This window comes from Homo sapiens, chromosome 11, assembly GCF_000001405.40.
Source record: "Homo sapiens chromosome 11, GRCh38.p14 Primary Assembly".
NCBI lineage: Eukaryota > Metazoa > Chordata > Mammalia > Primates > Hominidae > Homo > Homo sapiens.
The window spans coordinates 58,468,872-58,708,516 of record NC_000011.10 but is presented as its reverse complement, the minus strand read 5'-3'; the positions used below and the strand labels follow the sequence as shown (position 1 = coordinate 58,708,516).

General features: G+C 38.9%; 4 protein-coding genes and 2 long non-coding RNA genes across 20 annotated transcripts, besides 14 other annotated features; 3 read left to right on the top strand and 3 right to left on the bottom strand.

Annotated features, from left to right (window-relative positions):
- Positions 55,131–55,685: an enhancer, noted in NCBI's record as "NANOG hESC enhancer chr11:58420305-58420859 (GRCh37/hg19 assembly coordinates)". NCBI's record gives its function as "activates a minimal SCP1, AML or CMV promoter by ChIP-STARR-seq in primed H9 embryonic stem cells {active_cell/tissue: H9 hESC(primed)}" and the evidence as "EXISTENCE:reporter gene assay evidence [ECO:0000049][PMID:30033119]".
- Positions 56,317–56,818: an enhancer, noted in NCBI's record as "NANOG hESC enhancer chr11:58419172-58419673 (GRCh37/hg19 assembly coordinates)". NCBI's record gives its function as "activates a minimal SCP1, AML or CMV promoter by ChIP-STARR-seq in primed H9 embryonic stem cells {active_cell/tissue: H9 hESC(primed)}" and the evidence as "EXISTENCE:reporter gene assay evidence [ECO:0000049][PMID:30033119]".
- CNTF (ciliary neurotrophic factor) lies at positions 82,784–85,852 on the bottom strand. The gene is made up of 2 exons (NM_000614.4): positions 85,651–85,852; positions 82,784–84,483 (listed from the first exon to the last, which is right to left on the bottom strand). Exons 1-2 carry the CDS (start codon positions 85,762–85,764, stop codon positions 83,995–83,997), a joined length of 603 nt encoding a protein of 200 aa, NP_000605.1. The 5' UTR covers positions 85,765–85,852; the 3' UTR covers positions 82,784–83,994.
- On the bottom strand, positions 82,784–129,403 carry ZFP91-CNTF (ZFP91-CNTF readthrough (NMD candidate)). Its single transcript, NR_024091.1, has 13 exons — positions 128,895–129,403; positions 123,633–123,661; positions 98,478–98,687; positions 98,183–98,219; positions 97,463–97,567; positions 96,779–96,913; positions 96,189–96,239; positions 95,677–95,755; positions 94,174–94,288; positions 91,702–91,801; positions 90,949–91,321; positions 85,651–85,751; positions 82,784–84,483 (listed from the first exon to the last, which is right to left on the bottom strand). It is a non-coding gene; the product is annotated as a ZFP91-CNTF readthrough (NMD candidate) (long non-coding RNA).
- Positions 86,967–129,454, bottom strand: ZFP91 (ZFP91 zinc finger protein, atypical E3 ubiquitin ligase). 2 transcript variants are annotated; one of them, NM_053023.5, is made up of 11 exons: positions 128,895–129,454; positions 123,633–123,661; positions 98,478–98,687; positions 98,183–98,219; positions 97,463–97,567; positions 96,779–96,913; positions 96,189–96,239; positions 95,677–95,755; positions 94,174–94,288; positions 91,702–91,801; positions 86,967–91,321 (listed from the first exon to the last, which is right to left on the bottom strand). In NM_053023.5, exons 1-11 carry the CDS (start codon positions 129,233–129,235, stop codon positions 90,811–90,813), a joined length of 1,713 nt encoding a protein of 570 aa, NP_444251.1. In that variant the 5' UTR covers positions 129,236–129,454; the 3' UTR covers positions 86,967–90,810. The 2 variants fall into 2 exon arrangements, with proteins under 2 accessions (NP_444251.1, NP_001183980.1); NM_001197051.2 differs by having other exon boundaries at positions 97,463–97,564.
- Positions 128,385–129,076: an enhancer, noted in NCBI's record as "H3K27ac hESC enhancer chr11:58346914-58347605 (GRCh37/hg19 assembly coordinates)". NCBI's record gives its function as "activates a minimal SCP1, AML or CMV promoter by ChIP-STARR-seq in naive and primed H9 embryonic stem cells {active_cell/tissue: H9 hESC(naive and primed)}" and the evidence as "EXISTENCE:reporter gene assay evidence [ECO:0000049][PMID:30033119]".
- Positions 128,385–129,400: a biological region, named in NCBI's record as "H3K27ac hESC enhancer GRCh37_chr11:58346914-58347605".
- Positions 128,981–129,400: a silencer, noted in NCBI's record as "silent region_3358". NCBI's record gives its function as "represses an Ori minimal core promoter by ATAC-STARR-seq in GM12878 lymphoblastoid cells {active_cell/tissue: GM12878}" and the evidence as "EXISTENCE:reporter gene assay evidence [ECO:0000049][PMID:35858748]".
- On the top strand, positions 129,626–181,646 carry LPXN (leupaxin). 11 transcript variants are annotated; one of them, NM_001143995.3, is made up of 9 exons: positions 130,384–130,498; positions 137,804–137,961; positions 144,316–144,362; positions 153,577–153,676; positions 157,285–157,452; positions 158,371–158,544; positions 158,650–158,731; positions 180,326–180,474; positions 180,794–181,646. In NM_001143995.3, exons 1-9 carry the CDS (start codon positions 130,471–130,473, stop codon positions 181,061–181,063), a joined length of 1,176 nt encoding a protein of 391 aa, NP_001137467.1. In that variant the 5' UTR covers positions 130,384–130,470; the 3' UTR covers positions 181,064–181,646. The 11 variants fall into 11 exon arrangements, with proteins under 11 accessions (XP_047283838.1, NP_001137467.1, NP_001294880.1 ...); NM_004811.3 differs by lacking the exon at positions 130,384–130,498 and adding an exon at positions 132,661–132,757; XM_047427882.1 differs by lacking the exons at positions 130,384–130,498; positions 144,316–144,362 and adding an exon at positions 129,626–130,217.
- Positions 129,770–130,462: an enhancer, noted in NCBI's record as "NANOG-H3K27ac-H3K4me1 hESC enhancer chr11:58345528-58346220 (GRCh37/hg19 assembly coordinates)". NCBI's record gives its function as "activates a minimal SCP1, AML or CMV promoter by ChIP-STARR-seq in naive H9 embryonic stem cells {active_cell/tissue: H9 hESC(naive)}" and the evidence as "EXISTENCE:reporter gene assay evidence [ECO:0000049][PMID:30033119]".
- Positions 129,770–130,600: a biological region, named in NCBI's record as "NANOG-H3K27ac-H3K4me1 hESC enhancer GRCh37_chr11:58345528-58346220".
- Positions 129,821–130,050: an enhancer, noted in NCBI's record as "active region_4739". NCBI's record gives its function as "activates an Ori minimal core promoter by ATAC-STARR-seq in GM12878 lymphoblastoid cells {active_cell/tissue: GM12878}" and the evidence as "EXISTENCE:reporter gene assay evidence [ECO:0000049][PMID:35858748]".
- Positions 130,081–130,600: an enhancer, noted in NCBI's record as "active region_4738". NCBI's record gives its function as "activates an Ori minimal core promoter by ATAC-STARR-seq in GM12878 lymphoblastoid cells {active_cell/tissue: GM12878}" and the evidence as "EXISTENCE:reporter gene assay evidence [ECO:0000049][PMID:35858748]".
- Positions 130,621–130,700: an enhancer, noted in NCBI's record as "active region_4737". NCBI's record gives its function as "activates an Ori minimal core promoter by ATAC-STARR-seq in GM12878 lymphoblastoid cells {active_cell/tissue: GM12878}" and the evidence as "EXISTENCE:reporter gene assay evidence [ECO:0000049][PMID:35858748]".
- Positions 130,931–130,980: an enhancer, noted in NCBI's record as "active region_4736". NCBI's record gives its function as "activates an Ori minimal core promoter by ATAC-STARR-seq in GM12878 lymphoblastoid cells {active_cell/tissue: GM12878}" and the evidence as "EXISTENCE:reporter gene assay evidence [ECO:0000049][PMID:35858748]".
- Positions 132,669–132,718: an enhancer, noted in NCBI's record as "active region_4735". NCBI's record gives its function as "activates an Ori minimal core promoter by ATAC-STARR-seq in GM12878 lymphoblastoid cells {active_cell/tissue: GM12878}" and the evidence as "EXISTENCE:reporter gene assay evidence [ECO:0000049][PMID:35858748]".
- Positions 132,729–132,788: an enhancer, noted in NCBI's record as "active region_4734". NCBI's record gives its function as "activates an Ori minimal core promoter by ATAC-STARR-seq in GM12878 lymphoblastoid cells {active_cell/tissue: GM12878}" and the evidence as "EXISTENCE:reporter gene assay evidence [ECO:0000049][PMID:35858748]".
- Positions 183,627–183,921: a silencer, noted in NCBI's record as "tiled region #15251; HepG2 Repressive DNase unmatched - State 12:CtcfO". NCBI's record gives its function as "represses a minimal TATA promoter and a strong SV40 promoter by Sharpr-MPRA in HepG2 cells {active_cell/tissue: HepG2}" and the evidence as "EXISTENCE:reporter gene assay evidence [ECO:0000049][PMID:27701403]".
- Positions 193,792–214,581, top strand: LOC105369313 (uncharacterized). Of its 4 annotated transcripts, XR_007062673.1 has the most exons (5): positions 193,792–193,966; positions 196,662–196,724; positions 202,975–203,048; positions 210,127–210,344; positions 210,513–214,581. It is a non-coding gene; the product is annotated as an uncharacterized LOC105369313 (long non-coding RNA). The 4 variants fall into 4 exon arrangements; XR_007062675.1 differs by lacking the exons at positions 193,792–193,966; positions 196,662–196,724; positions 202,975–203,048 and adding exons at positions 204,834–205,620; positions 205,840–205,957; XR_007062676.1 differs by lacking the exons at positions 193,792–193,966; positions 196,662–196,724; positions 202,975–203,048 and adding an exon at positions 204,834–205,620.
- Positions 200,412–201,710, top strand: OR5B21 (olfactory receptor family 5 subfamily B member 21). Its single transcript, NM_001005218.3, has one exon. The coding sequence runs from the start codon at positions 200,412–200,414 to the stop codon at positions 201,339–201,341; it is 930 nt and encodes a 309-aa protein (NP_001005218.1). The 3' UTR covers positions 201,342–201,710.
- Positions 214,582–239,645: the final 25,064 nt, after the last annotated feature.

Sequence of the window (239,645 nt, the reverse complement as noted above, 5' to 3'; positions counted from 1 at the left end):
TTAAAGACTATCTCTTAATACTGTTACATTGAGGATTAAGTTTCAACATGAATTTTGGAGGAAACACAAACATTCCAATTATAGCATTACTTCAGAATGCCTGAACTCTATTAAAAGTTTAGATAATTGTCTCAAACAAGAGTCAGTTGAGGGGGAACAAGAGAGATAATCTTTCAGGTTGCAACAGGTTAGGACAGCTTTCTATTTTTTTTTTCTTTTTTTGAGACAGAGTTTCGTGCTGTCACCCAGTCTGGAGTGCAGTGGCATGATTTTGGCTCACTGCAGCTTCCACCTCTCAGGTTCCAGCGATTCTCCTGTTTCAGCCTCCAGGGTAGCTGGGATTACAGGCATGTGCTATTGTACCGAGCTATTTTTTGTATTTTTAGTAGAGATGGGGTTTAACCATGTTGGCCAGTCTGGTCTAGAACTCCTGTGAAAGGGGAACAATAAATGTTAATCACCTACAGATTGTGTTTGCTCCAGGCTTTCGGCATTGTGCTTGTGCTGAATAAAAGCAAGCAGCTCCAGCTTCTCAGGGCTGCATTCTGGCCACTTGAGCCAGGCAGTTACCTAGCTGCTCTTACACTGCATATCTGTGTCTGAGTACTCATTTCATCCATCAGTTGTCTGTCCCACAGACCCAGCATTGAATGTTTAACCTATTCCCAGACATCTTGGAGGCTTTGTTCATTGTTAAAAATTCTTTGTTCTTTGCCTTTGACATATTGGGTTATTCGAAAGCCTTGTCTTCAAGCTCTGAAATTCTTTCTTCTGCTTGTTCAATTCTATTGCTGAGATTTTCCAGTGCATTTTGCACTTCTCTAAGTGTGTCCCTGATTTCCAGAAGTTGTGATTGTTTTTTATTTATGCTATCTATTTCACTGAAGAATTTTCCTTTCATATTATGTATCGTGTTTTTTATTTCTTTCTCTGGTGTCTCCTTGATTAGCTTAATTATTGACCTCTGAATTCTTTTTCTGGAAATTCGGGGATTTTGCCTTTGTTTGGATCCATTGCTGGTGAGCTGGTATAATCTTTTGGGGGTGTTAAAGAACCCTGTTTTGTCATATTACCAGAATTGTTTTTCTGGTTCCTTCTCATTTGGGTAGACTATGTCAGAGGGAAGATCTGGGATTCAAGAGCTGCTGTTCATATTCTTTCGTCCCATGGGGTGCTCCTTTGATGTAGCATTCTCCCCCTTCCCCTGGGAATGGGGTTTCCTGAGAGCCAAACTGTAGTGATTGTTTTTGCTCTTCTGAGTCTAGCCACCCAGTGGAGCTACCAGGCTCCAGCCTGGTACTGAGGAGTGTCTGCAAAGAGTCCTCTGGTGTGAACTGTCTTCCAGTCTTGCAGCTATAGATACCAGCACCTGCTTCAGTGGAGGTGGCAGGGTAGTGAAGTGGACTCTGTGAGGGTCGTTGGTTGTTTTTGTTTAGTGCACTCATTTTGTGTTGGTTGGCCTCCAGCCAGGAGGTGGCACTTTCAAGAGCACATTAGCTGCAGTTCTATAGGGAGGATGCAAACTTGCCCTAGGGACACCTGGTTAAGTATTCAGGTTTCTCAGGTGGTGGTCAAGGCCATAGAGCTCTCAAGAGATTATGAGAGCTCTCATAATCTTGTCTTTGGCTACCAGTGTGGTTAGAGAAAGACCACCAGGTGGAGGCAGGGATAGGCATGTCTGAGCTCAGCCTCCCCTTGGGCAGGGCTTGCTGTAACTGCTACTAGGGATGAAGGTGTAGTTCTCAGTCCAATGGAGTTATATTACCAAGAGGATTATGGCTGCCTCTGTTGAATCATACAGGTCACCAGGGAAGAAGCCAGCAGTCATAGGCCTCACCCCACTCTCTGCAACCCACAGTCCCAAAGGCTGGTCTCACTCCCACCATGCCCCCCAACAGCACCAAGTCTATTTCCAGGTAGCCAGTTACCAGGACTCAGAGCTTGCCCCAGACCACAAGCCTCCCCATTGAGAAAGCAAACAGACTCACTGTTTTTCAGTGTCTCAGGGAGCCTGCAGAGGTAATCCAGTTTCTTCAAATGGTCTGTGGATTCTCTCAGCTTTCCTGGTATGTACCCACGGTAGTTCTTGGAGCAGAATTTCAGGATGTGAGTCTTCATACACGGCTCTGTCCATCCGAGTGGGAGCTGCAAGCTAGTCCTGCCCCCTATCTGCCATCTTAATCTCAATTCCTAGGTTGTTAATTTGAGATCTTGCTAACTTTTTGCTGTAGGCAGTCAGTGCTATAAACTTTCCTCTTAACACTGCTTTGGCTGTATCCCAGAGGTTTTGGTATGTTTTGTCTCTATTTTCATTAGTTTCAAAGAATATTTTGATTTCTGCCTTAATTTTATTGTTTATCCAAAATTCTTTAGGAACAACTTCTTTCATTTCTATGTATTTGTGTGGTTTGAGAATTCCTCTTGGTATTGATTTGTATTTATATTCCAGTGTGGTCCAAGAAGATGCTTGGTATGACTTTCAGTTTTTTTAAATTCACTTTATGACTAAACATGTGGTCAATCTTAGAGTACATTCCATGTGCAGATAAAAATAATGTATATTCTGTGGTTGTTGGGTGGAGTATTCTGTAGCTGTGTATTAGGTCCATTTGGTCAAGTGTTCAATTTAAGTCCAGAATTTGTTAGTTTTCTGCCTCGATGGTCTGTCTAATGCTGTCAGTGGGGTATTGAAGTCCCCTCACTATTATTGTATGGTTTTCTCACTTTTTTGTAGGCCTAATGGTATTTGTTTTATAAAACTGGATGCACTGGTGTTGGGTGCATATATATATATATACACATATTTACATATGTATATATTTAATTTTTATCTTAAGTTCAGGGGTACATGTGCAGGATGTTGTTAAATCTTGCTGAAGTGAACCTTTTATCATTATGTCCTTTTTAATTATTATCATCCATTTTTATTGTTATTGGTTTAAATTCTCTTTATATGTTACAAGAATAGTGACCCCAGCTCTTTTGTGTTTTCCATTTGTGTAACAGATCATTCTCCATCCCTATACTTTGAGCCCATGGGTGTCATTACATATGAGATGAGTTTCTTGAAACAGGAGAATGTTGGGTCTTGTTTTTTATCCAACTTGCCATTCTGTATCTCTTAAGTGAGTGTTTAGGCTGTTTATGTTCAAGATTAATATTGATATGTTAGGTTTTTTTCTTGCCGTGTGGTTATTAGGTATCTGTGTTGCATTTCTTGATTGTATAGTTGCTTTATTGAGTTTGTAAGTTTTGTACTTATGTGTGCTTTCCTGGTAGCAAGTATTGTTCATTCATTTCCATGTTTACAACTCCTTTGAGCATTTCTTTGTAAGTCCAGTCTGATAGTGACAAATTCCCTTAACATGTGCTGGTCTTGGAATAGCTTTATTTCTCTTTCCTTTATGAGGCTTGGTTTGGTGGAAAATGAAAATGAAATTCTTATCTGGCATGTTTTTTTCTTTAAGAAGACTAAAAATAGGCTCCCAATCTCTTCTGGCTCTATTGACCTTGGATAGCTTTATGACTATATTCCTTGGGGATGATTGTCTTGTATAGTATCTTACAGGAGTTCTCTGAACTTCTTGTATCTGCATATAGACCTGTCCAGCAAGATTGGGGAAATTTTCCTGAATTAAACCCTCATATATGTTTTCCAGGTTGCTTGTTTTCTTCTCTTAGGAATGTCAGTAAGTCATAGGTTTGGTCACTTTACATAATATCATAGATCTTGAAGGCTTTTTCATTTTTATTTTTTATTTTTTGTCTGACTGGATTACTTGAGAACCCTTGTCTTCAAGCTCTGAAATTCTTTCTTCTGCTTGGTCTACATTATGGTTAAAGTATACAACTGTATTTGGAAATTTCTGTAGTAAATTTTTCTATTCCAGAAGTTCTGTGTGGTTCTTTCCTAATATATAGCTATGTTGTCTTTCATGCTCTGAATCTTTCTTCTGTCTTCTCTGTATTTGATTTCAACTTTCTCTGGCAGATTGTTGAGTTTCCTTGCCATCCATATTCTGAGTTCTATATCTGTCATCTCAGCCGTTTCAATCTGGTTAGGATCCAGTGCTAGGAAGTGAGTGCAGTCCATTGGAGGTGATGGAACACTCTTGTCTCCTGTACCACTGGGGTTCTTATGCTGCCTTCCTAACCAAGGAAGCTGATGCTTCTTTTATTGAATTTGCTTCATTTGGATGGGGATTTTTTTTTATTTTTTCCCTTGAGGATATGACTCTGGTGTGTGTTGTATATAATCAATTGGCTTTGTTTCTGGGGGCTTTCAGAGGGCCAATATTCTGTACATGTTCCTCAGTGGCAAATAAATTCATGAGGTGACTATCACAGATGTTGTTTGTAATAGCAATTTTTTTTGTTTGTTTATGCAATTCAGGCTACACTCTTTAATAGTAAGAGCCAGCAGGTAGCCTGGTGCCCAGTGTATGCACCAGCACTGCTGAGGGTAGCAGGAAGAAATTGTGATGGGCAAGTGCTGAAGTCTCAGGGGAAGGGGAAGGGAGTGGTCACCCTCTCCTTATCCTAAGCCATCAGGATTGTGCTCCATTTCCTTATTACACCCCTGTCTTGGGTCTCATGACCTTCTGTTTATAAAGGTCATGAGACTTTTGTAAGTCTCATGTGTAGCCGTTGGTCATAGATCTGTCTCTCCGATGGCTACCACTAGGATGGGGGCTGGGGCAGAGCTTCTTCCCACAGTCCAGGTGAGGCAACTCCATAGACTTCCCTCCATTGCCAGCGTGCTGCTGCTCTGTACAGGGAGAGGAAGCTGGATCCTACCCTTCAAGAATGCTTGAGTAGGCACAGGCTCACTTTCAGTGGGAGTAGATCTGCCAGAAAATGGTGTTCTTCCTGCAAACGCTGACCAGGCCCCAATGAGAAGAACTGTCGCTGCATCCACAAGAGTGCACTTGGGTACAGGGACAGGGGCAGAGAGATGACTCCTCTCTCCACATCTGTTTCTGGCTTTGGCAGTGGCTCCATCAGCAGTTGGCACCATGCCTATGTTTTCTTTATCCCAAGTGGAGGCCATGCTCCGCCCTCCCTTAGGGGAGATCTGGGCTGAAGGTTACATTTCCAGGGTACCACAATTCCCAGGGGACCCACCAGTCCCCTGTGCTTGCCAAAGTCAGAGTGGGTTGTAGAGAATGTCTGCAGGTCATCTGGTGGTGCAGAGGCTCAAAGGCAAAGGATCCCCAGGCAGGGGGTGGTACCACAAATGCACAACTCATATGGTACCCACTGTCTCAGCCTGTGTCTGAGTGGGGTGTGGTATGGCTCTGTGAGCTGGCCACCCTGTTCTCTATTCCCACGCAATTCACCAATCACCAGTGATATTGTTGTCCTGTATTGGGAGGTGAGAGAAGCTCCCTGACCATTTAGCATTTAGCAGATTGTCAGAGGGGTTTGGGGAGCAGAAAAGCCCTCCCATCTATACTTTCCACTGGGCTCTGAGTTCCTTTGGGTTGATCTCATCCAGACGTTTGCTGCTTTTCTTCTGTGCACCCCAGCTTCTTCCTGACTGGTCCTGGCTCTCTTTTTCTCTGTTTTCCATTCAAATCTTAATGATTCAGTGGTAACTTTATCTTCCTTCTGAGGAAAACTTGCTTGTGATATCCCTAGACAGCCAACTTGAAGGAAAAAAAAAGTGGCTAATTAAGAATAATTTTTTTGTAGAGACAAGGTCTGGCTACATTGCTCAGGCTGGTGTCAAACTCCTGTCCTCAAAAAATCCTCCCACCTCAGTCTCCCAAAGTAGTGGGATTATAGACATGAGCCACTGTACCTGCCTTATGAATGAATTTATACCTGCTGAAAAGAAGAGAGCAATCAGAAGATTTTCAATATGTATAACTGTGATATCCTGTATTACTTGAATAAAAATGAATCAAACAGAGATTCTAAAAACTAAATATTAGAACTCTGAATTAAAATCTTAATATATGAACTGAATAGCCAGGTGGACACAGCTCATAGATAATTAGAAAGCTAGAGGCAGAGTGCCATGGCTCACACCTGTAATCCCAGCACTTTGGGAGGCCGAGGCAGGAAGATCACAAGGTCAATCCTGGCCGACATGGTGAAACCCCATCTCTACTAAAATACAAAAAATTAGCCGGGTGTGGTGGCACATGACTGTAGTCCTAGCTACTCGGGAGGCTGAGGTAGGGGAATTGCTTGAACGCAGGAGGCGGAGGTTGCAGTGAGCCGAGATTGTGCCACTGCACTCCAGCCTGGTGTTAGAGCAAGACTGCAAGACTCCGTCTCAAAAAAAGAAAAAAAGAAAAGAAAGCTAGAAGATCTAGCAGAAAGTATGCTGTGAACACCACACAAAATGAAGAAAGGTGGGAAAATATGACGGAAAAGATAAGATAAATGAGTAACAGATTGACAAGTTTGAATGCCCATTTAAATGGCATTCCAAAAATAGGAGAACAGGGCAAACAGAGAGATGAAAACAATTTAAAGGGAGGAAAAGAAAAAAGAGGTGAAGGAAACAGTAGATCTGAAGAGTGACTTATGCTTCAAAAAACCAACTTAAGACTGAATGGAGGAATCACTCATTCAATATTTCATGTTGATTTTAGACCACCAATGGTGAAGACAAGCATTTACAAGGTTTCAGAGTCACTGGTTTTGATCAGAAAACTAAGAACCACATTGATTCAGGCTTCTCATTAGCAACCTCACATACTTAGCAGACAGAGAAGTAATGTACTAGAGGTGCGAGAAGTGTTCTTGGATCTAGAATAACAAGCATAGTAAAATAGCCTTTAATTAGAAGGACAAATTAAATAAATTTGTGGACATCCAATAACTCAAAAGTTTCATAGAGAATCTTTCTTTTTCTTTTCTTTCTTTCTTTTTTTTTTTTTTCTTTTTTGAGAGAGTTTCACTCTTGTTGCCCAGGCTGGAGTGCAATGGTGCAATCTCAGCTCACTGCGACCTCTGCCTCCCAGGTTCAAGCAATTCTCCTGCCTCAACCTCCCAAGTAGCTGGAATTACAGGTGCTCGTTACCACGCCTGGCTAATTTTTTTGTATTTTTAGTAGAGATGGGGTTTCACCATGGTGGCCAGGCTCGTCTTGAACTCCTGGGCTCAAGTGATCGCCCGCCTCAGCCTCCCAAAGGGCTGGGATTACAAGTGTGAGCCAACGTGTCTGGCGAGAATCTTTCTTATTCTTTCTCTCTTTAATGAGATATATTTTATACACACAGAGATCTTAATTTACAGTTCCATGGGATTAAAACAAGTTTGCATTTATGTAATTTGCATTACTTTAAAAATTACAACAACATAATCTCTGAAACTTACTTCAATCAATTCACATCCCTACAACTGTTAAGATTTATTTTGTGATTAGCATCTTATAGTGGGTATTCTTTTTAGTGTCTGATATTTCTATTCATTAAAATACCTGTGAAACACATCCATGCTGTTCAATATATCAGTATTTCATTCAATTTTTTTCTGAGTCTTATGCCATTATATGAATACACCTGTGATCTGCTCACCAGCAGGCCCACATCACAAGTGACAGCTCCACCAATGCTGGATTCCAACATCTTATAATCTGATGTAGATAAATATTTTAAAAGACTAACCCACTGCACTCTATTATTTTTCATTAAGTACAGCCTGTCTTGTCCCATCAGACAGAGGATTAGTTCCCACATAACCTAAAAGTAGGTAATTCTAGGAAAGAAATCTGAGACAGATTGCTCAGGAACCATGCTGGAAAGGATCCTACCAGGTACTCCTCACTGCCAGAACAGGTGTAAACTTGTAGACTTATCCCTAGAAGACAAGATACCCATAAAAAAACTTAAAAGGTGGATCTGTCAGCAGAAACTCTACAAGACAGAAGAGAGTGGGGACCAATATTCAACATTCTTCAAGAAAAGAATTTTCAATCCAGAATTTCATATCCAGCCAAACTAAGCTTCATAAGTGAAGGAGAAATAAAATACTTTACAGACAAATAAATGCTGAGAGATTTTGTCACCACCAGGCCTACCCTAAAAGAGCTCCTGAAGGAAGCACTAAACATGGAAAGGAACAACCGGTACCAGCCACTGCAAAATCATGCCAAAATATAAAGACCATCGAGACTAGGAAGAAACTGCATCAACTAACGAGCAAAATAACCAGCTAACATCATAACGGCAGGATCAAATTCACACAGAACAATATTAACTTTAAATGTAAATGGACTAAATGCTCCAATTAAAAGACACAGACTGGCAAATTGGATAAAAAGTCAAGTCCCATCAGTGTGCTGTATTCAGGAAACCCATCTCACGTGCAGAGACACACATAGGCTCAAAATAAAAGGATGGAGGAAGATCTACCAAGCAAATGGAAAACAAAAAAAGGCAGGGGTTGAAATCCCAGTCTCTGACAAAACAGACTTTAAACCAACAAAGATAAAAAGAGATAAAGAAGGCCATTACATAATGGTAAAGGGATCAATTCACAAGAAGAGCTAACTATCCTAAATATATATGCAACCAATACAGGAGCACCCAGATTCATAAAGCAAGTCCTGAGTGACCTACAAAGAGACTTAGACTCCCACACAATAATAATGGGAGACTTTAACACAACCACTGTCAACATTAGGCAGATCCACGAGACAGAAAGTTAACAAGGATACCCAGGAATTCAACTCAGCTCTGCACCAAGCAGACCTAATAGACATCTACAGAACTCTCCACCTCAGATCAGCAGAATATACATTTTTTCAACACCACACCACACCTATTCCAAAATTGACCACATAATTGGAAGTAAAGCTCGCCTCAGCAAATGTAAAAGAACAGAAATTATAACAAACTATCTCTCAGACCACAGTGCAATCAAACTAGAACTCAGGATTAAGAAACTCACTCAAAACTGCTCAACTACACAGAAACTGAACAACCTGCTCCTGAATGACTACCGGGTACATAACGAAATGAAGGCAGAAATAAAGATGTTCTTTGAAACCAATGAGAACAAAGACACAACATACCAGAATCTCTGGGACACATTCAAAGCAGTGTGTAGAGGGAAATTTATAGCACTAAATGCCCACAAGAGAAAGCAGGAAAGATCCAAAATTGACACCCTAACATCACAATTAAAAGAACTAGAAAAGCAAGAGCAAACACATTCAAAAGCTAGCAGAAGGCAAGGAATAACTAAAATCAGAGCAGAACTGAAGGAGATAGAGACACAAAAAACTCTTCAAAAAATTAATGAATCCAGGAGCTGGTTTTTTGAAAGGTTCAACAAAATTGATAGACCGCTAGCAAGACTAATAAAGAAACAAGGAGAGAAGAATCAAAGAGACGCAATAAAAAATGATAAAGGGGGTATCACCACCAATCCCACAGAAATACAAACTACCATCAGAGAATACTACAAACACCTCTACGCAAATAAACTAGAAAATCTAGAAGAAATGGATAAATTCCTCGACACGTACACCCTCCCAAGACTAAACCAGGAAGAAGTTGATTCTCTGAATTGACCAATAACAGGCTCTGAAATTGTGCCAATAATCAATAGCTTACCAACCAAAAAGAGTCCAGGACCAGATGGATTCACAGCCGAATTCTACTAGAGGTACAAGGAGGAACTGGTACCATTCCTTCTGAAACTATTCCAATCAATAGAAAAAGAGGGAATCCTCCCTAACTCATTTTGTGAGGCCAGCATCATCCCGATACCAAAGCCTGGCAGAGACACAACCAAAAAAGAGAATTTTAGACCAATATCTTTGATGAACATTGATGCAAAAATCCTCAATAAAATACTGGCAAACCGAATCCAGCAGCACATCAAAAAGCTTATCCACCATGATCAAGTGGGCTTCATCCCTGGGATGCAAGGCTGGTTCAATATACACAAATCAATAAATGTAATCCAGCATATAAACAGAACCAAAGACAAAAAACCACATGGTTATCTCAATAGATGCAGAAAAGGCTTTGACAAAATTCAACAATGCTTCATGCTAAAAACTCTCAATAAATTAGGTATTGATGGGATGTATCTCAAAATAATAAGAGCTATCTATGACAAACCCACATCCAATATCATACTGAATGGGCAAAAACTGGAAGCATTCCCTTTGAAAACTGGCACAAGACAGGGATGCCCTCTCTCACCACTCCTATTCAACTTAGTGTTGGAAGTTCTGGCCAGGGCAATTAGGCAGGAGAAGGAAATAATGGGTATTCAATTAGGAAAAGAGGAAGTCAAATTGTCCCTGTTTACAGATGACATGATTGTATATCTAGAAAACCCCATTGTCTCAGCCCAAAATCTCCTTAAGCTGATAAGCAACTTCAGCAAAGTCTCAGGATACAAAATCAATGTACAAAAATCACAAGCATTCTTATACACCAATAACAGACAAACAGAGAGCCAAATCATGAGTGAACTCCCATTCACAATTGCTTCAAAGAGAATAAAATACCTAGGAATCCAACTTACAAGGGACTTGAAGGACTTCTTCAAGGAGAACTACCAACCACCGCTCAAGGAAATAAAAGAGGATACAAAAAATGGAAGAACATTCCATGCTCATGGGTAGGAAGAATCAATATCGTGAAAATGGCCATACTGCCCAAGGTAATTTATAGATTCAATGCCATCCCCATCAAGCTACCAATGACTTTCTTAACAGAATTGGAAAAAACTACTTGAAAGTTCATATGGAACCAAAAAAGAGCCCGCATCGCCAAGTCAATCCTAAGCCAAAAGAACAAAGCTGGAGGCATCACGCTACCTGACTTCAAACTATACTACAAGGCTACAGTAACCAAAACAGCATGGTACTGGTACCAAAACAGAGATATAGATCAATGGAACAGAACAGAGCCCTCAGAAATAATGATGCATATCTACAACTATCTGATCTTTGACAAACCTGAGAAAAACAAGCAATGGGGAAAGGATTCCCTATTTAATAAATGGTGCTGGGAAAACTGGCTAGCCAGATGTAGAAAGCTGAAACTGGATCCCTTCCTTACACCTTATACAAAAATTAATTCAAGATGGATTAAAGACTTAAACGTTAGACCTAAAATCATAAAAACCCTAGAAGAAAACCTAGGCATTACCATTCAGGACATAGGCATGGGCAAGGACTTCATGTCTAAAACACCAAAAGCAATGGCAACAAAAGCCAAAATTGACAAATGGGATCTAATTAAACTAAAGAGCTTCTGCACAGCAAAAGAAACTACCATCAGAGTGAACAGGCAACCTACAAAATGGGAGAAAATTTTTGCAACCTACTCATCTGACAAAGGGCTAATATCCAGAATCTACAATGAACTCAAACAAATTTACAAGAAAAAAACAAACAACCACATCAAAAAGTGGGCGAAGGACATGAACAGACACTTCTCAAAAGAAGACATTTATGCAGCCAAAAAACACATGAAAAAATGCTCACCATCACTGGCCATCAGAGAAATGCAAATCAAAACCACAATGAGATACCATCTCACACCAGTTAGAATGGCAATCATTAAAAAGTCAGGAAAAAAAAAAGGTGCTCAGGTGCAGGAGAGGATGTGGAGAAATAGGAACACGTTTACACTGTTGGTGGGACTGTAAACTAGTTCAACCATTGTGGAAGTCAGTGTGGCGATTCCTCAAGGATCTAGAACTAGATATACCATTTGACCCAGCCATCCCATTACTGGGTATATATCCAAAGGACTATAAATCATGCTGCTATAAAGACACATGCACACGTATGTTTATTGCAGCACTATTCACAATAGCAAAGACTTGGAACTAACCCACATGTCCAACAATGATAGACTGGATTAAGAAAACGTGGCACATATACACCATGGAATACTATGCAGCCATAAAAAATGGTGAGTTCATGTCCTTTGTAGGGACATGGATGAAATTGGAAATCATCATTCTCAGTAAACTATCGCAAGGACAAAAAACCAAACACCGCATGTTCTCACTCATAGGTGGGAATTGAACTATGAGAACACATGGACACAGGAAGGGGAACATCACACTCTGGGGACAGTTGTGGGGTGGGGGGAGGGGGGAGGGATAGCATTAGGAGATATACCTAATGCTAAATGACGAGTTAAGGGGTGCAGCACACCAGCATGGCACATGTATACATAGGTAACTAACCTGCACATTGTGCACATGTACCCTAAAACTTAAAGTATAATAATAATAAAATTAAAAAAAAGAAAAAAATTCATAATGAGTTTAATATACTGATCTTTTTAATTCAAGTTTCATATTATATAACTTTTACTTAATTTCTTTGTTTTTTACTTATAATTTTTCTATTTTACAGTAAAAATCTTGGTTCCTAATGACATAAATACAATTGTTTAAATTATTAACATTTTTGCTTAATTACCTAATCATGTGTATAAATACATAGTATTATACACATAGTATTTCCAAACAACAATAACAATCTTATTATTAACAGTGTTATTACTGACAATAATATTTTAGTTTTCTTTTTATTTATTTTTATCTTTAAGATATATCACACTAGGGACATATATTAAATTTTTGTGCTTTAAATTCAATTGTAATAATTTATTTCTGTATCATTCAATCATCAACTTAAAACACAATTTTTTTAATCCTGCTCCTTCTGTATTAAGACACAATTTCTTTATGTTTCATTTTGTTTTAGACTTGAAGAGATTGATTTTTAATTTATTATTCTTAATTTTTAATTATAATGGAAACCTGATAGTTGTATATATTTACAGGGTACATGTGATATTCTGATACAAGCGTACAATATGTAATGATCATATTAGGGTAATTGGGATATCCATCACCTCAACCATTTATCATTTCTTTGTGTTAGGAACATCCGAGTTCTACTTTTCTTATGTGTTTTAAAATATACAATGAATTGTTGTTAACTATAGTTACCCTATTGTGCCTCTGAACACTAGATCTTCTTCTTTCTAATGGTATTTTTATACCCATTAATATCTCATCTAATTTTATTTTATATTTAAGAAAAACATTTATATTGTTTCAAAGTCAAATCTATAAGACAAGTTATAGCCAAAGAAATCTAGCACTTATACCTATCGCTTTTATCCTTATTCTCCCTCCCCCTATATTAAGCATTTTTATGAGTTTTGGTTTATCCTTCCACTTTTTAATATGCTGCTAAGATGAAGCAAAATATACACACTGCTCTGTACTTGTTTTTTTTTTTTTTTTTTTTGAGACGGAGTCTCGCTCTGTCGCCCAGGCCGGACTGCGGACTGCAGTGGCGCAATCTCGGCTCACTGCAAGCTCCGCTTCCCGGGTTCACGCCATTCTCCTGCCTCAGCCTCCCGAGTAGCTGGGACTACAGGCGCCCGCCACCGCGCCCGGCTAATTTTTTGTATTTTTAGTAGAGACGGGGTTTCACCTTGTTAGCCAGGATGGTCTCGATCTCCTGACCTCATGATCCACCCGCCTCGGCCTCCCAAAGTGCTGGGATTACAGGCGTGAGCCACCGTGCCCGGCCTCTGTACTTGTTTTGTTCCTGAAACATATATCCCTGAAATATGTCTTAACAGTAAACATATTTCTCATTTCCTTTTCTTTTTATATCCCATCATAAGTATGTGCCAGAATTTATTCAACCAGTTATCTATTGCATTAGGATTCCCCAAAGGAAAAAAAGCAATAGAAGAAAGATAATTCTTTATTATAAATCTATACATACCTACATCTATGTCTTTATTTATATCATCATAAAGATATAGATGTAGGTATGTATAGATTCATAATAAAGAATTGGCTCATGTAACTATGGAAGCCGAAAATTTCCAAGATCTGCAGTTAGCAAGCTGGAAACAGGAAAGCCAAACAAGGAAAGCCAATGGTGTAAGTTCCAATCCAAGGTCCTGAGAAGACTGATGTCCCAGCTCAAGCTGTGAGGCAGGAGAAGTTTCCCTCTTATTTAGCCTTTTTGCTCTATTCAGATGTTCAGTTGACTGAAAGAGGTCCACCCACATTCGGGAGAGCAATCCGCTTTACTCAGTCTGCTGATTAAAATGTCAATCTCATCCAGAAGCACCTTCACAGACACATCCAGAATGTTTCGCTGAACATCTAGGCACCCTGTGATCCAGTCAGGTTGACATATAAAATTAACTCACTCCACTACTGATGGGCATTTTGGTTGTTTCCAGGTGTTCAACTCCACTTTATATGCCCTTTAAGCTTGCTCATTCCTTGTGCCTTTATTCATGCTAGTCCCTGCTCCAAATATCTTTTTTTACTCTGCAGTATCATACCCTTTCCCACTTTTCAAGGTTTATCTAAGAGCTGTCCCTTTAAAAAAATTAAAAAAAAAAAAAAACTTCTTAGATTTAGATGTCCCCAGCTGGACATTGAAAGCACCAGTTCCTGAATAGAAACATCCACCTCCCTCTGACCTCCTGCAATGAAGAGCATCCCGTTGATTCATGTCTTTTATGATCATGGCCTCTTTCAGTAAGACTTAGATAGGGAGAATACCTATAAAGTAGTCAGAAGAATTTGAGATGTAGCATTACCAGTAGGTTAAATATTTATTTCTTTATTTTTGAGACAGAGTGTCACTCTGTCGTCCAGGCTGGAGTGCAGTCGCGCAATCTCAGCTCACTGCAACCTCTGCCTCTTGGGTTCAAGCAAGTCTCACACCTCAGCCTCCTGAGTAGCTAGGACTACAAGCGAGCACCAACACGGCCAGCTAATTTTGTATTTTTAGTAGAGATGGGGTTCACCATGTTGGTGAGGCTGGTCTTGAACTCCTGACTTCAAGTGATACAACCACCTTGGCCTCCCAAAGTGCTGGGATTACAGGCATGAGCCACTGCTCCCAGATGCCAGTAGATTAAATATTCTGCCTACAGAAGTGAAAACTGTTGTTGTTGAAGGGAACTTTAACTTTTAGTTTCTAAAATTACACAGCTTGACGTTTTCTGGGAGTTTACATTAAAAAGACTGGCATGACGAGGGTATATGAAGATGTAACTACAAAGGAAAATGTATGAATAAAAGAGTTTTTCAACATCCTTGGTTTATGTTGCCACTTTTGACAAAGTTGTCACTCCTATGAAAATGCTTTCTGCCTGGTTCTCTGGAAGTGAAAATAAAATTAAAAGTTCCCCTGGTTAGGAGACAGTCTTCTTTTAAGAAATGAGCAGAGCTCCTTTTTGTGTTTCTTTACCCTCTAGGTGGTAAGAGATACCCATCTGTTGCACTATCTATTCTGGAATGTCTGAGTGACATACACAGAGAAATATTCCTAGATTGGCTGTTGGTAAGAATGACTGTGTTTGGCTTTTACATAATATGTAAAGTGTACAGGTTTGCTTTTACTTGCTTAGATGGTCTCCTGGTATGTTACGGCCACCATTTTTGCAACTGAGGCTGCTGTCTCTCTTCAATTCCTGCTTACACCAGCCACATATATGCATCTTTCTAAGAGTTGTCTGCTCAATAAATGGCGTTAACTTAATTCTGAGGAAGTGGCAGGAAAGTGACAAACTCATTCATTGAGCAGAATCCATGTGGAGGGCACTTAGGCCATATGGACTGAGAGCCATAGTGATGTTCATACACCCCTGGCAACGCAGAGAGCCTAGGTCTTGGAACCCAGTACAAGAAATTATTTGAAGAGAAAAAATCTCCACTTAGAAAAAATTTAGAGCAGTACTAATTTGTAACAGGAAAGAGCTATAAAATAACATCTAAGATTAGAGAATGGCTAAGATTAGAGAATGGCTAAGAACACTACAGTGTCTTCTGTAATTAACCCTGCACATTGTTTTATACATCTTCAGATGCATTGTGAAGTGATTGTAGCATGGGTTGAGAAAGAAGAAGAACACAGAATCTGTGATATATTTTAACTTCAGCAACATGACATAAGCAGTTAAAAAGGGTTTGTCTTCCTGGGTAGTAGCCCAGTTCTAAGCCAGGGACTTTGAGATCCTCATAGAATGATGGCCCCAGGACTTGCCTGCTTACCCAGTGGTAAATGGATTCTGCCTAGATCCAGAAAATCCAGATTCAGTGACTTCAAATCTCAGAGACGTACAGCCACAACGATTTATTTTTCTTGCTCACCGGTCTGTGGGTTCACTCTGCTTCAGGCTGTGAGCTGAGTCTATATCTATTCCACAGTCTCCTCATTCTGACATGTATCCACATTCCTCACATAGTGGATGGTGGAAGCACAGGAGTAGTAGGTAGCCTCTGCTTAGAGCTGGCATGCTGTCACTTCTGCCCATATTTCCATTGGCAAAAACAAATGCCCAATATGAAGAAGGTAGGAAGTGGAGTCTTCCTGCTCAAATGGAAGGCACAGAGAAGTCACATGGCAGAGAGCATGAATGTATAATTTCATTACAGGGAAGAAATGAGAAATCGGGTCATAAAACCTCAATCTACCACACAACTTAAGATCTTGAAAGAATAAATAAATAAACCTATGAACATATCACTTTAAAGTTTTTACCCAAGAAAATCAAGGTGCTTAGCACTCTCCAGACTAAGCTTATCTGCCCCAATTTCCTCCTGTCCCTACAAGTAGCTACAACCCCAACGACATACTTACCATCTCAGAGGAAGCATCTGTTGGCTCACAGTTCCGTTGGTTCCAGGTGGGGAGTATGTGCACATAGTTCATGCGCAACACAGTCTTTACCATGATTTGATTAGTTTTTTCCACATGGAGGTACAGGGGCACGTTGAAATTTTCTATATTATGAGTGTGTGTATAAAAGACATAGTTCGTTAGTCCCTTCCCCCAGTACTTGGGTACAATACCTGCCATTCTTGATTCTCCTCTTTGGTCCATCAAGACCCAGGACACAGGCCTCCTCTCTTGGGCCCAGCAGACAAGTGTTAGAAAAGTTCTAGATACAACGGTGGATGAATTTCAGGCTCCTCTCCGTCCCACCAAATGTCCAACTCTGAGTCACCAATTCAGCATGGCTTATGTCCAGGGAAGATTCTTTAAACATTTCTTTGTTGCTGTAGGGAACAAGGAAAAGGCAAAGTGAACCAAATGGCATTGAGTTGCTTTCAATGGGAAGTTAACACTATGTTATTTGATCTTTAAAAACAAAACAAACAAACAACAACAACAACAACAACAACAAACCTTGAAAAGATCTTGTCATTCACAATGATGCTGGCAGTCATTATGCTAAGTGAAATAAGCCAGGTACAGAAAGACGAATAAATACTGCATCATCTATCTTATATGTGAAATCTTAAAAAGTTAAACTCACAGAAGTAGAGAGTAGAATGGTGGTTACTGTGAGTTGGGGAGCAGCTTTGGGAGGGACTGGGGAGATGTTGGCTAAAGGATACAATGTTTAATTAGGCAGGAGGAATAAACTTAAGAGATTTATTGTATAACATGGTGACTGTAGTTAATAACAATGTATTGTGTACTTGAAACTTGCTAAGAGAGTAGATTTTAAGTGTTTGTGCCACAAAAAAATGATAAGTGTGGGAGGTAATGGGTATGTTAATTAGCTGGATGTAACCATTACACAGTGTACACATATTTCAAAACATAATCTTATATACAATAAATGTATATAATTCTTGTCGATTAAACAAATTTAAAAATAAAAATGAATCTTAAAATTCTAAAAAAAAAACCCTCTGAGGTAGGTAGGACAGAAATTTTGTACCAAGTTTTATAAATAAGGAAGCCAAGAATATAGCTTGCATCTATTGAAGAGCATAGTTGGAACTTTGGAGTCCATCTTTTAGAGCTCAAAATAGGCCTTGAGATAACCCAAGCCAATGGATTCTTTTTACCTGGGGAAGCTGAAGTCCACAGAAGTCAAATGACTTGGAAATCCTTGGTAGCTTGAAGCACAGGCGAAATTAGTGCACACTTCTCCATACCCCATACTAGTTCTCTGCCTTTTGTCCTCTGATTTTCATAAATACACTAACATTTTCTAGTTAAACCAAATATGGTCAAGGGGGTCTCATAAATAGAGCTGTCATTATTTATCTTAAACATAAGATCCAGAATATTTTTTGTAATGAATGAGAATGTGATCCCAAGTTTTAACAGAAGAAAAGGTTCAGTGCATACAAAGGACCTTGCTGAAGTGCTGGCTGTATGTAATTTTTAAAGCCTGGAGCTAACCTGATGTATGAAAAGGGGTTTGAGTAATGAGACAGTACAGAAGAATCCCAGCATGTCTAGTTAGAATCATGAGCTTACAGGCAGGCTGACTTGAATTTCCACCCAAAGCTCTATCCTTTACCCACTGAGTAACTTTTGCCAGGTTAATTACTAGATCTGAGCTTCTATTTCTGACTCTATAAAGTTAATGGGTATGAAATGCTTTGGAATTTGTAGCATTTTGGACAAATAACTATGACATACAAAAGGATAAAAGCACTTTCAGTTATATAAACCAAAAACAGTCCCTGGAGTGACAGACACCCGTGAAAATTACCTAGAAATAAATAAAATGGAGCTTAAATTCGAGAGCCCTAGAAGCAGATGAACATGACCTCAACTCTAGCCCTACTTTGTGCTTGCTTTGTAACCTCATGCAAGTTCCTCTTGCTCTCTGAGGCCCATTCTGCTCACCTGAGTAATCCTCAGAAAGTTTGTGAGGATAGACAAAGATTATCTGCTTAATCAAAATTTAGTCATGCTCCTGAACCTTCTGCTAGGCCCATCTGTGTGCTTCCTCATAAAATCCAGTTTTATCAAACAACCTTGCTAAGTCAGTTTAGCAATAATCTACCACCCTCAATATTTCATCCTCCACCATCCCCCAGGTGATGTCTCATCAGCTCGGCCTGTCTTCAGCAAGAATTCTGTTAGGTCAGTTTAGCCAAAATTCCCCTTACTCCTGATATTTCTTCTGAGTGATTTTCCATCCACTGACTTCCACCCTGCTCTTGGCTGTAAAAATTTCTACTTGCCCACGCAGTATTCAGAGTTAACCCCAGTCTCTCTCCCCTATGGCAAAGTCCCATTGCAGTGGTCCCTATACCATTGCAATAGTCCTGAATGAAGTCTTCCTTACCAAGCTTTGCAAATATCATTGAATATTTTTTTCTTTGACAGGATGAAAAGAGATAATGTATGCACAGTACAGGAACAAAGTGTGTCATCAGTAAATAATTACGTTCACTATGATTAACCAGTTGGATGAGGATCTTCTCATATGATTAATTGAACCAGCAGGCAAATGGAATTATCTTTACAGTGACTCTCTTGACTGCCAACTCCACTGGGACACATCTGATGTTTAAAATGCAGAATGTGTGTGTGTGTATGTGCACATGCCCGTTTGAGGTAGCTTTTATGTCACTCACATGTCACCGGGTTTAGCAACATGTGATGCCATTTTCTTTTCATTAAGCAGAGAAGGAAGAAGTTTCTTCAGTTTCCAGACATAAAGGTGAGTCGTTCCAATCATGAGACAGTGAGAGACTTGGCAGCTGCCACATTCTTAATCACTTCATTTAAGCTGGACTGAGTCACTATAAGGGAAACAAAAGAGAATGTGTATGTCCAGAGAGAACTCAGGGGAAGTCTGTAGGTAGAATGCACACATTCCACAAACATTTGCTGAGTACAGTGTTAGGCACTATGCTCCTTGATATACAAGGGTGTACAAACCAGGCAATCCCTGACCTTACAGATCTAATAAATAAATAGTCTAATAAGAGAGACAGATATCACATGTGCAACCACATAAATAAATGCATACTTAGAAATTGTGGGCTGGGCACAGTGGCTCACGCTGTAATTCCAGCACTTTGGGAGGCTGAGGCAGGTGGATCACTTGAAGGCATGAGTTTGAGACCAGCCTGGTCAACATGGTGAAACCCCTTTTCTACTAAAAATACAAAAATTAGCCAGGCATAGTGGTGTGCACCTGTAATCCCAGCTACTCAAGAGGCTGAGGCAGGAGAATCGCTTGAACCTGGGAGGCAGAAGTTGCAGTGAGCTGAGACTATCCCACTGTACTCCAGCTTGGGCAACAGAGCAAGACTCCATCTCAAAAAAAAAAAATTGTGGTGCTTTAAAGGGAAAAGTGAAAGTAGCTACAAATCAATATAAAATAGAGTCTCAATTCACTTGAGGGAGTTGCAGGAGGTCCCTCTTAGAAAGGTAGGTGAGATGTTCTAGGCAGTGGCATGAAAAATAGATGGGATTCAGAGGTACGGACAGGTTTAGAGGTCCAGTTTTACCCTGAAATAACTTCGACTCATTCAGGTGATCACTTGACCACCTGAACTACTGTCCTGCTTATTCACAGAGCTGTATTCAAAAGCAAATGAGATGCTTTCTGTCAAAGTGTTACATAATCTATAAGTGCTTTTAATCTTATTCTTTAAAATAAATGCCAAAAAGAAAACTTTGATCCCATTCTACAACTACAAGGTTTCTAGGGGATCACAGCAAATCTGAAAATGACATTACCAACCCTATGTCAAATTGAGTAAGTTTCTTCCTCAATTCCTCACCCTCCCACCCACTCCCATTCCCACCCTTCTCTTTCTACTGCTCTATATTCAAAAGCACAAATTCCTCAAAGACACCTTCCAGTGTTCCACCTATCATAGAGCCTTCCTTAATACACTAGATTGGAAAATGATTTATCTCTCCTCTGAAACTCTCCAGCACTTTACCCATACCTTTCTGGGAACTTCCTAGTCTACCTTGTTTCAAATTGTTTTCTGCACAGTTGGTGGCACAGGCAGGTAGCTGACTTCAAGGGAAAGATTGCCTTGCTCCTGGATGACTAAAAGCCAGTGCTGAGAAGTAAAGCACTGATGGGGACCTTGAACTCGGATTAAGCAGCTGAGAAGAACTCTAATGAGGACATTTTCTTTCTTAATGCTACAGGTAAATAAGCCCATTTATTTTTACCTGTTTTGTATTATAATCTGGTAAAGAGAAAAAGGAGCTTTCCAGGAAGAAAAGAATCTAGAAAAGAGGGATTAAAAATGGGATGAAGGCTGGGCACACTGGCTCACGCCTGTAATCCCAGCACTTTGGGAGGTCAAGGTGAGAGGATCACTTGAGGCCAGTTCAAGATTAGCCTGGGCAACATAGTGAGACCCTGGTCCCTATGAAAGAAAAATGTTTTTAATTTAGCCAGGCAAGATGGCATGGGCTTGTAGTTCCAGTTACTTGGGAGGCTGAGGTGGGAGGATCACTTGAGCCCAGGATTTTGAGGTGGCAATTAGCCATGATCATGCTACTGCACTCCAGCCTGGGTAACAGAGCAAGACTCTGTTTCTAAAATAAAATTAAAAGTAAACAAATAAAAGTAGGTGCAAAAAGGTCATGAAAAAATTTCTCCAGAAGGCTGGGCATGGTGGCTCATGCCTGTAATTCCAACACTTTGGGAGGGTGAGTTGGGAGAATCACTTGACACCAGCAGTTCTTACCTGCCTGGACAACATAGTGAGACTCTGTCTCTATTTTAAAAAAAATAAATACATAATAAAAAATATAAAAAATTTCTCCAGAGACCTCTGTGGTTTTTCAGGGATGGCATAAATGACATTAGAGGGTGACATCAGTGGGAATGATGGAATAAGGACCTCTAAAAATCCTCTCCTTCATCAAAGTGACAAGAACACTGAAAAAAGCCAAAATAAACATTTTCCAAAACTCCAAAAATTAACCAAAAATTTGCAACAATCTGAAGATTTATTCCAGAGAAACAGCTGAATCTGTTTGTTTTTTTGTCCATGACCTGTTGAAAAAGCAGCTGAAACTTTCTGAGAATAGTGAGCTTTGTGGTATTGTGACTTGCCCTATCCGTAGTGGCCTCTCCGCAGCTCCGTGGTATAAACCAACAGTCCTACAATCATGGTGAAAGCCAGGAGCCTAGCAACTATTGGACAGGCAGTATGGGTTTGGAGCTCCCTGAAAGCAATATTCTCAGAGGTTTGTTGCTATTTGACATGTCTGGCAGTTCCCTGTGAACCCCAACGCTCACAGCTTTTTTCAGATGATCTTAGTCAGGGCTTGCTTACTGTGCAAAGCCATTTCCCCCAGTCATCTGCTGAAAACAGTCAGCATCGATTAATACATCATAGCTGCCTGACATGGCAACGATATTTAGGGCAAACAAAAACCTAAACAAAACATTTAAAAGGATCAGCTGGGGGATGAGATGTCCATAGACAGCTTTGAAAGCTCTGACAAATTTCTAAGAATCTAGAAGGCTACATGTTTGCATATAGCTGTGGACATGCCCAGGGAAGTACGAGAAGACTCTAACAAGATCTCCGATCCAATTGACCTTGAGGCTGCACACACACAGGAAATGAAGGTTAAGGCAGAGTTGTAAACTACCTGCCTAAAAACTGAAAGCATGACCTAATACAAACACAAAGCCCCTCAGCAAAGGCTAGGAGGTGAATGGTTCCAGACATTTAAGGATCGCTAAGCTAATTGATCAGAGACTTCAGTGGTCACTTTATGAGTATGCTTAAAACAACTTAACTGTACACTTTACAAGGGTAAATTTTATGGGTGTATTATATTGCAATAAAAAAACTATTCATAATTAATGCACAAAAGATAAGCTAAAACAATAATTGGCAAAGGTATGATAGGCAATGCATAGGAGGAATATGAGTGGTCAACAAACATATGCAAACTTATGTTAATCATCAATCTTAAGAGAAATCATTAATTTTCTATTAAATGAGATTTTAAAAGAAAGAAAGAATTATAGAGCCTGCTCTCTGACACTGACCCTTGAACTAAGTAGGCAGTATTACCTCTCCCTGCTCGGAGGAAGGCAATACCTAAAACCTTTGGCCTTCATCTTGTCCAAAGACTCCCCCACTGATACCCACAAATTTATAAATTTGTATAAACCTCTTTGCCCCTATCATTGGTTGACTAGAATAAATACCACACACAAGCCAGCCTGGTACCAAATTTTATGCCCCCACCTTGGTTCCCAAAGGTTGTGCCCACACAAGGCCTATCTCTTTCCCACAAATGGCACCCAATGTTCCTGCAACTTGAGTCTACAAATGTTGCTTCCAGTTATGATGCCTGGCTGGCCAAGGACCTCTGGTAAATTCTCTGCATTCTTGGAATAGATTTGGTACGTGTTGGTGTAGTGATCAAGGTCATTTGTCATCTCCTGGATGGCTCCAAAAAGAAAAAGAACAGACTTTGAAACACTAGAGAACTTATGCAGATAGAAAAGTTGTTCATCCCAACTCTGACAAAAATATCACCAAAAAATGGGCTCATGTCCCAGTTAGAGAACAGTCACTCCTACCTGGTCTTGTGGCCAGATGAGGACTGTGTTGAAATTAGGCACCTGTCCACTCGCACCTGAAGCTTGAATGCGTTCCTCTGCTTTATATGGAAAACAGTACATAATCTGTAGCATAAATCTGTAGCAGCTCAAAGAATAGGAAGAGTCAAGACCCTGGAAAAAGCAACAAAGCATTCTTCAATAAATTCACAGACTCTTATGGCTGCCAGTGTTGGAGTCTGTACAGCATATTCACCAACTGGTATCTGCTCGAAGAGCTTGAGTTACAGGGAATTTGTTACTTTCAAAGGCAACCAAATATGCCCTTGTTCAGCTCTAACAATTTTTAAAAACATTTGTCATTTGTAACTGGTATTCTACCTCTTTCATTTTTCTTTTTAATCACAGTCTGGGGCCATGGAAAATCATCATTCATTTTCACCCTATGGAACTTGACGTGGCTGAAAGCCACTGCCTTAGTAATAATTATGATTCTTCAGTAAGCAAACCTTATATTCCAGCCACAGTCCTAGGCACTTTACTTGCATTATCTAATTTAATTCTTTTTTAATATACTTTAAGTTCTGGGATACATGTACAGAACGTGCAGGTTTGTTACGCAGGTATACATGTGCCACGGTGGTTTGCTGTACCCATCAACAAGTCATCTACATTAGGTATTTCTCCTAATGATATCCTTCCCCTAGCCCCCCACTCCCCGACAGGCCACAGTGTGTGGTGTTCCCCTCCCTGTTTCCATGTGTTCTCATTGTTCAACTCCAACTTATGATTGAGAACATGCAGTGTTTGGTTTTCTGTTCCTGTGTTAGTTTGCTGAGAATGATGGCTTCCAGCTTCATCCATGTCCCTGCTTATCCTTTTTTATAGCCGCATAGTATTCCATGATGTATATGTGCCTCATTTTCTTTATCCAGTCTACCACTGATGGGCATTTGGGTTGGTTCCAAGTCTTTGCTATTGTGAATAGTGCTGCAAAGGGATTGCTGGGTCAAATGGTATTTCTGGTTCTAGATACTTGAGGAATCACCACACTGTCTTCCACAATGGTTGAACTAATTTACACTCCCACCAACAGTGTAGAAGCATTCCTATTTCTCCACATCCTCTCCAGCATCTGTTGTTTCCTGGCTTTTTAATGATTGCCATTCTAACTGGCATGAGATGGTATCTCATTGTGGTTTTGATTTGCATTTCTCTAATGACCAGTGATGATAAGCTTGTTTTCAGATGTTTGTTGGCCGCATAAATGTCTTCTTTTGAGAAGTGTCTGTTCATAACCTTTGCCCAATTTTGATGGGGTTGTTTGTTTTTTTCTTGTAAATCTGTTTAAGTTCTTTGTAGATTCTGGATATTAGCCCTTTGTCAGATGCATAGATTGCAAAAATTTTCTCCCATTCTGTAGGTTGCCTCTTCACTCTGATGATAGTTTCTTTTGCTGTGCAGAAGCTCTTTAGTTTAATTAGATCCCTTTTGACAATTTTGGCTTTTGTTGCCATTGCTTTTGGTGTTTTAGTCATAAGGTCTTTGCCCATGCCTAGATCCTGAATGGTATTTCCTAGGTTTTTTTCTAGGGTTTTTTTTTTTTATGGTTTTAGGCCTTATGTTTAAGTCGTTAATCCATCTTGAGTTAATTTTTGCATAAGGTGTAAGGAAGGGGTCCAGTTTCAATTTTCTATATAAGGATAGCCAGTTTTTCCAATATCATTTATTAAATAGGGAATCCTTTCCCCATTTCCTGTTTTTGTCAGGTTTTCAAAGATCAGATGGTTGTAGATGTGACATTATTTCTGAGGCCTCTGTTCTGTTCCATTGGTCTATGTATCTGTTTTGGTGCCAGTACCATGCTGTTTTGGTTACTGTAGCCTTGTAGTATAGTTTAAAGTAAGGTAGTATGATACCTCCAGCCTTGTTCTTTTTGCTTAGGATTGTCTTGGCTATACAGGCTCTTTTTTGGTTTCATATGAAATTTAAAGTAGTTTTTTCCAGTTCTGTGAAGAAAGTCAATGGTAGCTTGATGGAGACAGCGTTGAATCTATAAATTACTTTGGGCAGTATGGCCATTTTCACAGTATTGATTCTATCCATGAGCACAGAATGCTTTTCCATTTGTTTGTGTCCTCTCTTATTTTGTTCAGCAGTGGTTTGTAGTTCTCCTTGAAGAGGTCCGTCACATCCCTTGTAAGTTGTATTCCTAGGTATTTTATTCTCTTTGTAGCAACTGTGAATGGGAGTTCACTCGTGATTTGGCTCTCTATTTGTCTATTATTGGTGTATAGAAATGCTTGTGATTTTTGCACATTGATTTTGTATTCTGAGACTTTGCTGACATTGCTTATTAGCTTAATGAGATTTTGTGCTGAGACGATGGAGTTTTCTAAGTGTACAATCATGTCATCTGAAAACAGAGACAATTTGACTTCCTCTCTTCCTAATTGAATACCCTTTATTTCTTTCTCTTGTCTGATTGCCCTGGCCAGAACTTCCAATACTATGTTGAATAGGAGTGGTGAGAGAGGGCATCATTGTCTAGTGCCAGTTTTCAAAGGGAATGCTTCCATCTTTTTCCCATTCAGTATGATATTGGCTGTGGGTTTGTCATAAATAGGTCTTATTATTTTGACATACATTCCATCAATACCTAGTTTATTGAGAGTTTTTAACATGAATGGGTGTTGAATTTTATCAAAGGCCTTTTCTGCATCTGTTGAGATAATCATGCGATTTTTGTCATTGGTTCTGTTTGTGTGCTGGATTACGTTTATTGATTTGCATATGTTGAACCAGCCTTGCATCCCAGGGATGAAGCCAACTTGATCGCGGTGGATAAGCTTTTTGATGTGCTGCTGAATTCAGTTTGGCAGGATTTTATTGAGGATTTTTGCATTGAGGTTCTCTCTGCCAGGTTTTGGTATCATGATGATGCTGGCCTCATAAAATGAGTTAGGGAGGAATACCTCCTTTTGTATTGTTTGGAATAGTTTCAGAAGGAAATGTACCAGCTCCTCTTTGTACCTCTGGTAGAATTCATCTGTGAATCTATCTGGTCCTGGGCTTTTTAGGGCTGGTAGGCTATTAATTACTGCCTCAACTTCAGAACTTGTAATTTGTCTATTCAGGGATTTGACTGTTTTCTGATTTCATCTTGGGAAGGTGTATGTGTCCAGGAATTTCTCAATTTCTTCTAGATTTTCTAGTTTATTTTGCATAGAGGTGTTTATAGCATTTTCTGATGGTAGTTTGTATTTCTGTGGGATCGATGGTGATATCCCCTTTATCATTTTTTGTTGTGTCTATTTGATTCTTGTATCTTTCCTTCTTTATTAGTCTGGCTAGCAGTCTATCTATTTTGTTAATCTTTTCAGAAAACCAGCTCCTGGATTCATTGATTTTTTTAAGGGTTTTTCACATTTCTACCTCCCTCAGTTCTGTTCTGATCTTAGTTATTTCTTGTCTTCTGCTAGCTTTTGAATTTGTTTGCTCTTGCTTCTGTAGTTCTTTTAATTGTGATGTTAGGGTGTCGATTTTAGATCTTTCTCATTTTCTCCTGTGGGCATTTAATGCTATAAATTTCCTTCTAAACACTGCCTTAGCTGTGTCCCAGAGAATCTAGTACCGTGTGTCTTTATTCTCATTGGTTTCAAAGAACTTATTTATTTTTGCCTTAATTTCATTATTTACCCAGTAGTCATTCAGGGGCCGGTTGTTCAGTTTCCATGTAGTTGTGTGGTTTTGAGTGAGTTTCTTAATCCTGAGTTCTAATTTGATTGCACTGTGGTCTGAGAGACTGTTTGTTATGATTTCCATCCTTTTTCATTTGCTAAGAAGTGTTTTACTTCCAATTATGTGGTCAATTTTAGAATAAGTGTGATGTGGTGCTGAGAAGAGTGTATATTCTGTTGATTTGGGGTGGAAAGTTCTGTAGATGTCCATTAGGTCTGCTTGGTCCAGAGCTGAGTTCAAGTCCTGAATATCCTTGTTAATTTTCTGTCACGTTGATCTGTCTAACATATACAGCGGGGTGTTAAAGTCTCGCAATATTATTGTGTGGGAGTGTAAGCCTCTTTGCAGGTCTCCAAGAACTTGCTTTTTGTATGTGGGTGCTCCTGCATTGGGGGCACATATATTTAGGACAATTAACTCTTCTTGTTGCATTGATCCCTTTACCATTATGTAATGTCCTTCTTTGTCCTTTTTAATTTTTGTTGGTTGAAGTCTGTTTTATAGAGACTAGAATTGCAACCCCTGCTTCTTTTTTTTTCTTTCCATTTGCTTAGTAAACCTTCCTCCATCCCTGTATTTTGAGCTTATGTGTGTTTTTGCACATGACCACTGTTCTGTGTAGTGACTGCATTGTGCTGGGGGTCCACACAAGACCCCCTTGCCCTTTTACTCTCCAGAGCCTGGAGGCAGCAAAGGCAAAGACTGCAAAACAGCAAAGATGGCAGCCTGCCCCTCTCTCTGGGGGCTCTGTCTCAGGCAGCTATAGAGCCCTTGCTGGCCCAAAAACCCTGGTGGCCCAAAAGTCCATGGTTGGGAGGTCCTGCTCAGTAAGGAGAAATGGGACCAGGAAACTGTGTAAAACAGTCTGGCTGTTTTTCCACAGGGCAGCTGCACTGTGCTAGAGATCTGCTCCAGTCCCTAGTCTCCTCAGACTCCCCAAAGCCCAAAGGCAGCAGCTGCAAAGGATGCAAAACAGCAAAGATGGCCGGCTGTTTCTCCCTCTGGGAGCTCCATCTCAGGGAGGTGTGGAGCCCTTGCTGGCCCAAAAACCCTGGTGGAGATGGCTGGAGTCCCTGGTTGGGAGGTCCTTCCCAGTGAGGGGAAACAGGGTTGGTGACCCATATAAAGAGCAGTCTGACTGCTTTTCCAAAGGGCAGCTAGGCTGTGCTGGGAATCTCCTCCAGTCTGCTCCAGTCTCTAGTTACCTTGGACTCCCCAGAGCCTGAGGGCAGCAGCAGTGATGGCTGCAAGGCAGCAAAGATGGTGGCCTTCCTGTCTCTCTGGGAGCTCTGTTTCATGGAGGTGTGGAACTGCTACTGACTGAGAACACCACTGGGGGTTGGCTGAAGTCCTTGTTCAGGAGGACTCACACAGTGAGGAGAAACAGGATCCAAGACCCATGCAAACCATAATCTCGCCACTTCTCCACAGGGCGGCCATGCTGTGCTAGCCTCAGTCACCTCAGACACTTCAGAGCCCAAAGGCAGCAGCAGCCAACTCCAGGAAATGGCAAAGACGGCAGCCTGTCCCTCCCTCTGTCTCAAATTAAAAAAAAAAAAAGAAAGAAATATGGGATTATGTAATGTGACCAAATGAATGAATTATTGACATTTCTAAGAAAGAAGAAGTAAACAACCTGGAAAGCGTATTTGAGCAAAAAAATTAAGATTTCTCTATTCTTGGTAGAGGTAGACATCCAGTTACAAGAAATCCAGAGAACACCTGTGAGATACTATACAAAATAAACATCATCAAGGCATATAGTCCTTAGACCGTCCAAGGTTAATGCTAAAGAAAAAAAATCTTAAAGGCTGCTAGAGAAAAAGGTCAAATCACATACAAAGGGAACCCCATCAGGATAACAGTAGACTTCTCAGCAGAAACTTTACAAGCCAGGAGAGATTGGGGGTATATTTTCAGCATTCTTAAAGAAAAGAAATTTCAACCAAGAATTTCATATCCTGCCAAACTAAGCCGCATAAACTAAGGAAAAATAAAATTTTTCCATTTAATCAAGCATTAAGGGAGTTAGTTACCACTAGACCAGCCTTACAAGAGATCCTTAAGAGGGTTGTAAACATGGAAATGAAAAAACAATACCTGCTACCACAGAAACACACTTAAGTACATAGCCCAGAGACCCTATAAAGCAACCATAGAATCAAAACTACAAAGCAACCAGCTAACAACTTCACGATATGATCAAAACTTCACATATCAAAATTAATATTGAATATCAATGGTCTAAACGCCCCCACTTTAAAAAGCACACTATTGCCAGTTGAATAAAAACAAAAACCAAGACTTATCCATCTGCTGCCTTGGAGAGACCCATCTCACACACAATGACACCCACAGGCTCAAAGCAAAGGATTGGAGAAAGATCTGTCACACACATGGAAAACAAAAAAGAGCAGCGTTCACTATTCTCATATCAGATAAAACAGACTTTAAACCAGCAACAGTAAAAAAGGACAAAGAAGGTCATTACATTGTGATCGAGAGTTCAATTCTACAAGAAAGCTTAACTTTTCTAAGTACATATGCATCTGACAGCAGAGCACCCAGATTCATAAAACTACTACTTCTAGACCCACAAAAACACTTATACAGACCCACAATAATAATGGGGGACTTCAACATCCCATTGACAGCATTAGATAGATCATTGAGGCAGAAAACTAACAAAAAAATCTGGACTTAAATTCAGCACTTGACCAGTTGGAAGTAATAGACATCTACAGAACAGTCCATTCATCCATTGTAAAATATACTTTCCTCTTACCTGAACATGGAATATATTCCAAGATCAACCACATGCTCAGCCATCATGCAAGTCTTAATAAATTTTTTAAAAAAAGCTCAAATCATACCAACTATACTCTCAGACTACAGTGGGATAAAAATAGAAACTGATACCAAGAAGATCTCCCAAAACCACACAATTACAAGGAAATTAAACAGCTTGCTCCAGAATGACTTTTGGGTAAAAATAAAATTAAGGCAGAAATTACAGTAGAAACTGGGTATCCACCCAAGCAAAAAGAAATTGTTATATCAAAAAGCCACTTGCAGTATGTTTATAGCAGCAGTATTCACAATAGCAAAGTCATGGAATCAACCTAGGTGCCCATCAGTGGTGGATCGGATAAAGAAAATGTGGTACATATTCACCATGGAATACTATGCAGCCACAAAAAGAGCAAAAGCATGCCCTTTGCAGCAAAATGGATAGAGCTAGAGGCCACTTTCCTGAGTGAATTAATGCAAAAACAGAAAATCAAATACCACATTTCCACTTATAAGTGGGAGCTAAACAATGGGTATACACGGACATAAAGATGGAAACAATAGACACTGGGGACTCCAAAATGGGGGAGGGAGGGGAGTAGGGGTTGAAAAACTACCTATTGGGTCTGATGTTCGCTATTTGGGTGATGGGTTCAATGGAAGCTCAAACTTCAGCAATATACAGTTTATCTATGTAACAAAGCTGCACATGTACGCCCTGATTATATTTTTTAAAAAGTCAGGAGTGGTGGAATTTGCCTGTAGTCCTAGCTACTTGAGAGGCAGGCAGGAGGATCACTTGAGCCCAGAAGCTGCAGTGAGCTGTGATCGTTCCACTGCACTCCAGCTGGGTGACAGAATGAGATTCTGTGTCTAAAAACAGAAAAGAATAGAGATAGATAGATGATAGATAGATAGATAGATAGATAGATAGATAGATAGATAGATGATAGATAGATAGATAGATAATAGGTAAAAGATAGATAGATAATAGATGATAGATGATAGATAGATAGATGATAGATAGATAGATAGATAGATAGATAGATAGATAGATAGATAGATTCATTGGTTGAATTTGATTCCCCTCTTTCCTGGTAAAATATTTGGTGATTCCTGATTTCCTTTTTATCTTTGAGTTTGGAAATTCCTATTCATACTTAAGAAAATGACTGTTGCATGCCCCTGGTATTCTGGGGAATGGAATAGAGTATGTTCCAAATTGTGGCAATTATTTGCCATTGCTGTGTGAGTCCCTCCCCTCATCCAAGGGTCAGTAGTACTTGTTATTTCTTCAACTGCCTAATAGTTCAGCTGGCAGTGCTCCTACTTGAAAAATGCTTAGCAAAAATCAAAATGGAGTCAAGGGTCAACCCGCCAAGTTATGCATAAACTAGCTCTGATAAATAACAGCCCTGAGTGAAATTTGTTCCAACTTGTACATCTGTTGATTTTGAGCTGGTCCTTCTCTTCTTGCCTTTCAAACACAACTTTCACTCGTGTATTACAGGTGTTGATGGGTTTGATGGAAGCCCAAACCTCAGCAATACACAATATATCTATGTAACAAAGCTGCACATGTACCCCCTGTTATAAAAAAGAAGTCAGGAGAGGTGGCATTTGCCTGTAGTCCTAGCTACATGGGAGGTAGGCAGGAGGATCACTTGAGCCCAGAAGCTGCAGTGAGCTGTGATCTTTCCACTGCACTCCAGCTGGGTGACAGAGTGAGACCCTGTGTCTAAAAACACAGAATAGATAGATAGATAGATGATAGATGATAGATAGATAGATAGATAGATAAGATAGGTAAATAGAAGATAGAGATATAGATGATAGATAGGTAGATAGATAGGAGATAGATGATAGATAGATAGAGATAGGTAAATAGAAGATATAGATAGATAGATAATAGATAGATGATAGATAGATAGATAGATAGATAGATAGATAGATAGATAGATAGATAGATTCATGGGTGTTGAAAACAGAGCAAGCAGTAAGGAGGCCAGTGTGGGAAAGGGAAGAGTTGAGGGAGATAAGGGCAAAAAGATACAAGGGGTAATCACGTGTAGGGTCTTGTGGGCCATGGTGAAGACTGTGGCTATTTTTCTGAGCAGGGCTTTGAGCAAGAGACAGACATCCATGACTGAGGGGCTGTATTGAGATGAGATTGTGGAAAGGCAAAGGTGGAAGCAAGGAGACAGTGAAGGGTTGGACCAGAGTGGGAATGGTGGAAATGTTGAGAAGTGGTAGGACACTTTAAAGGTAATGCCAAAAGGATTTGCTGACTGATTGAACGTGCGGTGTGGAGGCCACGAAAATTCACGCCTCAGACCTCCTTCTGTCAGTAATATCATTGACCAGTGACCCTAGTAGCTGGCTTTGAAATCCACCCTTCTTACTTCTGATTTCATGCTTCTCACGGGCTTCTCCTGCCTGTAACAGCACAGCAGGAAGACAGGGGACTCTTCTGATGGGGCAATTTTCACCCAAGAACCCCGTGGGCCTAATACCTCCTCTTTTTTTCTCTCCACGAGGGAGACTTAAAGTAGACTTAGATTGCAGACTGACAGCTCTCCCAGCCTCCCCCAGCTCCCTTTCTTTTTGCTTCACAGTCTCCTAATAAATCTCCTGCACATCTAATCCAGTCCAGGAGTTTCAGAAGACCTGGACTAAGGGAGAGAAAGTAGTTCAAGAATGACAACAAGGTCTAGGAAATTGGAATGATGGAGATGACATTTCCTGAATGTATGCCTGCGTGAATAACACTTCCATAGCCTCATAGGTATCCTGGCACTGGTTTGCTGGATGATTTGAATTTGTATTACCTATATGGCTTTGGAGAAAGCCCTTGACAACGTTCAGGACAAAGTGTGCCTGGAGATCCCAGGGCAGTCCCTTGCTCTGGACTTTGCGGACTCCGCTCCGCCAGCAGAGGGCAGCAGAGGTAGCCAAGGCTGCAGAACCAGGATCCCTCCCTGAGAACGCTGAAAGATGATGAGTGCCTCTGAGTTTAAGTTGTTGAGATTTCAGGTGATTTTAGCCTCATGCATAGTATGTATCTATTCACAAAGATTGTGAAATTCACGGATGAAGGAAAAGAGGAGACTTTATTTGCAGAAGGCAAAACAATCCACGGATCTAGGAAACGCTGCCCTGGGGAGAGGGAAAGTGCACTTTGCGCAGAACGGAGGAGGGCTGCTATTTGGTATCTGGGTCGCACACTCAGCCTTACATACATACTAGCAGGGTGGGGAAAAAATGCAAATATGCATGAGGGAAGTCAGGCATTGCACAGTGGAAAACATATATGGAACATACATCCCATATTCACATTTTGGTAGGATTTAACATTAAAATGAAGTGGAATTCGGCCCTTTACATCAAAAGGTAAACTACAGGACATACAGACAATTTTTGAACAATGTCCACAAGCTGACTGAAACTGGCTTAAGGTCTGCAGCTATTGATCAATAAGGAATGTTTATAAGACCCGTCCTCTGTCCAATCTGACTTATGGCAGGACAGCATGGTAGAGGACGGAGCCAGGCAAGGTAGGGAAGAGTGTTGTAGTGTTGTAGGACTTTCTCCTTAGTTCGGCTAAAAGCCAGGTTCTTCTCGCACAACCATGAAAAGTTAGGCTTGCGGACACTCTGCAGGGTGAGAAGGACAGGGTTTATTGGGTGAAAAGGAAAAATGGGGAAACAGGGACTCTCAGCAAAGCGAGAGTCCTGCCAGTGGGCTTCCCACCTCATAGACTGGAATCACCGGGTTACCACCCGGAACAGGAGAAGCCAGGCTCCTCCTCACTGCAAACCAACAGGAAATTCCTCAAGGCTTCACCCGAGTGCGCACTCCTCCCAGTGCGCAGGCCAGTCGGAAGTCCTGCCGGGGAACCCTTTTTACTTGGCTGTCTCAGTAGGCTGGCAACCGGCACTCTGTCAGGGTCAGCTGGGAAATCTTCCAACTGTAGTGTTTTTTGGCAATGCTTTTCAGGTGATAGTTTCTGCGTAATTACCGGGAAAAAAAACCTATGGCAATTAATAACACCGGGATGTGTTACAGATCCCTCATCCTCCTAGCTATGAAATTTTTTGGGTTTATCTCATTTTAGCTACAGGGAGTCCATCTCGTCTTCTGTTGGGGTATATTTTAACTTAGCTAATAAGTGTTGCTTTTTATTAAAACTCAACTACTGGGAAACTGTGACCTCAGGACACTGTGGCCAGAACACTTGTGAATGAGAGAATGACAAGTGGGAGGTCCAACCTGTTCAAGGAAGAGTTCTCAAAGTGGGCACTGCAACAAAAACCAAGTCCATTCCTTAAAGGTGACTTCCTTGTTCCACAGGCATCTCTAATTGTAATAGATTTAAATGTTAAGTCTCCACCCCAAGGTGAACGTGGGACACGTGTATCATGAATGTGTGCTTATCATGCATACATGCAACCCTCCCTTTGCAAGGATTGCAAACACACAGAGAATGATAATGAGGTTTTTGATACTGAATTACTCAAGTGGGGAGGGGAAAGTGCCTGAAAATTATAGTTTGGGGTCACTATTCCCATCTTGTGCCTACTAAGGTTTCCGGTATATAATTACTCAATATTTATTAAGTGAAGAAATGAATTAGTCAAAATGCAGTGAAAAGTAAAATTATTTTAGTTTCATGAATTTTTTAAATTTTTCTATACAATTTATATATTTTGCAGATATGACAGTTACCTAGGGAATGTGGGAACTTTCTATAATATGCATGTTATATAAAGATTTTCTGGCCAGGTGCAGTGGCTCATGGACGTAATCCCAACACTTTGGGAGGCTAAGGTGGGTGGATCACTTGAGGTCAGGAGTTTGAGACCAGCTGGCCAATGTGGTGAAACCCTGTCTCTACTAAAAAATACAAAATTTAGCTGGGCATGGTGGTGCACTCCTGTGATCCCAGGTACTCAGGAAGCTAAGGCAAGAAAATCGCTTGAACCCGGAAGGTAGAGGTTGCAGTGAGCCAAGATTGTGCCACTGCACTCCAGCCTGGGCAACAGAGCTAGACTCCATCTAAAAAAAAAAAAATCTGTAATTAAAAAGAAATTAGAAACCAAAGCTGAATGAAAATCTTGAAATTATGAAAAAGCAAAATAAAACTACAATGCAATTACCTTTTTTTTCTCTCTTTTTAGATTGGTAAAGTGTGAATACATTTGAGGGCATCTGCTATAAAGGAGAGTATGGAGAAATGGGCACTCCTCTAGGTTATTGCCAGGAATGCATGTTTGTACAGCCTTTGAGGGAAGGCAGTTTTAGAAGCCCTGTTTTCATGGGGAGAACTTTCGCTGAAGAGAAATGAAGCTTTTTAGATCAAGGACATTTCATCTGTGTCCACAGACTGCCTGGGCATTCGTTTAAATTCAAGGGCTCTCTAAAGTTGAAGAGAAGAAAAATCGTATCTTTATTTTTATTAACTTCCAACCATAATTTAGGATTTTCTTCAATTATAAATGTATGTACCAAACTACCAGAGATTTCCATTATCCCTGACTTCATCAAGATGGTAGTGAGAAAATTTCATATCTGATTATAGCTGAGAATAACTGAACTACCATTTACTCTTATAATATTGAAAGTATTTAATTTATGATTGTATAATGAACTCATTAAATATGAGACTTTGCAGCTAGATGCAGCTAGATATGATGTAATTAATTTAAGATATTCAGATAACTATATGTCAATATAATTTTGTTTCCTTCATATTCCTTGTGTTTTATTTCCCCCATTCATGACTCGTGATCCTGAGAATGGGGTAATAGGCCTCCCCAGACTGTCAAGCGGCCCACTGCACAAAAGCATTTAAAAGTTATGCTTTAGATGAAGAGGGGCTCAGTGGGCTACTGATGACCAGAGTTTAATTATACAGAGAAAGTCTAAGGAAGGAAAAATCTTAGCCATGGCGGGAGGTGAAGAGAAGAAAACCCAATGCAATCCTCCCACTAGATTTTTTTGTTTTTTAAGTAATTTGGAAGTCACAAATTTTGTTTTGAATTTAATTAGCACTGTTAGCTTAAAAATCACAAGTTTAGAAACTTAGAAAGGAGAGCTTTATTTCTTAAGGAATTTACAACCTGCAGGCAGGGAGCACAGCCTCTGGCTGAAATACCAAAAGCAAGCACTTCCAGGGAGAGAGGGATAAGACAGGAATCAATGCTGACTGGGTAGGCCGAGTATACATATTCAACAGGATACAGGGGGAGCTATAAATATTAACGAAAGTGAGTTGCATGCATACAAGGTAAGCAAACGTACATGATACATGCATCCCATGTTCACCTCGGGGTGGAGACTTAACATTTAAATCTATTACAATTAGGCCCTATTATTCAGAAGGTGAAGCAGGGACTGGAAGGTGCTAAAATGCACAGCCTCTGCAAGACCAGCCAGAACCAGCCTACGGGGTCAGTGGTGTCTTATCAGAAAAAAGCTATGGAAATCAGTCACTTGTTCAATCAAAGCTGTGGTTATGCAGGGTCAGTTTGTCGGCTTCTGGCATGAAGGAGCTACAATTGTTTCCATATTGCTTATCTTGAGGCCAGTGCTTGTTCAGCTGCTAGAGAAAAGGAAAAACCTTGTGACAGTTAGAACATAGATTTTTGTTTGTTTGGTTTTTTGTTTTTGTTTTGTTTTGTTTTGTTTTGTTTTGTTTTTAAGACGGAGTCTTACTCTGTTGCCCAGGCTGGAGTGCAGTGGCGCAATCTCGGCTCACTGCAACCTCTACGTCCCCAGTTCGAGCAATTCTCCTGCCTCAGCTTCCCAGTAGCTGGGATTACAGGCGCCCGCCACCACAACCAGCTAATTTTTGTATTTTTAGTAGAAACGGGGTTTCACTATGTTGGCCAGACTGGTGTTGAACTCCTGACCTCAGGTGATCTGCCTGCCTCGGCCTCCCAGAGTGCTGGGATTACAGGCATGAGCCACTATGCCTGGCCCATAGTTTATTCTTTAAGTGTAGGAGTGCTTGACTTCACCTTTGCCTGATATGTCCTTAGGTCCTGTTTATAATTTTGTATCTAATTGCCACAAAGAGTTTGTTTTGTCAGTCTTATGATCTCTATTTTAACATAAATGTTGATGGTTATTGTGTCTAAACCAGAAAAGGGAGCCCATAGAATGAGGTGTGCCTGACCTCTTGTCCCTGTCATGGCCAGGAACTCAAGTTTTTTTAAGGTTTCTCTGGGGTCCCCTTGCCAAGAAGGGGTCCATTCAGTTGGGTGGGGGGCTTAGCATTATATTTTTAATTCTTAGCTAATTTTTCAGCAATATGCTTATGGCTGTATTTCTCTAATTAACAAAAGAAAATAAGAGTATCTATGCACACTCCCACATGTAAAATAACAAACCCAGCAAAGTTTAGACCAATTTAATGTCAATCATTTTTTCCAATAACTGCAGTATGAGATTTTTGAACCCAGATTATTCCTGAAATTTTACTTTTACGTATCATTTTTGTCAATAATTACTTTTTGTCTTTCATTCTATTTTATCATATTTGAAACACGAAATTAAGCTTAATTCTCTATTTTATTGGTTTTAATATTTATCTCCTTAATAGTTTACCAACTCTTGATTTCTTTATTTTGATTCACTTCTCATTACACTGGAACATAACATTACTCAATTTTTCAGTTAGGGTGCACGGGTGATACACTTCCTGAATGTATACACCTGTAGGAAAGTCTTTGTGCAGACATCACACACGAACAGCAGCTTGGCTTGTAGCAATATTTTATATTGCATCCTTTTGAGGCAGGAGAATAGGGTCTGGAGGTAGGTAACCTAAGGCCGTTTCACGCTGACTTCCTAGAGCTAAATTGAAAGGAAAATCCTACCTGTCCACACCTAAGAAACAAAAGCACCAGAGGCTACTCCCTTTGCAAACCGCCACATTTTCTGCACTGCAAATTGGAAATTGAAAGTACCTCTGACTGGTTGCAAAAAGCAGAGAGGGGAAGGGGGGTGATATTACTCCCCATATCGCTGGGGGTGTCCAACCCCCCGTGATATGGTTCGTAATATCCAGGGGGTAGAGGGAGGTGATATTACTCCCCATATCGCGGGGGATGTCCACCTGCCTGTGATATGGTTCATAATATCCAGGGGGGACAGGGGGGTGATATTACTCCCCATATCGCGAGCGGTGTCTAACCCCCTGTGATATGGTTCGTAATATCCAGTGGGGGAGAGAGGAGGGTGATACTACTCCCCATATCGTGGGGGATGTCCACCCCCCTGTGATATGATTCATAATATCCAGCAGGGGAGAGGAGGGTGACATTACTCCCCATATTGCGGGCGGTGTCCACCTCCCTGTGATATGGTTCGTAATATCCAAGGGAGATATTACTCCAAATATCACATTGGATATACACCCTGTGATAATATTTGTAATATTTAGGGAGATATTACTTCTAATATCACTGTGGGTGTACACCTTGTGTGTACACACTGTGATATTGTTTGTAATGTACTAGGAAGATATTACTCTTAATATCACTGTGGGTGTACACCCTGTGATATTAGAAGTAATAGTCTAGAGAGATATTACTCCTAATGTCACAGTAAGTGTACACTTTGTGATATTATTCATAATTCCCTAGGGGAATGTTACAGCTAATGTCACAGTGGGTGTACATACTGTGATATTATTTGCAATATCCTAGGGAATGTTACTTCTAATGTCACAGGGGGTGGTCACCCTGTGATATTAGTCGTAATATCCTAGGTGTATGTTACTCCTATCGCAGGGGGTGTACAATCTGTGATATTTGTCATAATATTTTAGGAGGATGTTACTCCTACTGTCACAGGTGGTGTACACCTGTGATCTTTTTTGTAATATGCTGGGGGAATGTTAATCCTAATGTCACTGGGAGTGCACACCTGTGATATTATTCGTAATATCCTAAGGGGATGTTACTCCTAATGTCAAAATGGGTGTACACTCTGTGATATTATTCGTAATATCCTAAAGAGATGTTACTCCTGATTTTACAAGGGGTGTGCACCCTGTGATATTATTCTTAATATCCTAGGGAGATTTTACTCATAATGTCACATGGGGAGTACACCCTGTGATATTATTCATAATATCCTAGGGGGATGTTACTTTTAATGTCACGGTTGGTGTACACCCTGTGATATTATTCATAATATCTTAGGGGGATGTTACTCCTAATGTCACAGTGAATGTACACCCTCTGTAATATTATTCGTAATATCCTGGAAAGATAGTACTCCTAATTTCACAGAGGGTGTACACCCTGTGATATTATTCATAGTATTCTAGGGAGATAATACTTTTAATGTCACAATAGGTGTACACCCTGTGATATTTTTTGTAATATCCCAGGGGGACGTTACTGCTAATATCACAGTGGGTGTACACTCTGTGATATTATTTGTAATATCCTAGGGAGATATGACTCCTAATATTACTGTGGGTTTATGCCCAGTTATATTATTCATAATATACTAGGAAGATGTTACTCCTAATATCACAGTGGGTGTACACCATGAGGGTACACTTTGTGGTATTATTCATGATATCCTAGGTAAATATTTTTTATACTATCACACTGGATGTACACACTGATAATATTCATAATATCCTAGGGAGCTATTACTTCTAATTTTACAGTGTGTGTACAAACACTGTGATATTTTTTGTAATATCTTAGGGAGATATTAATTTCAATATTATAGTAAGTGTACGCCCTGTGATATTATTTGTAATATCTTTGGGAGATAATACTTTTAATGTCATAGTGGGTGTGCACCCTGTGATATTATTCATAATATCCTAGAGCAATGTTACACCTAATGTCCCAGTGGGAGTACACAATGTGACATTATTTGTAATATCCTAGCCTGATGTTACTTTTAATGTCACAGGCTGTGTTCACCCTGTGATATTATTATTATTTTTTTTTAATTTTTGAGACAGTCTTGCTCTGTCGCCCAGGCTGGCGTGATCTCGGCTCACTGCAAGCTCAGCCTCCCGGGTTCACGCCATTCTCCTGCCTCAGCCTCCCGAGTAGCTAGGACTACAGGTGCCCACCACCACGCCCGCCTAATTTTTTGTATTTTAGTAGAGATGGGGTTTCACTGTGTTAGCCAGGATGGTCTCGATATCCTGACCTCGTGATCCACCCGCCTCGGCCTCCCAAAGTGCTGGGATTACAGGCGTGACCCACCGCACCTGGCCCAATATTATTCTTAATATTCTAAGGATATGTTACTCCTAATGTCACAGTGGGTGTACCCCCTGAGATATTATTTGTAATATCCTAGGGAAATATAACTCCTAATATCACAGTGGGTGTACAACATGTGTATACTCCCTTGATAATATTTGTAATATCCAGGGTAAATATTGTCTCTAGTATCACAGAGGGTGTACACCCTGTGATATTTTTTATAATATTTTAGAGAGGTATTGAGACTAATATCACAGTGGGAGTACACCATAGGTGTACACTTTGTGATATTCTTCCTTATATCTTAGGGAGATATTACTCCTAATATCACAGTGGGGGTATATCCTGTGATATTATAAGTAATGTCCTAGGAAGGTATTACTCCTAATATCCCAGTGGGTGTACATCCTTTGATATTATTCCTAATATCCTAGGGGGATGTTAATCCTAATGTCACAGGGGGTGTACACCCTGTTACATTATTCATAATATTCTAGGGGGATGTCACTTTTAAAGTCACACGGGGTGTGATACATCCCCCTAGGATATTACAAATAATATCACAGTGGGGGTGTACCCTGTGATATTATTCGTAATATCCTAGGGAGATGTTACTCCTAATGTCACAGAGGTGTTCTCCCTGTAATTTTTTTGTAATATACTAGGAAGATGTTACTCCTAATGTCAAAGGGGGTGTGCACAATATACTAGTGGGCTATTACTACTAATGTCACAATGCGTGTACACCTTGTGATATTATTCGTAATATCCTAAGGGGATGTTGCTCCTATTGTCACAGGGGGTTTACTCTCTGTGATATGATTCACAATATCCTAGGGGTATGCTACTCCTACCTCACAAAGTGTGTACACTTTGTTATATTATTCACAATATCCTAGAAAGATGTTACTCCTCGTGTCACAGGGGGTGTACACCCTGTGATATTATTTGTAATATTCTAGGAAGATGTTACTCCTAACGTCACAGAGAGTGTACACCCTGTGAATTTATTCATCATAGCTTTGGGGGATGTTACTCCTAATGTCACACATGTTGTACAAACAGTGATATTATTCATCATATTTTATGGAACTGTTACTCCTAATACCACAGGGGCTGTACACCCTGTAATATTATTTGTAATATCCTAAAGAAATGTTACCACTGATATCACAGGGGGTGTACACCATGTGATATTATTTCCAATATTGTAGAGGGATGTTACTCCTAGTGTCACTCTGTGATATTGTAGCTTATATCTTAAGGAGATATTACTCCTAATATCACAGTGTTTGTACCCCCTGTGATATTATTCATAATATCCTAGAAATATGATACTCTTAATATTACAGAGGATGTATACCCAGTGATATTATTAGTAATACCCTAGGGGGATGTTACTCCTACTGTCACAGGGGTGTACACCCTGTGATATTGTACATGTCACACATGTTGTACAAACAGTGATATTATTCATAATATTTTATGGAAATGCTACTCCTAATATCCTAAAGAAATGTTATCACTAATGTCACAGGGGTTGTACAACCTGTGATATTATTCCCAATATTGTTACTCCTAATGTCACAGGTATACACACTGTGATAATATTGGTAATATCCTAAATGGATGTTACTTCTAATGTCACAGTGTGTGTACATCCTCTGATATTATTCGTCATATCCTGGGGGAATGTTACTCCTAATGTCACACAGGGTGTTCTCCCTTGATATTATTCATAATATTTTAGGCAGATGTTACTCCTCATGTCACAGGCAATGTACGCCCTGTGATATTATTTGGAATATCCTAGGGGACATTACTCCAAATGTCACAGGAGGTGTACACTCTGTGATATTACTCATAATATTTCAGGAAAATGTTACTCCTAATGTCACCGGGCATGTACACCATGTGCGTACACCCCCTGTGATATTTCTTGTAATATTCTACCCAGATGTTAATCCTAATATTACTATGCTGTTCACCATGTGTGCACATCCCAGGGCTATAATTTGTAATATCCTAGAAGGATGTTACTCCTAACATCACAAGGGGTATACACCATGTGTGTACACACCCTGTGATATTATTCATAATATCTTAGGGAGATTCTACTCCTAATTTTACAGGGTGTATACACCTTAAAGTCATATTTTTGAACTCCACACTTTTAAAGTCACATATTATTCCTAATATCTTAGAGGGATGTTGCTCCCAATGTCACATGGAGTGTACACCATGTGTGTACACCTTCTGTGATATTATTCCTATATCCCAGAAAAATATTATGTCTAATGTAACAGGAAGTGTACACCATGTGCATAAACCACATTTGATATTATTCATAATATACTAGGGGGATATTACTTTTAATGTCACAAAGGGTGTACAAAATGTCACAGGGGGTGTATGCCTTGTGGTATTATTCGTAATATTCAGAAAGATGTTACTCCTAAGGTCACAGGGGTTGTACACTCTTCGATATTATTTGTAATCTTATAGGGAGATATTACTTTAAATATCACAGTGGGTGTACACACATGATGTACACCCACGGTGATATTATTTGTAATATCTTAGAGAGATATAACTTCTAATATCACAGTGGGTGTACCCCATGTGTGTACACCCTGTGATATTATTTGTAATAACCTAGCTTCGAAGATATGACTCCTAATATTACAGTGGGTGTACACTCTATGATATTATTCATAATGTCCTAGGAAGATGTTACTCCTAATATCACAGTAATAATTCGTAATATCACAGAGAGAGATTTCTCCTAATATCACAGTGGGTGTACACTCTGTGATACTACTCATAATATCCTAGAGGGATATTGCTCCCAATATCACAGTGGGTGTATACCCTGTGATAATATTGTCCTAATAACCCATAATACCCTAGGGAGATATTACTCCTAATATATGGTGAGTGTACACCATGTGTGAACACCCTGTGATGTTATTCGTAATATTCTAGGGAGATATTACTCCTAATGTCATAGTGGGTGCACACCACGTGTGTATATTCTGTAATGCTATTCATAATATCTTAGAAAGTTACTATTCCTAATGTCACAGTGGGTGTATACCATGTGTGTACACTCTGTGATGTTATTCATAATATCCTAGGGAGATATTTCTCCTAATATCACAGTGGGTGTACATTGTATGTGTACACCCTGTCCTATTATTCGTTATATCCTAGATAGATATTACTCCTAATATCACAGTGAGTACACACCATGGGTGTACATTCTGTGATGTTATTCGTAATATCCTAAGGAGATATTACTCCTAATGTCATAGTGGGTGTACAGCCTGTGATATTATTCATAATATCCTAGGGAGGTATTACTCCTATTATCACAGTGGGTGTACTCCCTATGATATTATTTGTAATATCCTAGGGAGATATTACTCCTAATATCAGAGTGGGTGTATAGCCTGTAATATCATTTTTAATATTCTAAGGAGATATTACTGTATAACCTGTGATATTATTTGTAACATTTTAGGGACATATTTTTCCTAAAGTCACAGTGGGTGTACACCCTGCAATATTCTTCCTAATATCACAGTGGGTGTACACCATGTGTGATATTGTTCCTAACATCCAGGAGGGGAGAGGATGATATTACTTCCAATAGCACAGAAGGTGCACACCCTCCCCATGATATTGTTCCTAATTTCCAGGGAAGATGATGACATTATTCCCAATATCACTGGGGGTGTACACCCTCCCCATGGTATTGTTCCTAATTTCCAGGGAAGATGATGACATTATTCCCAATATCACTGGGGATGTACACCCTTCCTGTGATATTCTTCTTAATATCCAGGGGTGAAGAGAATGATATTATTCCCAATATCACAGGGGGTGTACACCCCCTCCTGTGATATTGTTGCTAATATTCTGGGGGGTAGAGAATGATATTACTCCCAGTATCGCAGGGGGTGTTCACCCCCCCCATGGTATTGTTTCTAATATCCGGGCAAGAAGAGTATGATATTACTCCCAATATCACGGGGGGTGTACATCTTTTTGTGATATTGTTTCTAATATCCAGGGAAATAGTGGATGATATTACCCCCAATATCGCAGAAAGTGGACACCCCCCTGGGATATTGTTCCTAATATCCAAACGGGGAGAGGATGATATTACTCCCAATATCGGAGGAAATGTAAACCACCCCTGTGATATTGTTCCTAATATCCAGAGAGGAAAAGAATGATATTACTCCCAACAGCATAGGAAATGTACACCCACGCTATGATATTTTTCCTAATATCCAGGGGGAGAGAGGATCTTATTACTTCCAATATCGCAGGGTGTGTACACCCCCTCTGTGATCTTGTTGCTAATATCCAGGTTGGGGGAGGATGATATTGCTCCCATAATCACAGGGGTGTGCACCAGCCCTGTGATCTTGTTCGTAATTCCCTGGGTTGAGAGGATGATATTACTCCCAATATCACAGAAATGTATATCCCCTGTGATATTTTTCCTAATATTCAGGGCGGGAGAGGATAATATTACTCCCAATATCGCAGAAGGTATGCATCCCTCCTGTGATATTGTTAATATTATCCAGGGAAGAAGAGGATGATACTACTCCCTATATCACAGGAAGAGTACGTCCCTTCTGTGATATTGTTCCTAATATCGCAGGGGTTGTACACACCCCTTGCGATATTGTTGCTCATATCAAGGAGAAAAGAGAATAATATTACTTCCAATATCGCTGGTGGTATATACCCCACCTGTGATATTGATCCTAATATCCAAAGGGAGAGAGGATAATATGACTCCCTATATATGACAGCAAGTGTACACCCACCCTGTGATCTTGTTCCTAAATTCCAGAGAAGAAGAAGATGATATTACTCACAATATCGCAGGGAGTGTACGCCCTTTCTGTGATTTAGTTCCTAATACGCTGGTGCGAGGGAATGATATCACTTTCAATACGGCAGAGGGTGTACACACTTCCTGTGATATTGTTTCTAATATCCATTGCAAGAGAGGATGATATTACTCCCAATATCGCTGGCGGATACACCCCCTCTGTGATATTGATTCTAATATCCAAAGGGGAAGGGGCTGATATTACTCCCAAGGTCGCAGAAAGTGTACACCTACCCTGTGATATTGTTCCTAATATCCAGGGGGAGAGTTGAAGATATTACTCCCAATATCACAGCAGGTGTACAAACCCCTGTGATTTTGTTCCTAATATTAAAGGAGGGGTAGGATGATATTACTCCCAATATCTCAGCGGGTATACACCACCTTTGTGATATTGTTCCTAATATCCAGAGGACAAGAACATGATATTACTCTCAATATCGCAAAAAGTGTACACCCACCCTGTGATATTGTTCGTAATATCCTGGGCAGGGGAGAGAATGATATAACTCCCAATATCACAGGGGGTGAACATTCACCCTGTGATATTGTTCCTAATATACAGGGTGGGGAAGAATGATATCACTCCCAATATTCCATGGAATGTACAAGTCCCCTGTGATATAGTTTCTCATGTCCATGGGGCGAGGGATGATATTACTCCAAATATGGCAGGGGTTGTACACACCCTCTGTGTTATTGTTTGCTAATATCAAGGAAAAAAGAGAATAATATTACTTCCAATATCACTGGTGGTGTATACCCCACCTGTGATGTTGATCCTAATATCCAAAGCTGGAGAAGATAATATGACCTTCAATACTGCATGTGTTGTACACCCCTCCGTGATATTGTTCTTAATATCCAAATGGGGAGAGGATGATATTACTTCAAATATCGCAGGGATTGTACACACCCCCTGTGATATTGTTGCTAACATCCAGGAGGGGAGAAAATAATATTACTTCCAATATTGCAGGTGGTGTATACCCAACCTGTAATATTGTACCTAATATCCAAAGAGGGAGGGGATGATATTACTCCCAATATCAAAGGGTGTGTACACCACCCCCTGTGATATTGTTTTTAATATTCTGGGGGTAAGAGGATGATATTAGTCCCGAAATTGCAGAGGGTGTACACCACCCTTGTGATATTGTTCCTAATATCCAGGGGGGAGAGGATGATATTACTCCCGATATCGCAGAAGTTGTACACCCCCTGTGATATTTTTCGTAATATTCAGGGAGGGAGAGGATGACATTACATTCAATATCGCGAGGGGTGTACACCCCCACTATTATATTGTTACTAATATCCAAGAAGGGAGAGGATGGTATTACTCCCAATATCGCAATGGGTGTACATTACCCCTGTGGTATTGTTTCTAATATCCAGGGGGGGAGACAATAATACTACCTTCAATATCGCAGGAAATGTACATCCGCCTGTGATATTGTTGCTAATATCCAGGGGTAGAGAGAATGATATTACTCCCAATATCGTAAAAGTGTACGCCTCCCCTGTGATATTGTTCTTAATATCCGGGAAATGAGTATGATATTTCTTCCAATATCAAAGGGAGAGTACACGCCCCTGTGATATTGTTCCCAGTATCCAGTGGGGGAGAGGATGATATTACTCCCGATATGGCAGGAGGTGTACACTCTTCTGTCATATTGATCATAATTTTCAACAGGAAAGATAATATTACTCGAAATATCGTGAATACCCAGTGTGTCCACCCCCCTGTGATATCGTTCGTGATATCCGGGGGTGGGAGAGGGGTTGATATTACTCCCCATATCACGGGGAGTGTCCACTGTCCTGTGATATGGTTCATAATATCCATTCGTAATACTGCAGTGCTTTCTGCAACCAATCAGATGTTTGCATAGGAGTGTGATCTTTGTAACTTTACTTCAATGTGTGATTGGTTGCTTTCCACAACCAATTAGCCTGATTCCAGGCCACCACTTCATTTACATGAGGTGAGCACCAAGTGGCCAATGGGAGACCTCTAGGGGGTATTTGAACCCAAGAAGATTCTGTATCCCGGGCACTTGAGCTGCTCCTTGGGCCCTTTCCCACACTGTGGAGAGTACTTTCATTTTCAATAAATTCCTGCTTTTGTTCTTTCATTGCTTCATTCTTTCCTTACTTTGCTGTGTGTTTTGTCCAATTCTTTGTTCAAAACACCAAGAACCTGGACAACTTGCAGTCAGGACCCTTTATTGGTAACACTTTCCCCTCAAAATGTTGCAGATAGCTTCCTTCACTTCTAATGGTGCCGAGGAAGAAACATCCAAAGACGCCTGATGCTTTTGCCCTTTTGTAGCTAATCTGCCTGGATACTTTGAGAATAGTTTTATCCTTAAAACTCAAAATGTCCAGTAGGAAATAACTAGATGTCGGTCACTTTTGTTAATTTTGCCAGTTATACAGAAGGATGTCTCTGCTTGCACACCTGTATCCTTCGGTCAATCTTCTTTCAAAGCATCAGTTATTCTTCTTCTTATTTTTTTTTTTTTTTTGTCTGAGATGGAGTCTCGCTCTGTCGCCCAGACTGGAGTGCAGTGGCACGATCTCAGCTTACTGCAAACTCCGCCCCCTGGGTTCACGCCATTCTCCTGCCTCAGCCTCCCGAGTAGCTGGGAATACAGGCGCCCGCCACTATGCCCGGCTAATTTTCTGTATATTTAGTAGAGAGGGGGTTTCACCGTGTTAGCCAGGATGGTCTGGATCTCCTGACCTCGTGATCCACCCGCCTCGGCCTCCCAAAGTGCTGGGATTACAGGCGTGAGCCACCGCGCCCAGCCCAAAGCATCAATTACTCTTAAGTTAAATATCTGCCCTTGGTCTGCTAAACCTATCTTTTTATGCTTCACACACATTCTTCAGGCATAAGTTTCAGTTTGTTTATAAAATATTCAATCTGAAATTAAACAAAGGTGATCAGGAGAGACTCCCCTACTCCTTGTCGGCCTCCTTATGTGATAACAAGATGTCATTGAGATGGATCTGAATGTCCGATGAATGACCTGATTAAATGTCAGGCCAAAGGTGGAATGAGGATTCAAGTCACATTCCTTGCCTGGTTAGAATCTGACCCTCTCGCATTCTTCTCTTCCACTGTCATCTATACTTTATCTAAGGGCTGGACTCTGTTTTCAATCTTTGCCCAGTTGAGGACAAAGATCCCAATCTACTTCTTAGTCTAGTTCCCTCTAATTGCTCAGCTACTCCTTATATATGGCTGATTCTCCAGTTGAGCCATCCCCTCTGCAGACTTGGTTCAGAAGTGCTGCAGATTCTCCTGCTGTAAGTGCCCCAGCAGCCTCACTGTGCAGTGGGTGGGACCTACTCTATAGATGCTGCTGGGGAAGCTATAGCTGATTCTGCCCCGTAGAACTCCCTGCAGGAAAATACATATAATCAGAGCATGAGATGAAGAGCCTGGCAAACCACAGGGTATTTCACAGCTCTCTGCCAAGCCCTGCTTCAGGAAGAAAGACAGCTTGTTGCTTCAGCAGGAAACCTTACTCTAAGGAATTTCTCAGTAAACGCCTTACAGACTTCAAGTCTGATTAATAATTGGCTGCAATTTCTTTTTTTCTTTCAATCATTTTTGGGTGATTTTAACCTTAGTGGCCTTACACTTTTGCCTTTTCATTTTATATATTTTACTTTCATCTTAAACACACCTGGGAGCAAGCATAACTCAGCAGGCCTGGGCTGCTCAAATCCTGCATTTTTCTAAGAAAAGACTGGCCTGTGATAAACAACTCTCGTAAATAACCTGTGAGCCTTTGGAATACACCTGTTTTCATTCCATTCACCTGGGGCCTTGGGCCTCACTGTATTCAATTTGACCTCTGGGGTGGGGTATAGGGCTGGTGACTAAGTAGCTAAGGTCAATATATGACTCCATGCCTCGATGAGTCACCCCCAATAAAAACTAGACACCAAGTCTCAGGTGAGCTTTCCTTATGAGGAATAATAACTATTATTATGAATAAATATTCTTTTTATTTTCCTGATGTTATGTTTTTTCAAACAATCTTATTTTTAGTGAATTACTTTTAAACTTTGCTCTTATGAAAATTGTTTTTCTCCTCTTGTGTTCAGATGCTTCTGCTTTGAATATCATCTATTTAATCTATTCTCTTTTTTGCACCAGTTCCTAGTTTTAATCCTGCCGTACCTTGTATAACTAGTCTCTTGTGTTCTCTTGTTTGTTGATCCTTTTATTCCTTTTTGTTACTAACATCTATGATGGTTGGCAGAATATAAATGTAAAGAAGTGTGAAGAGTAGAGAATTTACAGAAATGTTGGAGAGACAAAGAGAAGGAAGGATGCTTGCTTATACCCCACTATCTCTGAGTGTAGATGTCTACACCAAATTTCACAGCCTATTTAAACACAGGTTATCAAAGAACCCCCATTTCAGGAGACAGAAGATGAGAGCATCATTAGCCTACTCCTGACTTCCTGCTCACAGTACGTTTGATCATGCAATCCAGACAGCATATTTGGTCACCTGGGAAAAAGATGCCTGCAATGCTTTTTCTAATAATTCATACTGTCTGGTGCTTGTCCAGTGGCTGGATTTCAGGCAAAAGATGACAAAACGCAATGCTACCAACCACAAGGGGCAACACAGGGTGGAGTTACATATACCAAGCCTGACCCTGCATGAGATTAACCTCCTGAGAGGCAGGCCTGAAGGATTATCCCAGAGCATATTCTGTGGCTAGGCACATGACATCGTACTCCAGCTCATTTTCAACATGTCATGGCAAGTTTCTTGCACTCTGGTAGGGTCAGAGGTGGATGCTCTGGGAGATGGCTCTGATGAGCTACCCTCTCTCCTCCTGCACCTGCAGAGTAATTGTGAACAGCAAGAGGGTTTATGTGCAGTTTGCAGCTCTTCAAGCCTTCAGGTCCTCTACCAGGCAACTGAGACCTGAGAAGAAAGGCAAATCACATGGTAAACAAACAAGCTGGCTCCCTATGTTAAGATAATAGGCCATGGCTCCCCTTTCCATCCCAAAGGGACACATCAGAAGCTGAACTCCCAAGACAGTTTGCCAGCCTGCCCAAGTGAAGAGTGTGCTTGACAGGCATACTATCAAATTTCATGTATCGGCACATTTGTCAAGACACTGTTGTAAGACCCCCTCCTCCCAAATATCACGCGTAGGCTTCTGTGAGGCTCTTACAGAGAGGGAAATCTCTTCTATTTAAGTTTATTTGCTCCACTACCAAATAGCCTGACAAGATTACATATCTGCTGTCACAAAATGAGATCCACAACTGCCCATTGCGGATTGGAAGCCACCAAGAGGTAAATCAATATTTAGGAACAATCTATCCTTGCCATAGTGTATGGCCATAATTCAGTCTATCTCTTCTGAGTTCTTTAAACACTATGTGCCCAAAGTGTTTCTTGCTCTTTCTGGGTCTCCTCTTGGACAAGAATCCAGCTGTGCTGCTCATTATCCCACTTTCACGTACTGCCGACTCTGGAGAAGACCCAGGAGTTGAACACCTTTTTGAGTCTACCCGGAGTATAATCTGAAGCTACCATGAATGTGTGTGTGCAAGGGGGGCCTGTATTTCTGGATACTTTCAGCTTGATTTCAATTTGCAGATTTAAGAGGCTCCCAAAACTCGTGTATGATATTGAAACAACTTTGAATATTGGACTACAGGCCCAGGTCCACCATTGATTAATAATCCTAAACAATAACTCTGCCCAACGCTTTTCCCCTGGGTATTTTTTAGTAACTCTCACTTAGGTTCCTTGGGTCTCTGTTTCATCATTCATGAACTGATTGTTGCTTTGAAGTTTAAATAATCCAATGTGGGTAAAAGCACTTTGCAACCTGTCAAGGGTTTCTGAAGCTTAAGTTGTTGTTTCTCATGCCCAATGGAACCTACCTCCACATTTGAGGATAAAAACACTAGACTCAGTTCATGCCATTAAATTTGGTGATGATTTCTTGGAAATGATAGTTGAAGCACAGGCAACATCAACAACAAAACAAAACAAATTGGACTATATCAAAAATTTTAAGTTCTATGCATCAACAGACACAATCGATAGTGAAAAGACAACCCACAAAATGGGAGAAAATATTTTCAAATCACGTATCTAATAATGGGTTAATATTCAGAATATTTAAACGCTTACTACCAAAAAACAAAACAACCTGACTTTAAAAATAGACAAAGAACCCATTTTTTTATGTACTTATTGGTTATTTGTATATCTTCTTTGTTCTCAAACGACCAATAAGCACACGAAAAGATGCTTAACATCACTAATCATCAGGGAAATGCAGATCAAAACTACAATGAGATACCATCTCACACCCAATAAGATGGTTACTATTGAAAAACAAAACAACAGAAAAGAAGTATTGGTGAGAATGTAGAGAAATGGAAACCCTTGTGCACTGTTAATGGGAATGTGAAATGATGCAGCCACTAAGGAAAACAGTACAGAGGCTCCTCAAGAAATTAAAAATAGAACTACCACATGGCCCAGCAACTCCACTTCTGGGTATAAACCCCCAAGAATAAAAAGCAGAGTATCAAGAAGATACTTATACACTCATATTCATGGCAGCATTATTCTCAGTAGCCAAAACTGGAAGCAATCCAAGTGTCCATAGATGGATGAATGGCTAAACAAAATGTAGTATCTACATACAAAAATGATTTAGCCTTGAAATGGAAGCAAATTCTGACCTATGCTTCAGCATGGATGAACCTTGAGGCCACTATGCTAACTGAAATAAGTCAATCACAAAAAGACAAGTACTGTGTGATTCCACTTATATGAGCTACCTAGAGTAGTCAAATCCATAGGGACAGAAAGTAGAATATTTGTTGCCGGGGGCTGGAGGGAGGGAATGCGGTGTTGTTGCTTAACAGGTATGGAATTTCAGTTTTGCAAAATGGAAAGTGCTCTGGAGATTGCACAACAATGTGAACATGCTTAACACTATAGCAAGGTACCCTTAAAACTGGTTAAGATGCTAACTTCTCTGTGTTTTTTAACCACAATTAAATGCTTTTCAAAATATCAGAATATGGCAGCTGAAACAAACAATACTTTGTGCAATGTATCTATTTGCCTACCAAAGATAGAGAAGAAAAAAGGCCAGGTGCTGTGGCTCACACCTGTAATCCCAGCACTTTGGGAGGCCAAGGCAGGGGGATCACTTGAGGTCAGGAGTTCGAGACCAGCCTGTCCAACATGGTGAAACCCTGTCTCTACTAAAAATACAAAAATTAGCCAGACATGGTGGCGGGAGGTAATCCTAGCTACTAGGGAGGCTGAAGCAAGAGAATCACTTGAACCCAGGAAGTGGAGGTTGCAGTGAGCCAAGATTGTGCCACTGCAATCCAGCCAGGGCAATAGAGTGAGACTCAGTCTCTAAATAAATAAATAAATAAATAGCACTGAATTAGAGTTTCCAAACCTACCTTGCTTTGCCACTAACTTGGGGCAGAAACAATAATAATTGCTGGCATTTATGGTACACTTACCATGTGCCAGATATCATTTTAAATGTTTTATCTCATTTAATGCTTACAACAGGAAGTACTATCACGTTCCCATTTTAAAGATTAGGGAATTGAAGCAAAATAAAATTAAACAAGCTGCCCAAGGACTTATGGTTAATAAGTGAGTAGCAAAGCCAGGATTCAAACCCCACAGTCTGACTCCAGGGCTGCACTTGTAACCATTGTGCTACCTGCAGAATGGCCAGGAGCGCAGGTCCCACATGGCAATGAACCACTTCCTGTACCACCCACTTCCAAATCCAGTAGCTTCTTCATCCTAGACCTAAAGAAAGTCAAGTTCAGCTATAAACAATACAATCATTTCTTTTAAAACATCACATTCTCTCCAACATACGAAACATCTTAGGATGTATGTTTTCCTTTCACCAATCTTTTCCCTCCACACCCCTTTCTCAGCTCTTTAATCATCTTAGATTGTAAATGTGAAGCATGAGAGTAGAGAACATGAGGGCTGAAGTGGCACCAGTCTGGATGGGACCCCAACTCTATGACTTACTAGCAAGTTACTTATTGCCTCTCAGCCTCAGTTTCATCAACTCTAAAATGAGAATAGGACCTGCATCAACAGGTGGTTTTAAAGATTAAACTGTATAATATCTTAAATGTCTAGCACAGTATTTGACATAGAATGGGCTGTTTGAAGTATAATAACAATTATTGTATAGCAATAATTGGTTGAATATTACTCAACAACTTGAAGCTCTGTCAGGTGAAAATAAAAGGTAGAATTGTTCACTATGGCCAAAACTGAGAATGAAACATGAGATCACCAGGGAGATCCATTTCTACTAAGCAGAAAGCAAACCTTTCTATTAGTCAGAGAAGATCAAGGGCAGACTGGGTTGCCTTTGAAGGTGGTGAGTTCTCTGTAACTATAGCTGTTCAAGCAGATACCACTTAGTGAACATGCTGTATACAGACCCCAACCCTGCCATCCCTGAGAGCCTATGAATTTATGTCAAGATTTATCCGCACCCATACAATGATCTGGTGCCCTCTCCCAGTGTTCTGACTTTCCCTATTCGAGCTGCTATAGGTTTCTCTTCCACATAAACCAGAGGAAGCATTCTAGCTCCAGGTGCTGGTGGACAGGTTGCTTAATTTTAACACAACTGTCATCTGGCCACAAGAATGTGTGGAAGTGACTGCTCTCTTTTGGGACCTGAGTTCATTCCCCAGTGATATTTATGCCAAAATAGAGGAACAGGTTTTCTGTCCACGTAGGTTCTCCAGTGTTCAAAGTCCAACACTTTTTTTTCCCCAACCCCTCCAGAAGACGACAGATGACTTTGATCACGACACCAACACTTACCTGGGTAAGAACCCAGAGGATTTACAGGGCCCATCAACCAGAAGCAGCATTTTCAGATTCAAGGTGAGGTCACATTTAGGACCATTCGTGGAAAGGAGGTGGATCCGCTAGGAGCACAGTTCCTTGGTAACCAAGGGAGAGGAGTGACATTCTGCTTGTAGTCTGGCTTATGAATAATTCCTTTGCTAGAACATTTTGCTATCTCTCTTAGTCTGTGTAAGTTCTGTTCATTCTTCAAGTTTTAGCTGCAAGATCTTTCTAAGAAAGACCCCTTCAGTCCCCTAGAGGAAGCATGGGGAGAGTACAGACTTGGCCCAAGTGCCATCCCACGTGGGCAGCCCCTGGGCGCTGCCAGCAAATTACACTCCTCACAGCGTTTCTCACTTGCAGGGAGATGTGTGCCTCTGCATCTGCACCGCCCTCTGCTGGTCGGTGATGCTGACACAGCGAGGAGTTCCAGGCTTCCAGAATAAAATCAACTGCTCATCACTAAAGAAGACTTGTATTTTATTGGCTTTTAAAACAGGCAGAAAGTATGGTCATGGGTAACAATTTAGTGAAAAGCCTGCACTATAAACCAAGAAGTTCGAATGTCATGTCCTCTGTATCAGTCCATTCTCACACTGCTATAAAGATACTACATGAGACCAGGTAATTGATGAAGAAAAGAGATTTAATTGACTCACACTTCTGCATGGCTGAGGAGGCCTCAGGAAACTTACACTCATGGCGAAAGGTAAAGGGGAAGCAAGGCACATCTTACATGGTGTCGGGAGAGAGACAGAAGAGTGTGGGGGAAACTGCTAAACACTTTTTAGAACCACCAGATGTAAGAATTCACTCACTATCATGAGAACAGCATGGGGGAAACCGCCCCCATAGTCCAATCACTTCCCACTAGGTGCCTCCCTCAACACCTGAGGATTACAATTTGAGATGAGATTTGGGTGGGGACACAGAGCCAAACCATATCATCTCCCTCCACGTTTTTCTTTATACATGCTCTTGGGGTTATACCTCTATATTTCCTTAATATGGTAGTTATCCCTGTCTCTAGTAGATAAGCTGTAAACTGGCTAACTTTCAAAATCAAAAGCTATGATCCCCTCTCTGGATAGTAGTTTTATCTCTGTAGGAAGCACATTTGATCTGCTGGGGGTAATTGTATACCACAAATTTTTCTACCCCTTAACAGTTTTTCCTAAATTGCTGGTCTCACCTAAAAAGGCCCACTGATTATAAAACATGCTGAATTTATGAAATACACTTTAGGGAGGCAAAGACAAGTTGGAAGGCTCCACTCAGGAAGCTAAATATCTTCTGTTTGACTACACTATGGAACTATGTGATTCCCACTTCCAGCTGTGGAATGGGACAGTAGTGGGATAGTGACACGCCTACTAAAGGAGTGGCTTTTGAGAAAGGCCTTGAAAGTGGTGTTTGGTTTTCTATTGCTACATAACAAACCACCACAAAACCGGGTGGTCTAAAACAACAGTCCTTTTTCCCTCACTATTCTGTGGTTTCAATGGGCTCAGCAGGACACCACTTGTGTTCCCTGGTATGCTGGCCAGGAGCTCAGTTAGGCCTGACTGTCCAACATGGTTCAGCTACATATCTAGCACTTACATGAAAATAGCATAAAGGCTGAGCCAGGATGCTGACAGAGCTAGAATAGCTGGTTGGCTTGGGTTCCTAGATATGAAAGCACCCAGGCCTTCTAGGTGTAGGGACAGCTTCATGTCTGCAATATTTAATTAAAGTGAGTCACAGGGCCAGCACAGATTCACTGTAGAACAGGACTTCCAAGTGGGATGAATCCTGGGGTGGGTGGTTAATTTGGAACTGCCTTTGGAGACCAGTTACAACACAGGTAAGAAAAAGATGCTGAGATGTAGGAGGATTAGCACAGCCTAAAGCATGAATAAAAGCATGAAGCTGATAAAATACAAGAATACAGGCTAGTGAAAAGTGTAGAGTTTGTAACTTCTGGTTCCAAAATGGTGGCATAGAAGCAAGTTAGTTTTACCTCCCATTGTCCTAGAAAACCAGAAAAAAAAATACAGCACCAAGATTATCACCAGTAATGTCCCAGAACTCAAATATGAGGAGAAGATAGTTCCCAGAGCCACAGAGAGATGCTCAGAAAAAGCTCTGAGCAGACAGTAAGAGAATCAGATATCCATATCAGCAATGTTGCTCCCTGAAATCTGCTCAACACCAAGTATGTGAAAAGTTTCTCCTCAAATCACAGTTTCTGCACTGTAAAAGTGAGATCAAGGTTGACAAACAGCTTCCCCATCATCTTGGGTTTCCTGATAGGAAACAGGTCTCTGCCTCAACCCAAGAGAATCATTGGAAATGCCTAAAGGAAAACATATCTCAGAGGACAGCCAGAGACAAATGGGGGAGGTGAGACTATCATCTCCGGCCCTGGAAACTCTGTTCTGTAAGTCAGCCAAAGGAGATGCCAAATCAGAGTGGCTGCTCAGCAGCACCATGCTATAGGAGGTTTGTTCCACAGGTCTTCTGGGCACAAACGCCTATCTGGCCTTCCCCCATTATCCCCTTTGAGGCCACCGCATTCCAGACAGGAGGCACTCTGATTGTTTAGAGGCAGACCTAGGCTTAAGCTGTCATCTAGAGCTGAAAAGGAGACAACAACCTAGCAGAAAAGAAAGAAAGAGAGAGAAAGAAAACAAAAGAATGAAAGAAAGAAGAAAAGAAAAGACAATCAACAGGTAAATTACAAAGAATCTCTAAACATACATATATAGTAAAAGACAAAACAAGCCAAACAGAGAAGACTGAAATAAATAAATAATCTTTTAATGCAAAGACATAGATATACATCCACAAGAAACAACATCTAACAGAACTATGACCTCCCCAAACAGACAAAGCAAAACACAAGTGACTAACCCTAATGAGATGAGGATATGTGAACTCTGATGAACAATTCAAAATAGCAGTTTCAAGGAAACTCAGAGATCTCCAAGATAACACAAAAAATAATTTAGAAATTTATCAGAGAAATTTAACAAGATCAAAATAATTTTAAAAGACCAAATCTAAGAATTATTGGAGTTTAAAAGGGAATTCAATAAGAGGTAGAAAGCATATTCAAAGAAATAATAACAAAAAGATGATGTTCTAAAACTTAAAAAAAAGATATAAATATCCAGGTATAAGAAGATCAGAGAAACAAACAGATTCAATCCAAGTAAGACTACACCAAGACATATAATAGTAAAACTCTCAAAGATCAAAGAGAGAGGGGATCCTAAAAGCAGCAAGAGAAAAGATCCAAATGTCATACAAAAGAACTCCAATTCATCTGGCAACAGATTTCTCAAAGAAAAGAAGGACTAAAGAGAGTAGTATATTTTCAAAGTCTTGAAAGAAAAAAACCTATAATCCAAGAATACTGTATCCAAAATAGCTATCTTTCAAATATGAAGACATGAAGTTTTCCCTGGACAAACAAAAGCTGAGATAATTCACCACCACCAGACCTGTCTTGCAAGAAATCCCAACTGGAGGTCTTCAATCAGAAATAGAAAAAGAAAAAACACTAACATACAAAAAGAAAATATTTGAAGGTATAGAACCCATTGCTGGCCAGGCATGGTGGCTCATGCCTGTATTCCCAGCACTTTGGAAGGCTAAAGGGGGTGAATTGCTTGAGAAGAGGAGTTTGAGACCAGTCTGGTCAACATGGCAAAACCCTGTCTCTACTAAAACACAAAAATTAGCTGAGCATGGTGGCAGGTGACTGTAATCCCAGCTACTTGGGAGGCTGAGGCAGCAGAATCACTTGAACCGAGGAGGTGGAGGTTGCAGTGAGCTGGGATTGCACCACTACACTCCAGCCTGGGTGACAGAGCAAGTCTCTATCTCAAAAAAAGAAAAAAAAAAAAAAAGAACTCACAGCTAAAAATAAGTATGTAAACAAACCCAGAATACTCTCCTACTGTAACTGTGGTGTGTAATACACTCATAAGTCTAATATGAAGCCAAAAGACAAATCTATCAAAAACAGTAATAGTTATTGATATAGCTAACATTGTTAACCAGTTAAGAGATGGAAAACAAAAAAAAACATGTAAACTGAGACAACACAAAGTCAAAATGTGGTGGCAATGGAGTTAAAGTGTAAAGGTTTTCTTTCACTTTTTATTTGTTTTTTTTTTCCTGGTAATCTAAAATAAGTTGTCATCTCTTCAAAATACTTTTTTAAAAAAGGGAGTCTTGCTCTGTCACCCAGGCTGGATTGCAATGGCATAATCATAGCTCACCACAGTCTTAACCTCTTGGGCTCAAGCAATTCTCCTGCCTCACACTCCCAAATAGCTGGGACTACATGCACATGCCACCATGCCTGGCTAATTAAAAAAAATTACAGAGACAATGTCTCACAGGGGTCACTTTGCTGGCCAGGCTGGTCTTAAACTCCTGGCTTCAAGCAGTCCTCTTGTTTTGGCCTCCCAAAGTGCTGGGATTACAGGTGTGAGTGACTATGTCCAGCCCAAAATAACTTGTTATATCTATCTATAAGACATTCTTTGTGAGCCTCATGTAACCACATGCAAATACCTATAATAAATTTACTAAAAATAGAAAGCAACAAATTAAAACATACAACCAGAGAAAATCACTTACTCACAAAGGAAAGCAATAAAGAAAGAAAACAGGAAGAGAGGAGTCTCAAAACAACCAGAAAAGAAACCTGAAAAAAGGCCATAGAAAGTCCTTACTTATCAATAATAACATTAAATGTAAATGGGCTCAATTCTCCAATTAAAAGGCAGACTGTAGCTAAATGAATAAAGAAATAGAACCAACTATATGCTGCCTACAAGAAACCCACATCACCTATAAAGACTCACATAGACTAAAAGTGAAGGAGTGGAAAAAGATATTTCATGCATCTGGAAACCAAAAAAGAATATGAGTAGCTATATGTATGTCAGATAAAATAGACTGCAAGTCAAAGACTAATAAGAGACAAAGAAGACCACTATATAATGATAAACAGGTCAACCCAGCAAGAGAATATAACAATTATAAATATGTATGCACTCAACATAGGCACTCATGACTATTTAAATCAAACACTAATAATTCTAAAATAAGAGATAAGTGGCAATACAATAATAGTAGTGGAGTTTAACACCCCACTCTCAGTAATGTACAGATCACCCAAAGAGAAAATCAACAAATAATCAATGAAGTTAAAGTGCATACTAGACCAAATAGGTAGGCCTGATATTTACAGAACATTTCACCCAAATGCTGCAAAATGCACATTATTATCATCAGCACATGCAGCATTCTCTAGGATAGGCCATATCTGAAGCCACAAAATAAGTATCAACAAATTAAAAAATGTAGAAATCATACAAAATATCTTTTCTGACCACAATGAGATAACACTAGAATCAATAACAAGAGAAACCTTGAAGAATTCACAAACACATGGAAATTAAACATATTCCTGAATAACAAATAGGTCAATAAAAACATTAAGAAAGAAATTTTAAAATATCTTTAAACAAATGAAAATAGAAACACAACATACCCAAATCTATGGGATACAGCAAAAGCAGTACTAAGAGGGAATTTTATAGCAACAAATATCTACAACAAAAAATAGAAAGAATTCAAATAAACAATCTAATAATGAACCTCAAGAAACTAGAAAAGCAAGAACAAATGAAACCCAAAATTAGCAGAAGGAAAGAAATAATAAAAATCGGAGTAGAAATAAATAAAATTGAAACTAAATAAATCCAGATGATTAATGAAACAGAGAGTAGGTTTTTTGAAAAGGTAAACAAAATAAACAAACCTTTAGCTATACTAACCAAGAAAAAAGAAAGAAGACCCCCAATAAAGAAAATCAAACATAAAAAGGAGACATAACCACTGAGACCACAGAAATACAAAAAAAAAATCATTACAGACTATTATGAACAAATACACATCAAAACTTTGGCACACCTAAAATAAATGGATAGATTCATGGATGCATACACCTACCAAGACTGAATCATGAAGAAATGGAAAACCTAAACTTACCAACAAGTAACAAGCAACAAGGTCAAAGCCATAATAAAAAGTCTCCCATCAAAGAAAAGTCCAGGACCTAGTATCTTCACTGCTGCATTCTACCAAACATTTAAAGAAAGGTAATACCCATTTCACTCAAACTATTCAAAAAATTACAGATAAAAGAATACTTCCGAACTCATTCTATGAGACCAGCATTACCTTGATACCAAAATCAGACAAGAACACAACAAAAAGACCACTGCAGGCCAACATCTCTCATGAATTTAGATATGAAAAAATACCAGCAAACCAAATTCAACAACACATTTAAAAGACCATTCCCAACTCAAATTGGAAAAAAAAAATGGCAGATAGGAGGCAGGAATAACTTGTAGCTCCCACTTAGACAGACAGAACAGCATGTGGAAACTCACATTGTGAACAGTTGCTTCAAGAACTACCACAGAAGCATAGTAGAAAAACCAAAAGAATTCACTGACCCTTTGAAAGAAGAAGCTTGCTGCTGCAAACACCATGAGACAGCTGAAAAATTGTGAATGCCCAGAGTGTGAGAGGGGGAGAGTCTACCTCTGAACACATATCCTCACTGGGGAACCTGAAAATCCAGATCGTGGAAGAAGAGTTTAACTTTATCTAGTGCTGAAACAAATTTAGAGAGCCAAGTGAAATATCAAAGTAGAAGAAGCAGCGGAAAGAGCTGTATACACACTCCTGACCCCCAAGGAAACCCAGGGAAGCCATTTCTGACTTTATCTTACAGGGGTCCTTGGGGACGGCTGCCAGTGGAATTGGGGAAGAACCACAGTGAGAAGGAAACTTCCAGCTGAACTTTGAAATAATTTCAGCCGAACATGAATTTTCCTGGGCAGAATCTAGGGGATAGGGGGTGAATAGGAAGTGCAGATATGAGTACAGAAGCCACAGCAGGTGGGAAGGGGTAAAGCATGAAAGCCACATCTGCTTTCTCAGTGGGGAGGCTTGTAGCCTGGGGCAAGATCTCAGCCATGCTCACCGGCTGCCTGGATATAAACTTGGTGCTCTTGGTAGGGCATGGTGGGAGTGAGACTGGCCTTTTTGGCTGCATGTAAGCAGTGTGAGGCCTGTCACTGCTGGCTTTCCCCCATTTCCCTGGTGACCTGTATGATGCAGCAGAGGCAGCCATAATCCCCCTGGGAACATAACCCCATTGGCCTGAGAACCACACCTTCATCCCCCACAGCAGCTGCAGCAATCCCCAGCCAAAGAGAGTCTGAGCTCAGACAGGCCTAACACTGCCCCCACCTGATGGTCTTTCACTAACCACTATGGTAGCTAAAGACAAAAGTCATAATCTTTTGGGAGCTCTGTGGCCCCACCCATCACCCAAGAAATCTGAATACCTTAGGGCAAGCTTGTATTCTCTCTATACCACTGCAGCTGAAGCTCTCTTGAAAGCACCACCTCCTGGTTGGAGGCCAACAAACTCAAGCCATTACAGAAACTCAAAAAAGAACAACCCTGCTCTAAGAAAGGAGAAAACAACAGCTAATTCTATCACCTGTAACATCCTGGCTAACCAGAGGTCCTGAGTCTGTCCATGTGACAACTTCACTGCTACATTAACTAGCATTTCAAACAAACAGTGCACTAAATAAAACTATAATCAAGGTCCCACACAGAGTCCACCTCGCTCCCCAGCTACCTCCACCAGAGCAGGTGCTGGTATCCACAGCTGAGAGACCTGAAGACAGATCACATCACAGGACAAGTTGCAGACACTCCCCAGTACCAGCATGAAGCCCAGTAGCTCTTCTAGGTGGCTAGGTCCAGAATAACAATAACAATCACTGCAGTCCACCTCTCAGGAAGCCCCATCCCTAGTGGAAGGGCTTCAAGGGATCACCCCCTTGGGACAAAAGAATCTGAAGAGTATCCTTGAGCCCCATAGCATTCCTCTGACACAGTCTACCAAAATAAGAAGGAATCAGAAAAACAATTCTGGTAATATGAAAAAGCAAAGTACTTTAACACCCCCAAAATATAACACTAGCACACCAGCAATGGATCCAAACCAAGAAGAAATCTCTGAATTGCCAGAAAAAGAAATCAGAACATTGATTATTAAGCTAATCAAGGAGGCACCAGAGAAAGAAGAAATTTCTAAGCAGCAAAGCATTCAAGAGGTGACTTGGGTATTCTTAAAAGCATTGAGTTTTATTCATTCACAGAGACATGGTTTGAAATTGAAACTTGTGTCTTAAAGGGAAGCTGAGCATAAAAGTTTGGGAAATTTACAGCCTGACAATGTGATAGAAAAGAAAAACTCATTTTCTGAGGAGAAATTCAAGCTGGCTGCAGAAATTTGCAAATTTGCATAAGTATCAAGGATCCAAATGTTAATTGCCAAGACAATGGGGAAAATGCCTCCAGGGTATGTCAGAAGTCTTCATGGCAGCCCCTCCCATCACAGGCCTGGAGAGCTAGGAGGAAAAAATGGTCTTGTGTGCTAAGCCCTGGGCCTTTCTGCTTTGTACAGTCTCAGGACTTGGTGCTCTGTGTCCCATCTGTGGCTAAAAAAACCAATGTACAGCTCTGGCCATTGCTTCAGAGGGTGCAAGCCCCAAGCCTTGGTAGCTTACATATGGTGTTGGCCCTGTGGGTGCACAGAAGTTAAAAACTGAGGTTTGGGAACCTCTCCCTAGATTTCAGAGGATGTATGAAAATGCCTGGATGTCCAGGCAGAGGTGTGCTACAGGGGCAGAGCCCTCATGGAGAACCTCTACTGGGGCAGTGCAGAATGTAAATGTGGGGTTGGAGGCCCCACACAGAGTCTCTACTGGAGTACTGCCTAGTAGACCTGTGAGAAGAGGACCACCATCCTTCTCCAGATCCCAGAATGGTAGATCCACTAACAGCTTGCGCTGTGCACCTGGAAAAGCTGCAGACACTCCATGCCAGCCTGTAAAAGCAGCCAGGATCAGGGGCTATACCCTGCAAAACCACAGAGGTGGAGCTGCCCAAGACCATGGGAGCCTATTTCTTACATCAGTGCAACCTGGATGTGAGACATGTAGTCAAAGGAGATCATTTTGGAACTTCAATGACTCTCCTATTGGATTTCAAAATTGCATGAGGCCTGTGGCCCCTTTGTTTTGTCCAGTTTCTCCCATTTGGAATGGGTGTATTTACCCAATGCCTGTACCCCACTGTATCTGGAAAGTAACTGACTTGCTTTTGATTTTACAGGCTCATAAGTGGAAGGGACTTGCCTTGTCTCAGATGAGACTGGATTGTGGACTTTTGAGTCAATGCTGAAATGAGTTAAGACTTCGGGGGACTGTTGAGAAGGCATGATTGGTTTTGAAATGTGAGGACATGAGATTTGGAAGGGGTCAGCAGTGGAATGATATGGTTTGGCTGTGTCCCCACCCAAGTCTCATCTTGAATTGTAGTTCCCATAATCCCCATGTGTCATGGGAGGGACCCAGTGAGAAGTAACTAAATTATGGGGTCAGGTTTTTCCTGTGCTGTTCTCATGATAGTGAATAAGTCTCATGATAGTGAATAAGCCAGCTTGAATTTCTCCCCAGCCACATGGAACTGTGAGTCTATTAAGCCCCTTTTTCTTTATAAATTACCCAGTCTCTGGTATTTCTTCATAGCAGTATGAAAATGGACTAATACAGTAAATTGGTACTGGTAAAGTGGAGTACTGCTATTAAGATACCCAAAAATGTGAAAGCAACTTTGGAACTGGGTAACAGGAAGAGATTGAAACAGTTTGGAGAGCTCAGAAGAAGATAGGAAGATGTGGGAAAGTTTGGAACTTCCTAGAGGCTTGTTGAATGATTTTGACCAAAATGCTGATAGTGATATAAACAACAAAGTCCAGGCTGAGACGGTCTCAGATGGAAATGAGGAACTTACTGGGAATTGGAACAAAGGTGATTCTTGCTGTGCTTTAGCAAAGAGACTGGCAGCATTTTGCTCCTGCCCTAGAGATCCGTGCTATTCACAATAGCAAAAATATGGAATCAACCTAAGTTCCCATCAATGGATGAATGGATAAAGAAAATGTGGTATATATATATATATATATATATATATATATATATATATATATATAGAATGGAATATTATTCATCTATGAAAAAGAATAAAATTCTGTCATTTGCAGCCACACGAATGGAACTAGAGGTCATTATGTTAAGTGAAATAAGTCAAACATAGAAAGATAAATACCACATATTCTTATTCATATGTGGGAGCTAAAAAAAGTGGATCTCATGATGATAGGGAGTGGATTGGTGTTTAGCAGATGTTGGGAAGACAAGCAGGGAGGGAAAATGAAGAGAGGTTGATTAATGGGTACAAATATACAGTTTGATAGAAGAAATAAGACCCAGTGCTTGATACATCAGAGAGGTGACTATACAATAATATATTCTTTATTTCAAAATAGTGAGAAAAGAATAATTCAAATGTTTCTAGCATAAATAAATGTTTAAGGTAATGGATATCCCAATTGCACCAATTTGATCTTCAAAGCTTATTTGAATATATGAAGTTATCACACACACAAAGCATCAGTAAAAAATAAGATTAGAAAACAAAAAATAAATATAGTGTAGGTTTTGAAAGCATAAAGTGTAATAAAGAGAGGGAAAAGAGATTAATTGGACATTTGATTTGAAACCAAGGCAACAGTCAGACTGCTGGCGACCTTGAACATTAAACTCAAGAATTAGGACTTAATTTTGTCAAGGAATTCTCAAATCTAACTGTGCTACAAAATTTTCTAGGGACTGTCAAATGCCATTTCCGCAAATATCATCAATACAAACTGTTGATGAGATAGGGAAAACACCATTTCAGCAGAGATTTGGCAGTATCTCAGAAAGCAAGGTTAGAATTTATTGAGAATTTAAGTTTCATTTAAGCCACTTCCCTCCGTGGAGAGAGTGGGGAGGTCTTGATTTGAAAAGGGCAAAAATCACAACATGGAAGTTTAAGATTGGTGGGAAAAGCAAGGCAAGGCAAGAGATTCAAAGGTAAAAACTGTTGATACTTTTCATTGAAGAGTTGATGGATATTTTGGGAAATTCCTATAATGAATAATCGAGCCATTTTTCCATGTAACGGTCACTGGAATGGTAAAGTTATGCTAGTGAAGACAGTGTTATAGTAATGTCACGTTGATGTAGAAGCTCTGTAGGGCGTAGATAGTTTTAGTTCTCAGAACTCGTCTTCTAAAGTTCCATACATTGAAACCCAAAACCTCTATTTTTAACAGGCTTAATTGGGAGCCAATGCTATAAACAACGAGCCACTGCAGGTTTTTGTCTCAGAGTTTGCCATGATCCCAGCTGTCCTTCAGGAGATGGGAATACTTGTTGGAAGGTTGCAGAAATTACCTAGAGAACATATAACGATGGTATGAATTATGAGTCTCGAGGACATGGTTAATTTAGTGATGCTAGTCATGGCTTTTCTCTGTCTCTGTCTCTGTCTCTCCCTGCTAGTTCTCTGCATCTCTTTCATGAGTCTGGGTCTTCTCCACGCTAAATACTGAGAGTATATATATCCATTGTCAAGTGAGGCAGACCCATGAGAAATCCTTAAGAAAAAGTATCTCAAGAAAGACAGGAAGACTGCAGGAAGCAAGGGATTGCCAGGTGCCTAGTAGTTTCTTTAAACCTACAAGTTTATTGTTCAGGTGATCTTCTCCTGTGTATGTTGGGGTAGAGATGAGGTGCACAAGGAGAGAATAGAAGTTATTTGGAGATTTAACTCAGAATTGCCCTCAGATTGAATCGAGGATGAGAAAGGTCTCAAGACCCTATATGGGATTGAGAACTAAAATTTAAACCTTAAGCACCCACCCCAACCAATTGAACAGACTCTCTCTTGGCCAAGGAGACCTCAGAGAAACCTTAAAAATGGAGTTCCTGGCCATAAGGAGACAAGAGATCACACAAGCCTCGTTATATCCTCTCCCTTTTGTATACAGACACACCAACTGACCAGCATGAATGTTAAAATAGAGATCATATGACTGACAGAACAGACTCTTTGTGGCAGTAAGATATCCAATTATAAACAGGACCTACGCCCATGTCAGGCAAAGGTTAAGTCACGCACCCCTACACTTAAAGAATAAACTTTGTTTTAACTGCCACAAGGTTTTTCTTTCTTAAGCAGCTCAACAAGCACTGGCCTCAAGGAAAGCAATATTAAAATAACTGCAGCTCATTCACCACCATGTGCTGACTAACCGACCTCCTGTTCCACAAGCCATAACTACAGCTTTGATTAGACAAGAAAGAGATTTCAGTAACTTTCCTGGTAAAAGACCACCGACTATGGACTGGTTCTGGTCGGTTTTATAGAGGCTTTGCACTTGAGAACATTTATGTCCCTGTTTTATCTTCTGAAATATAGACAGCCTCATTGTAATAAATTTAAATGTTAAGTACCCTCTCCAATATGAACATAGATCATTTGTAGCATGCATGTTTATTCAGTATGCATGCATCAGAAACCACTTGGTGAATATTCATAGCTTCTCCTGTAACCTGTTGAATATGTATATTTAGCCAACCTATGTAGCATAAAGCTCCTGCCTCAACCCCTCCTTCTTCAAAGTACTGCCTTTCGGTCTCTGTTGAAGGTACACTTCTCAGCCTGTCAGGATGACCATTGGCAGGCTATAACCCTTTATGAGAAATAAAGTCCTGTGTCCAAATCTGCATAGATCTCATGATTTTTCTGTTGGCAAAATTCAGGATCCCTGGGCTACCCCTGACATTAAATTATAAGCCCACTAGACTAAAAGTCCCTCAGACCCCTCAGCCTATCTGTCCCTTAATTAGTATAATCATGGTTAAGTTACTTTTTGTGCCTCTCCTCCTCACATTCACAGATGTTTACAGGAAAAAAAAAAAAAAAGTCAAGGAGATTAAGTCACTTGCCCAGGGTCTGAGAGCCACTAAGCGCAGAGCCATATCTCGAGTCCAGTTCTGTTGAACTCCAATAAACATCTCCTTTCTATTTCCTTCATTTTCTATTATTGCCTCTTCTCCTTTCACAGGGCTCTGATTGTAAAAATATATAGGCAGATAACACTGCAGTTGATAACATTACACTTCTATTGAAAGAAGTTTTTCTTCCTTTGCGATATTATTTCAGATCACTTTGCATCCTCATTTATTCATTCATGGATTCCTTCCCAGCCATCCGTGGAGAGATATGTAGGGTGTGAAATGAGACTCCTACATGCAGGGCCAATATTTAGCCAGTAACCTCAGGAAGGTCATTTGCAGCCAATGTTAGTTCTGATTGGCTGGGGCTGCAACTTGCAGAGTAGTAAATATTTTGACTATTGCCCTTGACTATCTGCCAGAATAATTGTCTGCATTTGTATCCCCTATGGTGCTCAATTAGAATGCACACAGCCCAAGAGAGTGAGGCAGGGTAGGAGGCGGTCTGAGTCTGGAAATACAGGCAAGAGACACAGGGTCAGGGCCATCTCTGCTCCAATCTGTCTTTGTGTGACCTTGTGCACATCACTTCTTTTCTCTGGGAATCAGCTTCTCCATAGGCAAAAGTATATATGGCCTGGCACTATTATATTTTTGTAAAAGAAAGTAGTATGTGCCTATGTGCCTGGGTCCATGTGTGCACACATAGAAACATGTCTGGAAGGTGACACACCTCCTATTTACAGTGGTTATCTCTGGGAAGCACAGCTGGATGAAGAAGGTATTTTTTACCTTATATAACCTCTTTACACTTTTAATTTTCCATAACAAGCATGTGTTGTAATTTTTTTAAGTTAACAGCTAAAAAGTCCTGTTTGTTCCTGTTTTACAGGAAGTCACACTTCTTTTCTAAGGTCACATGAGGACTTGGCATCTGACTCTGAAGACTGTCTTGCCTGCATCGTCCTTACACTGCCTCTGAACAATTGGGGGATGTGAGTACTGGGCACCAAATGATGCCTCCTAATCTCCCAGCTCAGCAAATGCTGCCCAGGGCTGAAAACAAAACATCCTCAGAGAGTTTTCCTTGCCCTCCTCCTGTTGGTATCTTGTCCTTGTCAGCAAATGATTCACCACCATTCAGCCAAAGCATGATTATTTTCACTTGTATCTACAGCTATGAAATGCCCACAGACTGGTGCCAGGTTCTGGGAAAGAGATATAACCAAACATGCTGAATTCCCAGACTCCTTTGAATTTATAATGCCATGAAGCACTTGTTCCCAGGTCAGGAGGCTAGGGGACTGAGCAGCATGATTACTTATCCCTGTCCTGGGAAGAAACAAGAGGGAAAAAAGATTTGTTTCCCAGAAGACAGCCATCTCTCCAGCAAATAATCCAGTCCCAGGTTCCCTTATGATAAATCAATCACACTTTTTAATAAAAGAATGCAAACATAGAGATTGGAAAGAAGCATTACATTGAAAGAGCACTAGGCTTTGGATTCAGACAAACCTGGATGCAAACCCAGACCTTGAACAAGCCATTTAACCCACTTCCCTAAAAGAACACCTTATTTTGTGCCAGGCACTCTGCTGGGCATTTTATATCCAACAGCTCAAGCTTGAAGAGGTTATTATTGTTCTCATTCTGTAACAGATGAAGGAAGTGGGACTCAGGGAAGAAAGCCGTGAGAGTGGGAGGGCTCAGCTGATGAAATGACAAAACCCAGATTTCAATTCAGGTCTTGAGAAGCACCCATTCCTCTGGCCAGTGCTGCCTCTCCCCATACAGGGTGGAGAGAAAAGACTTCTGCTCCAAGCACACTGTTAGAACCAGCTGGAACCAGGAGCAATCCCATGCTCCTTTCCGTGAGCCTTCTTTAATTGCAAATGCCCTAAGAGGGATAAAAAATCAAGACACTGATACTGAATAGAAAGGAGAAACACCACACATAGATCAGTGAATGGAAATTGTGCTTTGGCATCAAAGAACCTGGATTCAGATGCTAGCTCTGTTGTGTACTGTGACCTTAGGCATTTTACCTGACTTCTGTGGGTCTTAGTTTGCAAATGTGCAAAAGTAGAATGGTGAGAGGGTAAATGAGATTATAAAGCACATATTTCAGAGGCTCATTTAGAGCAGTAGCTAGTCTCAGAAAAAGGAGGAGCCCCTAGAGGGTTCCAATGATGAGGCCTGCGAGGATGCTGGGGTTTCAAGGCTGCAAGCAGGCACTGAACATGTCCGTGCAGGGGGAACTGCTGGACAGCGGCTAGAAAAACCTAAGTAATGCAGAGCTCGGGCTGGCATTGCAGCAAGTAACCACCTCTTTCCAGACCATGTGCACATGGTGCCAGGAGGGATAGGGTCATAGAAACCCAGGCAGAGCTTGTTGACCACTGGCTCAACTACACCAAAGCCTGGGCGGCTCCATCAGTGCTAAGCTCCGCTTCCTCCCCAGCCTTAATGGTAAGTTCTCAGCCAAGTGCCAGAACGTCAAGGCGTACAACCCGGGGTTCCATCAGGTTGTAGGTCACAGCCAGAGTGCAGGTCCACCACAGCATCTACTCTCTGAAGGTCCCAGAAACCCCTGATATTCAGCCCTGCTTCTCGCAGCATGTGCGGACCCTCAGCAACCACCTGGAGAACCACCCAGACCCAGGAGGCCAAGTACCTGGCAGAGATGCTTGTGCTCAGGTATGGCAAGCATGTCCTCACCCACGTGGAGGCAAATACTCGTCACTGGCAAGTTTTTTGTGCCTCAGCTTGGTCCTCTTTAAAATGGAGTTAGTGTGTCAAATTCCTAGGTTACTTGAGAGGATTAAATGAGCTAATGGAAGCAAAGCACTTTGGAACACTCTCTGGCCTTTCTAAATGTGAAAGTTCATATCTATGACGATTTGCTGCTGCTTTAGGATTGAGATCCCAGAGTCAGATCACACAGACCGAGGCTCAAGTCCCAGCACTGCTGCTTACTGGCTCAGTGACCCTGGGCAAATTGTCCCACCACTCTGGGAATTAATCTCTTCTCTAAAGTTGGGATAATATTAAAATTGATGTCATAAAATTACTGTGATGATTAAATGAGATACTGCAAGGAAACCCTTCCCCATAGTACCTGGCCTGTCACCTTGAGCTGTCATGATGTGGAATTGACCATGATGATCATTCTGATGGTGATGTGAGGACGTGAGTGGCAGAGTTCTATGTACCATGAAGAACATAAAGATGTCCAACCAGGGCTCATGGTTGAGTGGGGCAGATACACCTAATATATAAATTACTCATTGTGAAATGTGATACAGCTTCAAACATTTTCTATGGGAAAATGAAGGAGGGATACAAATTCTGAGAGATGTCTGATAAGGCTTCTGGAAGAGGATGGAATTTCTGCTGCATCTTGAAGATTAGATGTGAGAAAGAAAAGAAGGACTTCCCAGAAAGAAACAGAGTTTGATCCAGGGCTGGGAGCAGGAGCACCAGACTCCTTCTGGCCTCAGCCAGACACACATAGATTTGTTCAATTCTGCTGGCCTGGGAGAATCCTTTCAACAGCAACTGGAAGCTCCATTATGATGGCCTCAGTTCATTTCTTTGAAAATATCCCCAGGCTCCGGAAACTGAGCTCCCTGACTGAGAAAGGTGAGGTGGGGGCCAAGGCAGAATAGGTTTTGGCCTGAGGTTTAAAAAGAAAGGTGGGAGAGAAGAGAGAATGGATTATCTTATAAGTAGAGTAGTCATATAATTTATCATCCAAATCTGAACTCCGGTTGAAACCAAAAAAAAAAAAAGGTGTTTTAATTATATGGGACAATGCTCATAAACTGGAACGTATGACATCCACCTTGATATGACTGTTTGTCATTGGGCCCTGACCTCCCTTGTCATCCTGATCTCTAGCTAGCCTTCAGATTCCCCCTCCCATGACACACTCCCAATATGTTCCACACACTGATCCCCTGATGTGTCATGGTGATTCCTGGCTGTGCCTTTGCCTGATGAAGTCTAACTCATTAATCAAGACTGGGTTCAGATGTCAGCTCCCTTGAGAATATGTCTTTACCTGCCCCTCCTTCTCACACACACATACTCCTTCAATCTCCCAGGAAGAAAGCATCTCTTACTCCTCTTGACGACCACCCAACCTTAGCAGTATGTTTATATGAGCATGTCACTTGGCATGAGTTCTTTTTCCAATTTGACTAAGAGCTCTTTTAGTGTGGGGAGGGTTGGTGTTGTCCTTATTGTAGTTACTGCCAGGGCTCAGCCTCAGAGCATCAGACAGAACTCTGAGATAGGTGCTGTAAATTTTAGAGGTATGTGCTCTAAAAGTTAGCTGAATGAATGAGAGAAAACCAGAAAGAGGTCTTATGAAGCCTCAGGTGATAGGAACCAGCTATTGGATTCTTTTAAATGACCTGCCCCTCTTGGATTCTTAAGTGTATTATTATTTCATTCATAAACCCGTTTTGAGCCCCATTTTTGTCCATTGTAAGTGCTATCATAAATACAAAGATGAATAAAACTTAGTTTTCACTGCCTCAAAATATTCTAGGCAAGTTGACCAAAAAATAGTAAACAACAGAGAAGGCAAAGGGGGAGGTGGTAGCATGTGTAACCATATGGTCTCCAAGTTCCTTTTAGAACCCTGGGTCACCGGGTGGAGGGGCTGCAGTAATTCCACCCCAGCTGATGATAGCATGGTGACTGCTGGGCTACTGGCCCAGAGTTGTTCCTTGGACGTTACACATTGTCTTCTCCGGAGCAAGCTCCTCTTGGACAATTAGGTTGTTGCCCCCTATTGGATACTGTAAGTTATGTAAAATGAAGAGGTCTTCTGCCTTATTTTGACTTCTAGAAAGCTTAGAACCAAATTCTGGTCATTTCCACAACATTTCTGTTGCTAAACTCAATCTTAGTTCCAACTTTTCTTTTTTGTCCTCATATTCCCTCTTGAATAACTCATTTTTCAAATTTGTATATGATATGTATTTACAAAAAAAACTATATGTTCTTTTTTAAAAATAAAAAGAAATGAGTACAGAGCTGAGTAGCTGTGGAGGAAGACCTAGTAAACCTCTGAAACCCACCTTCTAGGCCCACTCCTCATTTCAGCCCCAGTCTCACTCCTTTAGCCTTGCTCTTGGTCCAAATTCCATCCTGCCTGGTGATAGTTCTCGTTACCTCATAGAGATGGGCTGTCATAAACCAGATATTCTTCAGTTCCTAAAAAATTTGACAATGAAAAATAAATTTAAACTTAATTTCAAAACTATGTTGAGACTAATTTTTTTAAACCAAGTGTGTGTGTGTGGAGGTGTGCAAGTAAAAGTGGGGTGTGTATGTTGTAAAAAGAATATGTTGCAGCATTGAAAGGCTGGGAATCACTAAGTTGTAGGTAAACAGATCGGCAAGGTTAGGGGCTCAAAAATCAGACGGAGTTCAAGGAGTATCTGCTGAGCTTCATGGTTTGGGAGTCTGGGGTTGGGAAAGTATGAAGTAGGGAAGAAAGAAAGATCTTCTTTCCTTTCATTTAACTTATTTATTCATTCATTCATTCTTAAGAAGGATTGTGCTGTGAATAAAATGCACTGAAGGAGAAAATATAGGGGAAAAAAAGTCTTTGTGACCTTGGGTTAGGCAAAGATTTTTAAACATGACATCAAACGCACAACTGTAAAAGAACAAACTAATAAATTGGACATCATCCACATTTTAAAAATCAGACTAAGAGGAGGAGAACCCAAAGGCTCTGAAGCACAATATTCATCTAAAACTGAGGTCAGCAAACAAGACCCACAGGACAGGCACGTGTTTTTGTAAATAAAGTTGTTTTTGGAATACACCCACACTCATTTGTTTATGTATTATCTATTGCCTATGAACAGCTGTGACAGAGACCTTATACCTCACAAGACTAAAACATTTACTTTCTAGCCCTTTAAGAAATAGCTTACTAACGCCTAATATAAAGCACAGAATGCCCAACAGATGCCCAGGATATATTGATCCCTTCAACACTACAGTAACCCAAGTGGTTAACTGAACTTGCTACAGATACTATACCTATGATGGTCCGTTTTCTCCAGCCTAGAGCAGCTTTCTCCTAGAATCTAGATCCCCCAATTTGTCCCAGTGTGCCATAAAAACATCATCATTTCTATGAAAAAGGTTGATAGGCATTGGTATGAAACAGTAATTCTCCCATTGCACACCACCTTGCATTCTTTCCCTCACTATCTCTACCTGCCTTCCTCCTCTTAATCAGGTAACATTTGGTGAGCACTTATCATATGCCAGAGAATACATAGCCTCTGCCTTCAAAGAGCCCATACTCCACCAGGAGAGAGCTATATACACAAATAATTAATATGCAATGTGTTATGTAATATAATAGTTATACAAAGAAAAAGTATTCCCAAATACATAAATTTTAATCGCAGCTCTGCAACTTTGTGATTTAACCTTTCTAAGCTTCAGTTCTCTCATCTATAAAGTGAGAATGATATCAGCTATCAGGAAGTGCAATGGGTTGTGTTAAGGATTAATAGAGCTGCTGTGTGCAAAGCACCTTTTTCCATGTCAGAGCTCAATGTCCTTGTCTGTAGCAGTGGTAGTGACAGTAATCAGCAGTAGAAGCTGTACTGATGGAAGATAATGTACAAGGTAAAGTTGCAGCAAAGAGGAGACAGCAGTGATAGCAGGGTACTAGTCAGGGACATTTTCAAAAAGATGACATGGATCTTGAAGCATGAACAGGAGTTAGTTATGTGGAGATGGAGGAGGGAGCATGGATAGAGTAAAATAAATAACATGAAACTTTCCTTAGGAGATGCAAATTTGCCCAAGATGAGAAATAGAAAGTGGGTGGTTTACCAATATGCTTTAGGTCTACTAAAGTTCTAGTGACCCAGAATCAGAGGAGACTCTGTGCTTGGATTTGAACAAGAGGACCCTTTTAGCTCCCTTTAGAACTAAGGCAGAGGAAACAAAACAAAAAAAACAAAAAATAAACAAACAACAACAAAAAGAACTAAGGCAGAGGATGTGACATGACTCCGGAGATTTTTCCTTGTCTTTCCTATCCTTTCTTCTTGTCTTGGTCTCTTTAATATTGATTTTTTTTTATTTTTTATTTTTTTATTCAGACAGAGTCTTGCTGTGTTGCCAGGCTGGAGTGCAATGGCGTGATCTTGGCTCACTGCAACCTCCGCCTCCCGGGTTCAAGCGATTCTCCTGCCTCAGCCTCCCGAGCAGCTGGGACTACAGGCGGGCGCTACCACGCCCAGCTAATTTTTGTATTTTTAGTAGACATGGGGTTTCACCATGTTGGCCAGGATGGTCTCGATCTCTTGACCTCGTGATCCACCCGCCTCGCCTCCCAAAGTGCTGGGATTACAGGCATGAGCCACCGCACCCGGCCTAATGTTGACTAAGAGGGTCACTATCTATATCTACAGAATGAAATCTAAATTCCTCAGCATGATGTTAAGGCCCTTCAGGACCGAGCCCCAATCTTCCTAACCAGCTTCATTCTGTCACTCATCTCTTCACTCCTTTCCCCATGCTTCCTATTCTCCATAATCAACTCAACATACTTAAAATCTAGGCTGGCAATTTTCTATGCTATGCCTAATATCTACTCCCCTTTCCTTGTTTCCTGCCTAATTTATTCTCTATCCTCCTAGTTGGGGAGGGAGTGCTCTTTGGTTCTTCTCTCTTCCTAAAACTCACCATCCTTCTCCATGGCTTTCCAGGCCAAATCCTCTGTCATGTTTTTCAGGGCTGTCCTCTTTTGCTCATCATTTTAATTTGGCTTTTCATCATTCGGATTTTTTTCTCCCACACTCTTGCCCCTATAAGCCCATCTGCCCATAGCAGCTTGAGTACTCATTTAAATAAATATATACCCCATCATGTCACTTTCCTGCGTAAAACTTTCCAGTAGTTTCTCTTTGCAGTGTTGATGCCCTTTAGCCCAAACCACTGGGACAATGTCCACAGTTAGACAAAATTGGGTTTATTGGCTTGTTGCAATGAGGAGAGAGGGCACACGATGGGAGACTTTGGAGCACCCCAGTGAGAAAGTGTTTGTTAGGAGGGATTTGCTGTAGGATTTGGAGTTGGGTTAGTGAATTCTGGTAAGGAATTAATGACGTGTGGCTTTGCTCTGGATTGAGTACTGTCGGAAGAGCAGGGGCAATTCTAAGACTGCATATCTTGGTTTTGTTTTTTAAATCTGAGAGCTGTTCTTTGTTATCCAGGTGGCAATGCTAATCACACACTGACCTGTTGTCTGTGCTCAGCAGTTAGAATAAAATCCAGATCTCTTTCTATACATAATCTTGTCACTAACGAGGAGAAAAAAATGTACTCCTGATGTCCAAAATTGATCTGATGTTTACAGCTCGGTTGCAATATTATTAGAAGCTAGTCTGAGGCTCATAGCCCAGTGAGCCTAAAAAATCTAAACAGTATGATAGAATAACAACCTCAGACAAAGTTACTCGGAGACCATGATAAAATGAAACAAAACAAGGTCACTTCATAATTTTGTCTTGTCTAAGCATGGATAAAAACAAGGTCACGCATGCACAACTCACAAAATACCCATAGAATTGTCCCCACTTTCTGACAGCATCCAATCCAGAGCAAACCTCTGCTTCCTTAGAGCTACCCCCAAATCACCGGAACAAAGCCTAAATCCCATAATAGGTTCTAACACACTCTTACTGAGGCATCTCAGTGTTCCCCAAGGTGTACATTTCTCCTCTTTGCAACAAGTAATAAACCCAACTGTTTAACAGCTGGTGTGTTTTTCAATCTTTGGCTCAAGGGCCTTGGCACAGGCATTGTTCCCCTGCTCACCTGACTAACCTGGCTTCAACCAACTTGGCCTTCCTTCAGTTCCTTGAAGATAGGAAGTTCATTCCTGCCTTGGGGCTCTGCACTTAACATTATCTTTCTCCTACTAAGGCCCACTCATGCCTAGCTCCTTCTCATCAGGGAAATGTAAACTCTTAAGAATTAAAGGAAAGGAAAATGGTAAAGCTTTCTTAAAAATGGCAGAGTAATAATGTAAGGCATACACCAACAATGCCTACAGAACAGGCTATGCTTGTGTTCCAGTCTCTCACACTGGCTGTTGCTAAGGCTTTACTAATGAGAAAACCATAAAAATTAATCTCCCAGTCCAAGTTTTGCTCCCCTTTTGCTTAGATCTTTACTAGCTGAGACATTGCTGGGAAGTTCCTGAGCAGCTCATGATTTGGGTGTAGAGCCATGAGGCCCTAGATAACTGTCCCTGTGGGCTTTCCACTCTTTGCCTTAATGGCCACTACTTTCAGTAATTCTGTATCACCTTTTCCATTTCCTACATAATTCTTATCACCTTCTAAATTATACTATTGTGTGTCGCTGGTCTTCCTCTACCAGAATGCACATTTTAAGAAGTCAGGGACTATGTGTGCTCATCTTTGTCTCCTAGTGCCTCTACCATTTCCACGAATAACTAAAACATATCTTACCTTGAGCATTACAGCATCTTAATGGGTTCCTCTACCTCCAGTCACTCTCACCTCCAATACAGACATAACTGAATTACTTTTCTGAAACAAAGTGTAGATGCTGGCACTCCCCATTCAAAAACCTTTCAAAGATTCTCTCCTCAAGGTGTTGTCACTTCACTCATCTCAACTTGTCTTCTACTGTAGCTCTCAGAGAGCTCTGAACTTCAGTCATGCTGAATGGTCCCAGACGTGCCACATGCTTTTCAGCAGCCAAGCCTTGACAAGTGCAGTGCTGCTTCTTTTATCTAAAATGTTCTTGCCCACTCCTCTCTTGTTTTTTCCTGAGGGCAAAGTCCTAGTCACCCTTCAAGTTCTACTCCCAAATTGCCCCTTTTGAGAGGTCCCCTCTTTGATATTTCCTTCTGTCCTTCCACAGCTTTTTGTTGTCCACATGACACTATTGACTGCACAGACTTCTCTCGCAGTTGATTGCACACCTGCTGTCTTTCCCAAGACCGTATTTCAAGGGCAGAGACCTATCTGCTCTCTGGGCCTTGGTTTCTTCATTTGTAAACCAAAGATCTTTGTACCTACCTCACAGGGTTCTTGTGAGGCGTAAATGAATTAATGCATGCAATTGGAACAATTACTGGAACATAGTAAACACCATATAAATATTTGCTCCTATTATTATTAATTTCTGTACTCTTAGTACTGGCCTAAAGCAGATGTCAATATGTATTGCTGAATTTGGTTGGAGTAGGGCAGGAAACTTTCAAAAGACTGAGCTTTAGAGATTAGAACCAGGTTGGGAATATTGGCCTTTTTTGTTTTTTCAGTGTCTTTTCAAGTTATTTGTTGTACTAGTCTGTTCTCACACTGCTAAAAAGACATACCAGAGACTGGGTAATTTATAAAGAAGTTTAATTGACTCACAGTTCCGTATGGCTGGGGAGGTCTCAGGAAACTTACAATCATGGTGGAAGGTGAAAGAGAAGCAGGCACCTTCTTTACAAGGTAGCAGGAAGGAGAATGAACGCAGGAGGAACTGCCAAACACTTATAAAACCATCAGATCTCGTGAGAACTCACTATCACGAGAACATCATGAGTGGGTATGATTCAATTACCTCCAACTGGCCTCTCCCTTGAAATGTGGAGATTATGGGTATTACAATTCTTTTTTTTTTGTTTATACTTTAAGTTTTAGGGTACATGTGCACAACGTGCAGGTTAGTTACAAACAATTCAAGATGAGATTTTGGGTAGGGACACAGCCAAACCGTATCATTTGTGTAACCTCCAACGCTACCACCATCCCAAGCTTTGGAGACAGGAGTCAGGGATTAAGAGAAGAGAAATTAGTCCTAAACCTTTACCTTACCTGTGGAATAAGGGTTGATCTGACATGAAGACACCTGCTTCAGAATATTATTTATTTAATTTAATTTATCTATCTATTTTTGAGATTGAATCTTGCTCTGTCGCCCAGGCTGGAGTGCAGTGGCACGATCTTGGCTCACTGCAACCTCCACCTCCCGGGTTCAAGCGATTCTCCTGCCTCAGCTTCCTGAGTACCTGGGATTACAGGCGCGCGCCACCACGCCCAGCTAATTTTTGTATTTTTAGTAGAGACGGGGTTTCACCATGTTGGTCAGGCTGGTCTCAAACTCCTGACCTCGTGATCCACCCACCTTGGCCTCCCAAAGTGCTGGGATTACAGGTGTGAGCCACCATGCCCGGCCCAGAATATTATTTTTAAAAAGCTTCCCTGAGTGCCTTGTTCAAACGACACTTACCCTGAAATGAGTAACATATTTAGCCATTACTCAGAATGCATTCCTCAGAATGGGCCACATCTTTCCCCCATCATATCAGGGGAAGGATGAAATATAGCACCCTCAAATTATAGTAGAGGTGGGGGTTGGAGTGGCAAAAGAAGTCTGGATGAGGTGCTGTTCCTAGAGCTTCTAAAGGATTATTAGAGTTGAGGGAGCTAGAGGGCGCTGCATACAAGAGAGCAAGAAAGACCAGATGTTTCCTAAAATGAGGTTGGTTTGATGGAGAAGCAGGAAAGTGCAGCCAGGGGATCCATGGACTGTAGGTCTCATTCTGCCACTTTTTAGCTGGGATGTCAGGGCAAATTGCTGAACCTCTTTGGCTTCTTCATGTTATGTTTAACGAAGGGATTGAACTAAATGAAGTTTGAGTTCCTTCTGGTATTAACAGGAGGGTGTAGGCGTACGGTGGGATGATTCTAAGTCTAAACGCATGCTTTAATGTATCCTGGGCAGCTCCTTAGACGGCATGTTTCCTTGGCTCCCTCTGGAGCCTACCAGGCTTCTCCAGGACTTGTCTGACCATGCCTACCGTGAAAGCTGCCTCCTGGGTGAATGGCCTGGGTTGTAACTCTCCAGGGAAGTGGATGATTCCTGGAGGCTGTGAGTGAGACTGCTGGGTCAACCTCCAGTGGCCAAAGGCCAATAGGCACAATAGGGTGAAGTTGAGGCTGTGGCCAGATCATTCCTGGTAAGCAGGTGGTATTCTCTGAGATACTTAGGAGCTTGCTCCTCAATCAACTCTGAATCCAAGCTACCTGAGGCATTAAATATACCTGATGATGTCTGCATGTCAGTTACAAGTAATTTCAGATACTCAATTTGTCTATAACAACTGTGTAGTTAGCTATTTTTCATCATTTTCATTTCACAAATGAGGAAGCTCAGAAAAAAGAGTGACTTGTCTGAAAGTTTAGAAACTTATATAGACTTCGTTACAAAGCAAAATTCTGTACAAGCCTGTATTGGCTTTAGCCAAGGAGAGTGGATTAGAGACAGAGAATGGATTTCAGAATAAGAGAATTTTGATTACCAGATGTCCTATGGCACAAGATGTAGTGAAGTGAGCTTTAGAGCCAGAATTAAGACTCCAGCCCTGTCAGGTGCTAGAGGAGGAAATTTGGGCAAGTTAATGCTCATTCTCATTTTCCTCATCTAAGAGATATGTCAGAGGATTAAATAATATAAAATAATGCAGAGCTGCCTGACATGTTACATTATTCCCTTTCATACTACCTTAAATATGTGGATAGAAATACAGAATCTCTCAGTAACTGTTTCATATTTTCCTCTATGTGATTTTCAACAATTTGGTTTCTACCTCCAACCTGACTAAAAATGGGCTAGTCAGGGTTCTTCTCTTGAAGTCAAAGGCTTAATGGGGGGGGGGGGGTGGTCAGCTACTTGCAATTAAGCCATATAAAAGGAAATCATTCTCATCTGCAGTCTAGCTGATAGGACTACGTATTCAGAGGGCAAAGCATTGGCCTGGTGATATAGGGGCAATCTACCTTTTCTAGGCTGACTGGCCCTGGGAGTTTTGCCCAGTGTGAGTGGCCTGGCACCATGGAGATTTACTCAGCACGCTTGATTGGGCCTGGCCCTGGCTAGGAGGATTATGCTTCATCCAATGCTGAAGTCACTTGAAATTCCCCTCATTCATCCAAAGATACAGAAAAGAAGTAACTTATGGTATTGCTGAGAAAAGAACTTTATTGTTAGCTATTCTTGCATCTTTTGTTTTCTATGTGTTCAAACCAGATTGATCGAAATAATCTTTTATATTAAGAATCATAAGCACATAGATTTTATCTCACACCCAGACACTTCATCAAACCATCAAATTATCTTATTCTGTCTTTATCTGTAGTTCTCAGAGGGCTACAGAAGCCAAGAAATGAAGTTTTTATCATTTTTCGCTTTTGAATGCACCCACATTCAGAGAGCTCATTCTTGGGTGGGTCTGACGCTTGCAGTGGAGGTGGGATGAGGCAGGAGGCCAAAGCATTCCTTTTAAGAAATGTCCTGACCTAAACAGTACATTAACAGTACATTAGTCACACACGCGCGCGCGCGCACACACACACACACACACACACACACACACACACACACAGAATCAACTGAAGTGAAATCAAAATTCTACTCCCCCCTACCCCCTTCCTCTTTACCAATCCCCTTTACATCCTGGTGGAGGTCTCTCTGCTTCCCGTGTCTCTATTTCACCCCTTAACAGAGATGCTCAGGTACCTCATGAGGAGCTGAGGATTCACAAACAAAATTCAATCTAAATAACTTTTCAGATATGTCTTCCTGAAATATTTACTAGTCCTCTCCCTGTCTGACAAGTGATCACAACAATGAGTCATCCTTTGGGCATTGATCCATAGCAGCTTGAAATAACAGCAATACCAGAGCTATGACTTTACATTTTCCATTTTTATTAAAACTCTCCCTTCACTTAAACCTGATTATCTTAAGGCTAATTTTATTCCATGCTTGGCTTTCAAGTTTGTGCTGATTTGCGAGCCTTTTCCAAATCACCCTCTTACATGAATGCAAGAAAAACTCTCATCCATGCAATTCCTTGACTCAGGAAAACAAGATCTCTTTACCCACAGAGGACTTTTCAGAAGGTACTCTCTGAAAAGGAGGCAGAAGAAATTGTTTTTACAAAATGAGTTAGGGCTAGAAACTAAATCTATGTACCTTAAACTATAATTCAATCTATATAGTTATACCATATATGATTTCCCAGAGATCTTATCCATATCAGATCAACAGAATAAAACCTAATGAACAAAATCTTCTTGGGGTTCTATATTCCTAAAAAAACGTAATTCCATAGTGTCATCGTTATCCTCTTCTTTACTATAAGGCACACATCTAGAATACTAATCCATTCAGTCCCTTTTTCTATTTATCCATTTCAAATAAACATGATGCAATGTCTACACATTCAGATCTCATACATGTTGATTTTTGTTGCATGGTCTACTGCTCATTTCCCCTTTATCTTTTTCTAAGATTAGCTTTCCCCACACTTCTTTTGGGTGCATATTGTATGCTTCCTGAAAGACAAGTACACAGCGTTTTGCAAAGTGCTGACAATGCACTTGGTAAAGACTTGGTGATTCTGTGACTTAATTGTGACTTACACATTTTTCTATCTCCTCCCATTCAGTGGTTAGTACTTGTGCCTTTTGTGGACCCTCTGCCACTTCAAATCCGCCTCTTATACATACATATTCCTTTACATGCAACTCATGAGAGCTTAAGCCAAGCTCCACTGAGTTCTGAAACTTCTGCAGATGTCTGCTGCTGTACCTGCTGAACATAAAAACACTTGGAGAGGGGACACTCATTTTTTAAAAACATTTTTGATGGAGGGAGTATGGGGGCAACATCTTTTAATTTTTTATTTAAAAAATTTCAAAAATTTATTTTTACATGTATAATTGATGGGGTCATTTTAGATGCAGCAAATTCATAGTCAGTTATTCCCCATTAAGAAATTGTAGACATATTTCTCCATTGAACAGAAGTATTATCCAGATAGCTCTAAGAGCTTCATATTAATAAGCAGAAATTTTATTATTTGAGAATGCTGCTGTTAAGCAGAATTAAGAGAAAGCTTGAATGGAATAAGACTATACATTCAGTGCCAAAATTACAAATGATCACCTCTTCCCTTCTCTCATGACTTCTCTTTTGTACTCAACCAGTACAGAGTATTTTGTAGTTTTGTACTGAGACACAACTCCTACCTCCTCCGGGAAACTACTTTGGGCCCCTCTCCTTCCTTTAGCTTCCTAACAAACCTGGGACTTATAATTTCGACTATGTGTGTGTGTGTGTGTGTGTGTGTGTGTTTGTGTGTTTACAGAATCTCTGGTATCTCCAGTGAGAACAGAGTAGGCCTCACCCTCTCCTCATGACTAAGTCCAGAGAATGTGAGGTGAAGGAGTTCTGTGACTTTTTAACTTGAGTAGTATTCCACTCACTGTCCACAAAGGCTTGGGTTACACTGTCTGCATCACTGATCACAGTAATGTACGTGTGTGTGTATACACACTCACAACCATATTGCCACAAATGCATATTAGAAAGCAGGGCCTTACTTTCCCTGAACTGTTACAATGCCTAGCCCAGAGTACTCTGGTAATAGTGACTTCATGGAGTTTTGTACACACACCCATGTGAGAAAGGATACAAGCTAAGCTACTCATCCACACCTCATGAAACCTATGGGAGTTAGCCCTGACTCATGGTTCATTTACGAATACAGAAGCCCCAGTTAATTAAATTAACTTGGTCTCCCAATCCATGATCTTGAGTTTTAATTGATAAGTATAAAATAAATGACACACTTGAAAATTTCTGGATTCACATCACACCACCAGTACATGGCCTTTTCCATTAATGTCCGCATTGACCAACCTTTCATACTATGTTGGTTCTTACAAGAAATAAAAGCAGAGCCTGCCCCTTTGTTGTGCAGCACAGAGGCTTTATTCTATAGTTTCAGAGTCTCTGGTATCTCCAGTAGGAACAGAGTGGGCCTCACCCTCTCCTCATGACTAAGTCCAGAAAATCTGAGGTGAAAGTTTGACTTTTTAACTTTAGTATTCCACTCATTGTCCACAAATGCTTGGGTTACACTGCCTGCATCACTAATTAAAAGTGAGGTAACCTGGTATAAGCCGTGCCCAACCCAATATTTGAGAACTTTTAGTGAGTACTTAAAAACCAGGCTGTATTACTAAACATCCCCAGCTTCCAAAGTTCAGAAGTTTGGCGGGCCTAATCATTTTCCAAAATGGAATCTTAAGATCTCCAGCTGCCCTCCTCACCGCCAAGTATGAACAATAAATCCTGACTTTAACGCTAAAATTTGCAACTGACTTCTGAGGACATCTAACAGCAGCTGTTTTCCAGCGATGGGAATAGATTACATGGATGCATCTTCCAACACCCTGTGACAAAGAGGTGCAGTGATTCATGATCAAGCCTCTAAAGTGAAAGGCACATAGGCTTTTACAAGGAGAATGATCTGTGTTCAAACTCAGTGTGCTACTTGTTAGCTGTGTGAGCTTAACCAAATCTCTGTGAGCCTGTTTTCTCATCTACCTAATGGGAGTAACACCACCTTGCTCACAAGGTTGTAAACGCTGTACATAATATACATAAAGACCCTTGGCATACTGCCTTAATATAGAAGATAATAAAAGTTAGCCATTATTATTCTTATTCTCTAAGAGTTTAAATCAACTAAAGAGTCTGATTTTAAATTGAATCTTCTCAGACCGAGTCATCCAGGACTAGAATTAACATATGTATATTCTGTCTGTAAGGCAGTTAAATGCCTGTAGAGGTTACTTAGTGGGTTAGAAAGGTTAGAACCCTGAAGTGGAAGGACGTTGTCCCTGCTCCCACTCTCTTACACCTGCAGCACATGCAAGCACGCACACAAATCACACCCCCCAGGCTAAACTTGTATGCCCATTTGTGTATGTCTCCAACGCTACTTGATGAAAATACCTGTAGTCCTTCAACAGGCTGCAGGTGGTCAGAGAAAAAAGAAAGAAAATGCCTGTTGTCTTAACTGTTTTTAGAAATTTAAGATGGGAAAGCGAGGCCCCAGGGAACTACGCATATTCCATTAGAAGAGAAAGCAAGGAAGAGAGAAGGGACTAACTGCTACATTTTCTTGTTGTTAGCAATATAATGGCTCCCACGTGCTGGGATCCCAGTCTGATGAGAAGAAATGAAACGAAGGTCATGGATGGACCTTACTGTCCACTGTGAAAGCTCCTGCAGCACCTTTAGGCCCCACAGCTTCTTCTCAAAGAGACCACCATCTCCAACATTAATAGGCATCCCATCAGCCTCATTGCGGGGGATCTTGTATTCCAGGAGTATCATTAACTCCTCTATCTGGTATGCAAAGGCAGCGACTTGGAGAAGAAGGGTATGTATAGCTTGATGGAAGTCACCTTCGGTTGGGGTAAAATGCACCTGCTGGTCTTCTAAGAGCCTGGCCAACAAAACATGGAAGGTACGATAAGCTTGAAGGTTCTCTTGGAGTCGCTCTGCCTCGGTCAGCTCACTCCACTGATCAGTGCTTGCCACTGGCATCCCATCCGCAGAGTCCAGGTTGATGTTCTTGTTCAGGCCCTGATGCTTCACCTGGCCGAGGATACAGGAAAACACCACATCTTCTGTCATCACCCCAGTGTCCTTAAATCACCCCTAAATTTCATACAAAATCTCACTCATCTCTCTGGCCAAGGATCCAAGTTGTAAAGTAAATAATATGTCTACAGTAGGAACTCTTAATTTGGGCTCTATGACTGGACTTTAGAAAGACCCAATACTGCCTGAAATTGACTACCTATGGATTTTTCTTAGAAGAATGTTCAGATTTTATTGAGTTCTAAAGGTTGAAAACTGATTTAGAAGAATTTTTCCTTCTCACTTCAAACTCTCTCATTAACTGGAATATTTTAATCATATTAAAGTATTTTTAAACATACTTGTAAAAGACACTGGCCACAACTAGGAAAACTTGGAATATAGCCATTGTAGAATTTCTCTAACTTCCCTCTCCCCATTGAGCACTCCCAAAGAGTCTGATTTCTGTCTGGTGAGGCTGTACAAAGATAAATCAGTTCTCAGCCTAAATTCAAAACTCTCCACAGGGGTTGGAGTATTTCCACAGCATATCTCAGGTGGAAATTGATGGGGATCCCCTTACTGTTAGAAGACAAATCTGGAACTCCAGAATTAGCTCAAGAATTTGACACTTCCACAAGTTTCCAATGAATCTTCTAGGAGATCCTTTTGATAGCTTACCTTTCTCTTTAGACACAATCTACTTTTGATGCAGAATACTAAAAGGTGGGTGGCTAATGCTATATAGGAGAAATTGGTAGGATTTACAAATTCCTCCCACGTTCATAGTACTCTTCCTATCCCATAAACCTTTCATTTACATAGCTAAAAAATTCAGAACAATGGCTATGAAGAACCCAGAGGGCCCATGGCTAATCTGTTCTAGTAGTATTCAGAATATATGCCAATAAATTTGGAATAGCCTCCAAGACATATAAACCAATCCTTTCTAGAACTCCATATATATTTTCTCATTCAAGTAACTTCATCTCCTAAACAGCCCAGAGGAAGAAAATAAAGTCACATGGGTTTCCTCAAGGGAAGGGCCCATGTCAAATAACCTATATGAATGACTATATGATTAGAGCTTTCACAATTGGTAATGGAGCTGATGCGTGATGGTAAGTTGCTGGATCAAAAAAGATGAAGGGAAAACAGATAACAGCAAAATAGGCAACTTACATAGGATTCCGTAAGAGCAGTCAGGTCTGAACGAATCTTCCTTGCTAGCCAGATAGAGCGGCTACAGAGGTCCCGACGGTGAGGGGTCAGCGGTGAATGCTCTGTGAAAGCCATCCCTTAACTCAACTGTCCCAGGAAACAAGTCAGCTGGGTTTACTTCTGTCTATACTGGTCCAAATAAGAGATGTGACTCTCAAAGACTAAACCCACTGGGCATTCTCTACTAATGGGATTGTGCACCCCACCCCCACGCCCTGCCTGACTCAGAGGAGGTAGCAAATTCCTGGCTGTGGATTTTTGTGCCTGTGGAATCAAAGGGCCCTTTTTAATCAGATTTTTTTTCCCCTGCAGCGTCTGCCTCCATCTCTCTCCTCCACTCAGTACTTAGCACACTTGTTTCTATGTCATTGTTTTGCTTTTGCACTTAGCAACAAGGTCACTATCATACCAATCCTCATGGCACCCCTGCCTAATGTAATCTATCTCACACACTTAGAATTAGTTCATTTTATTATCATTCTCCCTTATGCTTCCCATGTCTTTTTTCTCATAGGCTGGCGAAATGTTCATTCAATAAAATTGTTATTGACACAGCTGCCATTTATTAAGTATCTACCATGGGTCAGTCAGTAAGCTAAATACTTTAAAGCAATTCCATTTGATCTTCAGAATATTTCTGAGGTAAATGTTATTTCTCCATATAAGAAACTGAAACTTCAAGAAATAACATGCACAAAATCAAGTAACGAGGCTTGAATTTAAATAGAAGTCTGATTCTATAGTTGTCTCTCCCACTGACTTTCCAATTTCATTTTCTGTTTAGGTAGTTCACATCTTGTTCAAGAAACAAAGGGTGTGTGAAGTCCTTTAAAAACAGGATTTTTTTCACTCCTAACCTTACGTACTTTTTAAAGGTAATTTAATTTATACTTAAAAATCAAGCAAGGAAGCATCTCTAATTTCAATCACGGTGCCTTCCTGGTAGCTACATAGGAGGAGGAAGGTACTGTTTAGGCCTGTTCTCTTCCAAAGAACAGGAAACACCCAACGCTAACTTGGTAACATTTCTAAAGCAGTCTCACTCAAGTGACAACATGCTTTCCTTTTTTCTCCCCTACCCAGTCATACCACATGCTTCTTAAAATAAGAGAATGAGCTGGGCTTTGAAATGACAGTATAAAAGTTAAAAGGTACTTGGAGGGTTGTCATTCTATTGCATTTAACTTAGAAAATGATGCTTATTGGGTAAGGGCTAAATGAAATAATTAGCTTTCATTATTTATATCATAGATATTGCCAATAAGCTGAAACACATACCATCTTAGAAGCAAATTTATAAAAGTAAACAATAAATGGGAGATGTAACAGAGCAGCCTGGGCAGCTATCACAGCATGGCTTTTGGAAGGCAGAAGGATTATAGTTTTTTCTTTTTTAAAATAAAAATCAGTACTTGATATAAACATTCAATTTTGAGAAGAAGTATTAATATTAAATGCTATCAAGGTTTTGTCATTATCAGGGTAAAATTAACCTCACATAATCCTTAATTTTCCATCTACTAGGTTAATTAACATATGGCCAGTTTTCCTAGGAGGCAGTTGTCAAAACATCAAGATTTCCAAGTTTGCTGAATAACAGAATCATGTCATTTCAGCATTAGAAATCAAGAACAGTCAAAAATTAACCACCTGATTCTCAACAAAAGCAAACAATAGTATGCCCCACATAACACCTGTTCTGAGGGCATTTGGTTTGCTTAGCAGCATCACATGTTTCACCCCTAGGATAACTGTAACTCAGTACAACCAAGGAAGACAAGTTGCTTCCATGAAGACAACTTTTATTTTTCTTCTTTACATATTTATTTTTAATATGCCTTACCTAGAATAAGAGAAAACAAAGATTTGAAAAGCAAAGTATCCCTTTTATTATAATTTCTTTTTACATAACCTTTTCAACCTATATTCAGGTAACTACCTGTCTCTCCCATGAAAGGAGAAGGGTCCTGCACATTACAACAGGCAAAAAAGGCTTTTAAGAAATAAAATATTTTAAATTGATCCATTACATTTGTTCAATTTTCTTGAGTACATTGGAAAGTGGGAAAAACACAAAAGGAGAAAAAAATGGTATTTCAAACAACCAGACTATAATAATCTTAGTTAGATTGGTAGTACACTCATTATACTTTTTCCCCAAACAGGTACAAAGGAGGTTCAAGTGCTCTATGTGGATGCTAGTCTATACCTCGATATTTTTATTTTACTCCCAGTACTCCCACGGCCATGGCCAGTGTTTGCCTAAATTCTCTGAAGCATATCAAGGAGTCTCAGTTACGCAAAACAACCTTGGGCAACCACAAAGAAGAGGGATGCACATCTCCCAGAAATATTAAATAGCTGTATCTCAACTACAGTTTCAGAATTTAGAACCACCAATTCAAGATGGAAATATGCAGTGGGAAGAGTTATTAAAAAGGTAACAGAATTTGACTAAGAGCATGAAATGTAGAACTTTAAGATTAAAAGAGCTCCCTGGAAGGACAATGAGGCATATGGAGCAGAAGGGAAAGCAGGGAAACGGCTGAGATAGTTTAATTACACCAACTCTACTATGCAGCATCCCTTTATCAAAAGGAAAAATATAAAGTCTATAAAAAATATTTTAGTATTGCAAACTGCTGCAATAATTTATTGTAGGCAAATGGTAGCTATAAAGAGGGTCCTTGACCCCTAAAAGAAAAGAAAAAGTACAGCAAGTTTCTAATTAGTAGAACTAACTAGTTGTTTTTTTGTTGGGAGAGCGGTATAGGAAAGGAGAATACATTTTCTCCCATCTCAGAAAGATTTTTAAAAATGCAGTTTGCTTTTGTGTAGGTGGCTAAAATATCTGATGACTAACCACTGCAAATGAAATTTACGGAGACAAAGGATAAGTGTGACAAAAAAGCTAAGTGTGGAATATAGATGCTAGTTAGTCAAAAAGTGTAAAAGGGACCTGAGAGGAGGACAACTTTTTTGTAGATTCATCTAATCAATCTTGTATTTTCAAATCTAGTCAATATACCAAAGTCGACTCCAAACCATGTTGGCAGGAAAGCATATTCTACATCCCTTCTATCTTTATTCCATTTTCTATCCCCATATTATGGAGAAATGGCAAATCTGCAACACTCTGAAAAGAAACAATAGCGCATTTGAGACTGGTGATTGTAGGTGTCTCACTCTCTGTTCCCTGGCATCCCAAATGCTGACACTAGTTGGTATAAAGTAAGCCTCTTTCAGAAATGACATTTTGTTACTCCTCTTTTTGGGAAAAAAGAATTCTTTGAAAAAATTGATAAGCCATGTTTGTGAAACACAAACTGTTCTTTTTTTTTTTTCCAGCAAAACGTCATTCTTTCCAAGAGCCATCATGCATTTCTGACAATAAACAATGAATAGGGTAAGCCTTCGATTCTAGCTTCTGAGGCACACAGGATAGGAATTACTCTTTACCTGAAGATGAGCCAAAATAGGATTTGGGGCTTCTGGCGGTATGACCTTGTACAAAAACACTACCTTTTCTCTCCAGTGAACAGCAATAAGCAATCTATTCCCCAACACAACCTCTATCCCAAGGAAATTGTGATGCCCAGAATTTTAGGTGAAAGCCAAAGCAATTATTATATAGGATTATTAACTTTGGCTATTGAAGTTTTTCCTCTTCAGAAGTGTTACTAAAGGGGAAACAGAGCAGTTTTCTTTGACTTAAAATTTTAGGACTCATAGACTTTGTTCCTTCACTAACAGCAGTGTCCTTCACTAACAGGGAGCTGGAATGAACTGATAAAGCAAAGCAAGAAACAAAAAGCAAGGAGCCAGAGATGGGCCCCAAGGGAAATGTAAGGAAATGGTAGGGACAAAAAAAAAGGAAAAGAAACAAATTCACAAGAAACAATCATCTATCTGTAATTTAGATTCTGAACAACCCTCCTCACCCTCTCAAAATTCTTAAGTTTCAACACTGTAAAAATCTCAAAGAGCATACTAGTTACCATGAACCTAACATTCTTCCCTAAAAAGGCTTCCAAAAAAGCACTAGGCTATTGTAGTGATTTTGTTAGTGCTGAGGACCAGCTTTCTTTAAAAGCCACTGGAGAGCTATGATTTCAGAGGCTGGCTGTGCTTCTTCAACCCTATGTCTTGCCTTCAAAGTACCTGTTATGGAAGGGATCCCATGTCAAAATAATCTAATCTCTCTCTCCCAGCCCCACAAAATATAGCAACAAAGACTCCAAAAAAAAAAAATCAGACTTCCTGTTAATAAATAAGGAATCTCAGGTTCCACAACACAAAAACACACATGTTCAAAGTGCAAATTTCTGCCATTAGCCTGGGACTTTTCTCATCGTCTCACTGATACAGAGCCCTGTCTTACAGTCAAAGAGACTGTAGAGGGCAGCCCCCTCCCTATTGGGAGCCTGCTTCCAAGCAAGTGAGCACCATTGAGAGCCATATGGAGGGTTGGGAGGGGGACTGAGATGCTGGGATCAAAGAAGGGGGAGGTGGTCCCCATATATCCTTCCTTTCTGAAACCCAGGGGGGAATAAAGGAAGAGGGGATGAGAGATGTGTGCTGTTTTAACAGCTCACCCTGCTAAGGGGCCCTAAAGTGCCAAGTCAAGCTGCCAGCCTCCAGAGATTAGAATTCTATGGTATTTGAAGATAAGTGTGCCGCAGGGGGTAGGAGCCAGAACCATAGGGCAGCAGTAGAGGAGGAGAAGGGATTTAGAAGACAGTAATATATGATTAAAAGTTAAAAGCTGATCCAGAGCACATCAGAGTTACAGGTTGGAAAGGGGGATCTGCCGATGAGCAGGAAGTCTGCTGATGGCTGGAACCGAGTATGAGAATAACCCTCACTTTAAGAGCTGCTGCTGCTTCTTTTTTGTCTACCTTTCTGGTAAAGACAACATCAATTTTATAAGGGGAGCAACAGAGGGAGAACAGGGGATGGGGAGGTGGAGGGTGTATGTATGTGTGTGCTGTGATCCACAATGGAAAGAGCAGGCCCTTCAGTTATTTCACTAGATTTTAAATGCTTTAGATTTTTTTTTTGTCCTTTTTAACTTTTAAATACAAAGTCTGAGCTGTCCCATGCCCCAAGTCTTCCTGTCCACTAAGGTCCGGCAGAGTCTGAATCTTCAATCAGAACCTCTGTGGTAGCACCGAGTATATCTGAGTTCATAACCAGCCCTTCAGTGCCTCCACTGCTGCCGCTTCCCACAAAGATCTTCCCATCAGCCATCAGGCTCACCCGTTCCGTCCCACTGCAGTATGACTTTGACATCCCTTCAGCTTCTAACAGTAGGCACTCTCCAGAGGTTGAGTTTCCCAAGGGCTCAGGAAGAAGAGGAAGACCCTGACCATCTGAAGGCTGCGTCAGGGACTCTGGGTTAGTGCCCAAGATATCTGTGCTGGTGATGAGGGCGCCTGCATTGGCAGCCAGAGCTTCTGCAATCAGCACCTCAGGGTGGCTTTTTGCCTTGTGTGCCACTACGCTGTCCTTCTTCTCAAATTTTTTGCCACAGATATTGCAAGAAAACTGGTAGAAGGAGTCTGCATCATGTTTCTTCATGTGCCAATTAAGAGATGCCTTTTGTCGACAAGTAAATCCACAGATCTCACATCTAAGGAGAGGAGAAAAGGAAATGGCTGATCCAACAGAGAAATAAAGAGTGCTCTTATTCAGGATCAGGGTTAGAGTTTAGAGCATATATATACATACACACACACACACACACACACACACACAATAATCAGTAACATACTTCTTTTGAAGGATTGGGAAATGTTACTAGATGGAAAACTAATCTGATCTTCTTCTGTTTGCCTGAAAAACAGAGGGAAACTAAGAAAAAGGCTACTAACTAATGCCCCCAATCAATATCCACTCATTTATTTGATGAAAGTAAACAGCAGTGGCAACTAATATGTTTGTAAAGCGGCAAACCTTCAAGTAGGGCATATATCCTTCTCACCCAGATGTTCACCAGTAAATAATACTCACTGTAATGGCTTCTCGCCAGTGTGAATCATCCGGTGCACTGCCAGATTGTGGGAACTCTTGAAGGCCCGAGCACAATATTCACAGATATAATCCCTTTGATCTATGAAGAAAATACTGTGGTTAGTGTTCTATTTAGATACCCTGTAAATATTTTCCCTTACAGTAAGTAAGCAGATGATGGGGCAGGCAATTTAGAGTAAAAGCAATGCTGTTTTCAATGTATAAACACTTTGGGTAAACAAAATTTAAAAAAGAAAAGTATTGCTTTAAAAAAAATCCAACATTCAGTAGCATAAGGACCTGTTTAAAAAAAAACAAAAACAAACAGAAAAACTAGATAAAAATATAAGAAATGGAATCCTAATCTCAATTTTACCACTAATCCAGGTCTTGGATACCAAGTGGTTAGCAAGTAAACAACTATATTTTCCATATATTTTACTCCTTTAAGGAGTAAACAATTTTTTTCACAGACAATGAAAACTGAATGATTACACAGAAAGAATCTGGCATTCAAACAAAACAAAAACAAAAAACAAGAACTTGGCACTGTATAGAAGAAAACTGATCTAAAGGTAATCATACCCTGTTTCAGGTTTAAAAAATGTTACTCAAGATAAACTTTTCTCAAAAGACTGGAGTTGCTGCTATCAAATATATGTAAATAACACCTGTACTACTTTACCTTATTCTCCTACCCATCTTCTGCACCTTTCAACTACCTCCCTTTGTCACTCACAACACCCTCAACCCCATTATGCAGGATTTCTGATGAATGTGGTAACACGGTGTGGAATCTATGAGGAGGAAAAAGGAGCATTGTACTTATTCATTTCTTTACCGTGTTTGGGAAGCCCGTGCACAAAGAGATGCTCTCTATATATATTTGTTGAATTAATGACCACTACATTTTCTACTCCTTTTGCTTCAAATTACCAGAATTAATGAGAATGAAAACATGAATTTAAGTTAAAAGGTGAACAATATCCAATTTAATCTTATACTCCTTTCCAAACAGCTTAGAGATCACCTGGATAGCTTATTAAATGTATATGCTGATTCAGCAGGTCTGAAGCAGGGCCTGAGATTCTGTATCTCTAATAAGAACCCAAATGATGTCAATGCTGGTTGGTCTGTATTCCATACTTTATATAGCAAGGTCTAAAAACGCACAGTTCTAACTTAGGAAACTCTTAGCATCTCCCAGGTCATGTCCACATTTCCAGTTCCATAGCAGGACAAACCTGTGTGGGGCATCTATTTGCTAAATAAATGACATTTGCAAAAAAAAGTCTGTATATACTAATTTGCAAAAGTAAAACATCATAAATTGTATTAACCAAATATAAATATTTGAAATGGACTGAATTTATAAAAGTTTTTCATACGCTTTTGATATTTAACTAAAACAATCTAAAGTGGCTGTCAGAAACAACTTTTCTATGGCATAAAACAGTATTAACAGGGAGCAGAAGGAACAGAGAAATTGCAGTACCTATCAAGAAACAGAAATAACTGTTACTTGTGGAAATAACTCTGAAGAAACATGGTATAAGAAAACTGTAGACTTTGGAGTGATTAAGATTCAAGTTCAATCCTGGTATTGTGCCAGGCTCTGTGTAGTCAATAGCATTTTATGTTATCTCATTTCATCCCTACAATAACTGATATTGGTATCCTTAATACACAGAGAAGGAAAAGTGAAAAGAGAAGTTAAGTAACTTTCCTACAGTAAATGAAGGAGTTATTTCATTTATCAGTATGACCTTGGGCAGGAGACATATTTCTACAACTAGAATTCCTAGACTTACTCTCTAAGACTGTTGAGAAGGTAATGTGTAATTATCAAGTGTCTGGGACATACTCAGTGGTATGCACCCAATTTGTTCCTATTAGGTACACTGCACTGAGATGGTCAGTGGTTACAAATAAATTGAATTTGAGTCTATTCTATAATACATATTGCAGACACTCAGCAACTCTTTTTGACAGTTCCTATGGGAGTTTACATGCAAATTCAACAGCTAGACTTCACAGTTTCAATAGCAGCAGAGTATTATGCTTCTCCTAAAAACTAGCTATGTGACCATGGGCAGGTTACTTAATCCTGCCAAGCTTCTAGTTTCTTAGCTGTAAAATAAGATCAATATAAACAAATTTAGTGGTGTTGAATAGACTAATTAGCAATAATATACATAACGTATTTAGTCCACAGTTGATACAGAATAAATGCTCAATAGAAGATCATTATCCCGGTCATAGAAGTTCAAGAAGTCAAAGGATAAAAATTCAAAAGTCCTAGTCTGCCCATCCCTTGTAAAATTTGTCTTACTACATTTTATTTTCACACCTTTTCCCCGCACTTGACTATAGAATCTTTTAAGACTTATGTTAGAAAAACGTTATCATTACCAACATGCAAAACTAAAGCACAGTGCAATTACCTACTTGATAAACACATTTTAAAAGTACCTGTATGATGTTTGGCATGTCGCAGAAGTTGCTTCTGAAGCCTGAAGAGTCGTCCACAGGAGGGATGGGGACATACATATTTCTTCTTCAGCAAATGCTGGTATTTAATGTGGTGCTAAAACAGAGAAAGTGAAAGGGGCGAAAAAAAAAAAATTAAGGCTTCCTGAAAGTACTTGTCTTTGCTAAGTCAAAAGTACTGAAGGAAAACCAAATACTTAGATTTCACACATGGATAGTGAGGGAGTATAATAAAGTGGCTAAGAACATAGGTGGAAATACACAGACCTGGTTTCCAATCTGGGTCTGTCATTCACTAGCCTTTGTAATCTTAGGAGACAAATATTTCAAGCTCCAGTTCTCATTTGTAAAATGGAGGTAACAATAACCATCTCAAAGTGTTGTTATGGGGATAAGAGATTATGTATTGTACTGTGCTTTAGAGCAGCAAATGGCACACAGCAGAGGAGGAGCGGCTATTGTTATAACTGAACCACGATCCAGAAGAAGGCCTTCGTGTCATGTTATATTTGTTGCTGAAGATCAAACAGGTATTTCCTAAGCAGTATTTCACTTTCACGTTTCCTGCCAGACCTAAATATAAGTGGTACGTTTACTCATCAAAAATAATAATAATAATCTACTCAAGAAAAATAAAAACAAAACCTCAACTAAAAGTCTTTTATTCATTCTACACAGTACCCAAGAAATCACAGGTTTGAGTTCTAATTTTACTTTTTTTCTAAATCACTTTAAAATAAAATGTTACTCTGTATTTACACCACATTGGGAATTACTGTAATATTGAAAGATTCCAACGAAAGTTCTCTATGTGGGTTCAGATTCTTAGTCACCTCTTTTTAAACAGGAGGTGCTATGAATTTGGATGTGTTCACCACAGTTCATGTGTTGGAAACTTAATCCCCAATGTGATAGTGTTGGAAGGCGGGACCTAATGGGAGGTGCTTAGGTCTTAAAGGCTCTACCCTTATATAAATGGGTTGATATTATCATTGGAGTAGATTTGTTACAAAAGCAAGTTCAACCCATTCTTGCCCTTCCACCATGGGCTGACACAGTTAAAAGGCTCTTGTGAGATGTGGGCACCATGCTTTTGGACTTTCCAGTCTCCAGAACCACAAGCTAATAAATAAATATATGTTCTTTGTAAATTACCCAGTCTCAGGTACTCTATTATAGCAGCACAAATGGACTAATCATGATTAACCCATTTATGCTGGAGGTTGCAAATGTATTTTTGTGAAAAATCAGACCTTGGTGATGACCTTGAACAGTAGGATATAAATAACTTGCCCAAGCTTAGCATTCTAATAATGGAACACTAGGCATAAATGGGTTAAAGTCATTTTATGTTTAAAGAAAGACTTTTCTTGACATTACATGTCAATGATAAAGCCTACACAAGCCAACAAATTAAAGTCTCGTGGTGCAAGAACAAGTAATGGAACACAACCTGAAAGGCTCTTATATAACAACTTCACTGACCTGCAAATAGCGAGGATGGGCAAGGACAGTTCCACATCCTTCCATCTCACAACGGACATACTGGATTGGAGGCTTTTTTCTATTATCAAAATGCAGAAGAAAAGTTAGCAAAAAAAAAAAAGTGGTACTCTGCACAGTGGCCTCTGACTTAAACTGTGCTATTGGGAATAGCTATTTTATAGTAGGAAGAATTAAAATCTCTTTACTACTATACAGATTACACAGAATTTGTATTAGAAGTAACCAAGAATTAGCAAATATTTGACAGAATTAAAAAGTAACACAAATAAACTAATGACCCCCCAAAGGTAAAGTATTAAGATTGTTAGAAATTTCAAGCTCTTACAATGAAAATAAGATCATAACACCTGTGCATCTAGGACATTAGTGAAGTTGCTTTTGTGAAATTTTTAAATAGCCATTCCTGCAGGATTATCATGAAGTCTAAATTTGTGAGTAAAGTGCCTGGTACTGGAATAAGGTGTAAAACAGTAGGGGTAAAAATTCCTCACCTCCTTTTGGGTAAACGTGGACTTTTGTCATCTTTTCGTCTTCTTCCTCTCCTGTAATTGAAGACAGGGTAACAGTAGACATATTCTGAATCAAAACTACACAGTGAAGGCTGGCTGAAGACACACACACACACACACGGCCAAAGAACAAGTGGCAAAGGATAACCAAGAATACATAAAGTCAAAGATATATCTGGCAAATCAAGCAAGTAATTTTACCCTGAAGTAATTTCACTTTCAAATCAGTCTGTAAGACAGATTAAATATATACCTTCCATAAACTATGCAATACTATGAAAGACTTAGAAGAATCTCAATGTATTACTTTTAGAGTTGCTACCATGTATCATCTAAAAACACTAAGATTAAAAAATACCTTCTCCTTGCAATAGAACTGAAAAACCTAAACATTTTTTTACTAAGAGTCTCTCCAGTGAAATTGTCAGCTGCTTGAGGCCAAATTTTTTTAAGTTAAAAAATACATATTTTGAAGCATGTATACGTCAACATCCTTCCTCACACTCCCACTCTTTTTTCCACTAGTCGTTCAAAATCTGTTAGATTTTCATTTTTAATAATTGCCTACTCACTTCCTTGGAGGTTCCTCATCCTCTCTAATTTCATTCTCCTCTTCTTTCACCTCCACCTCTACTTCCACTTTAATTTCCTTCTTCTCCTTCTCTTCTTTTACCTTCCCTGATTTTCTCCGTGGCTTTGGGGTTTCCCTGAAAACACAAATGCATTTCAATACTAGACAAAAGATCTTTTCAAGGAAGACTATGACAACAAATTAAAGCTTAGAGTTATCACTGATTTGTTATAAAACTACCTTCCTCAGTTCATGAAATGTGATTTCCTACCAATCATCCTCACATGCATAGTAATGATCCAAATATATGTATATGTTGCTCATGGAATGAACCCTCCCCAGACTAAAGATGCCTGTAAATCAAATTTCACTATAATTGTAAAGAGAAACGAGACAATTAGTTAAAAAATTCTAAGTATTCAGGCAATTCATGATACCTTGTTGAAATAAAACATGCAGACTCATAAAAACTTGTATATAATCAAAATAAAGTTCTACAAATGGGAAAGAGGATTATTATCAGGGTATATTAAGGTGTTAGACTTACAAAAGAAGTGCATAATTAATTACTCATTTAAAATTAATTCTATACCCATTAGCTTGGCAACAGATAAAATAAAAGCATGCAACAGTGCTTTCCTACTTATATTTCATTAACATGTCTGCAGTAAAATCTGAGACATGCCTTTCTAAGTGGGGTTTGTAGGTCTCATCTCTTGGATCATCTTTGAATGGTATCTCCTCTTCACTGATTAACATCTCTTCTTCCTCCTCCTCTTCCTCTTCACTACTAAAAATAAGTAAATAGAAATGAGACATTCTGGTTGTAGCGAACATGTCTGAGGGGATTTTATTTGGTAATTTTTTAAGAGGTAGCCAAACACTGATAAAGTCATCTAGCATTTTCATCCTAATGACCTAATTGGACTGAAATCTAGCTGTTTTATCACAAAGAATAATAATTGAAACTAAAAAGACATAAATCCTAGATAAAGACAGGGTGATGACAACTCAATGGCATTAAAAGTTAAGAAACAACTGACTTTGTAATACTGTCTGGTGATCTGCTATATTAAAAGACCTACTAACAGATAAATCACAACACAAAAGATTCCAATAAAATCTCAAAACCTTGGCCAAAACACCCATATTTCACATTAGTGCCTACCATGGAATAAGTCCAAACACAGAAGATACTCAAGACATGATTTCTAAGCTATGTAAGTAGATTACATGGTTTAAGTTCTAATCAAGCTCAACATGGAATCTAAATGCAGTATCAAAACTGAAGTTAATTTCTCTTACAGCTCAAAATAATTTCAAATGGAAGCAACTTCTGAATCATTTACTGTGACTATGCTATGTCCCCAAAGGTTTAAAAATGAAATATTAATGTTTTTTTTACCTAATGCCACCTGGAGACTGATGCTCTTCTCCAACATCTAGAAAAACAAAGCCAAAAACAAAATTTTATTAGTGTAGATATAAGATATTTTCTCTCTGCAGTCAAGAAATGCAAATCAAATTACTGCATGGGGTAATTATACAAAAGCAGAATATCTGCAAACTGTTCAAAGAAATACCACCTACACCATCAAACCTGCCCCTGACAGTTAAGCTGTTAACACAAATGTTCAACATTACATTTAAAATGTAACAGCAACTAGTTAGTAAACAGCCATATTCTAGTTGCACTGTACCATAATCAAGTTGGTCTGTATTTGGTTCTGACTTGCAAATGAGCTGCAATGAACCGGTCTTGGACCGAGAGCTTCGGGTGTTCTCTGTATCACGATGGCGAGAAACAGATGTCCTACTACTACGCCAGCCCCGGCTAGGTCTAGATGCAGCAATGGAAACTTCCTGAGGGAGGGCAGAATCGTCTTCTTCCTCTTTTTCTTCCTTGGGATCTAAATAAAAAGACATACCATTCTCTTTAAGTTTACAGTTAACCAATAACCATCCCTGTATATCTACTAATTGTAAATACAGTTGAAGATAAATTAAATATTTTCAAAGGAAAAAAAACTGAAGACTTTAATTGAAATAATAAAAAAAGGAAAATGAGATAAAACTTATCCTTAATGTCATCATGCTAAAGAAATTACTTCATGTTGCAAAGTAGTAATTTTATACTGCCTTATCTTCTAAAAAATGCAATGCTAACTATGCAAAATACACTTAAGTAACTGGATTCATGAAATTCTACCTTTTAGATCTAAGTTAAAAGAAACTAAATTAATTAGTCCCAAAAAGATGACCAGAACTACAGAGGCACCAAAAAGAAAGAACCATAGATCTAGATGTTATTTACAACCAAACAAGTCTATAACAAATTACTAAAGAGGAATTCCTAACAGGAGTACTTTTCACTCTAATCAAGAGTTTTTCTTGGAACCACACCATAAATTTGAACTAATCTATAGAGCAATTGAATGGTAAAGTCCAGCTCTGGTGCTATTCTGTTTCAGTTGTCCTATAAGACATTGTGTACAGGAGCACACACAAATCTGTTATTGTTATCCTATATTTTGTCATGTTTTAAGGGTGAAGTACGGTAGGTCATCCTCTCTTGAGTAGTAAGTAATAAAAAGTTAATCTCAGAAACTGGCTTTCATACCTGGCGTAGCTAAATACTTAGACCTATATAAAAAAAAAGTACATTAGAATTGAGCCCATTTTAACAATAGAAGATTCTTTAATAAACTCAGAACGGGAAAGGCCCAATAATAAAACAAAATTTCAGGTCATAAGATACACATAAAAACAATTTTCCTCATGGCAAAAATCAACCATAAACAAAGTCTAATAACCCAATAGAAAAATAGGAACTAACAGGCCGGGCTCAGTGGCTCACACCTGTAATCCCAGCACTTTGAGTGGCCAAGGCGGGCAGATCAAAAGGTCAGGCGTTTGTGACCAGCCTGGCCAACGTGGTGAAACCCCGTCTCTACCAAAAATACAAAAGGTAGCCAGGCGTCGTGGTGCCTAACTGCAATCCCAGCTACTGGGGAGGCTGAGGCAGGAGAATCACTTGAACCCGGGAGGTGGAGGTTGCAGTGAGCTGAGACTGCGCCACTGCACTCCAGCCTCGGCGAAAGAGCAAGACTCCATTCCAAAAAAAGAAAAAACAAAAAACAAAAGCTCAAAGCTCAATCCACTCAGAACAAGAGACTCAAATGAAAACGATAGCATGACACCATTTTTCATGTATCATATTGGGGATGATCATATTTGACAACATAATGTATTGTCAAGACTGTGGGAAAACAGGTCCTCTAACACACATATGATAATGTATTAGCAAAACCTCCATGCAGACCAATTTGACAATATACATCAAAATTATAAATGTATATACCTTTCCACATGATGTTCAACTACTAGAAATTTATCCTACAAAATTACAATCATATTTATAAATGATTAACATATAGCACTGTTTTTAAGTAGTAGAAGAGTAGAAAACAACATTCAAAGAGGGATTGGTTTCACAAATAATTGTGTACATATGTAAGAGAGAGATATATATGTAAGATATATATACACACAAATATATAACTTATGAAACCAATCCCCCTTTGAATGTTTAGTTGTCTACTCTTCTACTACTTAAAAACAGTGCTACACATTAGTCATTACAGTATGTGTGTGTGTGTGTATATATATATATCTTACATACTATAATAACATTTCTGGAAGAAGTACAAGAAATTCTTAAGTACTGGTTACTTCCAAGGTAGGTCCAAAAATATGTGTAGTAATTTCACCTTTAAGTATATGCCCTAGAAATATAAACTACCACATGGAGGTTAACTGTATTATGTTTATAATAGCAAAGAACAGAAACAACCTAACCCTCTGTCAAAGATAAAGTGCTTAAATAAACCATGATACCTTAGTATGATTGAATACTATATAGAGGTAGGTTTATGTTAAAAATGACATGGAATTATCAGCAAAAATATTGTTAAATGTATAAAAAAGACACAAAACTATATATACAGTATGGCAACATTTTTGCTTAACATTAAAAAATAGTTTACTATGGAGCAATGTGGTGACTATAGGCTATTTTAGCTTTAATTACACTGAAAGTTTTATGACAATATACTGAAGTAATGAAATTAGTTTGAAACACAGAGATAAATAGCAGTGCGAACAGTTCTAAACAACCATCAAAATCAGTTGTGCATTTCCTTTCAGCTGTCTTTTTCCATTCATTATTGCATCACCCTCCTATCTGAGCTATTTTAATAGAAAAAATAAAAAATAAAACATTAATATAGGTGAAAATACCTCAAAGGCCATTCAGTCTAAGCACAATCCATTACGTTTTACCCATAAAGTATCTGGAAGCCCAAAAAAGAAGCTTATTCAAAATCACAAGGTTAGCTAAGGACACCTAGATTTAGAAATCATATTTTGAGATTAATAATGAAGGACTTTTACATATAGGTCATGACTACTTTTAAAACAATTTCATCAAAAAGAACAATTCAACACCACCTATGAAGTATTACAACATTTAATAATAGACACATCTTTTTTTTCCTTAACCCAACTGTACCGAGTTGGACTTTGAACTCACTCCATAACCTCCTGTCCTCAACAAAGCTCCTTTCTTCTTCATGATGAAAGGATGGTATGCCCACAACCTCCTATACTGTAGATTTTACTCACTGGATAAATGATGCCAATTTGATAACAATAGTTTACCATTATGAATAAGGCATAATAGCCTATCTTATTGAATACTACTGCTCCCGTCCCCTAAAAATCTAGTCTTAAAAAAAAACCACTCTGTCAGAGATGACAGCAAAAATGTCCCTCCACAGAAATAAACACATATCATGAACAAACACTGTCAGAATCAACTTTGTGGAAACTCTTAACAATAGTTAAAGGTTATAAAAGCCAAGTGAGCACTGAATCAAGAAAAAGGTGAGTAAAGATGTTTAAGGAAATCTGTCAAATCACTTGATGAATATAAGCGAAAGGACCAGAACCTTTAGAGACCACAGAGACCAAAGTAGGAGCTAAACATTAGGTACTCATGGACATAAAGATGGCAACAACAGAAACTGGAGATTATTGGGGGGAGGTTGAAAAACTATTGGGTACTATGCTCAGTACCTGCATGATGGGATCATTTGTATCCTAAATTTCATATCATACAATATGCCCCAGTAACAAACCTGCACATGTACCCCCGAATCTAAAATAAAAGTTGTAAAAAACAATGTTTAAAGAACTAAAGACAATCAGAGCTAAAGAAAATCACTGACAAAGTACTAAAGGAAATCAGAAGAAATATGTCTCGACAAATACAGAATACCAATAAAAAGATAACTATAAAAAGGAACCAAGAGAGGCCGGGTACAGTGGCTCACACCTGTAATCCCAGCACTCTGGAGGGCCAAGGTGGGCGGATCACCTGAGGTCAGGAGTTCGAGACCAGCCTGGCCAACATGGCAAAACCCCGTCTCTACTAAAAATACAAAAATTAGCTGGGCTGCTTGTAGCAGCGCATCCCTGTATTCTCAGCTACTTGGGAGGCTGAGGTAGGAGAATCACTTGAACCCAGGAGGTGGAGGGTGCAGTGAGCCGAGATAACACCATTGCACTCCAGCATAGGCGACAAGAGTGAAACCACACCCCCCCCACAAAAAAGGAACTAAGAGAAAAAAATTCTAGAGCTGAGAAGTATAATAACTGAAATTAAAAATTCACCGCAGACTTGAAAAACAAGAATCAGTGAACTTTAAGCTAGGCCAACAGAGATGATCCAGTATGAAGAATATAAAGAAAAAAAGAATAAAGGAAAATAAAGCCTAAGAGATCGTTTAGACAACCATTAAGCATGCCAACAGATGCATAATAAGATTTGCAGAAGGAGAGGAGAAAATGAACAGAAAGAATATTTGAAAAACTATTGGGGAATATAGTCTGTACAAACAAGAACTTTACCTAACTCCTAGTAGGATAAATGAAAGAGATCCCCACCTAGACACATTATTATCAATCGGTAGAAAGACAAATACAAAGAACCATAAAAACAGCAAGAAGTGACTCATAAGCAACAAGGAATACTCAACAAGATTAACAGCCGCTCATCAGAAACCATGGAAGTCAGAAGGCAGTGTGATAACAAAGTGATGAAAGGAAAAAAAAAAATCGTCAAGCAAGAATTCTATAGCTGCCGAAACTATTCTTTAAAAACGAAGATGAAATTAAGACATTACCAGAAAATCAAAAACAGATTATCACTAGTAGATCTGCCCTATAAAAAATGCTATCAGGAATCCTCTAAGATGAAATTAAAGGACACTAGAGAGCACTTAAAGCCATAAATTAAAACACTGGCATATTTTACAGAGGCAAAAATATGATATTGTACTTTTGATTTCTAACTCCTTTTTCTCCCTACATGATTTGAAAGACAAATGTACAAAATAGCAACTGTAAATTTATGTTAATGGGCATTTGACATCAAAACATACACTTTGCAACAATAACATAAATGGTGAGGCACAGAATAGTACAGAGCAGAGATATGTTTACTACTGAAGCTAAACTGGCATTAAACTAGATAAAGTTTAAAGTACTAAATGCAATCCCCAGGTAACCCCTAAGAAAATAAAAATATACAGAAAATGAAAAGAGAAGATGGTACACTGCTATATATCTGCAACACAAGGAAATACAAAGAAAATAAAGATCAAAATAAAAGATATTAAGACAGGTAGAAAACACAAAGCAAAATGGCAGGCCATTCTTATCGGTAGTTTACACATACATATAGTGTGGAATTAAAAGGTACATATTAGCAGAATGGATTAACAAAAAATACAACCAATCTACAATCTGTCTACAAGAAACTCACGTTAGACCTGGTTGTCCAATCTTTTGGCTTCCCTGGGCCACACTGGAAGGAGATGACATGTCTTGGGCCACACATAAAATACACTAATGATAGCTGATAAGATAAAAAAATTTAAAAAAGAACTCATAATGTGTTAAGAAAGTTTACGATTTTGTGTTGGGACACATTCAAAGCCGTTCTGAGCCGCATTCAGACTGCAGGCCATAGTGGACAAGTTTGCTTTAGATCCAAAGACACAAACAGGTTCAAAGTAAAAGAATGGATTAAGATATTACATGCGAATAGTAAGCAAGAGAGAGCTGAAATAATGTATTAGTCTACCAGGGCTGCTCTACCAATCACAACAAACTGGGATGTCTTAAAACAACAGAAATCTATTCTCCCATACTTCTGGAGGATAAAAGTCCAAAATCAACACAATAACAGACCACACTCCCTCTCAGACTCTGAGAAGAATCATTCCTTGCCTCTTCCTAGCTTTTGGTGGTGGTCAACAACTTGGCTTATAGCTGCTAACTTCAATTCTATCTCCATCATCACACGGTGTTTCCTCCTGTCCCATGTGTGATGTCCTTATTCTTATAAGGACATCAGTCATAGTGGATTAGGGCCCATTGTAATACAGAATAACTCCATTATAACTTGATTACATCTGCAAAGATCCTATTTCCAAATAAGTTCATATTTACAGGTATTAAGGGCTAGGACTCAACACATTTTTGGAGGGATAAAATTCAACCCGTAGTAGTCTGTACCTTCTGGTTCCCTAAAATTTATGTCCTTCCAATGTGCAAAATACATTCACCTAATCCCAACCTCCCAGAGTCTTAACCCATTCCAGTATCAAGTCTAAATCCAAACAATACCTAAAAATCATCAACTCAAAAGGGATCAAATCTCATCATCTAGATCAGTTATGAATGAGACTGGGGGTATGGTCCACTCTAGAGCAAAATTCTTCTCCATCTGTGGAGCTGATTCCAAAAAACAATGGTGGGACACTTATAGATTACACATCTCCATATCAAAAGGAAGAAAATAGAAGGGGGGAAAAAGGGTCAGGGGTCCCAAGTTAGTCCAAAACCTAGCGAAAAGCATTAGACTTTAAGCCCTAAGAATAAGCTTTTGTGGATAATGGTTTGTACTCTGAGTCCACTGGGGAAATAGCCCTGCCATCGTGGCCCCAGGAAGTCTAATACACCCAGGACCCAGCATTTGCAGCTCTACCCTCAGCATCATTCTTCTTTAATTCCATTCTGTCTCTGTCCCATTCAGGCCAGCCTGGCAGTGTTTCTGCTGTCACAACATTCTCAAAAACTTTGTCAGTCTTTCATGAAATTCAGGGGGTCGAAGCCACCAAATGAGAGTCCTCCACAGATCTTTCCTGAAAAATTGCATGTCTATTCTGGGAAGTGCTGAGATGGCTGATTCGATCCACAAGTTATATACCAAGTCTCTTTAGAGAATAGCTGTCCAGTCACAGCCTTGGTCCTGTACCACAATACACTATTTGGACAGACTAAAAAATTTTCAAATTATCAAGTGCTGGCTCCTTTTTGCTAAACAATTCATTCCTCAATTTATATCTTTCCTCTCACACATTAGTATATAAGCAAGAAGAAACAAGGCTATACCTTCTACACGTTGTTTGTAAATCTACTCAGATAAATATCCAAGTTCATTGCTTACCCAATGATAGAACACAATTCAGTCAAGTTCTCTGCAACTTTATAACAAGGATCACCTTTTCTCCACTGTCCAATAACATGTTCATCATTTCCTTCTAAGGCCTCATCAGACTGCCTTTAACACTCATATTTCTGTTGACCATCTCTTCAAGGCAATCTACGCTGTTTTTTCTTTTCTTTTTTTTTGAGACAGAGTTTCACTCTTGTTGCCCAGGCTGGAGTGCAACGGCGCAATCTTGGCTCACCGCAATCATCGCCTCCTAGGTTCAAGCAATTCTCCTGCCTCAGCCTCCCGAGTATAGCTGGGATTAGAGGCATGCACCATACCTCAAAATACTCAAAGCCAATATCCATTACCCAATCCCAAAGCTATGCCAACATTTTTAGGTACTTTTTCATAGCCCACTTCCAATACCAAAATGTATTAGTTTCCTAGGGCTGCCATAACAAATTACCACAAAAGCCTATTTACTACAAAGCCCCTATTTCTCAATGTTCCATTCACAGGTACCTGAGTTAAGACTTCAACATCTTTTGAGGAAAGCAATTCAACTCGTAAAGGTGGCCCTACTAATATCAGGCAAAATGCACTTCAACAACTGTTACAAAACACAAAGAACATTATACGTTAATGAGAGGGTCAATCAATCTAGAAAATATAATAAATATAAACCTATACATAGCTAACACAGGCCCCCTCTCCCTCTCCCCCCATCTCTCTCTCGAGATATATCAACATATAACATACATAGCAAAGATTTACAGAACTGAAGAGAAACAGGTAATACCACAATCACAAAAATGGAGACATCTGTATCCCACTTTCAATAACAGAACCAAACACCAGTCAGAAGTTTGATAAGGAAATACAGAACTCAAGCAAAATTAAAAAATTAGACATATTAGACAAAATTAGACATAATGTTAAAAAACAGACATATTGGGCCAGGCGCAGTGGCTCACACCTGTAATCCCAACACTTTGGGAGGCTGAGGCAGGCAGATCACCTGAGGTCAGGAGTTTGAGATCAGCCTGGCCAACATGGCGAAACCCTGTCTCTACTAAGAATACAAAAATTAGCCGGGCATGGTGGCGTGTGTCTGTAGTCCCAGCTACTCGAGGACGCTGAGGCAGGAGAACTGCTTGAACCCAGGAGGTGGAGGTTGCATTGAGCCAAGATCACACCACTGCACTCCAGCCTGGGCGATAGAACGAGACTCCATCTTGGGGGAAAAAAAAAATTCACAGACATATTGAAAAGTCTCAATAAATTTCAAATGGCTGCAGTCATATAAAGTACGTTCTCTCTGACCACAATTGAATGAAACTAGAAATCAATATCAGAAGGAAAACTAGAAAACTCACAAATACATGAAAATTAACACACTGTTAAACCAATGGATCAAAGAATAAATCACAAGGAAAATTACAAAATACTTAGAGATGACTGAAAATGAAAACAAAATATCCCAAAACCTAGGGGATGCAGTGAAAGCAGTTCTCAGAGTAAAATTTCTAGATATAAATGCCTACATTAAAATAGAAAAAAAAAAAAATCACATGCCTGAATCAATAACCTAACATCATACCCATAAGAGCTAGGAAAAAAGGAGCAGAGTAAACCCAAAGCTAGCAGAATAAAGTAAATAAGTTGGTTCTTTGACAAGATAACAAAATCAACAAACTTTTGGTTAATAAGAGAAGACCCAAATTACTAAAACCAGAAATGAAAATGGGACACTACCACTGAAATAAACATAAGAAAACACAATGAACAACTGTTTGCCAACAAATAACATAGATGAAATCAACAACTTCTTAGGCACACACAAATTACCAAAAACAATTCAACAAGAAATGGAAAAGATGAACATATCTTTAACAAGTAGACAACTGAGTCAGTAAACAAAAAGCTCCCAATAAAAAGGCCAGAAGCCTCTAGATGGTTTCATTGGTTGATTCTACCACACATTTAAAGAATTAACTCCAGTCTTCCTCAAACTCTCTTAAAAAATAGAAGATGGAACACTTCCCAACACATCCTATAAACACAGCATTATTCTGACACCAAAGCCAGACAAAGACACCACAAAAAACCATAAGCCAATATCCCTTGCAAACCAAATATAGCATCATATTAAGAAGATTAAACACTATAATCAATTGAGACAGGTCCCAGGATTATGAGGGTGGTTCGATATACAAAAACATATGTAATATCCCACATTAATAAAGAGAGGAAAAAACACACCATTATCTCAATTGATGTAGAAAAAAGAAAAAGAACCTGACAAAATTAAACTTTCATGATAAGAACACACAAAAAACTGGGAATAGAATTGAACTTCCTCAACTTGACAAAGAACACCTTTAAAAACCCCAGAGCTCACATCATACGCAGTGGTAAAAGACAAAGCTCTCCTGCTAAGGTCAGGAACAAGACAAGGATGCCCTCATTCTTCACTTCCATTCAACACTGTACTGGAAGTTCTAGCCAAGTAATTACTCAAGTAAAAAAAGAGGCACCCAAAGTGAAAAGGAAGAAGTAAAACTGTATCTCTATTTGCAGGTGAAAAGACCTTACATATAGAAAATTCTAAAGAATTTTCACAAAAGAAAACTGTTAAAGGTCATATACAAATTCGAAGGGCCAGAATATAATACCAACACGTAACATTCATTGTTTTAAGCATATTAGCAATGAACAAAAAGGAAATTAAGAAAATAATTATTACCTTTATTCAAAGTGCCAGAATATATGACCAACATATAACATTCATTGTTTTAAGTATATTAGCAATGAACAAAAAGGAAATTAAGAAAATGATTACCTTTACAATAGAATAAAAAGGAATAAAATATTGAAAAATTGTTAAGATGACAATACTCTGAAAATAAACCCACAGATTAACTGTAATTCTTATCAAAACCCCAGCTTCCTTTTTGGTAGAAATTGACAACCCAATCCTAAAGTTCACAGGAAAATGCAAGGGATCTACACTAGTCACAGCCATCTTGAAAACAAACAGAATTAAAGACGCACTTTTTTCTTCTCAATTTCAACACTTACTATAAAGCTTCAGTAATCAATACAATGTATTACCGGCATAAAACTAATAATAATTGAATCAACTAACTGAATTAAAGGTCCAGATATAAATCTATACATCTGTGGTCAACTGATTTTTAAGAAGGTGGCTAAGACCATTCAGTAGGTGAAAACAGTCTCTTCAAGAAATGGTGCTAAGACAAATGGATATCCACATGCAAAAAATGACGTTGTATTCCTACCTTATACCATATATAAAAATTAACTCAAAATGGATCAAAGACCTAAACACAGGAGCTAGCACTAAAAAATGCATAGAAGTGAAGATAACCCTACAGAATGGGAGAATATATTTGCAAGTCATATATCTGGTAAAAGTCTAATATCCAAAATATATAAAGTCTTTGGATTTAACAACAAAAAGAGAAACAACCCAATTAAAACATGGGCAAAGAACCTAAACAGATTATTTCTCCAGAGATATACAAAAGGCCAAAAAAGTACTTGAAAAGATACGGAACATCAGTCATTAACGAAATGCAAATCAAAATCACATGAGATTACCATTTCCCACATACTACAATGGCTAACTAAAAATAATAAAAAAAGAAAATAAGAAGTGTTGGTGAGAATGCAGAGAAATTGGAACCATTGTTTATTGCTGGTGGACATGTAAAATGAGGCAGCTAATGAGGAAAACAGTGTTATGGAAAACCTAAGAAAACAGTGTTAAGAAAAATGTTAAGAAAAACTTAGACACAGAATTACCATATGATCCAGCAATTCCACTTCTAGGTACATACACCAAAAATTGAAAACAGCTATTCAAAGAAATACTTATTACATATGAATATTCATAGAAGCACAATTCTCAATACCCAAATTGTGGAAACAACCCAAATATCCATTAACCAGTGAATGGATAAACAAAATGTCATATATACATACAACGAAAATTTTTATCCAGCCATAAAAAGGAATGCAATCTTAACATGTTACAATGTGAACCTTAAAAATATGCTATATGATAGATGCTAGAAACAAAAGTCACATATTGCACATATTGTATGATTCCAATTACATATAATATCCAGAATAGGTAAATCCATAGAGACAAAGCAGATTAATGTTTGTTGCAGCTGAACAGGAGGGAAGGGGGAATAACTGCTTTTAATGGGTACAGGGGTCTCCTTTGTTGGTGGTGATGAAAATGTTTGGAACTAGATAGAAGTGATGGTTGTACAACACTGTAAATGTACCAAATGTCACTGAATTGTATGCTTTCAAGTATTTTTTACTATTTTTTTGTTATGTGAATTTCACCTCAAAACACACACACACACACACACACACACACACACACACACGTGCACAAAAGTATTGCCAGGTTTCTGGAATAGAAATTGACAACTGAAGGACAATCCATACATTAGCATAAACAATCATAAACAGATAGGAAACAAGCCAAGTTTCTTCTGTGTGGTACTTCAAAGACAATTTCCAGTTGTTTCTTATAATAGCAGCTAACCTTGAGGAGGTTCCTTGATACATAAATAATAAGAGAAAAAAGCCATACTAGCTTGGGTAAAGGAAGACATCATACTAGTCACTGCATGAGCAACATGCAGGCACAGTGAATATAACTACAGTTAGTTAACCCTTGAACAACAAAGCTTTGAACTGCATGGATCCATTCATACGCCAGTTTTTTAAAATATGTAAGAAAATTTTTTGGAGATTTGTGACAATTTGAAAAAACTTGCAGACAAACTGTGTAGCCTAGAAATATTGAAAAATTAAGTTATGTCATGAATGCATAAACTATAGATACCACTCTATTTGATGACATTACTGTAAAATATACACAAATATAAAAAGTTAAAATTCAACAAAACTTACACACACAAAGTCTTAGACTATATATGGTATCATCCAAAGTCCAGAGAAATGTAAAGAAACGTAAAGATGTACTAATGAATAACTGCATAAAATTAACTCCGTACATAATAATTTCATAGCTATCTCCTGTTGCTATTGCAGCAAGCTCAGCTGTTTCAAGTATCTGCTTAAAATGTCATGAGGATAATCATCACCACCTGAGTGAATTTACTGTCACAGTAGAAGTGGTATCTCTCAGTTAACTCATTTTTCACTATGTTTAGAGCAATACCTGAAACCTTGACTAACACTACGGGACCCATAAGAGTTGCCACTAGTGATACTGGAAGTGCTTCCAAGAAGCAGAGAAAAGTCACGGTATTACAAGAAAAAGTTGAATTGCTTAATAAGCATAGAAGGTTGAGGTGTGTAGCTGCAGTTGCTCACCATTTTAAGATAAATGAATCCAACATAAAAAGTATTGAAGAAAAGGAAATTTGTGAAGCCACTGCTGCACCTACAGTAGCAGGTGCAAAAATCTTGCAGTTTTTGCAAAATACTTTTATCTCACATTCAAGATGCAGCTTTTATGTGGGTACAGAATTGCTATAAGAAAGGCATACCTACAGACTCTAAGTAAACTCATTATATGACAACTTAAAGCAAAAGAAAGGTGAAGAAAGAATTTAATGTCAGCAAAGAATGGTTTGATAATTTCAGAAAGAGATTTGGCTTTAAAAATGTCAAGATAATAGGAGAAACAGCTTCTACTGACCAAGAGGCAGCAGACAAGTTCCCAGGCACTGTTAAGAAAACAGCTGAGGAAGGATATCTGCCTAAGTTTTTAATGCAACTACCCCAGTCCAGAAAAAAATGCCACAAGAGACATTTATTATATTAGTAAGGTGGGGAAGTAAGCAACAAGATTTAAAGCAGGAAAGGATAGGCTAACTCCACTGTTTTGTGTAAAAGCAGTTAGGTTTATGATCAGGGCTGCCCTTATCTATAAAGCTACTAACTCCTGAGCCTCGAAGAGAAAAACTAACAATCTTTTGGTGGTACAACAAAAAGGTCAGGAAAACAAGAACTAATTTTCTAGACTGGTTCCATTGATGCTTTGCCCCTGAAGTAAAAAAGTACCTTGCCAGTTAGGGACTGCCTTTTATGGTTCTTTTGATATTGGACAATGCCCCTGGTTACCTCATGAATTTAACATCAAAGGTGTTGAAGTGGTCTACTTGCCCCCCAAACACAATGTCTCTAATTCACCTTCCCAATCAGCGGGTCATAAGAATCTTTAAGTCTCATTACACGATATTCTATGGAAAAGGACTGTTAACTCCATGTAAGAAAATCCCAATAGAGAGAACATCATGAAAGTCAGGAAGGATTACACCACTGAAGATGCCATCGTTATAGAAAATTCCTGCTGGAGAAAATTGTGTCCAGATGTTGTGCATGACTTCACAGGATTTATGGCAGAGCCAATCAAGGAAATCATGAAAGAGATTGTGAATATGGCAAAAAAAAAAAAAAGGTGGTGGTGGGGTGGTGATGGTGAAGCCTTTAAAAATAAGCATCTTGGATAAATTCAGGTGCAAACAGACACCACACAAGAGGAAGTAACAAGATGACATGATGAAGATGAGTGCTTTTGAACAGGGGCCAGACGATCAGAAAGACAACATATAAGCAGCAATGCCAGAAAACAAACTAACATTAAAAACTTAGAAATTCTGGCAGAAAGGTTCCAATTATTCAAGACTGCTTTTGACTTCCTTTTATGACAGGAACCCTTCTATGATATCTGCCCTGAAACTAAAGCAAATGGTTAAAGTGTAGAAACATTTGTAGAGAAACGAAAAAGCAAAAAAGAAGTCAGGCAGAAATTGTATTTCTGTAAAGCTACGCCAAATGTTCCTGCCACTCCTTCTACCTCTGTCACCCCCTGAGATAAGAGTAACGATTCTTCTTCTTCCTCCTCCTTAGCCTACTCAATGTGAAGAAGAGGACAAAGACCTTATAACGATCCACTTACACTTAATGAATAGTAAATATATTCTCTTCCTTATGGTTTTTTTAAATAAATTTTCTTCTCTCCAGATTATTTTACTGTAAGAATACAGGATATAATACACATATAAAATATGAATTAGTTGACTTTATGTTATTGATAAAGCTTCTGGTCAACAGCAGGCTATTAGTAAAGTTTCTGGGAAGTTAAATGCAGGTTTTTGTTTGTGAGGGGGAGGTGGTGCCCCTAACCCTACCATGTTGTTCAAGGGCCAACTGTACATTCTTGAAAGAAGGTATGAAGTAAGAGTGGTTTATACTATGAGTTGAGACAATAAGAGATTAATGCTAGGCCAGGCGTGCTGGCTCAAGCCTATACCCAGCACTTTGGGAGGTGGAGATGGGTAGGTCACTTGAGGTCAGGAGTTCCAGACCAGCCTCGCCAACATGATGAAACCCTGTCTCTACTAAAAATACAAAAATTAGCCAGGCCGGTGGTGGCGCACACCAGTCCCAGCTACTCAGGAGGTCAAGACAAGAGAACTGCTTGAACCCAGGAGGCAGAGGTTGCAGTGAGTTGAGATCGCACCACTGCATTCCAGCCTGGGCAACAAAGTACGACCCCGTCTCAAAACCAAAAAAAAAAAAAAAAAGATTGATACTACTGGCAGGAATGTTTTCTTCTAATTCTTCTAGATAGCAGACAATGAAATATGATTTATCTCAATCCTACAGCCAGAGATAATTATTATAACAAGTCAAACCATCAAATTCCAAAAGATGAGAGCCACTTGGTCATGATAAAATACTTTAAGTTAGAAGGGCCATTCTAACATAATCAATGCTATTATTTTATTGTAGGGTGAAACAGGGTGTGGTTAGTTGATAAGCTGGGAAGATACTAAAGGTAAAGGTCTTCAAATCTCTCTTTAAGTATTTAAATTTCTTCTGGGCAATTAACAAATCTTAAGTATTAACTGCTAGGTAATATATATTTTTTTCATTTCTCAAAAATCAGTTATAACCCTATCAAGTATTTATTATTCTTATCTTCATAGATGAAGAAACCAAGTAACTGACTTTCCCAAGTGCACATATTAAAAGCTGCTGAGGGAACTGAACACGGGTATATCTAAGTCCAGTCTATATTCTTTCTACTATACCACACCTAACCATATAAACGAGAAATGGAAAGCACCACGGCAAGGGCTCAATCCAGATTTGGCTCATTTCCACCCAGCCTTGGATTCAAGTGCCAAGAGGGCCCCATTTATATAATATACTAACCTGAAACACCTGTAAGAATTATTCCATGAGTGAATTTTTAACCTAAAGCCACATGCTGTATTTCCTTATGTTTCAAAACAGAACTAGAGAAATTTTATTGTGATTAAAAACCGGAAAATAAATGAGATTTTAAAATTGTATTTAAGAAATTTAGAATGTTTACATTCCAAAACAGTTTACTCATTTTTAAATCAACACTGTGTATTAATGCCTAGATTTTTCTTTCTTATTCTAGTCATCTCTGTTTACTCCATCTACATATGTTTTTTCCTGGCTTACTGATTTCAAAGCAGACATCAGCCACTGGTGCACTGACAGAAAGGATAAAAAATATTAGGCTTTCACAGAATTTCTGCAGATATTAAAATTTTGGAGCAAAACAAAAATAGAATCACAAAGTAATGTCATCAAAGTTCAAAGTATAGGCATTAGGTGAATTAGTTCTGCTTCTTAAAAACATTAAGACTTTGCTCAGACATAAGTTTGAGAAGGTGAAAGGATGGTTTCTCTGAAAACACAGCTCTTAAAACTAGTGCTTATTAACTTAATGATCTCTATAGCTAAGAATTAGCTCAACATTTAAGTTTAAATAAATATGGTGAACTCTGAAGAATAAATAAGTGGTAGCTAGCTGATAAAGAAGGGGCAGGAGAAACGAGTACATGTACATGTCTTGAGAATTGAAAGAAAGAAGATAAACATGACTGCAGCAGAGAAAACATGACAAAACCCATCATTTATCATGCCGAGGAGGCATAAAAAAGTCTAACAAGGTCCTTCCAGGATTTTGAATCTTATCCTAATAGCCACAGACAGAGTTTAAACAGAACGGTGACATGATCAGATTTGCATTTTTAATGTTCATGTTGGCTGCAGGCTAGACAATGAGCTAGGTAGGGGCAAGAGTAGATGCTAGGTAACCAGCTAAAAACCTACTCCAATATGCCAGGCAACAGATAATAATGGCTTTAAAGAGGGTAATACCACTGAATATGGAAAGAATTAGAGATATAAGAAATACTTAGGAAACAGACGAGACAGGACTAGAGAATAACTTAACAGGGATAGAGGGAGATGCCAAGGATTTGGGATTCTAGATTTCTGACTTGAACAATTGGACTGATGATGAAAACAAAGAAAAAGATCAGGGTTTTTTGTTTCTTGAAGAGACACTAGAGAGAATATGTGTTCTGCTTTGACCAAGTCTGAGATTACTGCTGAGTAAAACATCAACAGGCCTAAAGTTCAAAGGACAGGGCGGGCTACAAACATAAAATTGGGAATTGTCAGCACATAAAAACAAACTATTATTGTCTAGATTTAGCTTGGTTCATATAAAATGGATCATTTTCAATATTTATGAAATGTGTTGTTTTTGGCTATCCCCAACATCTGGCTTATTCATTGATTTCTCTCTTCCAGCAGCAGTTTTGCATTAAAAAATATATTAAAAACAACCACAGTACAATCTTGTTCTGTTCATATCACTTTTTCTGGGGCATGAAAGACATATACAAGCGTAGCACTAATATTGAGAACACGTTTAAGAAAAGGAAAGAGCAGAGAAAAATATTTGTGTATAAATTTATTGTAGCCTAAGTATACAGTGTTGATAAGGGGACCCATGCAGTTTCATCACCTGCTGGTGCTCTCTGAGCATCTGGTGGCTGCTGGGGACAGACAGATAAACTTAGAGTTTCATTCAAAACAATAGAACACACACCAACTTAGCAACTGTGAAATATGTAATACATTATTATTAACTGTGGTCACCGTGCAGTGTGATATAGTTTGGATGTTTGTCCTCTTCAAATCTCATGTTGAAATGTGATCCCTAATATTGGATGTGGGAGGTGTTTGTGTAATGGGGGTGGATCCCTCATGAATGGCTTGGTGCCATCCCTGTGGTAATAGGTGAGTTCTCTATTGCTTCATGTGAGACCTGGTTGTTTAAGAGCCTAGCCCCTCCTCCCCTCTCTCTCGCTCTCACTCTGTGACACACCTGCTCCACCTCCACCTTCCACCACAAGCGAAAGCTTCCAGGGGCCTCACCAGAAGTCTAGCTGATGCTGGTGCCATGCTTGTACAGCCTGCAGAACCATGAGTCAGAAAAAACTCTTTTCTTTACAAATCATTCAGTCTCACATATTCCTTTCTAGCAACTCAAAAGGGACTAATACACAGTGCAATAGATCATTAAAACCTACTCTCCCAATTTAACTGAAAGTCTGTATGTACCTTTTCATCTCCATCTCCCCTTTTCTCATTCCACCTCCTAACCCCCCAGCGTTCGGTAACTACATTTCTATGAGACAGTTATTTAGATTACACACAAGCGAGATCATACAGTGTTATCCTTCTGTGCTTGGCGCATTTTACTTAGCATAATGTCCTCTGGTTCCACCCACGTTGTCACGAATGACAGAATTTCCTTCATTTTAAAGATCATCTGTTTGATACCTTAGAACATTCTGGTCAAAGTAATGATATAATGAAATTAGCTGGTTGCTCTTAACTAGAAAACATGAAGTGGATAAAGAAAAGGATGTGCAGACTGGACACGGTGGATCATGCCTATAATCCCAGCACTTTGGGAGGCTGAGGCAGGGAGATCATCTGAGGTCAGGAGTTTGAGACCAGGCTGGCCAACATGGTGAAACTCCATCTCTACTAAAAAAATACAAAAAATTAGGCAGATGTGGTGGTACACCACCTCTAATCCCAGCTAATCAGGAGGCTGAGGCAGGAGGATCACTTGAACCCAGGAGGCAGAGGCTGCAGTGAGCCGATATCACGTCACTGCACTCCAGCCTGGGCAAGAGTGAAATTCAGTCTCCAAAAAAAAAAAAAAAAAAAAAAGATGTGCTCAGGGGTTCAAATTCCCAGCTCGAGCATCACAAAAATTACCTCAAAGTTTCTGTGTCTTTCCTGAAAACAATACTTACCTACTACAGCTGCAAAACTGAGATTGCTGAAAACCAAACCCAGGCTGACCTGGCTACAGCCACTGCTAATTGCCTAATATGCCAGCAGCAGAGACCAACACCGAGTCCCTGATATGGCACCATTCCCTGGGGTGATCATCCAGCTCACCTGGTGCAAGGTTCGCTACATTGGACCACTTCCATCATGGAAGTGGCAGTGCTTTGTTGTTACTGGAATAGACTCTAGATACAAATTTGTCTTGCCTGCATAATGCTTCCTACATACATTGCATAATGCTTCCTATATACAAACACAAATTGTATGTCTGAGTCCATTTACACAAAATGTCCAGAAAAAAAACAAATCTATACAGACAGAAAGTAGATTAATGGTTGCCTAGGGTTGGGGGTGAGAATACGGATTAACTATAAACAGGCATGAAGGACATTATTAGGGTGAAGAAAAAGTTCTAAAACTGTATTGTGATAGGTGTGCAATTCATACAATGTACCAAGATCCCTAAATTGTACATTTGAAATGGGTGAATTTTATGATGTATAAATTACATCCCAATAACACTATATTTCAAAAATATACATCACAGTACTAGTCATAAAGACTAATAACTGAAAACTGCCCAAACATCCATCAACAGTAAAACAGTTAAACTGTGGTTATATTCCCACAATGGGACACTATACAACAACTAAAATAAACGATCTATGACAAACACAGCATTTGTCACAAATGATGAGCAAAATAAGCGAGACACAAAAGAGTGCCTACTGTATTATCCCATTTATGTAAAATTCAAAAATTGGCAAATCTAATTTCTGCTAAAGTCAAAATAGTGGTTACACTTGGGGGCGGTTGACTTGAAGGAGCATAAGGGAGTTTCCAAAACAATTATGTTTTATTTCTTCAGTTGTGTAAATGGTTACATGATTGGGCTCACCCTGGGTCCACCCACTTATAAAATAAAGAAGGGGGAGGAGAAACAAGAGTACATGTATATGTCTTATAATATGTGCATTTCTGTATACGTATGGTACATTTTAATAGGATTTCTCTAAAAATCACCTGTAATCTCAGGAAAAAAAAAAAACCCAGAAATATCAAATGCCCTTCAGTTAGGTAACGGTTAAATAATAGAATATAAATGTACAGTAGCCATGACTGGATATCCACAAAGCATCTAGGCACCTCTTCTTTCTTAAAGAATCAATCCCACTCTTAAACACAGTGGGAATCCCAATTAAGCTAAGCTAACAGCATCAAAAAATATGAAATACTCAGGGATATATGGGATAAAAAATTTGAAAGACCTATACACTGAAAAGTACAAAACATTGCTGAGTAAAATTAAAAACCTAAGTAAATGGAGCAGTATATCTTGCTTATAGGGTTGTAAATACTAATATAAATTTTATTTTGATTTTATGACTTCGATTTTCTATTTTTTGTTGCTGATATACAGAAATACAACTGATTGATTATACTGTGGGGGTGGTTTCAAGACACCTTGCAGTTACTGCCTTCAGGATTTTGGAACACTGCGCCACAACCACCATAATATAAAACAAGTCTGAACTGAATGACCAATGAGGAGGGGGGAATGGCCCAACCAGTAAATAATAAATTGCTGTGTTTTAAGCCACTAAATTTTTAGATGGTTTGTTATGAAGCTAAAGAAGCCTTTGCCCGGATAGCATTAGATTATTCAGGCTGGTTTTAATTCAGAGGAATTTCTTCTTTCTTGAACTTAACAGTCAAGGGGCAATATTACTTTTTGTCACAGATTCTTATCCACTAAGGCTCATTTCAAAATGAAGATACAAGCAAGTCTCTCTTAAAGGTTTTGGATTTGTACTGGCTGAATATGGCTTTCCCCACTAAGGATTTTAAGTTTCCTCTGCTTCAGTTTTCTTCTATCAGGGCATTCTGCTTTAACTCTCAAGTGGTCTTGGCAGGAAAAGGGATCTCAATGTAAAATAATATATATAGCAGAATAAACTTATAACTGTGTCGAAGATGGCAATAAGTTGAGCTGTAATAGGCAAATTATTATAAAGTTAAGACTCATTTACCTGATAGGTAATCCCATAACTGAAATAAGCTGATGATCAAGGCTTTTTAAGCCTACATCACAATTCACATATTATAAGTGACATATATCTTTATTTGTAGGAAATTAATAATGGAAAAGAACCAAAGGAGGTTTGGATGTCTGAACTAGCAATACGGATTAAAGGATCTGGGCCATACCCAACATGGAACAAGATGTCTGAGTAAATTATTCTCATACTAAGAGAAATAATACAGTTACTGCTACCTTAAGATAAAAGATTAGGAAGGAAGGACAAACAAAAATGTCTATCTACTGTATTTAGCCTTTGAGGCTTGAACATTATATTGTCAGAAACTTGAGTTTCTGAAACCTAACTGAACTACTCTGTGTATTTCTATCACTAGCTGCACTTTGTTTTCCATAAATAATTAAAGTTTGCTTTGAAATATTAGCCAATCTCAGTAGTATTAAGAGAAGCCAGGGAAAGAGGCTTTTGTTGTTGTTGTTGTTTTTAACTTACATTTAAATTTAGAACAGTATCATTTAATTGGTAAAGGGGAATATTTCAGTTAAAACTAACAGGCTGGGTGTAGTGGCTTATGCCTATAAATTCCAGCACTTTGGGAGGCCGAGGCAAGAGGACTGCCTAGCCAGACCAGGCTAGGCAACACAGTGAGACCCTGTCTCTACAAAAAAATCAAAAACAATTAGCTGGAAATGGCGGCACACTTCTGTAGTCCCAGCTACTTGGGAAGCTGAGGCAGGAGGATGGCTTGAGCCCAGGAGATCAACACTGCAGTGGGCCATGATCACACCACTGCACTCCAGCCTGGGCAATAAAATGAGACCCTGTCTCAAAAACAAACAAAAAAAACCTTAAAAGCCTATCTGAGTGTTAAGACTGGGCTTATACACGCCCTTTCTCACCTACAGATTTTCCTTCCAGAACTCTTTTTCTATTCAAAACCTAAAAGATTTTATTTTGACTGGGAAAACTAGGTCATTAGCAAGGAGATTCAAAATCTTTCAAGAAAGAATTGTGAAGACAATGTTCTCAGTATCTTCTCGATTCTTCCTTTTGTACACAAACTCAAATGGTAAGAATTACAAGTTAGATTTTTCTCACTGGAATGGGAAAAAAAGCATAAAAATGTGTCTTCTGTATTTTTAGAAATAATAAAAATATTCTTTAAATATACTAGAAAGAAAGAAAAACCAACAAAAAAGTATACTATAAAACAGACACATCTGTAAAGGAAGTAAAAACAGTCAATGTTATATTGAGGTTGCAAGTTGACAAGAGGCCAAGATGAATGGGATACAAGAGACTGATTTGAGAGGATACGATAATCAAAGATATTTCAATACATGAAAAATAAAACTGTTGAAATCTATGAAAACTGTTAATAACAAATTAATTCTAATTTTAAAACATGGAGCACAGAGGCATAAGCTATAAATTAGACTGTATCAATATAAGAAAAAAACTGAGGATGTCATCCAGACAGGAGGAAAAATAATCAAAATAAACTAATACTTTAGTAATAATTACAGATAGTATGCTGATTATGATAAACTAGGTAAGGTAAATACTTAACAGTTAAGCTCCAAATAATCTAAGTAAATGCTGAGATCTGTTATGAATTTATCTGATGACTGACTTCTTTTTTCCTGACTACACAAGTTAGAGACTCACAGTAATCACTGTCAAACATCACTATTTCATAAGAGCAACTGAAAAGAGTAAAATGATTTTGAATAAAAGGTTGAGATCCAGAGTTTTATACAATCAAATTTTCAAGCATGCAGTATTTCCAAGTATGTTTTCTGTAAACTCCAGTTTTACGAAATGCTCTTTAAAAAGGGGGTCTTATAAGTCAAATAGGTTAGGTAATCGCTGCAAAATTTTGGTATTTACACTGCACATTACTCAAAAATCAAAGTTTCTGAGAAGTTCTGCAATAAATAACCTATCTAACATTAATAACTGAAGCACTGCCCACATCTACTTGATTCTACAGTATTTATTATCATTCCATTAAACATTTAAAACATACTTTAATAAACATTAAGGTATTCTGGTCTCCATTTTTATGTTTTATCTTGAGAGGCAGTTTTAACTATTATTCCTCACTAAGGACATAACAGATGGGAGAAAAAAAAATTAGGCTTCATAACATGTCTAGTCAGAGGTTAGAAAGTGAAATAAGTTAAAATGAACACTGGGATAACTAAAAATTACGTGTAGGTAGACTATTCTTTTACTTTATAATCAAAGTACAACACTGGTTCAAAACAGAGAAACAATGAAAACATAAAGCCAAGTTAAAAAGGAACTAGATCTCCATCCCTTAAGATTTCTACTAACACTCTTGGAAACTCCACAATCATGAAGATAATCCTCTGCCAGTGGTAAACTAAGCTTTCAAGTTTGAAGTAATTTTTCCTTTTTAACTTTTGTGTGGAATGTTCCTTGTCCAAATTAACTATCTGCATATTCAGGTGTAATCTCAAATGTCACCTCCACCAAAAGGTCTTCCCTTATCATTTCATCTAAACTTAGCTTTCTCAGCTCCAACTTCATCAAACATTATTACACTGTTTTGACTTCTTCATTTATTTGATTACCAGTAGAATCCAGTGCCTAGAATAGCGCCAGACACATAGTGGATGCTCAACAATTACCTGTTGAATGAATTAACACTATTTTAGCATAGTAGCTTTCCATTTGTTTTATACACCAATCACGGTTAAAAAAGGGTAGCAAAAACAGGAACTAATACTCATGTTTATTATTTCAGTTTGAAAAAAATGAATGTAGCACTTTGCAACTTAACTTTTTTTTTAAGTTGCAACTTTGCAACTTAATTTGCAGCTTTGCAAATTAATGGAAAGTTGCCTACTCTGTGTGTGCAATATTGTTTATGTGTATGTCAAAGGTTCTTCTCTTCAACTCAAAGAAGGCATACAATTTCTAGATGGTTTGAGTAAATAAGAGTAAAAACAATCCTGAAGATATCTTTTCAGCATTAATATAACAGAAGGCCAGTCTTACCTCTAAAAAATAAAACCTGTTTAAAGTTTTGAAAAACCCTTAACTTCTGAAATGAACATGAGTTATTTCAGTTAAAATTTAGCAGACTGAACATGAGGACTATTCCAGAGTACCAGAATAACTGAGAAGTTAAATGACCAGAAGAAAAGTAATTAAGGTGAATTCTAAATACGAAACACAACAGGAAAAAGTGACTACCCGAGCCTCCATTTCTTTATTCATTCATCTTGTATGAATGTTACAGTTCTTATATACCTATCTACTGTTCATAGAGTTGAACAGCTACCTTAATGGGTAAACTAACAGAGATGAAGATTGGCATTTGAGAATATCTAGATCCAGGGCCTTTAAACAGTAAAGTGGGATTGATCTTCGGATCAAATTATCCAGAATGTAGTTTTAATCTCTCCACAGCTGCACAACCACAAAACATGCCAATAAGTCAACTTCTAGTTTAAAACATTTACACACGAGGCAGGCGGATCACTTGAGGCCAGGAGCTCGAATCCAGCCTGGCTAAACCCTGTCTTTACTCAACAAACAAAAAAAAGACGTCTACCCAAAGGTCATCTACTTTTCTCTCCAAAAGGGGCTCCAAATTTCCACCTTTCTTCAAGTTCGCCTCAAGGCAACCCATAGTGATTTCTTTGGACACGTAAGGTAATTTCAGCTCTGACAAAAGCAGGTTGCTTTTTGTTTTAATCAGAATGCTCTAGACTTGTTACCTGTCTCTATATTTTCTCCACATCATAAAATCTCCAAATTGATCTCTGAATAAGAAATGTGAGACCTTCCATTTTTGGCAGACATAACCTATTTTCTAAGTAACAACAACAGGAACAAAAAACTTGCTAGACAAAATAATCATGCCAAGGTTTCTAAATAAAAAAAAAAAAATGCCAGGTATGAAAAACCTCTGCCTGCTATACTATGAAATATTAGACTCACATTCCAAAATTCAGAGAAATAAGAAACCTTAGCATTGAAACCTAATTATTTACAAAGCAGCCACCACCAATGCAAGTTATTGGTTCTTAAATTACACTATCATTCTTCCATATGGCACAAAATCCAGGCTTTAAACTTGCCTTATACGTTCTCGAAGAATTATTTATCAAGAACAGAAAAACCTTAAGATTCTCATGTACATGTAATACATACACTGATATATAAAATGCATATACATATATTCTTTTATAGAAATAGTAGCAGGCTATAAGCAGACCTTAAAAGCTATGGATACTAGGTGGATTCTAGGAGTTTGGAAACTGGCTGTGTCAAGCCTGGGTCAAGGTCACACGTAATAAAAGAAATGTGCCTAAAAGTATATTTGTTCAGTTTTAAGGAGGATGCTGTGTGTTTGAATTTAACATCAAGGAACACAGCCAAAAACTAGAAAAAAACAAAAATGAAACGAATAAGCAACTGGTCCAACACGTTAGGGCAATTTTAATAACCTAATCTGCAAAGCCAGAATAAAGTATTTTAAAAGTTATTGAAAAAGTGAACATTAGCTTCCTGTCATAATCCAGGAAAACAGAAAACTATAATACATACATCTGGTGTGCTAACACTCAAACTTAAAGGAAAATGACCTAATATTGACCTAATTTAATTATTCACCAGGCTGAATTCTTAGAACACTCAGCATTCTTCACCCTGTAATTTTAATCTGTATTTCTACTAGCATAAAAATTTTTGCCTTCACTTTACTCTGTATACTGTGTATCATTCCAGTCTGTTACCTCATTTAAAAATAAAAGGCTTAAAAAAGTTACTATAAATTACCATCAAACAATCTGATTTGCCTTTATTAGGTTTCTAAATAATGCCAATATACTCTATTATCCAAACGTGCTGTCGTCTAAATATTTTCTAACTCCAGTAATTTTTTACCAAATAAAAATTCCTTTTAAATGGGAACCAATTTGAATGATGAGGCTTTCTAACAGATTAAAAGATAATCAGTGTAATGTACGCTAGAGGTAAGGATGACCAAGTCTTACCTTTATCAGTTGTTACTTTTTCTATGCATCTGAAAGAAATAAGAATCAAACATTAATGAACAATCTAGCACATTTTCTGAAAATATAAATATCTCTTTCAGGTTCACCTCCAGAGTGATAAAGAAAGCATCTAGACTAGTGTTGTCCTACAGAATTTTCAGCAGTGATGGAAACATATCTGCACTGTCCAATATGGCAGTCACATGTGGCTACTGAGCACTTGAAACAGTTCATGTAATTGTGAAACTGAATTTTTAATTTTGATTAATGTAAATTTAAATAGCCACATGTGGCTACATAACTGACAGCACAGAGCTAGAATATCATTCAAAACACCTATTTTTAACTAAGATATTGATACAAAGAAAATATTACTAATTTTGTTACATTAAGTGATTATATAAGAAAATGTTCTTATTTTATATAAATGTACTAACTAGAGATGAAATGATGTTTGGGATGTGCTCCAAAATACTTCTGCCAAAACAGGGAGGATGGACATAGCAAGCATGGCAAAATCTCAGCTAGGTGATCAATACTGGGGTTTCATTATACTATTTTCCCTATTTTGTGTATATTTAACAATTTTCATAATAAAAACTCAATGAAGTGTTAAAAAGACCCTAAAATTGTTTGTTAAGACCAAATCAAAATCTACTTGTAAAAAGACAATAGGTGGACCTCACAAGTAAATGTAACTTGCCCTTTACAAATTAAAAAGCAACAGTAAAGAGCTTAAAAATTGTTATAGCCTGAAGATTTTTTTAAAAACCCCCAAAACAACAAAAATCAGACATATCCCCAGGTTTTTCATTCAGAAAAATTTCTCTCATACGTAACTGGTGAGGACAGTATAATGAACTTCCTATACTTACTACTAAAATTCAAAAGTCAACAGGCCCTGAACATTTATCATATAGATACCACAGAGTATCTCTGAACAGTACAAAGTTTTTTTGTTGTTGCTCCTCCCAAAAGTAAACCTAATATAGTAAAGACTCTATTATGTTACAATATGTTATAAATAAATACCCAGACAAATACAGAAGCCACAGTGTAATACAAAAATCTATTCTACTTAGAAACAATAGTTATCACTGTTTGTTCCATACTTTTTTAAAAAAGACTGGTATTATAATTTTATTTTAAATCACATTACCAATGTCCCAATTAACACACCATAACTGCTAATCATCCCATCTTTAAATAAAAACTGCAGAAATAATTGCTAAATTTTTGAAAAATTATATAACAAACTTTTCCAAAAACCTTGAAAGTTGGTTCAATGTTTCTATCATCATACTGATTAAGATCCTGATCACAGGATTTCAGTCTTGTACAACTGAAGGCTTCTCCAAAGAACTGTAAGTTTTTTCAATTCAGAATATTACCACCTCTTCATCCTCACTATCCATGACCTTCAAAAGGGAAACAGCAAGAAAGGTCACCTAAAGGTTTATTACTGTTTTAATTTTAGCAAGAAAATATACCAAAAATGGAATTTCACATACTAGAAAATAAAACTACTTTCCTTAATCTGAACCTGAAGGAAGACATCTAAAAATACTCAGTATTAGCTAATATGGTTACTCAACAGCGAAGTTAGAATTTTTAAAAAGTATTTGTCCCTAAAGTTTTAAGTTTTGAAATGCACAGGATAAATGAAGGGCTATTACATGTAAGAATGAAAAAAAGCCTTATACATTTTAACCTAGTCTTAATTTGACAATTTCATTCCCTACTAGCAGAACGCATGGATGAATCAGAAAAAAATCATAGGCAAAAACTAGTATACTAATGCTACTAGATTTTACTTCAAAAATTAAAGACAGTATATAAACGTGCACTTGAAATAACTGTAATTTACTGGCTAACATACAGCAAATGATCAGTCTTACTCTTAGTATGGATACATAAACTTTCTTCAAATTTGGTTTATTTTTCCTACTAGCTTTCTATGCTTCAATTTATCATGATTCTAGCATTTAACTCTGTGCTTCTCTTGAGCACAATGAAAAATTTTTATTTCCCCTTCATCCACAAATATTTCCTCTTCCCAATAACCCCTAAATAGTTCATTGTGAAAAGAAGTTGTTATAAACATCAGATTATAAAAACTGTAAGCTAAATATGTCATCTCGCAAATTCATAAAATATCAATTATAAATGAAGCAATTATAAATGAAGAGGTTAAGTGACTTGCTCAAGGCCACTTACTGCACAGTACAAAGCTGGAACATAAAACTTTCTGACTAAAGTCCAATGCTTTATCCACTCTATTATTTTGCCTTCCAATGGGAACAGAGGTTTCAACCAATCCAAATCTATCTATTTCTTGACCTTTTAAACTATGGTATACTTTACTATCACTTTAATTAAGAAAATCAAATGTAGGTTAAACAGCTGATTACTAAGATTGTATACAGGGAAATGCTGGGATATGGAAAAAGGACTAGCGCGAACAAGTAAGTAATACAGAATAAACCTTCCTTTTTAAAATTTTCAAAATGTCATTTGGAAAACAGAAATGACTCAAAGTCAAAGATACCAGACCAGGGTTTGGACTCAAAACCTCTTGAAATATCTTAAAGGATTAAATTATGTAGAAAAAATTAAGTCTTAAAATGTATTTTATGACTGAAAATCTGTATACCATACACACATTTGACATATCTCCACTAATTAATGCATCTTTGCCTTACACCCCAAGGTCCTTGAAGATGAGGGCCATGTCTCATTTTTCTTTCTACCACCTAGTTCAGCATAGTACCAGGCCCAGATACTGATGAAACAAGTTTGCCAAGCTAAAATGCTTTAGCATTCCTCTGATTTCCAGATTATGGAATAAGGTAAAAATGTGTAACAAAAACTCTATTATGACGAAAATTTGTTTAACAACCTGATCAAAAACACAGTCAAGAGATAATTTTGGGGCTGAAAGAAGAATGCCATTGTCACTACTGTTTTCTAATGATATTGGATGGGAGGCGGGTGGCGCTAAGAATTCAGCCTTATTTCTTCCTCCCCACAAGGAACATTGTGCAGAAAAAAGGAAGGAATTTAATTAAGTCATCTTCATCCATATACAACAGTAACAGTTATATGGAATTAAAGCGTCACTAGTACTTTGTTGCCAAGAGTTAGGGCAAAAATAAATCATGACAGCAGGTAAAATTACTGTTTTAGATAAAAATTATTTATTTTCCTTCAAAAATTAAACAGCAGGCTGGGCGCAGTGGCTCACGCCTGTAATCCCAGCACTTTGGGAGGCTGAGGCGGGTGGATCACCTGAGGTCAAGAGTTGGAGACCAACCCGGCCAATATGGTGAAACCTCACCTCTACTAAAATTACAAAAATTAGCTGGGATTGGTGGCGGGCGCCTGTAATGCCAGCTGCTTGGGATGACGAGGCAGGAGAATTGCTTGAAGCCAGGAGGCGGAGGTTGCAGTGTGCAGAGATCATCGTGGCACTGCTCCAGCCTGGGCAACAGAGCAAAAACTCCATCTCCAAAAAAAGAAATTAAACAGCAGGTACCATTTTAGACATAATTATCTTATCTTGAGATATAGGTATATTTAATTTTCAAGGGGTAGGTGAGAATAAAAGGAAATTTTAAAAATATTTTAAGTATTACCCTCTCTACGAATAGTAATATTAAAGAGTGAAAAAATCATATTTTGCATAATTTATATGAAAAACCTCACTACAAACCACTCAAGGATCTACCATCCCACCATTACTGAAAAACGCAACTTGTACTTAGTATTTACAACAGGCATTGTGTCTAGCACTTTACACACTGTATTTAATTCTCACAAACTCACGTTGCAGAGATTATCCTCTATAGGTAAGGAAACTAAGGCATGGGTAGGTTAAGGAATTTGCTCACGGAATTCATATCCAAATGAGGTCAATGATATACATGTATCTTTTCAAATTCATGAGATTAAACAATATAGAACTATAAAATTTTTGTAAGATGAAATGCATCTACAGCAATTAGAAGTCTAATTGCAGCTGAATCTGTAAGTACAGATTTTTGCTGTCGACAGAACTGCAGTTCTTACAACAAATTCTCTAAATTATGTTAACTTAGCTGACATTCAAAAATTTGAAAGCATATCTAATACCACAATATGATTACCTCTGAATTTTATTTCTCTTTCTGAGAGGCTTCTAAGGCAAGCATGCCAAGACACAGGCTTAACTCTTAATTTTGGACCAAGTCTGTTTCAAGTTTTAAATCTATTAGGTCTGGTGTAAGTCAAACCTTGCCACTATCTCTACTGGAAGAAAGGGAACACTTAAAACTGACTCCCCCTCACTTCAATTTTCTCTGTTTTTACTAATCTGTTTTCACTCAAAAATCAAAGGTCACTAATGATGTTTTCAGTCATGAATTGAATAGTCAATGTGATTAATTTCTAGAATTTACAAACTTGTGTGCTTCAGTATTCTTAACATGAGTATTATTTTAACGAACAATTTAAGACAATGCTCCTGGCCACCTGTTCATGTTTCCTCTATTACGTCTAGGTAATAAAGGAATTCCTCTCAGATGATTCTAATTTCAAGGATGAAGTTCCTACATTTAAAAACACGAAACACAAAGATAAAACATATGCTACTTAGTAAAAACAAACATTAAAGAATGCTCATATAATTTTATATGAAAGACTCCATACTTAAAATCGTAGCAGTGGGCTTTTAACCTGACCATAATAAGTGGCAAATTTCTCAAAAGAATGAGAAGGGTTGCGAAAAATTTAGAAAAGTGAAAAAAAAAAAAAGCTACATAAACACACTAGTACATCTGGCTCTTGAGCTAACGCGAAGGCGGGGGGGAATCATTTTTGAAGGCTATGATCGGGCTGTGTATTCCCTAAAGGGCATGTGATGTAATACTGGAGAGCCGCCTAAAGGAAAGGGATAGGGTGACAAAGGGGGTGCGGATGCCAGAAAGAGGGATGAGCCTGCGGGTGTCAGGGAGGAGGTGGATCACTAGCGAGTGCAGGGGTGTATCAAAAGATGATTTCGGGGAGTGGGGAAACGGCCCGACAAGCGAAGGTACAGGAGCGAGATGAGGGTGGCGCAGAGAGGAGGCACGAAGGCTCCCGGGGAAACGGTGTGACATCTGGCGTGCGGAGCCGGCAGGGGGCAGACCAGGCAGGATGTCACGTGGAGTAGGCGCTACGGGAGCCGAGAGGGTTGCGTACGGACAGAGGGGGGTCTTTCCCACCGCCTGAAAGACTGTTACTCACAGGAGTCGCGGACTCTTCTTGCCCTGAACTGGAGACGGGGACTTCGCGGCCTGGGGCTGCTGCCCGGGGACGTCGGGAGGCCTGGCGCTGGGGCTGCTCCTCCGCCGGCGGGGATACTCGGCCTTCCTCCGGCGGGACACAGCTGCGGCGGCGGCGGCCGCAGCGGCCCGGCCTCGGTCCCGACCTCCCCTCAGCACGCGGCTGCTAGTGGTCCCTGCAGGCGCCGCCGCGACCGCCTCAGGGGGCCGTTGTTGGGGCTCCTCCGGAGCCGCCTTGGCCGCCTCTCCCCCTTCCTGGTCCTGCTGCTCCGGGGGTCTCGGCTCTTCCGTCTCCCCCGGCATCGGGGCTTGTCCGTCCCCCACCCCCTAGTCCTAGGCGGCGGAGGCGGAGGCGGCGGCCTCGGCGCTGCTCCCCCCGCCCCCTCGCCTCCCGAAGCCTGCGGCTCACTCTCACCCTGCGCTCCTCTTTCCCCCCTCCCCTCCGCCCGGCTCCGAGGGCGCCCCCCCCACCCCCTGCCACTCAAGGTCCGCTACCGCTGGCGGCGCGCGCGCGCGCGCCACAGACGCTCAGCGGGCCAATCGGAAAAGAGGACAAGCCTCCTCACCCCGCCCCTCGCAGTCTTACACGCAGCGGCGCCCCAGGTTCCCTCCCCCACCCCTTCCTTCAGCCAATCAGGAAACGGCTAAAAGGGGAGCGCGCGAGGTTTCCTTCCCCGCGCACCCGTTCTCACCGTTAAACGGCTGTGTCTCGCGACAATCCCAAAGTGACCTTTTTCCCCCCTCCAGACTTCAACGCGCGCTAGGGGCAGTGCGAGGGGCAGGTCTCGCGAGGGAGGCGGGTGAGAAGAAATCGCACCTCTTTCCCCGCCTCACGCAAACCCTAGACTGGCTGCGCGCGCACCTGCCTCCCTGAGGAGCCACTGATACCACAAGGGCTCTTTCTATTCTTCTTTAGGCCGCAGAAGTAGCCTGGGCGTTCTTCCGCCTCCACCCTACCCCACTTTCCTGTCTTTGGCCTTTCTGTCCCCAGCGCCGCCAGATCTTGCGCGGAGAAGGGGGTAGTATTTTGAGCTGTCGCTTCTCCTTTAAGAAAAAAAGCCCCGTCGGTTGCCGGATGAAAGTCTCTGAAAAAATGGCGGCGGCAAAACGGAGGCGGGGTTGTGGGGGCAACGAGGGCCCGCCTCTTGGCGCATGCGCACCGTTAACTTAACCAAGGGCATTCTGGGAGATGAAGTCTTATTTCGCCTAGGCTTTAGGAAAAATAGATGGGAAACCAGAGGTGGAGAGGATGCCGGGAGGTTCTAACTGAGTCACGACGGGAAAGGTAGTTTACTTTCCGCAGTCTAGAGTTTACCTTTTTTTCGGGAGGCAGTGTTTCCGGGTTAGGTCGCGACGCGTGCCGTACATCCGGGCTCAAGCGTCGAGCCAATTGCTGGTCTGATGGGAGGGTTTTTCCTACTTTTTCTTACTTTTTATCTGGGCGTTGGCGTACCTTTCTCGGGGTGTCTGCGTAACTGCCCAGACTTGCCTTGGTTTGGTCAGATGACACCTCCTCTGGGACTGGCTAGCCAGCGTTCATGTCTACATTATTGATCTCGTCTTCCGGTGTGTGAGTCACTCACCTGTGAGCTCCTAGAGGTCAGCGACTAAATCTGGTTCCATGGGGTCCTTGGGCCCTCGGAGCCCTAGCACAAGGCCCACTACTCAGTTGGCTCTTAATCAAATCTGTGAAACGAATTATAAAGTTGCTTTTCTACTAGACCTTGTTGGGACACCAAGGAGCCGGCGTCGGTTGCTTAACTTGGATGCGGTGCCTGACCTAGAGGGAGGCGAAAGGGTTGTGAGCGTGACATGACTGGTGACCTACACCGAGAAGCTGAAGGGTCTCTTAAGCTCTGCGGCCGGAAGCCATCTGCTTCTGCGGTTTATACAATAGCAACTTTATCAGAGGTTACTTTTCTGCACGCTAGCGTATGACATTAATTTGTCTTCCTGATTCATCAAAGGGAATTTCCGTTGCAGTTGGTGATGCAGTGGGCCTCTCCCATTTCTTTTTTCTTTTCATCCATTACAATCAAGGAACGATTTGCAAGAACATCCTTTACCCCTGGAAAATAAGGCATCCAGGGCTAAAAGTCCCAAAAGAAAGAAGCTGGAAACAAGATCTGGGGATCCAATTTTAAATTTCACATTAATCATTCAGTTAAACTGTAGACAAGTGCTGAAGTACATTTTTCCTTCCAGTACTTTGACTCAGATACCACTTCATATTAGACAAATGTTTTATATTCTCTACTGAGTATTTTCCATTTTCATAGGGCTAATGTCATTTTCAGTTGTAATAATCGATTGGCATAGTGTCAATGGAAATTTTTTAAGATTGAGTTTGTAGTGAGCAGACTTTTGGAAGGAACAGTGCTGACATCCAATGGATGCTCAAAGTAATACAGAGGAGGAATCTCCTTTCAAAAAAAAATGTACAGACAGTGGAATGGAGAATGAATTATTCCCTAAAAAAAAAAAGCCACTGTGGGCTGGATGTGGTAGCTCACCCCCGGAATCCCAGCGCTTTTGGATGCCAAAGTGGGAGGATCCCTTGAGCCCAGAACTTCCAGACCAGCCTGGGCAACATAGGGAGACCACCCTCTACATAAAAAATAAAAATAAAGCTTTTAAGCTAACCTGGTGGCGTGATGGGATGCACCTCTGGTCCCAGCTACTCCAGAAGCTGAGAAGGGCAAATCGCTTGAGTTCAGGAGTTCGAGTTGGAGGTTACACTGAACTATGATAGTACCTTTGCACGCCAGCCTGGGTGACAGAGAGCTTGTCTTAAAAAAAGTAAAGAAGGCTACGGTGTTGTAGAGGAAAGATCCCAGACTTTGCAATTATAGTAAGTAGCAAAGCTACCAATTAATTATCTTAGCAAGTTGCTATTACATGAACCTATTTCACCATTGGTAAAAAGGGGGAAAAAATCTATTTCACAGGGCCATAATTATAGTTCCTTACGTATTGCTTTTTTATAGTAGGCCTTTTGTAAATGTTTAATTCAAGGTGAATAAATCACAGTGGTAAAAAAGGTGAAGAGTTAACCTCAGTGTTACTTTCCAAAGAAATTGCTATAAGGCAGTGTATCTAGGCAGGGATTATGCTTAATTGAGATGCACACAGTTTAACATCTGGTGTCAAACCTGGCTTCCTTCTTTGTGACCACCCTATAGATGTTTGCTTTTGGGACCACTGAGTAAACCAGGCCCTGAGAATCCAAGCATGAATCCACTTCTGCCCTACTTTTAAGGATTTACGTTCCATGCAGGAAAGCAGATAACCATAATTTCTGAATAAATAAGACAACAAAATGAAATGGATGCTGGTCAACTCTGATGCAAATTTTAAGAAGGAGACTATGCCTCTGTGTCTCCCAGCTTCACAGAAAAAAAAAAAAGAAAAAAGAAAGATGCTCAGAGTGGGGTACCTACACTTGGAAAAAACGCAAGTATAAGTCTGCCATTCCCATGAATCCAAGATGAATCCTGGCACAGAGTAGGTCCTCAAATTTTGCAAAATTAATTTTGAATCTTTATCACCCTGGCCAATGCACTGCCATAATGCAAATCTTACTATCTACCTTTCTATGTCAGTCACATTTTTAAAACTGTGTAACCTATGAAAAAAAAAAAAAAGCTCACCAAATCAAAAGAGAGGAAGTGCTAAGCAAATACAGGAACCAAAAAGGTTTATAGAGGCTGCCTTATGCTGTCTCATCCAGTTCCTTTGCGGTCCTCTTCTTCAGCACATGCCAAAGCTGTTCCTCACGGCCTGTGAGACAAGAGCATCTTGGATGTAGGACAATGGAAGAGTTAGGTGAGTGAGGAGCCTGAGGAGAAACTCTGAGGGAGTGAAGACTTGGCTGCCATCTCCTTGTGTGGTGGGGTATACTTCTGGCTAGACTGAGGGTAGTAATGGAAGATTTTATTTTCACTTCTTTCCTGTCCTCAGCCCTGCCAAGAGTGAAGCATGAGGAACTATGATTGTTTTGGGGAACTATGGGTTCACTGTTTGCAGTGGCAAAATAGATGGAGAGTTTGGTGCTAACCGCGGAATAAACTCTTGGCAAATACTTTTGGACTGGATTGTTACTGCAGTTGTTGTCTTGTTATGGGCGTTTTGCCCTTTGGAGGTCACTGGAGATCAAGGGTGGCCACATAGCGAGACAATGCAGAGATATGATTTGAGGAGGAAAAGAAAGAGCAAAAAGGGAATTGGGGTGTTATGAGGAAGAAAAGACGGACTAGAAGTATAAGAATGAGGGATCTGTAGAGGTTGGAAAAAGGCCAGAGTGGTTTCATTTGTTCCATGTTTTAGTATTAAATCAAGAAGGCATAGCACTCTAACTCTAGTGATTTTGTTGCTAAGCTTTTTATTCAGAAGAATTCTGAAGGAAGAGATTACTAGGGCCTGAAAATATGACACCTCCTTCCACTCTAAGACAATTAAAACCAGCAGTGGAACTATTAACCATATTAACCAGAGAAATCCTGGATTTCAAACCTTTGGAGTAATGTAAGGTTTGTCATTCTTGGGACTCATTCCATAGCCTTTGCCAACATCTGTTGCCAGCATCTTAACTAACACTGAGTCACTAAACTATACCCAATTTCCAAACTGTATTAATTCCACAGTGTCCTGGTTTGGGGTGTGTTTGGGGATAGGGTATGTCAAAAGTGCAAAAAACAACAACAAAAAATATCTTGCACATTGTTACATTGTCTTAAAAAAAATGGCGTGTGATTTCAAAGCTGGAGAAACAGAGGAAAAGTAAAGGGCAAATTACCAGGAGGCAAGAGATGTTAATGAAGAGAAAAAGGTAGTGTTTAATAAATATCAAACTGCTTTGGAGGTAAAGTCTATTTTGATATTGGGCCAGACTCTTTTTTGGACTTGGGGTAGAATTCTATTTCTTATCCTACGTGAGTGCTGGGAGAATGTGAATTTCTGCTTGAGTTCTAGTAGTGCTAGGGCCTTTTTTCTTTTTCTCTTTCTTTTTTTTGGGGGGGATGGAGGGGACACCGAAAGGCTTTCATGGCAAATAATTCAAAAGGAAACTAATACTTATTTAGTAAATCAAGCAAAAACTAGACATTTTTACATATGTTAATCATTTTAGTGTCTGCAGCAACCCTCTGAAATAGGTGTTATCCACTTCTTTTTCAGATGAGAAAACTAAGAAAAACAAAATAACTTTTTCAATGTCACTGTCGGGAACACCTGACACCAAAACTAAGCAACAAGGTGCTCTCCTATTTTAGAAGTTTATTGGTTCTGGTGTCTGTCCAATGAAGTAACCCAGATTTAACAGAAACTTATATTGTTTTGCATCTCCTGAGCAGGCTAAATGTTAGGTAAATCTTGTCTGGAAATACAGAAAGTACCAAGTAGCCTGGAAGCTAATATTTGTGCAGATTATCCAGTTGGCTACGTCTCCACAGGCTGTTGATGGCTACACTTCAACAGTTTCTTCAAATTGTCATCAGCCCAGTAACTACCCTTGAGACTTGGTGTGGATCTTTCTTCCTGCTGGCAGAGAAATGGCATCGAGGACAGGTTGGCTCAAGTGAGCAAATATTTCCTGTCTGCAGTGGTGCCTCAGAGGCTAGCAGCTTGTATACACCCAGAAGGTTTTACCTAAACCCTCATTACGTAGGCATTAGGCATGATAGATAAAGAGGAACCAGGAGCAGATTCTGCCTCCGAATGAAATCCATGCAACCCTCAGAGACTCCCAAGAGACCTCACTTTACTCCTTTCATGTTAATATTGATATTATTTCATCTCCACAGTAAAAGACTACAGAGAAGAATTATGGAGTCTTCAGTCTAGTCCCCACTTCCCCCGCCCCCACTCTCCAGGAATCCCATATTTGTCATACTGAAATTAGTCATCTTCAAATTACAAAATCTGGCAAAAGGCATAATAACCTCACAGTGTTGGTGATATGCACACTCATATGAAACAGGAAGAGAAAAGCCTATAACTCATGACCCAGAAAGAAGGGTTTTGATAACTTTGGTTAGCTGGTGCTTCTGAGGGCAACTTCCTACTCTTTGTGGTATGGTTTCTTCTCTCTTATAATCTTTATTGTAAATGGCTTTTTATTTTGAGCTCAGGAGGATCTTTGGCTTCTAGTTAGAGCAAAGCTTAGAAAATAGAAAAGAAAGGGGCTCTAGCATAATTGAAAGATGTAGAATAAAAATTCAAAATTCTCAAATTTGGTGTGGGGTCTGGCTAATAAAAATCTGAGGCAAAAAGTTTTCTTTCTTTTTCTACCTTAGTTTTCTTTTCTTTTTCTTTCTTTTCTTTTCTTTTTTTTTTTTTTTGAGACGGAGTTTTGCTCTTGTTGCCCAGGCTGGAGTGCAATGGCACGGTCTCGGCTCACCGCAACCTCTGCTTCCCAGGTTCAAGCGTTTCGCCTGCCTCAGCCTTCCTGAGTAGCTGGGATTGCAGACATGTGCCGCCATGCCTGGCTAATTTTGTGTTTTTAGTAGAGACGGGTTTTCTCCATGTTGGTCAGGCTGGTCTCGAACTCCCAACCTCAGGCGATCCGCCCGCCTCGGCCTCTCAAAGTGCTGGGATTTACAGGCATGAGCCACCATGCCCGGCCTATTTGTCCTTCTTTTTAAAAAACTTCTATTATAAAGAAATTTAAGTATGCAAAAGTAGAGAAAATAGTTTAATGAATTCTGATATACCCATCAACCAGTTGAAACAATCAGTTCTTCATCAGTCTTACTTCATATATATGCCCACCCATTCCTTTCACCCCTGTAATTATGTTAAAACAATTTCAGATGTCATTTTATCTGTAACTATTTTAACACTGACCTCTAAAATAAATATATATTTATACATATAACTGTAATGCCATTGCCATAACAACAGCCTTAATATTAATTCCTTAATATTGTAAAATACCATTATCACACCTAAAAACTTAACAGAATTAATTAATATTATTAAATATCATTATCACACCTAAAATAAACAGTACTTACTTGATATTATTTAATATCCAGTCAGTGTTCAATAGTCTTGATTGTTTCATTTTTACAGTAGATTTAATGATCCAAATAAAGTTCATACACTGAAATTTATTATAAGTCTCTCAACTTTTTAATGCCATAGGGTCCCACTCATCTCTTTTTTCCCATTACAGTTATTCATTTGCCCGAGAGTTTAGTTCAGTTTGCTTATCTCTAAAATGGTACATAAAAGTCAACATTTTTGATAAATGGATGATTATGAAAGATCTGTATATTTCATTTGTTAAAAAAAAAAGGATTAGATCTCTTCTAACGCCATTAAGAAATATTCATTCCTCCAAAATCTAAAATAAATGAAAAATCTGTTTTTTTTTTAATGACCTGTGAAGTTTATTTTCCTTATCTGAGAACTTTAGATGTAGGCAGGTCCTTAGAAATAATGTAATTATGTGTTTAAAGTTTGAAAGCTAAAATCTGTGGTAAGAAGTCCGCTAGAGATCCACTAATGCATTATTGAGCCATAATTTGAAAAATACTGTTCTAATCAAATTGCCTTGTTATGTAGATGAGGAAACTGCATCAGAGAAGGATGTGACATGCTCAAGGTAACCCAGAGAATATATATAAGACAGGAGACTGGAACTTCTAACTTTTAGTTAATGCAGGGGCTAGGGATCAGATAGCCCAGATTCAAGTCCTGGTTCTGCATTCATGCGCTTAAGCAAATTATTTTTGTCTCTTTCTTGTGATCTACAAAATAAGGACAATAATATCATCTGCCTCAAAGTGTTAGGATGATTAAATGAAATGTGTAAACTCCTGAGCACAGTGCCTGGCATGTGTTAATTTTTATTAATTATTATTTATTTCATTGTAACAGATAGATACTAGTATATAATACTTTTCCAAAAAAAAAAAAAGAAAAAAAACTGAAAGAGTAACAAATCCCAACTATTTAAATTGCAACATCTTACTTGATTTTGCAATATCTCAGTTTTATCCCCAACCATTTTTTCTCTCCACACCCTAAAAGACAGGATACTTATACCTTGCTTTGAAAATTTTGTTACGTGCTCAGGATAATTGTTAAGATTTAAGAAAAAATATCATTAGGATTAAGAATAAGTGTTATTTCCCTCGTATGTTTTGAAAAATGGTAATATAATTGCTTCTATTTTTCTGATAGAAAAAAGCATTTAGGATTTATTTATTTATTTATTTATTTATTTATTTATTTATTTTTTGAGACAGGGTATCACTCCTTTGGCCCAGGCTGCTGGAGTGTGGTGGCGTGATCTCGACTCATCGCAGGCTCACCTAGGCTCAGGTGATCCTCCCACCTCAGCCTCCCAAGTAGCTGGGACCACAGGTGTGCATCACCATGCTGGGCTGACTTTTTTGTATTTTTCATACAGACTGGATTTTGCTATGTTGCCCTGGTCTGGAACTCCTAGGCTCAAGGGATCCTCCCGCCTCAGCCTTCCAAAGTGCTAAGATTATGGGCATAAGCCACTATACCCAGCCCAGTTTTATTTTTTTCTAATTAAGGATATTTGTGGGGAATCTACCCTAAATGAATGATGAAAATTAATACCTGTGGTATAAAAAATCAAATTATAGCATGAGACTATGAAATTGAATGCAACCATAGAAAATAAGAAACAAACCACAATTTATGGAGGTGTTAAACATTTCTTGGTAGGATTCACCACATTCTTGAAGTGAAATAAGGAATAAGGGAAAGTATTTGAAAATAGCCATAATTGAAGAAAAGGAGATGAATGTGGGCACAGTGAAGATATTTAAGGAGAAAATGACTGTAGGGATTTAAATATTCTCTGTCATGATTCTCTTGCTTCTTATGGTGTAGATGCCTTATTGGAGGAACTGGAACGCTCCACCCTTCAGGACAGTGATGAATATTCCAACCCAGCTCCTCTTCCCCTGGATCAGCATTCCAGAAAGGAGACTAACCTTGATGAGACTTCGGAGATCCTTTCTATTCAGGATAACACAAGTCCCTTGCCGGTAAATTTTCATTTATTATAGTCCTTAAACATGGATGTTTGAGTGCATTTCTGAAAATTAACAGAATCCCACATAAAATAATATGAAAGGAGAATAATATATCCAAGAAAGAGAAAAAATAATGCCTCAATGTTAATCTAAAGATGTTTTTGGAAAGAGGAAGAGAATTGAGAAAATCATCACAGAGGAATGAGTTTTTGAGAACTAAATTTTTTTTATTTTTTTTATTTTTTTTATTTTTTTTTTATTTTTTGAGACAGAGTCACACTCTGTCTCCAAGGCTGGAGTGCAGTGGCACAATCTCGGCTCACTGCAACCTTCACCTCCCAGGTTCAAGCGATTCTCCTGCTTCAGCCTCCCAAATAGCTAGGATTACAGGCACGCACCACCATGCCCAGCTAATTTTTGTATTTTTAGTAGAGACGGGTTTTGTCATGTTGGCCAGGCTGGTCTCAAACTCCTGACCTGAGGTGATTCACCCGCCTTGGCCTCCCAAATTGCTGGGATTACAGGCATGAGCCATCACGCCCAGCCGAGAACTACATTTTTTCTAATGAGCACATGGTCACAGGCAGAGTATTGCATTCACTGGGGATATTCTGATGTTACTGTGGGGGCATCAGAGATGCCTGTTGCAGTTTGACTGGAATGGTACTCAGGCCAGAGATCACCTGAGGAAGGCCAGGTGGCAGCATAGACAAGTCTTCTCAGGGTGACTTTTTAGGGTCACTACTTCCCAGGTCTTATTTTCTGCTGAATAGATTAGGAGATTCAATTATTAGTTTATATAGAGATGATGAAGCTCTAGGGAACCAACTCAAACTAACCAAATTGACAAGTGATTATATATATATTTTAAAAACCTAGGGCAGGTGCAGTGGCTCAGGCCTGTAATTTCAGCACTTTGGAAGGCTGAGGCGGGGGGATCACTTGAAGCCAGGAGTTTGAGACCAGCCTGGGCCATATGGTGAGACCCCCATCTCTACGAAAAATTAAAAAATGAGCAGGGTGTGGTGGTGCGTGCCTATGGTCCCCGCCACTCAGGTGGCTGAAGCAGGAGGATTGCTTAAGCCCAGGTGGTCGAGGCTGCAGTGAGCTATGATTGCGCCACTCCATCCCAGCCTGGGCGACAGAATGAGAGCTTGTCTCAAAAAACAAACAAACAAAAAAAAAACAAAACTCAGAAATCAAATTTACAGTTAAAGCTATCAAGTAAAACAGCTATATTTACTCATATATGCATTCTCTTCCTATGGATAAGTCTATATGGACGTACATTATAATTAAAAGGTTGCTTGATGAGAATGGAATTAGTGTAAGATGAATTAAGTAGATGCTCTTCATAGCTGGTAATTTTGTACTATGATATTTTGATTCATCATTGTTCCCTGTATGAAATAGCCAGAAGCACAGACCTGAAATTTGAGCTCAGGGGTAGTTTACGCCCTAACTGTTCTTTTCTCCAGACACATACACAATTTTAACGATACGAATTTATCTCTCTACTAGGGAACTATTGTCTTTGTTCTCAGTGTTAGATTATAGCTGTAGGCTCCTAAGTGGTCTCCTGCCCTTTGCCCCACTGCAGTCTGTTCTCAAGCAGCCAGGGTCACCTTTAAAAACTAAAGTCAGACCCTGTCATTCTTCTACTCAAAACCCCAAAATGACTCCCATCTCATTTGGAGTAAAAGCCATAGTTTCATGTTGATCTTTCTGGGGTGACCATATATCCTGGTTTACCTGAAAGAGTCCTGGGTTTATGCTTGTTTTTCTCACATCCTATTAACTTTACTTTTTACCCCAGATCTTCAATTTTATTTAAAGTTTTCTTATCAGTATTTGCATTAAGTAAGCCACTATGGCTTAACAGACCTCCTTCCAGCTTCTTCCATGGTCTCATCTAGCAGCGTATGAAACACATATTCAGTGAACAGTGCTCTTTTTTTTTTTTTTGAGATGGAGTCTCTTTCTGTCGTGCAGGCTGGAGTGCAGTGGTGCAATCTTGGCTCACTGCCACCTCTGCCTCCCAGGTTCAAGTGATTCTCCTGCCTCAGCCTCCTGAGTATCTGGGACTACAGGCATGCACCACCATGCGCAGCTAATTTTTGTATTTTTAGTAGAGACAGGATTTCACCATGTTGACTAGGCTGGTCTTGTACTCCTGACCTCAGGTGATTTGCCTGCCTCAGCTTCCCAAAGTGCTGGGATTACAAGCACGAGCCACTGTCCCCAGCCAAATTCTGACTTAATTATGGTTAAATGCAAAAGATGGCTAATGATAACTTGTCTTTTTTCTTGATTCTGTTCAGATGAAACCTAGCTAGCAGCAACCTTTCAAGAATTATATGCAGGGTGCTGCCTGTTAAAGCTAAGAGCTCAAGCACAAGTACCTCTTCTGATCTTAGGTGGTAGCAGAAGAATTTCTGAGGCTTTTCCCCCTGCTGGCCACTTTGTGAACCACCACTCATGCCCTCATGTGGTCGTGTGGTGGGTGGCCTGTGAGATGCGTGGAACCTCCTCAGAGTCAGTAGAAAATGGGAGAAATTGTGGCTTAATGTCATACAAATTATGTTTAGGAAATAGAGGCTAAGTAATTTTGCCATAGAGTATAGTGTAACCTAATTGTTTTATTAAAGCAGTTTTGTTATTATTTGTATATGTGAAGCTCTATTTGTTTTATTATATGGTAATGCCTTTTGAATTTTACAATAAACCCTTTCAGCAGTTAGCTCAAAACAAAACCCACATGTTTAATTGTCTCAAGAAAGCTGATAATGAATATGCAACGTGCAGAAAATATTTTTCAATATTTACCATGTACCATGCAGGCAAGTAGAAAGATCACTATCCCTTTGAAAACCAGAAGGTACAAATATGGTGAAGCAGCTTTGGCATCTATTTCCAAAGTTAATAATTTAAGAAGAATATGCCTTAAAATGACTTCAACACGGCAGCTGCAGGAGGCCTATGTACATGTCATTGTGAAGCACACCTTCCCATTAGTATCAAATAACTCATAAATTAATTTTGCTCATTTTCAATTCCAAGTTTTCTTGTACTTGTAAGTAAACTGGTAATAATTAATGAGTGATTTTCCTTTGCAAACCTTCAAATAATGTTTTTTATAATAATTTCCTTAGAGGTCTCAATTCAAAAATGTATTAATTCTGAAATGTTTCAATTTTGTTTTTTATCTAATTCAAACAATCAAAATAAAATATGTGAAAATTTATTTCCTAGTCAAAAAGTGAAACATCTGACATTGTTAATGCCACTGTAAATTTAGTTGAAAAGCTCAACATTGAAGGTAAACTGTTGTTTTTGTTGTAAGAATATGAATACAAATGTTAATAGAGCACAGCATTGTGTTAAAAATGTTCTTACCAAGTTAACAAGCTATGAAGCAGAAATGTACTTGGAATTGGTTGTAATGTGCACAAAATTTGTGACTGCATTCAAACAAGCTGCGGTATTCTGTCAGTCAAAACAGAAACTAAAATTGTCAAAATGTATAAATTATAAATATATATATACACACACACACACACACACACAGATTTTATAAGTAACTGATCTACAAAACTTTTCTGACAGAAGCTGATATTGAACACTACCATGCAAGGAAACATTTCAGAATGACTATATGTATATTCCTGTCTGTGTTGCATGTCATCAATTGGATTTTGGGAATGCCTGAGCCTTTGAAAAACCACTTTGTAAAGCAACCCAAATTTAGATTGCATTATGTTCAAGACCAGTTGGAAATTTTTAATCGATTACTGAATGAATGTAGCATGAAAATTCAGCTTTTGAAGCTTTTAGCAAGTTACAATTATGTAAAATAAGGCTTGCAAAGGAAGAAGCTCAAATTTCTCCCTACAAAAGCGAAGAAGGAGTTGAACAAATCAAAAGATGAAAGCAGATATGGTTTAATTATCTATTTTGACAATTGTGCTTCAGAAAAATCTTGACTTTGATGTATTTTGACTTCTAATTTTATTTGGATAAATTTTTATTCTCTACCAAAATGGAGAAAAATTGTGAAAGTCTATGATTTTGCAGTATCTAGATTTGGTGAAATGTTGAAACAATCACAGATATAGACAACTTGAAAGTTTTATCTTGTAAGAAATTATTGAGCAAAAGTGCTTTGAATGAAGGTAGAAAGACAGCACCTATGACGATATTGGCCTGAAATATTTACATATTTTAATCTAAAAAATGAGAAGATTCTTCATTTAGCAGAACTTACAGGTTCATCAGTATCTAGAGAGGAAATGTGTTCTCAGTTAAAAACATATAGTGAAGCATCAATTAAAGTTGTCCATAATTTCAAATATATTAACCATAAAATGAAGTTTTGAAAAAGATTGCAGTTTTATAAAAAAATAACTGTTTAAATAAAAAACGAAAAAAAACACATGTTCCTGAAAAATGTCCACATCCCAATGCTAGAGACAATAATATCTAAATAACCAATTAAGGTATGTGAATACATATAAAGAATAATTGTCTGTACCATTAAAAATGTTCAGATAATCAATTTTTTGTTGTTGTTGAGACAGAGTGTCACTCTGTTGCCCAGGCTGGAGTTCAGTGGCATGATCTTGGCTCGCTGCAACCTCCGCCTCCTGGGTTCAAGCAATTCTCCTGTCTCAGCCTCCCGAGTAGCTGGGACTACAGGCACCCACCACCATACCTGGCAAATTTTTTTGTATTTTTAGTAGAGACAGGGTTTCACCATGTCTGGTCACATGACACCAGGCTGGTCTCAAATTCTCCTGACCTCAAATGATGCACGTGCCTCAGCCTCCCAAAGTGCTGGGATGATAGGCGTTAGCCACTGTGCCTGGCCAATATTTTTTTAAAGTTGCTTGAATGTTCATAACTTTGTATCACTATCACTTTAAGATATTTCAGGAAATTTTTATTTTGAAAATAAATTTTGGATAGAATTATCTTATAGGTCCACCAATATAATAAGACCAAATTCAGGTCAATAAACACATTTTTTTTTTTTTTGAGACCGAGTCTCGCTCTGTCACCCAGGCTGGAGTGCAGTGGCATGATCTCAGCTCACTGCAATCTCTGCCTCCCGGGTTCAAGCAATTCTCCAAGCCTCAGCCTCCTGAGTAGCTGGGATTACAGGCACGCAACACCACTCCCAGCTAAATTTTTATAGTTTTAGTAGAGATGGGGTTTCACCATGTTAGCCGTGATGATCTCGATCTCCTGACCTCGTGATCCGCCTGCCTCAGCCACCCAAAGTACTGGGATTACGGGCGTGAGCCACCACGCCCGTCCAATAAACACATATTTTAAAAATGATACAAGCTCGTGACCCGTCTGCCTCGGCTGCCCAAAGTACTGGGATTACGGGCATGAGCCACCATGCCTGGCCAATAAACACATATTTTAAAAATGATACAATATGACTTATTTTTGGAACCCATTTTCTTTCTAAAAAATACCCCATTCTGAACGTTTGGTGATGTGGCCACCTCATCTGTATGATCTGGCCCCTTTACTTGCTGTCCCTGTGTCCTTGGTTCACTCTGCTCAGGCCACACTCTCCTTCTCGTGGTTCCACAGATGCTCCAGGTGGTTTTCCTGCTGGCCTTTCCACCTGAATCATATGACCCCAGATATTTGCTTTCTTTCCCCACCTCCTATATAAGTCCTTGCTCAAGCGTTCTCTTCTCAGTGAGTCCTTCCCTGATCAGTATATTTATAATTGCTGTCTCTCCCCACTTCCCATCCTCTATGCAGAATATTACTTTTACATACCAATTTCTTTATTATTTGTTTCACAGCACCAGAATGTAAGCTTCAGGGCTTACAGTTTTTATTTGATTTTTTTGCTTTTTGACTGCTACATCCTCAGCCCTGGCACATGACAGGCCCTCAATACATATTTGTTCAATTAATAAATGAATTGCCAGCCAACCATCTTTTAGATTCACATGTTATTTCTTTTCATATGTCAAGTTTAATAACATTATAGTCTCCTCCTAGGCACCATCCTGTTTAGTTAAAGGGGCTTAGCTCTGACCCATTTTATTTGATTTATGGTTCTTATCTAAGGAGGATCAACTTCTCTATTTGGGTGGTTTTTAGGCAAGGAGGGGCTGCTAGTGTTTGTTCACATGCCAACTACTCTGTTTAGAATTTGGCTTTTCTTTGTGGGATGGCTGGTAATTCCTCTGGCTTGTGAAAGAAGAGCTCATAGATATGCCACTTGTCAGTCCCCTTTAAAAGCTACAAACATCTATTAACTGTGGGTATCATTAAGCCTCAACATTCTGATAACAAAAATTTATTCTTTGCTCTTCTCTTGTCACTTATATATCTTAGGCGCAGCTCGTGTATACTACCAATATCCAGGAGCTCAATGTCTACAGGTATTTTTTTTTCTATTAAATGCTTTTAAAAATTAAAGTTAGTAGATAATTGTTATCAATCTTTGTTTGGGTGATAATTTGCTTTGCAAGTGTTTATTATTAGAACTCGTATATCATCCTCCTCTTTCCATAGTCTTTGAGCATAGGTAGAATTCTGTGAAGCTGACTTGACAACTTCTCAAGGTGCCTGGCTTCTGGAAGGGTTGTCTAGGCTAGTGGGCCCTGCTATGTCCATTACCACCTAAAGAAGTGTAAATACTCCCAGAGTTACCACAGATGTTTTGTCCACGCTATTCCAGATGTTATGCTTCAGTTTCCTGAAAGATAAAACACACCTGAAGAAACTTCAGCAAGATTCTAGCAATGTCAGAGCTAGGATGAGGGTTAAACTAAGACAGTGGGTCTCCATGGCCAACTGATGAGTATTTACTTTTTCTTTCCATATTTGCTCAAAATTTGTATAGTGGGTAGAGGGATTTCCTTTTATGAGAAGTTCCATATTAAAACAGATACACTTACTAAATCATTTCTCCTGGCTAAAGCAGAATTGGCAGTCTGAAAAAATAACAAGATTAACTTACTTATTCTCTCCTTAGTTATAGCTTGCAATTTTTAACATCAGACAACTTTCTGGAAAACAAATTAAAGAGCATAAAATATAGATAGTAAAGATTCATGCTTGGGAAACAGTGCTAGATCACACCTTATTTGGTTTCAGGATTGCAGTCAATAGTGCACACATGCAAGGCAAAAATAAGGCAAGAACTGTGCTACAAGAAGTTTTCTTAAAACTTCCCTCTTAAGGATGCTTTTTACTTTGGTGAAGGTGAGGCCAATTTATTGATACATATTGCCAGTTTATTCTAGTTCCAAGGATGTTGCCAGATGAGAATTCCTCCTAGTCCCTCCCCAGTCCCTGAAGCCCCAATGAAAAATAAAAACAAAGCAAAACAATAACAAAAAGTGGCTGGCACACAATAGGTCCTCAGTAAATATTTGGTTTCTTAAATCTAGGAAACCAAGACTCCAGTAGAAATGCGAGTGAATGCATGAACATATAACATGAAAACTAGCCCAACCAACAGCCTGTATATCTGGCACTGTGATTATTAACTGATGGTGTACCAATACTAACTTATTGACACCCTCTTCCTCATAGTATGGGCCTCTCTGGCCTATTTCCCATGATTTCCTCCTTCTCTTGCTCTGTATTCCAGGGGAGCTGACCCCTTGGGTTTTCCAGGCTCCAGGATCAGTTGGTCCTCACTGTCTTCAACCAATGGGAGGCACTGTGGAAAGACTGCAGGGTAAAAAGCAGTGAAATCCAGGGCATTTCCCCCCCACAAGTCGCTCTATTTCCACAGGATCTCTGTCAGCAGCTTTATCTTCTTTATGACTTCAGCTGGAGCACAACAGGTCTGCTGTGGTTTCACCTTCTGCCTGTTGACTTGGGCCCCTAGCTCTGGTAACTTCTCCTCTTTTCTTTTTCCCTTTGGCTTAGGGGTAGTAGTGACTTCTGGGTTATTCAGTGTCTTCTGTTTTGCTTCTTAGCTCTCCCCTCACCTGTGTAATCAGGTTTCTGGTCTAAACTCTGTGTACTCATGTGGTTTGTGTTTTCCTGACTGGCCTTTGATGTACTTCCTATTACTGAATGATACTTGCTGTGTAGCCAGGCCTCTGTGGGAGAGTGACATAAAATCCAGGTGACCTAGTAAATATGTAATAGATAGATGCACATCCCTGAGACTAGTATCACTCTGAGCTGGCAAGGCTAGCATATAAATAGAATATTAGACACACAAACTAGATTCCTGCATTCTGTTTCTACTATTTACTCTGGCTTGCTTAAATGAACTAAATATTGCTTTTAACATACCTTCAAAGTATTTTCAATACTAGCTCTGAATATAACAATGCAATAACATTTCTAGTATAGTTATATATCAATAGCAACATGAGCAATAATTTAGAAATGTATCTTTTACATAAACAAAAATAATTCTGGTAATAATCGAGAGGAATAAGTCATAAAAATATAACAGAGAAATAAGTAGGGGAAAAAAACCCAGCACAATGAAGCCCCTTGCTTAAGTCTGGATTCTTTTAGATGCATCTCTTGTGATATGTGTTACTGAAATCTCTGAGCAGTGAAGTAAGTTGCTGCTGATGACATAGCCAAGCATCTTTACTATCTTCAAAAGGTCAGGGAACAAATCAAAGGTTCTTCTCTTTTCAGGAACATTTCCTGCAGTGGGCACTTTAATTTGTAATCATTAACTCTTCAAGGTCTCTCATTTCTTATGTAGAATTTTATACTGTTGACTCAATAACTGTTGGAGTATTATAACAATGATCTATTTCCCTTTCTACACTGCACTAGGACTCTAGTTAAAAACCAGTGGGAATTCTTTGAATAAGCACAAATTTGCCCCAACTGTGAGATTGGAAGGTTTTTTAGGAATATACAAGCCCTGCTAAGAAACTGCATTTGTTCTGCATTTGGGCATAGGGCAGCAGAATGTGTTCACAGTCCTGCTGCCTTTTGTATTCCCAAGGCATTTGCCTGTGGCAGCAGCTACGAAAGGATTATGACTGATCGAGCTGTGAGAAAAAGCTCCAGTGTACCTTCTGGGAAACATCCACAATGGATTGAATCAATTACTTGCATACTTGACTGGTTTTGCTCTCAGATTAAAACAAAAAATCTTGCATCTAGTAGAGGGCCATGTTGTACCTAAAAGATAAATCTTTTATCTTAAGAGATATCCATTTTCCTCTTATATTTTCCTTGTTGTTAAGTGATCAAAAATAAGTGGACATGAGATATGTCGTATCCAAAAGATAGTCTTTTCTTCTTAAGAGAGAAAAGTATCAACTTTTCTTCTACTTTTTTTCTGGCTGGTAACTACATAAAGATAAGTAGTAAATGTATGTTTTCATTTTTGAAAATATATTAAGTGAAAGACAGAACATTTACTTTTATTTATGACTTTGCATCTTTGTGCAGAGAGAGAGAGAGAAAAGGCTTGAGTAGTCGTGAGACAGAGGGTTTTGGTTTGGTGGGTTGTTAGCTAAGCTCTGTTGATTAATGTTGATTACAAACATGATTCCACAGTCAGTTACCTTTTTATACCTTTTGGCCCGGTGATTTCCCTTCTTAAAATTTAACTCTTATGTAAATGATCAAACATGGGTGCAAATATTTGTTTGGCAGTATTGATTATAATAATGAAAGTTAGAAAACAATCTAGGTGTCCAGCAATAAATTATTAGTTTGATAAATTATATAATACATTATCTATTTGAAAATATATAGCCTTTAAACATTATTTTGGCAGATAATTCAGGACACACAGCACAAACTTTGCAGTTTGCAGGCCCAAGCTCTTTGTTACTTGCCAACTGTATTATGTACAAAAAAGTTTTTAACTTCTCTAAGCCCCAGTTTTTCATTTGGAGGTGATAATACCTAGCTCTTAAGGTTGTTATTATAAAAGATTTAAAGAGAACCTGTGTAAAGCTCTGTATAGAGTGTCAGGCATAGTGCAGACAGACATTCAATAAATGCTACCTATTATGGTTGCAGAAGATAGAAAAATGTTTGCATAAGAGTAGGAAAAATGTATAATTTTAGTTTTCTAAAATTACACACAATCATAGTTAAGTGTAATGGTATCAGCCAAAATGTCCAGAGTAAATGCCTCCTGAAAAGGGGATTATATGTGTTTAAAATTTTTTCTGTATATTTCTCTGCAGTTTTCAAATTTTCTACACTTAACATGTGTTAATTTTATATTTTAGAACAATTTTAAATAGAAAGCTCTACACTGTGACTATATTTATGTACTTTACTGAAGATTGTTTGTAGAACCATTGTGTGTGTATGTGTGTGTATAATAACTGAGATATACAGGTGAATTGCATTACTGATGTCTCATCTGACACCTCCACCACTTCATCTGTTGGCCATGTGTGTTAGCTATTTTCCTAGTATAGATGACCTGTGTTTTGTTTTGTTTTAAAAATATAACTTAAGATACAAAACTATTTCATAAACTCATGTGCGTAAAAAGTCGAAGAATTTGGAAATGTATACATAGGGTGAAAATTGAGACCACTCCTCTTAGAGTCTTTCCTCTCACCAACTCATTACCAGCTCCACAGGTAACTGCTGTCAGGTTCTTCTCCTTACAGACTTATGTGTGTGCATATTCATACTTATGTACATGGGCTTATAAATTTATATAAATGGAAGTAAATTTTTTTCTTTTTTAAATTTGAGATAGGGTCTGTCTCTATTGCCCAGGATGGAGAACAGTGGTGTTATCTTGGCTCACTGCAGCCTTGACCTCCTGGGCTCAAGTTATTTTCTCATCTCAGCCTCCCAAGTAGCTGGGACCACAGGCATGTGCCACCACACCCAGCTAATTTTTAAAATTTTCATAGAGATGGAGTCTCCCTATGTTTCCCAGGCTGGTCTTGAACTCCTGGGCTCAAGCAGTCCTCCTACCTCAGCCTCCTGAAGTGCTAGGATTACAGGCATGAGTGACTGCACCAGGCTGGAAGTATAATTTTCGTATTGTTCTGGGCTTTTCTTTTTTACACTAACAATGTTTGTTGGAAGTCTTTTTTAGTTCACTTAAATCTATGTCTGCTTAGCAGTTGCATGTTATTCTATAGCATGGATGAACCATTATTTATTTTACTTTAGCTCCATTGGTTTATTTCCAATTTGCTCATAGAAAATGTACCCTAATAAATGTCCTTGCACATATATTTATATATATATGTCCAATTTTTCTGTAGGATAGATTCTTAGTAGCAAAATTGCTCAATCAAGTGGTATATGTGTCTGAAATGTTGATAGATACTGCCTTGCAAAAGTGTTTATAAATTTATATAACCACCTATGGTATATATAAATGTGTATGTGTATATATATAAAATTCATATTTTGCCAACACTGCATATTATCCCTCTGTTAAAATTTCAACTAATAGGTAAATATTAGTATCTCATTGCTTTAAATTGCAAATTTAAAGATTAATGAGGTTGAGGGTATTTTTATATAGTAATAAACATTTGAGTTTCTTTTTCTGAAACCTGCTTTTTAAAAGAATCTTTAGCTCAGGTTTCTATTTTTCTAAATTATTTATACATTTCTTTAAAATCTTGAATATTATGTTTTAAATATTTATTTATATTTAAGTTTTGTGAACTTAGCTGTATCAATATTTTTTTCATTTTTGAAATCACTTCAGAATTTTATGTCCATCTTAGGAAAACCTTCATTACCCCAAATTGTAAAATATATTCTTCATTTTTCTATTATCTTTACATTTAAAAATATTGATATCTATCTTTAATTTGTCTCAAATTTATTCATGTATTTGGTGTGTTGGGGATCCATATTTATTTTGTACCAAATAGGTTGTTATTCTTTGAGTCGAATAGTCTGTTTTGGATGATTTGAAATGCCCCATTGCTCATATAGGAAGTTCTTTTAGGTGCAGGAGCCTGTTTCTGGGTTTTCTAATCTACTCCTTTGACCTATTTGTTTTTCTTTTTCTTCTTCCTTTCCTTTCTTCTCTTTTTTTTTTTTTTTTTTTTTTTTGACAGGGTCTCATTCTGCTTCTGTTGTCCAGGCTGGCATGCAGTAGTGTGATCACAACTCACTGCAGCCTTGGCCTCCTGGGCCAAAGTGATCCTCCTGCCCCAGCCTCCTGAGTAGCTGAGACGACAGATGTGTGCTACCACATCTGGCTGATTTTTAAATTTTTGTAGAGACAGGGTCTCCCTATGTTGCCCAGGCTGGTCTTAAACTCCTGGGTTCAAGCAGTCCTCCTGCCTCAGCTTCCCAAAGGGATCACAGGTATGAACGATCGCACCCAGCCCTATCTTCTTTACCAACATCATACAAATTTAATTATTGTTACTCTATAAGACACCACATCTATCAAGACAAATCTTCCCTCCTGTTTTTTTTTTTCTTTACAACTTTTAATTTTTATAGAGACCAGGTCTCTCTCATGTTTCCCAGGTTGTTCGCAACTCCAGGTCCCAAGTGATTCTCTTACCTGGACCTCCCAAAGTGCTGGGACCACAGGTGTGAGACACCACACACCCCTCCTATTTTGTTTTTCCAAAATTGTCTTGAGTGTTCTATCCCATAAATGTTAACATCATCTTATTAATTAGCTTGAATAATTATATCAGAATTTTTATTTGAATTACATTGAATTTACAGTTTAGGGGAAACTGACATAATATTTATCTTCATTTATATAGGCTTTCTTTTCTAAAAATAAATTTTATTGTGCATATTTAAGGTGTACAATATTATGTTATGGGTTATGAATAGTTAGTAAAATGGTTACTATAGTGAGGCAAATTAACATATTTATTATCTCACACAGTTACACATTTTTGTTTGTTTGTTTTTGTGGCAAGAACAGCCAAAATTTACTCTTGCAACAGGAATCCTAAATACGATACAATTTCATTACCGATAGTTCTTATGTTGTACATTAGATCTCTAGGCTTGTTCATCTTACATATCTGCTACTTCATATTCTCTAACCTACATGTCCCCATTTTCACCCCCTTTCCTGCCTCTCATCACCAGTGTATCTACATATTTGACCTTTTTAAATGACAAAAGAGGATTCCACCTATAAGTGAGATCATGCAATATGTTTCTTTCTTATTTAACTTGGTATAATGTCCTTCCAATTCATCAATGCTATGACAAATAGCAGAATCTCCTTTTTTTAAGGCTCACTAATATTCTGTTGTGTATGTGTGCATATTTCACAATTTCTTTATTCCATTGGTGTCCATCCATTGATGGACACTTAAGTTGTTTCCACCTCTTGGCTATTGTGAATTGTGAATATTGTGGCAATGAACATACGAGTGCAGAGATCTTTACGAAGTGGTAATTCCATTTATTTTGTGTATGCCCAGAAGAAGGATTCCTGTGTCATGTGGTATTTCTATTTTTAATTCCTTTAGAAACCTGCATATTATTTTCTGTAATGGCTGTAACAATCTACATTCCCACCAACAGTGTATAAAGGTTCTTTTTTCTCCATACCCTGGCCAACATTTGCCATCTTTTGACTTTTTGAGAATAGCCATCTGTTTGTGAGTGGTATCTCATAATAGTTTGATTTGCATTTCCCTGATGATTAATGGTGTTGAATACCTTTTCATATACCTTTTGGCCATTTTTATTTCTTCTTTGGAAAAATATCTATTCAGGTCCTTTGCTCATTGTTTAATTGGATATGTGGATCTTCCTTTATGTCTGCCAATGGTTTTTCTTCATAGAATTCTTACACATTTCTTGTTAAATATATTATTTGATATTTTACAACTTTTGTTAGAATTGTGAACAGGTTCTTTTTTTCGCATTGGATTTTCAAACTGCTTATTGATGATCAATAAGAAAGAGACTGTTTCATTTCATTCTTGTATCTAATCACCACCCTGATCTTTTTTATTCATTCCAATGGTTGTTCAGTCATTTATCTTACATTTTCCTGGGAAATTATTATACCATCTATTTTAAAAGAAAGACTGAGGATGTGCTGCCTTTTTTTCAAATATATAATTCTCTTATTTTACTTTTAAATGTGTTTGATAATGTATTCTAGAATAATGTTGAAGATTGCCAGTGATAATAGGATCTATGTCCAACTTATCTCTTAATTAGATATCTGCTTAATAATTATGAGGCTTGCTATATATTTCTTATGGAAACATTTTATCAGTTTATAGACTTTTTCTTATTTTTCTTGATATTCAACAACAGGAATGGTTGTTAAATGTCTTCCACGGCTTTTTCAGCACATATCATTGTGTTTATAAAGCTTTTCTCCTATTTGTTAATGAATTATATTAATCTTTTTCCTAATTTTGAATTTCAAACTATTTTTGGATAACCAGTATAAACACCACCTAGCCATGACTTGTTAAAATTTTTTATGTTTTTTAAAAAAAACACATTTCAACTGATTTTATTTAACCTTCTCTCTTCACACATGCACATCGTTTTTTCTTTGATTTTAAAAAGTTTCTGTGCTATTTATAGAATGAATTAGGTAATGTTCCATATTTTTCTATGTATTTGGGAATTTTATACAATGATCCCCCAAAAACTGTCAGTTTTTGTTTTATTTCTTGTTTTCTGTTTCACTAATTTATGCATTTATTCCTTCTGTTGAATTATTTTAGATTTTTCTGAGACTCTTGACTTGGAAGTTTTATTTATTTCTGATCTTTCTCACTTTTTAATATCACACTTAAGTCTATTTATATATTTTCTTCTCAATAACATTTAGCTTTCAACTCCCAAAGGCGTGTGTGTGTGTGTGTGTGTGTGCATGTGTGTGAGTGTGTGTGTGTGTGTGTTTTCATTGCTATTTCTAACTGGTTTGAAAATTCAGTTTAATTTTTTTATCCCAAGAATTATTTAGAAGTGCTTTGTTTTTTCTTAAGTGGATAGTTTTTATGATTAATTTGTACTTCTATTCACTCCAATCTAAGAATATGGTCTATATGATGTACTTTTAAAAATTTATTGAGCTTTACTTTGTATCTTCATACATAGTTAATTTTACTAATGTTTATGCAGCTACTTGAATAGAATCTGTATTCTGTTTATTGGGTCCAAAGTTTTATTTATTTATAATTTACTTACAATTATATGAATATGAAATCATCATCATATATATTATCTAAACTTTCTGCACCAGAGATTTGCAAACTTGTTCTGTAAAGAGGCAGATAGTAAGTTTGTTAGGCTTTTGTGGACTATAAAGTCTTTGTAGCAACTACCCAACTGTTCAGAAAAGCAGCTATGGACAGTAGATAAATGAATGGACATGGCCAGATTTGATCCAAGGACCTTAGTTTGTTGATGCCTGCTCTATATTCTAGTTTATTTTTATTTTTTGACAAAAACTGACAGGAGATATAATACTTTTTATAATTAGATGACCAGGGAGAAATAGAGAAAAAAGGCAGAGAGAACTTGTTTAGATTTTTGGTCTAGTACATATTAATATATTTTTAAAATACCCCCATCTCTGATTTTAGCTTCATATCCAGGGGATTCATTATTACAGTTGCATTTCCAGTACTTTATGTGTGGTTTAACATTATTTGAGTTTTGATTTGTTCATATGACTTTTTTGTTTTCCCTCTATAGTGAAGCCCAAGAGCCAAAGGAATCACCACCACCTTCTAAAACGTCAGCAGCTGCTCAGTTGGATGAGCTCATGGCTCACCTGACTGAGATGCAGGCCAAGGTGAGTGCAGGCCAAGGTGAGTGCAGGCCAAGGTGAGTGCAGTCCAGATGATAAACAGGGCCCATGGGGTCACCAGTTTATCTTTGTGGAACTCAGCTCTCCATTCTCCCACTTAGGAATTTTCCTAAGTTGTCATTGCTTTTTTCAGACTAAATTTAATTCCATGAATTAACCCATCTTTGTACTATGTGTTATTTGGACACAAAAATTAATATATAATACAGACTTTGATCTCAAGGAGCTGGAGTGTGCTTGGCAAAATGAGGCATAAGTTTCTTAACATTTATAGAATAAAAGCCAGGTGTTTTGCAAACATATGTGGAGCAAACATTACGGATATAGAGAGATTTTGGAGATTTAATCAGAGTTGAAACTTGGGATGGACTCTGAAGAACTGGCAGAGTTTGGACATAAAGAGATGGGAAGAAAGGTGGTTTTAGTTGCAATGAGTCCTGAGGGCAGAGGTATCTAAGGCTTGATGATGTGGAAGGATTTTTCATTTGTTTGTTTGTTTGTTTGTTTGTTTTTGAGATGGAGTCTTGCTCTGTTGCCCAGGCTAGAGTGTAGTAGCGCTATCTTGGCTTACTGCAACCTCCGCCTCCCAGGTTCAAGCGATCCTCCTGCCTCAGCCTTCCGAGTAGCTGGGATTACAGGTGCCCACCACTGTGCACGGCTCATTTTTGTTGTATTTTTAGTAGAGACGGAGTTTCACCATCTTGGCCAGGCTGGTCTCGAACTCCTGACTTCGTGATCCACCTGCCTCGGCCTCCCAAAGTGCTGGGATTACAGGCGTGAGCCACTGCGCCCGGCCAAAAGGACTGTTAAAGAGACCTGACTAAGCAGGACAGAGGAGACCAGTGAGCAAGCTGAGACACAGCAAGGGAGATCAAAGTATGGCTCTGACAGTAGGAAGGATGAGAAGTCCCAAGCCCATATTGAGATAAAATCTGCCTCTTTGTTCTAGCCTCTAGAACACCTCTAAAGTGGTGAGCTCACATAGTCGGGCATGGAATGGAAATCTCAGATAAATGGGCTTAAAGATTTATTAAAGGAAATATAATCCAGAATCCTTAAGGTGGAGAATCCAACCATTTTAAATCTGGTTGGAGGATTTGATATATACTCATGAGATGACTATGAAATAATTTCAAAGCAGTATATAAAAATGTATATGATTGGAGAGGGCAGGGACCTTATCTTTAGAGCTCACCTTGGGACTCCCAATGCTCAGCACAGGGCCTGATACATCGTGAGCAACACATATTTATTAGAGAGATGAGTAAATAAACATCACAAACAAGTTTTCCTTAATGACTGACATCCTTTGATGGGCCAGTGTCTACAATAAAGCTGGGTAGATTGGCTCATTATGCTGTATATCTGAAAATACTAGAAAAAATGTACATTAGATTTAATTGTGTTGCGTTTCTAGTTGATTTAGCTTGTGTATTGGTTGATTTAAATTTTTAATTTACAACACCATCTTTTTTTTTTTTTTTTTTTTTGAGACAGATTCTTACTCGGTTACCCAGCCTGGAGTGCAGTGGCATGATCTCGGCTCACTGCAACCTCCACCTCCTGGGTTCAAGCGATTCTAGTGCCTCAGCCTCCTGAGTAGCTGTGATTACAGGCGTGTGCCACCATGCCCAGCTAATTTTTGTATTTTTAGTAGAGACGAGGTTTTGCTATGTTGCCCAGACTGGTCTCAAACTTCTAAGCTCAGGCCACCTGTCTGCCTCGGCCTCTCAAAGTACTAGGATTACAGGCATGAACCACTGTGCCCGGCCCCATTTATCTTTTGAATAAGCTGCACTTTCACATTGTACACAAATCAAAAGTGCAAAAAGCTTGCACTGAACTGTTTCCTTCTCAGCTCTGCACCCTAGCCATCCAGTTCTGCCCCACCGGAGATAGGCAGAATTTCCTGTCTCTTCTATATCTGTTCAGAAGTATTCTGGAAGATAACAGTGAAGAGATAGAGATGTAGGTGTAGATGTAGTTATATTGTATTTTTACTTATTTTTCATAATTAATGTCAGTCACCCTTTCAGACCTTTCAGACACTAACCTTCTGAACACTAACCTCTTGAATATTAACTAACATATATTAGAGAAGGAAGGATGTCTGTCAGATGATCAAAATGTCTCGAAGCAAAATGAGCATTTTGATTGGTGACAGTGTGATGTTATAACAGGCAGTAAAAGTAGGATAAGTAGAGGTCTTAAGGCAGACAGTAACAGATCACATTCAGGAGATGAAGAGCCCAGCTGTCCTTTTACAACATAGTATTAATAAAAGATGAAATTGGGAAAGATAAAAAGGGAGGACAGTGGATGGGAGGCTTTGAATGTCTGTCTGATGAGTGAAGACTTGATGTGGTGGCAATGGAGAGCCATTGTAGTTTTCTGATGAGTGAAGTATTCAGTAGATAGATGGTAGCAGTCGCCCAGCTGGAAAGGAGTAGAGAGAGCCAGAATCAGGTTATGAGGTTATGAAGGGTCAGTTAGCCTTTTTTTTTTTTCTTTTAATTTGAGGATCCTTCTTTGAATGGTTTATAATAATTTTGGGCTTTTGCTTAAATAATTCCAATCCATCAACAAGTCTTATCTGACCACTTCTCACCACCTTCTCCTGTAATACTGATCTAAGTCATTATCTGAAAATCTCCCTGTATTCACTCTTGCTTGTCAACACTTAGTTCTCCACTCAGCTACCACAGGGATCCTCCAGATTCCTTCACTCCTGTGCTTGAAATCCTGCAATGGCTTCCATCACCTTGGAATAAAACCCAAGCGTTTACCATGAGGTTCCTATGTGATCTTTGCCTCTCTCTCCATCACCTTCTCCTGCCGTGTTCAATCTCACTCCCTCTGCTCTAGCCCCACTGACCTCTTTGACTTTTCTTCTAATGTGCCAAGTTGTTTTATTCCTCGGGGCCTTCCCTTCCCCTAGAATGCTTTTCCCATAAATGTCAATATTTCTAAGTCCCAAGTATCTACTCAAATATTACTTCCTTAGAGGGGCCTTCTTTGATTATTACCTCCATCTAAATCAATTCTTCTTACCATCTTGCTGTGTCCCTTCTATCTCTTTCTATAACTTATCTCTGTCTGACATTACAACATATATTTATTTATTTAATTATTTATTGTCTATCGCCCACAGAATGCAATTCCATGAGGCCAGACACTTGGTCTGTCTTATCTTTGCTTTAATCCAAGTGCTTAGAGCAGTGATTGGCACAAACCAGGTATTCAACAATTATTGCCAAATAAATGAGTAAAAGGGAGATGTGACTAATTTTTGAACTGGGGTCATCCTAAGATCTTCAAAGGGTATCATCTTCATGTACTAAATTTCCTACATTAAGAAAAGATTTACAAATATAAAATTAGTCAGATTTCATTTGGCCTGAGGAGTTTAGGATGAAAGGGAGATGAAAAGATTTTTATTGGTGTTGAAATTTTAGATTTTTCCAATGTCTTGCAGGAAGGTTGGGGAAAGGCCAAGAGATCAGTCAGTAGAGGTGAATTTATAGAGTCATTAGAAGATGCCAATGAGAATAAAAATGAGGCTGATTCTGTTCTTGGTTCTTCCCTTGGGCCAGGTTGCAGTGAGAGCAGATGCTGGCAAGAAGCACTTACCAGACAAGCAGGATCACAAGGCCTCCCTGGACTCAATGCTTGGGGGTCTGGAGCAGGAATTGCAGGACCTTGGCATTGCCACAGTGCCCAAGGGCCATTGTGCATCCTGCCAGAAACCGATTGCTGGGAAGGTGAGATGGGCTGAAATTTTGGTCCTACAGCCTTCTTTGTCTCTCTCTGTCTCATCAAGGTTTGCTCTTTCCCCTTATATTTTAAGATATTTTAGTTAGCATTAATAATTACTAATCACTTACAGTGCTCTGGCCACTGAGCTAAGTGCTTTACAAGTATTTCCTCATTTAATGGTCACATCAGCCCTTCAAGAAGAATGATTGCTCCCTTTGTAAAGATGAGGAAACTGAGGACTCAGAGACATTAATGGACATATCCAAGGCATAATAAGAGGTAGAGGTAAGATCTGAAACCAGGAGACTGTCTCCTGAGTTTGAGTTCTTGACCATTTTTCTGTACTGCCTTTACTGAGATGACCTTTCTCACTGCTCCCTTTGTTCACACATTCCCAGTCTAAATTGATTGATTACAATTTTCAGCTGAACTCAGCTCCAAGTCACAGCTGCAAACTCCTGTTCTGCATCGTCCTTCACCGAAGCTATGATAAAAAGCTTTGAGACCTGACTGCATGGGGCGTGGAATAAAGTGTTCAAACTAGAGGAATAAAAACTGTCATTTGGCCTTTTCCTCTTCCAGGGGTCCCTTCCACACTAAGGCTACAGTTACAACTTCTCTGTCATCAATGTGCTATATGTTGTTTCTGCCACCCCCTGTGGCAGTGCAGTGGTTGTGAACATTTACAGGCTTTCATCACAGTGATCAGTCCCGGAAGTGGGCATCCTTTTATTATCAATCCATAAAGCACAGACCACAGATGGCCTTAGGTGGAACCTAGGTCTAGGCCTCAGTGTTGTATAATTCCAGGGCGTGTTGTCTACAAGGGGTACAATGTGAAGAGTGCTCCCTAGAGTTGTGCAACCTGTAGGCTGTAGAGCACTCAACTGGCCTCCTGTGTCAGGCTTTATTTCACTCCACAGGTGATCCATGCTCTAGGGCAATCATGGCATCCTGAGCATTTTGTCTGTACTCATTGCAAAGAAGAGATTGGCTCCAGTCCCTTCTTTGAGCGGAGTGGCTTGGCCTACTGCCCCAACGACTACCACCAACTTTTTTCTCCACGCTGTGCTTACTGCGCTGCTCCCATCCTGGATGTAAGTAAATCCCCGCTCCTCTCCAGCTTTCAGTCACTCACTTAGAACCAGAGTCATGCTTTACAACTTCTGCATCATTATAATATCTGTGTGTTCCCTTTCCAGAAAGTGCTGACAGCAATGAACCAGACCTGGCACCCAGAGCACTTCTTCTGCTCTCACTGCGGAGAGGTGTTTGGTGCAGAAGGTATGACCCGACTTGAGAGGCTGTATCCCACACCCCAGTGGGTAGTTATAAGACCAGCAACACCTTTCCTGGTAGTCACGGGAGTCCTGGTTCCTATCAGTACTATCAAAGTGCCCATTTCAGTACTAGATACCATCCCTCCCTACCTTTCTCCAACATTTATAATTTCCCTTTAAATTGATTTTTTAAATCACAGAAATACAAATGCATAGTTTAAAAACTCAAATATTACTTCAAGGGTAATATTGAAAAAGCCTTTTCTTGTTGAATATTGAAAAAGTCCCTTTCTCATCTCCAAATCCAGTTCTCCTCTCCAAATTATTTTAGCTGTTTCTTCTGATATTTACTTATTTTTTGTTGTTGTTGTTGTTTGTTTTTTTGAGACGGAGTCTCACTGTGTTGCCCAGGCTGGAGTGCAGTGGTGCGATCTCTGGTGCGATCTCCGCCCACTGCAACCTCCACCTCCTGGGTTCAAGCGATTCTCCTGCCTCAGCCTCCCAAGTAGCTGGGACTACAGGCACTTGCCACCACACCCGGTTAATTTTTGTATTTTTAGTAGGGACAATGTTTCACCATATTGGCCAGGCTGGTCTTGAACTCCTGACCTCGTGATCCGCCCGCCTTGGCCTCCCAAAGTGCTGGCATTACAGGCATGAACTACTGCGCCTGGCCTGCTTATGTGTTTTAAATAATAACTTTATATTGTTATAGATTGTTTTATTTTTCCAGTTTTAACCATTATGTATTGACTGTCTAAGAGGGAAGATGAGGTTTAGAAATGTTATTATTACCCCACTCACTCCTAACATATTTCCCCTCCCCTGTTTTTTCAATATATAATTATGTCATAATTACAGGTTAGATCAGTATTAAGTGTGCATATGTTGACAATCATAGAATACTGCTCACAAGTAAGCCATGTAGCAAACTGACTACACTAGAGTCTGGATTTTAGAGTCAGACTTCCAGGTTCAAATCTGGGTTGTGGTATTTGTTCAAGTCATTTAACATCTCTGTACCTTACTTTCCTCATCAGTAAAATAGTCCTAATGAAATTGCCTACCTTATAGGGTTGTTATGAGGATTTAGAGACAATACAAGCGTGGTATTTAGAATAGTGCCAAGCACATGGAGGTATAGTAGTGTTAATATTATTATCACAGTGTCCTTTTGGTATAAATTCATTTTTTTCTAAAGTTAACATTTGAATCCTTTTTGAAATTGGCTTAGTTTTTATTGTACTTATCACTAAGTTATGCAACAGAACTGTGAAATTCTTTTCAAAATGGCCAACTACATCTGGCAACAAGTCAGTTTCTTTCTTTTCTTTTTTTTTTTTCTGGAGATATCCCTCCAGGAGACTTTCCTCCTCCTGATTCAACATGAAATGATTTCTTCCTGCTGAGTAGCAGTCATTCTGGTTCATTAACTTAGAATTATATCTAGTAATTACTCTTGGAAATTCCTTTTATTAGTTTCCTCTTTGGATGCTCTGTTTCCTGGGTCCCATGTCTATGTTTTATACATGTTACCACCTTTATTTTGGTGGGGAACATCCCCTAGTAGCTTTCTGAGAAAGAATTTTTGAGAACTTGAATATCTGAAAATATTTTTATTCTGTCATTGCCCTTAAGTTGCCTGGGCATAGAATTCTAAGTGGAAACTATTTTCCTTCATAATTCTGAAGACATTGCTTCACTGTCTTCTAGCTTCCATGATTGGCAAGTTTTTATTAAATTTTTTTTATCCTTGATCCTTTCTACATGACCCATTCTTCCCCCTTTGTATGTTTGTTTCATGTGTTTTCTGAATTGTCTTGTTTTTTTTAATTTCTCCTTTTTATGTTTGTTTTGAACAAATATGGAATCAGAAAGCTGCTTTACTTTGTTTTTCTCCTGTCCTTTTAGAATGAACTCAGTGGGGAAGGATTTCTCCTCTCATAAATAAAAGCTTGTGCAGTCCTCTGTCTTTTCTGATTACTGTTAAAAAACAGTTCTAAATATAAAATCAATTTAAGAAACAAAACACAAAAACTAAGCCATTAGGTAATTCAGTCTGTGTAATAGTTAAGGCTTCCAGCACTTTAAAAGTGACAGCCACTCCCTCTCTTTTTTAGGACCTTCAAGCTGCAGGAGGCGAGGACAGGGGTATGGCCTTTCCTCTCTCCTGACCTCGCTTTGTTATCTACCACCCTCACCCTTATTGCCAGCCTTGACACCTGCCTGCTCTAGGGTTGAAACACTAGGGAGGATGGAGATGAGAATAGAAGGCAGGAAGGTCTAACTTGTCTAGGATTGTTGTTAAATTGGCTTTATGCTCTCCAGGCTCAGCCAGTGTTTAGCTCTGACTTTTTTCCCTGAATTCTTTTCGGGATTAAGACAGGTCCAGCAGTGAACTCTTGATTGCCCTTTACGTGTCTTGACTAGCTATTCTCTCCTTGTCATGTTTCTTTGAGGATTTGTTTTGTAAAGATTCTTTTTTCAAGGGGCTTTCATTGTTCCCTCCTAGTGAACCCTTAGAAATTATTAACATCGTTCCAGATAATCTCTTCCTCTCATATTTTCATAGAAGGACCATGGATAACTTACTCTTTTCTCTGACAGCCAGTGGAGTTATAATTTTTAGCTGCATGTTTCTATTCAGCTGCCATAGGCTCTTTCAGCCAGACTCATCTATGGACTTTTTCCAGGGGTAACTCTGATACCACTAACTGCATCTCACTAATGCCAAGGCACACATATCCAACTCTCTGAGTCGTCCCAGTGAAGTCCCTCTTTTAACCTGAGGTTATCAAGAACTATACCTCATCTTTCTTGGTGGTGATGGGGCACTCATAGCACAGTTTTCTTCAAAGGAATCCTTCTCTCAGTTTTCCTTTTTCTTTACCTGTTTTCTCCTGAACAAGAGTGAGGAATTCCAGAATTGTACAAGTAATCTTTGACTACCTGTTTGGAGGGATGTTTTGCAGTTCAATTTGGAATTTGATATATATTACATCTTGGTGCCTTACATTTGTTTACACTGGTCTTTCCCAATACTGCTGATCCATGGTTGTCTGTTACTATTTAAGAATGAGACACTAAAATGCTAATTGCAAACTCCATGGATATAGACAGAAATTGTTGACTGGTAGACTTGACTATATGGTACTCAGGTAAGATACTCTGGCCATTTTGTTGAGTGACTCCTGAATATGACAATCTTAGGTCTTTTCTGTTGAGTCAATTATGCTAAAGAGATGTTCTCTTTGCCAGAATTCTGAGATTGAAAAAGGGGATGGGGGAATGGGCTTTTCACCATTCAGCATGTCAACTTTTACTTAATTCCCATTTTTCAGTAGAGAGCTTGACTCGTTTCCTCATGGTGTCCAACATCTCTGATCACTGAGACTCTCTTGTTCAATATTTACAGAAATAATCATTGCATCTTACGGTAAGATAAGGCATCTAACTTTCTAATGGTTCTTTAGACTTTCAACCAGTCCTGTTTCTAGCCTTGAAGAGTATCTCATGCATTCAGTTCCTGAGCCCCTCTGATGTTATCATATTCAAGATGGCTTGATTTTTATTGGCCTCTCCCATCTGTGGAGACGTAAGTTCCAGTTTTCTTATTTATGTTAAGCCAGGTACCACTCTTAAAATCTACTTTAAATTCTTGAAAATTTAGTTAATATCTCATCTGGTGGCATATCCTTTACTTTTTTCTCTTTCCTTATGGCTCTTTATAATTTACATAATTTCTTAACTGTCATGTTAATGATGTTTCAGGAGGGAGTAAAGAAAATCCCATGTGTTTAGGCCCTTTTACTAATATGGAGACTTTCCTAAATATCAGGCATATTATTATGTATATGGTTAAAAATAATTTATATGATGCCATCACAGTCTGTGAGAGCAAGTTTATTCAACATTTTACCTAGTTATAGATGAGTCTCAGGTAGGTAAAGTGATTTTCTTAAAGTCACACAGTTAGAAAGTTGAAGAGGCAAGATTTCAACTTGGGTATCATTTCTGCAAGTTCCATGTTTTTTATAAAACATCACAACTGCCTTTTGACTGAAATTCAATTCCTCTTCGGCTGTTGGATCTCTTTACTTTTGTGGTACCAACACGATATGCTTTATTTGACAATAGACCCAGATACAGTGGTGCTGACAGAATCCACTAGCAAAGTGCTCTGTAGTAATTTGCTTGTTCACTGGAGCTTGCTCAATGCTTTTTCACAAATCATTAGGTATTTCATTTCTAGATGGTATTTTACCTAAGCAGCATTTTTCATTGACACTTAATCCAAATCATCTTAAATTGTGTCACAATAAATTTATATTGTACTGGTAGCCATAAAAGTCTGAGAATTAGTTGAGTACAACAGTCAACAAGTGAATACTGCCTATGGATCATTATGATGGAGAAGTTGCCTGAAAGCAGAACAACAGGACATAGGCACATTTCAGGTAGAGACATAAGTTAGATACACACACAAAAAAATACCCAATCCATAGGATGACCAGAAAGCACCATTAAGGTAGCTAGTTCTCATTTTCTTGACTCAGGCCCCTTCTAAACAGACAGGGCTGATGGGGTCATTTATGGCTTTATATAAACAGGAAACAACACTTAAAACATATTTATACATAGAGCCACATGACAAAAAGTGACATTTATTGATCAGAAGCTCCACTTGGGTTGTATTTTCCTTTTTATGCCTGGCTTTCTGTAAAAAGGTCTCCTGCCATATGATCAGTTCATTAATTAGGTGTCATCCTGCCTCACCCCAAGTTAGATAGTCACAAAGAGTTTCTATAATGACAGTTTAACCTCTGAGCCTCCTGGGAAATTAAATTCATCTGCATTTTTTCATCAGTCCAAAGAATTCCTCTTTAAGGCTCAAGTCATTGGTCCTTGGCATCCTCCCACAGGGATGAGCTCTTCAATGTCTACCTGTGTTTCTTTTTAATTGTTCATTATCCAGGTCATGCAGGTGCTCCCTAATTTCCCCTGTGGCTAAGAGCCTCACCAGAGTATAAACACTCTCCCTCTTTTTGTGGCACTTTTAATTGTCAGTATTTCTCATTCTTCCTCTAGAGGTAATTGGTCCCAAAGAGATCCTCCAAGAAAGCAAGAGCTGAAACTTTCTTAATTTATTAGATTATGAAATGCAGGGGTATCACAGCAAGTTTGGGTGATTGCTTTTGATTTCTTTCCTGAGATTTACCCAAGTTGAAACAGAGGCTGTTACTCCCCTGCTATCCCACTCTCGAAACCAGCTGTCCAGCAGATGCCTAGATGAGGGTCATTTCTCAGATAGTTGGCATGTCTTACAGTTTTCTCAAGTAATGCCTACCTATAGGCAAGCTCAGTTTTGTGTCATTTGCTTTATGCAGCATCAGCATCACCTGGGGACTTGTTAGAAATGCAAAATCTTGGGCCCCATCCCAGACCCATTGAATCAAAAACTCAGGGTGGAAGACCCAGCAATCTGCATTTTATCAAGTTCCCAGATGAATAATGCACACTAAAGTTTGAGAAACACTATTATGCTACACAAAATTGAGACAGGTGGTTGCAGGTATTTGTTTTTCTTAAATAGTAGGACTTACGGTATTCAGTTTCCCTTGAATAGACCCTAGACATCATTTGACAGAGTAAATAAAAAGTAAAGTGAGCTCTTCTGTGTCTCAGGGGTTTAGAGGAAGAACACAGGACAGCATATAAAATTACTAGTTTAGATTCAGATCTGTAGGCCTCAAAATTCTGCTAAATTGTCTGCTTTTTAAAGAAAGCAAAGTTGAACAAAGCAAGGCATGTGAAAAAGTGATGAGGTAATGGAAAAACTGCAGCTATATGGTTTGGTTCCCAACACCTAGCTGCTTCTATTGTCATGTTGTGATCTGGCTGCTATTATCAAAGCTGATTTCTAGAAATAGTGTTTTCTAGATAGTCTGCTTTACAGAACACTGTGCATGCTTTGCTTACATGCTGTCTTAGTGGGGAAGAGGTAGAACTCTCATATTTACAAAATTATTGGGCTATTTGTGCTCAGCTGATACTGTCAGTTCCCACAGAGATGTCAAAGTCAGGATGCATTTAAGTTAGAGGTATAACATTGAAGTTAGGCTTTGAAGTTAGGCCTAGATTTCAATCTCAGCTCCTCTACTGACTAGTCAGGTGTAAATTCTCTAAGCTGTCTTTTTGCATTTGTTAAATGAGGCTAAAGCCTACTTCAGAAGTTTGCTCTGAAAAAATCTCATTTTAATTTAGTACTGTAGACAGAGCCTTCAGTGGAACCAGTACAATGCAGATGATCCATAAATGGGATTGCTGATAATATAGTCTTCATTTTAGGTGTCTCTCTAAGTAAATACTAAGGAGGGATTCTTACGTAAAAGTTAATCTATTTATGCATATTCTAGTCAATGCTGAAGTGAGACTCTAAATTGCAATATACTCGGGAGCAGATGATCTCAATTTTGCTATTGTAATATTTTTCTTATGTCAGCTCATTCAATAGATATTTATTGAGCAACTACTATATATGTGTCAAGCATTATTCAAAGTACTAGGGATATAGTGACAAAAAGGAAAGTTCTTGCCCTCATGATTAATGTATTCTGGTGGAGGAGACAAACAGTAATCAAACTAGCCAACTAACTACGACCTACTCTGCATGGCGAGAGAGAGAGTGATTAGGTAGTATTTGAGACACAGTGGTTGAGTCACTTGTTCTCTTAAGCAGACCCCTGAGGTAAGCAAAGGACTAAGCCATTTGGGTATCTCAGGGAAGTGAGTTTCAAAACAGAGCAAATATATCACTTGAATAAGTGCTTAAGGATTAATTAGTTAATTTTGTTGTAAGTGTAAAGACAATAAAAAGACCTTGCAGAAACGTTTGTTTTTAACTTATTACCCTATTAACCTAAAGCAATACAGAAAACTTTTCCTACCAATGTTTTTCTACATTTATTCATGTATGTGTGCACACATAAGTTATTGTGTGCCTAAAATTCTTTTTTTATACTTAAGCATTTCTCCATGTTGTTTCATCATAATTTCATAATAGTTTTATAATAATTTTAACATTATCAATTATTCCATTAGGGATTTATGTAAATAAACAAAAAATAAAATGCTATATGCCTAAAGATTTTCACTGAAGCATTATTATAGTTCCAAACATTGGAAACAACTAAATGTATTAACAATAGTATCATATTTAGATTACTTCTGGTGTTTAGTAGTACTATAATAAATATCATTAAACATAATGTTTTCTTCTTCTGAATTATTTGTATTAATTAATTCCTAGGACTTAGATGTCTACATCTTTTTTAAAAAAAACCTTGATGTAGATTATCAAGTGACTCTCCAAAAGAATAATACAGTTAATATTATTACCAGGAATATATGAATATATGGATCATTCCATATATCTTCCAGTATTGAGTATATTTATTTAACACTGTTTTTACTACTTAGCTAAAATTAGAAATTCAACTACTAATTAGCAAAAATTACAACTTCATTGTTTTCTTTTGAGTTTCCTGACTTATAATGTCCAACATATTATTATTTTTTTTCTTTTCTATTTTTATTATTATTATACTTTAAGTTTTAGGGTACATGTGCACAATGTGCAGGTTAGTTACATATGTATACATGTGCCATGCTGGTGTGCTGCACCCATTAACTCGTCATTTAGCATTAGGTATATCTCCTAATGCTATCCCTCCCCACTCCCCCCACCCCACAACAGTCCTCAGAGTGTGACGTTCCCCTTCCTGTGTCCATGTGTTCTCATTGTTCAATTCCCATCTATGAGTGAGAACATGCGGTGTTTGGTTTTTTGTCCTTGAGATAGTTTACTGAGAATGATGATTTCCAATTTCATCCATGTCCCTACAAAGGACATGAACTCACCATTTTTTATGGCTGCACAGTATTTCATGGTGTATTTGTGCCACATTTTCTTAATCCAGTCTATCATTGTTGGACATTTGGGTTGGTTCCAAGTCTTTGCTATTGTGAATAATGCCAGAATAAACATACGTGTGCATGTGTCTTTATAGCAGCATGATTTGTAGTCCTTTGGGTATATACCTAGTAATGGGATGGCTGGGTCAAATGGTATTTCTAGTTCTAGATCCCTGAGGAATCGCCACACTGACTTCCACAATGGTTGAACTAGTTTACAGTCCCACCAACAGTGTAAAAGTGTTCCTATTTCTCCACATCCTCTCCAGCACCTGTTGTTTCCTGACTTTTTAATGATTGCCATTCTAACTGGTGTGAGATGGTATCTCATTGTGGTTTTGATTTGCATTTCTCTGATGGCCAGTGATGATGAGCATTTTTCCATGTGTCTTTTGCCTGCATAAATGTCTTCTTTTGAGAAGTGTCTGTTCATATCCTTTGCCCACTTTTTGATGGGGTTGTTTGTTTTTTTGTTGTAAATTTGTTTGAGTTCATTGTAGATTCTGGATATTAGCCCTTTGTCACATGAGTAGGTTGTGAAAATTTTCTCCCATTTTGTAAGTTGCCTGTTCACTCTGATGGTAGTTTCTTTTGCTGTGCAGAAGCTCCTTAGTTTAATTAGATCCCATTTGTCTATTTTGGCTTTTGTTGCCATTGCTTTTTTTGTTTTAGACATGAAGTCCTTGCCCATGCCTGTGTCCTGAATGGTAATGCCTAGGTTTTCTTCTAGGGTTTTTATGGTTTTAGGTCTAACATGTAAGTCTTTAATCCATCTTGAATTAATTTTTGTATAAGGTGTAAGGAAGGGATCCAGTTTCAGCTTTTTACATATGACTAGCCAGTTTTCCCAGCACCATTTATTAAATGGGGAATCCTTCCCCATTGCTTGTTTTTGTCAGGTTTGTCAAAGATCAGATAGTTGAAAAGTATTTATTTTGCGGCTATTCATTGATTTGTGAGGTGCACTTGTTTTAAAAGGTTTTAAAAAGCAATCACCGTGAGTTTCTCATTCTCAGTGTAGCTCCATTACCTGGACATGGGATCAGTAAGACTCAAGCCAAGAATTTTCTAATATGTGTCTTAACAGTGAAAATTTCATGTATTAAAGAGAAAGTTCTTATACCTCAACAAATTGCTTTTTAAATGTTTTTATTATAGTACAGTCTAAACATAAATGTGCTTCCTTACCTAGCTTCAGTAAGTATAAGTGTTTTGCCAAATGGATTCCTCTATTAACCTTCACCCATCCATCCACATTTTTTCTTGCTGGAATATTAAGAAGCAAGTTTAGAAGTCATGTAATCTCATCATTAAATACTTCGGCATGCATCACTTTTAGCTGAGAAGGTCTTTTTAAAAACTACCTTTATGCTTAACAAATTAAGAATTTCTTATTATCATTTACAATTCCTATTCAGATTTCTAAGAAAATATCACAGGCTTGGTTTGCTTGAATCAGGATCTCAGCAAGGTCAGTGCATTGCATTTTGCTGTTTTGTCTCTCAAATTTAAAAAATTCTATTATTAGTCCTCTCTTTGCTGCTTTTTTATACTATTTATTTGTTAATGAATCCAGAACCTATATCCCATAAAATATCCCATATTCTTTATTTGACTGGCTGCTTTCTCATGATACTGTTTTTTGCTTTACTCCTGCCCCCATTTCCTATATTTTCCTTAAACTATTAGTTTAGACCTAGAGATGACTAGGTTTAGGTTCAGTTTTCGGGGGTCTGGATGACAAGAATAGGTTTCAGGTGGTGGGTGCAGTATACTTCTTGTTGAATCACATCAAGAGGTGTATAATGACTGGTTGACCACTTTTATTGATACTAACATTGACCACTAAATTTAAGCAGTGTCATCCCGATCCCTCTATTTTAAAGTTCCCCATTAATGACAATTACCTAAATCCAATGGAATAGGTAGTAAAATGCTGAGTTTTCTATTATTCCTTCCATATTTATTAGCTGAGTTCTACAAAAACTTTCTATCATCAGTTATTGGGTTATCTTGGAATATATCTCATACAGGAAAGGTGAGATAAGTGTTTGACACTTTCTATTAATAAGAGTAATGAATTAATTATAAGGGTAATGAATGGGTTCATTAACAATATCCAGTGGAGACTAATAAATTTTTATTTTTAAAAAATCATTATGAACTCATGGAGTTATATATACTTGGTATAATTTGATCTATTGAATTAGTATTTTTTAATGCTCAAATTTTTTTATCTGAGGTCAGAGGTAGCCCCTTCAATTTGGTTACTGTATCTTTCTGATATGATCCCAGTAATCTTCCTATTTCCTTGGCACAGCAAGATATATCAGGCCTAACTTGTCAACTCTGCCACATACTTGGAATCATCCATTTCTCCAAAAAGACTGCTTCATTGAGGATATTTAAAAATTAGCAGTGTTCATTATTTCTGGGATGTCATTTCTTCTAGGTTTTTCAGTGGACAGAGCTTCAGATCTACTTTTTAAGGTTTTTAAATTTTATAGAGACAGGATCTCATGCTGTCTCCCAGGCTAGAGTTCAGAGGTGCTATCATAGCTTGCTACAGCCTTGAACTCCTGGACTCAAGCGATTCTCCCACATCAGCCTTCTGAGTAGCTGGCACTACAGATGTGTACCACCAGGTCTGGCTAATTTTTTAAAATTTTTTGTAGAGAGTGGGTCTCACTACATTGCCCAGGGCTTGTCTCGAACTCCAGGCTTCAACCAGTCCTCCCGCCTCAGCCTCTCAAAGTTCTGGGATTACAGGCAGGAGCCACTGCGCCCTGATAGAATCTGTCATTGTTGTTGTTTTTTTTAAAGAAAAGTAAGTCATGAGTTCATACTAATATATCTGATATAGTATAATGATACAGTTTTTTGTTTGATTTGTTTGATTATTTGTGTCTTTTTTAATGCTGGAAATCTTGCTTTCCAAAGGCATTAATATAATTATTTGCTTTATTATGTAATCTACCTGTAATAAGTTCAAAAAATATATAAATATTGTAAATGAACAAATTATTTTTATTGTGTATATATATTGTATTATTTTATTGTATATTTTAAGGTACACAACATGATATTTTGATATACACAGTGAAATATTTATTACAGTTAGGCAAATTAACATATCCGTCCTCACTCACAGTAACCCTTTTCATGTGTATATGGTAAGAGCATCAGAATCTACTCACAGCAAATTTCCAGTATATATAAAAACAGTTTAAGACACTTCTCAAAAGAAGACATTTATGCAGCCAAAAAACACATGAAAAAATGCTCACCATCACTGGCCATCAGAGAAATGCAAATCAAAACCACAATGAGATACCATCTCACACCAGTTAGAATGGCAATCATTAAAAAGTCAGGAAACAACAGGTGCTGGAGAGGATGTGGAGAAATAGGAACACTTTTACACTGTTGGTGGGACTGTAAACTAGTTCAACCATTGTGGAAGTCAGTGTGGCGATTCCTCAGGGATCTAGAACTAGAAATACCATTTGGCCCAGCCACCCCATTACTGGGTATATACCCAAAGGACTATAAATCATGCTGCTATAAAGACACATGCACACGTATGTTTATGGCGGCACTATTCACAATAGCAAAGACTTGGAACCAACCCAAATGTCCATCAGTGATAGACTGGATTAAGAAAATGTGGCACATATACACCATGGAATACTGTGCAGCCATAAAAAATGATGAGTTCATGTCCTTTGTAGGGACATGGATGAAATTGGAAATCATCATTCTCAGTAAACTATCGCAAGGACAAAAAACCAAACGCCACATGTTCTCACTCATAGGTGGGAATTGAACAGTGAGAACACATGGACACAGGAAGAGGAACATCACACTCTGGGGACTGTTGTGGGGTGGGGGGAGGGGGGAGGGATAGCTTTAGGAGATATACCTAATGCTAAATGACGAGTTAATGGGTGCAGCACACCAGCATGGCACATGTATACATATGTAACTAACGTGCACATTGTGCACATGTACCCTAAAACTTAAAGTATAATAATAATAAAATAAAATAAAATATTTCTTTGTAGCTTGTTTTGTCTTTAGATTGCATCATTAGGACTGTACACTCTGAACACTATCATTTAAAGTTACTTGAATGAACTATTTCGTTTTTATTATTATTATACTTTAAGTTCTGGTGTACATGTGCAGAATGTGCAGGTTTGTTACATAGGTATACACGTGCCATGGTGGTTTGCTGCACCCATCAACCCATCATCTACATTAGGTATTTCTCCTAATGCTATCCCTCCCCTAGTCCCCTGCCTCCATCAGGCCCCAGTGTGTGATGTTCCCCTCCCTGTGGCCATGTGTTCTCATTGTTCAACTCCCACTTATGAGTGAGAACATGCGGTGTTTGGTTTTCTGTTCCTGTGTTAGTTTGCTGAGAATGATGGTTTCCAGCTTCATCCATGTCCCTGCAAAGGACATGAACTCATTCTTTTTTATGGCTGTATTTTATTCCATGGTGTATATGTGCCACATTTTCTTTATCCAGACTATCATTGATGGGCATTTGGGTTGGTTCCAAGTCTTTGCTTTTGTGAATAGTACTGCAATAAGCATATGTGTGCATGTGTCTTTATGGTAGAATGATTTATAATGCTTTGGGTATATACCCAGTAATGGGATTGCTGAGTCAAATGGTATTCCTGGTTCTAGATCCTTGAGGAATCACCACATAGTCTTCCACAATGGTTGAACTAATTTACACTCCCACCAACAGTGTAAAAGCATTCCTATTTCTCCATATCCTCTCCAGCATCTGTTGTTTCCTGACTTTTTAATGATCGCCTTTCTAACTGGCGTGAGATGGTATCTCATTATGGTTTTGATTTGCATTTCTCTAATGACCAGTGATGATGAGCTTTTTTTTTTCATATGTTTATTGGCTACATAAATGTCTTCTTTTGAGAAGTGTGTGTTCATATCCTTCAGTCACTTTTTGATGGGGTTGTTTTTTTTTCTTGTAAATTTGTTTAAGTTCTTTGTAGATTCTAGATATTAGCCCTTTGTCAGATGGATAGATTGCAAAAATTTTCTCCAATTTTGTAGATTGCCTGTTCACTCTGATGATAGTTTATTTTGCTGTGCAGAAGCTCTTTAATTTAATTAGATCCCATTTGTCTATTTTGGCTTTTGTAGCCATTGCTTTTGGTGTTTTAGTCATGAAGTCTTTGTCTATGCCTGTGTCCTGAATGGTATTGCCTAGGTTTTCTTCTAGGAATTTTATGGTTTTAGGTCTTACGTTTAAATCTTTAATCCATGTTGAGTTAATTTTTGTATAAGGTGTAAGGAAGGGGTCCAGTTTCAGTTTTCTGCATATGGCTAGCCAGTTTTCCCAACACCATTTATTAAATAGGGAATCCTTTCCCTGTTGCTTGTTTTTGTCAAGTTTGTCAAAGATCAGATGGTTGTAGATGTGTGGTGTTATTTCTGAGGCCTTTGTTCTGTCCATTGATCTATATATCTGTTTTGGTACCAGTACCATGCTGTTTTTGTTACTGTAGCCTTGTAGTATAGTTTGAAGTCAGGTAGCATGATGCCTCCAGCTTTGTTCTTTTTGCTTAGGATTGTCTTGGCTATGCAGGCTCTATTTTGGTTCCATATGAAATTTAAAGTAGTTTTTTCTAATTCTATGAAGAAAGTCAATGGTAGCTTGATGGGGATAGCATTGAATGCATAAATTACTTTGGGCAGTATGGCCATTTTCACGATATTGGTTCTTCCTATCCAGAAGCATGGAATATTTTTCCATTTGATTGTGTCCTGTTTTATTTCCTTGAACAGTGGTTTGTAGTTCTCCTTGAATAGGTCCTTCACATCCCTTGTAAGTTGTATTCCAAGGTATTTAATTCTGTATAGCAATTGTGAATGAGTTTCACTCATGATTTCGCTGTCTATTATTGGCGTATAGGAATGCTTGTGATTTTTGCGCATTGATTTTGTGTCCTGAGACTTTGCTGAAGTTGCTTATCAGCTTTAGGAGATTTTGGGTTGAGATGATGGGGTTTTCTAAATATACAATCATGTCATCTGCAAACAGAGACAATTTGACTTCCTCTTTTCCTATGTGAGTACCCTTTATTTCTTTCTGTTGCCTGATTGCCCTAGCGAGAACTTCCAACACTATGTTGAATATGAGTGGTGAGAGACGGCATCCCTGTCTTGTGCCAGTTTTCAAAGGGAATGCTTCCAGGTTTTGCCCATTCAATATGATATTGGCTGTGGGTTTGTCATAGATAGCTCTTATTATTTTGAGATACATTCCATCAATACCTAGTTTATTAAGAGATTTTATCATGAAGGGGTGTTAAATTTTATCAAAGGCCTTTTCTGTATCTATTGAGATAATCATGGTTTTTGTCATTGTTTCTGTTTATGAGATGGATTATGTTTATTGATTTGTGTATGTTGAACCAGCCTTGCGTCCCAGGTATGAAGCTGACTTGATCGTGGCGGATAAGCTTTTTGATATGCTGCTGGATTCAGTTTGCCAATATTTTATCGAGGATTTTCACATTGATGTTCATCAGGGATATTGGCCTGAAGTTTTCTTTTTTTGTTGTGTCTCTGCCGTGTTTTGGTATTAGCATGATGCTGGCCTCATAAAAATGAGTTAGGGAGGATTCCCCCTTTTTCTATTGTTTGGAATAATTTCAGAGGCAATGGTATCAGCTCCTTTTTGTACCTCTGGTAGAATTCTGCTGTGAATCCACCTGGTCCCGGACTTTTTTTTGGTCGGTAGGCTATTAATTACTGCCTCAATTTCAGAACTTGTTGTTGGTCTATCCAGGGATCTGACTTCTTCCTGGTCTAGACTTGGGAGAGTGTAGTGTCCAGGAATTTATCCATTTCTTCTAGATTTTCTAGTTTATTTGTATAGAGGTGTTTACAGTATTCTCTGATTGTAGTTTGTATTTCTGTGGGATCAGTAGTGATAACCCCTTTATCATTTTTTTGTGTCTATTTGATTCTTCTCTCTTTTTTTCTTTATTAGTGTGGCTAGTAGTCTATCTATTTTGTTGATCATTTCAAAAAACCACCTCCGGGATTCATTGATTGTTTGAAGGGTTTTTCATTCTCTATCTCCTTCAGTTCTGCTCTGATCTTAGTTATTTCTTGTCTCCTGATAGCTTTTTAATTTGTTTGCTCTTGCTTCTCTAGTTCTTTTAATGTGATTTTAGGGTGTCGATTTTAGATCTTTCCTGCTTTCTCTTGTGGGCATTTAGTGCTATAAATTTCCCTCTACACACTGCTTTAAATGTGTCCCAGAGATTCTGGTACTTTGTGTCTTTGTTTTCATTGGCTTCAAATAACTTCTTTCTTTCTGCCTTAATTTTTTTATTTACCCAGTAGTCGTTCAGGAGCAGGTTTTCAGTTTCCATGTAGTTGTGCGGTTTTGAGAGAGTTTCTTACTCCTGAGTTCTAATTTGATTGCACTGTGGTCTGAGAGACTGTTTGCTATGATTTCTGTTCTTTTGCATTTGCTGAGGCGTGTTTTACTTACAATTACATAGTCGATTTTAGAATAAATATGATGTGGTGCTGACAAGAATGTATATTCTGTTGATTTCGGGTGGAGAGTTGTATAGATGTCTATCAGGTCTGCTTGGCCAAGAGCTGAGTTCAAGTCCTGAATATCCTTGTTAATTTTCTGTCTCATTGATCTGTCTAATATTGACAGTGGGGTGTTAAAGTCTCCCACTATTATTGTGTGGAAGTCTAAGAGTCTTTGTAGGTCTCTAAGAACTTGCTTTATGAATCTGGGTGCTCCTGTATTGGGTGCATATATAATTAGGATAGTTAGTTCTTCCTGTTGCATTAATCCCTTTACCATTATGTAATGCCCATCTTTGTCTCTTTTGATCTTTGTTGGTTTAAAGTCTTTTTTATCAGAGACTAGAATTGCAACCCCTGCTTTTTTTTTTCTTTCCGTTTACTTGGTAAATATTCCTTCATCCCTTTATTTTGAGCCTATGTGTGTCTTTGCATGTGAGATGGGTCTCCTGAATACAGCACACCAATGAGTCTTGCCTCTTTATCCAATTTGCCAGTCTGTGTGTCTTAATTGGGACATTTAGTCCATTTACATTTAAGGTTAATCTTGTTATGTGTGAATTTGATCTGGTAATTATGATGCTAGCTGGTTATTTTGAAGAACTGTTATGAACAGTTTCTTCATAGCATCTATGGTCTTTACAATTTGGTATGTTTTTGCAGTGACTGGTACCAGTTATTCCTTTCTGTGTTTAGTGCTTCCTTCAGGAGCTCTTGTAAGGCAGGCCTGGTGGTAGTAAAGTCTCTCAGCATTTGCTTGTCTGTAAATAATTTTATTTCTCTTTTGTTTACGAAGCTTAGTTTGGCTGGATATGAAATTCTGGGTTGAAAATGCTTTTAAGAATGTTGAATATTGGCCCCCACTCTCTTCTGGCTTGTACAGTTTCTGCCAAGAGATCCGCTGTTAGTCTGATGGGCTTCCCTTTGTGGGTTACCCAACCTTTCTCTTTGGCTGCACTTAACATTTTTTCCTTCATTTTGTGTCCGAAATTGGTGGGTTCTTGGTCTCACTGACTTCAAGAATGAAGCCGCGGACCCTTGCGGTGAGTGTTACAGTTCTTAAAGATGGTGTGTCCGGAGTTTGTTCCTTCTGATGTTCAGACATGTTCGGAGTTTCTTCTTTCTGATGGGTTTGTGGTTTCGCTGGCTTCAGGAGTGAAGCTGCAGACCTTCACGGTGAGTGTTACAGCTCTTAAGGCGGTGCGTCTGGAGTTGCTCATTCCTCCCATCTGGAGTTGTTCATTCCTCCTGGTGGATTCGTGGTCTCGCTGGCCTCAGGAGTGAAGCTGCAGACCTTCGCGGTGAGTGTTACAGCTCATAAAGGCAGTGCGGACCCAAAGAGTGAGCAGCAGCAAGATTTATTGCAAAGAGTGAAAGAACAAAACTTCTACAGTGTGGAAGGGGACCCAAGTGGGTTGCCACTGCTGGCTCGGGCAGCCTGCTTTTATTCCCTTATCTGGCCCCACCCACATCTTGCTAATTGGTGCATTTTACAGAGAGCTGATTGGTCCATTTTACAGAGAGCTGTTTGGTCTGTCTTGACAGGGTGCTGACTGGTGCATTTACAATCCCTGAGCTAGACACAGAGTGCTGATTGGTGCATTTACAATCCTCTAGCTAGACACAAAAGTTCTCCAAGTCCCCACTAGATTAGCTAGACACAGAGCACTGATTGGTGCATTTACAAACCTTTAGCTAGACACAGAGTGCTGATGGGTGCATTTACAATCCCTGAGCCAGACACAGAGTGCTGATTGGTGCATTTACAATCCTCTAGCTAGACATAAAAGTTATCCAAGTCCCCACCTGACTCAGGAGCCCAGCTGGCTTCGCCTAGTGGATCCCATGCCAGGGCTGCGGGCGGAGCTGCCCTCCAGTCTCGTGCCGTGCGCCCACACTCCTCAGCCCTTGGGCGGTCGATGGGACTGGGCGCCTCGGAGCAGGGGGCAGCACCTGTCGGGGAGGCTTGGGCTGCATGGGAGCCCACTGTGGGGGTCTCGGGCATGGCGGGCTGCAGATCCCAAGCCCTGCGCCACAGGGAGGCAGCTGAGGCCTGGCAAGAATTCGAGCATGACACAGGTGGGCCAGCAGTGCTAGGGGACCCAGTGCACCCTCCGCAGCTGCTGTCTCAGTTGCTAATCCTCTCACTGCCTGGGGCTGGCGGTGCTGGCCGGCCACTCTGAGTGCGGGGCCTGCTGATCCCGTGCTACCCGAAACTCGTGCTGGCCCACGAGCACCGCATGCAGCCCCAGTTCCTGCCCGTGCCTCTCCGTCCACACCTCCCCGCAGGCAGAGGGAGCTGGCTCCAGCCTCAGCCAGCCCAGAGTGGGGCTCCCACAGTGCAGCGGCAGGCTGAAGGGCTCCTCAAGCGTGGCCAGAGTGGATGCCGAGGCCAAGGACGTGCCAAGAGCGAGCAAGGGTTGCAAGCACATTGTCACCTCAATTTCAACCTTGGTGAATCTGATGATTATGTGTCTTGGGGTTGCTCTTCTTGAGGAGTATCTTTGTGGTGTTCTCTGTATTTCCTGAATTTGAATGTTGGCCTGTCTTGCTAGGTTGAGGAAGTTCTCCTGGATAATATCCTGAAGAGTGTTTTTCAGCTTGGTTCCATTCTCCCCATAACTTTCAGGTACACCAGTCAAACGTAGATTTGTTTTTTTCACATAGTCCCATATTTCTTGGAGGCTTTATTCATTCCTTTTCATTCTTTTTTCTCTAATCTTGTCCTCTTGCTTTATTTCATTAAGTTGACCTTCAATCTCTTATATCCTTTCTTCTGCTTGATCAATTCAGCTATTGATACTTGTGTATGCTTCACAAAGTTCTTGTGCTATATTTTTCAGCTCCATCAGGTCATGTATGTTCTTCTCTAAACTGGTTATTCTAGTTAGCAATTTGTCTAACCTGTTTTCAAGGTTCTTAGCTTCCTTGCATTGGGTTAGAACATGCTCCTTTATAAAGCTCGGAGGAGTTTGTTATTACCCACCTTCTGAAGCCTACTTCTATCAGTTCGTCAGACTCATTCTTCATCCAGTTTTGTTCCCTTGGTGTTGAGGAGTTGTGATCCTTTGGAGAAGAGGCATTCTGGTTTTTGGGATTTTCACCCTTTTTGCATTGGTTTCTCCCCATCTTCTTGAGTGTTTCTACGTTTGGTCTTTGAAGTTGGTGACCTTCAGATGGAGTGTCTGAGTGGATGTCCTTTCTGTTGATGTTGATGCTATTCCTTTCTGTTTGTTAGTTTTCCTTCTAACAGTCAGGCTCCTCTGCTACAAGTCCACGGGAGTTTGCTGGAGGTCGACTCCAGACCCTGTTTGCCTGGGTATTAGCAGCAGAGGCTGCAGAACAGCAAAGATTGCTGCCTGTTCCTTCCTTTGGAAGCTTCATCCCAGCAGGGCACCCACCAGATGCCAGCCAGAGCTCTCCTGTATGAGGTGTCAGTTAGCCCCTATTGGGAGGTGTCTCCCAATCAGGAGACACGGGGGCCACAGACCCACTCAAGGAGGCAGTCTGACCCTTAGCAGAGCTCGAACCCTGTGCTGGGAGATCCACTGCTCTCTTCAGAGCTGTCAGGCAGGGATGTTTAAGTCTACTGAAGCTGTGCCCACAGCCACCCCTTCCCCTGGGTGCTCTGTCCCAGGGAGATGGGGGTTTTATCTATAAGCCCCTGACTGGAGCTGCTGCCTTTTTCTTTTCAGAGATGGCCTGCCCAGAAAAGAGGAATCTAGAGAGGCAGTCTAGCCACAGCAGCCTTGCTGAGCTGCGGTTGGCTCCACCCAGTTTGATCTTCTGAGTGGCTTTGTTTACACTGTGAAGGTAAAACCACCTGCTCAAGCCTCAGCAATGGTGGATGCTTCTCCCTCCACCAAATTCTAGTATCCCAGGTCGAGCTCAGACTGCTGTGCTGGCAGTAAGAATTTCAAGCCAGTGGATCTTAGCTTGCTGGGCTCCATGGGGGTGGGACCTACCGAGCCAGGCCACTTGGCTCCCTGGCTTAAGCCCCCTTTCCAGGGGAGTGAACAGTTCTGTCTCGCTGGCATTCCAGGTGCATCTAGGTTATGAAAAACAAAAAACAAAAAAACTTCTAAAGCTAGCTCAGTGTTTGCCCATACAGCCGCCCAGTTTTGTGCTTGAAACCCAGGGCCCTGGTGGCGTAGGCACAAGAGGGAATCTCCAGGTCTGCGGTTTGTGAAGACTATGGGAAAAGCACAGTATCTGGGCCGGAGTGCACTGTTCCTCACGGCACAGTTTCTAATGGCTTCTCTTTGTTAGGAGAGGGAGTTCCCTGACCCCTTGTGCTTTCTGGGTGAGGCAACACCCCACCCTTTTTCGGCTTGCCCTCAATGGGCTGCACCCACTGTCCGATCAGTCTCAATGAGATGAACCGGTTACCTCAGTTGGAAATGCAGAAATCACCTGCCTTCTGCATCGATCTCACTGGAAGCTGCAGACCTGAGCTGTTCCTATTCGGTCATCCTGCCAGCAATCTCCAAATTATTTATTTTATTGCTCATGTCATCAGTTTGATATACAGTTAATTTTCTTCAATTTGATTCAATTTTTTAGGGATTCATGTTTTTCCATTTTAATTTTTTTACTTTTTTTTTTTTTTTTTGAGACAGAGTCTCACTATCTCCCAGGCTGGAGTGCAGTGGTGCGATCTCGGCTCACTGCAAGCTCTGCCTCCCGGGTTTACGCCATTCTCCTGCCTCAGCCTCCCAAGTAGCTGGGACTACAGGCGCTCGCCACCACACCTGGCTAATTTTTTGTATTTTTAGTAGAGACGGGGTTTCACCGTGTTAGCCAGGATGGTCTCGATCTCCTGACCTCGTGATCCACCCGCCTCGGCCTCCCAAAGTGCTGGGATTACAGGTGCAAGCCACCGTGCCCGGCCAATTTTTTCACTTTTTAATTATGTACAACAATAGTTGAAACCATACATATACTCAGGAGTGGAATATAATTAGCAAATATTTTCTTCAGATTGTTATTTGTCTTTGTTTATGGTGATTTTTTGACATGTGTAAGTCATTCAGATATATTTTTATGTAGCTAAATTTATTAATATTTAACTTGCTTTTGGAATTTGGGCTTTATTTATGACAGTTTTTCTGTTTCCAGATTAAAGAGGAATACATCATTAATGACAAGATATGAAATGCAAATGCACACATTAAAAAAACCCTAAGTATCATTAGCCTTTCGGGAAATACAAATCAAAACTACCATGAGATAACATTGTATAGATAGATAACATCCATTTGATTGATTAAAAAGGAAATATATGGATATATCAAGTGATGTAAAGACTGAGGAATAATTGGGATTTTCATACACTGCTGGTAAACAATAAAAATAATATACCCACACAAAAAATAAAAAAAGGAGGAATACATCTATTTTTAATTCAAATATATGGTATGAGTCATTGTGTTTAGATCTTGCATCCATCTGGAAATTATTATTTAGTAGTATTTTATTTTAAAATATCAGATGCTTTTTTTCTTCCCAGATGCTGTTTTAGATATTAGAGATATAATGGTGACAAGATCAACAATATCTAGTTTCTCTCAGAGCTAATGTTCCTGTAAGGGGAGACAGCCCACAAAGATGATTTTAAATAAAGGTAAATGCCATAAAGACGGTGAAAGAAGATGATGTGACAAGGAGGGACTGAAGAGATGCCTCTCTGATAAGATGATATTTGAGTGATTCTTGCATCACATGAAGAGGACAACTATATCAGGCTCTGGGACAGAACTATCCAAGCCAAGGGAATACTTAGTACAAAGGCACTGAGGAGCAATAGCCCCTAACACTTATTAAATGTTTACTATGAACCAGACACAATGCCAAAACACTTCCTCTGCATTATCTCATTTATTTCTTACAACTACCCTTTGAATTAGGTAACAGTAATCATCCTATTTTGAATATGAGGACACTGAGATTGAAAGGGCCTCCTCTCAGTCTCCAGTGTAGCTTTCAGGGCTCAACCTGCAACAGTGAATTCCTGATTTTATCTCTCCAGGCTTTCATGAGAAGGACAAGAAGCCATATTGCCGAAAGGATTTCTTAGCCATGTTCTCACCCAAGTGTGGTGGCTGCAATCGCCCAGTGTTGGAAAACTACCTTTCAGCCATGGACACTGTCTGGCACCCAGAGTGCTTTGTTTGTGGGGTCTGTATAATCACTTTTCTTTCGGACTTAGGGAAAGTCAAGGGTTCTCCTCTCTGAGAGGAAGAGCTGCAGTTAGTGAAAGGGTTCACAGTCCTGAATGAGGAATGGATGTGCGCATCCTAAAGGAGAAACGAGATACAGATCCATTTGCTTGTCTGTTTTGCAAGCGGGAAATCTAGTCTCCATTTGTCAAGAACCTGAGGGAAATTCCTGTAGCTGGCAGGTAACTGTCAGGAATTTCAAGGCTGAAAATTTTACTTTGCTGACATTTTACCTCTTGACATTTGCATTCTTTTTCTCTCTCTTCTCTCTACCCCAGGACTGCTTCACCAGTTTTTCTACTGGCTCCTTCTTTGAACTGGATGGACGTCCATTCTGTGAGCTCCATTACCATCACCGCCGGGGAACGCTCTGCCATGGGTGTGGGCAGCCCATCACTGGCCGTTGTATCAGTGCCATGGGGTACAAGTTCCATCCTGAGCACTTTGTGTGTGCTTTCTGCCTGACACAGTTGTCGAAGGGCATTTTCAGGGAGCAGAATGACAAGACCTATTGTCAACCTTGCTTCAATAAGCTCTTCCCACTGTAATGCCAACTGATCCATAGCCTCTTCAGATTCCTTATAAAATTTAAACCAAGAGAGGAGAGGAAAGGGTAAATTTTCTGTTACTGACCTTCTGCTTAATAGTCTTATAGAAAAAGGAAAGGTGATGAGCAAATAAAGGAACTTCTAGACTTTACATGACTAGGCTGATAATCTTATTTTTTAGGCTTCTATACAGTTAATTCTATAAATTCTCTTTCTCCCTCTCTTCTCCAATCAAGCACTTGGAGTTAGATCTAGGTCCTTCTATCTCGTCCCTCTACAGATGTATTTTCCACTTGCATAATTCATGCCAACACTGGTTTTCTTAGGTTTCTCCATTTTCACCTCTAGTGATGGCCCTACTCATATCTTCTCTAATTTGGTCCTGATACTTGTTTCTTTTCACGTTTTCCCATTTCCCTGTGGCTCACTGTCTTACAATCACTGCTGTGGAATCATGATACCACTTTTAGCTCTTTGCATCTTCCTTCAGTGTATTTTTGTTTTTCAAGAGGAAGTAGATTTTAACTGGACAACTTTGAGTACTGACATCATTGATAAATAAACTGGCTTGTGGTTTCAATAACTCATTGTCATATTTGTTTGGGAGATAAACTTTCTGCTTCCCGTGTTATATACTAGGCACTATGTACAATTAAGATTATATCATACCTCGTTTCCTTCCATCCAATGCACACTTTAAAATTTTTAATCAGAAGAAATTAAAAGGAGGGTCTCCTTTTCACTAATTTTTCTTTTTTTTCTTTTTAGTTTGGTCCCATAACCATTTTATTTTCTAGACTTAGATGATTGAATCATTTTTAAAAATGACAAAGCTTCTTAAAATTGTTTTTATTACTTTGTTTACAGGAGGAGAAACCCTGGCTCTCCATTAGAAACCTTACAAATTCATTTCTTTTTCCTTTTTTTTTTTTTCTGAGATGGAGTTTCGCTCTTGTTGCCCAGGTTGGAGTGGAATGGCGCGATCTCGGCTGACCGCAACCTCCACCTCCTGGGTTCAAGCAATTCTCCTGCCTCAGCCTCCTGAGTAGCTGGAATTACAGGCATGCGCCACCACACCAGGCTAATTTTTCTATTTTTAGTAGAGATGGGGTTTCTCCACGTTGGTCAGGCTGGTCTCAAACTCCCGACCTCAGGTGATCCACCCACCTCGACCTCCCAAAGTGTTGGGATTACAGGCGTGAGCCACTGCGCCCAGCCACAAATTCATTTCTAAAGTAAAAAATGAAACACAATTTCACATTTGCCTCCTGAAGACAAATGAGATGGCTGTTCTTAGAGCATCTCTGAAGAAAGATGCTATAAATAAAGCTCAAATGATTATTATCTAGAATTAGGAAAGCCAAGACTCAAAGAAAAATTCCTCTTAATCATTTGTTCATCTCAAAATATTATAAGTAAATGTTTAGAAAAGCTTGTCAGGTTATCAGAGAATCTGATTTTCTTATGTCCTGTCAGTTTACTGTCCTACAGTTTACTTTTTATAAAAGTAAGCTTCACAAGGACTAATCTTTCTGCAAAAGGGATATTGAGAAGATCAGTACAATATCTTTCTTCCCGTGGTCTTAAAAATAATTGTGTGATTATTTGTTATAACAAAAACCAGACTCTTAGAATCCTTGATTCTGAGATAAGTTACTGGCGAAAACTCCTTCACTGGAGGTATTTTTAAAAATAGGACAAAATTTGATGTCTTTAGATTGATAGAGGAATAGTACTACTTGGGAGAGCTGAAATGGATTAAATGTTTCTTGCCAAACTTTATTATATCTATGTCCTTTGTTGGAATGGATAATAAGGGGGTTGTGAGAGTTACAAGGAATTGGCAACAGTTAATTCTATAAAATAGGAACTCCAAATGCATGTAAGATATGTGGGAGGCCACACAGATACGGAACCATCTGGCCTCTATCCTGTTTGGCTGTCTGAGAGCGCCAGACTATGCAGAACACACATTCAACTTTTAAACATCCTCTTTGCAATGTCTTCACTCAACGATGTCACACGCAGGTGTTAATATGGCAATGTTCTTGGTTGCCTTGGCAATTTGACAAAATAAACTTGGAGTTTTAGCCCTTAAAAAGAAATGTACAGGTGCTAAAACTTTTTTAAAAAGGATTAGCTATTTTGAGATTCAATAGAATTTAACTATTTTTAAATGTCAAAGAAAATCCAGAGTTCACTAAGATGTAATTAAGAAGTGAAAACACTTTCTTCCCACATTGAACGGAAGTGGTTTTATTTGCTCAAAAAGAGATACTGACTTCAGGACCAGTGTTTTAGCAATAAGGAAACTACTCACAAGTAAAAAGTTCTGCTTTTTAAAAACCCTGGAAATGCCATTACTAAAATTGATCACGTACTTATTTACTTTTGGTTTTGAGTAACTTCTAGGATGTTTAAAAAATAAAACCCACCCTCACAGGACAGGGATTTTCCACCAGTGAATATAAACATATAGAAAGGAATATGCTCTAGAGTTGGCACTGTATTCTCAAAGGGGAGTCCCTCAATTAGTTTGGTCAGTTTTTCTTTGAAGTAAATTTAGTCTCTTCCAAGGTAATACTTTGATAAAGACAACAATTATTTTTCCATCCAAGTTCTATCACACACTCTTCTTGGAGTTGTAGGATGGCTGCCAGCGCATGCTTCTTGTTTCATAACCAGTAGGGGGAGCAAGAGTGCTTTTATCGAGCATTTGCAAGCAAAAGTTCTGGGATTCATCCTCACTGGTCTAGCCTAGGTCACATACCAGTAATTTTTGCTGGGGGAATGGATTCTGCAGCTTGGCTTAAACCAAACTGAATTATTTCCAAAGTTACAAGCAGGACTAAGTTTCCCGAAAGCACAAGGGCTTTGTGGAGGAGATGTGAATACTTTAAAAGCTGGATATTGGTAAGAAGCGGGAAGAGGACAATGAATCTTGAATTCGTGTGTTCAAAAGTGAAAATATTGGAGTTTCTGAGTTTCAAGGTAATGTAGAAGGTAAGCAAGCAGGCATTGTCAGTATCCTGAGGGATCATGTCCAAGAACTTTACAGAACCCAAAGGCAGAGGAGAGAGCCAGGAATGCTGGTGTCCTGAGGAACATGCGGCAGTGGCACTGCTCTTCCTGGGCCCCTAGGGGCGCACCACTGAGAAGCATCAAAAGCACCTTCAGTTTGGCAGTCTGGAAAAGGAGATCTTGCAGCTGAAATCAAGGTGAGAAAGAGTAGCAGCTTCCTTTAGAGGCGAGTGTCTTAGGCATAAGCACGTCCTCAATAAGGCAGTGGTGGCAGCCACTGAAATATGACACTGAAAAAGAGATTGCCTGTCCCCAAAATATTGTGGAGGTTGTGTTACTAGGTACCATCAGTGCAGCACATTAAGTGCTGGGAACACAGAGCTCAGTGGGGAAATGGAAATCTCTTGGGATCCACAGGATAAAAAAGAAAGAAATCTCAGGTAAAAGCTGGTGCTTGGGTTGTACTTGTTGCAAATTTATAACTTTGCCAGAAGGCAGTGTTGTCTCAAATTTATAAGAAAGGAGACAGTTTATGTAGGACATTCCCCTACCTTAGATATAGTCAGCGTATAGTGCCTAAATTGATTTTCCGTGGGGAGAAGTCTCCTAACTGTGTTTAGGTTCATAGACCATGGATTACGGACAATTGCATAAACTTCCTGGCACCCTGTTGAGAGCCATCCATCTTCCCTTCCTATTTTGGATATCATTAAATCACAATAAATACTGTATTATGGGAATAACATTTTTCCTGGGATAAGTACCTCCATTCTAGCGAGAGATATCTCAGATCACAGGTGTTACTGGAAAAACTCCTAAAGCTGAAAATGAACAGACCAAGGAATCAAAGAAGGCTTTACTTTCTCTAAACTTTAACTTAGAGAATTTGATTTTGGATTTTAATGTTTTTGGACTTTGATATGCTATGTTGAATAATATTATTGGATATAATTGAGGATGGGACGTGAAATGAAAGGGGAGTGAATTTCTGAGCTGTTTTTCCCCACAGTCTAGTTTCTCCACAAAGAACTGCATCTCCCATTCTTGGTCCATGTGTTTAGGCAAGGCTGACTTTAACCTCAGCCTCAGAAATAGGTACAGTCCCAGGTCTGACCAATAAAAGTACTTTGTTCTTCTGAAGGAAGGTGATTGGATCAGGGATAGACATGTGACCTCAGCAAAGCCAATGACCTTTACTAGATTTATTCAGAAAGAACATTCCCATTCGTTGGAATTCTAGTTGTGCGGATAATAAAAACCCATTGCTGCTGATAAATATTTTTATCATCACTTGGGGGAGGCTGTCTGAGAAAGAGGCCAGCACAGTGGAACGTAGAACCAAGTAATGGAGAGGCTGTGTTTTCTTTTTTTGAGCCACTCAGTTCTACCATAGCAGCATCTTAACCATAGACTAGGAAATTATGTGAGCAAATAAATTCTCTTTTTTGTTTACATTGAACAAATAAACTCAGTGTTGGTACAGAACGTATATTGTATATCGTCATGAAAAACTAATACACAAAAATAGTGTTTGATCACTTCTTGATGCTTTTTACACCAGAGCACAGTGAAACTCTGTAGTTTAAGGTTAAGTCATCCTGTGGATAGCTCGCATATTTAGAGTACAAGCTTCTTGCTCCTGTCCAATTTTGCAGTATCTGTCACTATTACAAAGGGGAAGAAAAAGGTTGTGAGGGTGTTGTCATCCTCTAAGATTTAAAATTGTTTTGGAAATGATGGTATTCATGCTACTTTGTTTAATTATAATCCAGAGAGAACTATTACGTATTTGATATTACTGCAATACTCTTTATAGTGAAAACTAGTTTTAAAACATCCTGATACCCCACTAGCAAACAAAAAAGGAAGAAAAATTAGACGATTATAAGAGAAATCAATTTACATTTATCCTGTGTCTTAGTCTGCGCAGTTGCCAAAACAAAATACCATAAATGGGGTGTCTTAAGCCACAGAAATTTATTTTCTCATAGATCTGGAGATGAGAAGTCTCAGATTAAGGTCTGCAGGTTTGAATTCTGTTGAGGGCTCTTTTCTTGGCTTGCATATAGCTGCCTTCTTGCTTTGTCCTCACAGGGTGAAAAGAGGGAGAGAGAGAGAGACCACAAGAGATCTGGTGTCTCTTCTTGTAAGGAAACCAATCTTATCAGATCAGGGCCCAACCCTTATGATTTCGTTTAATCTTAATTACTTCTTTACTTAAAATACAGCCACATTGGGGGTTAGGCCTTCAACATATTTTGGAACGACACATTCAGTCCATTACATCCTGAAAGGTGCTACTTAAAGAAAATTGGGTTTATATGAAGTTAAGGAGGAAAAAGAAGACATTTATAGTGATTCTGAGAGGGGACCTTAGGGACACTTTTCAATGCTTTGGAAGTTTGAAGTGGTTATTTTCATTATGTTCAATAACACTTAGAAAATAGGACTTTCTGTCTCTAGGTGCTCTTGCATTTTCAGACATGAGTTAGAAAATATTGGAGGCTCAAAAATAAAATGAAGAACTTGGAGATTTTCCTAAGATAATCTGAAAATTTTGAAATGGAGGAAAAGTAGGACGGAAGAAAGTTACAGGATATATAAGATAATTTTTGAGTTGGGCAAGGTGAAATTTTCAGAGCTTTCAGTAAAGGAGGCAAGATGGGCCGTATAACACACTATCTGAGGAAAAGAAAGACAGAGTGGGGGGAATTGTCACTCAGTTCCCTTACACAAACTACCTGGTGAAGCTACTACTTACCCTAGATTGTCTCACAATTTGGGGTTTTTCTAGAAGTGGATGCTGAGACTAGGACTTGTGTATAGTAGTCTATTTAGGAGGCAATCTCTAGATGTACAGCTAGAAGAGCCAAAAGTGAGATATTTTCTATATTCTACAGGGATTACGCCTGTAATCCCAGCACTTAGGGAGGCCGAGGTGGGCAGATCACGAGGTCAGGAGATCGAGACCATCTTGACCAACACAGTGAAACCCCGTCTCTACTAAAATACAAAAAATTAGCCGGGTGTGGTGGTGTGCAGCCTGTAGTCCCAGCTACTCAGGAGGCTGAGGCAGAGGAATCGCTTGAACCCGGGAGGAGGAGGTTGCAGTGAGCCAAGATAGCGCCACTGCACTCCAGCCTGGGCATCAGAGTGAGACTCCGTCTAAAAAAAAAAAAAACCCAAAAAAACAAACAAACAAAAAAGAAAAGGCAAGGAAGCCAAATCAGTGTGCATTAATGAGCAGATTACTGTCTTGGGAAGTTGGAACTCAATACTCAGAGGACCTCTGGGATTCATTGTAGAGTACAAGAGGTGGTCCACCAACCCTTACACCCCACTTTGTCTTCCTTGTACTCAAGCTGCATGTACTCTGAGGCCAAAGAAAGCCCTTTTTCTAAATCACAGGCACTTTGAGTAGGAGCAGCAGTGTGTACCTAGCAGTAAGTGCCAACAGATAGGGGTGGGGAACTAATGCCATTTGTTGGGTAAAGTTATCGAGGGGTAAGGTTAAAAGGAAGAAAATCATACCAAAGGACTTCACATTACCGGTAATCACAAGACCGAATTTGTGGTAAGCCATGCATTTGCAAAGTTTTATAATATTCCCAGCTCTATGAAGCTTAATGTATTTCATCTAAGGTAGTATTAGTAGAGGGGATGACAGAAGGGAGAAAGTGGGCAAGGATTATTATTTCCATTTACCTGTGGAAGAAGCAGTTGATTACATGAATAGGTCAAGGTGACTTGATTTAGAAACAGAACTAAAGTTTGTTAATTCCTTGTCTGGGATGCTTTCTTTTAGGCTGTATATCAACAATGTAAAGTGCCCATGAGGTGAATTTTCAAGGGACAAGCAAGGGCACTAGGGCATCAAAGTGATCTGCTCTAGGCTACACTGTTTTGGTTATAGTGGCAAGAATAGCAGCCATGGCTTCAGGCAAACCAAAATTTAAAAGTTGAGTTTACCACTTGCAAACTGTAAGTGAATTTACCGCTTGTAAACCTTGGTTAAACCACTTATCTTCTACAAATTTAGGTTTCATGATATGTTAAACATGGGTAATAATATCCACGTGGGTTTGTTGTGGGGATTAACTGAGATAATACGTGAGAAAGGGCTTTGTAAACTGCCAAGTACCATACATAAAAGGCATTAACAAAATAGTCCAAGAGATATGTGAGGAAGTCAACACAGCATCCATTCCTAGCATTTCCATGGAGACCATGAAACCATAGCAGGCTTTTAGTTGTTTTTGTATGATTTTAGAAATCTTTTTTAAGGCTCAGGATGAAAGCTGATGGAATTGAAAATGCTGGGAGATTAAGAGAAGAGCTTGAGTTTGAGCTCATAATCTTCCTTTACAGCAACATATTGACAAAATAATACTCAGGAGTGAACGATCTCCATGGCACAGAAATCTATGCAGTTAGCTACTTCCCATAGATGGAAAACAGCTCACCCAGGTCAAGGAGGCATAGCCATGAGAAAAGAGCTCAGGAGCCTTCCAGGGCCAAGATTTTCCACTGCCTGCCATAGATCTAACTATAATCCAAGGGAAATTCCTAGGAAAATCTTTTTTAACGCTATTACTTAAAATAATTCAGCTTGGGAAAGATACAATTCCATATGCCTTCTGATCAACAGCTAGGTAATGGATGGTACTCTGTTAGCCAATACCAGACTCACTGACAGGAATATTGTGATCTTTTGGTATATGGATCATTTGAGACTGATGTAATTGAGTTGCAGTTAAAAGGTGGGGAAGACTTTATGTTGTGGGTCTTGACTTCAGGTTTGAGTTTCCATCCCAGCTCTACCACTTACTAGTTCTGTTCCTTCATGAATATCCTTTGGTTTTTGAGCATTTATTCACTCACTCAGGGAAAAGAAAGTTGAGTTAGAAGTGTAGTTCCAAGGATGATCAAAGTTGAGAAGTAATTTTTGGATGTAACTGGACAGAGACCACAGAGATGGAGATATTGTTGATTTAAGAGATGTGAGGTGACATAACTAAAACAGATTCTAAAGGATACAGATGATATGGAGGCAGGAGCCCAGATGAGAGTTATACTTAGGAACAAGAGTGTTCCATCTTCTATGTGTTTACGTATGCAAGTGTTTTGTAACAGCAGACAGATGCAGTTTCCTTTTCAAAAGTGGGAGCAAGATATATTTCAAGACACCAGTTTAAACTGTTTTCATTAGCAAATAGCCCCAGGGTTTATCAATTTAAAAATTTTCCATATTTGTTCATAATGACAAGCAGACAGTGCTACTTTAAACTATCACATCTAGTGATCTGGAAGCTAGTTTGTTGAGTTAAGGACAAATACATTTCCCTGAGGTGGGCTCCTAAATTGATATACCTGTGCCTTCTCCAATTTATTAAATAGAGAATCAGATGGGATTTGCATAATTCAGTAGGTACTTACTGTCAAAAGGCACTGTTCTAGGTTCCAGAAGAAACCTAAGATGAGTAAGGCATAGTTTGCCTTCAAAAAGTTTACAGCCCAGCAAGGACCCACACATTCAGTCTCTAATACGAGTTTGTCCATACAGGATGGTTTCTGGACAGGATTGTGTAATAGGTAGGAATATAGGAGTGGGAGAAGCTAAAGTATTGTGTTCTAGGAAAAGAAACAAAAGGAGACATAATATACAGGAGAAAATAACACAAAGCAATTTGAAAAAAAAATGCTATAAATAGGACACACATAATTGTTTAAAACCTCGGAGAAAAACTTCACTTTGGAGATGGCATTAATTTGAACCTAAAAGTAAAAGTGATTAAAAAAAATAAAACTAGGGCATTCCAAACTGAGGGAACAGCACGAAATATGTCAAAGGGGGACAGCATACATGGTGTGGTGAGTGAAGGAAGGACCCAGTTCACTGAGCGTCCACAGTGTGCCAAACACTGCGGCATGGGCCCTTGGGGTCTATGTGGATAGAAAGTAGGATGCCTGGTGGCTATCAAGAGAAATAAAAACTGGAAAAACTGTTCAGGGTTAGAGTGCTTTGAATGTCAGGCTTGGGAAGCGGGACATCATCTTGTAGGCAACAGTCATCAACAGTGTTGAATGCAGTGGATTGTGGAGAGAATGGGAGGTAGCAGAAGGTGTGACCACGCACGAGCTGGGGTTCCAAGTTTTCTGTGTTTGCTCCATTGTCCCATTGGACTTTACCTACAAAATGCAAATTCAAAGATAACATTTTAAATAATTTGAAGATGACAATCACAAGATGTTAGTCTCAAAGGGTGGGACTTTTCTGAGCACAGGGTCTGTTTTGCACATCTGTGAAGCTAGCCTCGGAGCAACCTTTAAGAATATTGTTTCAGCTAGACCAGAGAAATAAGTGTTGAGATTTATGGCACTTCAGGGTGACTATAGAAAATAATAATATGTCAAAATAACTTACAGAGTAAATTTCAAATGTATCACCACAAAATAATGTCAAGCCTGGGTGCAGTGGCTCATGCCTGTAATCCCAGCACTTTGGGAGGCCAAGGTGGGCAGATCACGAGGTCAGGAGATTGAGACCATCCTGGCTAACATGGTGAAACCCTGTCTCTACTAAAAATACAAAAAATTAGCTGGGCGTGGCGGCAGGCGCCTGTAGTCCCAGCTACTCAGGAGGCTAAGGCAGGAGAATGTCGTGAACCCGGGAGGTGGAGCTTGCAGTGAGCCAAGATCACGCCACTGCACTCCAGCCTAGGTGACAGAGTGAGACTCCGTCTCAAAAAAAAAAAAGAAAAAAGGTCAAGAGGTGATGTCTATATTAGCTTGATTTAATTGCTCCACATTGTATATCCATATCAAAACATCACATCATACTCCATAAATGTAATACAACTGTGATTTGTCAATTAAAAATAATATAAATAAACAAAAGAAAAAAGAATATTATTTCAACATAGTGGAGTAGAAACAGTTGAAGCTACAATGCAGCGGATTAGGAGAGAATGGAAGATGCTGTGGACCACTTTTGATCATTTTGATGGTAGAAGGAAGGATGCTGGTATAGCACAAGAATATATTAGGATGGGAGACAGATTCTTGAACATTTTTGGGGAAGAGATGGTAACTTTAGAATGTCTATGGACAAATGGGGTAGGAATGAGTAAGGGAGGGTGGAGGGACAGGAGTAATTGCCATAGTATGGTCTCACCAAAGTAAGTAGAGATGGATCAATGGCATAGATGAAGGGGCCAGCCTGCTACAGAAGAGGGGGAAATTCTGAGGTAGGAAGGCAGAGAAGGATAGGATGGATTTAGATGGAGAGATTGTAGTAAAGTTAATATTAGATGGCCTTGATTTGGTAAAGGAGATGAAGGAAAACACATCCACAGAGAGTGCATTTACCTGAGTGGGGCTGCAGAGTCTGCAGACACTCAGAAAATTCTGAGAAATTGATGGATAGAAATAAGTCTGCAAGTCATGAAGCATTGAAATTAGGCCAATTAATAACCCTACCATGAAGTCTGAATGTTCAATAGAAAGGAAGAGTTGCATATCTCTCACTTTAAATCAAAAGCTAGAAATGATTAAACTTAGTGAGGAAGGCATGTCAAAAGCTGAGACAGGGCAAAAGCTGAGACAGGGCAAAAGCTGAGACAGGGCAAAAGCTAGGCTTTTTGTGTCAAACAGTTGTCCCAGTTGAGAAAGCAAAGAAAAAGTTGTTGAAGGAAATTAAAAGTGCTACTCCAGTGAAGACCTGAATGATAATAAAGTGAAATATCCTTATTGCTGATTCAGAGAAAATATTAGTGTTCTGGATAGAAGATCAAACCAGCCACAACATTTCCTTAAGGCAAAGCCTAATACAGCAAGGCCCTAACTCTCTTCAATTATGTGAAAGCTGAGGAAGTTGAGGAAGCTGCAGAAGAAAAATTGGAAGCTAGCAGAGATTGGTTCATGAAGTTTAAGTAAAGAAGCCATCTTTAGAACATAAAAGTGCAAAGTGAAGCAGCAAGTGCTAATGTAGAAGCTACATCAAGTTATCCAGAAGATTTAGCTAAGATAACTGATGGAAGTCGCTACACTAAACTATATATATATGTATATTTTTTTTGAGACAAGGTCTCCCTCTGCCACCCAGGCTGGAGTGCCATAGTAAGATCTCGGCTCACTGAAGCCTTTGCCTCCTGGATTCAAGTGATTCTCATGCCTCAGCCTCCTGAGTAGCTGGGATTACCACACCCTGCTAATTTTTCTTTTCCTTTTTTAATTTTTTTTTGGAAAGGGATGGGGTTTCACCATGTTGCCCAGGCTGGTCTCAAACTCCTAACCTCAGGTGACCCGCCTACCTCAGCATCCCAAAATGCTGGAATTACAGGCATAAGCCACCATGCCCAGCCTAACGATAAATTGTTAATGCAAACAAAACACCGTTATATTGAAAGAAATGCCATCTAGGACTTTCATAGCTAGGAAGGAGAAATTGATGCCTGGCTTCAAAGCTTCCACAAACAGGCTGACTCTATTGTTAGGGGCTAATGAAGCTGGTAAGTTTAAATTGAAGCCAATGTTCATTTATCATTTTGCAAATTCTAAGACCCTTAAGAATTATGCTAAATCTACTCTGCGTGTGCTCTATAAACGGAAAAGACTAGATTATAGCATGGTTTATTGAATATTTTAAGCGCACTATTGAGACCTACTACTTAGAAAAAATATTTTTTTCAAAATATTACTGCTCATTCACAAATGTACCTGGTCACTCAAAGCTTTTATGGAGATGGACAAGGAGATGAATGTGGTTTTCATGCCTGGTAATACAATATCCATTCTGCAGCCCATGGTTCAAGGAGTAATTTTGACTTTCAAGTCCTATTGTTTAGAAAATACATTTCGTAAGGCTATAACTGCAATAGATTGTGATTCCTCTGATGGATCTAGTGAAGTAAATTGAAAACCTCTGGAAGGATTCACCATTCTAGATACCACTAAAAACTTTTGTGACTCATGAATTCATGTAATTAACATTAACAAGAGTTTGGAAGAAATTGATTTCAACTCTCTTGGATGACTTTGAAGGATTCAAGACCTCAGTGGAGGGAGTAACTGCAGATGTGGTGGAAATAGCAAGAGAACTAGAATTAGAAGTAAAGCCTAAAGATGTGACTGAACTGCTGCAATCTCATGACAAAACTTGAACAGATGAGGAAATGCTTCTTATGAATGAGAAAATAAAGTGGTTTCTTGAGATAGAATCTACTCTGGGGGAAGAGGCTGTGAACATTGTTGAAATGACAACAAAGGATTTCAAGTATTCCATAAAGTTAGTTGATAAAGCACTGGGAAGGTTTGAGAGGACTTAATACAATTTTGAAAGAAGTTCTACTGTAGGTCAAATGCTATCAACAACAGTTCATGCTACAGAGGAATTTTTCATGAAAGAAAGTCAATCAGCCAGGCACGATGGCTCATGCTTGTAATCCCAGCACTTTGGGAGGCCGAGGTGGGTGGATCACTTGAGGTCAGTAGTTCCAGACCAGCCTGGCAAGTCTGGCAAACATGGTGAAACCCCATCTCTACTAAAAATACAAAAACTAGCCAGGCCTGGTGGCGTTTGCCGGTAATCCCAGCTACTCAGGGGGCTGAAGTATGAGAATATCTTGAACCTGGGAGGTGGAGGTTGCAGTGAGTCAAGATTGCGCCACTGCACTACAGTCTGGGCAACAGAGAGAGACTCCATCTCAAAAAAAAAAAAAAGAAAAGAAAGTCAGTCAATCGATGCAGCAATCTTCACTGTTGGTTTATTTTAGGAGATTGCCACAACCACCTCAACCTTCAGCAAGCATCATCCTGATCAGTCAGCAGCCATCAAGGCCCCTCACCGGCAAAAGAAAAAATTACAACTCACTGAAGGCTCAGGTGATCATCATCATTTTTTAGCAATAAAGTATTTTAAATTATGTACATTTTTTGGACATAATGCTAGTAGACCCAGTATAGTGTAAACATAACTTTTATATGCACTAGGAAGCAAAAAAAAAATTGTGTGACTTGCTCTATCGTGATATTCATTTTATTGGAGTAGTCTGAAACCAAACCCCCAGTATCTCCAAAGTTTATTTGTACTTTATGTTGATTAACTTTAATTCTCAACAGTCCCATAATGAGAAATAGAGGAATGGAGAGACTAAGTGACTTGCAAGAGTCCCTCCAGGAACTAGAAGGGAGAGCTGGGATTTGAACCCATGCATTTGGCTCCAGGACTGTAAGTCTCACCTGTAGGCTGCGGTGCCTGGTGTACCATAACACGTAGGAGATCTCCAGGGTCCTAAGAGGTGCTACCATTCTATGTGGCCATGAAATTAACCTTTTAGGCAGATGGGTAGTTTCTTGATTCTTCCTGTAATTCCAAAGCATTTTTCCTGTATGAACTCACTTGTCATTGCGGCAAGAAAGACAAGTCTTCATTTTGCCAGCCCCACCGCTGGGAACGGCTCCTTAGGTGAAAAGCTTGGGATAGCCTCAAGATGGCAGCATTAACTCAAATATGGATGGACAGATCCTGGTATCTGGCCTTGAAGTAATCCAAAAGTCAGAATTGGCCCTTTTCTGCCTTTTAGTTTTTTTAAAACCCCAAGCTGTAACTGTTTGGAGGTGAAGAGTCAACCTGATCTTGTGAGGAGACCAAACAGTGAAGACACTGGAGGCATCAAAGTGGAAAAGCAGAAGTATTTCCCAGGAATTAAGAGTCTTTGGAGGGAAAAGAAAGAGGATATATTGGGTGCCATTAAGAAATGATGAGGTTCAAAAAGATTAATGATTCATCTATTATCCATTCATAAGTGGCTAATTCTAGGCCTCTTACTTGCCAAAACCAAGAACCACCCCACTTCACCATGTTGATAGTCTTCATTTTTATCTATTTAATTTTTTAGAATATTAAACACTGATAAAGAAGAGTACTAAATTATTTTATAAAGCCAGATATATAGGCTAGATTGTCTCAGTGGTTAGAGTCTTGATGCTACAGGTGAAGTTTTCTCTTCTTTCCTCATCTTGTTCCTCTCCCTTTCTTCCTCTTCTCTCCCCTTCCCTCCCCTCTTTCTTTTCTTTCCTTTCTCTCTTTATCTGTCTTATCCCGTTTTTCCCTCTTTCTTTCTCTAGTTTTTTCCTTGGTTGTTTTATTGGTCAAATAAATAATAAGGAAGAAACCTAAGTCTTCAGAGTTGGACATGTGGGTCAGGTGATTAGATGCTACAAAATTCCAAGAGTATGCAAAAATATCCTTGGACTTCTATCACCTAGCTTGCCACTTGCTTGGCCACTTTGTATGTCTTCTTTTGTTAAAAATAATTATTCTAACAGGGGGCTTTGTCTTGGAAATGTTTTCATGAGAGCAAAGAAAAAGTGAGTAAATAAGCTCTACTTTTGTAACTGACTGTAGTGGAACATGCATTTGTGAGAATCTAAGAGAAATATTGTTTTGTAGATTCTGAGAGCACCTCTGCTTTTCCACATTTATTCCCAAGAGAAGCAGTAGAGCACAGAGTATAAATATATAGAATTTGGGTCAGACAGGCTTGAGCATTTCCTCACTTTCTGGAATTGCAAGATGCTCCAGGCTTCTCTGGTATATTCCCTGCTCCAGTGCTAGAACCAGCCATTTCTCGAAGGAGCCCTGGTTTCTTTTATTAGAGAATAATATTAGAAAAAGATCTAAGTGCTAGGTATGTACAGAAGTTTTCACATCTGTAAAATTGAAAAAAATATATATTTCTCATAGAGTTATATGAACATTAAGTGAAATAACACATACAAATATATACTGAATGAAGGGCTTGAAACATAGGAAGCTATATTATATATTATATAAATATATATTATATACATATAAATGTATCAAGAGCTGAAATAAAGAAATCCTTTGCTTCTTGTAGGCTCCATGTTAAAATTCATTTAAAACCAAGTTGACTGGGAAAAAAGTTCATGGAAGTGTTTTGATTCACAGAGCTCTTTGAAACTCTGAGTTCTGTAGACAGAGCTGGGTTTGGGAAAATGGAGATTCTGATGCAATTTATCATTTATAATCTGACATTTTGAAAATTTCTCCCCATTTAGTCTTAGATAAAGAGCCAACTCCCAATACTCACAGGAAATCTGTGGGCTGATTGTGCAGTGGCTGGATCCTCAAGCTCCTTTGAAAGCATTTTTTGATAGAATTTGCTCATCAATAATCTTAGCCTGTGACTAGGAGAACCAGGACTCCCCTGTGGCCCCTAAGGGATCTTTGAGGCACCTCCATATCATAATAATGTTTCAGTTCCCTCAGGAAAGTGGTGTTTTGATTGCTTGTTTGTATGTTGCTGAGCCCTGGATTGGAATTGAGACCTTAGGGAACCCCCCTTCAGAGGCTCCCAAATCTACATAGACACTAGCTTCTAGCTGATATCAGCCTTTTCACACAGTTTGATATGGCTCACTTACAGTCTCAAGCAAACTGCAGCGGCAGCTGAACTGTCTTTACACTTTTATCACATAGCCTCAGGAAATCTCTTACTATTTGAAATCCAAGGTCCTTAGAGACCAACAGCTCTTCTTTTCTTTTCTTTTTCAGACTTCAAAAAGTCCAGTGTTGAAGCAGTTCTGAATTGAGATCTCATAATTCCCAAGGACATAGGTATGATTTCCCTGATCTTTTTAAAAAGCAGTATTCTTCGCACTGTAGGTAGAAATAATGGGTTCGTCTAAAAGAAAGAGACTCAGAAGTAGGTATATAAAAAGACTCTTAATTCAATTTCCCCCAACCTCCTCTGCTACATTTCACAAGAATAGAGACAGAAGTTTCCCATAAGTAATTCGGAGTCACGTTTACTTAGACAGCCATTGCCATAGTCATTGCTAGATGGGGTGTTGCTACCAACTGGTGTTAATAAAACCTGGGAAATAACTTCATACGATTGGCCTACAGTTTAATAAAGAGATTGATTAATTAGCTTCTATGGAGCACCTGCTAGAGGCCCACACTGGCTGAATTTTCTTATATTTTATCTCACTTTATCTTCTGTCTATAAAGGAAAATTGACTTGCCTACAGTCCCAAAGCAAGTAAGCATTAAAGCTCTTATTCTAACTCAACTGCTGAGATTCTAATTACCTCATCCACTTAACAAATAGTTGAGTCTACCATGTGGCTGCCTTGAGTCTAAGTAGTGGATAATAAAGCGCAAAAGAGTGACAAACAATATAGGCCTTGTCTCTTCCCTTATGGAATTTATTCCATTGAGAATCTTCTTTAGAACTCCCCAAATGGGGGTGTGATGATTGGGGGTGATGCTTCAAACCCCTTTAGAAGCAATTTTGATGGAACTTTTTATTTCCAAACTATCTTAATGGCTTAGACTTCTCCTTCTCTCTTTATAACAATAATAATTCCTTAAATTTTAATGCTTTTTCAGGTTTTGACTTAATATTTTAACCTTAGATATTTCAGTATTCAACCGTAGATATTTTAAAAATATTTTTTCTCTTTCAAGACTCCTTCCGATATTTATTTTAGGTCCATGCAGAAAAGCCTGGGTTTTACAGGACTTGAGTGGGAGGAGATACAGCAGCAGCAGCAGGATTTGGATTCAGGCCTTGCAGCCTCCCAGGCTTGGTGCTGGGTAAATGAGGCCTTTTCTCTCTGCACTGACTCCAGATTTCTCCTTGCTGCTCTGGATCTCAACACATTTATTAACAGAGACTGCAATGCATAAACGGAAGGGTTGCCCATTAACGGAACACAGAAAGTACCTTGAATATTAATTGCCGGTAGAGGAACATGGCAGTCAGGGACAGTTCAATATGGCGGGGGCGGGGGGGTGGGTGTAATGGCTTTTAAAAACTGAACGTACAGCTTAAGTGAATAGACTCCTGTGGTCAATATTAACCAAGGAGATTGATCTAATAAGCATTTCAGAAGGTATTTTGGAAAATAATTCAGAATCCACCCTAAGTCAGCTGCATTTTATTCTTGGAATTTTTCCAGGTTTTCATCCTACCTTGTGTCTAGGAAAAGGTTGGTTTACAATATGGGAGGACTGGTATCTCTTTGGTCAAAGGACCACGTACTTAGCAAGCAGTTATCCCTTCCTGGGATCCCTCTACCAATAAGCAGCAATATTTGGCCAGAGTTCTAGACTTTAAACCAGTCACTTCACCTCACTGAGCCTCGGTTTCTTCATGTCTATATCTGCTATCTCTCTCTCTCTCTATCTAGTCATGCAATAATTAAATTAAGAAGTGAATGCAAAAAGAGTTTTATAAACTTTAGAACCACTGTTTTTTAAAAGCTCTAGAACAGTGGTTCTCAATCAGGGGAATGTTACCCTTCAGGGGACATTTGGCCACGTCTGGAGACATTTTTGACTGTTACAAATGGGAGGTGGTGGTGTTACTGGAATCTAGTGATTAGAGAGAGGCCAGGGAAACTGCTGAATATCTTACAATGCACAGGACAGCACTCCCTCTCCCCCACCACACCCTGCACCAAAGAACTGTCCAGCTCATAATGTCAGTAGTGCTGAGGCTGAAAAACCAGGCTCTGGAATTGTACAGATTTTACAGTTAAGCAGTTATGTGACCTTGAGGGGCACCACATCCTTCTGTTTCCAAATATGTAAGATCAGAACACTGCCTGTCATAGATTACAGGATATTGTGTTTGCTAAATTTGAGAGTATACACACATGTCAAAAGTCAAAAGAAAAACAAGTTAAAAAAGGCTGGATAAATATAATAGAAAGTGATGCTGGTCAGAAAGTCAATTAGTACATTACTGGATAGTAATGTACCAAGCTGACTGAGCCAGTTCTTATGAAACTAGCCACATCGTGTGTGTGTGATGGTCATCCAAAAAGGACAAGCTACACTATCCCCTTCTTTTTGTGTCACCAATCAAATTGCTGCTGTTACTCTTCAAGGTAAGCTAAAGTCCAGCAGAGCTGAAGCATTTTTCTCCTTTAATTCCTGTTTTCTCCTTTTTCCTCCTCTCTTCTCACATTTTCTCCCTCACTTCTTCTGAGTCTGCTCCCACTCACTCTGCTACTAGGAGTGGGGAAAGCCTGTGAACACCTCAGGTTGAGGAACAAAAATAGGAGAGAAAGAATGCTCTAAAATGAGGACAGAAACCTGTCTCCAGGCCTGACCATCTGCAAACTCACTGTTACTCCTGAATATTTTTCATATGACAAGTCTAAGCTAATATTTTGGCCCAAAGCACAAACCTGGTAGACAAGAGGATGATAGGATGTTTGTTGTGGGATTAAAGAGCATGAAAAATATTTCCATACTTTCCTATTGATGTTCTGTTTGATTCACCAAATATTTACATACATGTGTGAGGGGCCATGGTAAGGAGAGTGGACCAGAGGGGATGAAGATAGTTACTGTCCCAAGGGGCTTAGAGCTAGGTGAAGAGTGAGTGGTTGCCCAGCTAATTGTGCAATAATCAGCCAAGACTCAAGTGCTTTGAGGAGGGAGAGAAAGGAGGACTTAACTGGAATTAGGGTCTACAGCAAAGACTTCTGATAAGGGGTGAAAAAAGACATATGCATATACACAGATACACAAAGCCATTTGTATATATCAAATTTATAGTTTTATATTAAATATATATAAATACATACTCATATTTACATATACCATACTCCCTTTCAGTTGAACTACTGTTGAGGGATTAATTTATAAAGGCTTCAAAAGTTGTGGTTAAGATCTTTGGATTTAGTATCAAACAGACCTTGAGGGCACCACCTTGTCCTGCCAACACCTTGATTTTGGCCCAGTGAAACTGATTTGAGGCTTCTGGCCTCCAGAATTTTGAGAGAATAAACTTGTGTTGTTTTAAGGAAAAATAAATTTAGAAAATCTTTAGTGAGGCTATATTATTGGAAGTAGAATGTGGAAGACAATAAGTGATGGATGTTTTTATTTTTAATAATTAAATACATACAATCTTATATCCACATCATAATTTGTATTTATATGATGTAAATGTGTTAAAGAATTCAAGATGAATGTATGAACTTTAGATTCAGAAATATAAAGGGGTGAACTTTGATTCTGACCCCTAGATAGGCTATCTTGCTCAATATTCAGCTCCCTGAGCCTTAACTTCCTTATCTGTAAGATGGGCATAATAGCACCTATCTCATATGAATTAAAAGCTATAATATAACAGAGGGTTCTAGGATGAGTGTTACACACAGTACATTCTCTCTATACATTAGTTTTCTCCTTTTTTATCATTCCATCCTCCCTTCTCATACTTTCATTGGAATTTTGTTGACGCCTCTTCTTTAATCACCAGGCTAATTCAAGCTGGCCACAATGGAGAATAGCACAGAAGTGACAGAGTTTATCCTCTTGGGATTAACAGATGACCCCAATCTTCAGATACCCCTCCTCCTGGCATTTTTATTCATCTACCTCATCACCCTGCTTGGGAATGGGGGAATGATGGTGATCATCCACTCAGACTCCCATCTCCACACTCCAATGTACTTTTTCCTCAGTAACCTCTCCCTTGTAGACTTGGGTTACTCATCAGCTGTAGCCCCCAAAACGGTGGCTGCATTGCGGTCAGGGGACAAGGCCATCTCCTACGATGGATGTGCAGCTCAGTTCTTCTTCTTTGTGGGGTTTGCCACTGTTGAGTGCTACCTCCTGGCCTCCATGGCCTATGATCGCCATGCAGCGGTATGTAGGCCTCTTCATTACACCACCACCATGACAGCAGGTGTGTGTGCCCTCCTTGCTACTGGTTCCTATGTCTCTGGCTTCCTCAATGCCTCTATCCATGCAGCAGGCACCTTCAGACTCTCCTTCTGTGGTTCTAATGAGATTAATCATTTCTTCTGTGACATTCCCCCACTCCTGGCTCTCTCATGCTCTGACACACGCATCAGCAAGTTGGTGGTCTTTGTGGCAGGCTTCAACGTCTTTTTCACCCTCCTGGTCATCCTTATTTCTTACTTCTTCATATGCATCACCATTCAGAGGATGCATTCTGCTGAAGGGCAGAAGAAAGTCTTCTCCACCTGTGCTTCCCATCTCACTGCTTTGTCCATCTTCTATGGCACAATCATCTTCATGTACTTACAGCCCAACTCCAGCCAGTCCGTGGACACAGACAAAATAGCCTCTGTGTTTTACACAGTGGTGATTCCCATGCTGAATCCCTTGATATACAGCCTTAGGAACAAAGAAGTGAAAAGTGCTCTCTGGAAAATACTCAACAAACTTTACCCCCAATATTAAATGTGAATGGGAAGTAGGCAAGCAATTAAGGGATAAACTTTCTCTCACACCTAAATGCCATCATGACTTTTAACGTTTGACTGGTTTCAGTTCTTTCTTCCCCAAGAACAGCGGTTACTTCTGCTATTAGAAGATGTAAAAAGCAGCACGTTGAAAGTCTTACTTAGAAAGATAATCTTATATTTAGTGAACAACAACATGGGACAGTTAAGCTTTTCTTGCTTTAGTTTCTTGACGTGGTTTAAAGCAGAAGATTGAAGCATACAAATGAATGTACCAAATTTTCCTCATCCTGTTTTTAATTGTAAGAATTTTTCATTCACTATTAAACTTGGTGTAAAGATTTCACCTTCATTTTTATCAACTGAACACACAGTATCTTTTTTATTCTTTTGTTCTGCGAGTTTGAAAGTTGGACTTTCTGAGGTAGACAAAGGATGTTTCAATATTTTAAATGATATTTGAGAGAAAGTTGTAATTTAAAGGACAAGGCACTAGATCGAGTCAGGTAGCTGACGATTAAATCTTTCCAACCCCTTACTCTCCCTTCTCTACCCACATTCCTATCCTACTCACTAGTCATGTGCCTTTGTAATTTCCATTCCCTTTTGCTAAATCATTGGGGAAACATTACACCTTGTTATATACAGAAATATGGGAATGCTTTAATAGATGAATTACTTCAACTTTAACCTGACTAAATACAACTTCCTTCGGAGAGCCTACACTATCTTTTATGTTTCTTGTCTCTGTCTAACATAATTACCAAAACTTCCAGAAGGTTTAGAGAAAAAAAGCAGTTTTCCCTAGAGCTATGAAAAAATATATTTGTTTTCTGAATTAAATGCTTGCATTTCTTAGCACCCTTAAGTTTGGTGAATCTATTATGAAGATATATAATAGCTTTCTGGACTGTCTTTGCTTTTACTTTTTCAATAATTCAGCTCACCTCTGGGTCTCCATTGCATTCCGGTGTTCTGTAATTAGATGCTACAAGAATAAAAAAGCCTGCCTGGAAATTTACTTCTTAGGAACAGCACGGTGACGCACAGTGCTAGTACACCTTCAGGTCTTGTTTCATGTGCTAGATGGTGTGAGCAAATGTGTGTGTGTGGGAAGGGAGTGGTGATTAATTTCACTTCTCACGTATCAACTCCTTGATGGTGTTTATAACTACAGTTAATCTAAGTCACCACAATAGATCATGATTTCAAAATCTCCCCAAAAAACCCAACAAATTAATTTTGACCTTATAGATGAAAACCAGAAATCTTGGTTGGCTAACTCAGTTGGCTTAAAATGTCAATTTAGTTTTCAGATTATCAAGCTCCATTATGTACAGGGCAGCCTCTGTCTGAGGAGGATAAATCATAAGTCTTCTGGGAAAAATTGCAAAGAAGGAGTTATGGAACATGAGAAACATGAGAATAGCTTTCTCTGGCACATGGTTGCCATCACCTGAAAAGATCAGGAGCTTCTGAGCCCAAGGCCTAGACAACCTATACCTCCCCCATTCAGCCCCCTCCCTCCCCTCTTCTTTAGCAATGAGGCCTATTCAGCAACACACAGGAAGAACAGCCTTTACAGGCCAGGATCCACTGCATATAGGAATCTTTCTCATTGAAATCTACAGAGCTCAAGAGTATCTGCATTTGGAGAAGAGCCTGGGAAGCAGCTATCCAAGCACTGGGTGCATTCCAATCTCAGGTACACATTTTCCCTACTTGATATAATTGACTTTTTTCCCTCCTCATCCTGCTCCTCCTTCTTTACTTCATTTTATCCTTCTCCTCTTTTTCTTTCCCAACTTCTTTCTATGCCCAGCCCAAGCAGGAACTTTCCTCACCACTAGGCCATTTAGATTTCTATAAAAAAATTAAAGTCTAGAGTCTATATATCATAACCATTACAGTATATATTAAGATGTGTATCTGGGCATGTTTATTTCTTTTATGGTTTTAATTTTTATTTCATTAGTTTTGGGGGTACAGGTTGTTTTTGGTTACATGGATAAGTCCTTTAGTGGTGGTTTCTGAGATTTTAATGTGCCCATCACCCGAGCAGTGTGCCCAATATATAGTCTTTTATTCCTCACCTCCCTCCCAACCTTCCCCCATCGAGACCCCAAAGTCCATTTTATCATTCTTATGGACATATTTTGTTATGCCTCTATACCTCAGTTTAGGCAGGAAAATGTGGGCCTCCTGAGATTTAAGGGCTCAATGTCTACATATTTATATTTTATGTTGAAATCACCTCAAACAAGTGTTCTATCTGACTGTAAATAGGTATAAAAGAGTACTATCAAAAGCTGGATGAAAATTCTAACTGTTCTTATCAATTGTGTGACCTCAAGAAAGTCATTTAGTCTTACTGAACCCAATATACAGGATAAAGTGTGAGGGTAATATGAAATTAAGTATGTGAATGTGCCCATCATAATGAATGTGTATTTCATACCATTGAGATTTCTATACTAGCTCTTTCTTCACTTAGCTCTCCCTGGACTTCTTATTTTGGCTCTTGAGCTGCCTGAGCAAAAATAGGAAGTCCAAGGACTGATAGGTGAAGCTCGTCCCATCCAAATCCTAGCTTTTATTTTCATTCCTTGTTTAACTTCCTGCCCTCCAAGTTCCCAGCTCTACAGCAGACATATTTCAAGCTGACATTACACGGGTATTCATTTATAGAAACTACTCAGAAGGAGATGTCCTGTCGCCAGCAAGACATCAATTCACAGAGTATACGTTACTGCAAGGAGCTCTTCCCTTCCACATAGGAAATCTGTCAAATGGAGACTAAATGCCCATTTGGTTAATAACAACACCCACTTGCTCCCTGCAGGAATTGTCTGATGAATGAGAGACCTTGTGCGTAGGGCCTGCCGCTCAATGCAGTGCAATAAAGGCACAGGGACTTCCTACCTGAAATGTTCAAAAAAGAATGTGAAAATTCATAAATCAGGGCAGTTATTTATATCAGGATAGATTATTCTTTCAAAAATGGATTATGATTGAATTATTCTAAATAGGATGTTCCCTTTGTGCATTAAAGCATTTGTTGAGGTTTATGTATTGGGAGTGGAAAATTAAAATATTAAATTCCTTGGCAATTGAAGCTGGAATTGCGGAGTCATAGACTCTTTAGCCAAAAGCTGAAAGAATTTAAAACTAATCTAAACCAATCCTCTCATTTCACAATTAAAAACCCCGATTTTTACAGTTTAACTTGCTTAAACTCACAAAGAACCAAATCTTGTTTGACCCTTTTTTATATTTTATAAAGTACTTGTGGTATAAAAAGAAATTTTATACTTTTACCTTCATTTATTCACCATGATATAGTTATTTGTGCTTCAGTTTTGCAGTGGAGGAAACCAAAGCTTTGAGAAGTTAACTTACCTGTCTACTGTTAAAAAGAGGAACCGAGGTGTGAAACTGAGTTTTTGCCTTCCCTGACCAAGACTCTGAAAAAATAAGTCACCAAGTACGTTAGTAAATTTCAATGGAGGTCTTACTTAATGTGTAACTCACTTACACTCTTCCATAATGAGTCCTTGCCATGTGGAAGGCACTCTGAAGAATACAAATAAGACTGTAAGATGTAATTCCTACTTCCACAAAGTAAAGCCCCCTGCATATATGTTTACTGATGTAATGCACCTTAAGGTTAATGACTCAATGTTCAGTAACTACCAGCAGGAATTTTCCCAGTATTCCACAGAGCATGAATGGATCAGGGCATATTTGTTTTCAGTCTTGATAGAGTTGGCTCTTTGAGTGCCGCAGCCGACAGTGATAGCCCAGCCTCAGCCAATGTTAACTAGACACAAGCTGCAGAAAAGGCATGGTGTGAAGTTGATGAAGAAACCAGTTGATATTCAATATTGTTCCTGCTTCAGGAGCAACTTACAAATAACGTGGTGGAACAGAGGACATACGTCTAGGTAGATGATAGTTCAAAGACATTTGTGGCCATTATCAAATGAATAGTCTAGAAAATAATAATTAGAACTCATCAGGGACAAGAAAGAATCCTATGGGCAGGGGAAGATCCTCAGAGGATGTGGGATGTGAGCCAAGCTCTGAAGGAATAATGTAGATGGAACCCAGAATTCCAAGATTCCAACCTTACTTTCTAGTCAAAACTCTACCAATTGCCAGTGGTGAAGCTGGTATAAGCCACGTATCTCTGAGCCAATTTTCTTATCATCAAAGTGAAGACAATAGCACCAGCCATACCTTCCTTAGGGCGTTTTGCAGGCTAAATGAGATAGTGGGTGAGAAAGCATCTTCAGAATTGCTACCCTCTTTTGAACTATAGTGTTGCTGTTGGTAATAACATAAGCAGAGCTGAATGGGGAGTTCCTAAGCAACCATCTGAACTCGGGTATGGAGGTGGGATTGCACATGGCATGTTGGCAGGAGCTTGTAGGAAAGTTGGTCATTCAGATTAGAAGAGGGTCAACCACTAATGCCTCAGTCCGTTACTTTTACAGGCAATTGAAACTTGTTGTCATCAAACAAGGTGAAGAGACTGGGCCTTTGAGAATAATTGCATCTCTATAGAGAAATCATGCTTTTACAGAAAAATTTCTGTAGGATCTCACCTATCAGGTATCTAGATCCAAGCCTGAGAATTCTCCCTCCTGTTCATAACATGGAATTTCTCAGTTGTTAGCCTGTGATTATTTCACAAAATGTGTGGGGGGAGGGATAAGATATTTGTAGCATATTTAATTAGGAAAAAAAGTTATTGTATATACATATGCATATACACATGTGTGTGCATATTTATGTGTCTATATATATACACATATGTGTGTGTGTGTATTTTAAACTTTCTGGAAAACAGTAAGAAAAAGACAGATAACCCAATAGAAAATACAAAGTTTAATTGTCCAGTCTCCTTTTTCATGTTCATTTATATGGCCTATCTACAGTTTGGGGTAGTGATGAATTATGCTGATGTGAACATTTTGATCATGTATCTTGGTGCACAAATGCATTAATTTTTCTAGGCTAAATATACCTGGAAGTAGAATTGCTGAATTGTAGGGTTTATTCATTTTCAACTTTTGTAAATAATGTGATGCTATTTTCCAAAGTAGTTATGCCAATTTTTACTTCTATGAACAGTGTGTGGGAGTTCTTACTGCCAGTACTTAGTATTACTGGAGTTATAAATTTTACCAGTTTGGTTAGAGAATAGTGTCTTTTATTGTTGTCTTAATTTGTACTATCTTGATTACTGCTGAAGTTCAGCACAGTTTTGTTTTTTTTCCCCAAATTTTTCACCTATTTTTATTTGTGTAAAAATGAACCACAAATAAATACAAACAGAATAAACAGAAATGAATACATGGGGAGTTAATTTGTTCTATTCCTGAGTGATAGAAATTGATGTTTGCTTGGTAATTGTTGTTAAACTGAATCTAGAATTTTTTTTTATATTTGAAAGAGCTTTTATTTTTAAAATACACTCATAATAATAAGAATTTAGTGATAATTTTACAGTGTGCAAGCTATGAGGTCTAGTAAAAGAACACTGTGGTCTTTGAAATTGAAAAAAAAACTAGGTTTATGTGCTGCTATCATCTACTGTCTGGACCCTCTACAAGCTTCACTTTCCTAATCTATAAAAGGTAACAATAAATTCCCAGAAAGCTATTGGGAGTAATAAATTAGTTAAGGTATATAAAGCATCTAGCAAATCACATTGACTAAATAAATATCAGTTCCCTTCCCTCTTCTCCCAAGCCTCACTTATTTAAACAATATTCGCTGAGTGCCCACAGTGGACTATTTCTTTAACATAGGTGACCTATGAATCAAGCAAATATAATAAACACATACTTCAGATCCTAGGTCAAAAATATGTGCGGGCTTTGGAGTGAGGGCATACAGTGGAGTGAAATAAAGAGTTCAGAAACAACTATATATATATATAGATATGCTGAGGCTGGGCGCGGCTGCTCCTGCCTGTAATCCCAGCACTTTGGGAGGCGAGGCCAGCAGATCACCTGAGGTCAGGAGTTTGAGACCAGCCTGGCAACATGGTGAAACCCCATCTCTACTAAAAATACAAAAATTAGTGGGGCATGGTGGCAGGTGCCTGTAATCCCAGCTACTTGGGAGGCTGAGATAGGAGAATTGCTTGAACCCGGGAGGTGGAGGTTGCAGTAGCTGAGATCGCACCACTGCACTCCAGCCTGGGCGATAGAGCTAGACTCCATCTCAAAAAAAATGTGTGTGTGTGTGTGTGTGTGTGTGTACAGTGTGTGTGTGTGTGTGTGTATATATATATATATATATATATATATATATGTATGTATATAGTATGTATATATATGCTGCATCCTTGGGCCAACATTAGTGAAGTCCATATCAGTTAAAGGAATTTGTTGGATTTTGCCTGATTAAAAACAATTGTGATGACATGGTCAGAAATATCAAAGAAGTGCTAGTTTGGTGAAAAAGGTGAGAAGTTTGCCCCATAATATGTTGTATTTTAGATGCTAACATGTCTCCTCTCTGGGGATGTGCCTCAATACTTAGAAACCTGAACTGGGAGCTCAGAAGAAAGGTGAAAGTTGAGACTGGGTAGATAAGGAAAGCCAAATGAACCTACGTATTTTATGCACCTTTTTTTGAATACCAAATTTTATATATATATACACACACATATATATGTATATATAAAATTTGTATTATATATACACATACATACATTATATATACATGTATGTATAAATAAAAAATAAAATATATTTATATATGTTAGACACACACACACCAAAATATATATCACAGTAAAAATATTAAAAAAGGTAAATCAAACAAAGCTCTTATATTTTAGAAAGTGATATAACTAAATTTCTGTTATAAACTTTTCTGTATATGTTACATTTCACACTTCAAATGTTTAGAAACAGACCCAACAGAGCTCCTATATTCAATAAGTTTATTTAAAAAAAACTAAAGGGGAGATAAGACCTATACATAAGTAACTTTAATTCTGTGTAGAAAATAATAAAAACCAACAAGAGATACATATAAAATGCTATAGTAATAGTTGAAGGGTAGATTCTAGGGTGGGGAATTGAGGAAGATAACTTTGCTCTGGACAAGAAAGAGAGATACAGTAAAATAGAAATTATTCAGATATATTTCACAAATAGTGTCTGTTTGGCTGAAGTGTAATATCTGTGGAGAGAAGTAATGGAAAATAAGTTTGGAATGATACACTGGTGCCCAACAGTAGGGATATTATCTTTCAAATTGAGGTTTTCAAATTTAAGCTATAGATTCAAACTTCAATAAAGAAGTTCTGGACATCATGCACATAGACGTCGGAGATAAGGCAGAATCTCAACTGCTGTAGAAGAATATTTAAAACAGCTTTCCTTATGCACCTATGTTAAAGTAAAGCACTTGTTTGCTTCAGAGGAAATTTTCAGCATTTTATGTATGAGCACATATCCACCTAAAACATTATTTGAGCACCTGCTCTAGCAAATATTGGTATTCTGTGTATCCAGAATCCATTTTCCTGCTTAAAATATCGTGACTTTCTTGGAGAATGATCTCTTTCTTGGAGAATAGATTGGTGGGAGAAGAGTGTCTAGTTCCTGTACCCTCTCCACCCACAAGTCTATGGAAGCTGAGGCAAGGATAACCTTTCCTTCCCTGCCCCCTAAGGAAGAGAAATCTATACAGAGAGATTCATGGAGGTATATAGAGAGGCAGGCATGAGTCCTAAGCTCAGCCAACAAAAAGTTCTCACTCCCCTAAATTTGAATCTGCAAGGGATGGAAAGAAGCATCAAGGCTTGGAGCTCATTTGCTATAGCAGGGAAATGTTGGTGGGGCCATTCCAGACATGACATGGTTCTTTGCTTCCGACTTCTGTTCCTTAGCCCTCTGAAGTGCTCCTGGTTCCTGCATTTTGCCCAGTTTCCTTTTGATTCTGCAAACCTCTTGATATCCTTTCAATTACCTCTTTTGTTTCCCTTCAAGTTAGCCTGAACTGGTGTCTATAATGAAACATAACTGATACCTCTAGCTTGTGAGAGATACTCTTCCATGGACAGTAGAGTGAACAAGAGAGAAGTCACTGACCTCACAAAATTATAAATGTTAAAGAGTATGGGGAATAAAGCACCCTCAATAATAAAAGAGAGGTCCACAACATTTCAATAAAAACCAAAAAGTGTTATAAAAAATTATCAGGAAATGAATAATGCAGAGGAAACACTGCCACAAAATTTAACTTAGCAGAAAATGAAGCAACTACCAAGGCATCCATTTTTAATTATTTTTGTTCTTGCTAACAATAGTAATAAACATCTGGAATTATTGGTACATAGGATGAAAGAGATCTTAGGGCTGTTTTTGTTCCCCTGTTGCATGTTACTGACTAGGAAGTTGAGGCCTGGGGAGGAGAAGTGGTCTCTGAATTCTCACATCCAGGAAGTGACAGAGTGAGACTTTGTGCAGTATTCTAACTCTGCATACCACCTCACACACCACAGCTGCTCTGGCTGGCGGCCACAACCCCTTTTGTGTGTATGAGCACACATTTAGTTTGCTTAATGTTTTTGATAGAGTCAGAAACATTTTTCTTACAAACACGTTTGTCCTTATAAACACATTACTGATTTTCTGTTCAGATAATGGTCACTTTTTATCTGAATAATGTATGAGCCTGGCTAAAGCTGGACAACGTTGTGTCCAGGAGCCAGTATGCTGACTTTCAAGTTAATTGCAACAACCACTTCTTTTTAGGTCCCTCGTTGGCTGCTCGTCAGATTTCTCTCTTCAATTCCAAGCGCATCTTATGTAAACAATAGTGTCTATGATAGTGGATGTGATTGTGTGCTACCTGGATCTCCTAGCTGAAATCCTTCGAAGAATTTCCTTCAGTCAATGGGAGCCACCTCCCCTGAGGTTATGGCTCCAGGTGAAGATTAAACAGCTGTAGAAGTGTCATCCAAGATTGGCCAGTGAGTAGTATGAAGGCCTGCCCCTGCTTGTCCTGTTTCCTTGACACAGCTCCCAAGAGCCATCTCAGCTCCCAAGCACCCTAAAGGATTGGCTGAGGCCTTTATTGAGACTGCATTGCAGCACAATTTCTCCCTCTCTCTAATTCTGCTGCCATCTCTCCCTTACAGATGCTGTTCCTGAGAGTCCTTCCTGGAGAGCCATCTGCACACAGATCTCAGTCTCAGAGTCTATTTCCCAATGAATCTAATCTGAGAGATCTCTTCATTTGCTGTTTTTTCCCTGTATGAAATAGTTACTTTGTTTTACTTTATTTTATTAAGTTCAGTGGTACATGTGCAGGTGTGTTATATAGGTAAATTGTGTGTCATGGGGGTTTGGTGTACAAATTATTTCGTCACCCAGGTAATAAGCATAGTACCTGATAAGTAGTTTTTCAGCCCTCTTCCTCCTTCTCACCCTTCACCCTCAAGTAGGCCCTGGTGTCTTTTGTTCCATTCTTTGTGTTCAAATGTTTAGCTCTCACAAGTGAGAACATGTGATATTTGGTTTTCTGTTCCTGTGTTAGTTCACTCAGGATAATGGCCCCCAGCTCCATCCATGTTGCTGCAAAGAACATGATCTTGTTTCTTTTTATGATTGCATATTATCCCATAGGTTATATGTGTCACATTTTCTTTATCCAGTCTACTGTTGATAGGCATTTAGGTTGATTCCATGTCTTTGCTCTTGTGAATAGTGCTGCAATGAACATATGCGTATATGTGTCTTTATGACAGATCTATTTATATTCCTCCTGGCATATCCCCAGTAATAGGATTGCTGGGTCAAATAAGAATTCTGTTTTAAGTTATTTGAGAAATTGCCACACTGTTTTCCACAATTGCTGAACTAATTTATGTTCCCCCCAACAGTGTATAAGCATTCTCTTTTCTCTGCAACCTCACAAGCATCTGTTATTTTTTGACTTTTTAGTAATAGCCATTCTGACTGGTGTGAGATGGTATCTCATTGTGGTTTTGATTTTCATTTCTCTAATGATCAGTGATTTTAAGCATCTTTCATATGCTTGTTCACTGTATGTTTTCTTTTGAAAACTGTTTGTGTCTTTTGCCCACTTTTTAATGGAGGCTGTTTGTTTTTTGCTTGTTAATTTGAGTCCCTTATAGATTCTGGATATTAGACCTTTGTTGGATGCATAGTTTGCAAATATTTTCTCCCATTCTGTAAGTTGCCCTTTTTACTCTATTTGTTTCTTTTGCTGTCCTCATCCACTCTTAATTCTATGATAATTTCTGATGGCCAAATAATGTTTTACCTTCTTTAAGATTGCTATTTGTGTTGCTAAGAACATCAGAGATAAGATCCTAAATCTTTAGACTTGTTTCTTGAAGTAAGCAGAAAACAGTGGCTAGTGTGCACAAAATTCACATTTCCTAGAGATGTAAAGAGCCTTAGAAGCTGTCCCCTCCTCAAATACTTCCTGATGGTTTTGTGTGTGCTGTGAGCTCTGGTGGGCATTTTCACCTTTGTTGTTTCTCATAATTACCCTGTTAACATTTAGGTTATTATCCTAGTTTTATAGTTGATAAAACCAAGGCCCAAATATGTGAAGTGACTTATCAAGGATTAAACAGATGAAGAAGTGTCATCATTTTCTACTAAATGATAACCTGTGATTTATGAATCAGATTTCCCATTTTATAGATGGTAAAACTAAGGCTCAGATACAGATGCTAAGTGATAGAACCAGGATACCGATTCACTCTTTTGCTGGCCTACAAACCCTTTATACTCTATTCTTACCTCCCCATCATGTTCTACCTTTTTTCAGATGAGAAAACTAAGGCAAAAAAAAAAAAAGAAATCTCAAATGTTTTTTCCCATGTCATATAGATAGACTGGTGGTGTTGAGTCTAGGCTCCAGATTTTCTATCTCCCACTCCACACCACCACCTAGCTGTCCTGCTCAGCATGCTCAGAATCTGTAGGACTCCAGCTGCCTTTTCCAAACCTGGTCGGTGCAATGGCATTCTCACTTTGACTGCAAAACTCCTCACCAAATATAAAACTGAAAATGTAGGCCACCTGTCCATGTGATTGTATTTCATAACTTAGAGCTAAAAATAGCTCTCAGCTTGCTTGGCCTGTATATAACATATTAAAAGCTCAAATTCAAATTCACTCGCATCTTGGATTAATGTTAAGATTATGGCTTTCCAGACTTCTTTCTCTCACATTCTATCTCACCCAGCAGGGAATGGATTGTGCTTGTCCACATTATTTTCTATGTGAATTACTGAGCTCTTATTTTCAAAGATGAATTTCGTGACCTTATGCTCTTTGCTGTACCTGCAGAATTCATTTTGGAGGGCACAGACTCTAGAACCAGACAGCAGGGTAAGGCTGGGTATCTGTGGCCAAGGCATGAAAATTTTGCCTTGATTTCTTCATCTGTGAAATGGAGACGAAATCATACATATTTCCTGAGGCTGTTTTGAGAAGTAAACACACTAATTCATGGCTAGTGTTTAGCTAAAATCTGGACACACACACAGAGTGGACAAATATGATAATTAAAAGCAAAAATCAACAAAATAAAAAATCACCACCGCATAGCATGACCAATTTGTCCTAGTTTGCCTGGAACAATCTGTTTTCTCACTGAAAGCCCCAAATCTCAGAAAATTTCTTAATTCTGGGCAAATTGGAACGGTTGTTTACTCTATTCACCACCAATGAAACAAACAAAAGGTTCTGAGTAATTCATTTATTCAAGAAGTGTTTATTTATAACTAATAAATTCTAGACAGTGTGATGGTATTTTAAAGGTAAACATGACAAAAATGTATCCTCATGGAACACTCAAGCTAATGAGAGAGAATTATGAAAATGGGAAAATTGTATATGTGCTGTCCTGAAAACTGGCATGAAATGGACAAAGAGTGTAATTCTGAGATGCATTGTATTCAGTGGGACACAATCCAGGAATTTCATGGATTACACACTTCTGTCTAATGCTACTTTTTTTTTTCCCCAAGCAAAATGCTATGGGGAGTTAACAGGGTTACATATGAAAAAGCTTTCCATAAGCAGGTAAGTTAAACAGCTTGCTGTTACATTACTACAGTACTTCTCAGCATCTTTAATAGCCTACTGAACACTTAAATCTCAGATGGGGATGTTTTAAGTATTATTTCTGAACTTTTAGACTTTTCAACAACATAGAATTTTTTTAAAACTCATGTGATGGTACCAATATTCCGTAGGGCTTTGACAGAAGGAAAATCTAAGTGGTATTAGGCATTGAACACAGAAAGCTCAAAGTAGGAAGAAAAGTGCCAAACCCCAACTCCTCATAAATAGAGACAGAAGTCATGCTTCAGTCATCAGAGCCAGAGCTGTGGTTCTTAACCGTTTTTCTTTTGGTTCATGAGCCTTGTTTCAGAATTTAATGAGCACATGGATGCATAGAGGATAAGAAGCTTCAATCAAGAGCCTTGAAATTCACAGAGCATGCTGAAGAGATGCTAAGTCTTCTTAGGAATTGAAAAATCTTCTCTAAGTGAATTTTGATCCTTCCTATCAGCAGAGATGGAAAGAACCTGCAGACTGAAATAAATACTAACACAAGAAAGAAATTCCACGTGTGGACTAGCATGGGATAATAGTGTAGAATGCATAGAAGCAGGACTTAGATGAAATATAGTAGTCACTTTCATATATGGAGTGCTTACTATTACATGCTTTATCTTATTTAATCAAGAGATATTTATCCTGGTATTTAGGCTGTGGCTTCTGAAATCAGACTTCTTGGTTTTGAATATTGTTTTTGCCATTTACTGGTGATGCAACCTGGAAGAAATTACTAAAATACCTCTAAGTCTTGTAATTCCCATCTCTAAAGTAGCAATCATAAGACAGTAGTATCTTTTTCATCAGGCTTGTAGAGGTTTCATGACATAATTGCTGCAGGCTGATTTCTAACTCATAGTAAAGCTCAGTAAATATTACCTAATGTTTTTCATATTATTATTAGGTGGATATTATTCTTAGCATTTTCATTTCATGGAAGAGGTAACTGAGAACAGGAGTGATCTATAGCAGACTCTTCCTATCAACCCCATTTAGGGGTTCATTATTGGGGAGAAACAGGAAAGCAGTGTCATATATTTCAGCCTCATTTTTCTCTCAGAAGAAATTATATTAATAAAATAATGTTCTTGGTCTCTTTCTAAATTATTTTTCTCTGAGTCATCCTTTATGCAAGTGATATTTATAACTTTGTGAATCACACCCACACTTGTGTGGGTTCTCTCCTTGGGTCATATGTATTTTTAGTGTGTCTTTATATTTTGGGGACACGGGGAGATGTTCTTTATAACAGATATGTAACTTAAGATACTCTCTTCTGATTTAGGAGGGACCTTCATATCCCAGGACCTGCTGAAGTCATTCCGAACAGGTTTAAGTTGCCTCTGGTCTGTCCTCTGTCCCACCTACACAGCACAAGTAAAAAGGAGAGAGAGAAACCACTGAAACAAAAACATTCTGTATTTTAAAGTCAGAAGCAAAAGTCTTTATTTCCTTTTTTTTTCTTTCTTTTTTTTTTTTTTGAGACGGAGTCTTGCCTTGTCGCCCAGGCTGGAGTGCAGTGGCGCGATCTCAGCTCACTGCAAGCTCTGCCTCCCGGGTTCACGCCATTCTCCTGCCTCAGCCTCCCAAGTAGCTGGGACTACAGGCGCCCGCCACCACGCCCGGCTAATTTTTATATTTTTGTAAAGAGAGGGTTTCACCCTGTTAGCCAGGATGTTCTCGATCTCCTGACCTCGTGATCCACCCGCCTCGGCCTCCCAAAGTGCTCGGATTACAGGTGTGAGCCACCGCCCCCAGCCTCCTTTTTCTTTTTTTCTTTTTTAAAGATTTTGATAAGAACACAACATGAAATCCATCCTCTTCATAAATTTGTAACTGCACAGTACAGTATTGTTAACTATAGGTAAAATGTTGTATAGCAGATCTTGCATAACTGAATTTTTTTTTTTTTGGAGGCAGGATCTCACTCTGTCCCCCAGGCTGAAGTGCAGTGGTACTATCATAGCTCACTGTAACCTCGAACTCCTGGGCTAAAGCAATCCTTCCACCTCAGCTTCCCAAAGAGCTAGGATTTCAAGTGTGAGCCACTGCAACTGGCCTCATAATGGAAACTTTATACCCTTCGAGCAACTCAGCATTGCCCCCTCCCCCTGCCCCTAACAACCACCATTCACTGTCTGTTTCTATGAGTTTGGCTATTTTAAATACTTTATAAAAGTGGAATCAAGTAGTATTTGTCCTTCTGTGATTGGCTTGTTTCACTGAGCGTAATGTCCTCCAGGTTCATCCATGTTGTTGCATATGGCAGAGTTTTCTTCTTCTTAAAGGCAGACAGTATTCTACACAGGTTTGAGCTTCTTCTGATTTCTTCTCTGTCCAGCCTATGTGACACAGCAAGAGAAAGAGAAAGAGAGAGAAAGGGAGAGGGAGAGGAAAACAGAGAGGAGCCAAAGAAACATAAATGTTCTGTGATTATTTTTAAGTCAGGAATGAATGTTTTTATTTATTTTTAAATAAAACAGAAAAACACCTCTAAAACTCTTGGAAGGTTCATGATCATCTGCCGACCTGTGTTTGTTTCATTCATGAAGTATTTAACTCAGTCCACATCCAACAAAAATATTTAAAGGGCACTCCAGAATGTGTATAACTCTGCCACGAGAGGGCTAGTTTGACTTGGCCAGATGGTCACTTGAATTCCATCATTCATTGATTGATAGGCTTATTATTTCAATATACATTTGTGAGGCACCTGCTATAAGCTAGACCCTAGCAAGCATATTGACTGCCTCATAGTATACATACTGGTGGTTGGATATGGAAGTTGAATTTTATTCTCTAGGCAGTCACAGATGTCATTTTGTCATTTCTGTCTTTCCCTCTACATCCTGCTCTGCCATTTCTCTGGTGCACCATGCCACAGGAGGCTCACTTTATAAACTAGATGATCTGGACTCCCTTTCCTTGTGGCTTCATGGATTTGGCCAGTTGGTGATCAAAAGGCAGGAGGAAAGAGATGCTGAGGTCTTTATTCCCTCAACTCCCTGCTTGCTGAGCTGGAGATTGGTAGTAGCTGCATTTTTCTATTGAAATTCACACCCCTGCCAGGCTTCCCCTTTCTTATGGCTACCTTTTGCTGCATGAGAAATAATGTTATTTCTATATAGACAGTTATAATTATTTGAACTTCTTTATATCACATATAAGTCTACCCAGATTGGAAATAAGAGTTTCTATCAGCATGTGATTTAAATTATAGGATAAGTATTATTCAACTGTTGCTTTTTTGTTACAAGAAATATTAACCCTAAAATGGAAACTTAATTGTGAATTCCTTATTTTTTAACTGTTTGTTTACTTCATGATTTTAGTCATTTTAGTCATTTTAGATATAGTTGAAGGCACTTTATATTAGTAATAAGGTCAAATGTATAACTGTAAATAATAATAATATGTTTTAAAATCTTTTTAATTGAATAATAATTGCATATATTTATGGGGCAAAATGTGATGTTTTGATATATGTTTACACTATGGAATGATTAAATCAGGCTAACACATCTAGCACCTCACATACTTACTACTTTTGTGGTAAAAATATTTAAAATGGACTTAATTTTAAAATATGAAATGCATTATTGTTTATTATAGTCACCATTCTGCACAATAGTTCACTAAATCTTATTCCACTTGTTTAACTGAAACTTTGTACCCTTTGATCAATGCCTTTCTCCATTCACCTCCCTCCCTCCTCAAATTCTGATAACCTTCATTCTACTGTCTACTTGTATGAATTTAGCTTTGTTTTTTAGATTCCACATATAAGTGATCATATGATATTTGTCTTTATTTGCATGGCTTATTTCATTTAACATGATGCCCTTCAGGTTTATCCAGGTTGTCACAAATAATAGGATTTCTCCTCCTCTTAAGGTTGAATAGTATTCCATTGTGTATATAATTATCAAAAAGATGAGTGATAATGTGTTGGCGAGGGTATAAAAAGGGAACCATGGTGCGCTGTTGATGAGAATGTAAGATAATTTGTATAACCTTGTGGAAACAGTATGGGAGTTCCTCAGAACACTAAAAATAGAATTACCACATAACAATAGGTTTTTAATTATATATTTACTATGCTGAGTCCTGCCATTTGTGAGTCAGTCATTTTCTTTCCAATGGGTTTCAGTGACTGTCTCCCCATTTTAAGTATCATGATCACATATCTGTTTACATTCATTGATCTCCTCATCCCCCTGCCCCATGTGTAATTACAGAAGGACTATTATGTATGTGCTTCCAACCTCACTGTGGTGTCCACCTTCAGTTAGGATCATCATTCTCCTGTCTTCACAGCTCAGATGCAGCCCTTTTGTGGACACAGACAAAATTACATTCCTATTTTGCCATAGTCATTCCTACCCTGTACCCTCTGTCCATAGCCTAAAGAATAGGGGAGGTCAAAGTGCCCTTAGGAAAGTTCTTGTGAAAGCAAAATCTCAATTAAGTTTGCAGCTTTCTGAGCACATAACAATCAGAATACACTTTATTTCACTTTTCCATATCTGCAATGGCACATCCTTCAATATTCACACACCATTTCTTCAACAGCAGGGGAGAGCAGGAGAAGGTCACATTTGCCAAGCATTGACTCTGGTCAGGCATTTTTAGTTTCATTTAATTTTTATAAAATCTGTATTAAATTCCTGCTATAATTCTGATTATTTAAATGTAGAAGCTAAAATTTAAAGGGACCAAATACCTTGCTAAACAGCTGATAGATACAGATTCAACATCCAAACTTGCTGTCTGACTTCAAAGTGTATTTTTTTGAAAACTGTATTCTTCTAGTTTTTCTTTTTTGAGGGTGAGCTTTTGTTTATTTTTAAAATTTTTATTTTTAATTATTATGTACCCATTATATTGTACATTGTACAATGTACACATGTATACAATACACATGTATACAATATACATGTGTATATTGTACATAACAATATATATTTTTGATATTTTGATACAGGCATACAATGTGTAATGATCAAATCAGTATAATTGGGGTATCCATCATTTCAAGCACTTATCATTTCTTTGGTCATTGCCATCTGACAGTATTAGTTCTTGAGATTAGGAACAGTCTGGTTCATCTCTCCATCTCTAGCATCTAGCTGGATGAAGAAGATGGTGAGTAAGTGTTGGAATGGGTGTATGCAGTCAAATACCAGTTTTGGCAGTATCAGTTCTCAGTTGAAAGGTTTTAGAGCATTCACTTTGCATGATCTACTGATATCTGCCAAGGCACGTATCTGTGGCTGCTTTTGTTGACGTATTTCTGTAGTGTAAGCAAACCCTGAATTTAGAAAAATGCCTGAGAGATGAAGGAAACCCCAACAGAATTTGCTATTGGATTTTTCTCTTTCTGGATGGCATGGATAAACTTCATTCAATGGACTGTCATGGCTGAGTGGAACCTATGTTGAAGTATTACTTTCATGTCTGCTGTCTTATTTATCTTGGAATGACTTACTCAGTTTTGTTGGAGGAAAAAACAGTTGTTTCTTGTCTGTCATTTGAAGTGGACTCTATAAGGTATTCCATCTATTTTTTTTGAGAGAAATGCTTTTTACTCAAATAATTATGTGGCATGAGTGCTCATATATTTATTGAGTGTCAAACACTGTTGTAAAATGGTAAGTTCTTGATAATTTCTGGTGGTAAGTGTCACGATTGATTGCTTGCATTTTGTATGCTAGGCAGAGTAATGATAATTCAGAGATGAAGCTAACCTGGTAGACTGAGGTTGAATCAGTCTTCAACAAAGGCCTCCACTTTGCGGGGATGAAAAACACAGGTTCATAAAGTTGAGTTTGTTATACTCCACGGTTTATTTCACTCTACGTTTATTGGTCTCTGTCCCTCTTATCCTATTATTTAACTATTTTTCTCCCTTAATATTAATCTCCAACTCTTCCCCCCATTTCCTTTGTTGCAAAAGCATTAAGTCTAATATATTTAGATGTATGTGTTTCCTTGGAAACGATATTTTACAAATATTCTTAAATATTTTACAATATTTTAAAAATATTGAATATTCTTAAAATTTACATAAATGATGTGCTATAGATCTCATTCTTTTTTCATAGACTTTTTACTCAAGAGTTCACGTTAGAGATCTATCCATGTGCTATACGTAATTATAGTTAATTGTGTCAGACTACAGCATAACATTTTATGGTTTAAAAATGATAGTGCTATTGATATAAAACTTATATGCCATAAAATTCATGCTTCAAAATGTAAAATTGGTGGTTATTATTATATTTACAGAGTTATGCAACCATCACCACTATCTAATTTTAGAATATTTCTATCACCTAAAAATAAATCCCATTGGCAATCACTTTCCATTCCATTCTCCCCTCTTCCAATTCCCTGGAAAGCACAAATCTACCTTCTTCTGTCTTCATGTTGTAGCATGTGCCAATAGTTCATTCCTTTGTATAGCTGAGTAATATTCAATTCTATGTATATACCACATTTTGGCTATTCATTCATCAGCTGATAGACATTTTTTCCCACTTTTGGCTATTATGCTTCTATGAACGTTTATTTACAAGAGTTTGTTATGAACATACATTTCAATTCTTTTGGGTATATATTTAGGATTGGAGTTAGTGGGTTTTATGGTAACTTTATGCTTACCTTTTGAGAAGATATTTTACAGCACTATTTAAAAATTCTACCAGATATGAATGAGGGCTCCAACATCTTCAAATCATTACCAACCCTTGCTTTTGTCTGTCTTTTTGATTTTAGCCATTCTAGTAGTTCTGAAATGATATCTTATGGTAGTAAGTTTTGAAATCAGGAAGTCTAAGTCCTTCAACTTTTTCAAAATTATTTTGGCTATTCTGGATTCCTTGCATTTCTAAATAAATTTTAGGATTAGCTCGACAATTTCTTTAAAAGGAAAAGCAGCTAGGATTTTGCTGGACATTGTGTTGAATCTGTAGATCATTTGGGGGAATATTTACATGTCTGCCCTTAGCCTTTACTTCCCAGTTGTACAGAACCTGGTTGTACTTCCTGGTTGTACAGTAAGTCAAGGTCAGCCAGAGATAAGAGATTAGGGAGTTCTCAGGTTATCCTGATTATGGACACAATCCTGCATATGTGCATGGACTTCTGAACAACACTCATCTTCTCCAATTTTTCCTCAACCCCACTACTGCCATCTTGATAGAATCAGTTCTGGATATATTAGTTGGGGTTCTCCAGAGAACCAATAAGATGCATCTATGTCTATCTATCTATCTATCTATCTATCTATCTATCTATCTATCTATCATCTATCTGTCTATCTATCCATTTATTTACATCTTACTGAAAGGTATTGGCTTATGTGACTGTGGAGACTGAGAAGTTCAATGACGTGCTGTCCACAAGCTGAAGATAGAGGAAAGCTTGTGGTGTGATTCAGAGGCCTGAGAGCCAGAGAGCCAATGGTATATGTTCCTGTACAGGTCTGAGGGCCTGAGAGCCAGGAGTGCCCAGGGAAGGAGAAGATCTGTTTCCCAGCTCAAGCAATCAGGCAGAGTGTGAATTCAAGCTTCTTCACCTTTTTGCCCTATTTAGGTCCTTAACAGATTGGATCATGCTCACTCATATTAGGAAGGGCCATCTGCTTTACTCTATTCAATTCAAATGCTAATCTCTTCTGGAAACACCCTCACAAACACACCCAGAAATAATGTTTAACCAGTGATCTGGGCATGCTGTGGCCCAAGTTACATAAAATTTACCATCACAAGTTTGCCACTTGTGAACCTGACACCCATACACATCTCCTTAAACCAGGCTTGATCTCATTAAAGACAATAACAAGGACATAATCCACCTAACATTATACAACTATCCCACAAGCAACTGAAGATGCACTAATCCCTTCCCCAGAAGGTGAGGTAAAGTCCTTGAATGATGTTTACTCTTTTCCTTGATATCCCATAACTTAAAAACAATGATATAAAATTAACAATAGTTAAATTCTGATAAAGTCAATGTATCTTATGTCTCATGATAAAGTAATAAGAGAGGAAAGAAAACAAACACTCACACAAATATATATTTATAACAAACTAAGAAATACTCATGACAAATACAGTCTTTTTTTTATAACTGATAAAATGTCATAGCTGGCATTTATAACTACCTTCTTTTACAGGCTATTTTATATTCCCTGTATCTCCAGCAAGTACTTCAGATGTTCATGATTCTTTTCCTGAAGAGGTGACCCAAACTTTCATTCCTAAAGGGTCTGGACCATTCATAGTCCTGGCTGAATTGGGTCATTGTAGTTTTCCATTGACCTTGATCACAGGGTATGATAATATTAAGAGATGCCCAAAGGGATCTCTTTATTCCAGATATACTCTTCTTTTCCTCCATTATACAGTAGTAGTCCAGTTTCATTTTAGTAGTCCAGATTAATCACCCAGGCAGCACTGTAACTCATTTATTTGCCCATTGATTAAGAGGTATGAGAAATCCAAAGTGGCTGAATGGAATTCTTAATTTCCATTTCAATGGGTTCATTGTTGTGTGACATGCTTTCCTCCCTCTGGACTAAGACCTCTAAGCTAGCGCAGGGTAAGATTACAAGCAAAAGAAGCAAAATGTTTGTTAATGGGTCACTAGGGATTATTGTGAGAGGTGTCACTCCCATTTCCACCACTTGATTACTGGAACTATGTATCCTGGCCATGAGAGAAACAACATATATTGGATGTTGAACCTTGTCCCAGTCATGTAAGTTATTGACACCTAGCTCATGCTGTAAATGAGTCTTCAAAAGGCCATTTCACCATTCTATCAAGCCAGCTGCTTCAAGATGGTGGTTAACAATACCAGTGAATTCCATGAGCATGAGCCCATTGCCACATTTCTTTTGCTGTGAGGTGAATTCCTTGGTCAGACAGCATGCTATTTGGAAGGCCGTGATAAGGCATTTTGTAAGTCCATGAATAGTAGTTTTGGCAGAAGCATTGCCTGCAGTGAAAGCCAATTTGTATCTAAGGTAAGTGTCTATTCCAGTAAGAACAAATTACTGCCCCTTCCATGATTGAATTGGTCTAATGTTATCAACTTGCTACAAGGTAACTGACTGATCACCCTGGAGAGTGATATCATCTTGGGGACTTAGTGTTGGTCTTTACCATTGGCAGGTCAGGCACTCAGTGATGGATATATCAGGTTGGCCTTGGTAAGTGAAGGTCCATGTTGTTGAGTCCATGCATATCCTCCATCCCTGCCACCATGGCCACTTTGTTCATGAGTTTATTGAGTAGTGACAGGGGTGGCTGGAGGAAGGGGCTGACCAGTATCCAGAAATTATATCATCCCATCTACTTGATTATTAAAAGGCCCTGCTGCAGTCATTATTTGCTGAGTATTCACATGGGAGACAAATATCTTCAGATTTTTTTTTGCCCATTTAGAGAGGTGTGCCCACCTACCTCTTCCCCAAATTTCCTTAGAATCAATTTTCCAATCATGTTCTTTTCAAGCTCCTAACCATCCAGCCAAACCACTGGTTACATCCCATTGTACAGAAAGGTCTGTAATCTGGGCCTGAGTCTATGTTTCCTTTGTCAACTGTTTATAGGGAACTCTCTATAATATCGTAGGTACGGGCTGGTAGAGAGAAGTCAGTGTGGTAGGAATAAAAACCATGTGCATTTGGGCCACTTCTTCATGTAACTTACTGATACCTTCAGGGCCTGCCGGGGCCCAATCACATATATACCACTTCCATTTGATGATGGAGTACTACTGTATATACCCAACGTTATGGCTTGGTTGGTCAAATGACACTCAATTCATGATAAGCAGCTCAGCTCACACTGCATGGTAATTTGGTGACCCATGGTTAAGTGCTCAGTCTCTACTAAGGCCCAATGTCAGGCCAATCAGTTTCTTAAAAAGAGAGTTGTTATTGGCAATGAATGACAGGGATTTTCTCCCAAATCCTAAGGGCCTGCTTTGCAATTTACCTATAGGCTCCAGCCAAAGGCTCTAAACAGCATCCCTATCTGCTGCTGACACTTCAAGCACTGTTGAATTTGCTAGGTCATATGGCCCAAGTGACAGCACAACTTGCATTCAGCCTGGATCTGTTGCAGAACCTTCTTTTATTCTGGAACCCTACTCAAAATTAGCAGCTTTTCCAGCCACTCAGTAAATGTGCTGGAATAAAACACCCAAATGAGGAATATGTTGTTCCCCATGCCAAAGAGGCCCACTAGGTGTTGTGCCATACTTTTGGTTGTAGGAGGGGACAGATACAACAGCTTTTCCTTCATCTTAGAAGAGATGTCTCAACATGCCCCGTACCACTGGCTCCCTGGAATTTTCACTAGGTAAAGGGCATTTGAAGTTCTGTCAGATTTGTTTCCCACCCACTAGCATGCAAATGTCCTACCAATAAGTTTAGAGTCATTGCTACTTGCTCTCTAGGTCTAATCAGCATAATGTCATCAATGTAATGGGCAAGTGTGATATTATGTGTAAAGGAAAGGTAATCAAGGTCTCTGATAACTAAATTATGACATAGGACTGGAGAGCTGATATAGCCCTGAGGTAGGATAGTGAAAGTTGTCTTGCTGGCCTTGCCAGCTGAAAGCAACTGCTCCTGATGAGCCTTATTAATAGAGACGGAAAAAAAAGACATCTGCCAGATCAATAGCTACATGCCAACTACCAGGGGAAATGTTTTTTCAAGTAATAAAACCACATCTGGTACAGTAGCTGCAATTAGAGTCACCACCTAGTTAAGTTTGCCATAATCCACTCTCATTCTCCAAGATCCATCTGTATTCTGCACAAGCCCAAAAGAAGTGAATGAGGGCGTGGTGGAAATCACCACCCCTGCATCCTTCAAGTCCTTGATCATGGCACTAATCTCTAAAATCCATCCTGGATGCTTTTGGTTTACTATTTTCCTAGATAGAGGCAGTTCTAGTGGCTTCTACTTGATCTTTTCCACGATTGTAGCTCCAAATTATGGTCAGGGAACTAACATTGAGATTCTGCTAGCTGCTATCAATTCCAACTACGCATTCCAGAACTGGGGAAATGACAACTGGATGTGTTTGGGGACCCATTGGGCCCACTGTGAGACAAAACTGAGCTAAAGCTCCATTGATCACCTGATCTCCATAACCCTTTACTCTGACTGATGTGACACACTGATGTTTTTGTTCTTCCAGAATTAGTACAATTTCACAGTTACCCTGGTAAAAGGAAATAAGTCCCTGTGGGGAAGGCTGGAAGACAGATTAACAGTAAAAATTTTGGCTAGTATATCAGGACTCTTTCTCAAGGGAACCTGTCTTCCTCTTCTTTCAAGAATTTCTAGGCAAGTAATTCTAGGCAAGTAAACTGGATTTAATCTGGGAATTGATCGAGGGACCATGACTACATTTTTATGATTGAGGTTAGACTTTTGTTCACTTGACCTAGAACTTTTCTGCTTGTAAATATCAAGTAAAACTTAGCAGGATTCCTGTCTATTTCACCTCTACAAACATTATGAACAACTTTTGTTAACACAATAGATCTATGAATAAGACTATTCTGACTTCTGCTTTACCTCTGCTGTCCATTCTGGTAACCTCACTCACTTTGGCTTTGGTGGCTGAATACCACCACTCGGTACCTGCCATCCAGAATGTAATTATTCCCATTACATTTATGTTTCTGAATGGCTGAAGTTTCGACTCACAGGTCTAACCTACAGAGAAGAGCAACCATGAAGCTATTCAAAGATGCTGGGGCTCCCCTCCCAAGTTAATTTTCTTTCAATATTGATGAAAGGTGCCAGACTCTTCTAGTGTGGGAGATTAGTTCTTAAACGACAAGTTTATTCCAATACTTCAGTCTCCCTGTGCCTTTGAATCAATCATGTCTTCTACATTAAACCAAGGCAGGTCAGGCATTTCTAATTCACTCACTGTGAGCCGCCTTTGGTCCATGTTTTATCCAACCATCCAAAGTGTTATAGCCCTTCTAATTCTTTGAGCTGCAACCTTCTGTAATGCAGAATCTTTGATTAGTGACCCCATATCAATAAATTTGGTCTGATCCAACAGTATGTTGCTTCCATCATTATGCTAGACCCTTAGAATCTATTGCCATATGTGTTTACTGGATTCTTGTTTGTGTAAATTAGAAAACTCAATTAGATCTTTGGAGCATAGAACAACTTCTCATGGGTCACACTTTGTACCTTATCTTTAAGAGTCTCTTGGGTCTTGAGTCTACTTATAGGTCTAGATGTAAAGAGATAGTGGAGCAGGGCTCTGTAAAGCATCAGCATTGTCTTGCATAGCAGTTGCCTCAGGGGAGGTCATTATAGTTTTCTCAGTCAATACAGAGTTAATCTCCTCAAAGATGGGTGAAATGGCTGATATCACTCAGAGGAGAGAGATGATATCACTGGGGTGGGGGATGCCATTGCCACTGGGGACAGAGAGGCCCCTTCTACTAGGGATGAGTTGACCTCTTCTAGGGGTAAGGAGACCTCTTCCTTCTTCACTGGCAAAGAAAACGCATCAGAATTTAGGGACTCAATGTCCCCAGCAGGGACTTCCCATAATGGCCAATCACAATTTACAGGATCCCATTCTTTTCCAATCAATGTCCTTACATTAACAGTAGACACCTTGAGAGGCTGGGGGTTTAACTTGCATTGTAAGTCACCCAGTCATAGGCTGAGATGCTACATTTAATCTTCAGCAACCTCAGCCCTGCAACTACAGAATAAAAAAATCTCTTTCAGGGTACACATAGAAGACTCCAAGTCATGTATATGGTGCTTGAGCTGGAAATTTGAATCCCTGAGCTCATTCTTTTCTTTCACCACTTCATCCAGTAGCATGAGGAGCAACCAAGGAATGTCATAATATTTGTCAGCTTTCCAAAGCTACTTGAAAGTATTATATATACATCACCCAGCTTCCTACTTCTTATAAGTGGTTGGTTAAGAGTATCCAGGTGGGAATTGAACAATGAGAACACATGGACACAGGAAGGGGAACATCACACACTGGGGACTGTTGTGGGGTGGGGGGAGGGGGGAGGGAAAGCATTGGGAGATATACCTAATGCTAGATGATGAGTTAGTGGGTGCAGCGCACCAGCAGGGCACATGTATACATATGTAACTAACCTGCATATTGTGCACATGTACCCTAAAACTTAAAGTATAAAAAAAAAAAAAAAAAAGAGTATCCACTGTAGGCCAGGCATGGTTGCTCAAGCCTGTAATCCCAGCATTTTGGGAAGCTGAGGTGGGCAGATCACTTGAGCCCAGGAATTTAAGACCAGTCTGGGCAACATGGTAAAACCCCATCTCTTCAAAAAATACAAAAAATTTAGCTGGGCATGGTGGTGCATGCCTGTAGTTCCAGCTACTCAGAAGGCTGAGGTGGAAGGATGGCTTGAGCCCAGGAGGTGGAGGTTGCAGGGAGTCGAGATTGTGCCACCACACTGCAGCCTGGGTGAAAGAGTGAGACACTCTATCAGGAAAAACAAACAAACAAATAAACAAAACAAAACAAAAAAAAACCCGGATTACTCACTGAAAATATTTTGCATATCTCTATTACCCATATATGCCGTGAACTATCAGTGCTTTCTTTACTGATAAAAAGTCATTACCATCTTTAATAAAATTAAAAATCCAATTACAGAAACCCCAAACCAATTTAGAAAGCTCATTCTTAAAATCTGTTCCTCTAGTACCAGTTTTGGCACCAAAATCTGTATTCATAAAGGTTCTCCATAGAAACAGAACCAATGGAATATTGATAGATAGATATAGATAGATAGATAGATAATTATAAGGCATTGGTTTACACAGTTGTGGAGGTTGAGATGTCCCACAATCTGATGTTTGCAAGCTGGAGACATAGGAAAACCTGTAGCATATAGTTTGAAGCCTCAGAAACAGAAGTGCCAAGCACAGTAGAAGACTGATGTTTAGCTCAAGCAGTGAGGCAGAGTGCAAATTCAACCTTCCTCCACCTTTCTTCTATTTAGGCCCTTAACAGACTGAGTGATTCCCACCTGCATTGGGGAGAGCTCTCTTCTTTACTGAGTCTACTGATTCAAATGCTAATCTCATCTGGGAACGCCCTCATAGACACACTCAGAAATAATGTTTAACCCAATATTTGGGCACCCCGTGGCCCAGTCAAGTTGACACATAAAATTAATCAACACACTGGATCTGGACGTTTCTGCTTCCATTGTTCGGATTTCTTTACCATTATCTCATTCTTTTAATTTATCTTTTCTTAATGAATCCTGGAAGACTTCCTTAAACAGATCTTTGATTTCACTCATTTGTTCTCTGGTCCTACCTATTCTGCCAGTCAACCTATCTTTTCAGTTCTTTATTTCAACTATTTTTATTTTTCATATATATCTCTAAGGGATTGGTTTCTATGTTATTATTACCATTTCAATATCTTGCCTCATTTCTCTTAAGGTATTTATTATGCTTTAAGTTCTTATTTTGTCTGTTCCATTAAATATTCTTCCATTTTAAAAATAAGTTTTTATTTTTCATTTTTAGTAGTACTCATATTTTTCAGGTATATCTTTAGTTTTTCTATGAGTTCATTTTTTCCCTGTCAGTTACAAGCAGCCACAGTTTATGGTATATATCTCAAGACAGGAGACACAACCTAACACAGCTTGAGCACAGATTCTCCAGATAAATTTAGAAAGTATCTTTATATGTATTTATGTGGCAGGTATGTGTGTATCAACATAGGCAGTCCCTATGCTACAATTTAGAGCACTCCTATTATCCTTCCTCCTCTCCAACAGGTAACTTTACCTTCCCAGGAAGCTCTTAAATACCTCTTTTCTAGGATTTCTTTCTCTTTTTTTAAAAATGCCTAGCCTACAGTGGTTCAGGAGGGAAAAAAACTGCTCAGAGGGCAACCAGCTTGAGTTCACTTATTTTTATTTGTTGGAGTAAGAATGCTACACATGGCCAACAGCTTGAGTTCACCTGTTTTTATTTGCTTCTTACTCCAACAGAGCTTTAGAACCACCTAAATGGAAATCTTTAACTCAGTTTGGAACCCCTTATTTCTCAAGGGTGCCAATCTGGTGCTATGTTTCTTACTTGGCAATAGTGATGGGGCAAAGATATGTCTAGATGGGGCATTGTGATGGTTAATCCTGAGTGTCAACTCAATTGGATTGAAGGATACAAAGTACTGTTCCTGAATGTGTCTGTGAGGGTGTTGCCAAAGGAGATTAATATTTGAGTCAGTGGACTGGGAGAGGCAGACCCACCCTCAGTCTGGGTGGGCATCATTTAATCAGCTGCAAGCATGGCTAGAATCCATCAGGCAGAAGAAATTGAAAAGACTAGACCTGCTGAGTCTTTCAGCCTCCATCTTTCTCCTGTGCTGGATGCTTCCTGCCCTCGAACATCAGACTCCAAGTTCTTCAGCTTTTGGACTCTTGGACTTACACCAGTGATCTGCCAGGGGCCCTAGGGCCTTCGGCCACAGACTGAAGGCTGCATTGGCTATTGGCTTCCCTACTTTTGAGGTTTTGGGACTCGAACTGGCTTCCTTGCTCCTCAGCTTGCAGATCTCCTATTTTGGGACTTCACCTTGTGATTGTGTGAGTCAATACTCCTTAATAAACTCCTGTTTATACATACATCTATCCTCTTAGTTCTCTCCTCCTAGAGAATCCTAACACAGACATTTAAGAGGCATAAGTAGAAAACTCAGTATCTTATTAAGGAATCATGGTTCTTGGCCCTCAGCTATTCTGGACAACCATTCTCCACCCTTTCTCTTTTTGTCTCAACTACCTTTTATCTCTTCAGAGTTTTCACAGAGTTTTTATATTATGCTCTATCTATCAGTATCTATCAGTTTCCTTCTCACTCTTCTAGTATCTCCAGGACTGGTTTTGGGAGAGAGAAGTGGCAGGTACTTGCTGTTTGACTTTTGGCCTTAAGGTATACTTTAATATTTCCGTAATAACTTTATTTTGGGTTAATGAATGGCACAGTGATATTTAAGCACACAAGTTTTGTGAAGTGGAGACTATAAAATAAGAAGCTATTTTTATTAGGTCAAAAATATTTGTGTGTAATATATTTATGTTACAGATGTTTCTTATATTTCAAATTGTAAGGTAGGAAAAATTAATTTTCCAATTAGAGAAAAGTGGAGCCCTGTGGGAAGTTCTCTTTGAGCTCGAAAGCAGTCTTGTATAAGTCATTGGGAATTCATGACCATTGGTCAAGACATGTTTGGGAATGCCTGGTTGTTGACAAAAATGTTTTGCTGCTTTCAACGTAAGGCCATTTGAGTCATGCTCAGGACCTAGAAAAAACCTTATTTTTCAGAACATGATTTTCTCCATCCAGTTGGAGTATTAGTTAAGGGAACTTGTTCTCTATTAAGCTGCCATTAAAAGGGATGGCTCCAGACAAATTAAAAAAAGATATCTAGCCAAAGAAGATCAATGGGCAATCAATAAGTGGCTGGAAGGTTTGAAAACAGAATATAGAAGACCAAGTGCCAACTCTATCTGACAGGGCACCAGCCAGTGTTTTAGGGTGGTTATGTTTGATGCAGCCTCCCAATAACTCTAACTATTTAAGACATTGTGCATAGAACTCTTTTCAGGCCTATTAGGATTCTCCCAATAAGATACTCAATTTTCACCACAGAGATAGTGTCAAAATAATTTAATTAACTCAATAGTTTTGTTCAGTACTGTTATTAGTCCATTCTCACACTTATAAAGACATACCTGAGACTGGGTAATTTATGGAGAAAATAGGTTTAATTAACTCACAGTTCCACAAGCTGTACAGGAGGCATGGCAGGGGAGGCCTCAGGAAAATTACAATCATGGCAGAAAATGAAGGGGAAGCAGGCAAAACCTTTACATGGCAGAGCAGGAGGAAGAGAGAACAAAGGGGGAAGTGCTACACACTTTTAAGCAACCGGATCTTGTAAGAACTCATTCACTATCACAAGAACAACACGGAGGAAATCCACTCCCATGATCCAATCACCTCCCACCAGGCCCCTCCTCCAATATGTGGGGATTACAACTTGACATGGGTTTCAGGGGGGGACACAGAGCCAAACCATATCAAATACTTATTGTATGCACCATTTAAGTTGCTGAGAAGACCATAGTAGACAAAATCATAAATATACCTGCTCCCATAGAGTTTATGTTCTAGTAGTAGGAGAAAGACAAAACAAATAAAAAATGTTTGTGAGAATGTTATACATACTATTGAAGTCAATAAAGAAGGAAGGGTGGGGGTTCTCAGTCGTGGTGGATTTTCAATTTCAACTTGATCATAGTAAAACTATAGAGCTACGTCAACTGATGCTAAAGGGAATGCTTTTAACATTTTACCTTTATTTACAATATTTGCTATAGGATTTTGTAGATACATTTTATCAGATTTAGGATATTTTTCTTTTTTCCCTGTTTAATGCTTTAAAAAAACACACAAATGGATGTTGAATTTTATCCAGTGATTTTTGTTTTCATCTATTGAGGAGAGCATAATTTTTTATACTGTTAATGTGATAAATTATATTGATTGATTTTCTAATGTTAAATCAAGCAAGAGCATTTATGGAAATAGTCCAACGTGTGTGTGGTATATTATCAATTTTTTATATCGATGGGATTTGTTTGCTAATATTTTATTTAGAATTTTAACCTCTAGTTTCATAAGAGAGATTGACCTGTATTTTTCCTTTCTTATAACATCCTTGCTGGGTCTTCTTTTCAAGGCATGTTGGCCTCATAAAATTAGTTGAGAAATATTTACTCATTTTTATTCACTAAAATACTTTTTATAAAATTAGGATTATTTCTTATTTTCATATCAGCTTTACTGAGATATGCTTCACATGTCACACAATTTATCTTTTTAAAGTGGGCAATTCAATTTTTTAGTATATTCATAAAGCTGTATAATAATCACCACAATTTTAAAACATTTTCATCATATTCTAATGAAAAGAAACCCTATACCTTTAAGCTATCATCCTACCCCCACTCCTCACATCTTCCCACTACTCCTACCCGTAGGCAACCACTAATCTACCTTCTCTATATGTTTGCCTATTCTGGAGATTTCCTATGAATGGTATCACATTACATATGGTCTTTTGTTACCGGCTTCTTTGCTTAACATAACTTTTCAAAGGTTCACCTACACTGTAGCATGTGTCAGTACTTCCTTTTATGGCTGAATAATATTCCATTACATAGATAGATGTACTACTTTTTGTTTACACCATTCATAAACTGATGGAAATTTGGGCTATTTGTACTTTTGGGTTTTTATGAATAATGCTATAAACATTTGTGTGTAGGTTTTTTATGTGTATATAGATTTTTATTTCCCCTGAGTATATACCTAGAAATAGAATCTATCATCACCTGGCAACTCCATGGGTAACTTTCTGAAGAACTGCTAGAATGGTTTCAAAAGTGGTTGCACAACTTCACATTTCCACCAGCAATTTATGAGGTTTCCAGTTCTTCACATTCTCACGAACAATTGTAATTATGTCTTTTTAACTTTAGCCATTCTAGTAGACTTGGAGTGGTATCTACTTGTGGTTTTTATTTGAATGTTATGAATCACCAATGATGGTGAGTATCTTTCTTGTACTTATTGGACATTAGTGTATCTTCGCATAAATGTCTATTCAGATAATTTGTACATTTTTAATTAGGACGCCTGTCCTTTTATTCCTGAGTTAAAGAGTACTTCATATATTCTGTCTTTATGTGTTTTGAGTATCAGAGTAACACTGGCCTCATAGACTAAGTTGGGAAGTAAAGAAGGAAATTCTTCCATATGCAACAACATGGATGGACCTGGATGAGGTTATGCTAAGTGAAATAATTGTCACAGAAAGACAATATTGCATGATTCCACTTATATATGGTATCCAAAATAGTCAAACTCATGAAAACAAAAAGTAGAATGGTGATGTCTAAGGATTGGGGCTGGTGAAATTGGAAGTTGCTATTCAATGGGTATAAAGTTTTAGTTATACAAGATAAATATGTTCTAATGAGATAGCATCTCACATCATTAAAAATGGCTATTAAAAAGTCAAAAAATAGCAGGTGTTAGTGAGGTTACAGAGAAAAAAGGACCAATCCCATTACTGGGTATATACCCAAGGGAAAATAAATCATTTTACTAAACAGACTCATGTATTCATATGTTAATTACAGCACTATTTATAATAGTAGAAATGGAGTCAACCTAAATATCCACCAATGGTGGCGTTGATAAAGAAAATGTGGTACATATACGTCATGAAATACTACACAGCCATAAAAAAGAATGAAATCATGTCCTTTGAAGCATAAGGGGTGCAGCTGGAGGCCATTGTTCTAAAAAAATTAACACAGGCACAGAACAGCAAAACCACATGTTAAGTGGGAGCTAAATATTGAGTACACAGACACAAAGATGGGAACAATAGACACTGGGGACTACTAGAGGAGGGAGGATGGGAGACAGGCAAGGGTTGAAAAAGTAACTATTGGATACTGTTGTCACTACCTGGGTGATGGGATCATTTGTACCCCAAACCTCAGTGACATGCAATTTACCCATGTAACAAACTTGCACATGAACACCCTGAACCTAAAATAAAAGTTGGAAAAATAAAATAAAATAATTCCCTCTGAAAAAAGAAAGAACACGAAGAGTGCAAAGAGAATACTTGTCTTTTTAGAGATTAAGAATTATAAAAGTCCATTAGTAAAAGACCTGTTGCACAACATTGTTCCTGTAGTTAACAATGCTGCATTCTATACTTAAAAATTTGTTAAGCAGGTAAGTCTCATGTTAAGTGTTCTATTCACAATAAAAAAGTTGGAAAGTGGTCCCTGTTATATTTTTTTGGAAGAGTTTATTAGTAATTTTTATATTTTTTCACTGTTTTCTAGAATTTACCAGTGAAGCTATTTGGGCTTGGTTTTTCTGTGTGTGTAGTTGTTGGATTACTAATTCAACCTCTACTTGTTATAGCTCTATTTGTATTTTCTATTTCTTCTTGAGCCATTTTTAAATAATTTATACCATTCTAGGAATTTGTCCATTTTATCTAGATATTTATTATATTGGCATACAATTGTTCATACTATTCATTTATAATCCTTTTTATTTCTGTGAGTCAGTAGTAATATCCCTTGTTTCATTTCTGATTTTACTAATTTGAGTCTTCCTTTTTTTCTTAGTCTACCTAAAGGTTTATCGATTTTATTCGTGATTTCAAAGAACCATTTTTGGTTTTATTGTTTTGTGTCTTCTTTCTATTCTCTATTTCATTAATCCCCCCACCCCATTTTTATTATTTTCTCTCTCTGGTTGTTTTAGGTAGTTTAATCTTTTTTTCTCAATGTCTTAACATGCAAGGCTAGATTATAGATTTGACATCTTTCTTATTTTTAGTATAGGCACTTACAACTATATTATCTCATTGTGACCAGAGAGCATACCTTGTCTTATTTCAATTCCTTTAAATTTATTGAAGTTGGTTTTATGGTCTAGCATCTGTTCTGTTCTGGCCCATGTGAATTTTAGAATTCATATTCTGCAGTTGTTGGGTTATATAGATGTCCGTTAGATCTAGTGGTTTGTAGTGTAACAGGGAATCTGCCCCGATATTCACGTAGGTTCTTTTCTATTTTCCTTAAGCGTTGGCCAGCTTGAGAAATAAAGGGACAGAGTACAAAAGAGAGAAATTTTAAAGCTGGGCATCCGGGGGAGACATCACATGTCAGTAGTTTCTGTGATGCCCCACAAGCCACAAAAACCAGCAAGTTTTTATTAGGGATTTTCAAAAGGGGAGGGAGTGTGCGAATAGGTGTGGGTCACACACATCAAGTACTTTACAAGGTAATAGAATATCACAAGGCAAGTGGAGGCAGGGCGAGATCACAGGACCACAGGACCGGGACGAAATTAAAATTGCTAATGAAGTTTCCGACACAACTGTCATTGATAACATCTTATCAGGAGACAGGTTTTGAGATCAACCAGTCTGACCAAAATTTATTAGGTGAGAATTTCCTCTTCCTAATAAGCCTGGGAGTGCTATAGGAGACTGGGGTCTATTTCACCCATGCAGTCTTGACCATAAGAGACAGGCACACCTGGCGGGGGGCTGCTGTTTATAAGCCTATACCTCCAGGCACGTATTCTCTTTCCCAGGGATGTTCCATGCTGAGAAAAAGAATTCAGCAATATTTCTCCCATTTGCTTTTGAAAGAAGAGAAATATGGCTCTGTTCTGCCCGGCACACCGGCGGTCAGAGTTTAAGGTTATCTCTCTTATTCCCTGAACAATTGCTGTTATCCTGTTCTTTTTTCAAGGTGCCCAAATTTCATATTGCTCAAACACACATGCTGTACAATTTGTGCAGTTAATGCAATTATTACAGGGTCCTGAGGCAACATACATCCTCCTCAGCTGACAGGATTAAGAGATTAAAGAAAAGACAGACACAGGAAATCACAAGGGTATTGATTGGGGAAGTGATAAGTGTCCATGAAATCTTTACAATTTATGTTTAGAGACTGCAGTAAAGACAGGCGTAAGAAATTATAAAAGTATTAATTTGGGGAACTAATAAATGTCCATGAAATCTTCACAATCTACGTTCTTCTGCCATGGCTTCAGCCGGTCCCTCCATTTGGGGTCCCTGACTTCCTGCAACAGTAGTGTTATTCAAGTCTTCTGTTTCTTAATTGATCTTTTGCCTAAATGTTCTATCCATTATTGAAATTGTGGTACTGAGGCTGGGCGCAGTGGCTCATGCCTGTAATCCCAGCCCTTTGGGAAGCTGAGGAGGGTGGATCACTTCAGGTCAGGAGTTTCAGACCAGCCTGGCCAACATGGTGAAACCCTGTCTCTACTAAAAATATAAAAATTAGTTGAAGAGCATCTGTATTTCCTTAATGGTTTCTTTAGGGCTCACCTCATACATCTTAATCTCCCAGGATCTACTTTAGATTTATATTAACTTAATTCCAGTGAAATAAAGAAACATTACTCATATACATCTCTATTTCCTTTCCTCATTTTGTGCTATTGTTGTTATATAGATTACATATCAATGTGTTATAAACTCAACAATATGTTGTTATAATTCTAGGTTTTTTAAAAAGCTGAGAGGAGGAAAAAAGCAAGAATATATTAATAACTTTTATTTATTATTTTACCTTCTTAATTTATTGCCTGGTGTCATATCTTAATCCAGTATAACTTCACTTCCTCTCACCCTTTTAATGATATTATTAATAAAAATACTGAATTTATATATGTAGTCTCAACAATTATGTATGTGTGTGTGTATATATATATAACTTCACTTCCTCTCACCCTTTTAATGATATTATTAATAAAAATACTAAATTTATATATGTAGTCTCAACAATTATGTATGTGTGTGTATATATATATATACATATATATACACACACATACATACACACACACACACATATATACAAATTTCATACAATTGCTTTATAAATCAGGCCAGAGAAGTAAGGAGGAGCAATATGCATTTATATTGTCTTGTTATATTTGCCTAATTATCTTTATAGATGCTGTTTTTTTTTTGTTCAATAGTATTGCTGTCTGGGGTCATTTGGTTTCAGTTCAATGAGCTTCCTTTTTAATACCATAATAAGTGTTATAATATGGGTCTCCTAACATTGAATTCAGTTTTTGTTTATCTGGGAATGCCTTTATTTCTGTTTCATTTCTGAAAGATAGTTTTGCTGGTTATAAGATTCTTGGTTGAGTGTACTTTTCTGTGGGCACTTTGCATATGCTATCCACTGCTTTCTGGCCTTCATTGTTTCTCATAAGAAGTCAGCTGTTAATCTTCTTGGAGTTTTTTTTTTTTTTTAAGTGGTAAGTCATTTTTCTCTTGCTGATTTCAAGATTTTTCTTTTTTCTTTGGATTTTTGCATATTTGTGGTGCTATTTCTATATGTGTATCCTATTAGAAGTTCATTGAGCTTCTTGGATGTACAGATTAACACTTTTCTTCTAATTGGGAAGTTTTCAGCCATTTTTGTGGGGAGTATCTTTCTACTCCTTTCTTTTTCTTCTCTCTCTCTCTAGGACTTCCATCATGTGTAGGTTGGTATCCTTTATAGTATTGCATTTTGATGATACTCTGTTCATTTTTCTTTAGTTTTTGTTCTCTATGTTTTTCAGATTGTATAGTTTCTATTGATTTAACTTAAGTTTACTAATTCTTTCCTCTGACAGTTCAAATCTACTGTTGAAACCTTATGGGTTTTTTTTTTTCATTTATTATGATTTTCAACACCAGAATTTCCATTAGGTTCTTTTTCAAGTAATTTATATTTATTGATAGTCTCTATTTGGATGAGGCATTGCCATCATGCCTTCCTTTACTTATTTAAGCATAGTTTACTTTAGCTCTTTGAGCATATTTACAATTGCTACTTTAAAGTATTTGGCTTATCTCACAAGCAGTTTCCATAATCTGCTTATTTTTTTCTATCTGTGAGTCAGCCTTTTCTTTTCTTATTTATTTATTTTTTTTTTTAGATGGAGTCTCACTCTGTTGGCAGGCTGGAGTGCAGTGGCATGATCCTGGCTCACTGCAACCTCTGTCTCCCAGGTTCAAGAGGGTCTCCTGCCTCAGCCTCCCAAGTAGCTGGGACTACAGGTGTGCACCACCACGCCCAGCTTAGTTTTGTAATTTTAGTAGAGATGGGGTTTCACCATGTTCGTCAGGATGGTCTTGATCTCTTGGCCTCATGATCCACCTGCCTCAGCCTCCCAAAGAGTCAGCCTTTTGTATTTCACTGTATGTTTCCATTTTTTTTGTTGCTGAAGTCTGGACATTTTAGATTATATATTGTAGCAACTGTGGCTACTGGTTCCCCCATTACAGGGCTAGTTATTGTTACTAGTCTATTTGTTTAGTCACTGTTCACCACTGGTTGGACTATTTCAGTGAAGTCTATTTCCTCTGCAGTGTAAAGTCTCTGATGTTTCTCCTTAGGAGGCACATTTTGGGGCATATGTACAGTCAGTCTGGGATGACCATGGTTTTAACAGGCTAGATTTGACCCTTTTTCTACAATAATACCCATGTGTTAAACTCAAATACTGCTGTATGATTACTGTTTTCTACAATGTTCTGTGCCATATATTTCTCCACAGGCTGATCTGATTAAATTTGGTCTCTTTTGAAGGGATAGTTTTTGATATCAGTATTTGAGAATTCTTCTTACCTAAGGAGAGCTCTTCTTAGTTGCCACTTTCCCAATTCTTCATGGTTCTATAGCTGGCCTATGGTTTAACTTGCATGTCTTACAAAGCCATGAGTCTCCTCTTAATTGCCTTCCATTAAAACTTCCTTATGTTTAAGAGTTCTCTTGGGATTGAACTTCCCAATACTCTGTCTCAAATAAAGCCATTTGTTTTGGGGAGAGCTTTGTATCTCTATTATTTTTACCTGCCTCTTCCCCTAGTCTAAAGATTTAAGCTATGGCTCTGGAGCAGCTGGTGAAGACAGTGGCACATTTCTTCTTTATAACTGATATTCTGTTTAAGAGCAGGAAACTGAGCAAGCAGCATTGTTATCTAGTCTTCACAGTTTGATTCTCCTAGAAAGAAACCTCTGCATTATAAGAAATTCAGGACAAAAGTGAATGAGGTCTCATTATTCCCAGAATGCCATGCCTTAGGTAGAAGGTCCATGAAACAAGTAAAGGCTGGGAAAAAAAAGGAACTCCTTACCTCTTCAGCACATTTGTTTGGAATGTAGCTTCTACCACAGTTAGCTTGGGGGCCATATGAGAATTGCTGGTATTCTTTTCCTCACAGAAAGATACTATTGCCCTCAACTAGAAGCTGGGGGAGAGGAACCCCTGTGTTCTTGGCTACATGTTTCTGGAATGGAGTTTTCATTACATTGGCCTGATCGTGAAAGGAAATAAATAAGATGTGATTAAAATGCTAGATTCTGTGATGGTTAATATTGAGTGTCAACTTGATTGTATTGAAGTATGCAAAGTATTGTTCCTGTGTGTGTCTGAGGGTGTTGCCAAAGGAGATTAACATTTGAATCTGTGGACAGGGAGAGTCAGACCCACCCTCAATCTGGGTAGGCACCATCTAATCAGTTGCCAGTGTGGCTAGGATAAAAGCAGGCAGAGGAGCATGGAAGGACTAGAATGGCTGAGTCTTCTGTCCTCCATCTTTCTCCTGTGCTGGATGCTTCTTGCCCTTGAACATCAGACCCCAAGTTCTTCAGCTTTTGGACTTTTGGTTTGCCAGGGGCTCTCAGGCTTTCAGCCACAGACTGAAGGCTGCATTGTCAGCTTCCCTATTTTTGAGGTTTTGGGACTCGGACTGGCTTCCTTGCTCCTCAGCTTTCAGACGACCTATTGTGGGACTTCACCTTATAATTGTGTGAGTCAATACTCCTTAATAAACTCCCTTTCATATTTACATCTATCCTATTAGTCCTGTCCATCTAGAGAACACTGACTAATACAGATTCTTTCTGTTTTTAAGAAATTTTAATAGATTGACTGAAATGAGTGTTTCTTCATTTTCTGTATATCCTTAGGACTATTTACAGAGGCTTCAGATGATTGGTTTTTGTTTGTTTGTAGAGGTGGAGTCTCACCATTTTGCCCAGGCTAGCCTCAAACTCCTGCCTTCAAGCAGTTCTTCTGCCTCAGCCTCCCAAAGTGCTAGGATAAGCCACCACACCTGGCTGATTGTTTTTAAAATTTTTTTTACTAGCATCATCGAGGAAATGCCTGCAGAGCTCCTCACATTGTCATTCAAGAGGCAGAACTGATATTTCTTTCTTAAATGTTTGATACTATTTAGAGGTGAAACCATTTAGACGTTGGATATGTATTTGTCAAAAAGGATTTAATTATATATTTAACTTTTAAATAGATACTGGAATTAGCTTCTGGTAAGTTGTGCTCTATCTAGGATTGTGTATGTTTTATCTGAATTTTCCATTTTATTACTTTATAATTCACTCTGGATCTATTAATACCTATGATCTGTAGTGATGTGTTTATTT

Bases quoted from the DNA above. Each gene is read 5' to 3' on its own strand.
- CNTF (NM_000614.4), bottom strand. From the start codon at position 85,764: ATGGCTTTCACAGAGCATTCACCGCTGACCCCTCACCGTCGGGACCTC. The intron at 84,484-85,650 runs GTAAGTTGCCTA...ATCCTCGGCCAG, and splicing joins CTGCTCTTACGGAATCCTAT to GTGAAGCATCAGGGCCTGAA.
- ZFP91 (NM_053023.5), bottom strand. From the start codon at position 129,235: ATGCCGGGGGAGACGGAAGAGCCGAGACCCCCGGAGCAGCAGGACCAG. The intron at 123,662-128,894 runs GTGAGTAACAGT...TATTTCTTTCAG, and splicing joins AAGAAGAGTCCGCGACTCCT to ATGCATAGAAAAAGTAACAA. The intron at 94,289-95,676 runs GTCAGTGAAGTT...TCTCTGTTTTAG, and splicing joins CCCATCCTCGCTATTTGCAG to CACCACATTAAATACCAGCA.
- LPXN (NM_001143995.3), top strand. From the start codon at position 130,471: ATGTCTACATTATTGATCTCGTCTTCCG. The intron at 153,677-157,284 runs GTGAGTGCAGGC...CCCTTGGGCCAG, and splicing joins TGACTGAGATGCAGGCCAAG to GTTGCAGTGAGAGCAGATGC. The intron at 157,453-158,370 runs GTGAGATGGGCT...TTCACTCCACAG, and splicing joins AGAAACCGATTGCTGGGAAG to GTGATCCATGCTCTAGGGCA.
- OR5B21 (NM_001005218.3), top strand. From the start codon at position 200,412: ATGGAGAATAGCACAGAAGTGACAGAGTTTATCCTCTTGGGATTAACA.